The 288,358-nt window shown below is 37.3% G+C and overlaps 6 protein-coding genes and 1 long non-coding RNA gene across 7 annotated transcripts; 3 read left to right on the forward strand and 4 right to left on the reverse strand.

The window, feature by feature from the left end:
- Positions 1–74,371: 74,371 nt before the first annotated feature.
- Positions 74,372–77,866, reverse strand: LOC125490851. Its single transcript, XR_007267926.1, has 3 exons — positions 77,441–77,866; positions 76,951–77,066; positions 74,372–74,596 (listed from the first exon to the last, which is right to left on the reverse strand). It is a non-coding gene; the product is annotated as an uncharacterized LOC125490851 (long non-coding RNA).
- Positions 77,867–85,641: 7,775 nt separating this feature from the next.
- Positions 85,642–88,066, forward strand: LOC125490849. The gene is made up of 2 exons (XM_048631217.1): positions 85,642–86,822; positions 87,272–88,066. Exons 1-2 carry the CDS (start codon positions 85,941–85,943, stop codon positions 87,917–87,919), a joined length of 1,530 nt encoding a protein of 509 aa, XP_048487174.1. The 5' UTR covers positions 85,642–85,940; the 3' UTR covers positions 87,920–88,066.
- Positions 88,067–111,735: 23,669 nt separating this feature from the next.
- Positions 111,736–222,772, reverse strand: LOC105393740. Its single transcript, XM_011565538.3, has 8 exons — positions 222,541–222,772; positions 145,147–145,235; positions 134,372–134,583; positions 130,861–130,962; positions 127,948–128,056; positions 127,303–127,414; positions 112,580–112,758; positions 111,736–111,980 (listed from the first exon to the last, which is right to left on the reverse strand). Exons 2-8 carry the CDS (start codon positions 145,214–145,216, stop codon positions 111,871–111,873), a joined length of 894 nt encoding a protein of 297 aa, XP_011563840.3. The 5' UTR covers positions 145,217–145,235; positions 222,541–222,772; the 3' UTR covers positions 111,736–111,870.
- Positions 178,101–179,658, forward strand: LOC125490842. The gene has a single exon (XM_048631202.1). It carries the CDS (start codon positions 179,014–179,016, stop codon positions 179,656–179,658), a length of 645 nt encoding a protein of 214 aa, XP_048487159.1. The 5' UTR covers positions 178,101–179,013.
- Positions 222,773–226,218: 3,446 nt separating the features above from the next.
- LOC125490843 lies at positions 226,219–230,082 on the reverse strand. Its single transcript, XM_048631203.1, has one exon. The coding sequence runs from the start codon at positions 230,080–230,082 to the stop codon at positions 226,219–226,221; it is 3,864 nt and encodes a 1,287-aa protein (XP_048487160.1).
- A 738-nt stretch (positions 230,083–230,820) lies between these two features.
- Positions 230,821–231,420, reverse strand: LOC125490844. The gene has a single exon (XM_048631204.1). It carries the CDS (start codon positions 231,418–231,420, stop codon positions 230,821–230,823), a length of 600 nt encoding a protein of 199 aa, XP_048487161.1.
- A 3,166-nt stretch (positions 231,421–234,586) lies between these two features.
- LOC119693351 lies at positions 234,587–236,673 on the forward strand. The gene is made up of 2 exons (XM_038116603.2): positions 234,587–234,926; positions 235,210–236,673. The coding sequence occupies exons 1-2, from the start codon at positions 234,818–234,820 to the stop codon at positions 236,250–236,252; spliced, it is 1,152 nt and encodes a 383-aa protein (XP_037972531.2). The 5' UTR covers positions 234,587–234,817; the 3' UTR covers positions 236,253–236,673.
- The last annotated feature ends 51,685 nt before the right edge of the window (positions 236,674–288,358 follow it).

Here is a 288,358-nt window from a genome sequence, read left to right on the forward strand (position 1 = left end):
TTCTTAGCGGTTCATTAACAGTTGATTGTCCCGAAATTAAGTGACGTAGGTATCGTTCTATTGACGGGACATTCGATTGTTGATGAACTGCCAGACTTTAGATGTTTCACTAGCGAGCGACGCTGTGTATGGATTGTTAATATACAGGGTGTTGCAAAATTGGTATACTAAGCCGAAACCTACATGTGCAGCATGGTATATCTAAGCCCGAAACCAAAATCAGAATTTGGAAATTCGCGAAAAAAAAATTTTATTTTCCATAGTAAAAAGTCACGTGACCAACAAAGTTTCTATGGAAAAAATAATTTTTTTTTCGCGAATTTTCAAATTCTGATTTCAGTTTCAGGCTTAGATATACCATGCTGCACATGTAGGTTTCGGCATAGTATACCCTTTTTGCAACACCCTGTATAATGTTCAGTGGAGGTACAGTAGCTCTATGTATGACTAGCAATAGAATTAAATATTGAAAGTCATTGAAATGCAGTCGCCCGAAACGAAATAGCTACCTAAAGTTGGGAAACTTTAAATGTGTGGTCACCGCCGGCGGAATGAAACTTTTATAACAGAATTCCAGACTTTTTCCATTTATATGGAAATTTTCGCCTCTGCCTAGTAATTCAAAAATACCTGGTTTTAAAGTTTTAGGAAAAATACGTCAAACTGGAGATGTCATAATTATTTGAGTATAGTGCCACAAACTTATCTGTTCCGGTGACAGCGAACTAAATTGATCCATATCTCATTACTCACTAATGAATTGTATATTTTAAAACATTAGATTGGTTTACCGGAACAGATAAGTTTGTGGCACTATAGAGTTTTGTTATTTAAAGGCTTACCTTGAACTACCTATGGGTATCGTACGTATCGGACGAAGCGGATTGTCATAAATGTATGGATAAACGGCCTCAGCAATGCCGATGAAGTGGACGCACTTTCTATACAAATATTACAAAATGCGATGAGAACATGACGAAAGGTGGACGTTTAATTTCAGAAAATATCTAGCGCTTTTTCCATCCGTCCAAGAAATACTACCTACATATGAAATGGATATAGGTAACAAGGTAAAATATATATAACATAAAATAAGATCGTTTGCGCTAGAATACCGACACGATTCTGGGCTAAAGATTCACACACAAACCGGATACACTCCTAAATAATCAAGCTCACCTTCCATTTCAGTATAAAAGCGGAGTTTTCCTTACAAATCCGTTTTCAGCGACGGAACAAACATTCCGGTTCACAAATTTCAATTTAAAGGCTTATTATGCCCTTGGCAATTGTCCCTTTCACTCCGCCTCGCCTTTGGTAACAAGTTATTTATGCGTAAAAATATATTTACGGAAACTTGGCAAGTGAGAGTTTTCATCCCGGGGTAAACCCCGGGTTTAAAATCGACAGAGGGCATAGTGAGAGTTATTTCGATTATCATTATTACCACTGCTGTCTATACATGATGTCCTCTTTGTCGTATCCGACAACAGCGACTCTTGCTACACTCTGTTATGTGCTCTTATGCGGCTGGCAAGTCCGAACTTCGTCTTGAACACCCTTTCACACTGAGCACAGTAGAGCTGTCCCATCCTGTTGTATGTATAGTTGTAGGAGGGCTTAGGGTGTATCTTCCGAGAGTGGCGTTTCACGTCAAGGTCTTAAGTCTTTTCAAAATTATCTAGGCCTTTGAGGACAGAGCTTAACTTCAATGATCAGTTACGATCACTGAAGCAGGTACTACGGACGCTTCGTGACATATCAATCCAATGTATATGTCGCAGGCATCTGGTTTAATCTCCTGTTTGATTGAACCGCTAGCCCGTTCATTGGATGACGCTGCTTAGTTGTATGACTAGGCCGAACGTTGATTGCACAAGCGTCACAAAACGTCCAACTAGTTAGCTGACTTAAAATCAGTCAGGTGGTGAACAAAACAAATATGGCGTCTAACAGCTAACAGCTGACACAAAAAGCACCTATATTGTTAGTTTTTGCAAATAAATTAGCTTTAAAGTGCGTTATTTTTGTTAAAATGGTGTGACAACATGGATTTACCAATTATTACGCCGCGGGCGGATAGTATCAAAGAAAAAATTGTGGCGAAACTGGATAATTATGAACAACAATATGAAGGTACGTTTATTGTTATTGTTTAGTTAATTTGTGAGATAAGAGCTTTGTAACATAGTCTTTTTGTTGACTCTTGTCTGGTCATATTCACCCTAACCAGACATAACAAAGTTGCTATACTATATCCCATTCAACGACTTCGCTGAATGACTTTCAGTCAAGACGTCGAACGTTACAATCAACGACTTGACGAGTTGTCCTTTAGTCATACAACTGAATAGCGCCATCCAATGAACGGGCTAGTGGTTCAATCAAACAGGAGATTAAACCAGATGCCTGCGACATATATAGTTCTATCTACCAGCTCTAATAATAAATAAATAAATATGTGGGGACATCTCACACACGGCCACCCGACCCCAAACTAGGCAGAGACTGTGTAATATGGGTATCGGACAGCTGATATATCTACTCAAATTTTAATTGATACATATTTTAAATATAAATATGAACACCAAAGACTAAAAATCTGCCCCAGCCGGGAATTGAACCCGGGACCGTCGGCATAGCAGTCAGGGCCACTAACCAATACACTATTCGACAGTCAAATGTTTGTCAAGGACGCGCTGAGATGAAAATGTTGCTGAAATATTCGGAATCATGTCAATTATACTAAAAATCCTTTCTCTTACAGTAACAACAGCGGTCTAGGACGGTCTAGCATCTAGAATCTAGTATTACCTGCGTTGTGCGCGCGTAACGACCCTTTCAAGCATGCGACCGTCCGGGAAAAGCGGTAAAAGGAGAAATGTTGTCTGATCTTGGAAAATGTCACTGTTGCTGATGTAAAAAATCGTGTGTTCTTTCAGAACTATGCTTCTCTGATCAGCCTGAATATATTGCAGATAAATAATATTGTGTAGTAGAATTAAAAATTCGGCTGGGCACGCAGCAGAAAACGAGGCATGTCTCGGTGTATCCTAGTTGGCCATTTAGATACCACAGATCTAGATACCAATACATTCTTTGAAATTTAAGTAAAATATAGATATAAAAGTGCCGTGATGAAACATGCATATCTAAATTTAGCACCATATGCCATTTAGCTTAGGAAACGAGTTTAGACCTTGGGGATATGCTCAAAGGTTCCATTCGGACTGGCAGTTACTTACATCCCCCATTAAGGAAAAAATAACATTATTATACCGACTCGGACTCCGAGACAAAAGATCAGATACTCGTTAACCTTTTACTTTTCACTTCTTACTACTGAACATAAGCAGTGTCCCAAGTTCCCTCAAGACGACTGTTTGCTAACAATACGGTGAAATACGGAGGAAGTGGTATTTGTACTCTATCCCGATAACCTATGTAGTATACTTGCCTCGTTTAGTAACATAAACATTGTTCGATTTCTTCAAAATTTTATTCTTATTCGGTGGTGAATATAAGGGCAGTTAGACTAGAAAAGACATCCTGTCACTGTCTAAAACATAATTACAGAGAGTGACAGCATGCCTTTTATCCCACAAGCCACCTGACATTATCCGGACATTTTCAAACAGTTCCTCAATGTCCCAGACCAGAATCGAATCTTGGCCTACTTACAGCTGCTTTCACAACTCGGCCATCGGAACTACTAAGTAAATAAATCCAATACTTACCAATAATCCCCGCTCAGCACTGTATTAGCCAAACGGCTAAGCGACAACGCCGCCCCAAATACTAGTCCCTAGCTTCTAAACTGTCCAAGAACCAACAAACTACCAACAACTGTGTACAATCACGAAATAGTTGCACTACACAAATATTCAACAGCGTAAAGCCTGGCTTAGCGCTCTTATTACCAGTGGATAGAGGCTAATATCCGACATTATTAAGCTGCTATGGGCAGCACTAAAACTTGATACGGCTGCTAGGTGTAAGCTCAACAGTCAACGGTGGGGTCATTCTGCTAATGCTATTTGAAATGTTTAAATTTTAAACGATCATCATCATCATTAGCCTATAGCAGTCCACTGCTGGACTTAGGTCTCTCCCAAAGCACGCCACTGGATGCGATCTTTAGCTTTGCGCATCCAATCATAACCAGCCACCTTTCGCAAGTCGTCACCCCATCTAGCCGGAGGGCGTCCCAAACTACGTTTGCCTAGTCGCGGCCTCCACTCCAGAACACGTTTACCCCATCGGTCATCGGTTCTTCGACAGATGTGACCAGCCCACTGCCACTTTAGCTTACTTCTTTTTGATGATACCAACTGTAATTGCTATGGGGTTGGTAGACGAGTTCTGAAATGGAGATCTCGATCAGACGAATAAGGGTTTTAGGGTTTTTTCCTAGTCCACTACGCTGGCCTAGTGCGGGTTGGTTAACTCCAAGATAAGCAAGCTTTTGCTGAAAGAGTTTTCGGGTAAGTGGGTAACATGACTGTCAGATGTTTTAAAGATCCCCTAAGGCATCTGACTAGACTTTACAACTGCTGTGCTTTAGAAGGTATGTTAAGCCGTGGCAGTGTTTCATGCCACGGCTTAACATACCTTCTAAAGCACTGAAGCACCCAAAAAACACATTGTCTCTATCCATGTTTATACAATAAAATGTATTTTTATCTTTTTACCTTATATACCTTGAAATCGTGCCATTTTGTTCCTTAACTTCAATGATCAGTTAGGTACTATCACTGCATCTTGTTCGACTACGGACGCTTACTTCAAAGATCGATATAATAATATAATATATGTGGGGACATCTCACACACGGCCATTCGACCCCAAGCTAGGCAGAGCCTGTATTATGGGTATCGGACAGCTGATATATCTACAAAAATACATCAATAGATACATATTAATTATAAATATCAACACCCAAGACCCGAGTAGAAAGCCGGGAATCAAACCCGGGACCTTCGGCTTAGCAGTCAGGGCCACTAACCACTACACCAGTCGGCCGACAAATGCTATCGTTAAACAATCGCTAGTCGACCATAGAGGAGTAAGTTACAACAGCTTTACCAGAATGCGCCAGCTAAGCTGTGTGAACAGTATCACATGGTCGAGGCTAGTTCAGCGCCGGATCAGGCTGTGTTTGAGTGTGGGATGAGCGTGCAACCCCATACGGGGATATTGCGAATTTCATTTCCGATCTTCTGCCACTAATAATAAAGCCCTCCTGATTTTTACAAACTACTTAAGCTCGAAAAACGGAATCGGATAACAAATTTACGACACTCGAATTTGCAAATGAACGCACTAACGAAACAGTAAAGATCAATAATATTATGGATGTTCGAGAATAAAAAATCAAAAACAGATTTTATGCCTATTTTCATTACATACATACCATTGGCACAACAAGTATAGGGCCAGCGTTGTTGCCTTATGAACATGCTGGTGCCTATTGGTCGTTCTATTGAACGTATCAAAACAACAGATAGAATGAACCAGACTGTGTACGGCAACAAACAAACCTAACAATAGCAGGTCAACAAAAAAAAAAAAACATGCACTCACGCCTTGTACTAATGTACTCCCTTGCGGGGTAGGCAGAGGTGCATTGGTGCACCCACTTTTCGCCAGAGTGTTATGTTAGTCCCAATGTAATAGGGGGCGGGCCTATTGCCATTTAACGGGCACATCCGAGATCAAGACCCGAGGACAAATATCTGTGTTTAAACAAATATCTGCCCCAGCCGGGAATCGAACCCGGGACCATCGGCTCAGTAGTCAGGGTCACTAACCACTACGCCATTCGGCCGTCAGTTCAACAATTTAATAAAATCTTAAAAAGACCTTACGTTTTACTGAAAATAAATACTTAACTAAGCTATTTAAAAATAGAAATACTCTAAAACAAAAGGGCTTGAAGTTAAAAAGTTTTCAGGGCTTAGGGCCAAACGTTTTGTTTCATTAATATTTAAATTCTTCAAGGTCAGAAACTCTTCAACGGATTTTATATTAAACTCTCTTTTGTTTCGAGTGTCAATTGGTATTTATTTGAAGATGGGTTTATTACCTGTTGTCTCCAAGCGCTTGTTGTCTCTTAGTTTTCTGTGCTAGGGTTTTTAATTGCTAACCTTAAAACTTTTAAATAGGTAGGTAGTCATATTAAAATTTCATTATTATGGATTTAAAAAAATGCGAAAAATTTCAGAGGTAAATTAACTAGAACGCACAGTAACCTGATTATAGTTAAACAGGAAGTAAAGTTTAGTAACTAAACTACGCAATTAAAAATTAGTACGCAAGTAGTTAATCAGCAAAATTTTCGGCAAAACGCAAACACTAAACAACACGGATGTCCAAAAGAGCACACAAATTGAAAACTTACAGTTACCAGTGAATACCGCGTGTTTTGAAAGTATACGTCCCCACATATTTATTTATACAAGGCTAGTACGCAGAGGTTGGGACTGCTCGCGTATATTTTCAAATTAAATTGGAGCCATGATTTACTTGAAAGTATACAAGGCCATTACGCACTGATCGCGTATATTTTCAAGTAATAATGTTGGCCCAACTTACTTGAAAATATACGCGATAAGTACGCACAAATCGTATATATTTTCAAGTATTTTTTTTTCACTTCAAACTATACAGTGCTAGCACACTATGGGTGCGTTCCGGCCTTGTATAGTTTCAAATTACGCGTGAATACCTACAAAATTATTCTGACGGCGTTTCGCTCGAAGGTTTAATCTGAAACTTTCAGATTAATAATTTAATAAAGTTATCCGATCTCATCTCTGTAACTGCTTCTGTGTGGCGTCAGTCCAGTAGCAGCTATAATAATACAGATAAACAAAATACAATCCAAACACAATGTTTTTTTACCTATACACTCAGGTACACTCACAGGCAATGAAACGTTTAATTCAACCTGCATACTTGCCAACGTGCTATACAGGGTGTTGCAAAAAGGGTATACTAAGCCGAAAAGGGGTGACTCAGGGGGTCTTTCTGAACAACTTTTGTTCTACGAGTTTTGAAAATGCACGAAAAAAATTTTCCATATAAACTTTTTGCAACAACCTGTAGAAAACTATGGCTATTACCACTGAAAAATTTCGCCCCGAAATTTACTTTTCAGACATTTTGAAAAGCCACGTCTAGAGTCACCGTCTGCCATTCGTAAACACAAATGAAATAACCCGCATTTGCCATACCCAAACATCCACTCCCAATTTATACAAACGAAATGTAAAGTGGTCTAAAGTCAACGGAATGCAATGTCCTTTGGTTCCGTAGTGCGTTTTCTTTGCGATGGCAAACAAAGCATTTGAGAAGCAATTCGGGGATTGTGTTTAAACTAGGAGCGGATGCGAGCTGCAATTTGCAGCGATCTCACAATGGGAGATTTTCAACCATAGACAACAACCATAGACAACCACCATAGACAACCACCATAGACAACCACCATAGACAAAAACCGATTATAGATGGCGCTTGTAAAACATCATACTCAACAGCACTGCATTTTTTTATCCGGCATGGATTCCAGTCCTTTCAGCCAATACAAAAAACACAATGGATGTGAATTCAACCATATGCGATAACTACCTAGCTGTTATATTAATATTAAGTGTTAACTACTTTAAGACAGCTTTGTACCATTTTCTTCTATCCCCCCAGAAGAATGCAGCTCATACAAAACGACAGGCTGGATGCCATCTATTGGTCGATTTTGGAACTTTTAAACTGTCAAAGAAAATCTCCCATTGCACTCAAAATGTTTAGCTTGTACGAATAATAGGTACGTTTTGTATATTTTACCCTTAAATTGGAACAAGGCATATAATAATAATAATAATAATTCTTTATTTCAGATATCAAGATCTATATAAAAACACACACTTTACAAAAAATAATAATAGTAATTAAAAGAACATAAAAATATTAAAAACTAACTAAATACCTACACCTAAACATACTAAGGATTTTTTCCGTGTACACGGAAAAAATCCTTGGTGATTATCAGTGTGGCTTTAGACGCAACCGTAGTACAGTCGATCAGATCTTCCTCCTGAAGCAGCTTATGGAGAAGAAATGGGAATACGCGCAGAGCATCCATTCACTTTTCGTGGACTTTACTAAGGCGTACGACAGCATTGATCGAGAAGCGCTGTTCACTATCCTACGCAACTTTAAAATACCGGCAAAAATAGTGAGCATGGTTGAGGTTGCCACAAAGGAGAGTAGGATGAAGGTTCGTGTTGGAGGAGAACTGACGGATGAGTTCGCGGTGGTCACCGGTCTAAAGCAGGGGGATGCCCTATCGCCTATGCTTTTCAACCTAGCCCTGGAGCATGTTCTCAGAGGAGTTTTAGAACTTGACTTCGGGCTACAACTCAATGGAAAGCACAAGGTGGTTGGCTATGCCGATGACCTAGCGGTGCTGGGCAAAACAGCTGAAGAGGTTCGGAAAGCTGCGAAACTCCTTGATACAGAAGCCGGAAAAATTGGTTTAAGAATAAACCGCGGAAAATCCGAATATCTCCACATGAAGCGCTACAAGGACAAGTCCGTTCGCAGACAAGACCTGCATGTTGGAGATGTGACGTACAAAGGGGTCTCCATGTTTAAATACCTAGGTTGCACTGTCACGGATACGAACACTCGCGACGAGGAAATCGATACCCGCATCCAAAGCTTCCTGCGCTGCAGTGCCGCTCTGCATAAAGTGTTGACGTCTAGGCTTCTGAGCAGAAACACCAAACTCAGAATTTACAAAACGGTAATAAGACCGATACTGATGTACGGGTGTGAGGCCTGGACGTTAACGCAGAAAGAAGAGAACAAACTGCTGGTGGCGGAACGGAAGGTCCTAAGGAAGATCTTTGGCCCAAGACAGAGACCCGATGGAAGCTGGAGAGTCCTGAAAAACGCCGAACTGGAAGATCTGATGGCGGGGGCTAACATAGTGGGAGAAACAAAAGCCCACAGACTTCGCTGGCTAGGCCATCTCCAGAGAATGGGAGAAGATCGTAGCGCAAAAAGAGCCTACATGGGCCGTCCGACGGGGCGCCGACCGGTGGGCCGGCCCAGGTACCGCTGGAGTGACGCGGTGGAGGCGGACCTGCGCGAGCTACAAGTCGTTGACTGGCGGGAGACTGCACTGGACCGTCAGAAGTGGCGATCTCTTGTATCGGAGGCCAAGACTCACTTTGGGTCGCTGAGCCAGCGGAGTAAGTAAGTAAGTAAACATACTAAACTAATAATTACAAAATGCAAGTAAAAAAGATAGGCAAACAAAAAAAACAAAAAAATAAAATAAAAATAAAAACAAACAAAAGATGTGACAAGATTAAGACCTATTTACACACATGTACACCCACCCAGTGTCTAGCAAATGGTATGCGATATTGCGTATAATTTTCAGCATAATAATATGGGCCTATAACTTATTGGGTTTAGGAATAAACAAACACCGAGATTAGGTACTGAATTTTATTCAATGAATACACAAGTACACTGGGAAACTGGTAAGCGGAAAGAGAAAAATCACAGTCTCAAGATTATTCTATGTTTATTATAAATGTTTAATAGAATTAGGTATATTATTATTATTCCAACAGATGCTATGCTTACTGGCTGATCCTGTCCAAACCTAGATCAGCGACCAGCTATATTAAATTTGTAGCAGCCGCCGTAGAGCAAAAATTGTTCAGCATGATGACCCCAGAGTCACCGCTTTTCAGCTTACTAACTCACTATACCAATTTGCAACATCCTGTATATTATGTTATAGCTCGCAGTGTGCGCAGAGTTACATAATGCGCTGGCTCGTTAGGGATAAGAGAGCCCGGTTCGAGATACTCATCTCTAGTGTGTTATGATGTTTTGTGTTTCGGAGTTTTTCTTCGGTAATACCGCCATGTTTGCGAAAGAGGTGGAAGGGTTGTTGATAACCTTATTATAAATCGTAGACTAAAGATAGTCCTGGTTAGAATTAGTTGTAGTACTAGAGCTTTCATACAAAACAAGTCAAAAGTCACATGAGCAGCAACGACGCTAATTTCTGAAGTGGCAGGTCTAAAGTTATTTAAGATGACCCTTCGAGTCACTTCTTTTCGGTTTGCTTACCCCTTCTTCAATATTGTTATGAATTTTATACCGAACAAACTGAAAACAACTTGAAAATAAAAGTCTAATTAAGTATTGCTGCAGTAATAAATGTAAAACTTAGCTATTTCTCTTTCATGAATGTTTCTTTCAGTACAACAAAAAAAAACTGTACTTAAGTAAGTATTTAGTTCCAAGAGGTTTTCTTCCGAAGGGGCATTTGAAGAATTCCTTCCTTGGAATTCTACAATTCACTCTAACATTTCCCGAATTAACAAGCTTATGAAAGGGAAAATCATTACTTGATTTGAACATCTTAATCACTTCCACACAAATTTATTACAATTCCAACGGATCTTTTTGATTCTTTGAAAACTCACAAGTGTTGCAAAAAAGTTGTTAGTATACCCTATTTGCAACATTTTGAATATGGATAGATACACAATAAAATTATAAACTCCATAGGGAAAGCGCGCCTCTTTATCGCAACCTTGACTCTCGTGCAGTCAGCGGAGCGCCTTATAGTACTCATATATTCAGATTTAAGATAAGGTCCACCTTTGGGCATAGTTTGCAACGGACGCGTCGCATTTAGTACTCTTTGTAGAGAAATTCACAAAAGAGCGCCTACTTCGGTATTGCCGACGCCGCCGCCGTTTCTCCATACATTTAAGAAAATTCGTTTGGTCCGATACGTACGATACCGAAGGTGGACCTTAACTCTCCGTACATTTCAGTTAGCAAACACATCCGTAGCCGTGCGTTTGCTGGCTACTCGAACAATACATAAAGGACACTATTGCAAAATGAACAGACGTTTGTTTCTGAGAACTACCCCGGTGTTGGGCAATACATTGTGTAGCAGTTGCTGTTATTCACATGATATTGAGTTGAATGGATGGCATAGTAAAGTCCTGGGGGTCACTCTCTAAATTGATGGACGAACGAACGAGAATTGTCACGCAATCGGTACGTTTAAGCGTCAATTCACACGTACCACAACCACACCACGTCGCAGCGACATAATGTGGTCAAGCTGTGGTTACGTGTGAATTGTGTGACAGCGGCTTTTTGCAGTTGCGTTGTGGCAGCGACAAAATGTCGATGTGGTTGTGTTGTCGCTGTCGTTGCGATGTGGTAACCACGTGGTTGTATGCAGTTAATAGGGAGAGGAGGTGGCGTTGCTGACGCGATGTGGTTGCGATGTGGTCGTATTACACAGGTGGTCGATAACAACGGCAAAATGTGGTACGTGTATATTGGATTATTCATTTTCAATACAAAATATACGCCCGACCACACGGCGTGGTTGTGGTGTGGTTGTGGCTATGGTGTGGTTGTGGTACGTCTGAATTGACCCTAACACAGATAGAGTCGTGGCTATCGCTGCAGTTTTGTTTTTCTAAAAGCTGTGCTACTCTCACTCTGACAATGACATTTTGTAAGTGGAACTTTTTCATTGCAGTGTTTTCCAATGCATCCCGAACAGTCAGTGACAAACCCTTGTCCCACTTTAGTTTTTGTCAACGTCACTATAAGAGTATGAGTCGGTAAAAATACAATTAACTAATTCGGTGTCTAAATAACAATAGGCGGACTGTTGGTATTATCATCGTACTATGATCAAGAACGCATGTCACGCTTTCCAATAGTGATGTAACATAGGTACGATATTCTATTCTATTCTATTCAGAATAGAATAGAATATCAGAGGGGACGAAGTTCCTGTACATGGCTCTCTCGAGTAGAACCTTTGTACATATCCCCTTAAATTCAGCTAAGCCAGCCTAGCTCCCGAGTAAACTGGAGCAGGAAGCCTGGGTGTTGCAGTAGCTGAGGTATAGGTACGACTAATTATCCTAACTAATATTATAAATGTGAAAGTAACTATGTCTGTCTGTCTTTCTGTCTGTCTGTCTGTCTGTCTGTCTGTCTGTCTGTCTGTCTGTCTGTCTGTTACTCTTTCACGCCAAAACTACTGAACGGATTTGAATGAAATTTGGTATACATATGGTCTAGACCCTGAGAAAGAACATAGGCTACTTTTTATCCCGGGATTCCCACGGAAAAACTTTTTAAAGCGTTGTGCAGCTCTCGGGAACAGCTATTACGGTATATGGGCTTTTTACACCTGAAATAAAGATATATTGTTATTATTATTATTATTATAATATAGGAAGTTTTTAGTACGCTCGCGACAAATGACTCTAAATTAAATAGTTTCAGTGACATTAGCAGTGATATTCTAAAAGAGGAACATACACTATAACCGTAATAAGTAGAGAATAATTAAAGTCTAGCAACTATTAAGCTGCTACTAAGCCAGTAGCCTATAGAAGACTGTACCTTATTCACCATCTCAGAAAAAAATAGCGTTTTTTAACCGTTTTGTGGCCAATTTTAATTATAAAAGAACTCATTGATACCATCGATAATCGCATAATATACAAAAGGGAATCACTAGTAGGTATGTCTCTACGAGTAAGTTCTTGGCATATTGGAATTCGGTCACGTATGATCTTTGTCTTTTCTGCACTTTCTGATCTCATGAAGAGTTTTGCTGATCCAGCTGATAGTATCTTAATTTTATTTGGGGATTATAATAAACTGGTTTTTTCCGTGACATTGGCTTCGGATTGAAAGGTTTTCCCGTGGGAATTTCGGGATAAAAAGATAACATTCAAAATAATCCATTGTGTCTTTAAAAATGTACTTATACTTACACACTAGCATTAAAAAAATAACGCAACTTTCCCGTGAAGAGTAACAAACAACCATCTTCCATAGGATTAATACTGCATCATCAATTCGTTCATAATGACTAGATAGATAAGTAGGTATTATGAACATGTTAACCATACTTAACGTAACGCACTACCGATTAGATATCCAATACCGAAAAGTTTTACTAGAAGAAAATTCTATTAGCATTAAGTTCACCTATGTGTATGTAGGTACACTTAAATTTGAAAAGAATTTAGAGGATTTAGGTATTTCGCCATTTTCTTCTTTTTTAAGTAGCCATTTCAGCATCAACCTGCTGGGCAAAGGCCTCCCCATTTTTACTCCACACATCTCTGTTGTTGACCACCTGACGCCAATCCGGCAAAAATCTTCAGTGACTTAGTCTTTGTGAAATGGTAGACTTATAATCTTGACACTCAACAAATAAGTAATTAAATAATTATCGAGAAATTTTACGTTGATATAAATAAGTACATTCTACTCTATTCTGAATAATAATATTTTACCACTACACCCGAGACACAAGATTGTGTCAAGATAGGCCCCAGACTTGGCTGAAGATACAATTATCTATTTGATCCAATATTGGACAGGAAGGGACTTGAAATTGATTCCCAATATATTAAGGTTAAAGACCGTTTACGCTTAGAATAGCTTAATGGCTTTTGGGATAATAGATTTTGACATAATATACAACATCGATGTTGAATCTGTAGGTTAAGTAGTCGGAATGTTAGTTGAGATTAATGAATACTTAGTTATACTTGGTTCCTGTATGTATCAAATAAAAATGCCCACTGGACTAACGACCTTAGGCGGGTAGCCGGTAGTGGTTGGATGAGGAAGGCCGAGGACCAAGTGTTGTGGCGCTCCTTGGGAGAGGCCTATGTCCAGCAGTCGATGATTATTGGCTGATGATGATGATGAAATGAATTATAAAACCTCGTGAAGTAATTTAATACCAACTTGAACTCTATGTTGCCAAACAATAAAAAAACAAAACAAACTCTGAAAAATTCCTTCCATTTAGAAAACTTGAAACGACAAAAACAAAGCATTTTGGAGTTTTACTCTTTTACAAAAAGCTGACGCAAAACCAACACGGCCTTTGAATATAATTGAAAAACATTTCCTTTAGCCACTCGGAAATAACAGGCAAATGTGGCGATACATAATGTATTAGGGGCACATGGTATATGGCTTGTGTTTTCACTAAGTGACACTGAAATGGGTGCAGTTATTAGATGCCGAGCTCCATTTCATGTATTCTTGTGGGCCGAATTTATAGTCGGAACTTAAGTGCACGAAAAAAAGTGACGTATTTAACGAGTGACGTACCTTATGACGTCTGGTGCACCCTGGGCAGTCTGACTGACGCTATTCTGATTGGCCAATACTTTAACCACGATCACAAACTGTACCCTATAATATTAGATATTTGTCACTGAAAAGATAAAAAAGACTGACATACTTTATTTATACTTATTTATTTTTAAAAGGTTTTTTGTATTCGGTTTTGAATCTGTAATGGATTAATGGATAATGAAAGGGTTAATTGTTATGTTATATTTACAATAATTTAGGTAAATTAATTTTATTTAAGGTTACAACCGAATGGCGTAGTCGTTAGTGACCCTGATTACTGAGCCGAAGGTCCCGGGTTCGATTCCCGGCTGGGAGAGATATTTTGTTTAAACACAGATATTTGTTCTCGGGTCTTGGATGTGCCCGTAAAATGGCAATAGGCTCGCCCCCTATTACATTGGGACTAACATAACACTCTGGCGAAAAGTGGGTGCAGCAATGCACCTCTGCCTACCCCGCAAGGGAGTACATTAGTACAAGGTGTGAGTGTTTGTTTTTTGTTATGTTACAAATTTCAAAGTGAATTTGTGAATTATGATTAATACATAATATAGAACTGGAAAAACACATAGTAGTTTCACACACTGAACATGTGTTTAAAATCGGCAATTTTTGGTTCAGGTTTTCCCTGATAATACCTTACTTTGCTATAACTACATAGATTGATGATAAAGTAAATAGTGTAAACACAATTCTCTCAAAGGAGTTGAGAAGGGTTCAACGTATAATGACCTGAAGGTGGCTTTGTTGTTGCGATGCTAAGATTACACGACGTCTAACTGTTAATAACAAGAGGCCTGTGCCTGTTAGGAGTCAGAGGTTCAAAATGAACGCCTATTTATTATGGTAAAATAGGAAATATAAATATTTGAAACCCGTTTTCCTTTACAAAAGCCTATTAAAGTGATAAAATATGAAATTGCAACCATTCAAACATTAACACTATTGATTGCTTATACTTGCCTACTGGAAATGATCGCGTTTAGGTGATAAGTCGGCCCTAGTATATCTACTTAGTTAGGAACTATTATGTACCTTGTTTACTGTAGGTACTAACGTATGTGTACGTATACAATAAAGTGCTAATATAAATAAATATAATTAAGTTTCTTGACAAAATACCGCCTATGAATACGATCCAGACAGACATGCAAGGAATCTTAGTAACTGGGACAAAGCATTTTTCATCTCGCCAGTACTTGGCGTTCTGTCTCGATGAAATGAAATTCAACTAAACAAGAGTGCTTATAGCTTGTGTTGTGACCTATTACTTGTTAACGTGTCAAATAGAGTTAGTCACCGTAGTGAAAAGTCAGTTGGTCTGTTCTCCTCCTTAAGGTTACACATATATTATTATACCCGTAACGTAAAGTAATCGCCTCTTTTTTCTACTTAGAGATCAATGTAGTGAGATCAGCATAACCAGGGAGTAGTGACTTTTGACACATCTGTCATGAATTTTATAATATGTAGATGACGTTTAATTTATAAATCCATCCCCGTCGTTTAGATAACCGACTATGGAGAAATTGGCACTAACAGTTGCATCATCGCACAGCTCTTTAGTGTGACATGAGAATCTAAGCTCTGATTAGCATCAGTGCAATGGCACCTTCGTCAATATTATTTATTTTAACACTTTATTGTACACAGAAATATAAATACATAACAATTGAAAAACACAGTAAAAGCATACAATGGCGGGCTTATTGCCAAAAAGCAATTTCTTCCAGCCAACCTTTGTTGGTGGATAAAAGAGTTACGAGCTATTAAGTTACAGGTACAATAACAATACTAATTTAATACAGCCTACAATTTTTGTTGCTCAATCTTAAAAATACCTCATCATCAGCCAATAATCATCCACTGCTGGACATAGGCCTCTCCCAAGGAGCGCCACAACACTCGGTCCTCGGCCTTCCTCATCCAACCACTACCCGCCACCCGCCTAAGGTCGTCAGTCCAGCGGGCAGGAGGGCGTCCCACGCTGCGTTTGCCTGTTCGTGGTCTCCACTCGAGAACTCGTCTACCCCAACGGTTATCGGTTCTTCGGCAGATATGACCAGCCCACTGCCACTTCAGCTTGCATATTTTGACAGCTATGTCGGTAACCTTAGTCCTCTGACGGATAACCTCATTTCTGATACGATCCATCAGAGAAACCCCAAGCATAGCTCTCTCCATAGCACGCTGAGCGACTTTAAATCGGTGGACCAGTCCTACCGTCAGTGTCCACGTCTCTGCACCTATTATTAAAATTACTTATTAATTAATTAATAATACCTATTATTATTATAATTATCAGCTGTGCAAGTACTTATAGTTAGTTGGATGAGGAAGGCCGAGGACCGAGTGTTGTGGCGCTCCTTGGGAGAGGCCTATGTCCAGCAGTGGATGAAGTTGAACGGCCCCCCTAAACCGATATTTGTATCTGAATACTTGCCCTTCGGGGTACGCAGGCTGTTCTATCAGGCCCGATTGTTCACAAAAGAGAATAGCTATGCTTACTGCTGGACCTCTCATGGCGTAGTATTTATAAGAAAATCGGAAGGAGCGGCGCATATACAGATAAACAGTGAAGAGGATTTACTTAAGTTAAAAAGACAAGACTGACTAGCTCTCGATCACCTGCGCTATATATTTTGTGCTTTAGTTATTACGAGTATTATTATTATAAGTGTATTAATGCATGTTTCATGTTATATTAAGCGAATGTTTCTCTCCACTCATCTCACTACTACACTACAAACAATAGTACACACACATAATACACATTAACCCCTACCTCAAAACTCGACTCATACAACACACTTTTTCACGTAACTCTGCCGGAAATTTGCCAAAAATCATTACATAATTCGATTTGTAATCCATTATTGAAATGTTTGCCTTGTAGGACAGCCACAAACACGTCCCTGAACATAACAAACATGTGGCGTCATTCTAAAAGTTCATCTTTTTGTCTATAAATTAAAATTCAATAATCAAGATTTAATAAAAGACATTGATCAGATATCTTTATCTAATGCCCATGAGACAGAGGCAGATAATTGCCATAAGTTGGTTATGTCTTCAAGTCTCAAAATTATCACCCAAAATATTAGAAGCATAGGACACGTTACAAACTTCTCTGATTTTCTGGTCCTCCTTGAACGGTTAAAAGTAGATTGTGACATCCTCATCTTAACAGAATGTTGGTTATCATGCTGCCCTAATATACCACAGTTGGAAAATTATTCTACAATGTCAACAAGCGCAAATCATTACCAAAATGATGGCGTTGTGGTCTATTTTAAAAATGGTATGAATTTGGTTGTCGAAGAGGCCATTAGCTCAACATGTAACTGTTTAATTTTGATATCTAATGAAGTGGTTTTTATTGCGATTTATCGACATCACGCGTTTGATAAAAATATAGGTACTAAACAAGATAATTTACAGACGTTTCTAGATTTTCTCGACAACCTCTTGCAAAAATACAGTCACTATAAGAATGTTGTCCTCATCGGTGACATAAATATAAATATCCTACCCGGGTGTGATGATCAAAATAGTCAGAAATACCAGAACCTACTAGCTTTCTATGGCCTCCATTCGTGTCATACTTTTGTCACACGTGAAGAAAGTAACTCTTGTCTTGATCATGTTTTTCTAAAATCTAAGATTTCCTCTTCTACTATCGTTATCAAAAGTACTGTTACTGACCATAGATCAGTCCTCCTTGATTTAAATCTTAAAAAACAATTTAACCCAATATCTAAATCAACTCTTAAAGTGGATTATGATGCTGTTAGAGAGTCTCTCGAATCATATAATTTTAAGTCAATCTTAGAAATTGAGGACCCCAATGAAGGATTAAATAAACTAGTTGATTTGCTTCAAAATGTAATCAAAGATAATTCTACCATAGTAAAGATCCCGTCCCGTAAAAGAATTGGAAAAGCCTGGATGACTGAAGGATTATTAAGATGCCAAAAAAACAAGGACAATTTACATGCAAAATTTAAAATGAATCCAAACAATAATATAATAAAAACAACCTATCTTAGATACAAATCCTATTATTTTAACTTAGTCAAGCAAAAGAAAAGACAGTACGAAAAGGAACAAATAGAATCAGCGGGAGGAAATCCAAAGCTATTATGGAAGGCAATTAAATCTATAACATCTTCAGGCAAAAAAGACAATCACAGTACACAGCTGATTGACAGTGAGAATGCAGATCGATCAATTAACCACATCAACGAGCACTTTGTAGATGTTGGTAAAAATCTCGCGGAAAAAGTCCTGTCAAACTCTTCTGTAGCCAACAACCAGGATGAAATAGCATTGGCCAGCTGTGACCTTTCCCAACCTGTATTGCCCTTAGATAACACATCTAATACATTCGTTTTGCTAGACACTGACGAAGATGAGATACGGACTCTAATTAATGGTCTTAAGACTGAGTGTTCAACTGGATGGGACTCTATATCTACCAAGTTCCTGAAGAAGTTCAAACACATCCTTATACCTGTCTTAGTCCATCTATTTAACCAGTGTTTTAGATTAGGTGTTTTTCCCACTGTCCTGAAAAAAGGTGTCGTTGTGCCAATCTACAAGGGTGGTAACAGAGACAGTGTCAACAATTATAGACCAATATCAATTCTGACAGCTTTATCAAAAGTCTTAGAAAAGGCATTGAATAACAGGCTAACTGGTTTCCTTGAAAAGTATCATAAACTATCCGAAAATCAATACGGTTTTAGACGCGGAAAATCAACGTCAAAAGCAGTACTTGAACTGACTTCGTATATCTCAGGGAAACTAGATGATCATAAAAAACCGATTGCAATCTTCCTGGATCTTGCCAAGGCATTTGACACTGTCTCTGTGCCACTACTTGTGGATAAGCTAAACAACTCTGGTATACGAGGGATTCCTCTGAAACTTTTCTCTGATTATCTCTCATGTAGAACCCAGTGTGTCAAGATCGGTCAGCATGTAAGTAGAGATTTACCGATTTGTTATGGAGTACCACATGGAAGTATTCTTGGTCCGACGTTGTTTCTCGTCTATTTAAACGAATTATGTTCTCTGGAAATGGGTGGTAGACTAATTGCTTACGCAGATGATACCGCATTATTATTTGCAGGAGATACATGGCAAGACACTTTTGAATCTGCACAGTTAGGGTTAAATAAGGTTTCGCACTGGCTATCTAAAAATGTCCTTACCGTAAATGCCAGCAAAACTAAATATATTACCTTTTCAATAAGAAACTCTACACAACCGGAGTTACTGCATCAACTAATTATCCATGCTCCAAATTGTTCCACTAATGGTACATGTCCCTGTGCTAGTTTGGAAAGATGTTCTATAATCAAATATCTGGGAGTCATTATAGATCACAATCTCTCTTACAGGTCACACATTGAACACCTATGCGGAAGAATTAGGAAGCTGATTTATATTTTTAAAAACTTGAGGCAAATTATGAATATTGACTCACTGATAAGAGTATATTATGCCCTCGGGGAGAGTGTGCTTACTTATTGCATAACGTCCTGGGGTGGAACTCATAAGACTCTCTTCCTCAATTTGGAAATTTCACAAAGGGCGTTATTGAAAGTCATAGATCATAAACCTTATCGTTTTCCTACCGCACTCCTTTATGATTCCCTCAAAGTTTTGACAGTAAGAAAACTATTTCTTTTGGAAACAATTCGGCTTCAACATGAAATCACACCTTTTGACAAAAATATAACGCTGAAACGTAGATCTGATATTGTATGTGATCAAAAAAAGTTTAATACTAAATTCAGTGAGTGTTTCTTCCCCTTTCTCGGTCCTTTTATATATAATCATGTAAACAAGCATCTCAAAATGTATGAATTAAACAATTTTGAGTGCAAACATAAGGTTAAGATATGGCTACTAACGAAGGATTACGACTTCATTGAGTCGTCTTTAAAACCAGTGTGCTAAGAATATAAAATATTTCATTGTATATTTTCAATACTCTATGCAGGTGCAGGCATCATTATACACACACACACACACACACACTCACACACACACTCACATACACCACACACACACACACACACACACACACACACCACACACACACACACACACACACACTCACACACGCACACACACACATTCATATAGTCTGTTTTTCTTTTTCTTTTTCTGTATGATTTACTTTTTAAATCTACGTTAAATTTAAATTTAAGTAACTTATTAAACTAGGTGTGGGGTTCACTATTACGGCACTAACACACGCGTTCGTTGTATAATAATATCGGGATGGTCTAGATGCAATGCGACCGCTCCGCTCGGCGGCTAGGTGACGAATGCCCCCACCCGCCGTTACGTCGGGTCGCCTGCATAGTCCATACCAACTTACTCATTAGTGGTAAACACCACATCTCTTTCTTGTCAATAAGAAATAGATACACAATGTACATATTAATTAATTATTTATTTAATAATTTACATTATGATAATTTTAGTAAAGGACGATCTTAATCACTTATTGTTGCTTATTACGTAAGAAGCAATCCAAGCGATCTGTCTCGTGAGCTCTATGATTATAATAACCTAAATGCTGTACAAATCATTTCGAGGCCAAATGTACCTGCTATGATTGAGAATATTTTACACAATTGATTCTAGAATTAGTTTTAATATCTTATAATGTTTCCATCGTGTTAATCAACAATCATTTAATTTACATTATCATTTATATTGTTATTTTATTAATTAGGCAAATAATGAACTAATCACTAAATTAATTTTAATTAAAATCCTTTAAATCATCTTAATCTATATATTTCATATTCTAATTATGTAAATCCTTTTATCATCATTTTTATTTAAATTTTAATCCATCTTATCTTCACCTTCTTCTATTTCTCCATTCATGTCACTATTTTCCTCACCTTTGTCACAAACCTTCCATTCTCCCTCAACTTTCTTTAAATGAATTATATTTCTACGAAATTCTTGCCCAGTTTCATCGTTTCTAACATTTATTTCAGATCCTTTTGTACCCACTACAGTGTGGGGAACAGGATTGAAATTGGGAGTCAATTTGTTATCTTTTACTAAATTTTTTACGTACACTTTTTGGCCAAGTTCAAGCTCATTTTCTTTAGCTTTTCTTTTCCTGTCCTGAACCTCCTTTCCAATAGTTTTCATTTCCCTATCTTTGTCTCTAACATCTGAATCTATCTGCGAATTTTCGAAATCTATAAGAGATGGAATTTTGTCCCTAAATTGTCTTTTAAAGAAAAGTTCTGATGGTGTTTTGCCTGTAGTAGAGTGGGGCGTACTGTTGTACATAGACAGATATTTAAGAAGGTCATCTTTCCAATCGGTCTTTTCAAGCTGACTGATTTTCAGACGCTTCAAAATGTCTCTATTTTGGCGCTCCACTTCACCGTTCTGCTGTGGCCAATAGGGAATGGTGTTGTACATGCGGATCCCATATTCTGAGCAAAAGGTTTTAAACTCAGCGCATGCAAATTGTTTCCCATTGTCCGCAGTTAAGGTTACTGGGTTACCTAGTCTGGAGAAAATTTCTTTAAGAATTTTTATTGTTTCCGTCGCTGTTATGGATGTCATTACCTTTATTTCTTTGTAACGACTGTAGTAGTCGATAATCACGAACAAGTAGTGTCCACTGGGTAAAGGACCAAGAAAATCGACTGCCACATCGATCCAAGCTTGGACTGGTAGTTCACGGCGCTTCATGGGGTTTGGTGGATTTGGTGCAGATACTAGGGTACATCCTCTACAGGCTTTAACTAAAAGTTCCGCATCCCTGTCGATCTTAGGCCACCAAACCTTAGTGCGCAACCTAGATTTCATGGCCACAATGCCGGGGTGGCCCTCATGAGCTGCCTCTAAAACTCGGTGTCTGAGCTTAGTTGGAATTACAATTTTGCTACCCCTCAGTAACAAGTTTTCGTGCATGCTGAGCTCATTTTCGAAGACTTTATACCCATTGACTTTAGCATCCCAGTTTCCGCTCAATAGTCCCTCTTTAACCAACTTAAAGTCGTCGTCTTCTGATGAAGCTAACTCAATGTCGCTGAGTGGGAGAGCAACCGGGCGGGAGTATTCAACTACTTTCTGAATATAATTTACATCTTCCTCAAAGGGTACGCTAGTGCTTTTTTGACAAAGCCTTGAAAGAGGATCAGCAATATTGCTTTTCCCAGTACAATAAACAATTCTGTACTTATAGGACTGTAGTCTTAGTACCCAACGTTCTATTCTCGGGCACGGCTTTGAATGTGGGCCAAAAATTACTTCGAGGGGCTTATGATCAGTGATGAGGTCAAAAGTCTCCTTTCCGTATAGATACATATAAAAATGCTCTACTGCCCAAACGAGAGCCAAAGCTTCCTTCTCTGTTTGACAGTAACGTTTCTCAGTATCAGTTAAACTTTTATTGCCATATGCTATTATTCTGGGCCCGCGTGAATCATGCTGTATGAGGACAGCTCCTAGTCCAACCGGACTGGCGTCGGCCATAACTTGCGTTTTGTCCCGTGGATCATAAAACCCGAGAGTGCTTATGTTGTTTAGACACGCTTTTATTTTTTGAAAGGCTCGATCTTGTTCAGATTTCCAGTACGGGGCTATGTTTGAGTTTTTTCCTAATTTGAGCCGCAAAAGTTTCCTTATTGGGTCGGTTATAGTCGCTAAGTTAGGAATCCATTTTCCGACAAAATTTACAAGCCCTAACAAACTTTGGATCTCTTCTATGGTGTCTGGACGCCTAAACGAATCGATAACCTTTACGTACTTATCCAACGGTTTTACCCCGTCGGCAGACAGTTGGTGCCCTAGAAATGTTACGTTTTTTATCCCAAAAATGCATTTCTTATCATTTAGTCTGACATTATTATGTTTTAGTACTTCCAATACCTGTTTTAATCTACCATTGTGATCAGACTCATTGGCACCAAAGACCACGATGTCGTCAATAAAATTGACAACGCCATCACACGGTAATAAAATCCGTTCGAGAATCTTTTGGAAATGTTCGGGTGCGCACGATATGCCGAACATTAGGCGTTTATATCTATATAAGCCTTTGCTTGCAATAAATGTAGTAATATGTCTACTAGATTCGCTGATTTCAATTTGATGAAAAGCACTCAAAATATCTAATTTTGAAAATATGGTTGACTTCCGGAAATTAGATATTAATTGGTCTATAGTGGGAAGGGGATGATTCTCCCTAATTATGGCCTTATTAGCGCAGCGCATATCTACGCAAACTCTTATATCTCCATCGCCCTTGATCACTGGCACTAAAGGAGAAACCCAAGCTGATGGTTCATTAACCGGTTCAACTATGCCAAGAGCTACTAGTTCATTGATTTTGTTATTTATTTTTTCTTCTAGAGGAATGGGTACTCTACGATATGGTTGACTTATTGGCTTTACGGAATCGTCAATTGCTATTTCTAAAGTCACGTCCTTAAATTTTGGAAATTCATCCTTTTTATCGTTAACAGAATTAATGCCGAGTCCTATTTTTAATATCCCTAGTAAAACTGCAGTTTCTTTGCCTAACAAGTCTCGTTCACCATCTTTGATAACGTAAAACACTGCTTGTTTCGAGTTAACTCCTACTTTGATACAAGCCTCAAAAGAGCCTAGGACTGTCAATGGTGTCTGTGACCCATATGCCATAAATGTTTTATTTGGATTTTTTACCTGATTTTTTTATTTTTACATTACAATCTTTTAATTGTGTCCATGTTTTACTACTTATTATATTGCATTTACTGCCAGAATCTATAATCATATCAATCATGACTCCACCTAGTTCACAGTTTACAACATCATCATCATCAATATGGAATATATAATCGATTTTCTCTTTTTGTGTTCCATTTTCAGGTTTTTTATAATATTTGGGTTTCTTAACATTCTTGTTTCTATCAAAATCTAGTTTTCTTTTATCAGCTCTAGTTCTACATTGACTTTGAAAATGTCCTATATATTTGCATTTATTACATTGTTTACTTCTAGCCGGGCAAGTGCTACTGTCGCTGTTGTGTCTGTTGCTACCGCACCTTGTGCATTGTGAACCTTTATTATTATTTGTTCCAATTTTATTAACGAATTGATCAGAATTATCTCGCGGATTAAAATTGTTTAATTGTCTGTCCACAGCTTCAATAGCATTTGCCTCTGTTATAATTTTATCTAAGGTAGCTGCGTCACCTATAGTCAAGATTTTTTTTCTCAGCTCTGTGGAACTACATTTTTCCGTGATTTGGTCAATCAAATTGTCTTCTTCCTTAGCGAAGTTACATTTTTTACTTTGGTGTCGTAGCCTTATCAGAAATTTTTCGAATTTCTCTCCTTGCTCTTGTTTTAATAGTCGAAACAAATGACGTTCATAAACATTACTCTGTTTAGGAGAGAAATATTCGTCTAACTTCTGTATGGCTACTTTAAATACATCTATGGACGAATTTTCGTCAGAGCATTCCACATGAGCACCAGGTAGGTTAAAATAAACCTCTTGTAGGGTCAAACCCCCGCTATGTAAGAGTGTTGCTCTTTTCTTCTCCGCGTTATCAACATTGGATGCAGTTGAAAATAGTTCAAACGCTCTTTTCCATTTTTCCCATCGTTGGCCAACCGACGCGGGATCACCTTCGCAATCGAACGGCTCCAGTGTGGGTAGCTGGGCCATTGTTTATCTCTGCAACAATTATTATAATCAGGCAACTTGGCTCATAGCCATACTGTAGTCTGATAACAACAACTGAGCTAGATAGTTAGTTTTTCAACATTGACAGTACATAACCTGCCTCTTATTTTTTTTTTTTTTTTTTTTTTTTAGGTAGTTCTAATCAATAAGGAGTTCCCCAGCATTCGTTGTTGAAAAGTAGGCAATACATTTTTAACATAGATATTCATTAAATTTAATTATAATTTATAATTAATTTGTAATTTATGCATGTTTAAAAGTCATCTTTTATTAATTTGTAAAAAGGGTTTCTAAATTTTGTATTTTTATTATTATTATTTTTAATTACATTTCGTATTAACTATGTGGATGTTATTTAATATATAGAACAATACTACTACTTGGAACTATACTGGTAATAAATATGCAACGTAATCTAGACCAGTAGGTAAGTGTTGATCACAGCGAATACCAATCTATTTATAATTTTATCATAAATCATTTAAATTATAATCTATGTTTAATAAACAAAACAGTCCGTCCATCCACGGCATAGTTTTTTGTAACTCATTGTTCTATGACAACATTGCCATAAGGTTAAGTAAAGTAACTACAGTAACAACATGCTGGGCAACTGCTTTTTCGATACATTACATTTTTCTACCTATTAGCAATTCTCAACTTGCCTCATAATGAGTTCGACTCATTTAGACAATACCGGCCTTGTCTTATTTAATCTGATTTAAATAATATTTTGAATATTGACAATTCTCAACTTGCCTTTATCAGTACCTAATAAATCTTATACTAACATACTCCATACATTCACAACTTGACAATTCACAACTTGTCTCAGGATACATAATCAGTTAAATTGTAATCCCAACATCATCCGTGTCGATGATAATTTATCCGTTTATCAGTAGGTACCACCAATCAAGCAAGCAATAGCAATAGCAATTTAGCAATAGGCAGTGTGAAAAGGTTAAACTCCGGTATTCAAACATTGCAAATCGATTTAACACGTATTTACTGTTGTCAACTTGTTATCGAGTCATTAATTAACCGGTAGGTAGGCAGGTAAACAATGCAAATAAATAGTATGTACATAAAAGGTATGCAGTTATGTATGATACAGTAAGTTTGGGTTCTCAGTATTGTTTACTTTGTATCTTAACAAAATAACATTTAACTAAGCAGCTATTATGTAACCTTAGTGTGCTTATTATGTAAGTACTATAGGACCTATGAGTACTAATGTACCTAATAGGTGCTATTATTTTCATTAGTTAATTCTAAATGACCCATGGCTTATATTCTTAACATGTAAGTAAATACGTTTAGTGATATTGATCTAAAAAGATCTGTACTTATTTATTATGCAAGAAATTCCTTGGCAGTATCATTTTATTTACAACAAAGGTACCTATTTGTAACGTTTGAACACCATTCCGATAGCAATATTTTATCGCTTTTGTGATTTTTTCAGCAAGTAAACAAGCATGGTGGTACCTTTTTAGAAACCGGATTTTTTGTTTGGAGTATAAATTGATAAGGTACTCACGATTATCCTTCGTCGCCAGTTTGTGGGGTTCACTATTACGGCACTAACACACGCGTTCGTTGTATAATAATATCGGGATGGTCTAGATGCAATGCGACCGCTCCGCTCGGCGGCTAGGTGACGAATGCCCCCACCCGCCGTTACGTCGGGTCGCCTGCATAGTCCATACCAACTTACTCATTAGTGGTAAACACCACACTAGGTAATTTGTTTTAGCTACCTAAGTCACCAGTTAAGGGTTGAGCAATCACTACTTATCCTAAAACTACAGGGCTATGCCCTTTATTAGGGAGTAGGGTCTCATAATTGTTTTGTGTGCAATAACGTGTAGCTACTAAATTAAGTAACATAATTAGAAAACTGTATGTACACACTGATTTGAAAATAAATTTTATTATTTATTTATTTATTTATTTATAACGCTAAACGATTTGTCAGATTCAGCGGCCCACACAGGGTTTCACTCTGTCGGTTCATTGACCCGCCCTAGGGAAGGTCATTGATGAAATTTCACCGTATTTATCTTCCCCCGCCATTGGCGCCCAAGATTAAATATTGTCATACTGAAACAACGATATTTTAATACGACCTAGATGGAGTGTCAGTGCAAAGGAAACGTCTCGACAAACAACACCCCACCACTGAGCTCTTGTTTTGACTTAGGTAATTTGGTTTAGACGACCGAATGGCGTAGTGGTTAGTGACCTGACTACTGAGCCGATGGTCCCGGGTTCGATTCCCGGCTGGGGCAGATATTTGTTTAAACACAGATATTTGTTCTCGGGTCTTGGATGTGCCCGTAAAATGGCAATAGGCCCGCCCCCTATTACATTGGGACTAACATAACACTCTGGCGAAAAGTGGGTGCAGCAATGCACCTCTGCCTACCCCGCAAGGGAGTACATTAGTACAAGGCGTGAGTGCGTGTGTGTGTGTAATTTGGTTATAAGATTTGTGACTTTGACCTTTGGTACGGTCATGTGCAGAAAAACCTGACCCCCCTCACATAGTGACAATGCTTCTGAGAGGGGTCAGATTTATCTGCCTTAATATACTGTACAATCATGATTTTCATTAGGTGGAACTTAAACCGGATTTACAGTAAACAAAATGTGGACAGATTTAAATGCGTTGTTATTGTAAGTGACACCACACAATCTTGTCCCTATATTGTGAATCTAAGATTGTTATACTGAAATCCCAAATATAAACAAAGAACATTTATTTTTACGATGCCAACAGTCCATTTCCTGGTCCGTCATTATAATGCTATTTATCTTCGTTTCTGTACTAAATTGATTCAGATTTGCATCGTTTATTATTGTTTGTCTCGTTTTATGGCTTTTGGAAGGATTCCGTCGAGCCCAAGTCATATTTAAGATGTTGTTTTAATAACAGATTTGATGCAAATGAGAATATTGATGAAAATACTAGTAACTGTTGGTAGAATTTATTTATATGGATATGGCGCATGGTGGGCCGTCTGCGGCTAAATGGCGACAGAGTGGTTAGTGGTTGCTTATGCCGAAGGTCCCGGGTTCGATCCCCGAAACAGATATTTTTTAAAGGCAGATATTTTTTATATTCATGCGTGTTAGGTGTTAATATGACATGTGTCTACAAGGCGGGCGAGATAACTAGACACCTGGGTTAAATGACATTTGTCTTTAGTACTGAGTGCAAAAAAAGTAATATCGATATTAACAAAAATATTTATTTTCTTCCTCTTTGCTATCAGTATTTTATAATTAAGCTCGAAAAATAATAAACCAGGCCATACTGCGAAGTTTTAATGAACTAATTTTATAAAGAAAATTGATGCGAGAACCTAAACATAAGCGCCCCTATATTTGAAATTATTCTGGTTATCTAAAAACCCGCATGCGAAAAACACACTTACCTGACTTTTGTTATATTGTAATAAAATGCATAAATATTTGTTTATATAAGTCCTGGCTGTCCACGACACATGCCTAGCCTAGTCTGGCAGCCCTTGTTATATTATTATCACCTCCTTTTGATTTTTACCAAACACTGCAACCTATATTTTTTGTAACTTTCATGTTAATCTTTAGTTTTTTTTTTTTTTTTTTCATTTTTTCCTTTTTCGTATTCTACTTGTTAATGTAGTAACAAAAAAGTATGCGATAAAAAATATTTATTGTTTATCGTCTGATAATTCTTACGCTAACACTACAAAAGGACGAGAGCGGGGCCTCGCGCGGGTTGCGGGGGAGGGGTAGATTTTTGGGCCAGGTGTCTAGAAACTTTGCGCGGGTTATATGTATCTTTGTAAATATATCAGCTGTCCGATATCGATAATATCACAGGCCCTGCCTAGCTTAGAGTCAACACAAATTTATAAAAACATTTCATTTGATCAAAATATTAACGCTTTTAGTTGCTAACAATATTCTGATGGTTGTCTCCTAAAGCTTTTCTTGCTTTAGGAGTATTTTGGTGCTATTGTCACTGGAACTTTTTGATTGCTCGTGGGTGTAGAATAGAATAGAATAGAATATTCTTTATTTGTACACAAGAATAGATTATACAAAGCTTAAATATAAACACATAGGTACAAAAAAGGCGGTCTTATCACTAAAAGCGATTTTTTCAAGACAACCTTTAGGTGGAAGAATATTTATGTTCAGATAGGGTGTAATATGTATGTACTAAAAAAACTGCAGAGGTTATCGAAATACGAAGAGGACACCGATCAAGACCGAAGCTAATAAGACTCTTAATTAGTAACTGGAACGGATAAGTAAAAGGGTCACGTACAAAATATATCTGATTGTCTTAATAATATCTAAAGCCGAAAGAAAGAAACTTCCTAACAATCCCTTTGAACATAAGACGGAATACGCGAGAGAAATATATGAAAACATAATAATAGGCGAGTAAGAGAGAATAGAATCGGAGGTAAGAAAATTTATAAATAAATAAATTGTTGGTCACAACTTATTAAGTACAATAACAATACTCTGCATTTCCACCAAAACTAAGAAATACCAAGAATTATACTTTGAAAGAAAGCAGTACAAAAAATCATTATCTTTAAAGAATTTATTGGTACATGGCTGGATTCGAACCCACGCTTCACGGATGAGAGCAGACACCATTATCCCTTAACACCACCACGACTCTTTACACGCATATCGTGGGACGATCTCCAACCTTTGACAAGTTTCCGGTAGTGGATTGGATTACCTTAGATACGTCAAGTACACCTACAAAATAATTTCTACAAAAATTATACTTATTTTTTATATTTTAAGTAGGAACTTTTGTTTTATTGTTAGTTGGCTAAGCCGCTGCGGTCGCTACACATTTCTGTAATAATGGTGAATCGCGATATAGCTATTTTTATCTGCGTCGATAACTAACCCGTGCAGCAGCTGGTGTTTCAGTTTCAAATTTAATAAATAAATGAGTGAGGTCAGAGAGGCATAATTATGTCCAACTCTAGGTTTATGAGCTGATGATTACGATGACGATTATGATTTGCTTTAAAAAAAACCAGAAAGGTTAGAACATAAGTTACCTTATCTAATCTTTTAGTACCTCTGGGATATACAGTTCTGATATTTCACTGAGTTTCCCTCGCTACTCGATCATAAATATGAAAGTTGGTAAAGAAATCTTTCTTAGTAAGCAATAACATGTTATTATTACTTTTAGGTAGATTTTTCAAATCGGTTGCTATTTTTACCTTTTTACCCTTAACCGAAACATAAAGGTGGTATACATTGTATGTCTGATAAGAAATTCGTGTCAAAAAGGGAAATCCAAAAAACCACTTCTGCTCTGGGACTTTTGAAAATTCACAGAAAAAAATTACTGTTCCATAGAGGAAGCTTTCATGATCACGTGACTTTTTTCAGTGCGCAAACAAAATTATTTCAGTTTACACAGTATATTCTTAAACATTTTCAAAAAAAAAACGAAAAAAAAAAGAATTTTCTAATGATTAAAAAGTTTAATCCATAAATGAATGAAGATTTTCACAATAAAGGAGTTAGGAACCCGTGCAATAAACTTTTTTCGCCGACTGTTTCGAATGTTTTGCCGATATTATTTCAGATATCTTTATTTGGATTGAATCTTTTGTCTGTGTGCATCGCACCGGCGACTCCTTCCGATAGAGCCGCGGTTCACTGCGTTTGCAATAAGGTGAACTTTCTCCAAAACGGTCCACTCTTTTGTCGTTTTATTTCAATAAAAAAAAACACTAAAATATACTTAGTGCCAATTTCTGTGTTGACTTGTGACATATCTGTCAAGAATTTTATATGGAGATGACGTATAATTGTTGAACCATCCCTAGTTGGTTAGATAACCGACTATGGAGAAATGGGGGCTTAAGGCATAGTGTAATTTACGCCGCCAATTGAAAAAAAAAATGTTACTTCCGTTTGAAATAGTTTTGTCCCAAAAATGCCACATTTTACGGTCTCTACTTATAAAATTCTCGAAATACCCAGTACCCAGAATGTAGAAATTATTGTTGATGATACAGAAATCTGATACCTAGAAATTATATAAACGTGGATCAGATATTTAGGTAATGACGTTCATTTTATGTCAAAGATAATAATTTAACACATTACTGGGGAAAAAATCCAACAGAGTTTACAGAATTAAAAAAACGTAACAACTTAATAAAAGTACCCAGCTCAGTTATATTTTCCTTAGTAATAAGTATTTTGATAAATTTTCCTAAGCATCTATTTTTCACAAGCAAAATTAACTTTATAGCTTAAATGAAATAACGAAGTTTCTTTTGATAAAGCTAAGCAAAGTTAAGAAGACTGTGGCATAAAGTTGGTGTTAATTTCGAAATTTACATCATTATTTTTAACTACCGCCTGAAAACGTCGGTAATATAAAGCATTTTCTAAATTTTACAACATTTTATGTTTAATTTCAGTCACGATTCATGTTTTTTTTTATTTATAATTAATAATGTCATAAATTAATAATACCAATAAGACTGTTAATATCCATAGAAATAGGTATGTGTACCACGTAAGTTTCTCAAAATTTGGTAAGTACAAAACTTAGATGGCGCTGATTTTTCAACAAAATAAATTAATAAGTAAGACCAGCGTGGTGGCAAATGGTCCAAGCTTAGGAAGGCAGTTTAGACCTTGGGGATATGCACAAAGGTTCCACTCGAGACAGCCAGGTGCAGGTACTTACACCGCCACAGAGAATAGAATAGAATAGTAGGTGCTACTCTGTTATATCGTGAGGTGCACGTTAAATATAAAACAGCCAATCCAAATGGGAAGCCTTAAATAAGTTATATGGACCCTTCGGCACTGATGATTGTACAATGACTTGTATAATTTATGTAGGTATAAGGGGTGTAGAGTCGCGCTTCATATTGTATTCACACTGTACATATGTACAAATCATTATGTATATATTTCCTCTCTAGTTCCGTTCTTATTATTACCGTAAATCTTAGATTAACAATATCAACAAGATGGAGTGTCAGTGCAAAAGGAACGTCTCGACCAATAACACCCCACTTCCACCACTGAATGAGTTCGTTTAGAAGGTTTGTAACTTATTTTATTAATAATAGCTGTTTCCGCGAGCTTTGCTTCGCCTTAAGAAGTTTTCCCCTGGGAATTCCGGGATAAAAAGTAGCCCATGTTCTTTTCCAGTAGGTCGGTAGTAGCTAGACCATCTGTATACCAAATTTCATTCAAATCCGTTCAGTAGTTTTGGCGTGAAAGCGTAACAGACAAACAGACACAGTTACTTTCGCATTTATAATATTAGTTAGGATTAGGATAGATACAATGGTTGTCATATAAACGGTTTAACAGTAAACAAAATGCGAAAAGTTTTTTGCCTTGATCTTGTATGTGAAACACCATCTAGTTCATATTTTGTTCATCTAAGCCGTAAATGCATAAATTAAAGGTTGATTTGAGTCGAACCCTCCCAGGAAACGGCCATGGAATGCCTCCGCATACGGCTCGAGCAAAGAGCAATAGTTTTAGTGATGGTCAAATGGATGTTACTGAAATTTATCGATATAATTTATGTTTATGTAATCTTAAACTTAATGTTAGTAATCTTGCTGTGTAACCTGTGTATGTGTTGTGTTAAGTAAATAAATAACTTATTTATCTATCTCTATATTTTTAACCTCTTTCAAATTCGGTTTATCATAATTTAACCGACGCTAAAACCCCTTCATATTCAAATCTCAAAGTCGCATAACTTTTCAACGGCTACGCCGATTTCGATAAATTATGACTAAGAACACTTGGGGTAATTACCTCTATGACGCTAAAAAAACAAGAGAAAAATCGTAATAACGCAATAATAATAATAATACACTCACGGACAATGAAAAAGTTCCATTGAGAAAATCACCAGATTACTCCTAATCGAAAAAAAAACAAAACTGAATGAAGCCTTTTTAGTAGGGTAACGTAACGTACCTTGGGACGCTTGTACCTCGGGACATTGATTGTATTTAAAAAACCGGCTAAATAAACACATTAAAATTCTACCCTAGGCATAGTATTTTACTCGCTTGGCAAAACTAGTGAGTCTCGTGATCATACCAGCATCGAGTGTGTGGTGAAAACAATATGAAGTTTTTTGGAGTCAAAAGTAGCTTTTGTATAGTTTTTTGTGTTGCTTTATCTCATTGAGGCATGCTCAAAATAAAGACATGGATGTCACGTATAACTTTTCAGTTATTTAATTTTATGACATGGCAATTATCTGAAAGATTCCTAAATTAATAATAAAGATATTTAAATTTTGGTTAAATATTGCTTTTTTGTACCTTGGGACACGATTAAATTTGTACCTTGGGACACTGTTTCCTATGGCTTTGTACTATGGAAAATGCAAACATCTAGATAACGCCTTATATCTCTGTTCTTATTAGTGCCAGAGTGAAACTAGACAGAAGAGAGTGAGAAGAGAGATGCAGTAAACCAATAAGAACAGAGATATAAGGCGTTATTTGGAAGTTTGCATTTTCCATAGTACAATGCTATAGGAAACAGTGTCCCAAGGTACAAACGTGTAACGTACCTTGGGTCAAAACAAGCATTTTTACTTTTATCTTAATTTAATAAAATCTGGCCACACTAAAGCTTTAGCACAAATACTAGTGATAATAGATTATATATCCTACCGAATAAAGAAAATTTCACATTAATATCTTAGTTGTACGCTGCGATCTGGCGACCGGATGATGGCGGTATAACCATCCAAAAACAGCTACACTAAATCCCATAGGCCGGCGATGGGCAGCAGCGTCACCGGCACGAAAAGTGTAGCCCTGCGATCACCAACCCGCATTGCCAAGCGTGGTGATTATGGCAAAATCCTCCATGGAGTCACACCCAAAGCCCCGGCCCCCAGTTCCCGGCAGCCCTACTATTCCTGACTACGGCAGCGGTCTAGGTAACGGTAGGGCAGGGGGTGCGAAGAATCCCCGGGTTACGAATGGCTGCCATCAACGACTACAACTGGCGACATACAACGCACGGACACTGAGAGAGGACGAGAAGATGGTAGAACTCGAGGTAGAGCTTAGCAAAATAAAATGGGACATCTTAGGGCTATCAGAAGTCCGTAGAGAGGGCGAGGACACGATGACCCTGGAGTCCGGCCATATGCTCTACCATCGCGAGGGCGACCAACTGTCCCAAGGTGGCGTAGGATTCCTCGTCAACAAGACCCTTGTCAACAACGTAGTGGAGATCAGCAGTGTGTCGAATCGGGTAGCGTACCTAGTACTAAAACTAACCGAGAGGTATTCCTTGAAGGTCGTACAGGTATATGCACCAACCTCGGCATACTCTGACACAGAAGTCGAAGCAGTATACGAAGATATCTCTAGAGCTATCAATTGTACTGCTAAGACCCAATACACCGTTGTGATGGGGGACTTCAACGCCAAAGTGGGAGTACAAGAATGCGACGAATCGAGGGTAGGACCTCATGGCTTTGGTAGCAGAAACCAGAGAGGGCAAATGCTTATTGACTTCCTCGAAAGGGAGGGGCTGTACTTGATGAATTCTTTCTTTGAGAAACAGCCCCAGAGGAAGTGGACATGGGCAAGCCCCGATGGTAGGACGAAAAACGAAATCGACTTCATTATGACTGACAAGCGGCACATATTCAGAGATGTCTCAGTGATCAATAGGTTTAAAACTGGGAGTGATCACCGACTTCTCCGAGGTACTCTGAATATTAACTTCAAGCTGGAGAGGAGACGTCTGGTGAAGTCGACCCATCGTCCCACACTGCACCAAATTAGAGCTGGCAACACCAGCTTCCAGAGAGAACTACAGAGCCGATTCGAATCGCTGGAAACCACTACGGATATTGACGCGACTACAATCCAAATAGTGAAGGCTCTTCGTGAGGTGGGCCACAGACATTTTAGCATGAGAAGCAAAAGCAAGGAGTCTAAACTTTCAAGCGAGACACTCGAGCTTATGAGGCAGAGACGCGAATTTCCGTCGGCAGGTGCCACTTCGTCAGAACTACGGGTACTCAACAAGCGTATAAAGAAGCTGATACGAAGAGATCTCCGTCGCTCCAACACACGCGCCATAGAAGCAGCAATTGAGCAAAATCGGGGGTCAAAAGTCTTCGTTCAGCAACTTGGGAGAAGCCACTTGACGAAGTTGAAGTCTGCAGATGGTAATATCGTTGCCTCTAAGCCGGAGGTTCTTGCCGAAATTGAAGGTTTTTACGGACAACTTTATGCTTCACACGCGCAGAAGCCTGTGGCTCAGCTCACCGATTCCAGAGCGCCACTAATACGCCACTACACTGACGACATCCCTGACGTCGACATAGGTGAGATTAGGATAGCCCTTGAGCAGCTTAAAAACAACAAGGCTCCGGGTGAAGACGGAATTACTACAGAGCTTCTGAAAGCTGGAGGTATTGCAATCCTCGAACAGCTCCAGAGGCTCTTCAATTCGGTTCTTCACAATGGCATTACACCGGAAGCATGGTCTGAGAGCGTCGTGGTATTGTTCTTTAAGAAGGGTGACAAAACCCTTCTGAAGAACTATAGACCGATCTCGCTTTTAAGCCATGTATACAAGCTGTTCTCAAGGGTTATCACGAACCGTCTTGCCCAAAAGTTAGACGAGTTTCAGCCCCCAGAGCAGGCTGGGTTTCGAAAAGGCTTTAGTACAATAGACCACATCCACACAGTAAGGCAGATTATACAGAAGACCGAAGAGTATAATCAGCCTCTGTGTCTAGCCTTTGTGGACTATGAAAAAGCCTTCGACTCCATCGAGACCTGTCCAGTTTTGGAATCCTTGCAGAGATGCCAAATCGATTGGCGCTATATCGAGGTGTTGAGATGTCTGTACAATGCCGCTACTATGACTGTCCAAGTACAGGACCACAAGACAAGACCTATCCAACTGCAACGTGGAGTGAGACAGGGGGATGTGATATCTCCGAAACTGTTCACCAATGCATTGGAAGATGTCTTTAAGACGTTGGACTGGAAAGGACATGGCATATGTATAAATGGCGAGTACATGTCACACCTCCGCTTCGCGGACGACATCGTTATTATGGCAGAATCTCTGCAAGAACTCAGCTGGATGCTAAGTGGCCTAAATGCTGCTTCCCGACGTGTTGGCCTCGGTATGAACTTGGACAAGACGAAAGTCATGTACAATGCTCACATCAAACCGGAGCCGGTCGCCGTTGGTGAGGCAACAATCGAAGTTGTGCAAGAATAGGGCAAAACACCCAGTAACTGACCATGTGCCAGTAACTGACCACCTTCCTCTTCAACTCCAATAAATAAGAAATATAGCCAAGCAGGGCCATCTAGTGAAAATCCAGTCTATTTTGTGGTTCATTGAGAGCATTACTGATACAAGAGATTTTGTCAGCCGCCAACAGATGGATAGTGAGCGATCGAAAAAGTTCAGTTGGCGCGCGAACCGAGTAATTTGCAGTTGTGACTAACGTATTTGTTAAGGTAAGTGAATTTTTTGATCGTAAAATTTGCCATGAAAAAAATTGAAATCATTGAAAGAAAAAATTATACCATATAGATTTAATTATAAAGATTACGTTTTTGATAAGATTCAGCTTGTTATTTCCCGTTTGATTGTTTTTAATGGGGTGGACAGTTACTGGACGACAAAACAGCGATTTTCCAATAACTGACCACCTATGTCGGTTATTGGGATTTTTGGTTGAAGCTGAATTTAGGCAAAATAAGAACGTAATATTAAAGCTCATATGTGCCATTTTCTTGTGTCAAAATATGAGCATTCTATCTTCACTCCTTCCATTTACTGACATAGGTGGTCAGTTATTGGGTAAATTGGTGGTCAGTTACTGGTATTATTATATATGATATATTTTTACAGCTTTCAGCGAGATGAAGAAGCGCCAAGATAGCAAAAAAAGTATAGAAAAGGCAATTCCACTTGTCTGAGACAAACTAGGATCAACAAGACATTCCAAAATAATTCAGGGTGACATGCAAGCACCTTTTAAAATATAGAGAATTCAAACACAAAGTCCAAGTTTGTTCCAGATTCTTTAAGTTGTTACCACGACCAAGCCAGCCCCAGCCATTTGGAACCGATAGCACAACTATCCGGAATCCACTGGAAACGCTATACTATCATTGGCAGACACATTAGTCCAGCAGCGGAAAATGCAGAAAGTACAGCGATGTTCTGCTTCAGTGACGCCTCTTCAACGAGGCAAAGATTCCCTGTCCCCCTTGCAGAAATGACTACTCCTGTCTTTGGCCAAATACTTACCTACGAAAGCACGTTTCAACAGCATCCTAAATATTCCAGTTGAATCCTCAACAAAGTCATTGAAATCCCCTTCGTCAAGGCATCCATCTTGGTATCCTAAAAAACCAACCCCTAATATCTGATTCGGTCATAATTACAATGGCTAGCCTCAATGACTCTTTTAGCCGCACTGAAAGTCTCCGGGTGGGGTTTCAGCAATAATGAAAACCATCTGTCTCTGGTCCTACATCCTTGAAAGGACCGGCGGGGAAAGGGCCTGCTTTTCCGGCGGGGAATTTATGTTTTCCCAGGCCGACAATACAATCCGCCACGATTCCTCCTCCTCATCAGTTGATACCGAATATGGAAAAGACCGGCTTTAGCGCTTGGATTCGCTACATTATATTTAAGAAAATGCTCGTTTCTGGCACCATGAATGCTTCATGGGCCTGTCCCACTGATCCTGGCTTGTTCCGGACAAACAACATCGCCCTTTCTGTGATTTATCTGAAGGTACTACATTGGGGCCACTGAATCTCCCTGAAAGCTGTAATTTTAAAATGTGTGTTCACTATGTGCATGTGTGTTGATTCCTTTGTTTTTAGTAGGTATTTAACAAAAATGCATAATCTTGTGTTTTTAATAAATAAATGGTTGAATATTAGGATAAGATATCATTTAAATTATGCATTAATCTGATTAATTAATTTAATGCACTTTTCAGTTAAGAAACCTTGAGCAAAAGTGATGTGTCACACATTAAAAGAGACCAGAGGATCGGTACTATTACATGAAGTAGTCAAATAAATAAATAATAATAAGATTTAATCATTATTCCATTTTTAAACCATTTTAAATTGGTGGTCAGTTACTGGCATCGAGTGTGGTCAGTTACTAGATTTTAGTGGTCAGTTACTGGGAAAATCACTACTTTTTTTTTGCGAAAATATATAAAAAAATGAGTAACTTCTACATGTTTGCTATTTACTCAGGAGTGTAGCGCTGTTATTCTAGTTTCTAAAACAAAAATCGGATTTAATAAGCGATAAGAATTGAGTCCGCTACAAATAAATTACTGGAACAACTCCCTTAAGGTGGTCAGTTACTGGGTGTTTTGCCCTATGTCTACCTCGGGCAGACTATTCGGCTAGGCAGAAGCAACTTCGACAAGGAGGCTGCAAGGCGCATCCAACTGGGTTGGGCTGCATTCGGGAAACTTCGTCACATATTCTCCTCGGCCATTCCTCAGAGCCTGAAGACAAAAGTCTTCAACCAGTGCGTCCTGCCAGTGATGACGTATGGTGCAGAGACGTGGACACTGACGGTAGGACTGGTCCACCGATTTAAAGTCGCTCAGCGTGCTATGGAGAGAGCTATGCTTGGGGTTTCTCTGATGGATCGTATCAGAAATAAGGTTATCCGTCAGAGGACTAAGGTTACCGACATAGCTGTCAAAATATGCAAGCTGAAGTGGCAGTGGGCTGGTCATATCTGCCGAAGAACCGATAACCGTTGGGGTAGACGAGTTCTCGAGTGGAGACCACGAACAGGCAAACGCAGCGTGGGACGCCCTCCTGCCCGCTGGACTGACGACCTTAGGCGGGTGGCGGGTAGTGGTTGGATGAGGAAGGCCGAGGACCGAGTGTTGTGGCGCTCCTTGGGAGAGGCCTATGTCCAGCAGTGGATGATTATTGGCTGATGATGATGACGCTGCGATAGCTTCATTCAAAGTTGGGGTAGTCGAAAATGTCCCTAGGTACGTTACGTTACCCTACATTAAACGGAGCATCAGAATATTAGCAACCATGCTCGTAAATATTTTGTTCAAATTTCCTATTCAATGTTTTAAAAATTTAGGCCAAATTGGTCTGCATTTTTTAAGTGGAATTATTTATTTATTTATTTGCCCGTGAGTGTATAAAAACTGTGACGACCGAATGGCGTAGTGGTTAGTGACCCTGACTACTGAGCCGATGGTCCCGGGTTCGATTCCCGGCCGGGGCAGATATTTGTTTAAATACAGATATTTGTTCTCAGGTCTTGGATGTGCCCGTAAAATGGCAATAGGCCCGCCCCCTATTACATTGGGACTAACATAACACTCTGACGAAAAGTGGGTGCAGCAATGCACCTCTGCCTACCCCGCAAGGGAGTACATTAGTACAAGGCGTGAGTGCGTGTTTTTTTTTTTTTTTTTTTTTGTATAAAAACTTTGCAGAATTTTTCATTACAGTTTTAAAGTAATAAAGGATAAGAATCCAATACACCTTCCAAAACCTACCAACAATAGTTTTATTACCTAATACTACTATTTTAATCCTATCTCACAATACCTACATCACACACAGAGAGTGGAATATTGAACCCTATAACACAGATAAATTAAGCTGATAAGATAATCGGAACCCAACCACACTCAGGGTTTCTACTGGATAATTTATACCGCAAACTATGGGAGCCCTACTCCGACTTCACGATTTTATTGCATAATTTACTTTTTATTTAGTGCCAATTTCTCCATTCTCGGTTAGAGCATAACCAAGTAGTACCTAGTGGTTAACTTTTGACACATCTGTCATGAATTTTATATGGAGATGACGTTTAGTTTATAAATCAATCCCTGTCGGTTAGGTAGATAACCGACAATGGAGCAATTGGCACTTAATATTTAACTGATACAGAGAGAGGTGTTCTGAGTTAGAAGTTTGTATTTGCGTTTCTGATGGTGGCACTATATAAGGCATACCTCTATACGCAAAATTAACACTAACTCTTTTCTATTAGAAAGCTTTTTCCAAAAACTGCCAGCAAAAATAACGCTCGTCGTGCTAATGCAATTTTAGAACCTGTTTTTTTTAAATGTATTTTTAATAGTTATAGGTACCTGCATACATACCAGGAATTAAAACCCGATCATTAACTTCTAGTAACTGCATATTATATGGTTACGATGTTGCCACATGTTATATAATTTGTACACTAATATAATTTTGTACTTTAAGTTCTAAACTATATAATCCGTGATATCGAAGTGGACCACCAGGCATGTCAATCAGATACCACAATCATTAGCTTTGATTCACTCTTATCTGCCCGAAATTTCTGCTAAATTCGGAGCTTCGGCCTACGCAGATGCTTTGTTTCCTTCCCTCCCCTATGAAGGGAAGGTGATATAAGTTCTACTTAAACAACTGAACCGGGCATAGGTCGTGTCGTACCAAGAAATGAAAGCACTGGTTTGTGACAGACTGCTGTGGCGGGATCTACACCGAAAGTGAAATAAGAAGAAGAAACAGCTGAACATGAAAATCCATATAAGAGGTACAAAATATAAAGATACCGGAGAGCTTAAAGTGTATTCAATCAACATTATCGCAATTTTAATAAATAGCAAACTTTTCTATCAGGAAATTCGGGAATAACTCAACAGGTAATCCGCTACATTCAAACTGAAATTCAATGTAATTGAAGAGGTTAAAAAGGCAAAATAACAAGTTTAAACAAAGACATTTCGTTTCACAAAGAAATATGGGTCGCCTACATTAAATTTCATCGACACATAGCCATCTCATCCTTACACTACCGCACCGCAAACTTACACGTACCTACTGTAACGCCTTTAACACAATGATCTTAAGTTCAAAATCACGTAAAGAAAGATTGAAGACAAAATTTGCAGTCCCATACACCTATGAACTTAAAAGCAGCTGCGGTAGTAAAAATGAGTAAGCGCTTTGAAAAATAGACCTTAAAAGACATGTGAGGTTACCATCGTCCAGTTTTATTTGCAAGGTTATTGTAGTTTTACGCTTAAGAGATAGAAGTGTTAACTGTCCGGTTATAAAGTGTGAAATTGAATAGCAGGGCGAGTGCAGCGAATGTGAGAATTTGCACAGATGACTGGACACGAAGAAGTAACCGAATTAGAAAAAGGTTTTCTGAATTAAGCGAGGCGAGGCTAGCGTAAGGTCTTTCAATGGATTCTAGTTTTGTTCGCAAGTGAAGTGTGAAGTCGAGCGAATTAATTTGTTCTTATGTAAGGTGCACGGAGGGACCTACGTTTGATGGCTATGTATTTAGGTGCTGAGGTGGACAACCATGCAGTATATTATTTATGAAGTCTAGTTCTCGAGCGCAGCGTTGGGCTACAGCGAGATGAAAGGACGCCGGACGATCTAGTCAAGTCCGCGGGGAAGCACTAGATGCGGGCCGCCTCCGATCGGACATGGTAGAAAATATTTTGGAGTGGATATCTTATGGCTGAAATCATGATTTTAGTCACCTAAGCTTCTCTTGCCACAATGATAATTATTCTAAAAGCCAGATTACTAAAATTGTGGTGATAAAGACACCATACTTTATCCGTTGCAAAGTTAGCACTGTAGGACTTTTCTGTGCGTGTGCTCTACTCAGAAGCACAGAGTAAGTACTAACTCCCGACTCTTTGCACAAAACATAAGTTTAAGAACAAACAAGTCTTAATACTTATTACAAAGTTGCATCGTCTATTTCGACGGGCCATTACAAACTTAGCTTTACGTTCTATAACGACCCTATTACCTTGTTGGTAGAGGTGAATTTTGAGCGGTAGGTTTATGGAAAATTAGTCATAAAGCTTAAGACGTTTGCTTGGTAAAATATTAAAATTGTTGGTATCTTAAGGATGTGTGCACGCTTAAGTTTATTGTTGCAAAACAATTGTATTTTTAATGAAGCGTTGTTTTAATACGGGGTATTTTCGAAGATATTTTGCCATATACACGATATAGTGAGCGAATACTGCTATTAATTATCACAAACACCCAAAATCATCGGCAAATCACACAAATGGCAAAAAAAAACTCAGCCAACGACTCTACAAATACAGGGTGTTGCAAAAAGGGTATACTAAGCCGAAAGGGGTGACTCAGGTGGTTTGCATTATATTCGCAAAATAAAATATTCGTTCTCCATACTAAAAAGTTACGTGACCAACAAAGTTTCTATGGAAAGGGTTTTTTTTTTCGTTGTAACAAAAGTTGTTCAGAATGATCCCCCGAATCACCCCCTTTCGGCTTAGCATACCCTTTTTGCAACACCCTGTATACACAAACTTACAACTTATTTGATTCAGGCGTTTACTAAACCTAAAAGTGTCCCCTGAAACCACAACGATTGTTGTCGTGCCTTCAGTACGTTTGAACTCACGTTCTTTTTTCGTCAAAGTCAAAGTCAAATGTTTTTATTCATCGTATAAATGTAAAATATTCTGTACCCGAATCACGAAAATTCGAGCTAACGAATAGAATCGAATGCGAGTGCGACTATTGTCAGCTTGACAGCACTTTTTACCTTTCGAATGAGTTTCGAAAATAATGACCACAGAGTAGGTACATAATATTATTCTGACAATGACCTATGGAATGATAGCTGTCAAACTTTCGCAAATCTATACACCGCCATTTTGTTGTTGACAGGTTGACAGCACTTTCGAATAGAATGCGCTGCGTTTTTTCCGGATCGCTCTACTGATAAACGTCAATTTTTACAAACTACTCTCCGTTCGGATAAGGGGCTCTTTCTGTCTTAGGAGAAGAACGGAGGCAAGAAACTCCTAAGCCATCTTTAAAAAAAAGACTTAGGGCCACTTGCAGAAACATATTAAATCTAGATTAAGTGTCAAATCTCGATTTAAGAAACGTCCGTCCGTATAAAATTTGACACTAAATCGAGGTTTAACACTAAATCTTGATTTAATATGTTGGTGCAAGTGGCCCTTAAACTGACGTCACGTCATCTAGAGTAACCCTCCAGTTTCATAATTCAAAAGCGTTTCGTTCGCGGAAATAGAGCCTTGTTAATACTTTGAGCCGGTGCGTACAGCCTTCGGCACGTTACCGCCGCATTACTGTCGTAGGCTGTTTACTGTCGCTTCCGGTTCATTCATCACGACCCATCACGTCCCCACTGCTGGGGCACGGGTCTCCTTCCAATGAAGGAAGGGTTTAGGCCTAGTCCACCACGCTGACCTAGTGCGGGTTGGTGGACCCCAACACAAGCAAGCTTGTGCTGAGAGAGTTGTCAGGTAAGTGGGCAACCCGACTGTCAGATGTTTTCAAGCCGCCCGAAGACCTCTGACTAGGCTTAACGCTTCCGGTTACTGGTTATGAATTAGGTAACTAGGGTGATTTGTTACCTTGTACTTATTCCTAACAATGTAATCAGAACCAAAAAGGCACACTCGCTGGTGCTGCCAAAGTTTCACTTGGTTTTCTTCCCCATTAAAAAACCAAAAGAAGCATAGCCGTCGCGCCCCTGTCAAACATCTGTCCATACAAGTTACTTCAGATGTGACGCTATTATTCGATAGTGGTAACCCCACTGTCGGGGTACAGTGGGGTTACCACTAACGAATATTAGCAATTAACAATCTATAATCAGCGGCAGCGTCACTAGCCCGTCACTTATTTATTTATCTGTAAGTACCCTAAGACAGTTTTATTAATGAGAAATGTCTTGTGAGCGCCAGTGTGCGGTCAAACCTAAACTGGTTTTTGTCACACTGTTAGTATTTAAGTCTTTATTGTAAATTATGTTTGATTAATAAACAATATTATTATTATTGTTTATTAAAAAAAAAAAAAAACACACACTCACGCCTTGTACTAATGTACTCCCTTGCGGGGTAGGCAGAGGTGCATTGCTACACCCACTTTTCGCCAGAGCGTTATGTTGATCCCAATGTAATAGGGGGCGGGCCTATTGCCATTTTACGGGCACATCCAAGACCCGAGAACAAATATCTGTCTTTAAACAAATATCTGCCCCAGCCGGGAATCGAACCCGGGACCTTCAGCTTAGCAGTCAGAGTCACTAACCACTACACCAGTCGGGCGTCAAATTGCCAATGTATCGGTGATGGTAGGGTAGCAAAGAAGACATCTGCCCGAGTGACTGTAACTTATACGTCTGGTGCGTACTGGGTAGTCATGACCAACTTATCTTTGACGACCGAATGGCGTAGTGGTTAGTGACCCTGACTACTGAGCCGAAGGTCCCGGGTTCGATTCCCGGCTGGGGCAGATATTTGTTTAAAGACAGATATTTGTACTCGGGTCTTGGGTGTTGATATTTATATTTAGTATCTATCTATCTATGTATTTGTGTAGATATATCAGCTGTCCGACACCCATAACACAGGTTCTGCCTAGCTTGGGGTCGGATGGCCGTGTGTGAGATGTCCCCACATATTTATTTATATTTATTTATTTATCTGACTGGCTAGTCCTTTCACTGGCAGCTCTTGTAGTAGTCACTAACTCGATAAGAAGTTGATGTAAGGCTGATATCTCCAACATTCCTGCCAAGAGTGGAGATTATGGCAATTAGTTCTTCCCTTTTAGCAAAACGCCAAGAAAATTAGTAGACGAGGTGTCAGTTTCTCAAACCAAATTTATACCCTATTACGAGTATTATATACCTTATAATCCTGTTTGACAAGAATTTTCAGAAAATTGCCAAGTGAAAATTATAACTTTTTTCCTGTTCATAGAGAAAATATCGAATATAAGGTTGGCCACAAAGTATTAAATTAAATTCATCTCATAAATAATGTAACCTGTGAAGAAGAGGAAGAAAAAAATACAAGTTTATTTATTAAAATACAAGGGTTTTTTGCAACACCATGGGGTGTTATACCGTCATTGAAATACCTATAGAACTGTATTTTTTTCCTGTTTTCTGTACATCAAAATAAATAATGCTTCTCTATAGAAACAATGTCGGTCACATACTTAAGTTTTTACTACTAAGATACAATTTTGTTTCGCGAATTTCAGAAATTCTACAGCTAATGTTTTATATTTAGATACTATTAAAACTACACACACACACGCACTCACGCCTTGTACTAATGTACTCCCTTGCGGGGTAGGCAGAGGTGCATTGCTGCACCCACTTTTCGCCAGAGTTTTATGTTAGTCCCAACCCAATGTAATAGGGGGCGGGCCTATTGCCATTTTACGGGCACATCCAAGACCTGAGAACAAATATCTGTGTTTTAAACAAATATCTGCCCCAGCCGGGAATCGAACCCGGGACCATCGGCTCAGTAGTCAGGTTCACTAACCACTACGCCATTCGGTGTTTTTTGATCTCAGATAAGAACTTCATTGACGGACTCTGAACGGTTCGTCAACAGTCGTAACTTTTTCTTTAACGGAGCCATTAATTTATTCAGTAAATGAAAAAAAATGCGGTCAGCACTAATAAAGCAAAAACAAAGACGTTGAAATGATAAACTTCCAATTAAATTTAACAGAAATTAATTGTACAAAGAGACGAACAAATGATTGTTGAGGTTTCTCGAAGCCGCCTAAGTCAAAGGTAGGCAGCAGGGGTATCACTCCTGTTTCTTGGGAAGGAATTCCTCTAACTGTACCACTGATAAATAATATACACAGTGATTGCTATACTCACCTATACATACCTTATAATGGCTACGAAACTCCCAAAAATTTTATATATAAAAAAAACTTAAACCCCAAATATCTTAGAAATGTTAAGTTAATACGGTTCAGTCGACTGGAAATGCCGTCGTATACAATCAATTTAAAGGAATACATCGATTTACCTACAATCCTGCCCAGTATATTTCTATCTATTTATAAAACCACCTATACTATGTCCATTATATTATTGGTTTTTTAACATTCGAAATCCCATACATATTGGATGACTGAAAAGGAAAACGAACTTTACTTACCAGACATAAGGAAACGTCTAAAATACAACAACACAGTGGAAGCTCAATAGATTAGTATAATATATCAATTGAAACAAAAACAAAAGAAAAATGTCTATGACACCTTCACAAAACCAAGAAAATAATAATAAAACTTTCATTTAATTTCAAAGGTCGTCTTGAAAAATCTCTTTAGGCGATATGACTGCCAGTAGTTTTGTGTTAACTTATACGTTCTGTAAGAGATAAAGAAGTTTATGCACACTCACGGCCAAAGAAACAGTTCCACTCACAAAATTCCGACACTAAATGGCATCTATTTTTTTAAACATTTAAAAGGAAATTTTAACAATGGTAGTGTTTTTAGTTGGTTATATTCTGGTGCATTTTTAAATATAGTTCAGTATTGCAGAAGGCATCATTAAGCATTTTTTGCTTAGTAGTAATTTGGTGATTTTTTCACTGGAACCTTTTCATTGCCCGTGAGTGTATAATTAAAGAATACTTATCAAAGTAGTAACCATTAGTAAGTGAAACTTTTCTTTGCTCGTGAGCGGATTATTAATTTATGCATGTCGGTAACCCTATACCGAGCAACTATGTTCACTTAAATGACTAAATAGTTGTGTGTTGCGACTATCACAACTCAAAGGTAGAATATTAGACTTCTGTGCAGATTAGAATACTAGATCCGAACATAGCTCTAAATTGCACAATTCAGGTATCAACTCAATGGAATGTACAACATATGTATGTGTAAAGGAATACCTGTTAAATTTGACTGTAACTTTGTAGCGGTAAATTTATTTACGTTGTAGCGTATGAAACAGTTTGATTTTATAATAAACTAGCTGTTCCCGCGCGCTTCGCTTCGCCTTAAAAAGTTTTCCCGTGGGAATTCCGGGAAGTAGCCTATGTTCTTTCCCAGGGTCTAAACCGTATGTATACCAAATTTCATTTAAATCCGTTCAGTAGTTTTGGCGTGAAAGAGTAACAGACAGACAGACAGGCACAGTTACTCGATACTTTCGCATTTATAATATTAGTTAGGATAAGATGCACTCCATCCATGCTTTGTATGTAGATTTGATTTGGTGCAAAGATTTTAGTCCCCAGTAGGTAAACTGTTCGCCACCGACTAAGTTAGCGGCGCGGCTTATCGTTTACCTATTATAAACGTGCACCTTTCAGCATCGTACGCAATGGACACATCACATTCTGTATTCTTTGTATAGAAATTAACACAAGCGTCCATGGCATTGCCGACGACGTTTCTCTATGTATATGTCGCAGGCATCTGGTTTAATCTCCTGTTTGATTGAACCGCTAGCCCGTTTATTGGATGACACTATTCAGTTGTATGACTAGGCCGAACGTTGATTGTACAAGCGTCACAAAACGTCCAACTAGTTAGCAGACTTAAAATCAGTCAGATGGTGAATAAAACAAATATGGCGTCTAGCAGCGAACAGCTGTTACAAAAAGCACTTGTATTGTTATTTTTTGCAAATAAATTAGCTTTAAAGTGCGTTATTTATGTTAAAATAGTGTGACAACATGGATTTACCTATAATTACACCGACCGCCGGCGGATAGTTTCAAAGAAAAAAATGTGCTGAAACTGGATAATTATGAACAACAATATCAAGGTACGTTTATTGTTATTGTTTAGTTAATTTGTGAGATGAGAGCTTTGTAACATAGTCTTTTTGTTGACTCTTGTCTGGTCATGTTCATCCTAACCAGACATTACAAAGTTGCTATACTATATCCCATTTAACGACTTCGCTGAATAACGTTCAGTCAAGACGTTGGACGTTACAGTCAACCACTTGACGAGTTATTCTTTAGTCATTCAACTGAATAGCGTCATCCAATGAACGGGCTAGCGGTTCAATCAAACAGGAGATTAAACCAGATGCCTGCGACATATATATTATGAAAATCCGTTTGGTCCGATACATACGGTACCTACCTACCTACCATGCTGAGTGTTGACAGTTTGTTAGCTTAGAGCTCGCTCTACAAATAAGTGTGTCTAGTGGCCGGTGAACAGGGCCACATTGTCTGCGAAAAATTCAAATTCAATTTCAAATATTTGACAGCTATTTGGTAGGCTAATAATTACGTAATTTCCTCGCGTCTTATTCCACTCGAAATGCCATTGACATGTATGCAATTCAGCAGACTTAGGGCCACTTGCAGAAACATATTAAATCTAGATTTAGTGTCAAATCTCGATTTAGATTTAATATGTTGGTGCAAGTGGCCCTTAGTGCCAATTTCAAAATAGTCGGTTAAATCGTAACCAGGTATTGGTTTATTAATTATAGGTACGTCATCTCCATACTAAATTCTTGGCAGATGTGTCAAAAGTCAACCAATAATTCCTGGTTATGCTCTAACCCACTATGGCGAAATTGGCACTTAGCCCTAGTTTCACCATACCCTGTTAGATCATTAAAACCCTGTTATATCATAAAAACGGATTAGTTGTTACGATGTTAGTCTCGATTACGAGGGATTTTTGACACACCTGTCAAGAATTCTTTTTTTTTTCTTCGGTCAACCAGGCGTTTGCGAGCTCGCGATCTACTGGTTGACACAGAAAAGAGGCGATACCTTTGCTGTGGCCTTTGTGGTCCAGTTTGCCTTCTGGGACGCAGCCTTATGCTCATACGTTCTCAGTTTCCCTGCTTATTGCATGCCTTTTGAGCAATCAAGTCGGCAGCCCCTCAATTTCCAGCCTTTGTCTCGTCATGGATACCGTGTATTGAGTTTTCGTGGTGCATGCTGCGTTTTGATGCGGGACAGTGGAAAAATGCGAGTCGAAAGGATGTGACGTGCAGGTTGGCTTGAGGAAGAAGTTTTTTTAAAGACTTCAATGCAGCTATTGATTTTCGAACCTCCGTTTACGTTGCGTATTGTCAACTGTCACTGTCAAAATGAAAGGCGAATTTGTTAGTCCCAAAAGTTACTATGTTGGTGCTGTTTTTTTCCATAAATGTTTGTGTAGTACCTATCGAAAATAGTATCGAATTGCCACGTTAGCCTGTGGATCTCTGTAGGTCCTCAGAAACCTAGCTACAGAAAATAATACCATTGTCTCCTTTAAGTAAAATAAGCTAACTTAAAGATTTTAGGGAGATCTCCTCGTTAATCTAACTTATTTTTCTTGTTGTCTTTAAATATTTGTCATTTTCCAAATGGACATATTTGTTCTGAAACTTTTTTCTCGACCCACCTTAGTGCCAATTTCTCCATAATCGGTTATCTAACCGACCAGGGATTGTTTCATCAATTATACGTCATCTCCATATAAAATTCTTGACAGATGTGTCAAAAGATTTGAGTAATATCTGGTTATGCTCTAACTATGGAGAAATTGGCACTTAAACTACAAAATAAATAAATACACTCACGATCAATAAAAACGTTAGGCAGATGGAACTTTTACATTGCTTGCGAATGTATTATAATCGAACGCCGATTTTTAAGTTTGCAAACATTAACAACCATACTGGCCGTTACCAAAAGAAAGATTATGAAAACATCAAAACGTACCTCCAATACTAAAAATACGCCAATAAGTCCAATATTAACTTCACCCAATATTTATTGTTGGATTCAACAACGAACTCGTGTCGTGGAATTTCAAATAAAGAACAAGAGCGGTGACATAGACACGAGTCGGCTGGTATTGATTTCAAAATTTAAATTTTCGACATCGAAAGAGTTCGTGTTTTTTTACGGTAAAAAAATATATATTCTGTCCAGCCAGAGTGTTGCAAAAGTGGTATAGTAAGTCGACAGGGGCTTATTTATTATTTGTTGCACTGCTTTTGAAATATGGTCACGTGACTTTTTTACTATGGGGAGTAGGTACAGTATTATTCATGCAATTCCTGATTCCCCGAAGAGTTCTCGAGTGGAGACCACGAACAGGCAAACGCAGCGTGGGACGCCCTCCTGCCTGCTGGACTGATGACCTTAGGCGGGTAGCGGGTAGTGGTTGGATGAGGAAGGCCGAGGACCGAGTGTTGTGGCACTCCTTGGGAGAGGCCATGCCCAGCCATGTCATGTCCAGCAGTGGATGATTATTGGCTGATGATGATTCCCTGAATCACCATTCAACCAACATTCAAATTATAGTTCTGGTTTTTCGACCGTCCGAGTGTCAAATAAACTCCTATTTTATGAAGTTCAAGCATATTTCTAGAAGAACAGAATAAGCAGGTCTAGATAAAACATTGTATATTCGAGAAGCCTCATTACGGGACAATGCTATTTATATCCCGGAGTTGACAAGACATGATAAATTAAAAAGGATTCTCGCTATCACGGCCCTAGTTAAACAAGCGTGCGCTACGGACGGATTTAATCAGCGTTTCAAAATGATTAAGTTTTTTTTCGTTTGAACAAAACTTTATTTCTTATTTCAAAAGAACTCATTGGTACATGGCAGATTCGAAACCAAGCCATCACGAATATGAGCCGAGATATTATCCGTAACGCCACTAAAACTCTATATTATTTACGAGTATACGTGATTAAAACGATTTCAGACGAAGATTTCCATAGCATTATAGCAAGGATGAGCGGAAAAACTTGAATTTTTACGTCCCGACGCCGACAAAACATTTGTCTGTTTGATTAATGATCGCGATAAGAAATCCTCGGATGAAAAAAGCAGGCGATATCTCTTGTGTAACTGTAATCTTGGCCATTTATTTACTTACTTCACTTTATTTACACTTACATCTAATTAATTATAGAAAGGGATACCTTGCTGCCAATTCCAAAAACTCTTTCCTCTGAAACTCATACTCTGTTAGATCATTAACACCCACATTGTTACATTACAATAATAATAATAAATATTAAATTCATTTTCAGACCACATAGTCCATAGTAAGTGTTAGTAACAATTAATCTTAATACTAGGTTAGGCTAAGTACAAACACATTTATATACTTATTTACACACCTATTTTGAAACATTGAGTACTGATTATAACAAGGGATTAGTTGTTGACTTTTGTCACATCTGTCTAAGAATTTAATAAAGACATTTTATTTTAGATGACACTTACAATGTAACAAGGGTGTTAATGATCTAACATACTATAGTGGCTCTAGGCCTAAAGCTGAATAATATGTCACTCACTGTCTTAAACATAACTATCTACATGGAGTGACAGCGTGTGTTTTATCCCACAGGTACCTACCGTACCTACCTACATAGCCATTCTATTCTATTCTCAGTGGGGGTGTAGTGTAGGTACTTGCACCTGGCTCCCTCGAGTGGAACCTTTGTGCATATCACCTGAACCCGCATCTCTGGCGTGAGAAGCAGGCGCTTACCCGACTGAGCTACCACCGCTCTACCCACCTACCTACCTAGCTGTTATCTAGACATTGTAAATCGGGCCCTTATAATCCTAAATAATTGGAGAAAAGTTTACGTTTTTCAGTTGAAAAAATTGAAAGCCTAGTTTCACGCGTAGTTCAATTAATTTACCTAAATAAATATTTTACTAGACTATGTTCCAATTTACCAAGAACATTTAATTTTGTCTGTTTCATAATAAACAAGGTTATTTGACTTGTATCAAAATGTTTTTACTATGCTATTCGAAGTAATGAAACCCTGTGTTGTTTTAGTGAAAATAATTTCAGTCTGTAGGTATTATAACAAGGAAATTATTATTTCAGCAAAGGAAATTGAAATTCAATTGAAAATTTAAATTACGTATTTATTACTTTAAGTTAAGATAAGATAAAAGATAATCACGTTATTAATATTACTAAGAATCTAAATGTTAATTTCATTTTTGATATAAACTAGGAGGTTGGTTCTAAAAATTTGAACTAGCATGAAGAACAGGTTTACGTAACAGTTTTACAAAATCCTTTTATATACACTCACGGGCAATGAAAAGGTTCCACTGAGAAAAGCACCACCAGCAATGCGAAAGTAACTGTGTCTGTCTGTTACTCTTTCACGCTAAAACTACTGAACGGATTTGAATGAAATTTGGTACACATACGGTCTAGACCCTGGGAAAGAACATAGGCTACTTTTTATCTCGGAATTCCCACGGAAAAACTTTTTAAGGCGAAGCGAAGCGCGCGGGAACAGCTAGTTACTTATATACGGAAAAGGCCACCTAAATTACGCCTTCTGCAACATTGAAGTACATTTAATAGAGCATCAGGATATTAACAACTAAAATCGGTAATATTTTTTATTTTTTTTTAATAATAGTTGGAAAAAATTGGGATCGTTTGGTGTCGGAATTTTGTTAGTGGAACTTTTTCATTGCCCGAGAGTGTAAAAGTTATGATTTTTCTCTCAATTTGCGGCTATAGTTAGCTCTTGTAACACTCTCAACAAGGGAGGGATTTTCACTGAATCGATATTTCCCAGTATCGGACATAGGTATCTCTATTTTAAATGAAATATTCAAATACCGATAGAAGCCTCCTCTTATGACGCATCAACTGTATTCAACAATACCTAAAACTACCTTATACAGGATGGATTATTATCGGTGTTTAGATTTATTATCGGTATTTATATATAGGTAGATTGTTTAGAGTGAGTACAGTACACAATAGATAGATACATACATAATTTCTTTATTGCAAATACAGTTCAGTTCAGTTCAGTTCAGTTTCTTTATTGCCATAAATTACAATAGTACACATCTAGAATCTAGAGTTTCCTCACGATGTTTTTCTTCACCGTAAAACACATCGTATAATTCTAGGTAAGGACGTACTGAAATTCATAGGCGTGCCTCTGGATTTCAACCCACGTCTTCTTGAATGAGAGGACGAGTCCTTATCCGCTACACCACCACGGCAAGTGAGATTAGTGAGTGGGAATCCTCTGTGGCACTCTGCCGACTTCGCTTAACGACTGCGACTGTGACATAATGATGACGCCTGTGAAAGATATTCTGTAAGTTTATTCTGGTCTCATCCGCATGAATAATGCCCAGTTTCTCACTTGACAAAATTTAATCTAGGGTAAACTACCCTATTGTTGACACCCCTCCATTTATTGACACAGCGCGGAATAATTAAAGAAAACAAGACAACGCTTCGTTCTATTTAGTTATATTTATCTTTGAATGCAGCAGTAATAGTTATTCTGTAATGGTAACACTCGGCAGTCATTTTTACAGCAATGGCTGACCAATAAAACATAGACAATTCGTGCCTCTCCGTTGCTTCTTTAAATTCCGCCATCTTGGATCGCTTTTTGCAAAGGACAGTGGCTACTTTAGGAATAAATTTGCTAGTATTTCTTAAAAAAATGGTTAAATTTGTTATTTGGACTGAAAAGGGAACAAAATTCCTTTTCCATTTCTTACCTCAAAAACCACTTATTTTCGGTTTTAACTTCGAATTTAGGTGGTGTCAATTATAGGTAGCACTTTTGGTATATTTTCCTAATATTGACATATTGGGTCAATAATTGGAAGGAATGTTTTTTGTTTTCATGCTAATATTTTAGCTTTTTCCGGTAGTGTATCATATAATGATCACGTTGACACTATTTAATCATTTATCCCACACGTATTTCCAATTCATGACACAGTGTCAATACAGTGAAATCCAATTATCGACATAGTGTCAGTAATCTATTTCCCTATTATTGACATGTCTATATATAGGCACAGTGTCAATAATTACGCTCATAAACGATAAATATTTTTATGGGAGCTTACCATAAAAGTGGCAGTGAGAAGTGAAGCAGAAAAAAAACTTTTTCTGCTTCACTTCTCACTGCCTTTCTGCAACCTATATGAAGTCGTCTGACTATCAGGTGGCCTGCCAACTGCTCTACGTCCACCTGTCATCATTTTGCCTGGCCAAAAGTGTCCTGCACACTTCCCACTCAGCTGAATCCACCTCGTAATCTGTTTAAACTGGGATTCTGACCCGGCGGGTAAACAATTATCAAGATAGATTCACAAAATTTAATGATATCCAGCTGTATCGTTCGTTTCGATTGGGACACTGGACATTACCTTAGTCTTGAACATGTTTATCTACAGGCCAACCCTCAAGGATGCTACGTGTAGTTCTGCGAGCATAAACTGGAGATATCAGAGGCATATTCATGATTCTTCATCAAAATAAAGATGCGACAAAGCTACACCACACTTTTTCTTTGGCCTTTCTCTTCCAGCAAGTACTTACCAGGTCTAAGATCAGCCTCGGTCCTGACGGCCAAAAAGCATGCTATGTCACGCTTGCCTGTTCGTTACCTCCACTCGAGAACTCGATTACTCCAACTGTCTTTCTTCTTGGGTGGCTGGCCTATTGGCATCTCACATTGGATCTCTGATGGATTGATTACACCAGTTCAGTCCGCATTACGACTTTATATCGGTGGACCTGTTAGCCCAGCTGTGACCACGTTTCTGAACCATATGGCATCAGCAGCAGGACGCACTAGCTGGAACCTTTGAGAAATGCCCAGGAGATCATGAGACGAAGCAGCCTAACTCAGTGGGACTAGTCTGCTAGCATTAGCATTAGATGCAGTATATATGGTATGTCAGATGGTATGATGGACGTATGGTGTTTCAATATATCACCGTGATATACAAAATAGAGAACCGGACCCATGGTACCCTCCCAAAGGTTTAATTCCTGTTTAAAACGGTTTTTATTACCTAATATCAAGCATGTCAATAATTGGTACAGGAGGTGTCATAAATTGGAAAACCCGTGTCAATAATTGGGAAATAGGGGTTCTTTCAAATTTATATCTGATAATAAAAAACAAAGACTATAGGGTCATTGTTTTGTCAAAAATATTATAAATGAATATACACCTGAGACCGCTACGGAAAAAATACGACAATACTAATATTTTATGCGTATTTATGGCCAGTTTTGCAGACGACTCGTCTTAAAGTGTCAATAATTGGGTAGTTTACCCTAGGTAAGGCCCGGGTCTCCTATTTACTCCGTAGGTCGCGTCAATAGTGTCACCGCCGTAGGCCGCGTCACAATGCTCATTATGTCTACGCGCCAACGTCGGCGTGTGAGAGAGACCGCATCAGTACATTTCTATAGTGAGCATCATGACGCGGCCTACGGCGTGACGCTGAACGCGACCTACGGCGTAAATAGGAGACCCGCGCCTAAATAAGTCTTGCTCAGCGTCATTTCAGCCAGTCATAGCACTGCATTTCATACTCAACCTGTGCTTAACTAGATATTCCGTAAGTTTATTAATAATATTGTATAATTCCATATCTCACAATTAATCCCGTGCTTCGGTCGGCATGTTAAGCCGTGCGTGGGTCCCGGTTGCTGCTTCGGCAGTTGTCCACTTACCCGACAACTCTCTCAGCACAAGCTTGCTTGTGTTGGGGTCCACCAACCCGCACTAGGTCAGCGTGGTGGACTAGGCCGAAATCTCTTCCTTCATTGGAAGGAGACCCATGCCCCAGCAGTGGAGACGTGATGGTTCGTGATCATTTGATGATACAGAAATACGTGGCACGACGATAGTATCTTCGCGATTTCCTCGCCTGTAGAGACGGCCTCTAAAGCTAAGACTTTAATTATATACCCGAAGAGACAGGGGTAAATCTAAACCACCGGGTAATTTGTACCCTGTTCTTGGGTATTTTGTTACGGCATCTGCGCTTCCTGTAAATTGGACAGAATGGGCGGCCATGTTATAAATCATGTCGGTGAGACGGGTGTATGGTGAAATGTATGGGAGCAAGCGAGATGGTGAAAGAGTGAATGGTGTTGTGGGAACGCTTGGGAAAGTCCTGGTTTGAATTTATGTTACCGCGGGATTCAAAGTTTATTAGTATTTTTATTTTATTTATTAACAGAAATATCGTTGATTTCATTTCAAAAACAACCCGAACCATTACCTAAGTACAATTTAGACAGCTTCGATATCCCATTTTATCTTCATATAGGTAGTATCGGTGATATACATAACCTTATTTCTAAATAATTCATTGGTACATAGCAAGATTCGAACCTACGTAAGTGAGCCAAAACGTTGTACATTACGCCACCACGACTCATCAATCAATTTTTCTATTAATGATATTCCAATCTACATAATATAGATTATGAAGGTCCACCTAAGCTTTATATTTTGAAGGTCTAACTAAGTTTTCAGCAAAGTCTTTCAACTTAGACCGTCATCCGAACCACGGACGGGTGACCTTGGGGACTACATTTAAGAGACGCGACGGCAACAAGCCTGGGGGCACACTCTACATGAAGAAAAACTACGTTTCGGAGCTGTCCTACGCGAGCCACGACTCTATCTCGTTGCATTGAACTTGCCGGTTTCACGACAGCTCTCGTTCGTTCGTTTTTCCTCAGTATTTTTTTATTTTTATTTATTTAATTCTTTATTGCACAAATATTAAAATACATGTACAAAAGGCGGGCTTAATGCTAATAGCATTTTCTACCAGCCAACTTACAGGAGGTGCAGGAAAACTGGTACGGTCAGGTGCAGAGAAACCTGACCCCCCTCTCATAGTAACAATGCTTCTGTAAAAAGATGTGCAAAAAAAATGGAATATAGATTAACCCTTCCGGTTTTACCCGGATTTGCGCTGATCTCGTAATATTTTACACATTTTTCATACGCGGAATCTCAGAATATGAACTCTGCTTAGCGAAGTCAGCCGGGGAATTACTCGGCTGTTTTGGTACTCGATTCGTCCATTTTCTGAGGGTCTTTAAAGTAAATAGGCTGGCGAGAGTGTGCATTAGTTATTTATTTTTATTTAGAAGCCCGTTTTTTGTTTCATCAATTTTCGTTTCCGGTTCTGAATTTTTTATATTATTTACATTTTTTTGTAAAACGAGAAACACTGTTGCGTTGCACTGCTCAAAGAGCTGAATGTCCCGGGTTCTATTTGGGCATCATTATGTATTTTTGATGGTATTTTTCTTGGTCTCGGTTTGGTGAACGCAATGGGCGGGTTTTTCGGAAAATAAAAGTCAAACAAAAACAAATTAACAATAAAATTTGTTAGACTACCGAGAAAACAGCAATTAAAACTTTGTCTGTATACAGTATAGAGTCTATACTTGATCTGTAATAACGAAGTACTCATAAGAAACCGCAAGACCTTAAGCGTGATAGGAGCCGTGGTAGCGTAATGGAAAACATACATATCAAGATGTTGTGGGTTTGAATCCCTTTAATTTACAGCAAATTTGGCAATTTTATCAAATACCCTAACTAAGTATGTCTGTGTCCCTATTGCGGACTTGTTTAGACAGTGATTTTTGGTTGAGTTTTAACACTGTAAATTTTTTTACCATTTTGAAAATGATTAAAAATTTTACACTCATTATTTCGTAAATTATATTTTGTTTTCACTTCGCGATAGGGCCCCCTGCTAGTTTGAGGTTTGTTTGCCAAAACGGGGATTGCATCGTTAAAACATTGTGTCGGTCAAGCATTTTCCAGTCTCCCTTTGACGTACTATTTGAGTGGAGTGTCCACTCAGACTCAAAGAGTTGTTGAGAAACATCATAACTCGCTGCTCAAAGAGTAATGTTGTTTTTTAATTGCCTTTGAAGTGTATTTATCGGCTTGACAGCTCAACAAGTTGAGTTTGGTTTTATTAGATCAAGGATTTTATTTTTTTAAATGCATAATAATAAGTAATTTAGACAAATATATTTGCATCTAATCTTAGTAACTTCTAAGTAAAGATTACCGTCTCAAACTATGTTAGTCTATTTATTTGCGATTTAATTACCTTAAAAACTACCTTAAAAACTATTATTGGTTTTTTGAAACGATCATCGAAACATCGATTCATTCGATGTGGTCACTTTAGCTTACACTGAGCTCATTCGTAAAAAAACACTGTATCAATTTCTTAAAAACCTGATAGGTTAAATACAGCAAGTGTCTTTTTTTACATACGCAATATAATATATACATAAATCCTGATGAAAATGCTTCTTGCTCAACTCAATAAAATTGTATCTAGCTACATAATTATGCTACGGAACTCACTATGGGCAAAACCAACTCGCATTAAAGTACCTGCATCTTTCCTTCGAACAAAGACATGTCGCCATTTTTGTTCCATTAAATTCGCAGCCGTTACGAAAGACATTTTTCCTCAAACGCTTAAATTATTTAAAGGCAAGTGAGGAAAGGCGGTGAAGCAATAAAATTTGCACGCAAACTGTCAGTCGTAGGTTACTGATGAGTGTTAACACCTGCGCCTTAAGTCGAATGTTGAAAAGTGATGGGACATACAAATATCGATACTAAAAAAGATTTTATCTCTCATCACATACATTAAAAATGCTTTCCAACAGTCCTTATTGTAAAAAGTGTCTATCAAAATATATAATAAATTACCTTTGCATATTCAAGAAATAACCCGTGAAAAATTATTTAAAAATGAGCTGAAATCATAAATAACTGGTCCAGGGATGCTTTTATTCAATAGATGAATTTATGAATGTATAATAATAATCCAAGTAATGTATAATCTCATGTTATTATAATACATTATAATTGTATATATCGAATGTTTTTTGTCTAAATTGTAATGAGCAATTAATTGTAGTAGAATAATTTAAATTATATAAATTGCATGCCCTCATTGCTATACCTGCTATATAAAAAGGTTACTAAGTTCTAAGTGCCTAGTATTAAGAATATAACACCATGTAAACACTTAGTACGTATGGTGCATGCATAAATCATTTGAATTTGAATTTGAAATAAATAGATAAGTATATATACCTATAAGATAACAATAATTGTAAACGGATACTAAATTGACAAATGCGAATGTCACTCACACATAAATGCTCACGACTGTAATCCCAATAGTCACAGTCACAGATAGTCACAGATGAGTCGCAAGCGAGTCGTATCGATTAAGATTTCAATTATTTGCAGCACCTATTCATAGTTTGCTATTATTGGACTTAATCTAATAGACTAGGAATGTAAGACCAGTAAAGTTCATAATCATAACTCATATCACGGACCTACATTTATTAGATCTGCAAAATTGCACATAAGTATAACCTGAAGTATCCCAAACAACATATAAATATGAAGCTTAACCGCAATTATTGCAATTTGTTTTAGGACGACCGAATGGCGTAGTGGTTAGTAACCCTGACTACTGAGCCGAAAGTCCCGGGATCGATTCCCGGCTGGGGCAGATATTTATTTAAAACATTGGATGTGCCCGCAAAATGGCAATAGGCCCGCCCCCTATTACATTGGGACTATCATAACACTGGCGAAAAGTGGGTGCAGCAATGAGTGTGAGTGTTTGTTTTTTGGTTTGTCAATTACTACTACCGAATACGCGTTCGGTAGAATGACTCGAGCCTAACGGAAGAACCGTTAACCTGCTGAGAACGCAGTTTTATTTATCTAATGTATTCACAATAATAAATTTCCTGTAACAAAATGCGGAAAATCGTAAATTTAAAATACCGCTGTCGATGACAGTTTTATGGCAAACAGCATCGAATATAATGTATACTACGTCGTAAAGATATAGTACGTAGCTAAAAGAAGAGTTAGAAGGCTACTTCTTAAAGCTTTTACAGAAGTATTTCAAAATTGGTAGTTTAATATACTATAGGTAATGTTGTCTTTCTGAAATAGTGGTTGATTAATCTTTATATTTACAAAAGTTTTTAAAAGTACCTACCTGATTACATCTAAATAAATTAATAATTGTAACAAGACTGCTAACCGTTTTCCCGCGAAAACAAATCGCGCGCCGAAAACGGTTAGCGTCCCACGCCGCCGCGCCGTTTTACTGCGCAGCTCTACTGCGCAGACCGCGTCCCGCGTCCTCCCCTTCACCCGCGCGCACCCCGCGCTCGCGCCACCGGCCAGCGAAGCCCGCGCAGTCAGTCGCGGCTAACTCGTTGACGGCTGCACCACGCTCGCTTGCGCCTTCACGGATATTAGTATATAAGCAAAAGACTACCTCACTTGCATGATTCGTGTCTGTAGAACCTTAAATACAGTGAACTTGTAACCCTGAGTTTGTGTTTCCTATCTACCACTCCCACGATAGGACCCTTCTCATATAATTTAATTATAACTTTAACTTAACACAGCCGTCGCCTATTAACTAAATATATATTTATAACAATCAATCGATTAATCAATTAATCAATCTGAATACCCGATCTTCATGATTGCGTGAACGGGTTTTGGGTAGGAAATAATTATCGATATGAGATCCCATCCCATCTCTACCCCCTTTGCACCTGTCACGTCTATCGCAGATTGTACTTTTCATTGTTTTACGCAAGAGAGAATTATTTTCTCATGTCCCCATAAGTGTATTTATGAAGTGAGTTAAGTAGGTAGTCATACTATAAAAATGTATAACTGATGAGCGTCAAAGTTTTTTCTAAACTAGGGTGAATAACTATCATTTTTAGTTTTTTCAATTAATAAGGGTATACCTACTACCTACATAATTTATATTTAGTTGATATTTCTATTAAACCGTGTAAAAAAATCTATGAGCCATGTTAGATTATTAGTAAGATTTATAAATAAATTTTATTAAAGAAATCATCATTTTTTTTACTGTGGTTTATTTATAACCTTGATATTAACGTATTCCGGATCGGGATGAATAGGCTACTTTATCCCCTATGGTAACAATAACAATGCTTATTTCCAGTGCAGTTTTCTAAGATTACACAATATATTATGTGTATGGTTTCTTTAAATTATTTTCACAGTGCTTTGCGTTTTAATTTAAACTTTTTCGGTGCATTTGTTTGTACCACAGTATTGGTTTCAAAGAGCCTCAAGCTTTTTTGTGTTAGTTCGGCTTTTGAATCAAAGATTTTTTTAGCTTTTATCTAAGAAATAGGAAAAAAAAATATTAGGTATTATTTTTTTGCTATATAGAATGTTGGTATTTTTAATTTACTTATACTTTGTTCAACATAGCATAAGTTCTATGACGTTCAATTGACAGATTGTTATGCCTAGTGAATAAAGATTCATTTGGAAAGAAACCCATAACAGATTTAAAATGTACGGCGATATGGTTCGCAACCTATCACGTGAGTACAAATGTGCTGCGAAAAGTAGGTGGCTCGCTTGTGAGCCACCTCTGACTACCCCTTCGGGGATTACAGTCGTGAGTGCATATAAAAAAAATGTACGGATTAGACCGTCATAGTGTTTATGCTATATTTTTCAAATTATAAGATTTTTTACCCGATTGCCGAAGGAGGAGGGTAATGTTTTTCGATTGTATGTTTGTATGTATCGCGGGCTTCATGCCAGAGGGGCGTATCTTGCATCGACCCTACTTTTCAGGAGAGCGAAAAAACATCATAACTTTGTTAATAAGTAATCTACCTTGCTATAATTTTGCATATACCTTAGTTAATTATTTTTGGTTTTAATTAAAACTCAATTTTTATAATATCTATGCTTTAAGTACATTTTATGGCGTATACGTCTATCTGCCTTGACGGAAATTATTGTATTTGCTATCCCTTTTTTATCATATTATGTATATGAATAATGGGCGTATAAACAAACTTTTTTATTTGTTATCCAATATATATATATTTTATTTGGTTTACACTTAAATCATTTAATATACTGATAGCAAAATATAACCAAAAATATAACTGCTTCTATTTTTTTAGAATTTTATACGCCCTTTTGCCATGGCGTAATTTAACGGATGTTCTTAATTTAAGAGACATGATACGCCTTAAAAAATAACAATCTATTTAAGGAACTATTAAATACATGGTAAAGCTGTGAAATAATAATTTATTAGAAACAATAAGAGTATAAAATAAAACAAGAATGACTGTTAAAACAAAATTTACTCTAAATTAAGTGAACATAAACACAAAAAAACTCCTTATAGAAATGACAGAAGGCTGAGGTTGGAACCTCGCAGAATGCAGGGGCTTAACTTGATGAAATTTTTCTTCAAAAAAAGCCCCAAAGAAGGTAGACCTGGTGCAAGCCGGACTCTGTCACGAAAAATGAAATCGATTTCATCATCATGACTGATAAAGAGGCATATATTCAGAGATATCTCAGAGATCAATCGTTTTAATCACCGTATACTCAGAGGAACTCTGAATATCGATCTAAAGCTTTAAGAACGGCAACTGATGAAGTCCACCCTCTGACCAACGACCAACTCCGAATGGTTTCAGCTGGAGCTTAAACATTTATTTGACGTATTGGAAACTACTACAGACATTGAAGAATCCTGCAACGACGTGATCAATGCAATACAGAAAGATGGCACTAGGTTCTGTTCAATGTAAGACACGGGAAGGAAGTCTAAGCTTTCAGGCGAGACTCTTTGACTTACGGAGACCAAACGGCTTGTGCTGGACCATTCTGTCAGAACTAGAGGCTCTCAAGAAAATGATGGTTGTTTAGCACACTGCGGATTGAAGAAGCTATTAAACAAAACCGGGGATCGAATGTCTTTGCTTAGCAACTTGAAGGGACCCTAATGACAAAATTGTCAACCAGCCGTAGCAAAATCGACGATTCTAAGCTGGAGATACTCGCAGCAATCAAGGACTTCTATGCCCTATTGTACGCTTCACATGCGCAACAGCCAGAACCCCAGATGTGTAGGTCTATTGTTTCTCAAGAAAGGCGACAAATTTCTCTTAAAAACCTATACTCGTAGGCTGATCACACTCTTGACCACGTGAATAAGATGTACATTTATAACAGTCATCGCGAAACTTGATTTGATGAATTTCAGTCGCTGGAGCATGCCGGATTTCGTGGAGGTTATAGCACCGTAGACTACATACACACAGTTCGGCAGATTATACAGAAGAAGGAAGAATATAATCAGCCTCTGTGCCTAGCTTTCGTAGACTACGAAAATTTTTACTCCGTCGAGATATGGGCTGTTCTCGCATCCTTGCAGATATTATTATGTCAAATAGATTGACACATCGTGTCCTCCCATAGATACATCGAGAAGCTGAAGTGCCTAATGACACTGAAACGATTACTGTCCAAGTATAGAACCAGCCACAAGATTTATCCATAGGCAAAGGGGCGTAAGGGAGGACGAAGTAATTTCTCCGATACTGTTCCGTGATGCATTGGAAGATGTATTTAAAACTCTGGACTGGAAAGGACCAGGCATCAATATCAACAGTGAAAACATAGTGTCATTATATTTTATTAGCAATATGCACAAACGTCTTTATGACATGGCGATAATTATTTGAATGCGCCCCACTAATGTTTATACGCCGTCTTTACGCCTCTATGACATGGCAAAATTATTTAAATGCGTCCTACTGATGTTTTTACGCCGTCTATACGCCTTTTTGACAGGACACAAAATTATTGTTACATCGTATACGCCTTTACGTTATTTATTAATGTCTCAAAATGTAGTTTACTGAAAATTTCAAAAAAAATACAGAACGTGTATTACTAGTACTAGTATAGGAATCGATTGGCATGAAAAACGCAAAATCGATTTTTTGCGCATACGCCCCTCTGGCATGAAGCCCGCGGTATGTATGTATGTATGTTTGTCTGTTTTTTTGTTCCCTCCTGTAGCCTAAACGGCTTGATATATTTTGATGAATGAGGTATCGTTAGAAGCGTTAAAATTGCGCGATGGTTATAGACTATGTGACGTTACATTAAAATGTATATAACGCCCTCTAGAGGACATAAATGATCGAAAAAATAATAATTTTCCAACAATGCCGTGTGGGGCCAAGTTGGTCCTCGCCTGCGATACTTTCCATTAAGATTGGGGCTTGTTTTCATCTTTTTAGCGTGCAGTCGGGTTTTTTGTTTGTTTTTAATTAGGGCAAAACACCCAGTAATTGACCACCTTAAGGGAGTTGTTCCAGTAATTTATCTGTAGCGGGCTCAATTCTTATCGCTTATTAAATCCGATTTTTGTTTTAGAAACTAGAATAACAGAGCTACATTCCTGAGTAAATAGCAAACATGTAGAAGTTACTAATTTTTTTATATATTTTTGCAAACAAAAAGTAGTGATTTTCCCAGTAACTGACCACTAAAATCTAGTAACTGACCGCACTCGATGCCAGTAACTGACCACCAATTTAAAATGGTTTAAAAATGGAATTATGATTAAATCTTATTATTATTTATTTATTTCATTACTTCATGTAATAGTACCGATCCTCTGGTCTCTTTTAATGTGTGACACATCACTTTTGCTCAAGGTTTCTTAACTGAAAAGTGCATTAAATTAATTAATCAGATTAATGCATAATTTAAATGATATCTTATCCTAATAATCAACCATTTATTTATTAAAAACACAAGTTTATGCATTTTTGTTAAATACTAAAAACAAAGGAATAAACACACATGCACATAGTGAACACGCATTTTAAATTTACAGCTTTCAGGGACATTAAGTGGCCCCAATGTAGTACCTTCAGATAAGTCACAGAAAGGGCGATTTTGTTTGTCCGGAACAAGCCAGGATCAGTAGGACGGGCCCATGAAGCATTCATGGTGCCAGAAACGAGCATTTTCTTAAATATAAAGTAGCGTATCCAAGCGCTATAGCCAGTCTTTTCCATATTCGGTATCAACTGATGAGGAGGAGGAATCGTGGCGGATTGTTTTGTCGGCCTGGGAAAACATGAATTCCCCGCCGGAAAAGTAGGCCCTTTCCCCGCCGGTCCTTCCAAGGATGTAGAACCAGAGACAGATGGTTTTCATTATTGCTGTAACCCCACCCAGAGACTTTCAGAGCGGCTAAAAGAGTCATTGAGGCTAGCCATTGTAATTATGACCGAATCAGATATTAGGGGGTAGTTTTTCAGGATACAAAGATGGATGCCTTGACGAACGGGATTTCAATGACTTTGTTGCGGATTCAACTGGAATATTTAGGATGCTGTTGAAACGTGCTTTCGTAGGTAAGTATTTGGCCAAAGACAGGAGTAGTCATTTCTGCAAGGGGGACAGGGAATCTTTGCCTTGTTGAAGAGGCCTCACTGAAGCAGAACATCGCTGTACTTTCTGCATTTTCCGCTGCTGGACTAATGTGTCTGCCAATGATAGTATAGAGTTGCCAGTGGATTCCGGATATTTGTGGTATCGGTTCCAAATGGCTGGGGTGTTGGTCGTGGTAACAATTTATAGAAGAATGCCCCATTTCTTGTGTGCCAATTTTACCGTTCTGTTTGAAATCCGCTGGCCAGTCATAATGCCATTGAAGGGCGTGTTGGTGCACCGGCTGAGGGTGCTAGCATTGTAGTGATGCTTTCTTTTTCCTATTTTGCTGAAGTGGCTTTGCCTGTCTTTGGAAAAATGTGGAGGCGCGTTTCGTCGGTAACGTATATTCGGGTTGGGTCATTAATAGCGTCATTGAGGTCTTGTTCGCCAAGTGCTTTTGTGCTCGGGGAACCAATTTCATCTGGTTCACAAGCGCTGGCAATGGTTAGGCAGCGTTCCCACTACGCCGGACCGGCAGATCTGCCGAAAACCGGACACCGGACAGAGTGTTCACATTACATCGGATCCCGGAAGAAATTCAGACAGTCCTCAGTTGAATTTGGACCTGCGCGCACAATGGACGACGAAATTGTTGTGTTGTGGTGGTATCTTAATAGAAGGCAAAATAAAAGAAAACATTGGGTACACCCTATTTTACGGGAAAGATTTTCCATTCTTTTCATTTTACATCCAGGGGCGAGGGGAGCACGAGCGGGGCGAGCGGGGGACAGATACCGGCACAAACTCGTTCACATTACTCCGGGCCCGGTCGTTCTGCCGGCAATTCGTAGTGACAAAACGTTCGGTAGAAATGCCGGGCTCGGCAAAAATGCCGGACCCGGGATAATGTGAATAGCTTCATATAAATTGTACAGCCACTAGCTCTTCCGGCAGATTTACCGGCGCGGCAGATCTGCCGGTCCGGCGTAGTGGGAACGCTGCCTTAGGTACGCCTTCAGCTGTTCTGAAGATAGCATTTGAGTATCTTTTCATAGAGTGAGATGGTGAAAGCCATTTGTCTCCTGGTCTTGCATTCTTGAAGGGACTGCTCCAAGGATTATCTTTAAGGAAAAATGGTGACATCTGTCTTTATCCTGGAGAATCCACATTATCCTAGGCTGATAGTATACTCCACTAGCGTTTTTATCTTCCTCATCAGCTAATACCGAATCTGGAACAAACTTGGACTTTGTGTTTGAATTCTCTATATTTTAAAAGGTGCTTGCATGTCACCCTGAATTATTTTGGAATGTCTTGTTGATCCTAGTTTGTCTCAGACAAGTGGAATTGCCTTTTCTATACTTTTTTTGCTATCTTGGCGCTTCTTCATTTCGCTGAAAACTGTAAAAATATATCATATATAATAATACCAGTAACTGACCACCAATTTAGGGGAGACCGGGGACAAAAGTAACAGTTTGTACTTTCTGTCTGATTTCTCGTTATTAATAACATTTACGATAAAATAAATATAGTCACATAAAACTTTCGTCTATAGTCTACAAATCTCCATTATTACTTTACTTAATGCGTCTCGAATTTTAGCATTTTTGAAGCCTCAACAAAAAAAGGGAAATCGTTACTTTCGACCCCATGGTCAGGACGAAAGTAACAAGGCATGGGTCGAAAGTAACAACCCATAAATTCTGCCCAATTTTATAAATACGATTCAAAAGAAAGAACAGAAAAAACAATCAAATTATTTAGTTTAGAAAACTTCTTAAAAAACTATCAAAACTAAAAAAATCTTATGACTTATTGGCAAAACTAAAAAAAACTTCTTAATATTAACTGTAAATGAGATCCATCATTTAAACTGACTAACTGATAAGAAGTTGTTTTATTTGTGCCATAATATACAATATTATGATACAAATATCTAATCAAAACAACAAAAAAAAAAATTTACAATGTGACATGGCAAACTTACGAAAGTAACACGTTACTTTTGTCCTGCCGCGAGTTGTTACTTTTGTACCCATCTCTATTTTTGAAATATCAGGCGACATAACTTTAAAACAGCCCGTGATATTCGAAAACCATTTATGACATGCTACAGACAATCTTATAATGAATCAATGAAAAAATAGTCATATGGTTCTTGGCATCTTAATTCTACGTAAACACTTAATGAATAAACACCAAAAAACTTACTTTTGGTGTGTAAAATCACGAAATGCTCACTAAAACAACCTTGCACCGCGGCACGGGCGTGGAAAATGATATCAAGCACGGGGGGCATCGCATGCTGACAACCAGCGGTCGCTTGGGACGTTAAGGCTATCGGGGAAGTCCACAGAGTCTTTGTTACTTTCTACCCGCTGTTACTTTTGTCCCCGGTCTCCCCTACCCAATAACTGACCACCTATGTCAGTAAATGGAAGGAGTGAAGATAGAATGCTCATATTTTGACTCAAGAAAATGGCACATATGAGCTTTAATATTACGTTCTTATTTTGCCTAAATTCAGCTTCAAGCAAAAATCCCAATAACCGACATAGGTGGTCAGTTATTGGAAAATCGCTGTTTTGTCGTCCAGTAACTGTCCACCCCATTAAAAACAATCAAACGGGAAATAACAAGCTGAATCTTATCAAAAACGTAATCTTTATAATTAATTCTATATGGTATAATTTTTTCTTTCAATGATTTCAATTTTTTTCATGGTAAATTTTACGATCAAAAAATTTACTTACCTTAACAAATACGTTAGTCACAACTGCAATTTACTCGGTTCGCGCGCCAACTGAACTTTTTCAATCGCTCACTATCCATCTGTTGGCGGCTGGCAAAATCTTTTGTATCAGTAATGCTCTCAATGAACCACAAAATAGACTGGATGTTTACTAGATGGCCCTGGTTGGCTATTTTTCTTATTTATTGGAGTTGAAGAGGAAGGTGGTCAGTTACTGGCACATGGTCAGTTACTGGGTGTTTTGCCCTATATTTTTTCGGAAGGAGAATATTCCTAGTTTCCTGACTGATAAGACAAGAGAACGATTGTTTTTATCGCCTCAAGGTCGGAAAAAAAATGAATTTCGAGGAAAAATCTTTTCAAATTAAAAACGCTTTGTAAAGCAATCAAGAGGGCGACATCATTGTCATTCATCCAATTACATTTGAATTTCAAACCGATGGAAAGACAAGGCTAGGAAAAAAATAAGATCAAAAAAGTAAATTTTATAATGGTTCTGTCGCTTGCCTTATCCTAACTAATCCTAACTAATATTATAAATGTGAAAGTAACTGTGTCTGTCTGTCTGTCTGTTACTCTTTCACGCCAAAACTACTGAACGGATTTGAATGAAATTTGGTATACATATGGTCTAGACCCTGAGAAAGAACATAGGATACTTTTTATCACGGAATTCCCACGGGAAAACTTTTTAGGGCGAAGCGAAGCTCGCGGGATCAGCTAGTAAATTATAACTGTCATGTTGAGTTATAATTTATACCTTACGCCCTTTTCAACCATATTTAATTAACAAAAATTAACCACCAGTAAGCAAACAAGGTGTTATAGCTCTATAGAAGTGTGTAGCAAAAGTGTTGTAGTAAGTCGAAAGGGGATTGACTAAGCTCGTTGTTCTAAACAACTTTTAAGTTTATTTAACTTTAAAAATCGTGATAAAATAAATCGAGTTGTCTGGTAACGAGATTAGAGATAGCTGCTAAAAATAGTGTTCACTAAAATATGTATGACAAAAAAAATCAAAGTCTATTAAAATATTATTTACCGATACGAAAACCATCAGAATAACAAAACTCACGCTATTTTCGATGAGTTTCCCAAAAAACAGCCTCATTTTAATCTGCACTTGAAATAAACGATGTAAAATCCTTGACCACAAAATTGTCAAGCCCCGAACTTAATTTACCCGGCTCAAATCACCAAAGGGGCCCCAAAAGATGTTCTTTCCGTAATCAACGGCAGAATAAATCTGTCACTCAAACACCACTTGGAAAAAGAGGTCGAGATCGATCGATTTTAATGAGTGTTTAATCCAATATCTTGTAGAACAATATTTAATTGAATAAATGACTTTTTTAATTTAATTGTAATTGGTAAAAGAGTATAAGTAGTCGTTTTAAAATTATTAACTGTCTGATGTGTTTGTTCGACTGTCTATGGTGAGTTGGTGAGGCTGCAATAACGTTTACAAATTCGCGATGAAAAATATTACTTCTATTATAATTATGGACGGCAGGTGGACTGGGGCAGTCACAGAGTGGTGGCCAAGAACTGGCAAACGAGGAATAGGCAGACCGCCGGCCCGATGGTCTGATGACATTGTTAAGGTTGCCGGTAGACACTGGACTAGACTCGCACAGGACCGGAAGAAATGGCGTGATAGGGAAGAGGCTACCGGAGGCGCAGATACGGGCTGATAATGATGATGATGATTATAATTATGATATTAGTTAGTACCTAAGCATGGAAAGTAGAATTTCGCAACAGACCAGCAACTTTTCAATGGCGTCCCACGCTAATTCCTTTGCCTCGCTTTCATCGAATTATGTCCACATTTCACCCCTAGGCAAACATTAAATTTTGTCTTTAATTAAGGCAACCAGTTTACACAGTCAAGGCTATTCCAGTCGTTTGATGGTAAAACAAGACGTCTAAAGGATAAACCGACCCAGTGGATTAATCGGATGAACTCTTTTACAATCACCAACGCCGAAAAGGGGTGGCCAGGTCCTCATTTTAAACACATTAAATTAATTTTTGTTTTATGACTTTTTGAAATTTATGTATATGCACGCCGTAGCTAAAAAAAAACTTGTGGTTTGTAGTTACTGTAAAATGACGGCGACGGTGAAAATTATTATATATATATATATATATATATATATATATATATATATTCTATTTTGCCACGCCTCGCTCTGTAAATTAATCTTGGAAACAGAAAACAAAATCTAAATCAAATCGGCCGGGAATAAATCGCTCAATCCATCAGCTGTGTGATTTATTGTACGAAAAGTTATTTAATAAGAAAACTTTGTATTTAATCAGGTGTCAGCAGAAAGATTCAATGAATTTCGTCAAGCTTGTATTCAACACGACATTCAGTAGGCCGTATAGTGAACTATCATCTAGTCCTAATACTCACATGATCACGTCCCTCGAGCTATAATCCTCCAAAATTTAAACTTAATAGAAACTATTTCTGATGATGCCAAAAAATAGTCGTGAAATAGTCATAAATAGTCGTGCTTTCCAAAAAAATAGTCGTATCATACTTTCGGAGTTAGAGCTATACTTTATGGAGGATTATAGCTGGAGGTCTCCAGCTATAATCCTCCAGTCTCTTCTGAACGAACGGTAAGGCCTATCGACTTGGTTAAGGTCTCAAAAAATAGTCGTGAAATAGTCGTAATGACATGCCAAATTTCAGAAATAGTCGTCAAAAGATAGCAAAGATATAAAGGTACTTTGCTGCAGCCCTGGTGGAGGATTATAGCTGGAGGTTTTGAAAATATCGAATATCTTTGGAACTACTATGCCCAAGTAACATTTCATTCGAGCTTAGGTTGTAAGAAATGCCTTTAGGTTTTATAAGGGTCGTGAAAAGGTTAATGCTTTGCTATCTGGTCATATTGAGTACTTGAGAATGATTAATAAGTCCTAAAACTAATTGTTTATTAATACAACCTTGGAGCTGCTGATAAGAGTTTAAATTAACGTTATTTTAACTTGTATTTCAAGAGCATATAGTTCTAGGATCTTATAGTTGTCGTAGACTCCTGATTATGTTCTAGAAAAGCTAGCATTATGCTAAAGTGAGAGCTTAAGGTTAAATTTTCAGCCTTGATACAACTATTAAGTTATGGTATGTTGAAATCACCTATAAGTAATATTTAAAACCTATCTTAAACCTTTAGGCTGATGAGAGTTGTCTAGGCAAACAAATTAGGACTACGTGGTGAAAACCAAAAGCATTAAGTCAGTGGCTATGAGCTAAAGGCATGATTTAAGTCCTTCAAGAATATTTTAAAGCTTTAAAGGCATCTTCAAAATATGTTTAATGCTTTTTGGTAATTTCCTAACGTCCGCCATATTTTTTCACTTAAATAAAAAAAAACATTACAAAAAAGATACATTTTAATTAATTAGGGCAAAATTCAGTAGCGTGTGCTATACCATTTCAAATATATGTGTTTTTATATAAACAGTACTTTTATTTATAATATAACTTTCCACCAAACATAAAATTTTATCTATTTATTTTAATTAAAATATCTTCAAATTTATTATTTACAGAAGGCCCGTCACTTATACAGAACTATTATCCTAAAGTATCACAATGAAGTGCTAGTCGCACAAGGTTTTCATATTTCCTGACTTCAGCCTAACTACTTACTTATTATTTTGTATGAAAACCATCTTACAAGTTAGCCATTTTGAATCTTGGAAAGTGTCAGGTAATAGCGCCATTATTATTATATAGCATTGATTTTCTGTGCAAAAATCTTACACAGAAACATTTTAAAACCCAAAAGTCCTGGAAAGGCATTATAGAGTTACATCCACGACTAATTTAGAACTTAAAAGCTGTCTTCCAAGGTTAGATTAAAGTTAAATTAAGGTTGTGAAGGTTATATTTAGGTTCTGTGTTATTAGTTCAAAAGGTTCTGGGTTTGAGCTATAGGTTTTGCTGTAGCTCTCAGAAAGGTTCTAAAACGTGGGCCCTTTTTGCACTCAGGAGGTTAATATAAGGTTAATATAAGGTTATTGAGCCTTCTAAGACTTACGAGTAGATTTCCATACAAAGGTTCTAGAACCTTTTCAAAACCTTTCTAAAACCAAAAATGTTACTTGGGTGACTATCGGTTTGAATTATGTCTCAAAAAATAGTCGTGAAATAGTCGCTTCTATTTATTATAATTTTAAGCTTGATAAAAGCTGTTAAATAATTATATCAAATTCTTCATACAAATCAAAGTGGACGAGAATGCCAAAGCAAGCCAGTACACAAAAATAATAGCACCGTAGCATTGAAGTACTCATGTCGAATTTATCTATAAATCATTTATTTCGTCATACTTTGCATCAATAGTATCTAAACTAATCTTGGGTACTTATGACATTTTATTGCTTTTGCTCTTAGCCTTTACCTTACTGTGTACAGAGAAAACGTATGCCTATACACGCACACATTTATCTCTGTTATCTTGACAAACGATAGCGATGACGACTACGGCGATGTAGTACCTAGGTCAGTTATTGTCATCCCTTACTATTCCGTGATCAGACAAATATTGCTATCCTTGTCTCCTTTCTAACCGGCATGCATCGCACGCATAGAACGCGTGAACGAACGTGTCATCGGTTGCATCTTGACAAGCGATAGCAAAGCGGTATTTATTACGTCCCTTACTATCCCGGGATCACACAAATAGTGCTGTCTTGTTTTTTTATTAGCGTTGATGTGGCCGCCACCTCCGCCGGTGAAATTGGGATTAGTTTTATTGAAGACGCAGTACAGGGTAGCACTCAAGCGATAAGAATAAAATACGGTGTTTGAAATATAACTCATTTAATTACAATCACCGGCCGAATGTTCATTTATTTATACTTAAGTTATTCATTAAACAATCTTTAGGTAGATTAGGTTTCATACAATTATCTCAGTATTATTTGACTATTACCTATAAACATATTTAGTTTAATTTAAAATAATGACAGTTATTTTATTGCTAAGTAATAATATTATATTGACGTAGTTCAATAAAAAAACATGGTATGAACTTAAATATGTAATTATTTCACTATTAAAAGATAATTATTTTCTAGCCCTATATCATAATAAGCTTAAGTTGAAGTAATCACAGATTGTTCATTAGTAGGTTTAGGTAAGTATAATCACGGTTATTGTCATAATGAAATATAACTCATTTAATTACAATCACAGGCCGAAAGTACTTTTATTTATACTTAAGTTATTCATGGAGTGCGTTCGGCTGGCTGTCCTGTCAGTATGGGTGTTCCCCAAGGCTCGATTTTAGGACCATTCTTGTTTCTTGTATATGTTAACGATTTACCGTTTTTGGTAGATAAATTATGTGAGATAGTACTGTTTGCTGATGATACTTCACTTATATTTAAGTTGAAGCGACAAGAAGTCAATTTTGACAATGCAAACAGTACTCTTTCCATAGTTGCTAATTGGTTCACTGTAAATAATTTAGCTCTTAACTCCAAGAAAACAAAATGTATTAAATTCACTTTGCCTAATGTAAGACAAGTAGAGACATATTTGACATTGAATAACGATAAGCTAGAGTTAGTAAATGAAACGGTATTCCTGGGTATTACAATTGACTCAAAGTTGCAATGGGGACCCCGTATTGAGAGGATAAGTGGTAGATTGAGTTCTGCAGCTTATGCGGTTAGAACCATTAGACAGTTAACAGATGTAGATACAGCCAGGCTTGTGTATTTTAGTTATTTTCATAGTGTTATGTCTTACGGAATTCTATTGTGGGGACGAGCGGCTGACATTAATCAAATCTTTGTTTTGCAAAAACGAGCAATTCGAGCCATATATGTATTAGGGTCTAGAATTTCATTAAGAGATACGTTTAAGGAAATAGGTATACTAACTGTTCCATGCCAATATATCTATGAAAATATTATGTATGTTCGTAAAAACTTAAATTCATTTAGTAAAGTAGGAGCCACTCACGGTATTGAGACCAGAAACAAAAATAAGTTGCTTTTCCCCACACTCAGACTTTCGAAAACAAACACATCATTCATGGGGAACTGTATACGTTTTTATAATAAATTATCAAATGAAGCAATAACCCTTACAGAGCAAAAATTTAAGAATTATGTTAAAGCTACATTATGTAGTAAAGCTTACTATAGTATAAATGATTATTTAAACGACAAAAACGCGTGGTCTTGTCCACCTCAGCTAAGGCTATTGAAAAAATGAAATGGATATAGGTACTTAAGTAAAATTGTAGGTACTAGATATAAGTAAAAATTGTAATAGATTATAAGGAAAAAGTTGAAAAGATGCTCGAGGAGTTTCTTTCGCCATTTCTTTCCTTCTCAATGACGGGGCCTTTGTGAAATGGTGGTAGATGACTATCGACAAATAATTGTAAAATTTTACGTCGATTAAATCATTTGAATTTGAATTTGAATTCATTAAACAATCTTTAGGTAGATTAGGATTTAATTATTTTTATTCTCCATAGTAAAAAGTCACGTGACCAACTAAGTTTCTATGAAAAATGATATATTTTTTTCGCGAATATTTAAATTCTGTTGTCAGTTTCGGGCTTAGATATACCATGCTGCACATGTAGCTTTCAGCTTAGTATACCCTTTTTGCCACACCTTGTATAATGGTTTTAATAAATATACCTAAATAACTTCGTAGGTGATTATAGGGTATCTATAATGCCCAGATAACTGAATCCTGTAGGTGTAGAACTTGCAAAAATTATCAACAGCCACTGTAGCTTGCGACGTTATTAAAGAACACACGTAAGCTGCGCTGAAAAAAAATAAGGCAAATTAACGTCTTATTAATAAAAATATTTGTTTTTTTTTTAATATTATATACATATTTACCTATATGATATACGAGTAGGTAGATACGAGTAGTAATAAGGTTATTTCACCTAGACTATTTGTTTGGTAATTTATTGTCATTTGGAGACCACAGCAAACAGTGGAGTAAAATTTCTTATCAGTAACTTATTGCAACAATTACTTGAAACTGCGAACTTTTGTGCGAAAAGGGTAGAGTAGAAATACTGTTCATTAGTGTATTCGCCTTTTTCAATATATATGTCCCATAACCGACCTCTATTGTTTTTGAGCGAAAGAGATAGCTGAGAAAACAATTTGGCTTTTGTCCAAAACCGGTTTAGTCGGACGGTGCGTTTGAAACTTGTATGAAATTTCACAGGGTGTGAATTACTTACATAGGTATTTAGTTCAGAAACACGTTTTTGTCGCTTGTAGCTGATAGGTACAAATGAGTTTTGACAAGTAAATTGGCTGTTATAACTTTATCAACTGATAAAGTTATAACAGCCAATTTACTTGTAAAAATATCTCCAATCTTCATATTAGTAAATACCGAATTAAGAGAAAGCTTTTAACTCTGGATGTATCTAAAGGGCCCGGTCCAGATAAAATAAGTCCAATATTTTTGAAAAACACTGCCGACCTTTTAGTCGATCCTCTCTACATAATATTTAACCGCAGTGTACAAGAAGGCTGCTTCCCGGAATTCTGGAAACTAGCGTACGTCACACCTTTACACAAATCTGGTTCTCGCAATGATATCACCTATTATAGACCCATATCTGTCCTCTCTATAATTCCAAAGATTTTCGAGTCACTAGTTCATGAATCTGTTTACACACAAGTAAGACGAATTATTGCTAAACAACAGCACGGATTCACGAAAGACAAGTCCACAATAACTAACTTAGCTCTATACTCAAACTTTCTTTTTAAGGCCATGGATGAGGGAGTTCAAGTGGATGTGATATACACGGATTTCCAAAAAGCCTTCGACAAAGTGGATCATGTTTTGTTACTCGAGCAACTAGCATACAATGGCATAACGGGTAACCTTCTTAAGTGGTTCGGGTCTTATTTACGGGACCGATTCCAGATGGTGACAATCAATGGATTTCATTCCGAAAGAAGATTAGTATCTTCTGGTGTAATTCAAGGCTCAATTTTAGGACCTCTGCAATATATACTTTTTATTAATAGGGTAAACCAATGCTTCCAACATTGTCAGATCCTTATGTTCGCAGATGACCTGAAAATCTTTAAAAGAATTAACTGTCATGAGGATTGTATTAGTTTGCAAGAAGACCTTAACAGGTTTCACGAGTTCTGTCTAGCTAACAAACTCTATCTAGCGCATAATAAATGCAAACAAATCACTTTTACGCGTAAAAAAAACAAGATACTCCAACCATACAACATCGGTGGCCAAGCAATGGAGAGAGTAACCGCAATTCGGGATTTGGGCGTTCTGTTCGATGAAAAACTCATTTTCCACGACCATATAGAGAAAATTTGTACGAAAGCATATCAGATGCTCGGTTTTATACTAAGGGTTAGTAAACATTTTAATAAAAAAAATACATATATGACGCTTTATAAAACCTTGGTTAGATCTCAACTAGAGTATGCTTCCATCATATGGAATCCCTTATATGCCGTTTACACTGAAAAACTTGAGAACATACAAAAGAAAGCCCTCAAATCAATACATTTCAGACTGACACAAAGCAAGTTGTCTTACGAAAAGCTTATGTCACTTTATAATGTACCTAGTTTGGCCTCTAGACGCATAATAACGGAAGAACTTTTTCTATTTAGTATATGCAACAACCATTTTGATTGTCCGGAGCTTGTAGAAGAAATTAAATACCTCGTCCCACACACGACAACGCCACGCCGTCCTTGCAAACTGTTTTATGTGAACCCAACTCGAACCAACTCTGGTGTCAGGGCGCCGCTACATCGAATTTGCCAGTCACACAATGAGAGCTTCCTGTCTATAGACATATTTCATAGCCAAAAATATAGTTTCAAAAAGGTAATAAATAACCTCATTTTAAGTAAGGTAGACTGAATAATTTTACTGAACAAAAAAGTATTAGTATCACATAAGTTTTTATTAATATATGTTTTAGTGATAAACGTTTAAGGTAGTAAGCTTATTATGTATTTTGTGTTTGTAATTTATGTTTTGCTAAGTTTATTACTGTTGTTTGTCCAAATAAAGTAAATAAATAAATAAACTCATTTGCACCACAACACTGTATAGGCCTAGCATAAGCACAATACCATATGAAAATAGTGATAAATTCTTACCCAGGATTTGTTATCTGGTAATCATGTATTCGGAGCCATTGCAGTTTTTAAGTGCATTACATCAATGGAGTCATGATAATTTATCGGCGCATTACATCGAGAGGCTGTGTTTTCACCTGAAATAATAATGGGTAGGCTTATAGGTAGGTTACACATTTTTTTTTAATACATATATTTATTTGCCTAGTTTCATTCAGAAATACAAACAATAACGCCTTTTTTTGCTATTGAGGGGTAAATATCCACATTTAACTTTATTTTCGTATCTACTAAGATATGTACATGAATGCCTTGATTGCATGTATGCACAATTTACTCGCTCATAGTGTAAAATTGCTAAATTAATAACAATCCCCATACATATTAAGCATAGATATTAAAAAAATAATTTGGCTACGTTACTTCAATAAAAAATCATGTTAATAAATTAGCTGAGCATAACAAAATGGGATGGCTTGCTTTGATATTGAGTATTAAAAAGGATACTTACTTGCAATATTCAAACATAGCACTCACTAAACACTCTTATCTGCATCCACTAATATCTTTTAGAATATAACATCTTGAATATTCATTTGCGTATAGAGCACTCACAATATTTTAACAACCAACAATAACACCGATCGTGACCATAGTTTGCACTAAACTGTAAACAAATTATCAAACAAAACATGCAAAATACTAACCCCAACTTCACCGGTGGCGGCGCGCGGCGGCGGTCACATAAGGGACGTAATAAATACCGGTTTGCTATAGCTTGTCAAGATGTTATGCGGTCGCTCACGCGTTCTATGCGTGCGATGCATGCCGGTTAGAAAGGAGACAAGGATAGCAATATTTGTCTGATCACGGAATAGTAAGGGATGACAATAACTGACCTAGGTACTACATCGCCGTAGTCGTCATCGCTATCGTTTGTCAAGATAACAGAGATAAATGTGTGCGTGTATAGGCATACGTTTTCTCTGTACACAGTAAGGTAAAGGCTAAGAGCAAAAGCAATAAAATGTCATACCCAAGATTAGTTTAGATACTATTGATGCAAAGTATGACGAAATAAATGATTTATAGATAAATTCGACATGAGTACTTCAATGCTACGGTGCTATTATTTTTGTGTACTGGCTTGCTTTGGCATTCTCGTCCACTTTGATTTGTATGAAGAATTTGATATAATTAGGTATTTAACAGCTTTTATCAAGCTTAAAATTATAATAAATAGAAGCGACTATTTCACGACTATTTTTTGAGACATAATTCAAACCGATAGTCATAGTAGTTCCAAAGATATTCGATATTTTCAAAACCTCCAGCTATAATCCTCCACCAGGGCTGCAGCAAAGTACCTTTATATCTTTGCTATCTTTTGACGACTATTTCTGAAATTTGGCATGTTATTACGACTATTTCACGACTATTTTTTGAGACCTTAACCAAGTCGATAGGCCTTACCGTTTGTTCTGCAGAGGCTGGAGGATTATAGCTGGAGACCTCCAGCTATAATCCTCCATAAAGTATAGCTCTAACTCCGAAAGTATGATACGACTATTTTTTTGGAAAGCACGACTATTTATGACTATTTCACGACTATTTTTTGGCATCATCAGAAATAGTTTCTATTGAGTTTCAATTTTGGAGGATTATAGCTCGATGGACGTACATGATCTCGTTTCGATATAACATTATACACTTGGCTAGCGTTTGATAGAACATAATCTTAGACCTAGAGCTAGCCTGTACATACTGGCTTAGCAATTTGTTACACATGCCAAATTGTCAATATTATGTAGGTATTTAGGTATATGTCATGTTTAAGTACGGTCCACAAAATAAAATCAGTAGGTACAAAATATACACATTTTAAGATTCACTCGTGAATTCATAAAATTAACCGTCAGTTTACAAGAGGGTTGAAAGCGCCATCGTTTTACTCGAATTTTCACTTTCTATCAAACATAAAGAGTCGAAATTCGAGTGTCACGATGATCTTCCAAGCCTCTTGTGAACTGACAAGTTTGTTTCATTAATTTGGGGTTAACATACAACAAAATACAGTAGAAAAGCACATATTTTTACCTTATTCATAGAAAGACCATCGAAAACTTCGCGTATGTTTGAGGTCTAGATGGAAAATGACAGGTTGCGATTTGTTTTAAGGAGAGAGAAAAGTCTCTCTAGACGCTTTACATAAATGTAAATTAACACTGAAATAATACAATTTCGTTGCCAACGCTACACCTCTCTTGCCCAGTACATGCAAACGTCCATAGTCTATTAATCCGTGACAGATTTATTAACAGCACTGATTGGAGTGCGCTGTCAGTTTGTACGTTTACAATTAAACTAGTCCCGGCAGTGACGCATCAATATAATACCTACTATACAGGATGTTGCAAAAAGGGTATACCAGGCCGAAACCTACATGTGCAGCATGGTATATCTAAGCCTGAAACTGAAATTCGCAAAAAAAAACCATAGAAACTATGTTGGTCACGTGACTTTTTACTATGGAGTAAAAGAGGGTACAGAAAGGGTACAGAATTTTGAAATTCTGTACCCTTTTTGCAACACCCTGTATATGTAGGTACAAAGCAAGGTTCCACTCAAGAGAGCCACGTACAGGAACTTCGCCTCCCTCTCTGAATAGAATAGAATATAATAGGTACAAAGATAAATGAAAATACCACTAAATTACTCCTTAACGGATAAGCTAGTTTATTCACGCCGCACCGTCTCGTCTGCTATAATGAATTAGGTACATTTAACAGCATCAGAATATTACCAACTAAAATGTAAATCATTTTTAATTTAAATGTTTTAAAAATGGGGGCCCTTTGCCGTCGTCATTTTGTAACTGGAACTTTTTTATTAATCGTGAGCGTAATACACCTACTAAAGATACAAAGTACATATCGACGGTAGAAAGGCAGAATGTTTTATCCGCCACTTTTGGCGAATATGAGTTATATACACCGTTGGAATCGCCTGATTTTTCTCTTTCGAATGGTGCGGGTCTCGTTTCGATCTGAGCACTTTTTTGGCGCTTAAGACATCGGTGATTTTGGAAATCTTAATATTTTTTTCTTGTATTAAGAGCCACTTTTTAAGTCATTTGTATGTTCAAACATACATGATCAATAATAAAGTTATATAAAACATTTTACCCTTACTAAAACAGTAAAACACTGTGACTTCATTCATTTTGAATGAATGTGAATTTGCATCATTAGTTACTTAAGCGACCTACCTGATTAAGAAATAAAACATAATGGATATAAAACTAAATGCCTTCTTGTCAAAAATAACATACAAGCACTTAATATATTTTACGTAATTGTAATTTAAGCCTCACTGGCGCTTTAACCATTTTACCGGTCAGCCTTACTCGCGGCGTTTGGCGGTTAATACAACTTTACCTAAATCTGTTTATTGGTACAATTGGCACTTAAGCGGTTTTTTGCGATTTGTAGATAATTGATATAAGTGATATAACACAATTCAAAAGAATCGCAATGAAGCGGTTTATGGTGTTTAAGCTGTTATATCCAGACGGATATTCCGTGAAAACGCCAATAATATAAATAGGACCGGTTGGAAAGGTGTCGTTTCAGTACCCCGCCGGGATATTCATTGGGAGAGGGCTGGCGTCTATGCGACAGTAGGAGCCGCGTGCGCAGCGTAATTTCGTAGGTACAAACTCAGATTCGTTCGCCAGTATAAAACTTTTTTTTTTATTATATCACCAGATAACTACAATAAATTATGACATCTATTTATTACTGTAATATAATATCTATTATATATTACTTTACACAGGTTCTAAATAATAGTGTTGCTATAATTAATATTTATTGTGTTATTAATAAAAAAAAATATGCACTTGGATCCTTTCTCCTAAATTGCTGTTTCTATGCAAGTAGGGAATTTTAACGTTTCTCTTAAAGGATCCAACCAAATATATATATTTTATTAAATATTTTTCTATGTCAATATGGTTCTTAATGTAAAATATTTGTATTTTATTAACATGACATTACTTTTTATACAAAATGAAAATTATACCTCCAAAATAAACTTATTCTTAAATAATTTATATCGAAATCTAGTCATAAACAGGATTTCTTATCTGTATAAAAATCTAACCAAAAATGTGTTCCCAAGCGCAAAACTCTGGATCAACTTAACCGATTTTGATAATTGTTTGGTAATTACACGAAATAGAAGACCACGAGTACCACGACCTGTTTGTATGTGTATTTTCAGAATAAAGTATTTTAACGAAAAGCAAACCTTATCGGAAAAAGTTGGACATGAATTAAATTAACTTTTACTCAAACTTCACTTCATCATCCTCCATCGCTGAAGAGTGCAATATCTGGTATATTGTATATATCCTTTTTATGCCTCCGTAGGAAATCCATCGTTCCCTGGTACTTTGCCACTCTTCAGCGATCGTATGGTCCGTATCAATTCGTCTTATTTGGGGGTTGGATATTTAAATTTCTGTCAAGATGCAGGATAGTCATAAATCACATCATTAATCATCATCACGACCCATTACGTCCCCACTGCTGGGGCACGGGTCTCCTTTCAATGAAGGAATGGTTTAGACCTAGTCTACCACGCTGGCCTAGCGCGGGTTGGTGGGCCCCAACACAAGCAATCTTGTGCTGAGAGAGTTGTCGGGTAAGTGGGCAACCCAACTGTCAGACGTTTTCAAGCCGCCCGAAGGCCTCTGACTAGCCTTAGCGACCTGCCGATTTTATTAATCATAATGATTACGATTATGCATCAAGATACAAGATGCTCCTGGTATATTTGCATCTGCATCCAACTCCTCAGGTTGTGGTTACAATCTTTAAAAACTTTGGCAATGTGGCCATACCATCTTGAAAGCCAGTCTTCCATAGTAACAAGGAGATATCATGGGTTTTGTTGCAATGTTCTTCAAGATGCTTTGTATAGATCCCTCATGTTTCCTATGGCAGCCGATGGTTGTGGTTTCATCTGATGATGATTTGATATTAAGTTCACAAAGAAAATACTTACGCAAGTGCTTCTTGGAGAATGGTCGTCTAGTTCGACGTTAAGTCTTCCTTGATGGTTGATCATATCCCATGTTTCTTTAGACATCCATTCATTCTTTAAGTGTTCCTTGTGCCTTACTATTTCTTCGCAAATTTTTAACAATACGTCTTTGATGCCAGACCTGTGATCTTTGAATGAGACCTCGTCCAGACTTAGTAGATGGTATTTGTTGTCGATCTGGATACTAAGTTATCTTCTAACTTGTGGGTCCTGCAGCTAAATTACACGACACCTTTGGCAGATCTTTTGGCCTGCTCCTAAACTATCGCTATCTTCTTATTGACATCAGCAACCCTCTTATTCCTAACATCCAGAAGTGTCTCCATTTTCGACTAATCGTCGGTCGATTTGGTTCTCGGTCCGGCTGTCAGGTGAGACCCAACTCACATTGTGATAGTCCTTTGGGGTTACCACCACTAAACATTAGCCATTAATAATCCTAAAGCATCGTCGCTTGCTTATCAAATCTAGCGTATCTTGTATGAGTTTAAAGCGAGCGACGCTGCTTATGGATTGATAATTGCTAATGTGTCTTGCCCACACTAACATACGGTGCCGATAAAGGAAACTGTGCACCGAATCAGAGTTGCACAGAGAGCGATCCATGTTAAGCATTTCGCTTACAGACCGTATTCCCAGCGTGGTAATTCGCCAAAAGACAAAAGTCTTCGGCGTCGGTTTGCAGGTCACTGAACTGAAATAGGAGTCGGCAGGACACTTAGCTCGTAGGCAGGATGGAAGGTGGACAAAGGCGATGACTGAATGGTGGCATAGAGATGGACGAAGAAATTTAATGTCGGTTGGATTATCATTATTAATGAATGAATAAGTAAAACTTATCCACTTGGATCTCAATCTCAAAGTGATTTCGCGGTGAACAATACGTTAATAAAGTTTATAATAAAATAATGCCTCGAGAAAAGAATGCTACGGCCGTGCCGCTTCTTTGCCCGACTTGGTATACAAAATGTATATTTATTATATATTTATTTTTCGTATTATGAATTTTTTGTTTTCAATCTAGCTGGCCCGCAGGTACCGCCTCTTACCCTACCCTACCCTATCCTACCCTACCCTACGCTACCCTACCCTTCTTACCTTTTATACCTTCCCCGGACTTTCACAAATGTTTCTAGACCAAAATCGGTTCAACTGTTCTCGAGTTCTGAGGTCCAATTATAAGTTCATTTATTGTTTAAGTCATTCATCTTAGATATAAATTGCCTTAGTCTGGCGGTTAATTCATTCTAATTGAATGTTTAAAGTAACATATATTATTATAAAACATTATGCTGGTGTGATGGTTAAATCTCCTCGGTCTTTAAATTGTTTTTACTTGTATTTTATTAAAATGTTAATGTCGTTTAAGCCAATTTTACCTGACTGAGATTTCAGATGCCTATGTCTTATGTCCCTTATTACAGTAAATATAATATGTACATTTATTTTATATACAGAATTACATAGAAAACTATTTCAATTTTACTTATTTTAATTTTTAAATCCATAGCTAGAATAATTACAGAGATATGATTTTTTTTCGAAAATTTCAAACTTTAAATCGCTCTGGTGAACATTTTATGTCATGGCGCTTCAAACATTCTGCCTTTCCACCGTCGATATAGGTATCTATTTATTTATTTAAGGCTTGATAAAATACTGCGAAGATCCGTATAGTAATATAGTGATAGCAATAGAATGACGACCGAATGGCGTAGTGGTTAGTGACCCTGACTACTGAGCCGAAGGACCCGGGTTCGATTCCCGGCTGGGACAGATATTTTTTGAAACACAGATATTTGATCTCGGGTCCTGGATGTGCCCGTAAAATGACAATAGGCCCGCCCCCTATTACATTGGGACTACACTGGCGAAAAGTGAGTGCAGCAATGCACCTTTGTTCTTTTAACTTAAGTACAATGTATACCATCGCTCTTACCGTGAAGAAAAAACATCGTGAGGAAACCTGCATATCTAGATCTAGCAAATCTAGATATGTGAACCCACCGACCCGCAGTGGACCAGCGTGGTGGGAAAATGGTCCAAGCTTAGGATGGCAGTTTAGACCTTGGGGATATGCACGACGGTTCCATTCGAGAGAGCCAGGTGCAGGTACTTACATCCCCACAGAGAATAGAATGCACCTCTGCCTACCCCGCAAGGGAGTACATTGGTACTTGTTGTTTTTTCAATAGATGCGTCCTTTTAATCAAGAGGCCTATATTCAAAATGCCTTTCAAATCCGGGCGTGTACCAATGAATTCTTTTCAAACCTTCACGACAGACATAAACAAAGATAAATGAAACTTATAACTTCAAACGTATAACCTCTCTTTTTATCAGTATGGGTTGTTATGCAATACGTTTAAATATCATTTAGTACCCTTTATAAATGGATCATTAGAGCTTGGTTACCCAAATGTCGGGGAAACCGGCGTGCTTAAGAATATATCGCTTGCAATCGTGGTATGTTAACTGTGTTACCCTAATTTGTATGGGCATTTAACTATATACAGGGTGTTGCAAAATTGGTATTCTAAGCCGAAACCTACATGTGCAGCATGTTATATCTAAGCTCGAAACTGAAATCAGAATTTGGAAATTCGCGAAAAAAATATTTTTTTTTCCATAGAAAAAGTCACGTGACATACAAACTTTCAATGGAAAATGAAATTTTTTTTTCGCGAATTTTCAAATCCTTTTTGCAACACCCTGTATAGAGGCTGTTTAGAGGCTCTATTTTAATCTTTGGTATGTGAAAGGTAGAGTCAGCAAAATAGATAAGTGTCTACCCTGAGTGCAAACAGTTTGATCCTTAGGTCCACTTATACACCCAAAAATATTAATTAATTATAATTACCTAGGTACCAAGAGTAGACTCTTGCTAATATCGATAGGTACAAAACGCATATTTTCAAAACTTGTAGGGCAAACGTTCTTTAGAATCACCACGGGGTGTTATAAGTTTAGGGTGTTTGTATGCCTGTGTTGTCGTATCTCTTTGTGTGTGTCTGTCTGCGGTACCGTAGCTCCCAAATGTATGAATCGAAGTAAATTTTGTTTTTAAGGGGCGTAGGCAAAGTTGTCCCAAGTGTTCTTCGCCAGGTTTCATGAAAATCGGTTCAGCATTTAAAAAATTATGCGACTTAAAATGAATTAAATATTTTAAACTTTAATTTAAACTCGTGTGTTTCGAAGACAATTTCAACTTAAACATCCTGTATAAGGAACAGTTGATACAGGAGCCTGAAGTGCATATTGTATATTGAAGTCTACTGAATCAAGTATTCAAGATATAAGCTCAGTGCACACAACCGCATTGACCAAGCATATTCAATTAAGATTGAACTGAGGGTGTATTGACAATCCTCATATTCAGAAGAGGCTAACACTCTCGAAGCTACAGTGTGAAGGTTTGTCAGTGATCTAGCTAAACGCAAATGAGTTTCCCATAGGATCGATAAACATTCATGAAACTATCGCACATCAGAATTTTTTATGAGGAGATTCGTAAGAAATTTCAACCGACAAAACTCTTAAAATCTGCTTTCATTTGATACCACTCATATAATAATAAACTCGATAGACAAAATCTATACAATGGGGAGTAACGCGTGTGAATTTGCCGCTAGGGGCGCTGGTGTCGTCTGTGGTCTAGTGACATTTACTTTTCACTGGTATAATTTGGCGGGCTTCGTAACAAATTATATTTTCGTTCATTTCCCTACTGAAAAGTGATCTACTTTCGATAAATTATCGCAAATATGGATTATTTGTCAATGAACGTGCACGCTTTGAAAGCTGAATTAAGGAAAAGAGGCGCAAAAATAAGCGGTCTCAAAGAGCAGCTAATTCAGAGGTTAGTTTGTTTACTGTTTACAAACTAATTTTTTACGAAGTGTATGCTTGTTTGCCCAGGTAACAGTTATGTTTTTTCTTTTTACAGACTCAAAGACTATGACCGTAATAGTAACTTTGTTGGAAACTTGGAGGACAGCATCGTACAACAAAATGATTCGGTGTATACTGTTGAGTGGCCTTCAGACGCTTTGTATAGCAGTGTTAACAGTAAAAGTGAAACTCCGGACCTAGATATTGTCAACATTACCACGTACTTTTTAGGAGTATACACAGACAATGTGGGAATGACTGAGTATGCTGCAGTACAAAGAAAGGGCTACAACATGATGATGAATGAATACCTAATGGCTCTAGTGACATCTATTCAAAATGATGTACTTTTTTATAGAGGACAGGTACACTCTGAAAATACAAAGTCATTATCATACTTTGTGAATATTGCTATAAAGACAAATGGCAATGTTGTTCAGTCCATGTGTGAGTGTGCTGCTGGTAAAGGTCCACAGGCAGTCTGCAAGCACATAGCTTGTGTTTGCTATGCAATTTTAAGATTTAGGGAACACTCTGAATGGGTCATAAAGAAAACGCCCACAGAAAATAAACAGAAATGGCATGAGCCCAAAAAGAGCAAACTTAATGCATCACCTATAAAAGCCGAACATCTAAAATTTGACGTTGAGGAATATAATGTAGCAAAACGCAAGCAAACAAATTTATGCTTTGATCCACGCCCTGACAACACTTGCAGTGCTGTAGAGTGGAATGATGTTGTGAGGAACAGGGTAATTAACTATTGCTCATCAGAAAAAAACAGGTTTGGTATAAGCGGAGTGTTTCAAGTGGCTTCTCTGCATGGAATATCGCATGACCATGATTACCTTAAATTACCCATCCTTGACCAATATGTCCTTAATAGAATTACTGTAAGTAACCTACATCCCATTCTTATATTATACTTATATATTTACCTAATATGACTTCTGCATGAAAGGTTATGGATTGCATCATCTGCTATAAGTAGTGTTATGAGGGTTGCATGCTCACCTAGGACACACTTTTACTAAATGATATAGATGAACATAGGTCTTTGGTTATGTATTATCTGCAGTATCCCTAAACCCCATATTAATAGTAAATATCCAACTTTAAATTGATATCGGTAGATAATAGTAGATATGTTGTTGTAGCTCTCACTCCATGAGTGTCAACATTGATTCAATTTTACTTATTAAGCAACAATTCTTAGCAAATATTTACCTTGAACAGGGCTTAACGAGAAGAGACCTATGTTGGAATGAGATTAATACCTATGTTTGAGATGACCAGAATTTAATAATATTTCCATTTATTAATATTAGATGTTTAATTTCAGGTTACTCCTAAAGATGCTAGTATGATAGAGCAGCAAACACGGCAACAGTCACTAAATAAAATGTGGCATAGTGAACGAAGCCTACGGGTTACTGGATCTCATGTATTCAACATATGCAAGTTTACTGACAGGAGAGATCAAGTGAAGTATGCTGAAGACATTTTGTTTCCCAAGCAATTTAAAAGTCAGGCTACGGAATGGGGGAGTTCCAAAGAGAAGACAGCTGTTGAAGCCTATGAGTCCATGTCATATAATAAGGTACAAAGTTGTGGCTTTTGGATATCTAATGAATATCCATACATAGGAGCTTCGCCTGATGGATTAATTGGGGAACTAACAGTATTGGAAGTGAAATGTCCATTCTCCATAAAAGATGAGTTCATTAGCGTGGATAATTATAAGCACATAGAATTCATTAATAATGAATACTGCTTGAAACAAAGTAGCCCCTACTATTTTCAAATTCAAACACAGTTACTTGTTACTGGAAGAAAGTTTTGTGATTTTTTTGTCTGGACAAATAAGGATGAAAAGAGAATTTATGTAAATAGAAATGATAAACTTATTTCAGAAGTTATTGTACCAAAAGTAACAGCTTTTTATCATACATACATGATACCTCTTATTGCTAAAAAAATGTATAATTGAATATAGTACTTTACCTTACTAGTCTTACTACCATTGTTGGTAAGCGGGTAAGCGCCCGCTTCTCACGCCAGAGATGCGGGTTCAAATCCTGGCGCTGACATGTAGCAATGAGTTCTTTTAACTTAAGTACAATTCTATCTATCTACAATGTATACCATCGCTCTTACGGAGAAGGAAAACATCGTGAGGAATCTCTAGATATAGCACATCTAGATATGTGAACCCACCAACCCGCAGTGGATCAGCGTGGTGGGAAATGGTCCAAGCTTAGGAAGGCAGTTTAGACCTTGGGGACATGCACAAAGGTTCCACTCGAGAGAGCCAGGTGCAGGTACTTACACCCCCACAGAGAATAGAATAGAATACTACCATTGTTTAGTTTCCCAATAAGTCCATCAGGTCGATCCTACGCGTTTTCTGGCCGAAGACAATACGTAACGAATATCTATGGAAGCTGTGCCGACAATCTCCCATCGGCTAGGAAATTGCGAAACGAAAGTGGAGATAGATTGGGTACACTGTACGAAGAGGAGCTACGAATGCCGCAAATGTAGCTTTTGACTGGAGGCCACCAAATGGCAAGTACTCCCGTGGACGCCCTGTCCAAACATGGCGCCGAAGCGTCGAAAACGAGCTGCGAGCCGCTGGAGCTGGACTAAGCTGGAGCGAGGCCAAAAGTACAGCCGAAGATAGGCGGAAGTGGCGGACGTTAGTGGAGACCCTCTGCACCTCTGGGGTGCCATAGGAACACAACATTGTTTAGTTTTAACTAATAACTCAACCAGCATTCATTGTGTGGATTACTAATGTGTTTTTTTTTTGTATAGCAGTGTGTTTAAAGGGAAAGTATAAATAAAAGTTAAATATGTGTGTAATTATTTTCTTTTTATTGTATTTATTAAGTGCCTAAGTACATCATTCCTCAGAATCCTTATTTACATTATGTACATACATCCTCACTACTGTAATCCCCGAAGGGGTAGTCAAGCGTAACTCGCAAGCGAGTCACCCGCTTTTCGCTTCACTTGAAATCGGTCACCCATCCAATGGATGACCGTGCCAGTTGTTGCTTAACCTCAGTGTACAGTTACGATCACCGGAGCCAGCTCGACTACGGACGCTTCATGATGTGATTTACATTATGTTCTTTCTGAAATTGGTAAGCATAAAGCATACAAATATAATTCTTCCTCCAAGACCTACCAAACTAAATGGTAACTTATTACTTAGAATATTAAATGTTTTCCCTAAACCTATAATACGCTCGACATTGATCCGTTCAGATGATATTTTCTTTGATATTCTTAGTTGGTGTGCATCAAACTGATTGCTGCCCTTTTTTAGGTACTGTGGCATGTTTACTGTAACATCCATATGAGATACTAGATCCTGAATTTGAAAACCACGATCACAAAGTATGATGTCCCCTTTCTTAAGTAGACTCATTATTCCACACTTTTCAAATATCTCTCTATCACTGATTGATCCTCCATATGCATCGGATACAAAAGTCACACATCCAGAACTAGAAATTCCAATCAACACTTTCAGTGTGTTAGCAGATTTGTAGTTAGAATATGTAGCTTGTTGAGAAACTGGATTTTTAGGTTTTTCAATTTTTATTTCTGTGCAATCTATAATTACTGTACAGGTATCACTCCTCTTCTGATACATTACATTTGGAGAAATTATTTCTTTTGGAACCCATACATTAAGATCCTTTAATTTGCAGTAAAGATAGTTAATCCATGTTATAAAGTATTTACTGACAGAACTTTTGCTAATTCCAAAATGAATAGCTAGTTCTTTATTACACATATTTCTTCGCAATTTTATAAGGGTTAAATAAAACTGATTGCATGGTGTCAAAACATGTTTTCCTCGAGCCGGCTCGCATGATGGATAATATTTTAAATTGTTTACTTCATCACCAAAAAGTTGGAAGACAAACATGAAATGGTTATAATGGTCAAAACCAGTGTAAAATTGAACTATTTCAGGCTTTTCCTTAAGATTTTCAATTCGAAAAATGTTCAATGTATTGTTCCCATTCCTCTCATGTACTGACACATGGGGAATGCTACTTATGTTCTCTTTACATTTGCATAAAGAACATTGGAGTGAGACATCTTTATTTTCAATTTCAATTTCTACTTCTTCATTAATTTCTTCAAAAGTCTGCAATATTTTTATTAAAATATAAATAGGTAGTTAGTATTAGCGTAAAGGGAATTTACATAGGTAAAAAATAGGTATTTAATTTAAGTAAGTACCTACAAAATGTTCTTCATGTTGATGTTGGGTTTCCTCTATATTTGAAGAAATTGTAGCATTTTCCAGTTTCTTTTGTTGACGTTGGTGAGCTCTTTCTGCACGTTGTCTTTTCATTTCCTTTCTCTCTTCACTTTCTTGGTTCCAAGAAAATTTACTAGGTACAACTTTTGGCTTTAGTTTAGGAATAGCTGAAAATTTGTGAACAGAAGATTAGGTAGGTACGAGAGATGAAAGTAATGTTATATAAGTTACACAAAACAGTATCAATAAGAAAGATAATTACTTACGATTTTCTGTATTTGGTTCTTTGGGTAACACATAATCCTCGGGGTTAAAATGTTTTTTACAAACACGAGAATGTTTTGTCGGACAATAATTTTTCCTGCGAATCGCCACAAGCCACTGTTTTAGCACAGTTTTATCCCTTGGAAACATGTGTCCTCCTTTTTTTTCCGAACATAACGGAACTGCACAACATTGCGGCATAGTAACAATATGAAAATAGTTAGTTAGGTATTTATCTCGTAATTTATAAGTAATTTATGAAATTTAAAAACTTTATTTCGCGCCAATTTCTTAAAGTCGCCTTTGATAATTTTGACAGCTCTCTTACCTCTGGACCTCAATCGACAGTGGCGCCAACTGGTGAGCAAAAAAACGGTAGTCCCCATTTCATTCTGGGTTATCTCAAAAACCGCAAAACACAAAACGTCTCCATAACGTCACAAGAGTCATTTTAGTACGACCGAGTCCGCGTTGTTCTATGTCTTAGCTGAACGAGGTATAACTGATGCCAACTGCTACATCGTTCAATTGACTATTCTATGTGTTAAATATCCCCCTATTCATAGAAAAGTTATAGGACGCTTTAGCTTATTTAACTGTTTTGACCCTCTCTGTCAAATAACCAAATAGGGAATATGCATGTTTTTTTTTAATATTCTTATTCGATAATTTTACATCGCATTATTATAGTTAAAAAAATAACGCCAAAAGTAAAAAAATAGTAATTATAATCAATAATATTAATGGACGCATAATTTTGAAATAACAAAGTTTACTAAAAATAATATTTGACCTTTATTTGAAACACATGCATATCTATTGTTCTTTGACAGAGAAGGACAAAACATTATAGTTAAACATTCTATAGGGTGTTGCAAAAAGGGTATACTAAGCCGAAACCTACATGTGCAGCATGGTATATCTAAGCCTGAAACTGAAATCAGAATTTGAAAAAAACATTTTCCATAGAAACTTTCTTGGTCACGTGACTTTTTACTATGGAAAATTAATATTTTTTTTCGCGAATTTCCAAATTCTGATTTCAGTTTCGGGCTTAGATATACCATGCTGCACATGTAGGTTTCGGCTTAGTATACCAATTTTTCAAAACCACCTGTATAACGTTAGTTTGTTACGGCCAATGATAAGATTCGACCATGTATACAGGGTGTACATTTCTCTCAATATGATTCAGGGGTCCGTAACAAGCTCGTCTCAAGAGAACGCTACCTGGCGAGGTGGCGAGACACTAGATAGTTCGTCAATTCGAGGAGTGTTGTAACGGATCTGATCCACGAACCAGTAGCCCGCTAATCTTGTGCACAGTGCGTCTAGTACAGGTTTTACAATTTTAGAAAACCATAAAAGATAACGTTTTTTTCATCTGCATACATCATCTGTCAAAAGTTGCATGATAGTTTTCGCTAGAGGCGACTAGCTAGGCTCCTTCACCTTTGGTAGGTTGCAATATAAGGTATTAATAAATTTTAAAAACTGGACTGGCAACATTTGCTATCATGTCGACCATTTGTTGTAGATAAAGTATCTACAACAAATGGTGTATGTGAGTTATCCCATAGATACTTTTATGTAATTTGTACAAATTTACATGACCTGCTATTTACCTAACCCACACAAAAAGTAAAAGTAAAGTAAAATATGCTTTATTTCCAAAATAAAAATGACCTTACATAACGTATTCTACATCATAACTAATTATGAGTAAGTTACATTATACTATTTCTAATAAAATACTCTAGCATAATTAGCAATCAATAATCCATAAGCAGCATTGCTGATCTGTCAAATATCTGATAGATCCATACAAGTTATGTCGGTTTTAATAGACCAACAATTGATTGTTTATTGAGAAAAATGTTTTCTCTGGCATTTTCAGTGGTGTAGGGTAGTTGTATAGTGCAAAAAACAATTAAGTTATTGAATATACAAAATAAGAGCATTCTAAAGTCAAAATAATTAAAATTAGTTGCTCAGTATCATAAATTAAATAATAAATTACCCCACGTTCAATTTCTTGTCAAGTGACTTGTTCAAGTAGAGCATAAATTCAAACGCAGCATCGTGACCTGTGGACTAGAATGGAGCATGCAATATTGGGAATATTGTTACTGAAACATGAGCCTTGTTGGTTTTTGCAAGTGCCACTACAGACTCCTACTTGATGATTTTATCTTTATTTTTAATTTTAGGTGATGCGGTTCTCTTTATCCTAACTAATATTCTAATTTATGCGAAAGTAACTGTGTCTGTCTGTCTGTTACTCTATCACGCCAAAACTACTAGAGGGATTTGAATGAAATATGGTATACATGTGGTCTAGACCCTGAGAAAGAACATTGGCTATTTTTTATCCCGTAATTCCCACGGTAAAACCTGTTTAAGGCGAAGCGAAGCTCGCGGGCACAGCTAGTTAGTTATATGTAAACAAAATTTATTAACTTCAGATACTTATAAGTAACTTATTGCATTGAAAAAAGAAACGGTTTTACTGATACTTCTTATTAGTTTATCCAATTATCACGATAGGCAGACTGTAGTGAAGTAGAAGACTTGATGTTTTTTTTTTTAATAAAACATGTAACTAAATTAAAAACTTTTATTTGTGAAGTTATTCTTGTTAGTTCAATGGGTAGAATATGTGGTCAAAGTTTTCGGCAGGGTACACAGCACACACAACACACCCAAACTTATAACAACCAGCCTTCGTGCTTAAAACACACTCTCATCACGAAACTATAACTTTTACTTGCAAGTCAAAGGTCTCAAAACATCCTGATCCCCGGGGCTAACTCTAGATTACGAAAAACTAAGTACTTGAGCTTTCCTGCGCTTTAACACGACTGCTATGTCGAAAGTCCCGGGTTCAATCCCCGACCGAGGCTGATATTTGTTTAATTAAGACAGATATTTGAACCCAGCTCTTGGGTGTATTTCTGTAGATAGGTATACAAGGTGTTGCAAAAAAGGTATACTAAGCCGAAACCTACATGTGCAGTTGTGCAGCATGGTATTATCTATGGCCGAAAATGAAATCATAATTTCAAAATTCGCGAAAAAAATATAATTTTCGATAGAAACTATGTTGGTCACGTGACTTTTTACTATGAAGAATGATATATTTTTTTCGAGAATTTTAAAATTCTGATTTCAGTTTCGGGCTTAGATATAGGTACCATGCTGCACATGTACGTTTCGGCTTAGTATACCCTTTTTTGTATATTATCAGCTGTACGATACCCATATTACAGGCTTTGCTTTGGTTGGGGTTGGATGGCTGTGAGTAAGATGTCTCCATATATAATTATAATATATTGCATTTATTTTCCAAACTAAAGTAACCCCCCCTGATTCAGCTGCCAACGCAAAAGCCATGTCGCCACCCTAAATAGACCCACGCCTTCTAAACTAAAACCACCTCAAAGCTTTCACGATAAGGTACAAAATTGCAGTGTCAGTTACACAGGTTGACACATAATTATGAAGACGGCTGTAAGAAGGCTGTAGCGAACGACAGTCAAGACGAAGCTGTAATTTAACCTTTTGACAATGTTTTCAGGGGTTGATTTGTACTAAAACTATACTTGTAAGGAGTTTGAACAGTGGGTATAGTAACTATACTACGTCCATCTAATTAATTCTAATTTTGACATTCGAAATCCCATATACATATATTTTATGACTACAAAGGAAAACTTAGTTTACTTACCTTACCAGACATAAACGAAGTTAAAAAATGCAATAACATAGTGGAAGCTCGTTTTAAAGTTAGCGTTGTAGGATTTTTTATAGCGGTATCGCATATTAAAAGACTAAAAGGCAAATTTGTCATACATATTATTACACTCATGAACAATGAAAAAGATCCAGTAAATTAATAGTAAAAAAAATTTGATAATTTGATGTAGACATTTTGTAAGTGGAAATTATTAATTGCTCATTAGTGTATTAAGCAGTCACATCTAGATATGTGAACCCACCAACCCGCAGTGGACCAGCGTGGTGGGAAATGGTCCAAGCTTAGGAAGGCAGTTTAGACCTTGGGGATATGCACAAAGGTTCCACTCGAGAGAGCCAGGTGCAGGTACTTACACCCCCACAGAGAATAGAATAGAATAGCATTGATGTTAGGTATGTAGAGATATTTTCATTTGATTCAATTTGCAGAGTTCTCCTTACTATTAAATCTACTAAATCTGTACTATTATATGCCGACAGCCAAGATCCTTAGTGGAGGGTCTATGAAACGAACCCTATTGTGAAATTCAGTCAAGAACTTCTTGACTTAGCATAAGAAAGGGTCCACATTAAGTTATAATCAGTCTGTTTGCTTAGGATTATATTCTAAAGGGCTCAAGGCTAACTTTATGTGGAGTTCTAAATTATTGTACCTATTAGGTAAGGCCATGTTTCCGGTGACTCAATATTTTTTTTAAATAGTTATTTATAAATTAAAAACTGAGGAACTGGGCCTTATATACTTATTAATCCTAATCCTAACTAATATTATAAATGCTTAAGTAACTGTGTCTGTCCGTCTGTCTGTCTGTTACTCTTTCATGCCAAAACTACTGGACAGATTTGAATGAAATTTGGTATACAAATGGCTAGACTATGTTCTTTCTCATGGTCTAGAGTAGTCTAGACCATAATGTATACCAAATTTCATTCAAATCCGTTCAGTAGTTTTGACGTGAAAGAGTAACAGACAGACAGACACAGTTACTTTCGAATTTATAATATTAGTTAGCATTTATGTAAAAGTACATAGAGACTAACTTAATATATTTTCTGTTTCTCGTTACACTTGCTAAGTTTCATTCCAAACAAAGATTCGCCGGATAGCGACGACTTAAATGTTGATTTATTTATGAGATCTCGTATTAAGCCTACCTGTCTGAGATTCAACCTGACTTTGTTTACCTTTTTTTCGCAGAACAAATATTAGTATTTATCTATTTGCGTAGAGACGGCTTTTTGAAGGATGAAGTCATAGCTATCCGAGACGACCGAATGGTGTAGTAGTTAGGCCCGGGTCTCCTATTTAGGCCGTAGGTCGCGTCCAGCGTCACGCCGTAGGCCGCGTCACGATGCTCACTATAGAAATGTACTGATGCGGTCTCCCTCACACGCCGACGTTGGCGCGTAGATGTAGTGAGCATCGTGGCGCGGCCTACGGCGAGACGCTGGACGCGATCTACGGTGCGTAATAGGAGACCCGGGCCTTAGTGACCCTGACTGCTATGCCGCCGGTTCCCCGCAGATATTTGTACTCGGGTCTTGGCTGTTAATATGTTTACAATATGATTTTGTATCTATCTATGTATCTGTGTAAATATAACAGCTACTGTCCGATACCCATATACGATCTGCCTAGCTTGGCGTCGGATTACCGTGGGTGAGATGTCCCCACATACTAACTATTATTATTATTACCAATTTTTGCTGGTACGGCGGTAAAACCGACGTATACCAACATACTTAGGTTTAGCCTTTTTTTCTCAATAGGTTAAGGAGAATAAGTTCTGTAAAATTGTGTCCTGTTCTTGAAGAATTTTATATGAGAAGGAAAACTCAAGCTATTTCAACAAACTGAACTAATTTTCCCTGGGGCCTCATTTGTATCAGATAAGCAGTCATCTTTTACGGCCAGCAACGCCGTGCCGTTATTACATTCTCACCTTGTTTAATAGAGAACTGGTATTTATCTAGACAATAACAACAGTTTAACACACTTTATTGCATTTTCTAAACGTATGCGTATATTTTTGAAGTTTCAGAAAGGAAGTACTTAGCGCATTGACATATACAGGGTGTTGCAAAAAAGGTATACTAAGCCGAAACCTACATGTGCTTTTTGAAATTCTGATTTCATTTTCGGGCTTAGATATACCATGCTGCACATGTAGGTTTCGGCTTAGTATACCTTTTTTGCAGCACCCTGTATATTAAATCATTGACTTAGCGAGTTTTGAATAAAGAAATAACAATAGATCGACTGAGCCTGCCCGTATCGCGAAATTGTTTTAACAATGATTTTCGGATTCAAAATGTATAGAATTTAACACTAATTAGGTAATTAATTCGTTTTGCCATCCTGTTACGGGTCCGTTAAGTTATTTACTTACTTTTCCATACATTTTAAAAATGAAATACCGATTGATTATGAATTTTTAACGGATTTGTCCTTTAGTAGATATAACAGATCCATTAAATACGATCTTAAACAATTAGTTAGGATCCACTTCCGTTTTCACGACTTTATAGTTGGACTGTATCTGCTTTTATAAAATTTTTAGCCATTGCAACTTTTTACACGTAAAAATTGACGTTTTTGCGTGAAAGATTTACCTATATACCTACATGGATAACTATTTTCAAACTTACGGGTGTATAATATTTTTAGGATACGTTATTGCACACGTGCCCTGCACAGTTAAAAGCACATTTCAAATTGTATAGCACATCAGTAATAGAATACCTACAAATGCGGACGTATTACAAATAAGCTATTTCCGCCAGTATTTGTACTCGGGAAAAGTTATCTCTGATTTCTTGCAAGCACCCTTCCCTGAAGTTCCTTAAGTAATTGTGGGCCTAATTCACAAATAAAGAATCTTTATTTGAACATGAATAGTAAATGGGCCGAAAAGTAAACACCAAAAAGGTTTCGTCTAAATGGGGAAAAGAAAAAATACATAAGGGAAATAGAGGTTGGGTGTATAAAAAGGTCGTTGAGATTTCAGTTTTAATTCATGGGTATACTTAGAAGCCTAGTTAGCTTTTTGTGACTCCGTATTTTAAAAATGGAAAGGAAAATAATAGATAGGTATTTCTTTGATAGAAAACACAAAACAGAGACAGAAATCTCACAGATATTGGAGAAATTTTACAATAACTACGCAAAAAGGTTATAGTAAAAAGAAAAGCTCCACCATAGTAACTTTGCACGAGACATTTTACTATGGAGAGCATATTTTATTTGCAAATTCCCTGTATCCAAATGCTAAATTTATTTAGAATTATTCCTTGAGTATTATACATTATTATAATAGCCAACTATTTGGTCGGAATTCGAACCTGTCACCGTCAAAACAACAGTATGTGCTATTTAATCGTCACTGTAGTTCTGAAATTTTCGCTACATTATTTTTATACATTTTCATCCATTGAAAAGAAATCAAGAGGAAAATAAAAGGACCGGTCCCTGAATATATTCAGCTTTCCATTTCAGGTTTTTCAGTTACTATTCTGAGAGAGACGATTGTCACAATGTGAATTTATTTTCAAACTTCAATAGAAAAAGAGTATGAGTGTAGGTATTTTACTTAATACAGAATACAGAAGTTTATTCATGCTAAATTATAATATTAAACGATAGCCAATAGTAATTGTGTACACCTTCCTACAATAAAATTATACGTAATGATATTTCTAAATTAAAAAAAGCTTTTTCGTTTTTTCTTTCTTTGCATTAGTTTTTTTTGTTGAATAAAAGGGTCTTGTCCAGGTGGAGTAAGTTAAGTTAAATTTTTGGCTATAATAATATATTATAATTAATAAATAAATTTTATCATACATTAAAAAAAACATTCTAAAATTTTACAGACATAATATTATATTAGTGTTCCTCTATGACCATCATTTAATGAGTCGAGACATGTCTAATTTTATTGATTTACCCTAAGAGCAACATTTTTAATTAGTCCAGTTTTAGTTTTTAAACTAATACTTAAACGTAGTAATGTATGGTTCACATAGGACCATCTCTCACGGTCATAGTTGCTATGAATAGGCCCATTAAGTGTGTGGGTTGAATAATACTGGAAGTGTTATATTAGACGGCTTTGTAGTAAGCCTAGTACCTACCGTCTTGTTTTGACGCCTACGATGAAACAAAGGTCAAATGGTTAGTGTTTGTAAAATTGATAATTTACGAATATATCATAAAAGCTATGAGTTAAGACATGACTGTAGATCCGGGGGTTTTTAGTTATATATATGTATATATATGTAAAAGCTATCAAACAACCATAGAACAGGGGGGGTAACACATTGGCCTAGCGCAATCAGTTTTATCGTGTATCGTAAAATTGTTTCTTATAAATATAAACGTATTTATTTATTTATTAATATTCATTTCAATACGTTTCAAACCCGGATAAATATACTTATCTTTTTAACATATACCTAATTGTTAACCTCGCACAAACTAAGGGAAAACTTTCCACATTTACATTTAAAACTGTTAAACCCAACCCCAAACGCAACACTTTTGCCCAAACCGAAACATTTAAACGAGCAACGGCGTCGTGAAACCCGAACGAATGGAAGATAAAACTCTTTAACTCTCGCGAAATTGGTTTAAAAACGAAACACGTTTCTGAATGTCCTCTATAGGCGTTTCCAGGGGAACGGGAGTGGAATAATAAGTCTGTTGGCGTAAAAACGCTTCAGGTGAGCTATGAAGTATGATAAAATTGCAATAACATAATTCTAAAGTGATTATAAAATCATTTTCAGTCGACGTTCTAGTTTATCAGCTGTTTGGCAGCTATATTACAGGCTCTGCCTAGTTTTGGTCAACTGGGCCGCAAGTCTGCTAAATGCAAGTAGGTAATAGATGACAAAAGCATGTTAACTAACATATTTGCCTACCAAATAACTGTCAAATATGTCATTATCTCGTGTTTACATCCAACAATCATAGCTCTTAAACATCGAACTAACATTGTATTGACATTTATGAGGCAATAAGGCCGCCTTTTTGACTTTTCACATGCCGAAACCCAGGGAGTAGGTACAATACAATCGTTACAATAGATATTATGACGAATTTTAACGTTATTTAGTGATCGGGATACCTTTTGCTCCGTTACACAGTGAGAATTTCACAGACGGCTGATCGTTGAATGTCAATCAATGTCAAAATGTAAAATTCATCGTTCGACATTGGCGTTGATTGACAGTCTTTCATCCAACTATGACTTTCTTTACAAGGCTTCTTTAACCACGGTTAAAAGATGGGTTAGCAAATGCAAATGCTACTACCGAGCCTTAGTAGTAACTATTTGTAAAGTATTGTACTATAAAGTATTGGGTGAGTGGCCTAATACTGTGTGAAAGATAATCTATCAACCAAAGCAATAAAGTTATGTAGCCTAACTCAGTCGGGTAAGCGCCCGCTTCTTACGCCAGATATGCGGATTCGAATCCCGGCGCTGACATGTACCAAAGAGTTCTTTGGAATTTAAATACAATGTATACCATCGCTATTATGGTGAAGGAAAATATGGTGAGGAAACCTGCATATCTAGATTTAGCACATATAGATGTGTGAACCCACCAACCCACAGTCGACGAGCGTGGTGGGAAACGGTCCAACTTAGGAAGGAAATCTAGACCTAGGGGATATGCACGAAGGTTTCATTCAAGAGAGCCAGGTACTTAACCCGCCTCCGATAATAGAATAGAATGGACAGAATAGAACAATCTAGCATACGAAGTTCGTAGTCTAGCAATCCCTGTTCAGTGTTAATACATACGACTATAACAAAAGAATAAATTTAGCCAGCGTACAGCGATGCATAATTGTTTTCATAATACTGTATTTGCATAACTTTCTACCCCATTATCACGTTTTCTAGGTCACTACGTTGGGGCACCAAACAGCAGCCTTACTCTTGAAGTTTGTCTGCTGATTCCATAGACTTAGTATATACTAAGTCTATGGCTGACTCAATCTTCTTCTTGTTTATGGTTTCGTATTGGAGCCTGTGTTTTTGGTAGCATTTTGCCAATATATTATTATACATTTCTTTCTTACCTAATTCAAATTAAATGGCTTTTGTTCCTTATTAATAAGAGAGAGAGTAATTTGTAAAAATTGACGTTCATCAGAAAATTTTATATTTGTACGATGAATAAAAAATTTTGACTTTGACTTTGACTTATTATTTTAAATAAATTATTGAAACCCCGAACTCAAGATAGGTATTATCTTAGATACCTATTTAATAATCTCAATATTTCAGACCGTTATGGGGCCATGTATTTTGATATTATAATGTGTACTGGGAAGAAGGATTTATTGTATGTATTTCATTAATGATTTAACTAAGTAAAATATTTAAAAAAATGCATTTTATGAGGGTACTTAATACCTATAACATTTATTGTTGATTAATATTGAAAGCAAATGCAGTAAATACCTAAAAATGAAATTTATATATATGTGGGAACATCTTCACACACTATTAAATTGGTCCTGGACACCGAACAAATAATTTTTCACACATTCGCACATCGCCATAGCTCAAGATGTAAACCAAATCATAATACGAGTATTTCAAAAGTAGTCGTGTTGGTAAATTTAATCAAAATTCATATCTTGGGTAGGGGGTTCGATGCCCGTCATTTTGGTGCCACCAGCGCTATAATGAAATTCCTTTTCATATCCCTTTGAAAACTAAGCGTTAATGTATGAACTACAACGCTAGCGGGAAATGGTGCTATATACCTACTCGTATGTAGAAAAATCAAATAGCTTGTGTGCGAATCACGAATATGGTCGCCTGCAGTCTAAGATTAACAATATGCGAACGAATTTGTTTTTGTATGTGTATACCAATCATTCAAATCCGTTCAGTAGTTTTGGCGTGAAAGTGTAACAGACAGACAGACAGACAGACACAGTTACTTTCGCATTTATAATATTATATTATTATATATAATATATTAGTTAGGTATAGGATAAGGATTTATCTATCTATTTATCCGTTGACACGTCACCCAAGGAGGCTCTTTTTGTGAACCCCATTAAGTTTAGTAAACCGATATTACCACCTTCAATACCTCACGGTATCCCCATAAATCATTCGGCCGGTTACTCATACAAATACGTGAAACAGGAAAATTACAGGAAAAATTACATGCTTAGCTGGCGTACCATGGCGTGCATTACAGGAAAATTGTTATTACTTTCTATAATGAGAACAGGTGTTATTTCAAGGATGTTATGTATTTTCGTAGGAAAGTGTTGAGAAACGGCATCACACAATTTTATTATTGGTATACAAGGTGTATATAAATTAAAAGCCAACACCTGAAGATTTAAGGTACTTACCTTACAAGGCCCATTATAATATTTTTCCACCCTTTTTATACCTAAGCGACACGAAGTTTAATTTTATAGTGATAAAAACTGTTTTCCAACAAAAATACTTGCAAGCCTCTTGTAAACTGACAGTTTGTTCTTTGGGACATGGTGTGTTGTGTATTAAGCCGGGTCCAGACGAGTGTTACGTGTAATGTAATTTACCGTGAAATGTAACACGAATTCTACGTGTGGACGTCACAACGAGCATTACGTGTAACGCTCGCGGTTGATCCATCGGCTGTCGGTTTTTCGCGCGAACACAAAAGCGCGCGCAGTGCTCGTTTGGTTGAGTTCGCGTGCCGTCCACACTGTTGACGCTAAATTACACGTAATGTTACATTTCACGTTACACTCGTCTGGACCCGGCTTTAAACGAAATATTTTTTGAGAACAGAGATACCTGTAATTGATACATAATTATGCATACATCCAGATAAATGTGGGATGTGAGAATGGAACGTTATGACTTGAGTAGAAAGGAACGTAAGGTGAGTGAGTGAAAGGACCGGAAGAGCGAGACAGAATGAAGGAGACGAATAAAAGATGGAAGACTGATTAGGCGCGTTGCTATTAAATAAAATTTTAAAGAGTTTAAAATAAAGCTTCGGTACTTAAACGGTATCTAAAAGTGTTTGTTCTTGACCACCAATCCCACAAATTTTGGGGGCTCGTCCGGGATTTGGTCAAAAACAGAAAAACGACGGACGACGCAACGACGAAGCACGTGCCCTAACCAACAAGACGAAGACGAAAATTTTTCATTTTGTGTTTTTACGACGACAAAACCAAAATGACCGGCAGAGAAAGGACGACCACGACGACGACCACCACGGATCCGACGGCTACGTACCTCGACGGGATGTTGAGTCTGAATAAATTCGACGGCGAAGACGACACCTACTCGTCAGCAAAATGGGCCGAGGACATCGAAGACAACTCTGAAATATTCAGTTGGACGCCGCAACAAAAACTTATTATAGCCAGAAGATCACTATCAGGTACCGCAGCACTGTGGCTGAAGACAGAGAAAGTTTTCAAGACGTTTGAGGAACTGAAGACGGCCCTCCAAAAGGAATTCCCCGACAGCATTAACACCAAAGAAATGCATGAGTTAATGTCAGCTCGTAAGAAGCAGCCCAGTGAGACCTATCACCAGTACATGCTCGTCATGAAAGAGATGGGTAAGAGAGCAAAGTTCCCTGATTATGTATCAATACAATACATAATAGAAGGCATCAAGGACGTGGAGGTGAATAAAACAATCTTGTACGGCTCTACGACGTATCCTGTCCTGAAAGAAAAACTTAAACTATACGAGCAGATGAAGGAAAAGGCGGCAACAGCGGCAGCATCTTCAAGAGAGACGACGACGAGCGACCGGACAAGGAGGCAGCCTGCAGCAGTCCAGCCATCCCAGAGAAGTCCTGCTATAAGATGCTTCAACTGTGGAGAAATGAACCATGCATCGCGAGAGTGTCCATATAAGAATCGTGGCATGAAGTGCTTCAAGTGCAATGAGTTCGGCCATATTTCGTCGGCGTGCGGTCATTCAACATGGCATCAAACTCAACCGAACTTCCGGCGGCGGGAATCACAATTTCCAGCGCAAGTTGGTCAAGTTGGCAGCACTGGAGGCGAGAGACCCGAGCGACATCTGGCGGCGTCACAGGACATACGGAAACGCGCCATGTTTACGAAGGAAGCGGACATGACAGTGACAGATTTGACAGATGAAGACCAAAGACTACAATTTCAAGACGTAAACAAACAAGCATGGAAGTCGAACGACAACAAACCGACGAAAAAGTTGAAAATAAACGATGAATGGTTCGAAGTATTAATCGACACAGGTGCAGAAGTAAATCTCATGACGGAAGACGCATACAAGAAGATAGGAAGCCCTGAATTAACCTGCGAAAAGTTATTGTTGTGTGGACTTGGACTTGTAAACATTCAAAGTCGTGGAAAAGTTTTAATCAATGTTTCTATGGATGGACAGTATTATAGTGTTACTTTTCATGTTATGCCGAATGAAAGTATGCCGTATGATGTGATAATTGGGCAAGAGTTTTTGAAAGATGTGACTTTGGTGATGAATGAGGGAAGTGTGTTTTTCTGTTCGAAAGGAGAAGAATGGTTGGGTAAAATAATGTGTGTTTCTTCTGTTATAGATACAATTGGCTGCCATGAGTATGAACAAGAGTTGTTGGACATAGTGGACCAGTATAACCCTAAACAAACCAAGGATGTGCCACTACAACTTAAAATTGTTTTGAAGGATGACATTCCAGTGTCTCAACGACCAAGGAGATTGTCATTGGCCGAGCAGAAACTAGTGGAACAACAGGTAACAGAATGGTTACAAGACGGTATCATTCAGGTGAGTTTTTCAGACTATTCCAGTCCAGTAGTGTTGGTAAAGAGGAAAGACGGACGTTTAAGACTATGTGTTGACTACAGGCTGATTAACAGGAAGATTGTTAGAGACGAGTATCCTCTACCGATCATAGAAGACTTGATAGACAAGCTGCAGCCGGCAAGAGTATACAGTGTGATTGACTTAAAGGATGGATTTTTTCATTTAAAGGTCGAGCCATCATCCGTGAAGTACACAGCCTTTGTAACTCATCAAGGACAGTATGAATTCTTGCGTGCTCCCTTTGGATTGTCAATATGCCCAAAGTATTTCATGCGATTTGTGTCAATCATCTTCATGAAACTGATAGCCGAGAATAAAGTTGTGATATTCATTGACGATTTGTTAATTCCAGCTGCTGATGAGAAAGAGGGTATCGAAAGACTTAAAGAAGTACTAGCTGTAGCCGAGGAGTATGGACTCCAAATCAACTGGAAGAAGGCAAAGCTGTTATGCCGTGAAGTGGAGTATCTCGGTCATGTGATTGGAAATGGAGAAGTGCGACCTTCACCTGACAAGACTGATGCTGTTATGAAGTATCCAGAACCTCGAACCGTAAAGCAGTTGCATAGCTTTGTGGGACTGACGTCGTATTTCCGCAAGTACATAGAAAACTATGCTCAGATTGCCATGCCGCTAACAGAGATGTTAAAGAAGGACAAAGAATTTGAATTTGGTGAAGAGCAGAGAGTGGCATTCAACGTGCTGAAGGGAAAACTGAGTAGCCAACCAGTTCTAAAGATATTTAACCCAACATTACCAATAGAACTGCACACGGACGCTTCCTGTATTGCATACTCAGCAATTCTTCTGCAAAGATATGACGATGGACTTCACCCAGTTCACTATATGAGCAAAAAGACGAATGACGCAGAGAAGAAATACTCAAGCTATGAGTTGGAGGCTCTAGCCATAGTAGAAGGAGTAAAGAAGTTCAGGCACTACTTGTATGGATCACACTTTAAGATTGTTACAGATTGTCAGGCGTTCGAACTAACCTTAAAGAAGAAGGATTTGACAACCAGAGTGGCAAGATGGGTCTTGCTATTGGATGAATATGATTATGAGATTGAGCACCGACCAGGCAGCAAGATGAGGCACACAGATGCATTGAGCCGCATAGCATGTGTGACAAATGTCAGCGAACAGATAAGACAAGCACAGCAACAAGACGATGGACTGAATGCAATCATGAATATTCTGAAAGAAAAACCATACGAGGACTACATGCTAGATAATGGTATGCTGTATAAAGGAGAAGATAAATGTTTAGTAATACCCAGAAGTATGGAGCATGACATCATTAAGAAAATACATGAGCGAGGACATTTTGGGAAGAGGAAAATGCTAGAGTTGCTAAATAAAGACTATTACATGAAGAATGTTAACAAGAAGATTGAGGATTTCATTGTGGGTTGTATTCCCTGCCTTTTAGCAACAAAGAAGGAAGGTAAACAGGAAGGATTTCTGAACAGCATTGAAAAAGGCGGTCTACCATTGGACACTCTGCACTGTGACCATATTGGACCATTCCTGGAGACTAAGAAGAAGTATAACTACATATTAACTGTCATAGACGGTTTCACCAAGTTTGTATGGCTATTTCCAACCAAAGGAACAACAAGTGCTGAGACGATTGATAAGCTACTCATTCTGCAGCAGACATTTGGAAATCCACGTCGTTATATTACAGACAGAGGATCCTGCTTCACCAGTCATGACTTCAAAGAATACTGTGAAAGAGAAGAGATACAGCATGTGTTGATAACCACTGGAGTTCCACGGGCGAACGGACAAGTCGAGAGAGTTCACCGAACTCTGATAGCTGTTCTTACAAAGATGTCTATCGCAGAGCCAGGACTATGGTATAAGCATGTAAGCCGTGTACAGATGGCTCTGAACAGCACATTTCAAAGAAGTATCAATACCAGCCCATTTGAATTGCTTGTTGGCACAAAGATGAGATGCAAAGAAGATATAGAAATCTACGACTTAATATTGCAAGAAGAAAGAGAAAATTTTAATCAAGAAAGAGAAGACCTCCGGCAGCAAGCGAAACAGCAAATATTAAAGGTTCAACAAGAAAACCAACAACAGTATAATAAAAAAAGGAAAGAAAGTAATAAATATAAGGAAGGTGACATTGTGGCCATAAAGAGGACACAATTTGGTACCAGTATGAAGCTCAAGCCGAAGTATCTAGGACCATATCGAGTAACAAAAGTGAAACGAAACGACCGTTACAATGTGGAAAAGATAGATTTATCAAAAGAGGGTCCAATAAATACTAGTAGTAGTAGTGACTACATGAAACCATGGCCTACTAATGACTCGGAGGAAGGTCTAGGTGAGTAAGGTTGTTTTACAGAGATGAATGAAAGAAGTAAAGATTTAAGTATGCAAGTAAAGTATAAGTTGAGTTGATGTATGATAGGATAGTATTATTAGAATAAGAATAGGATGTGTAACTTTAAGGTTTACAAGTTCAAGGTATGTTCAAGTAACTGTTATGTTGTAACTTTTATGTTCAAGTGTAACTTATATTACACAAAGTTAATTTTGTTTTGTTTTTTTAAGAGTAAAATATGTTTTAACATGTTATGTTTAAAGGTTTCATTGTTTTTGTTATTGTAAAAGACTGTTTTCTATTACTGTATAAGACTGTGCTCTATAAATTTATAAGACTGTTTTCTGTAACGGTATATGACTGTTAAAGTATGAAAGGCTGAGGGCAGCCTTTGCTTCAGGATAGCCGAGTGTGGGATGTGAGAATGGAACGTTATGACTTGAGTAGAAAGGAACGTAAGGTGAGTGAGTGAAAGGACCGGAAGAGCGAGACAGAATGAAGGAGACGAATAAAAGATGGAAGACTGATTAGGCGCGTTGCTATTAAATAAAATTTTAAAGAGTTTAAAATAAAGCTTCGGTACTTAAACGGTATCTAAAAGTGTTTGTTCTTGACCACCAATCCCACATAAATGTTCATGACTGTAATCCCCGAAAGGGTAGTCAGAGGTGACTCGCAAACTAATCACCCGCTGCTATGTACATCTTGTACTCACGTGATAGGTCGCGAGCCGTATCGCCGTTTTTGAATGATTACCAGAATCTATTGTGTATTAAACTAAATATTTTTTCGGGCGCAGAGATATTCGACAGTTTAAAATAAAAAAATTTAGTGTCTATCCTGAAATCCAATCTCTTACCTATTTCACGATGTCACCATAAGGAAAAGCGTCTAATTTCCGATGTCTTATCTAATTTTTATACTTGGGGAGTCGCAATTTATTCCGCCCCCTGTAACAGCTGTGAAAAGGACCCTTTTAGCCTTCCTTTCACCTTCGTCAAGCGATTGTTTCGAAATGTAATCTTACATTATTTCTTTGGGCTTCTTGGCAGTTTTTAGTTTGCGCTGTTTTGTTATGTTCTTGTTTAGGTATTGTGTTTTGTTTTATATTACAATCGGTAAATTATTTTGATTAAATATTGGTTGAAATTTAACTATCTGGTAAATCCATTCCCGATTTTAAAACAATATCCCGTTCCTATCTGCATACGTAGCACGAGAACCCAAACGCTTATAAAAGATTTGACAAAAATCTTGCGTCACGCTGTCTTACATCGCGCGGCCTCGGCAATGAACACGGCAAAACTTTTGTCACGTCTTATTTTCGCGTCTTGCGGCCCATGCTAGGTACCCATTTTCAGTGTTAGCGAGTGTTTTTTGCTATGGTGACCTGAACTGAAAACTAGATATGAACAAATATGAGGGTAGGCTTCAAGCGGTCGACAGTACACAATATTCCATCATGACGTTAGTTTTATACTTTCTTAAATTCAATAAGTAGGTCACGTAAATGCATTTTATATTGCCCCAAGTCTGTTGGTAAAGCATTTGAGAATCAATCGGTATTTTTTCGTTTACGGGGAGTTTATTCCATAAAAAACATGATAAAAAATGAACAATTATTTATTTATGACATTTTCCTTAACATTCATTTAATTATTATTATATTTACAATATTAACAATGATCTTTATGAGCGATAGGTATAGGTATCACAAATGAATACAAATATTTATATATTTTACAGAAACGTTTAGAATAATGTACAATATTATCATTAAAATTATTAAAATAATGCGTGTGAACCCAAACATTCTAAGACCTTAAAAAAAGAAATTTTATTACAAGATTAGTAAATTGTAATTATTATGAAGTGCGAGTGTTTTGAGCACAATTTGAGCGGTAAAAAATAAACAATAATTTGTATTGCACAGATCCGCCACTTAGCGGTAAAAAGGCTGCACTAACTCTGCACCTTAAAAAAAATCTCACTAGGTCTTCTGACTAATTACATAACAATAATAAGTGAAAACTTGTAATTGGCTTTCAATAAGTACATACTTTTAGCATCTTAACATAAACTTTAGCTGTAAGTTTTCCTTAGAAAAATAAATAAATAATTATCGAAGGGAATTCCGTAATGGGAATTCTACAAACATATATTTTAACCAATTACCTACATTTTATTTCATTTGCATAAATAAATATGAATTAAATTTATCTCCGTAGATATGCAAAATACATAGATTCCATGCTGACGGAGCTGATGACTTTCTCAGTTTTGAACAGAAAAATAAAATTTTAAAATAGGTAAAATTCCGAAGTGCATTTTACATTTTTGTGGACGGAGTAACAGTAAAACATGAAATGCTTGCTTTTTAAAATAATACTAAATAATTATGTATGATTAGAAATGATGATAGGAGAGTCCAGATCATCATTTCAAAAGTCATGAACTTATCATTCATTCACGATCAAATTTCAGATTCAATCGTTTATTTCAAGGTATAGTTTTACAACCCGGAAATAAATCAAAGTAATATCCAGGGTATCATGTTTTAATGTAATTACTTACCAAAATATAAATATAATTATACATACACATATTATAAATGTTGGTGTGTTACACATTTTTTACAGTAAATAAATGAATTTTAAATCACAATAATGTTTGGACTAAGCCACAAACAATAAACTATCTAGATAGGTACTCTAAATAATTTAATTGGTAAAATCACAGGTAAAACGGAGATGATAAATTTTATAAATCCTAAAAATCATCTTCTAATCTTAGGTTAGATAAACAGTAGTAGGTATTACAGGCATAATGAAAAACAACAGGTTATTACATAACACAAATGAATTTATATGTATACTGAAATATGATTTATAGTGAAACATGATTTAGGTACAATGAAACATGCTTTTTACGCCTAGGTACATAAAGTTACTGTTAAAATTACATTAGATACAGAGAAGTAGCTACTGTAAACGTAACACTTTATTTCCATTAAATTTAATAACTGTGAAAATTTAGATGTAGGTAAATACTAATATAAATTAACTAACAAGGTTAAGATCGAGTATTAATACACTCACGGGCAATGAAATAATAGTTCCACTCACCAAAAGCTGACACCAAACAACCTCGTTACTAAGAATTATAACAAAATATTATTGTTTTTAGTTGTTAATATCCTGATGCTCTGTTAAATGTACTTCAATGTTGCAGAAGGCGACATAAAGCTAGCTTTTTCCGTTTAGGAGTAATTTGATGTTTTTCTCAGTGGAATCTTTTCTTTGCCCGTGAGTGTAATTTAACTTGAAAACAAAGTGTTACGATTAAGACATCTCCGAAGCTGCCAAGGATCACAAGATGAAAATAATTTTAGAAACTCATATTTCAATAAAATATTGAAACATTGTCTCTGAATACCCATTCTTATGAATCCAGACAGGAAGTCCGTTTTTGCGTGAAAAAGAACTAATATTTTAAAATACGTTACCAAACTTTACTGATAAAAAATATATATTTTTTTTGTCAAAATTCACAAGTTTACTTTTTGTACAGTAAGAGCCTATGCATACTGCAAATGCAAACTGACTTTTTATGATACGATCTATTTATAATGCGAAGCGTCGATAGTCGAGCGGGCTTCAGCGATCATAACTGATCACTGAGGTTAAGCAACAACTGTCAAAATTCTCACCTAAGTGCGAGATGAATGCGTAATAAGTAAGTTTAGTTAAGCTCATAATATTGAAGATTGGTATTATTATAGATATTGACTTTGAATAATCTATTCCATCTTAATTTTGTTTACCGAAACGAATCACTCTTCTTCCTTGAATAATTGATTATCCAATCAGGTAACAGGATGATCAATCGGATAAATAAAGTATCCGAAATCTGTCCATGTTTGTTAGCTCCGTAAATAGCTCAAGCAGCGACTCATAACCGCTAATCAAGTTTGGTTGCTATGGAGGAAGTAATAAAGTAGTTATTTGATTGATTGGACTCATTGTTTTGCTGGCTCACTTATCGGATTTCGTTGAGGAAGTTTCGAAAGATGGCTCCTAATAGTAATAAGTAATGTAATGATGTTTCAATCTCCTTGATGTAAGTCGGCTTGTGAATTACCAGTAGGTATAATGTCGTATAGTTTTTATTTATTTAAGTACAAGTGTATGCTCTAGTTCTAAAACCTCGACGTTTGAAAGAAGAATCACATTAAGCGACGCTAATTTATATACTTTTCTGAAATCAGCAAATTCTTTGGTTTTAGCAATGTAAATTATATAAAAAGGTGTTACTTATTTGGTTCGTACTTTCCACCGTCAATGACTTACTTACTTGTAGAACTGAAGCATTTATAAGTGGTATATCACTTCCTCTTTCGGTGAAATAAAACTTCGTGAGGAAACCTGCACATTTATAATTATTTAGCATATCTAGATCTAGAGTGTGACAGCGTCGCTCGCTTATTAAATCTGACGTATAGTGCCACAAACTTATCTGTTCCGGTGAGAGCGAACTAAATGGATCCATATCTCATTACTTACTAATTAATTGTATATTGATGTAGATTAGATGGGTTTATTATAACCGCAAGGACAATTTACCACCACGGGCAAACATAAAATCTTATAGAATGAAGAAATATTAGACATTTACTTGAACTGTCACCGGAACAGATAAGTTTGTGGCACTGTAACTTGTTTGATCTGACAGATATTTGACAGGCAAGCATCGCTGCTTATGGATTGTTAATTGCTAATGTTTCGGTGGTGGTACAGCAACTGGACATTCTACGTATAAAACAGCTACACTACAGTTCTAACGGTAGTCTAAAGTCCCTGGTTGGACACTTGTCTAACACACAAACTAGACCAACTTCCAAGCAGCCATCCCGCTAGGCTAAAGTTTCGTCATACTCTGTTTGTGCCAGTCTGTTTTGTCAATACTGGGGTTTCCTCGGTATTCCAGAATACGGAATTACTATGCAGTTAGTAGTTTGACGAGCCGTGGTTAGTATAGTTTGCCACGTAGATGTCTGACCGCCGAAAATAATTTAAGTTAGTACTTTACTGAGTAGTGCCGCCTACCACTTTAAAATATTACTTATTGGCAGGCTGAAAAATGTTCTAGCATTTTTCTGCTAAACAATAAACTTGTTTCTGATCCGATATGACAACTGATCAGCCATATTTTTTATAGATAACCATGTACAGACTGTATAGTCAATAGTCTGATGAAAGAATCCTGACTATTCTCAGATTGAAGATCCGTATAAAGAAGATTTAAAAATCACAAACTGAAGACATAACTAATTAAACAAATGCAAACACAGCCTAAATTGATAATATTTCCACGCAAAAACAGACAATCTAATGCAAATAGGTACACAAATCTATACAATACGTATCCTAGATTAACAATTAGTTGAATGAGCGTCACCGCAGGATCAAGTCGAGTGTGGTGACAGCTGGCAGCAGGAAGCTCCTCCAGGTCAATAAACTCCAGAAGGTGGACGCTGATGACTGCATTGCAGCTGGGTTTTCACCTGTGAAAAAAATTGTCGGTAAGAATCATCATGATACTGGAATCTTCATAAGTAGAAGGTATGTCTCAAAATCACGAGACGCCATTGGTGCGCGCTATGCCGCTCTGTCGCTATTGGTCTACTGCAGCAATAAAGTTATAACTAATTAACCAACGGTGGTATTACCACCACCGAAACCATCCTTAAACAGCGTCGCTCGCTTGTCAAATCTAACTTCTATGAAAAACAAAAAAAAAAAAGATTGTTCTGTGGTACGGTAGCTGTTCAATACAATCATATGCACTCATACATAATAATCATACTGGCCAGACTTTATAGGTCTCCTTGGGAGTGCGGAATGAGGCGCGGGCGGAATGTCTCAAAACCGCGCAACGTCATTGGTGCGCGCTATGCCGCCTGGCCCCTATTGGTCTATTCCGGCAAGGAAGGAATCCTCTTGAATCTTAGGCCTTAATAATTCGCGGCGACTAGTCTCCGAGACTAGAGTCGCGCAGGCGTATCTTTATGGGAGAAAGGCCTTATACTATGTACCTATTGGATACTCTAAGTCCTGAACATCTCTTATATTCGATCCATAAAATTAAATACAAGTAACCAACCGTTGAATATATGCACCAGTATGCTGGCCGGCACGGCGTTGTTCGGCACACAAGTGTAATTCCCTGCATGGGAGACGCTCGCCGATGGTATCAGGAGCGCAGACACGCGCAGAGCCGCGTCTGTCGTCACGTTGATGCCTCGCTCGAAGTCGTAGTTGATCATGCGACTGTTGTGGTACCTGTGAAGAGGGTTGGGTGTTAGATTGGGCGAGGTAAACAACAGAAGGTCTGATGATGCTGCCCCTTTCCATTCGCCAAGGCGCTGGCCAAGCTACTGGCCTAAAGCTGGGTACTGACCTACGTTACGGACTGTAATGTAAAATTCTCAGCGAGCATAATATTATGCAACGCTGTGTTCTAAAATCAGCTCGTTACTCGCTGGTTTCCCCGTAACACTACTGTAACAGTATTGCCCGTAACAGTACTGACTGCTGCATGAATGCTCGCTGTGTAACATTTTACATTACACCTCGTAACGGTTCGCGCACTTCTGGTGGGTAACTTTAATGTGCGAACAAGCCTCTTGTAAACTAACAACTCGTTTTATGCTAGGGCCACAATACCTTAATATGCCAATAATGGTTGCTATAATAGACTGTAATCGTAGGAGTAATTTGATCACTAAACAAATGTTTAAGGTATATTTTTCATTGTTTAATATCATCAATTATGACAATAATTAATGGCATTTCCCGTTAGTGTGGCCCCAGCATTAGGAATTCGGGATATAGTGTTTAAAATTGCTAAACTACAGGAGTTTAACCTTTAATCGCAAACCGCTCCATCAATTTATATGATGATTGCTTCATTAGTTGGTATAGATTTTCGTAAATTATTGTCAGCCTCGCTAACCACCAATTTATTTACGTTCAATTTAATTTTATTGGCTTGTACCGCCTATTTACTGTTTCAATGACAATTCATCTAACTGGCTAATCCTTTCACCACGGTGATAAAGCCTTGCTCAGGTTTATCACTAACGCGCAAAGAAAAAAAAATAAACCTCTGTGGTCCGGTCTTGTATTTGACCAAAAAAGGCCTGTATTTACTTGTAAAAATGTTCGCGTAGCAACAAAAATGACGTGTAACTAGGTACTTAAGTTAACAAAGTTTAGGTACTCTCGAAACAGTATACGTCGTTAGGACGTAGGTACTTAAGGTCAATTTCGCTCGCACTAATTGTATCTCGGTTGTTGAAATCGGATCTTTCTCTAATGACCAGTACGCAACGCTAGGCAGTGGTTTAGCCGAGGGGTATTTATAATCTTACTAGCTTTACTCGCTTATACAGGGTTTGTATATTGTTAAAAAAGAGTATAATAAGGTGATTGGACGGCCGCGGGTAACTAAGGCTAACTTTGTACCGTAGAAATGTTTTTTATACTTATTACGAATTTTAAATGACTTAAGAAGGATGAAAAGTTAGCTTAAAGGGGGTGAACCCTGAAATTTTTGCAAAAGTGTTATACTAAATCAGAAGGAAGTTACTCAAGGGGTCATTCTGAACCACTTTAGTTCTAAAACTTTAGAAAATTCGCAGTACATCTAAGTATTTTGCTTTTCCATAGAAACTTTGTAGACCATGCAATGATTTCAAAAGGAAGGATACGCCCTTCAGAACATTTTACTCAAACCTTCTTCATACAAGCAAAATAACTGCCATCTGTCATAATTTGTTGGAACTATGTCAGAGCCAAGCTACTTATCCTGACGACGCAACCTTGTACGTGCGTTCATATTTTACCGTCACCGGACAGTGTAGGTAGGGGTAGGGTAGGGGGGCTTGTCGCTCACGTCCGTAGGTACAAACCCTAGTTACCCTACACGTGTCCCCTGGGTGGTGCTAACGAGTGACAACGCCGAATGTCGGGCGGCGGTAAATCGACCCGACCTCCTCTCCTAGCAGAGGCGGCGATCTCCCGCCGTAAAAAAGGAGAATCACCAACACGCCTGCCAAGCGCGGTGATTATGGCAAATAAACCTCCTGATGGAAAAAACAAAGCCCCGGCCCCCAGTCCCCGGCAGCCCCGCTATCCCGGACTCCGGTAGCGGTCACGGTAACGGCGGGGCAGGGGGTGCGAAGAATCTCCGGCAGAGAGTCGGCTACCAGCCCAACCGACCCTTGCACCTGGCAACATATAACGCACGGACACTGAGGGAAGACGTGAAGATAGAGGAGCTGGAAGAGGAAATCAGCAAGCTAAAATGGGACATTATAGGGTTATCCGAAGTCCGACGAGAGGGAGAGGATACGGAAATTCTCCAGTCCGGAAACTTGCTGTACCACCGGGAGGGCGACCAACTGTCCCAAGGGGGTGTCGGGTTCATCGTCAACAAGTCCCTCGTCAACAACATCGTTGAAATCGGAAGTGTGTCGGCACGGGTTGCGTACCTCATCCTGAGAATATCTAAACGATACTCAATGAAGGTCATACAGGTTTACGCACCCACATCTAAGCACACCGATGATGAGGTCGAACTTGCGTATGAAGACGTATCGTCTGCCCTGCGTAAGCTCACTACTCATTTCACGGTGGTGATGGGAGACTTTAACGCGAAACTCGGAAAACAAGAAGGCGGCGAGACGAAAGTGGGGTCACATGGATTTGGAGTCCGGAACCATCGTGGGCAAATGCTGGCTGACTTCTTAGAGAAGGAGGGCCTCTATATGATGAACTCCTTCTACAAGAAGAAGCCACAAAGGAAGTGGACGTGGATTAGCCCCGATGGGAAGACTAAAAACGAGATCGACTTCATATTGACGGATAAGAAGCACATATTCAATGATGTCTCAGTGATCAGTAGGGTTAAGACCGGCAGCGATCACCGACTCGTAAGAGGCACTTTGAATATAAACTGCAAAATAGAACGCTCCCGTCTAATGAAGTCCACGCTCCGCCCTACTCCTGCTCAAATCCAGGATCCCGAAAGCTTTCAGTCTGAGCTTTGCGACCGCCTGATATGTTTAGAGAATTGCGTTACAGTTGACGATTTAAATAATAGGTTTGTGGAAACTGTCCGAGAGGTAGGATCGAAATATTTTTCGTCCCGAACCAACCGAGGACCTCAAAAACTCTCAGATGGGACTCTGAGTCTCATAAGAGAACGGAGAGAAATGAGGTTGCAGTCTTCAGTTGATATGGTCGAATACAGACGTCTAAACAGACAGATCGCCAAAGCAAGACGTTGCGATATGAGACGCTACAATTGCAAGCGCATTCAAGACGCAATAGAGCAAAACAAGGGCTCCAAAGTCTTTGCTAGAGATCGACCTGTTCGGCAGACTCTGTTGACCCAACTGAAGACCGACACTGGCAACACCGTTTCATCAGTGCCCGAAATTCTGGGAGAAATTGAGAGATTCTACGGACAGTTATACACCACAACACAAAACCCTATTACCAGCGGTGCTCACGACAGCCGAGCGCCACTCACCCGACACTATACCGAAGATATTCCGGACGTCAGTCTAGACGAGATTAGTATAGCTCTCAAACAGCTAAAAAACAACAAAGCTCCGGGAGATGATGGAATAACGACAGAACTTCTGAAAGCCGGCGGTAGACCGATTTTAATAGCACTTCGGAGGCTGTTTAATTCCGTCATACTCGAAGGCACAAGCCCGGAGGCATGGAGCAGAAGTGTAGTGACTTTGTTCTTCAAGAAAGGCAACAAAGCCCTATTGAAGAATTATAGACCCATTGCACTTCTGAGCCATGTGTACAAGCTGTTTTCGAGAGTTATTACGAATCGTCTCGAGCAAAGACTCGACGACTTCCAGCCACCCGAACAAGCCGGGTTCCGAAAAGGCTATAGTACCATAGATCATATACACACGCTTCGGCAGGTTATACAGAAGACCGAGGAGTATAATCTACCTTTATGTCTAGCGTTTGTGGACTATGAGAAAGCCTTTGATTCTATTGAGCTCTGGGCGATGCTTCAATCCCTTCAGCGGTGCCATATAGACTATCGCTATATCGAGGTGTTGAGATGTATGTACAATGCTGCCACAATGTCAGTTCGATTACACGAACATAGCACAAAACCGATCCAGTTGCAAAGGGGCGTGAGACAGGGAGATGTTATTTCTCCGAAACTGTTCACCTGTGCACTGGAAGATGTTTTTAAGCTTGTAGAGTGGAAAAGACTGGGCATTAACGTCAATGGCGAATATATCTCTCATCTACGATTTGCTGATGACATAGTTATTATGGCGGAAACGCTGGAGGAGTTAGGCGAAATGCTCACAGACCTCAATGATGCCTCTAAACAAGTTGGGCTGAAAATGAACATGGACAAGACAAAGGTCATGTCGAACGAACATGTTTCATCATCGCCCGTAACTGTAGGAGGTGTCACCATCGAAGTTGTCGATCAGTATCCCTACCTAGGACAAGTGATCCGATTAGGTAAATCCAACTTCGATAAAGAGGTAGCTCGTAGAATCCAACTCGGATGGGCAGCGTTCGGGAAATTACGACACATCTTCACTGAAAACATACCTCAGTGTCTGAAAACAAACGTTTTCAATCAGTGCGTGTTGCCAGTGATGACTTACGGAGCCGAGACGTGGTGCTTCACCAAAGGGCTTATCCACAAGCTCAGAGTTGCTCAACGTGCTATGGAAAGGGCTATGTTAGGCGTGTCCCTGCGAGATAGGATTCGTAATGAAGAAATCCGCAGGAGAACTAAAGTTACCGACATAGCCAAAAGGATTAGCACGCTGAAGTGGCAATGGGCTGGCCACGTAGCCCGCAGAGCCGACGACCGCTGGAGTAGAAAGGTTCTGGAGTGGAGACCCCGTGTCGGCAAACGGCGTGTCGGTCGCCCCCCAACCCGTTGGTCTGATGATCTGCGGAAGGTAGCGGGAAGCCGCTGGATGCAGATGGCGGGTGACCGTTTGGGGTGGCGATCGTTAGGAGAGGCCTATGTCCAACAGTGGACTACAGAAGGCTGAGAGAGAGAGAGAGGACAGTGTAGGTACATAATAATATGAGTGAGTTGCATGCGGACGTCCGTACAAGGTTACATCGTGCGGCCATTGTAGACTTTGGTAGTAAAATAATTATCGCTTTAAAATGTGTTTATTTATTAATTAAGGATGATACGATATTCCATATTCCTTTTTGACCTTCGTATCATAGTTTTTGTAGCCTTTCACAACAAAAATATGCATATTTTCACAAGAAACAAAGACTATCTCTCCGTCACAGACAACTGTCGACTGAGGACCGTTGGCCCTAAAATGTCTATTTTAGGGCCAACGCGCGGGTGCCATTTTCTTGAGTGGTTTGGCCTGTCCTTACGCAGTAATATATATGTCAATGAGACCATGTGATCTGAATTACCACAATTCTACAATCACCATTTGCAGCAAAGGAGAAACAATTCGACAAAGTTGAAGACTTCAGAAGTGTGTCAATGACATCAGATGTGTGACAATAGCATACACTAGAGCGGGACCAGGTTTTTCACCGTGCTCAAAGGGTTAGGGTCAATTCAGACGTACCACAACCACACCACAACCACGCCGTGTGGTCGGGCGTATATTTTGTATTGAAAATGAATAATCCAATTCACACGTGCCACATTTTGCCGTTGTCATCGACCACCTGTGTAATACGACCACATCGCAACCACATCGCAACCACATCGCGTCGGCAACGCCGCCACGCGGCGGCGGCACCGCGGCCACCTTATTTCCCTATTAAATGCATACGACCACGTGGTTACCACATCACAACGACAGCGACAACACAACCACATCGACATTTTGTCGCTGCCATAACGCAACTGCAAAAAGCCGCTGTCACACAATTTACACGTAACCACAGCTTGGCCACATTTAGTCGCTGCGACGTGGTGTGGTTGTGGTACGTGTGAATTGACGCTTAGTCAGAAAAACGTCAATCGCTGACTGCCCATCAGATTCCTGGGTATGTTTCACAGCAAACGATTTCTCATAAATTTATGGAGAAACGTCGACGGCAATGCCTATAAAGTGGACGCACTTGTGCGAATTTCTATACAAAGAATACTGAATGCGATGCGTCCGTTGAGTACGATGACGAAAGGTGGACCTTAAAAGGAACTTTGATTCTTCACTCCGGTAAGGCTTTTATGCCCCTTTTCCGTACTGCCAGTTTATTCACCTAAAGTCTTATAGTCGTAATAAGTAGCTGAAACAGGGGTTAATGAATTCAAAGGGTAAAACAAAATTCAAAGGTTCCCTTTTGTTCTGGGTCTTCGTTAAATTCATTGAGTTTTGTCTACAATTGGGTTTGAACGAGAAAATCAAGCGGAAAAAGAAATTATAACTTGTAAAAGTTATTTAGGATGTTTTAGGATAAATTGCTTATAGACATAAGTCTGCAATTAGGAGTAAGTACTGAGATTTTAAACTTTAAGTATGGACGTGGAGTCTTACAGGCCACCTAATGTTTACGTTTTCATAGTTTTGCCTATTTCCCCTCGCTCCCCGCGATTTAGCGGCTCAGCAACGAAAAATAAAGCTTAGTTTTCGTTGCCAAACTACCAATGAGGGAGGAGGTTGAGTCGTCCGGTGAATATGTGTGCTTGTCGTGCCTCATGAGTCATATGCAAAGACGTTTTATAAATATACAATTGCCAAGAGAACTGAGGTTGCCTATGAATCGTGTTTTAGGTGATGATAATTATGCTCCTTGAAGGTGTCCAGGACCAAGAAACCAGTCAAGGGTCCAGAAGAGCATGTAGAATCTGTCCCGCGAAAAAACATAGGATGAATACCTATGTTTGTGTTGGGTGCAAGAAACCTGTGTGTCTCCAAGTGTTCTAGACCCCTGTGCACTGATTGCCAATAAATTTGCGTTATTAGACTGTGGTCAATATTTTATTGATTAGTTACCTGAAGCAGGTGTTTTATGTTTTCGGTTACTTATGTATTATATTTTAAGAAAATAAGACTTATTTTGATCATTTTGACTATTTTTAATACCAGAAAATGTAACCTCAGTAAATTAGAACCTAAATGGACCTATATTTTTTTAAACAAAATTTGATTACATATGCGCGTTATTTTATTGCTAAATCCCTTAACTTCAATATCTAATCAGAAAAAAGTGTATGCATGTAGGAGCCTGTGAGACTCCACGTCCGCATTGGTGTTAAGAAAAAATGACGTCCATACTTAAAGGTTAAGTGTTACAGCATTTTTTGCATCTCGAAATTCGTCATACTAAATATTTTGGTTGGTATAACTTGACAGTACCGATGTTTTATATTTTTGGCACATAAAATAAAGAGATGAAAGGATGGTGGATACTGGATATTCATTACGTTGAGTGATTGGGTTTCAAAGTGAGTATTTTCTCCAATATAAGCTAAGCTTTTTCATAAAACGGAATCACAATATTAGAGTATAGTCAACGCACAAATACGGTTCCACTTTTGTAGGTATATACTCGTTTACTGTATAAAATTCGCCCTACTTATTGTCGCGTCCACATTCAAATTTATAATTAATTTACCAATCGCAGAATAAGAACTCATAAAAATGAAACATTTATTTACAACTTTTCAAAAGTCTTATATTTCCAAATTGAAAAAAGTGAAAAAGAATCGTGAAAAAGAATTTTGTACAGAACGACATCCAGAGTCACCGCATTTCGGCCTTCTTTGTTATATTTTGCATCACCTGTGAAGTACAGTCATCACAATCATACGCTCTACAGCTACCAGTCACGTGCATTAATTAAAATACAAATATTTTTAACGGTTAATAACTTTTTTCTCCATCGAAGGTCAGCTACTCCTTGTATCCAACAGCCAACAGCCCCCATTTTCCAAGGGCTCCCTAATTTAGAGCTGTCACGCAAAATGGCAGACACGGCACGCGCGCTGACTTAATTCATTCTTCTCTAAAACAAATGGCGTATTCTTTGGCAAAGATTTGATTTGGCAAGTGGGCCGCATAAACTTGCCAAGTGGTCCGACCGGCTAGTGTTTACGATGGCGATTCTCCTTTTAGGGTTCCGTACCTTAAAGGTACTAACCAACGTCAGAAACCCCCCAAAATTCAAAACTAAAAGACGCATAACATTTCAACGGCTAAGCTGAATTTGTTAAATATGGCTAAGAAATAAAATAGAAAATCGGTTCAGCTGTTTGGGAGGTGGGACGTTACCACAGACAGATACACCGTCTTTTTTCAAATTGGTTGTAACTATCATGTAACTTTGCAAACTTATGATTGTTGGAAAAAATATGCACTAGGTATTATTACAGAAAATGGTACGGATCTTTTCGTGCGCAACCTCGGATCAGACTTGGCCTGTTTTTGCCTGAAACCTTCGAATTACGTTCTTAGGTAGTTATTCTTTAATTTTTCATAGGCAATCTGTAGAGCAAATATTTGAGGCTATTTTTTGTTTGTTAAATTCCGACCTTTTGACTTTGTTGACGATTGAAGACAAGGGCGTTTATCAGGGGGTTACTCTATATGACGAAAAAATAAGTTTCTGGGCATTGCTTCGCAAGCCACGACTCTATCTCGTTGTATTAAATGAGCCGATTGTACAACAGCTATCGCTCATGCGTCAGTATATAAAGTAACCCCCTGGGGGAGGCTCGTGAGATCTTGCTAATTTTTATATACTTATTTTCTATGATTGATAGGTACCTACATTTTTTTTATTAAATACGATAGATTTCTTGAGAGCAAAATTTTCATAATCACTTAATTATTACCATTCAGAGATCCATAAGAGAGATATAATAATAACTATACACTGCCGGGCAATGAAATAGTTCCACCCACAAAATGCCGACAAACACCTTAATATCTCCGAAGATATAGCACCTAGCTTCATGAATTAAAAAGTTTTATGACATATAGTTTATTATGCATTGTTTTTTAAATGCAAACACTTTTTAATAGTGTTCTTTTCGAAGCCATGGATAAAAAAAGATAAAAAGGACAAGTTTCGGGTTTGAAAATTTTGGAAAACATTTGCTTCGTTTTGAGTTTTTCTTTTTATTTCATTATTTTTTTTGTCGCTGTAAAAGAATTATAAAATTGGACTTACGGCTCTCGTACCCATAAATCATACCTGTATCACGCGAGGATTGTGCGAGAATCATCACCATGGTGGAAATGGGAACCAGCCAAAGAAATGCGGCCAGAATAATGGGTGTGACTCATACTACTGTACGATGAGTGATCTAAAGGTTTAGGGTGACTGGATTAAACCTGAGAATCCAAGCCAAGGTGCACAACAGTCCGAAAAGATCGATTCATTGCGGAAATCATGTTAAGAATTCGACATCAGACGGGAGTAGCCGTTCAACAACAACTTCTACAAGTTCGAAGGGAGCCAATAAGCGAGTGGACAGGCAGGAGACGTCTTGCCGAAAGAAAATTAAAGCTTTACAGGCCAGCAATTGGCCCAAAACTGGAACGGCATCATAAAGTTGCCCAATTGCGATACGCCCGTGATCATACAGAATGGGGTGAGGACAAATGGGGCAGAGTGATGTTCTCAGATGAGTCACAATTTATGCTGTACCATCATGATGGTAGGAAAAGAGTATACCGACAACCAGGAGAACATTTTTCACAAGTATGTTTTGAATAAAAAGTGGCACACGGCGGAGGCAGCTTTCACGTGTGGGCGGGTATCACTGCAGAGCGTCGAACAGCGTTAGTTCCAATCGAGAACGGGAACCTAACTGCTGTGAGATACATCAATGAGGTCCTCAATGAACATGCTGGTCCGTTTTTGGCCAATATGGGCGAGAATGCCATGTTCATGCACGATAATGCACGGGCGCACACTGCTTAAGTTGTAAATGAAGATACTTCATGACGTAGGAATCCACAAAATGGAGTGGCCAGCAAGGAGCCTCCATTTGAATCCCATTGAGCATGCTTGGGACGAGCTTGACAGATCTGTTAGAGACCGAGATCCACCTCCAATTACACTTCGTGGCTTGAAAGATGCGCTCATCAAAGAATGGGAGAACATTCCTCAGAATATGCTGAAGAATCTGGTATTCAGCATGCCCAATCGCGTAGAAGCTGTATTGAGAGCACATGGACGAAACATCAAGTACTGAGTTATCAAAATACCAAGTTTACACATAATAAACGCATAATTAGAGATTTTGTTTTTGTTGCCAAATGTCCCATTTTTTAAAAAACATTTAATTTAAATTTTTATTACAATATTTAAGTTTTTACATGGGAATATTCTGATGCGCAATTAAATAAAATCCAATATTGCAGAAGGCGTCATTAAGCTAGCATTTTCCGTTTAGGAGTATTTTGGTGTTATATCAGTGGAACTATTTCATTGCCCGGCAGTGTATTATAGGGATTAAAAAATAATTATAATACCTAAGTGCTTCTAAAACACCAAATGAGACAAAAACGTATTATATTATCAGTACAACATTACCAATATAGCACCAAAGCCAGTGCCCAAACCTCTTCAATCTAAAACAATTTTTATGGTTTCCAAAACTTCGTCGAAATTTATAGCAAACCGTAGTTTGACCAAGAGCAAGCGCTATTGTCCAGAACTTGTTCTAACTTCGTAGATAACTTTGCTCCTCATCCATAAAAGAAACCATGAATACTTATGTTCGGTAGCCAAGATTTTATTTATGGTTATTAGATTATTATCACTATCGAAAGTGTTTTTTTACTACCGAACTACAGTTACAAATTGCGACTGAGTAGCCCGATTGATCCGCCGATCGTCCGTCGTCATTTTGTTACGTTGTTTTGATGGATTGGATCGTGACTTTTATTTTAATGGCAGTTTAAACATGAAAGCAGTATGGACCATTTTGTGTAAAAATAAAAATGGTTTATGGCTAGCCCAATAGAGACAGTCTACAAGAGCGATAAATAGAAGTTTTGCGGGTTCGAATACCTACCGTGTTTAATTTGAATCTTTTTTGCACTTTTTGTTTGAAACATCAGCGTTTACAGTTTATCTTTTCTCACAGTATCAGTAGAAGTATCTACTATTGGGTCTTCTGTAGAGCTACATTCCCACAGACAGACACAAATACAAATTTAATATCTATACATGGATCTTTTATTCGACGGCATTCTGGCAGTTATCTACTTTTGACATGTCAGAGATCACAAACCTTTTTTGGCTGAGCCCTTTTTTCAATACGAGTCTGGAGGGCCACTACCAAAATCAAACGAACGAACGAACAAGAGCTCGGCTCTATCTCGTTGTATTAAGCGTGCCGATTGCGTGACAATTCTTGTTCGTTCGTTCGTCGATTTAGAGAGTGACCCCCCTGAACATCTAAGTCTAAACTACTCTATACATTTTATTTGTTAGTGAATAGTGAATGTATCCATCTTATTAAGTGCGGCGCTCCAAATTAAAAGGGGATATACCTACGGTGAGTAATAATTACGTCCCTTTACATCACAAAGATAATATACTTAATTAAGATATAAATTAATAAATAAAGAAAAATATAATTGATTTTTGAAATATCTAATCGATTATTAAATAATAATAAGAGGTAGCTCTGTCGGGTAAGCGCCCGCTTCTCACGCAAGAGATGCGGGTTCGAATCCCGGCGCTGACATGTACCAATGAGTTATTTTAACTTAAGTACAATGTATACCATCGCTCTTACGGTGAAGGAAAACATCGTGAGGAAACCTGCATATCTAGATTTAGCACATCTAGATAATATGTGAACCCACCAACCCGCAGTGGAGCAGCGTGGTGGTGGTGGGAAATGGTCCAAGCTTAGGAAGGCAGTTTAGACCTTGGGGATATGCACAAAGGTTCCACTCGAGAGAGCCAGGTGCAGGTACTTACATCCCCAAAGAGAATAGAATAGAATATCTAATCATTATTAATACTCACCGATTATGATGATACTTAGACTGCTCAATGTAAGCCATTAAAAAAATTTATAGTGGCAATTGGTTCAATCGTTTCGGAGATATGCGTGGACAAACATTATAAACATACATACATCTATAAAATTTTGCAAGTATATTTGTTTGTTGTGCAGTCCCAATAATCTTACATAAGTACATACAAATATGTACCGAATAAAGAATATTTTTTTGAAATCGATTAAAAAGGTTTACTAACCCTGAATTTAGTAGGAAGTGATGCCAGCTAAAGAATAAAATAAAGTAATTAATATGAATTCCATACATTATCTGTCATTTTATTTTTTTATTGCCCAGAAATGGATCCAAATTTATCCTTTTTTCGGTTAAGAGCTTTTTAAGTAGCATCACTTTTGAAATGTCAGAATTCCGTCGTCCAGATTTCTTAATTTTAATGACAAGCGTGATTTTTTGTTACAACACACAAAGGGATAAAGGACATCAGTGTTGCTATTTTAATCATAAATTATTTTAGCTTTATAGTATGTGTACGGCATGTTATAAGTAATACATGAGACAAAACTAAACAACAATAAGATTGAATGTAGATAGTGTGGTTTCCATTTCCATCCCGCGGTCGTTAGAAACTATTGAGAGCGGTTTCCTCGTCGTTTCCATTTGGAAACAAGCTGGAAACCCTTTTCTATTCAGATTAGTTTGCAACATATATTACTGCCCCGCAGTAGTCATATTAATCATCAAAGGAGTTTCTCCATCGTAATAAATCTCATAATTACTAAATAAACATTAAGTAGCTTCCCCTTAAAGCGTTTTGAAAAAAGTATTTACTTATTATAAATTATACATAATATTATATTAATTTTTAAAACCTAGAAACCTCTTCCTAGAATTCATAAGTAAATTTTATGCCCGCAGCAACAGGCGCTTTTGATGTATTTAAAATGTATTCCTAGATTCCAGGTACAACTTATTTCTAGAACTAGGATCAAATAATATGAATTAGTATGACATACATAAATGTACAACCAAAAACATAACATAATAATAATATAATTGTATTTAAGAGTGGAAAGTGTAGTTCTATGTTTTAAAATGATATAGAATGTGAAAAAGTTAAAAGTTCGTATTTATTTTCTATTTGCAAATTTAACAAACCAGGAAATGAAAACAAAAATATATTTTTTACTTGTTTGCGTAAAACATTTTTAAAAATATTTAGGTAGCCATTGATTGAAAGCATATTGAAAAATACTATATTCTGACAGATATTTTGTGAACGTGTAACATACATAGGTAACTACTGACAATTAAAAACAAAACACATTGAAATTCGTTTCAATTTTGTTAAGATTAGATAAGGTAGAATACAGGTTCCAAATACAACACAACACATTTTGTTTTAGTTGAGTTTAGTTTTAGGGTAACATAATTTATATTTTTAATGTTTCACAAATCGATGCTTATGACATAAACTTTTATGCGAAAGAAAAAAAAACGTTATTATTTATTACTCCTTACATTTCTTCCAAATATCTTCTGAACTCCATTTTAAAATGAACGCTTGTAACAAGATTCGTAACTTTTCGTAGAACTTTCACGTATCAAATCAAACAATTGCTCCCGAGTTCTGGGTAACAGCCACCTACGTTGCTGTTTCGGGATGAGACAAAGCTAATACATGTTGTTTGGCAATTCAAGGAGTTTTCGGATGAAATTTAAAAAGTTTCAACGTTTATAAATTATTAAGTTTAGCCGTCATTTGTTTTGGATGTTGGATAAACAATTGGTGACATATTATACTACATACTGTATCTGTGTGTGTTTGCGACGTTTTCATAATCAAGATCAGACTAAAATCTTCACTTTTGGACATAGACTATTTGCAAGTAGATACACTTAGCCCTGTCCTACTACTTTCTTATCCAACACCGTTGTATTGTATTTATTATTCACAATATTCATTGCATTACATTACAAAATTGCGAACCATATTATAAATTATTAACAAAGATACTAGTAATTAATATGAATTAACAAGTAACCGTTTGATAATTTTACGAAGTTTCATACAAATTAATTAAGTTGCACTAAACATAATGCATTATTTATTTTTATACAAATATACCTACTAACTTAAGTCGTCAGATATTAATAACAGACTGGTGTCATTTAATTTATTTCGACACATTTTCAAAAACTAAATGACATCATTCTTATCATATCTTCTTCTCAGTTGCACTAATGATCAATGCTACATTAAAAGGTTTTAAATTAGGTAGTTTAAATAAAACAAGTTCCATTCTCCTTTCTCAGCAGATGGAACGGGGCTCAGGTGAAAGTGCGGTGTTATTTTCCGCTATTACAATTTAGACTTCTAAATAAATACGTTGACCATTTTTACTGTAATCTTTGACCTTGACCTCTCTTTGAACATTAGTAGGGTTCACTCTCCATTCCCTTATTTAAAAGGGTTTACTTTCCATCTCATAATAATACTTTCTTAAGCCTGCCGAACAATAAATAGGGGAAAATCCTTACCTTCGGCAAATTTTGAGGGGATTTATAAATCTTATTTTCATAAATTGAGTTTTTGTGCTTGAACTATTGTAATAATATCTTCAATAATGAGGCTTACTAGTTATCTAGATTTCTAGATAATATAAATAGGTTATAGGTACATAGGTCCATACATATTTTAAACCATTACAAACGTGCGAAGGTTAGCTTATTCTTTTTAAGTCTTAGGGGTGATAATAAATATTTTTTAAGAGTAGTAAACAATACGGTATTTTTAACTATACAGTCTTCAAATTACAAGTTATATTTTTTTTTAACTTACCAGAAAACAAAAGCCGGCGCCTCAGTGGTCTGGACCACGCTGCACTGTAGCTTCAGGGTTGAGCCCGGCTTGAGGTATTTCTCCGTCGGCCCAGATATTTGAGCCCGGGCCTCTGAAATAACCCCTTTATTCACAATATGCAAATAATCATACAGAAAAGGGTCAGTAATTAACATACAAATGGGTAATTAAAAGTAAGGGACGGCTGTTTTTGCGTAAATATGATGTTTTTTTGGCTTCATTCTCGAATTTCTTGAAATGTTTGCTCGAGATTATGAGCGTTTGCACCTTCATTAATGTTTATGTTAATATATTGTTTTATGAATTAAATTGCTTTGATATCTTTCTTTTATTATACTGTTTTAACCTTTCAAGGTCTTATTACATTAATATGTATGGAATTATTCAATGTTATTGACGAATAATGAAAACTATTCATCACCAGCCAATAATGGTTCAACAATGTTCTGAAGGTGCAGTCTTTTAAATCTATTTCTGTGAAACGTTTTAACTACATAGTTCAAAATTGAACTCTATCATAAGTTGCTTCAAAATGTTTTTTCCATATTCCATAAAAAATTGCTAAACTATAAGTTTCAGCTTTCAGAATCATTTCCAATACAAAATGTACAATATACCACTCACCAACAACATCCAAACGCAAAAAAATACTTGTCGGTGGATGCGACGACACTTGACATTCGTATATGCCGGCGTCCCGCTTCTGCACAAAGCGAACTTTCAAAGTCCAGTCCTGAAAAAAAACAGAGCTTAGATTCTCGTGTCACCAACACAGTTGTGCTACCATTATAAAACCCTAAAACTGGATTCATTCCCACCTCAGCAACGTTTCTAAAACGCGACGCTCACGCCATTTTTTTTAATTTTTTTTATTAAACTTACATATTAATTGTAGTTTTACAATGTGTCCCATAAAACTGTTTACATACAGTTTGTCTGTAGGATCGGAGTCTCTTTATACAAAACAAATTATTAATGTTCTAGGTATTGTTACACATAATTGCTATTGACGACCGAATGGCGTAGTGGTTAGTGACCTGACTACTGAGCCGATGGTCCCGGGTTGGAATCCCGGCTGGGGCAGATATTTGTTTAAACACAGATATTTGTTCTCGGGTCTTGGATGTGCCCGTAAAATGGCAATAGGCCCGCCCCCTATTACATTGGGACTAACATAACACTCTGGCGAAAAGTGGGTGCAGCAATGCACCTCTGCCTACCCCGCAAGGGAGTACATTAGTACAAGGCGTGAGTGCGTGTTTTTTTTTTTTTTTTTTTTTTTTTTTAATTGCTATTATCACAACAATTTTATAGCAGATATTAATATTGTCCTGTTCTCAACCTCGAATATTGGCGCATTGAATTAAAAGCGTTGATTTTCGAACATCAATTACTAATAAATGCATTAATTCTATGCTTACAGACTGTTGCAAATACTAAGCCGAAACTTAGTTTTTTAACGGACCCTCCTAACGTTGCGTATCTTTGAAGCCTCAATGGAAAATGACAGTTAGCGATTTTTTGAGACTGTTTTTGAAGAGGAGAATAGACTCTCAGACGTAGTGTTTACGTCACTTGTATGCAGTCAGTGACTGAAATGTGGACAATGTGGCATGATGGAATGGAATTTTCGCATGCGCTATTTCGAGTGTTCGTGATATCGTAATATTTTTTTGTTTTATTTTAGTTTTTGGGTCGAAACTTTGAGTACCAATATAGCCAACGAGTCGGTTGTTGGATGCGTTTTATCGATCGCGTATAATTATGTTGCTTTTGTTTCATGATTTTTTAAACGGTAACACATTACTATACATTGCAATATACCCTATAAATACGTATAGTATACGGTATTTTAATAGATTAGAATATTATGTATTATGAAAAGTTATTTTTATATTTAACGTAGTTTTTTTATTATTATTAACGGCAGTACAGTTACACTTTTGAAATACAATTCAGACATGATGTATATTATCCTTAGCTGGTAAAAACCTTCAGTCATGTACAGTTCCCCAAAATTGATAATGCACATAGAAATCTTCGCCATTGTTCGGCAACGGTCGTATTCCCGAGCGTTAGAAAACTATTATGTATTTAGAGTGGTTAAGTGCATTTTCTTCATGAAATTTTAGTAGAATTATGTAATTGGTGCTAAAAGAAATAATTGATTTACCAGTAACGAAATTTGATTCGATAATTCATAATATTCCATAATATTAAAATTTACTTCGAAAATGTTACAGTAGGTACTTTTCAAGTGTCTTACTGAAGCTGATGTAAAGATGGATGAAAGATGGTTTGAATAACACAAGGTTTATATTATAAGGAGAAATGGATTTCAAACACAGGTTTATATAAAAAAATTGAAATCTCAGTTCAAAAGTATTTACAGCACTGATTATTTCACATTAATAAAAATGTTTACATTAAAATCTCAGTTATAATGCTGTAAATACTTCAAAATCATTTACAGCGCTGATCATTCACAATAATATTACAATTACAAACTTGGTCTTTTGGGTGTGGCTTTATTGGCAAAGTGAAGTCTATCAATGTGACGCATATTTTATTCTTAAATGTGCCTGATATTATGGCATCGTCAAAAATAATTAAAGTTGAAATTACCTAAATTCACATTTGAAAAAAATAACAAGAACGATGTGTAATTGCAGCTCTTTATAATTCCACAAAAGTAATATTGATCTTGACCTTGAGACCCTTGACTGATCGGTGACAGCCACCGACCGCCCAAATTGTTTTCGATTATGTGTCACATGATATTGACTACTATTTCTTTCGAACAAGGATCAAAATGCAAGTGCTTTGTTTAAGGCACTGATTCGGGTGTTTCCGGGAATACGACAGTTTGCGAAGATTTGCATGCGCATTATTAAGATGGGAGAACTGTAAAGAGGCTTTGACACAAATGTCATCATTAGTGACACGTTTTTTTACCCAAATGATTCACAAAACCACACTACGAATGTAAAATGGGACGCGTCATAATAATAAAATCGCAATTAGGCACCCAACCTTCCTGTTTTTTATGACAATACCGTAATTTCTGTTCAAAAATACACAAAAAAACCCGTGAAATTCAGCGATTCCTCATTGTAATGGCGCCCACAAAATGCGTTGTGAATTTAGATTTGGCAACAAAATGGTAATCAATCTTGCTACTGGTAGATTCTTGACGTGAAAGCGTCTTAGAAATATTTTCTGGTTTCCATTTAACTAAAGTTTGAAAGTTCTTACCGTACTTTTTTCTAATATACCACAACCTAGAACTATTTTATTGAGTTTTGAGATGATTTTATTCGAACGACTTTCTGTCTCTTTCAATTTAAAATCTAACAAAAGATTGAAAGAGATCACTTTTTAAGTTTCTATACGAAATGGATTACGCTGACTTCGCTCTACAATTCTAGCTTCAGTTTGAAAATCTCTATGGAATGTTTTTAAATGTATTGTCAAGTTCTTTCTATGATATATTTTTTATTGCAAAAATAAAGGTGTATTTTAGAGTATTTCACATACCTCTGAATGCTGTAAGTGAATGGCTTGAAATCTCTGGTCTGAGCTATAAGTTGTCAGTCCAACTGTTAAGAGGTGGTAGTCTTTTCTTCTAATCCAGGATACCTGCAGGAAAAATTACAAAATAACTTATTAACAAGCTTCCCTGTTGCCTACGATCTTCACTTCACCTTTAAAGGTATTTTAACGGCGATAATAATGATAATAATATGTGTTGACATCTCACACACGACAATCCGACCTCAAACTAGGCAGAGCCTGAAATATGTTTAGCACACAGCTGATAAACATATTAATAATTTTAAGATAGATACATTATTATCCATAATATTAACACCCAAGACTCGAGAAAAGACATCTGTCTTTAAATAAATAACTGGCTCGGTCGGGAATTGAACCCGGGTCCTTCGGAACTAACCGCTGCACCATTCGATCGTCGACTATCATCCTGTCTTGGAGTAAACCAATGGCATAATAGAGTGGATTGTTTATAGGCTGTGTCTTTGTTTTTTCAATGATAATGAATTAAACAAAGTCCTATTATTATGTCTCATTTCAAAGGCTTATTAAGGCAATAACTTTAGACGTAAAATGGAGTTGACCCCAAAATTACGAACCCTCTTTAATTTTAAGGTTTAGGGCATGGGCACCATTCACATTACATATAAATGGTTGGGGCAGTAACATAAATAAATATGATTACACAACCAATTAAACCATTCCAGTGACAATAGCACTAAATTACCCCTATAGGTAAAAGGCTAGATAATGACGCGGTCTGCAGCATTGAAGTACATTTCACAGACCATCAGAATATTGCCACATGAAAATATTTTTTTGTGTTAAAAATTGGGGTGGTTATGTGGTGGTTATTTGGTGTCAACATTTTGAAAGTGGAACTTTTTCATTGCTCGTGAGTGTACTTAATAAACCGACCCGCTCAGAAGGGGCTGTGGTGAAGAGAACTAATTGATCATGTAAAATATACACTTATTTTTTCATATTGTGTTGCTGATTTACGCCATTGTTATAATTAAAGAGCTCACAATTTTGTGAACCAACAAGTTGCAAAGGCGGGACCTTTGTTAATGTGGAAATTAAGCTCTAATATTTAACCCATAAAGTGCTTTATGGCACGGGGATAAAACTGTTCGCAATTTTACGACAGAATAAAGAAAATAAATTACTTTAATCATTTACAGGCTATATAATTTTAGGGCCATCCTGGATAGATTTGTCAGCCTAAATATTGCTTGAGAACAAGTTGTTTTATGTTTATGGAAAAAGTGATATAACTCATCTTAAACTTTCCTCGTTCCAACTAATATAATGATGTTTTTCGTATGTAAACACTTAGGTACCTGACTAATTTGGTTTTGTTGTTTATTAGGTTGTTTGTATCGGTATAATTATTCAGGTTGCTATTGCTGATGATGATACCTAGACAACTATGAAGATAATGATATTTTAGCGTCCTTATCAAAGCTCTTCATCATCATCATCAGCCTATAGCAGTCCACTGCTGGATGTAGGCGTCTCCCAAAGCACGCCACTGAATGCGATCTTTAGCTTTCCGCATCCAATCATAACCAGCCAGTGGACTGCTATAGTCTGATGATGATGATGATGATTAAACCTCTTGCCAAACTGTTACTAAACATTTTTACAACAAAGTTAGTAAAAAAATTGCCTTAAATAATATTTTATATCTTCAATTACCTTTTATCAATTAAAAAGGTTGCTGCTTTTTACTTGTACCATTTACTTAAATATCATGTTGAATTCAGAAATACGTAATTGCTTCAAAGAGAAAAAGAAACCTACGTACTCAAATAATTTTGAATTGTAGAAATCTAACAGAATTCTAAATGAAATGAGACTTCAAAGGAAGACAAATTGTAAATATATTTTGTTGGTGGAAAAAGCTGCGAGCACAAACGGCCCGCATTTCTAGTAATTTTGTGCAATAGACAGCCCGTATTTTTCAACACACCCCTTACATATAATATTTCCAAACGAAAATATGTTGTGCCGTAAATACCAACTGTGAAATTACATTCCATATTAAGGGGCTTTCGCAGCCATTTTACGAATCTGTTTACTGTGTAGGTAGTAGGTATTTATGCGACCGAATGGCGTAGTGGTTAGTGACCCTAACTACTGAGCCGAAGGTCCCGGGTTCGATTCCCGGCTGGGGCAGATATTTGTTTAAACACAAATATTTATGCTCGATTCTTGGATGTGCCCGTAAAATGGCAATAGGCCTGCCCGAACTAACATAACACTGGCTAAAAGTGGGTGCAGCAATGCACCTCTACCTACCCCGCAAGGGAGTACATTAGTACAAGGTGTGAGATTTTTTATTTTTTTTTGTAGTAGGTATTTGATTAAAAATAAATAGGAGTCCATCTTAGGTAAATATTACCTAGGGTAGTGCATTAGCTGAGTAACAGTGCTCCAGATATAAAATACATACTTATGTGAATCTTAGGGCCAATCGATAAATATTGCCCAGAGAGCTAAACAAATTTAGATTTAAGTTAAGTATGTGGCAATATAGTTAGCACAATGTAAAAACGAATATTACAAATATATATGGAGCCGACTTTAATTGAAAAAAAAAATAATATCAGTCATATTATGAAGTCATGAAGTCAGATTTTTCAGGGAAACTGTACGCTAGTTACGTATGTATCCTCTCCAAACTTAGCTACTTTAGTAAACTTTTGGAGAACTTTCATAACTAAATTCACAACTTTCTAAAGCTTTTCATTTTTCCCGGATGTAGGCCACACAACTGGCTACATGTTTCTGATATTTCACTTCTTTATAGTTTCATGAACTGGTAATCTTAGACGTAGCCAGCTTCACTAAAGTGTTTTAAACTGCGACAAAAAATCGAGGCGATATAAGTTTGTATCTGTGAAATAATATCGTCATCATTATCAGTCTATAGCAGTCCACTGCTGAGCGTAGGCCTCTCCCAAAGCACGCCACTGGATGCGACCTATAGTTTTCCGCATCCAATCATAGACTGGAAAGGACAAGTTATAAACTTCAAAGGCAAATACATGGCACCTTGGATTTGCTGACTGTATCTCCTTCTTAGAGACAGTGTAACAAAGTCACTAGGTGAGGTTGTTTCAGAAATTTCATCGCCATATCGTTCTAGTGAGACAGCAGTGCTCTAATACAGATTAGACCGCCGAATGGTGTAGTGGTTATTGACCCTGACTGCTACGCCGAAGGTCCTGGATTCAATTCCCGGTACGTTCCGTTAAAAATGCAGATATTTTTAGAATATAATATAATAGAATACTCGTTATTTTGCACCATTAAGAAAAACATTACAATTTCACAACTTACAGATAAAATAGTACAAAAAAGGCGGTCTTATTGCTTAAAGCAATCTCTACCAGACAACCTTTGGATTAACTCGAGTTTTGGGTGTTCATTAATTACTTAAGTACCTATTATTACTATAATTTTATTATTACTTCAAAATTATACTCACAATGCCATCCCCGATATTGTGTATGACGCACGGAATGAGCGCCGTGGACCCGATCTGTGAAGTCACCACGGTGTTGTTGTCAGTCCCGAAGTGCTTCTCCGGAGTGCCACTGCTGAAGATGTCGTCTAGGGGAGGGAACGTGACTGTCAGTCCGTTGTCGTCCGGCTTTGTGGAGGTAGGGGGCGGTGGGATCGCGTTCGGTAGCGTCGGCCCTGGGAATAAGAAAAAGGTTATTAGTTAGTGTTCTTTTTAAGCTGCGTACAGACCGGCCCAACGAACGCCCAACGATGGATATGTATCATACATAATACAGGGCAGATTGCAGCAACGAACGTCAACGAAACCCGTTCGTTGACGTTCGTTTGGCCGGTCTGTACGCAGCTTTAGAGTATCGGTGATTGATACTAGAAGTAGAGTTTGTTACGGTTGCGAAACGATTGGAAAGGCCAGTTAGCGTTTATTCGTTGTTGTAGTGGTTAGACAGCGATTGAGATCTAGCCAGGGTGTATCGGAGGTATAATAACAACTGACGCTTCATGGGTTCTTCGTCCACCTATATCGGTATCGTACGGTGGCCTGCGCCTAAAAGTATACAGGCGGAGTTTTTAAAATAGCGACCTCAAGCTCACATGCTGCTCAAGCACATCCACATAAACACCACTGCTACACACATCACACACAACACGTCCCCGGATTTATAACAGATGTAGCTGGTCCCTTCATCATCGGGGTCGCTATTTTAAAAACTCCGCCTGTATACTTTTAGGCGCAAGCCACCGTACATATCGCACCAAACAGATTGTCATAAATGTATGGAGAAACGGCGTCGGAATGCCGATGAAGTGGACGCACTTGTGTAATTTCTACACAGATAATACTGAATGCAGCGGTGGTAGCTCAGTCGGTCCGGAGCGGTGGTAGCTCAGTCGGGTAAGCGCCCGCTTCCCACGCCAGAGATGCGGGTTCGAATCCCGGCGCTGACATGTACCAATGAGTTCTTTTAACTTAAGTACAGTGTATACCATCGCTCTTACGGTGAAGGAAAACATCGTGAGGAAACCTGCATATCTAGATCTAGCAAATCTAGATATGTGAACTGAACCCACCAACCCGCAGTGGACCAGCGTGGTGGGAAAATGGTCCAAGCTTAGGAAGGCAGTTTAGACCTTGGGGATATGCGCAACGGTTCCATTCGAGAGAGCCAGGTGCAGGTACTTACACCCCCACAGAGAATAGAATAGAATAGAATAGAATACTGAATGCGATACGTCTGTTGTGTACGATGCCGAAAAGTGGAAGCTTACCTTAACTGTGGAAAATTGACTGATGGCTGCGTAATGACACTATCACTCATGAACCGACCACAAACCCAAACCATTAGTGCAACAGACAAATCTAGGAATTCCATCGCAATACCATTCTAATACAGAATGGAATTTTAGCTGTGAACTAAAACGCCCTTGCCGTCACACCGGCTGGTGGATCAAATTCTACTGTTTTTTTTTTCATATCAGCGACATATCATCATCATCAGCCTATAGTAGTCAACTGCTGAACGTAGGCCTCTCCGTAAGCACGTCACTATTATCCTAACTAATATTATAAATGCGAAAGTAACTGTGTCTGTCTGTCTGTTACGCTTTCACGCCAAAACTACTGAACGGATTTGAATGAAATTTGGTATACATACGGTCTAGACCCTGGGAATTCCCACGGGAAAACTTTTTAAGGCGAAGCGAAGCGCGCGGGAACAGGTATGTGATATAAATCCTTCCACATTTAATCTCATATTTGACAGTTCAGAACTACGAAAATATTTTGTTTTGCAAATATTAAAATTTAAACGTTCAGATTGACACCCTGAGTCGGGCCCTTTCGGCTGATTACAAATGCCACTTTTAGAACAACCTGTATAGAGCTATTCAGTTTCGTTATCGTTTCATCCACTTTCAATGTTACCACATAATCCGAGCCGCAAAATTCACAACACTTGACACCGCCACTACACGAATGCTACGGTTAATCGGCAGAACTCGTTAATTCGCGAAATGCCTGCCGTTTTGCATTATGCCTAGGTTGCGCGGTTAATAACCGTACTCGCGTAACCGTCCATTTGGGCTCATTAGCCGTAACGCACGTATAATGGCGAAAATTGGTATCGTCTAACATTTTGATTGCAACTTTTGCAACGTCACTTCTACTAAAGGTTTTTTTTCTATGTATTTCTATGTTTTATTGAGCGAGATATGGCTAGCTGCTAAATTGATCCCATAGAAATACAATCGATGAAAAAGTTCCAGTAACAATAGCCCTTAGTTTCTCCTATACGAAAAATATTAGGTTAATGACGCCCTCTACAATTTTGAAGCACATTCAACACTTGAAAAATGTAATTTGTGTAAAAATTCAGTAAATAGTTTGGCCTCAAGAAATCCTGCATTCGTAATTTACCACAACCGGCAACCCCATGGTCACCCACTTGTAACCTCAACATGCGTATCACAATATTCACAATAGTACCTAAGTATTACCAACGAAAAAACGAAAAACGTACCTAAATAGGTATTTTGATCAAATTCGTTTTTATTTTTATATTATGCTTATTTCCACTTGTCCGTAATGCACTGCAACCTCAGGCCGATAGCCGCCAATTATCACCCTAACATTTGGTACGTACTTGAGGTCGATAATATTGGGAAAAGTTTTGAATTTGGCTGCTGATAATTGCTAAATTTGCGGTGTATTCCATTACGTGGTTTTTTGGTGTATCATTTTACAAAGGGTTTTTAATCAAATGAAAACATAAATTATTCGAGTTCGGGAAACTCTTTTATTAAATAATTAGGTATTAAATAATAGGTAAATATAATATTATTATTTATGTTAATTATTCGAGGGTTTTAAGAATCTCTTGCAGTTTGTATATTGGAGCAAAACGTTATTATAATGGTATGTATGTAATTTGTTATGAGATTTGGATGTGGCCAAAAGGTTCAAGACTATTTCTTTTTATTAAATTTAATATAATATATTTTTTTCAGTTAATCATTTTAATAAAATTTTTTGACGAAATATATATTGCCTCTTTAGAGAAAAAATAATAAGAACGTACCTTTTTACTACCACGAGTTGATTTTTCCAATTTCTAATTACTTAAACACTATAGTAACCGCCTGAAAAACAGGAGATCTCGTCCTAACTACTGTGGGGTTACCATCACCGAACAGTAGCAATTAACAATCCATAAGCAGCGTTTTCCCCGCCTTAAGAAAGAAAGAGTCGCTCGTCTGTCAAATCTGTCATAGCTTGATCTGACAATTTTTGTCAGGCGATTGACGACGCTGCTCAACGATTATTTTTGCTACGTGTCGGTGGTGGTACGGTAGCCGAGCCAGTCGAGCGAAACAGAGCATTATGAAGATTTGCCAAAATTGAGATTTTATTCGCGGGCCTATATCCTTGTTTTTTTCCGTATAATAAGACAGGGCCCCTAATTGGATTTCTCTGTATTCACTTATCGCTGCCTGATGTTTACGTGTTAGGGACGATCTCATGCCTATTTATTTTGTTTTTGGTCAGAGGCCTTCGGGCGGCTTGAAAACATCTGACAGTCGGGTTGCCCACTTACCCGACAACTTCAGTGCATTGTGCTCATTCAAAAACGGCGATACGGCACGCAACCTATGACGTGAGTACAAATGTACAGCGAAAAGCGGGTGACTCACTTGCGAGTCACCTCTGACTACCCCTTCGGGGATTACAGTCGTGAGCATATATATACATGTGTGTATGCATGTATGTATGTTATTTTGTTTTTCCCGTTTCTTCCTATATTTTTAACCGGCCGCCGCCGCCGGTGCAATTTTTCAAGTGCCTATCGATGCGTAAAAAAACTTGTAACAAAAAATATGAGTTCCATATCGATAGCTGGAATGGAAACTGATAATTTTGATAAGTCATTGTGTTGTGTGACCGTGTGTGTGTAATTGTGTGTCTATTTGTAAAATTGGAGTAGCCAATTGAAGAGATACATGTATTATTTATGTTGATTATTTTTTTATCTCGCACTCATTGCCACCGAAAATAGGGACTGAAAGGTTTTATTTCAATAGCTAATAATAAGTATATCTCTTTTATACCGCCCCTACAAAGGTTGGCTGGAAGAAATTGATTTCCGGCAATAAGCCCATCCTTGTGTACTTTTAGTATAATTATATGTTTCTGTATTTATAAAGATAATGTGTTTTGTGTACAATAAAATGTTCATGAAAAAATACAAATATTCATTTTCCAAAGAAACTATGTTGGTCACGTCACTTTTTACTACGGAGAATGACTTTTTTTTCAAGAATTTTGAAATTCTGATTTCATTTTCGGGCTTAGATATACCATGCTGCACATGTAGCTTTCGGCTTACTATACCCTTTTTGCAACACCCTGTATAATAATTATCATACAGTATACGAACAAATAAAGTAGTTACCACGAAAACCTTTGTCATGTGAACGATGGCAGGAGCCGTGAACAGTAATTGTGTAACAGTAGTTATTATGAATTGCTGGTATAAAAGGGTGAATGCACAATCGTTTTCTGACAATAATTATTTTTTTTGGTGCATGAGAGGAGCATCTTGAGTGACCTATCAACAGTGACACCCTGAAGGCGTAGCACGGGGCGCAAGACGTGACAAAAGTTTACCGTCGCAATTTCTCTTGAAGCCGCGGCGCGATGTGAGTGAGCGCCACGGAACTTTTGTCACGTCTTAGCGTTCGAGTCTTGTGCACCGTGCTAGGCCTTCTGATTACATCCGGCTACTGTCAATTTATCTGACTGGCTGATCACTTTTCACCACTTATTCTTGCTCTGGTGTTTGTTACCGAGAAGACGAATACGAAAAATCTATAAAATACTCCTCATCAGCCAATAATCATCCACTGCTGGACATAGGCCTCTCCCAAGGAGCACCACAACACTCGGTCCTCGGCCTTCCTCATCCAACCAATACCCGCCACCCGCCTAAGGTCGTCAGTCCAGCGGGCAGGAGGGCGTCCCACGCTGCGTTTGCCTGTTCGTGGTCTCCACTCGAGAACTCGTCTACCCCAACGGTTATCGGTTCTTCAGCAGATATGACCAGCCCACTGCCACTTCAGCTTCATAAAATACTCGTACAATGAATTAATATAATACTTATCATTAGTATTTTTGTACACGAAATGAAGTTTTTTTTTCATTATTTCATTTTTCAGTCATGTACCGACACAATTTCAGGAATTTTAGTCACAAAACTCCTCTCTGCAAAGTGTAATTGTACAAATGTGAACATGCCCTTACATAAAACCTCAGTATAATAAATCACTTTTGTAAAGGTCCCTGTGTTATAAAAACTACATTTACTTATGTAGGGTGTGACCTAAGGGTTATGATATGACTGTAAGGCCCACTTGCGTGGATCACAGGGTTAAAAATATAAACTCAGAGGTAACTAAATCAGGGTTAACTTTGTAAAATTTTAACCCGGACTTTTGATTGCGCTAATGCAAAATAACCCTGAGTTAGCTAACCTGACGTTTCTTTTTGCACTCTGTGAATCTATGTCCCGTTCCAGGCTGAAAGGGACCAAGTTTCTATTGCCGTAAAAAAACATTGTCTTCTATCTCGTTTTCACCTCACGTCTTTGGATAAAACTATCCCTCTCTATTTCCATTTTCGCAATCTGTCAGTAATTTGTATTTTGTTTACAAAGTGTCATATTTGTGATTTCCTTGTACATATACATTACGAAAATTATAAAAAATTTAAAAGAAACGGCGGTAGCTCAGTCGGGTAAGCGCTCGCTTCTCACACAAAAGATGCGCGTGTTTGGATCCTAGCGCAGACATACCAATGAGTTCTTTGGAATTTAAGTACAATGCGTGGCAACTTACTACCACACATTCTACTTACCACAAAACGTTCAAGAACCTTATCATAAGCAGCTCTCTTCAATCTAACCGTACCAGCAAGAAATACTCAACCAATAACAACAGCAAGTATTGATTTTATTGAACACATCGCGGTTGCAAGTTGTGCTTTAGATAACAGCAAAGATAGCCCTGTCAAGAGCTGTTTCTGGAAACAAAGAGGGAGTTCCGAAAATAACTGTTCAGCAAGCTCAAGCAAGCAGCAGCAGCGACCACCACCGTCACCGCGGCAGCTCGGAGAGGAGAGCCTCCGTCAGCGCAGAAAAGGAACGAGTCCCCGTGCATTCCCAACGCCACGAGTATTTAAGTTAGCACCGCGCTTATAAGTAGGCTTATTTTCTGTAAATAAATTATTATTATTCAGTCCACTCTGAGTATTATTTTCTACCTACTCTACACAATATCTCCAAAAATGTATACCATAGCTCTTACGGTGAAAAAAACATCGTGATCTAAATGTGTACCCTAAAGTGCATTGCACTCTTTCAAAAGCGGCGATACGGCTCGCGACCTATCACGTGAGTACAAAAATGTACAGCGAAAAGTGGGTGAATCACCTCTGAGTAACTACATTACAGTCATAGTCGTGAGCATATATGTATGTAACCACACCATCGTGCTCTTAATTTCACAAGTGGGACCATTTGCTACTTTGCTAGATAGGGGAAAAATATAAGAATGATGAGCTAATCATCATAATCAAACATTTCCAACGAATACAAGAATATTGATAAAAACCTTTTCTTTTGACGTAAGCCGGGTTAGCGTCTTAACCCTCCAATATTGGGGGGTTAAATATTTAAGAGTTTATCCCAAGGTTAGCGCTCATATTTCAGCGATGCAAGACAAATTAATAATCTAACCCTTCTTATGTCAAATATCTCCGAGTTAATTCGCTAACCCAGGTCTGCGCAAGTGGGGCTAAATATTTTAGCTGGCTCGCCTTGTTTTGTTTTAGTTACTTCTTAGGTTGTTATGTAGGTTATGCTAGTTATGAAGTGTAGTACACTCGCGACAGTTTGACGGTAAACAAAATCACCATCTTATGTAATACTTAATAGGTAATAATGTAGTAATTAAAAGGAACACTTGCATTTTTAGAGTAGCTCCTATAATTATTTGTTAGCCGGGCACATTGACCCGTAGAATCCATTGCACACTGATAAAACTGTACCTTCTTTAAGTACTTATAAACACACGCACGTCCAAATCAATTTTCATTCCACCGAAATTCCCCGAATCAAATCATGACGTTTCGCCTTTTCCTTGCACCATTACTCGTTATTTCCTTCCCTCCGCCACTTCAACAACAAAACACCACTTTTGTACACCAGGAATCTCATTACATTTTGTCCTACATACGAAATCCACATACAAATAAAAATAAATGTCTACATACTTAGATTAACGATGTACGAATAAGATGGTGACGTACAAAAATGAAGCTAAAAGCTGTCCGCATTTTTTTACCGTTTTAAGTTCAACCAATGATAAGCATTGTACCAATGAATAAAGACACAAATCTTCTAACCAAACTACCTATTTCAAAATAAGAGCTCAGTGGTACAATTAGTGCGGTGTGATTGAAATTTGTAGAGACGTTTCTTTCTAACTAACACTCCGTCGTCGTATATTGTTAATCTAAGCCTACACCTACCTACTATCCAATCTTGGACGAAATGGACCGTTTTGCATTGGGACCTTCGGTTCTGTCCCCGAAGTGGCGTTTTCTATTCTTTTAATCTCGTCTTAGTGGCATGATCCGCATGATGGATGGATGGGGAAACGTAATGTTTTGTGAAATGTCGTCTTTGGTGGATTCTTAAAAGATTAGCTTGATGCAGACACGAATGGTTTTTGTTTCCTGTAATGTTTTTGTATTTATATTATTATTATCTTTTTTAGTATATTTAAAAAAAAGTTGCTGGTATCGACAAAATTATGGAAGTTCTGTAGATTACAGGCAAACGTAAAATATGGTATAAGAACGTATATAGTTATTGTAACAGTAGTTCCAATTTTGGCATAAGTAGGACTTGGAATTTTAGGTAATTGATAATTTTTGTGTTTCTTCTGTCTTTTATCTCAAATTTTCTTTAGGCTTATAATTTGCGGCGGAGCAAATCTGTAAAGACAACATTTATAAATACTTCTTCAGTAATGTTTATTCAATTTGAGCCCAATAGCTCGGTTAGACCAGGACAAATGTTTTTGACCTACACCAGTCAGTCTTATTCAATTACGCCAAAGTAAAAAAGACCTTTAGCCTTTGTTTTAAAGAAGGTTCTTGAGGAAACGAATAAATGTTTTCTTATTACCGCCGTTAGGAGACGAAAACAGTGGTTAATAATGTTAATATTATATTCCTCGCAGTGGATTTTAACTCTCACCTAAAGGTGTTATTTATATATGTTTTATGTATATTTTTGTTAAACTTTACGTGAAAACGGAACTTCAAAAAGGCTGGACATTATATTATTATGTAGGTACTTAAATGCACCATAACATGCCAACGCGTAGGTAAAAGCTGTAAAAATATACGGCCATATTTGATTGAAAGGTTCTGACCAATATCTGCTGAGCAAGGTTCGTATAACTAGTGGTGCTGCTCGATATATTTCACTAGCAAAGTTCTGTCGATAAGAACATTGTCTATCGATACTTAAAAGTATTCTGCCCTTTGTTGAAATTATCGTCCTACGTATAAACGCCCACTGTAACATAAAATTTAACGACTTTTGACGGTCATTTCATCATCATTTCTCCGAAATCGTTAATTTCTGGACAAAAGTCTTTGCCAAGAATCGTTAAAATACACTGTCCTCAGCCCTCTCATTCAACCACTACCACTGGCGACACTCGGCGGCAGGCCAAAGGGCATCCCGCGTTTTTCTTGCTGGTTTGTAGTCTCCACTCGAAAATGTATCTACCCCACCGCTCATCGGTTTTATAATAAAATGTGGGGACATCTCACACACGGCCAGCTAGGCAGAGCCTGTAATATAGGTATAAGAGGCTAAATGCGGAAAATCAGCTGATATCTCTAAATAGATACATAGATAGATATACCCGAGTACAAATATTTGTCTTATATCAAATAACTGCCCTGGCCTGATTCAATCCTCAGATCTTTGGAATTCGGTATAGCAGCCAGGGTTTCTAACCACTACACTATTTGGTCGTCAAATATGTGGCGTAACCGTAATCTATCGACTATAATCTATCGACAGTCGGTCATCACTACTGAGCGTACCTCCGACCGCAGCGACCACTAACACGGAGCCCATTAAGATTTATCCCCAACCACTTCTGCTCGCCTGGTACTCCGGACCCATTGACCATCTTATTGGATATTTATCGTTTGATCTGATATCGTATATTGACAACACTATACGTGAAGGTAAATTAATATAGGTATAGGTGCAAGGTAAAGACATGATTATTCATTATTATTTGTTTTTCATACCACATGTAGGCATTATCCAGGCATTGTGAAACAGGACCTAATTATGGATGTCACACCAAGTTTATTAATTGTCTCTAACACCATATTTTTTTTGCCGACAAGAGCGTTGTAAAAGTTTTATTTCAACAATTTTACCTCTAGTTGGCCGTTGAAAGTACCAACCGTTTATAACTTGGTTTGTTCATAATTTTGTTGGCTGACTGCGAAAACTAACTGAATTTACTCCACGTAGTAGGTACGACCACAGCGTAATTTTGTAGTGCAAATTTTAATTTCGTTAGCGCTAAAATTATTTAACGGAATCTTGTTAGATTTTTTCTGATTCTGTTTTTATATCATTACCTTAGGGTGTCTTGCAGCTCTTGCAGAAACCCTAATTTTATTACAGTAATTTTCTTAGTAAGGCCCAAGAGAAAAGGAAGTCTTGGCCAGAGCACAACTTGCTGGCCACCGACAGAGAAGGATGGAAGCGCCTGCTGTCAGTCCCAGACTCCTCGAAGGCAAAGCGGGAATGAAGAAGAATAATTTTCTTATACTGTCTGTCAAAAGAGTCAAAACATAACGATTTATGAGCTTACATGAGCTTATGAGCTTACATTTATTATCAAAGAATCAAATCAACGATGCTCTATTGTAAAGTCGATGTGGTTGCAAAAATGGTAAACTTGTGCTGAGAGAGTTGTCGGGTAAGTGGGCGACCCGACTGTCAGATGTTTTCAAGCTGCCCGAAGGCCTCTGACTAGGCTCTTTTTAATACTAGCTTTTTGAGCATCATGCATAAAGTTATCTCACTGTACACAGGGTGGTCCATTCACCCTCCCCCGCTCCGATGCCGTCATCACCCTGGGCACAAGCAATGCGATAATGAAAGAGTGAGATGGATCATTGTTAGGACCAATGGCAACGCAGTAATAAATTACGTGTATTATGTGGACCGTTGAGTACTACAAATTGTATTTTGAACATCCTGTATAAAGTGCTCTGCTCACCCTCCCCCGCGCCGATGACGGTGTGCATGAACAGCGTGATCATGTAGTTAATTTAAGAAAATACTTACTGTCCACGTTAAATACCTACTACATTTTTTTTTCTTTTCACGAATTCCCCTTTCGAATGCTGGCTTACTAAATTAATTTTATAACACCCTGTATAATTAATATATTTACACACTGCGCTGCCCCTCACTACAGTATTTAAGGACCTTTGTAGTTAATTTAGGGTCTAGACAGACGGACCGCATATCAACGTTAAATACCTAAACTTTTGTTCTCTTTTCATAATTTTTTTTTAACAACCTGTATTAATATATTTCAGTATATATCTCAGTGTATACAGGGTGGTCCACTCACCCTCGCCGGCTCCGATGACGGTGTGCACGAGCAGCGCGATCATGTACAGGCTCCGCTGCCCCTCCGACATCGCGCCGCCCGCTAAGGAACTGCGGACAATAGAGGAAAACATGTAAGTACACTTGCGGACAACAGAGGATAACGTGTTAGTTCACTTGCGGACAACATAGGAAAATAATTATGTAAGTTCACTTGCGGACAACAGAGGAAAACATGTAGGTTCACTTGCGGACAACATAGGAAAACGTGTTAGTTCACTTGCGGACAACAGATTAAAACGTGTAAGTTCACTTGCGGACAACAAAGGAAACGTGTTAGTTCACTTGCGGACAACAGAGGAAAACATTTAAGTTCACTTGCGGACAACAGATTAAAACGTGTCCGTTCACTTGCGGACAATACATTAAAACGTGTCAGTTCACTTGCGGACAACAGATTGAAATCACTTAATACATCGTGTTATTATTACAGAGGATCAGCAATACTAAACAATGGTAGCTAAGAATAGCTGATGTAGAATCAGAAGATGGCAGAAATTCTAATTTTAGAGCTGTCAAAACCTTAATTTCTTTAATTACAATTCGTATTATTTAGCGACTTTGTTGGTTTGTCGTCGACACGAAAATAAGAAGATTACAATTCGACTCTAAGGAGTCTAAGGGCGTCTTGCACAACAAACTCAAACTCAAACTCAAAATTTTTTATTCATCGTACAAATATAAAATTTTCTGATGAACGTCAATTTTTACAAATTACTCTCCTACAACAAAGTTAATAAAAATTAAATAGTTTGTCTCTTGCTCTGACAGTATAATGTAGGACATAGATTTAATTTTGATTAACTTTGTTGTGCAAGTCACCCTAAGAGTGTTCCCGTAAATGCAATTCTTTCACCGCTTTTTAACCGGAGTTAACGAGTAAAAGGCCGTTTTATTTTATTACAACGCAAAAAAACTTTTAATGATACATGTACTGAGTAGGGAAACTCTGGAACCTCTGTAGGATCAATTATTACATCGAGTGCTCGTTTTGATGGAAATCCCCTCGAATGAATTCATTCTGAACACAAAAAATGTTATTCAGGCTAATTCTGAGATTTTTAAACGATAGTAATTTCACGGAACCTTTAACTATCAAAATATTTTAAACATAGAATAATAACTTTTCATTGGATAAAGACAGAAATGGAATAATACCGTACCACCACCGCGCGTTAGCAATCGATAGTCCTTAATTTGGCGCTGGAATAATAGCATATAATACACTCACGGGCAATAAAAAGGTTCCACTGAGAAAAGCACCAAATTACTCCTAAACGGAAAAGGCTAGCTCAAATGCTGCTTCTGCAACATTGAAGTATATTGAAATGAGCATCAGGATATAACCAAGTAAAGACAATATTATTTTGTGCAAATTTTAAATTAAAAGTTTGAACGAACTTGGGTCGTTTGGTGTCGGCATTTTGTGAGTGGAACTTATTCATTGCCCGTGAGTGGATATTTAATTGACATCAAAGCACAGTATTACAGATAAAACAAACAACAACACCCTGTAAAGCCCTGTATATAGCAGTTTCTGAAACGCTAAGTTTACGAATACGCCAATAAAACGTTAAAGTGATTGGATTGGCAAGACCGGCCCTCGTCAATTTAAAGGGGTTGAGCTTATGTAGGTAGGAACAAGAGAACCTTTGACTTACCATCATCATCATCATCATCATCAGCCAATAGTCATCCACTGCTGGACATAGGCCTCTCCCAAGGAGCGCCACAACACTCGGTCCTCGGCCTTCCTTGACTTACCATAAGCAGGCTAAATTATATTACCTATAATTATTACACTAGTGTTTGTCATCGACCGATTCTCTAAGATGAACATAAAAATCCGCCTGAAAATTGATCATTGTGCACAAATGGTCACATATTCATCTGAAAATTTTCGATCACTCAAACCAAAAGGAAAATATTTGAAGATGGAAAATGGAAAGTCCACCATTCAGCTAATAAATAGCATAAATATTTCAGATCCCGTCAATTCCATCTCATCATTGGTAGGTAATTTATTTCAGGTTCGACGGAATACCGGTAAAGACTAACTTGAAAGTGGGTCAGATACTACCTACCTGCCTCCACTGATCAAAGTTACGCCAATAGGAGGTATTCAAAGTAGATACCTACCATACTACGACTCTAGCTCATTGGATTAAAAGTGCCGATTGAATGACAGAAGCTGGAACTTCCTTTTTAGTATAGCTAGAGTAAGCCTCCTAGTAATTTGAATCGTCGCGAATAGCGATGTCTAAGTCCGTTATAATGGTATTGCAAAAGTGTTTGATGTCTGTATTCACGAAATTCCATTATGACTGAACGGTGTTGAAGCGCTGAAAGTCCCTGGTTCGATCATTACCCCACAATTTCTTCCAGACAACCTTTGAGTGGATTACATACTTATGGAATATGTGAGAGCTATGTACGATGGCCTGCGCCTAAAAGTATACAGGCGGAGTTTTTAAAATAGCGATCCCTGATGATGAAGGGACCAGCTACATCTGTTATAAATCCGGGGACATGTTGTGTGTGATATGTGCAGCAGTGGTGTTTATGTGGATGTGCTTGAGCAGCATGTGAGCTTGACATCGCTATTTTAAAAACTCCGCCTGTATACTTTTAAGCGCAGGCCACCGTACACGAAATAATGCGAGAGAAATTGACTATTTTAATTTAAAAATAAAATTAAAAACTTGTAGAATATTCATGACGCTATTATTATCCACTAACGTTTGTCTCCTACCTATAACAACTCACCCTGTACACTACCTCGATACATTGAAAAACGTCCATTACGTAAAATCACTCACTCATTCATTCATTCATTCATTCACTCCTTTGTTTGCCTGTACTATGGTGAGAAGATTGCATTGTACTTTTTTAACAATCGGTTCAGTGCCTGCCTAATAGTGATTTATGGCTTTGTTGGAGTCATACGGATAATAAAAACCGACACTAAGTTTTTTATATTTTGTATTATGGGATGACGTCGGAACTTGATTTCGCTTCTTTTTAAAAAACTTTCGCATTGTGTTTTCAGGGTGAATAGTAGTTTTTTTCCTATTATGTGACCTCCACTACACTACATGCCTATGTATACATACTAAATTTCAATAGAATCGATGGGCCATTTTTGTGTACGCCTTTTTATATGTACCTATACGTATCGCGATGACTTGACCCCTATTATAGTCTTTAGTCTACAAGGTTGACTCGTTTATAATATTTACAACTGAAATTAACTACCTCTGTGGTCTGATAATAGAAGCTTTGCTTCAATTCCAAGAGGTCCCGGGCTCGATCCCTAAATGACACCGTCAATAGGAAAATAGCACAACTGAACTAAACACACAACAAGTTAGAACAACTATTTTTTCAATTGCAAAACACAAATAAATGAACGAATGATTTAAAATTGGACTCGAAAAGATAGGAACGGTACAGTTGCGAAATGAATGGGTTAAAATGTACATTGGAAAATCGGATCGTGTTGTCTGGTCTGTGATAAGTCTAATTAAAAAGTTTTCCGCCCTTTTTGACCCGTTAAATGAACGTTCTGTGTTTTATCAATACTTTTGGTCATTTACAATTTATTTTAAACGAGCTTTCCCAGTACAAATTAAAATAACACGCAATTTTCACAAGAACTGGTCAAAGTAATTTGTTGCAAACACTGCATGTATTAATATTAACCCTTTACCAGTAGTGGTCGTAATATGGCCATCATATTTTGAACTTTATGCCATTGAGGTATAAAACCTATGGAATAGATATTTTAATATTGGGATTCCAATGATATCCGACATTATGTACTTAGGTAGATATAATAAGATAGTAATTATTATTTTGCAGGAATAACCTACTAGTAAATAAAATCTAGTGTAAGTAATTTTTTTTTACGACTCGCTAGATTTTTTCTGTCAAACGGGCCTTTAATAAATAATAATAATAATAAATAATCTTTATTGAAAACAAGAAGAGTAAACATAAAATATGAAAACCCTGACTCCCAAACTAGGCAAACCTGTATCTTGAGAGTCAGTGCCTTCCCATTCAATGAACATTTTTATAAAAACAGAAGCAGTGCAAGGTTGAACATAGGTAAATGAACATAAAGATTGATCAAGATTTAATTTTGTAACTATATAGAAGAAAATATGAAGTTACAATCAAAAATTTACATCAGTTAGAAAAGGTATATAAAAAAAATGTGAATCGGTAAGTACAACTAAATCTGACATGCATGTTGTATGTGTATGAGTGCGAGTGTGTGCGTGTGTGTGTGTGTGTGTGTGTGTGTGTGTGTGTTTGTGCTCTTGCTTTTTAGGTTAGAGGCTTAGTGGGATGAATCCATTTATACAAAAAATTTAGCTGAAATAGTCCTGAAATGAAAAAGACAAACCATAATAATATTAAATAGACGACAAAACTGACAATTTAATATTATATTTATATTATTATATTTACACGTTTAAAACGAATATCTTGCTAAAGAGGCTACCATTTATCTTAAGTAATAAACAAGAATTACCCACAGGGTGTTCTCATAAAGCATCCAGCTTAAAGAACCACTCAGTCATTCTCACTCATCCCGTATATAAGAACCCACATTCGTTTGAAGGGTAAAGTTACGCAAAGTCATTTGTAACTTTTGGGGTTCAACAGAAGATACAGAGAATCGGAGTAGGAACTAATGGGGTTTAAATTTATGATTGGTAAAATTTTCGATGGTTATGCGTAGATTAGTATTCACAAATGGATTGAATTATTTTGAAATCCAATTTTAGGCATTTTGATTAAAGTTACTTTGTCGATACCATTTTTAACCCCTGAGGAAAAAGAGGTGTTAAGATAATCCGTATCTTCAATGTGCATGTATCTGTCTGTGGTAACGGAACTCCCAAACGGCGAAACTGATTGAGTGTTTTTAACCATATTTTATCAAAATCGGCTTAGCCGTTCAAAAGTTCTGCCACTTTATTAAGTATTGAATGTCGGGAGTTTGTAACTTTGGTTAGGTACAAAGCGTACATTACATCATCAACAGTAGATGTATTCTGAATAATTTGACACTTTTCTATAGGTTATTCGACTTGGTGGTTCACCGGAATTTGCAATATGTGCTTGCGTTTTATTAGTTCCCAACGTTACCGTCAGGAGCGCTTACCAAGATCTCGCCTATCGAATAACCTATCGACAATTATGTCAAACTATTCAGAATATGATCGATAGTGTAATCATCACGACCCATTACGTCCCCACTGCTGGGGCACGGGTCTCCTTCCAATGAAAGAAGGGTTTTAGGCCTAGTCCACCACGCTGGCCAAGCGCGGGTTGGTGGACCCCAACACAAGCAAGCCTGTGCTGAGAGAGTTGTCGGGTAAGTAGGCAACCCGACTGTCAGATGTTTTCAAGCCGCCCGAAGGCCTCTGACTATAGGCTTAACGACTGCTGCCGAAGCAGCAACCGGGACCCATGGTGCCGTCCGAAGCACGGATGCGTCCAGAAAAGAACCACTGGACATCGGTCACCCGTCGGTCAATAGTGTAAAATCAACATTATTTTAATACCAACTTGATAGTGTCAGTGTAAAAGAAACGTCCCGGCAAAATAACACCCCACTTTTACCACTCACCTCTTATTTTGAATTAGACGGGTTTGAAGATTTGTGACTTTATTCATCGGTCGCCATTAGGTTGAACTAAAAAGTTTGACAGCATAACTAAATGTTGACAGTTTTTTTGCGTTATTTTTGTGTGTGGCATCTTGTTCGTATATCGTAAATCTAAGGTTATAATTTTATTTAGAAAAATTCTGACCCCGAAGTGATGGTCAACATGATAATAATATTTTCTCTTTTATATAAATCCCGTGTCAAGGTAATGCGAAGTCCGAGACTTCCCTAACAATAACGGATACGTAGAAAGGTCGCCAAGACCTTTTCCATGTCGGATTATTATGCTCTTTTTTCTTCCATTTCCGGGTCTCTTTGAACCTACATTGACTATCACCTAGGTCACCAATAAAAATTAGAATTTATAACTTACACTACTTTCAATGAGTGTCTATTTCACGCTTTCAAAATAAAGTACCTGTTAAGGCTTCTTTAAATAATTAATTCGTACAAAACGTATTTTTATGTAATTATTACGACCCAGAAGCGTTTTAGGCCTAGTCCACCACGCTGGCCTAGTGCGGGTTGGTGGACCCCAATACAAGCAAGCTTGTGCTGAGAGAGTTGTCGGGTAAGTGTTGCATACCAGCGATGTAGCCTTTTTGTCCACAGCATACGCTGGTACCTTTTTGGCACCCTAGACATTGAATAGTTTTTTTCTTTCTGATTTTTCAATTTTTACGTCTTGTTGTTTAAATGTGTCAAGGAAACCCCTTTCTTATTTCTTTGTAAATAAATATACAATGTTATTTAAGCCCAAAAGTCCGGTGTTTCCAAATCAATTTTACGAAGACTAGTTGTACGAGACAAAACATGTCCACTAGACAATACACCTTTATCTTCCGCCTGTCATTTACAAAAACACATACGTTTTTCTTACCTCGATTACCTACATCTCGGGTAGGTATTTCCTTTGCTAGGGTTGCCTAGCTGTAACATTATCCGGTAAAAAAATATATGGTAACTTTTTTAAATTTACGCTGTTCTTGTGACGACTAACTGTATTTAGGCCTCTGATAAAGAGTATCACTAGATGTTTGTATTCTTTTATATGGACTTTTATTTTTTGGGGATAAAGATATTTTTATATTTTCTACCAACTGGACTTTAGGATCTGTGTCACTATGTCAGGATAATGTATTTAGTCCCACAGGTAGCCTTTATCCAGACATTATGAGTCAGGCCAGGCCTTATATATTTTTATTTCTCCTAAACTGCAAAAGAAAAACATATTTTTTTATTGGCAACCATAGCTCAGCCCAAGCAATTTACACCTCAGCAGGAAATACCGAGGGTACAGCCGAACCTTTTAGTAGGATTGACAACTTTATTTATATCATCTGACAAATTCTGGCCAGCCTTGTAACAAATTCTCTACCTTCTTCGTCTTATCGTGTCGACGACAAACCAACATAGTCGCTAAATAATACATGCCCAGAACTGGGCCACAGATACTGCACCGCTGGTAGCGGTCATGAGCTCTTCCCGCGTACCTTAATCCAAGTATACAACTACTTTACAAAAAAACAAATGAGGGCCATTATTTTATTTTGGGTACAATTGGGCATACGTTTACAGATATTTTTTTCAAAAATAAACTTATTATATTATAACCGTTTGGGGGGCTTGTCGCTCACGTCCGTAGGTACAAACCCTAGTTACCCTACACGTGCCCCCTGGGTGGTGCTAACGAGTGACAACGCCGAATGTCGGGCGGCGGTAAATCGACCCGACCTCCTCTCCTAGCAGAGGCGGCGATCTCCCGCCGTAAAAAAGGAGAATCACCAACACGCCTGCCAAGCGCGGTGATTATGGCAAAAACACCTCCTAATGATGGAAAAACCAAAGCCCCGGCCCCCAGTCCCCGGCAGCCCCGCTATCCCGGACTCCGGTAGCGGTCACGGTAACGGCGGGGCAGGGGGTGCGAAGAATCTCCGGCAGAGAGTCGGCTACCAGCCCAACCGACCCTTGCACCTGGCAACATATAACGCACGGACACTGAGGGAAGACGTGAAGATAGACGAGCTGGAAGAGGAAATCAGCAAGTTAAAATGGGACATTATAGGGTTATCCGAAGTCCGACGAGAGGGAGAGGATACGGAAATTCTCCAGTCCGGAAACTTGCTGTACCACCGGGAGGGCGACCAACTGTCCCAAGGGGGTGTCGGGTTCATCGTCAACAAGTCCCTCGTCAACAACATCGTTGAAATCGGAAGTGTGTCGACACGGGTTGCGTACCTCATCCTGAGAATATCTAAACGATACTCAATGAAGGTCATACAGGTTTACGCACCCACATCTAAGCACACCGATGATGAGGTCGAACTTGCGTATGAAGACGTATCGTCTGCCCTACGTAAGTTCACTACTCATTTCACGGTGGTGATGGGAGACTTTAACGCGAAACTCGGAAAACAAGAAGGCGGCGAGACGAAAGTGGGGTCACATGGATTTGGAGTCAGGAACCATCGTGGGCAAATGCTGGCTGACTTTTTGGAGAAGGAGGGCCTCTATATGATGAACTCCTTCTACAAGAAGAAGCCACAAAGGAAGTGGACGTGGATTAGCCCCGATGGGAAGACTAAAAACGAGATCGACTTCATATTGACGGATAAGAAGCACATATTCAATGATGTCTCAGTGATCAGTAGGGTTAAGACCGGCAGCGATCACCGACTCGTAAGAGGCACTTTGAATATAAACTGCAAAATAGAACGCTCCCGTCTAATGAAGTCCACGCTCCGTCCTACTCCTACTCAAATTCAAGATCCCGAAAGCTTTCAGTCTGAGCTTTGCGACCGCCTGATATGTTTAGAGAATTGCGTTACAGTTGACGATTTAAATAATAGGTTTGTGGAAACTGTCCAAGAGGTAGGATCGAAATATTTTTCGTCCCGAACCAACCGAGGACCTCAAAAACTCTCAGATGGGACTCTGAGTCTCATAAGAGAACGGAGAGAAATGAGGTTGCAGTCTTCAGTTGATATGGTCGAATACAGACGTCTAAACAGACAGATCGCCAAAGCAAGACGTTGCGATATGAGACGCTACAATTGCAAGCGCATTCAAGACGCAATTGAGCAAAACAAGGGCTCCAAAGTCTTTGCTAGAAATCGATCTGTTCGACAGACTCTGTTGACCCAACTGAAGACCGACAGTGGCAACACCGTTTCATCAGTGCCCGAAATTCTGGGAGAAATTGAGAGATTCTACGGACAGTTATACACCACAACACAAAACCCTATTACCAACGGTGCTCACGACAGCCGAGCGCCACTCACCCGACACTATACCGAAGATATTCCGGACGTCAGTCTAGACGAGATTAGTATAGCTCTCAAACAGCTAAAAAACAACAAAGCTCCGGGAGATGATGGAATAACGACAGAACTTCTGAAAGCCGGCGGTAGACCGATTTTAATAGCACTTCGGAGGCTGTTTAATTCCGTCATACTCGAAGGCACAGGCCCGGAGGCATGGAGCAGAAGTGTAGTGACTTTGTTCTTCAAGAAAGGCAACAAAGCCCTATTGAAGAATTATAGACCCATTGCACTTCTGAGCCATGTGTACAAGCTGTTTTCGAGAGTTATTACGAATCGTCTCGAGCAAAGACTCGACGACTTCCAGCCACCCGAACAAGCCGGGTTCCGAAAAGGCTATAGTACCATAGATCATATACACACGCTTCGGCAGGTTATACAGAAGACCGAGGAGTATAATCTACCTTTATGTCTAGCGTTTGTGGACTATGAGAAAGCCTTTGATTCTATTGAGCTCTGGGCGATGCTTCAATCCCTTCAGCGGTGCCATATAGACTATCGCTATATCGAGGTGTTGAGATGTATGTACAATGCTGCCACAATGTCAGTTCGATTACACGAACATAGCACAAAACCGATCCAGTTGCAAAGGGGCGTGAGACAGGGAGATGTTATTTCTCCGAAACTGTTCACCTGTGCACTGGAAGATGTTTTTAAGCTTGTAGAGTGGAAAAGACTGGGCATTAACGTCAATGGCGAATATATCTCTCATCTACGATTTGCTGATGACATAGTAATTATGGCGGAAACGCTGGAGGAGTTGGGCGAAATGCTCACAGACCTCAATGATGCCTCTAAACAAGTTGGGCTGAAAATGAACATGGACAAGACAAAGGTCATGTCGAACGAACATGTTTCATCATCGCCCGTAACTGTAGGAGGTGTCACCATCGAAGTTGTCGATCAGTATCCCTACCTAGGACAAGTGATCCGATTAGGTAAATCCAACTTCGATAAAGAGGTAGCTCGTAGAATCCAACTCGGATGGGCAGCGTTCGGGAAATTACGACACATCTTCACCGAAAACATACCTCAGTGTCTGAAAACAAAAGTTTTCAATCAGTGCGTGTTGCCAGTGATGACTTACGGAGCCGAGACGTGGTGCTTCACCAAAGGGCTTATCCACAAGCTCAGAGTTGCTCAGCGTGCTATGGAAAGGGCTATGTTAGGCGTGTCCCTGCGAGATAGGATTCGCAATGAAGAAATCCGCAGGAGAACTAAAGTTACCGACATAGCCAAAAGGATTAGCACGCTGAAGTGGCAATGGGCTGGCCACGTAGCCCGCAGAGCCGACGACCGCTGGAGTAGAAAGGTTCTGGAGTGGAGACCCCGTGTCGGCAAACGGCGTGTCGGTCGCCCCCCAACCCGTTGGTCTGATGATCTGCGGAAGGTAGCGGGAAGCCGCTGGATGCAGATGGCGGGTGACCGTTTGGGGTGGCGATCGTTAGGAGAGGCCTATGTCCAACAGTGGACTACAGAAGGCTGAGAGAGAGAGAGAGATTATAACCGTTAAAGTTTTATTTATGTTAATTAATATTTATATTTTTCACTACATACATTTGCAGCGATGTTTTCTTGCTGTTTCTTAAAGATATTGGCGTTTAATCGAGGAACGATGTCCTCTCCTCTTCCCCCGGACCCCTGTACCATACAGACGTGTTTTATTAAACCGCATCGCTATTTTAAATAAGAAATAAACCAAAATAAACAACATTAATTCTAACGAAATAATAGGAGTGCATAAGGAGCGAAGAGATTGTTCGCGCCACAGCCCTCGAGCAGCCGTGTGACGCGTGAGTGTATTATACCTATCAATACTACGCAGCACAGATCCACTACACTCCTCTAATAACTACTGCCCTGGTACACAGCTTTGCCAATATTTGTCTCCAGCGACATCTATCTTAAGCTAATTGCTACTTACTGGTAGACTACGGAAATCGCTTAATTATACTGCGTACCTACCCTTGCTACGGCCTGATTACACGTTTTGAACACAGAGGGCGCTGTTAGCCGTTTTAAATATGCCAATAGATCGATCCCCTCCGAGGCAGGCGTTAGTTGGCGGCGCCGGCGTGCGGCCCGCGGCAATTACAAATGCTGATTCTGAACCTAATTTAGCAACCGAATCAGATTCTGGAAGCTCCAACAAATACGGGAGGAATAAAAGGAAGAGGACAGGATCTCAAAGTGATGAATTCGATTCGTTTGTGGCTGAAATGAAAACAATGTTTCATGGATGGAAAATTCAACAAAATACTCAGATTGAATCACTTCAACTGTCCATTAACGAAATAAAAGACCAAAATAATTGTATACAAGAAGCCATAAACTTTATGTCCACTAAATACGAAGAAATTAAAGATAGAATGCACAAGCTAGAACAGGAGAAAAAAGAAAACTACGAATATACTCGCACTCTTGAAATGAAAATTGAATCTCTAGAAAGGAGCAGTAAGGTCTCAACGTTAGAAATTCGAAACTTGCCAATGGCAAAGACCGAATGTCCTGACTCTGTAACAGATCTGGTCATTATGACGGGAAAAGCTCTTAACGTATCCGTTCAACCTTCAGACATCAAGAACGCTTACAGGTCTAACTCACGTCTGCCAAATAAAACAATTACGGTCGAGTTTACCACTGTCCAAAAAAAGGAACACATTATTAAAGCTTTTAAAAAAATAAATAGAGAATCTAAAGGTCAAAAATTTTGCCAAAAAAGGATAAACAAAGAATGGCCTGAGACTCCAATATTCATTTCCGAAAGTCTCACATACAAAGCCAAAAAACTGTTTTTTATGGCAAGAGAATTTGCTAAATCCAATAATTACACTTACTGCTGGACATCTTACAATAAGATTTATCTAAGAGAAAGGGAAGGAGCCTCTTATATAAGAATCGACAGTGAAAACGACATACGGAAACTACAAGAAACCTCTATACAAGCTTCGGAAAAGATGTCCAAGTGACTAAGCTGTCTGGTATCAGTGATAACACTGATAGTTTCGTACATTATAAGCTTAATTTTACGATTGCATGCATTATATAAGTCTTCTTTCTTTGTATACAGAAATTTTCATAATGTACTATCAAAGCACACAATATGCGCAACACATACAAACTACACAACACACATGTTCAGGAACAGAGCAAATCAAAAACATATAAAACAAATAATTACACCACACTCACTGACACCTATCACAAACGTTCCTCACAAGTATAACTACACGTATAGGCAATCACTTAAACAGAACTTCAATAACTGCAAGCTTTATTCTATAAGCCCATCCTACATAGGAGTGACGTCAATTTTATCCTGCCTAGTATTCGGTCAATACTTACCCTAATGTTTAAAATTCACCCCACAAACAATAAATTTAAGTGTCTTAAATGAAATTGATCAGACAACAGTCTCACGTGCCTTTGAATCAGACGTAGAGAACTGTCATAAATTAGTTACGTCCCCCTCCAGTTTGAAATTAATCACGCAAAATATTAGGAGTATTGGTCATGATTCACGGTTCTCAGACTTCCTTGTACTACTTAGTAGGATCTCGTTTCAGTGTGACGTCATCATTCTAACAGAATGTTGGCTGCCTGTTTGCCCAACTTTACCATACCTCGATGGATACTACAACGTAGCTACATCATTGAATCACTATCAAAATGATGGAATAGTCTGCTATATAAAAAATAGTTTATGGTTTACAATAAATGAACCACCCTGCTCCAGTTGTAACTGTGTTGTACTTAAATCTAGTGATATTGTTATAATTGCTATTTATAGACACCACGCCTATGATAGGAACCTGGGTTCAAGACAGGAGAATATGGATGAATTTCTTATCTTTTTAAATAATACTCTTTTAAAATATAGTCACTCCAAAAATATTATTATGATTGGTGATATGAATGTGAATATAGGTTCGGCTAGTGACGACAAAAACTCTCAAAGATATTTAAACCTACTAGCTTTCCACGGACTGCTTCCCTGCCATTCCTATGTGACAAGACCCGCTAGTGGTTCCTGTCTCGATCATGTATTCCTCAAGTCTCGTAATGCATCGTCAACTATTGTTCTGAACAGTACAATCACAGACCACAAGTCAGTTTTTTTCGACATTAATTTGGATAATCCAGTGCGCGAAGTATCAAGAAATATCCTCAAAGTAGATTATACCGCTGTTGGGCAATCACTCGAATCGTTTGATTTTAACCCAATCTTAAAAAGTAATGACCCCTCATTTGGATTAGAAACTCTAGTAAACGCTATTCAAAATGCAGTTAATAATAATTCTAAATTAGTGAAAATACCTTCTCGTAAAATTGTTTTTAAGCCTTGGATGACCAAAGGTCTACTAAAATGTCAAAAAAATAAAGATCAACTACACGCAAAGTTTAAAGCTAATCCTAATAATGAAATTAATAAGATAACCTACTTGCGATATAAAACTTTTTACTTTAACTTAATTAAGGTAATAAAAAGAAAATATGAAGAGGAACAAATCAAAAAGGCGGGAGGTAATCCTAAGCTCTTATGGAAGGCTGTCAAGTCTATAACATCGTCTGGTCAGAAGAACAATTTTAGTCAGCAACTGCTGGGTAATAATGATAAAGCAACCGAAATAGACCAAGTTAATAACCATTTTGTTAGTATAGGTAAAACCCTTGCTGAAAAAATCTTAAATAACCATAATATAAATAATCATTTAAAAAATACATATAAAAATAGCAACTCTTTTGTTTTGTTGAATACTGACTTACAAGAGATAGTTTCACTGATAAACAGCCTAAAAAGTAACTGTGCCACTGGCTCAGATGATGTATCAGCTACGATCCTCAAACAGTTTAAACATATCATTTCTCCTTTGTTGGTACATATTGTTAATTGTTGCTTTGAAACTGGCACCTTTCCCATCCAACTTAAGAAAGCTGTTGTCGTTCCAATTTACAAGGGTGGGGATAGAGACAGTGTCAATAACTACCGGCATCTCTATACTGCCTTCGTTATCGAAGATATTTGAAAGAGCTCTTAATAATCGACTTACCACTTTTCTGGAAAAAGAACAGATTCTCTCCGATAACCAATTTGGTTTTCGAAGAGGCAAATCCACCTCTGATGCGGTTTTGAATCTTACCTCTTACATATCAGAAAAACTTGATAATCATAGTAAAGTTATCGCCGTATTCTTAGATCTGGCAAAGGCGTTTGACACTGTCTCTATACCCCTCCTTCTAAAAAAGCTAGAACTAATTGGTGTTCGGGGTACCCCCTTAAAAATCTTCGAAGACTACATGTCTGATCGAACTCAGTGCACGAAGATTGGTGAGTACGTGAGCAGCGATTTACCTATCTCTTACGGAATCCCTCAGGGGAGTATCCTGGGTCCTACATTATTTATATTTTATATAAACGACCTCTGTTCGCTTCGGATGGGCGGTAAAATCATCTCTTATGCAGACGACACAGCGATGATTTTTGAGGGTGATAATTGGGAAAACACATACAAAGCCGCTCAGTTAGGGTTTAATGCAGTATCTAGTTGGCTTTCCCAAAATGTGTTAACTCTTAACACCGCAAAAACCAAATTCTTATGTTTTTCTATTAGAAACTCCACCCAACCTTCATCTGAGCTCACCCTAATCGCTCACTCTTCGCATTGCGCTTCCGAAGAGTGTTCCTGTGATAGGCTCGATAAGTGTAATACAATAAAATACTTGGGCGTCATTGTGGATCAAAATCTTAACTTTAGATCCCATATAGAACTACTGTGCGTCAGAGTCAGAAAACTTATTTATATATTTAAAAAACTAAGGCATGTTATGAAACCAGATCTGCTAAAACGCGTTTACTATGCTCTCTGTGAGAGTCTATTAACATACTGTATATCGTCCTGGGGTGGCGCATACAAGACGATATTAATTCATTTAGAATATGCACAAAGAACAATTTTGAAGGTTATTAATTTCAAGCCATATCGATTTCCTACCGTAGAATTGTATCAATCATATAAGGTTCTAAATGTTCGCCAACTGTTTATACTAGCTACTATCTTACATCAACATAGTAAAACTCCCTATGATCCCGTAGCGCCGACAAAGCGAAGGAAGAATATAATTTGCTCACAATTAAAGTGTAATACTCATTTTAGTAACAATTTCTTGCCTTTCCTTGGTCCATTTTTATATAATCGTTTAAATGGTTACTGTTTCATACACCCTCTAAACCGTCAAGAATGCAAACATAAAGTAAAGGAATGGCTCCTACTAAGAACCTATGACGAAACTGAAGATCTTCTTAAGCCTATTCGGTAATCCATTCACACATACACACACACACACACACACACACACACACACACATACACACACACACAGCAATCTCTTTTAGTCAATGTCAATCAAATCTAATTTTTACTATTTATTTTGCCTTTGCATGCACCTATTTTTAGATGCATGTAATTAATAATTATTGTTTTTTTCATTTATTTAATTTAATTTATTTTTTTGTTAAAAATCTAGCATTATTGGATGTAGATATACTGATATACTGATCACCATTGGGAAGAGCATACCTACCTACTTAACCTAAGTCGCAGGGCTTTGCCCTTTATTAGGAAGTAGAATAAACACAATATTGTTATTATAGCATAATTAGATTTTCTTAATTAATCCTTTATAATTTGTGAATAACTGTGCAATTTTATGGAAATAAATGATTATGATTATGATTATGATGTGAAAAAAATACTACTGCGTTACTTTCATACAAAATATTTTTTTTATTGTTAGGAACATGTATTTTAGTTCGTAAACATATATCAGATAAAAATAAAGAAAAAAACATTAATCAAACAGTTTAAATTACAAAATATTCTCAGTCTTGTTATTCATTTTATTATAAAGTTTCCCACTGCGTTACCAATCAATACATTTAAATGCAATTCTTTTCGAAAAAAGGACTAAATAATCATTATTTTTTATTACATTTTAAAAAATAGCTCCAAATAAGGTTAATTATTAAAATTATGTTTAGTTTAAGTTTCTTTTTAATATAGAATAGCTAATATGTTTGTGAATACTCTCAGGAAACGGGGGACAAATAGATAACGCAGTGGTTAATTGGTAACACAGCGGTATCTCAGTCACAGTCTTTATACTTTCTTCAATTAAAACTAATCATAATGTGAAAAAAACAATCAAACTAAAATAAACAGAACTCTTAGTTAAATAACAAATATCAAAATCGCTGAAAATATAACTACTTAATACTTATAAATATTTCTCTTTTTTTTGCGAATAAAGCCGTTGTTTTTCAGCCGCTGTTAACGCCATTGAGTCCGAAATGTTATACTGTAACAATATAATGTGCTCAAATGTTATATTTATACCATAAATTGAGTAACAGATATGTGTAAACTATAAGAAAAACCCCTGAGTTACTATAGCTACAACAGCGTTACTTAAAAAGTAACGAAGTGTAGCGGTAACGCAGTTGTAAAACAATAACCTATTTGGAGTTAGTACTTAAATGAATACACATACATAGGATATCAAAATGCCCTCATAATTGTTACTTATTATTACATACATTGCGTGAAACAAAATAATAAATATCTAGAAAACTCACCGTATGTCGCCGGTAACTCAGTGGCATCACAATAAATAAGATAAAAGATAAAGATAAAAAGTATTTATTCGGTGTCTAGCACCACACACCAAAAAATAATAATAACATAAGTAAGTACACAAAAAATAAAACAAAAAAACGAAATTAAAATTAAAAGTGAAACAAACAAACAAAAGAACATGAAGAATAATCAAAAATAATAATAATAATAATATATATAATGGTGTGAGTTGTCCAGCACCGAGGCCCGCGCCTCAGCTTACACCGCTACAGATGAGGTGGCATCCACCCACCTGACGCGGCACTGGTTTTCAGTCGCGTCCTAGAGTGACTGTCATTTGACCTACTTTTATAAAAAATATATATATATATATATATATATATATATATATATATTGTATATAGGTATACGGTTATACATAAATTTTATACTTAAATACCAATACTGGAAAATATAATAGCAATCATAAAAACATACGACATAATATATAAAACAAGCATGTATACAATAATATGGTCCTAATGCAGAATAAACCAATAAAAATACTAAATGAGGGTAAATGTGCCTTCGGCGTTTCAGCGGGCGAGCGACACCGGTCACACCGGTCGCCTCGCTTGTTTCAGCGCTCAGAACAGCCCGTGCCGTCGGCTGAACACTACGGTCAAATAGTTTTACAAACACAATAGATACAGTGTGAGTGAAAAAGGAACACAATTAGCACCACACAAGATCTATTTTTCAATAGCAGATAATATTGAAAATTAAAAAAGGTAAGACAAAGGTTACACAACACATTTAACAAATAACTACCTAATTTACTTTTTTAGGGTTCCGTAGCCAAAATGGCAAAAACGGAACCCTTATAGTTTCGTCATGTCCGTCTGTCCGTCTGTCCGTCTGTCCGTCTGTCACAGCCGATTTACTCGGAAACTATAAGTACTACAGTGATGAAATTTGATGGGAATATGTGTTGTATGAACCGCTACAAAAATATGACACTAAATAGTAAAAAAAAGAATTGGGGGTGGGGCCCCCCATACATGTAACTGAGGGATGAAATTTTTTTTTTCAATGGAAAGGTCTTTTAAAATGATATAAAGTTTTCTAAAAAACATTTTTCTTAAAGTGAACGGTTTTTGAGATATCAGCTCTCAAAGTCGTAAAAAGTATGTCCCCCCCCCTCTATTTTTATAACTACGGGGTATAAAATTCTAAAAAAAATAGAGGTGATGCATGCTAATTAACTCTTTCAACGATTTTTGGTTTGATCAAAGTATCTCTTATAGTTTTTGAGATAGGTTGATTTAACTGTAATTTTGCTGCTACGGAACCCTTTGTGCGCGAGCCCGACTCGCACTTGGCCGGTTTTTTATAATATAAACGAAATAACTATTTAAATTGTATTTGGGAGCGTCATTCATTAGGCCTAGGTACATATACGTAAAAATTAATATTTGTTTCAGGTTAACATTTCGTCTGAACAAAAGTGTATTCCTGATGATATGTAAAGGATAGACGGTGAAGAGATAGACTAGTGGAAGATAAACGCATAGACAGACGGGCTGATCCCGTGGGATTGAGTGGGAAACTAGTACCCTCCACGTGTCGTGACGAGAATGCCAGTAAGTAAATCACACATACCTATATTGTAAAAAAATACACGCGCTTCTCTCCAGGACTCTCGTCCGAAAGACTTGGTCATTTTATCCGCTCTCCTTCCTGCACTCCGATACACATACTCGTACACAGCCGTTCAAACGATCTTAGGTGTAAGAAAGTTAAAAAAAGTTTATTAATTTCCTATGGTAACCTAGTGTAGGTGTATTTTTGCTTAGGCTTGGGGACTCGGCCAAGAATATTAATTGACCCATAATATGTTGTTGTAAAATCATTCTTATTACCGTGAAGTGAAGTTAAACTAATGACATATTCGCTATAATATACAAAAACTTTGTTTTCATTATAATTTTTTACACACGTTGTGCTTGTTTCATATGACTCGCTTCGAGGGACAGACAATTTTTATATGAAAAACGATTGCGTTACCAAAAACAACAACAGAGTTACCGTAATTTGTAAATAAATAAAGTATTTTTCTTAAATTTATAATATTTTATGTGACCGGTGTCTTATTTGATTGCTGCAGACGGTAGTTTTATTCCTGAACTTCATTATTTAATATTTTAAAAATCTTTCTTTGTAGGGGACCGATAATTGTACCCAAAATAAAATAATGGCCCATGAATGACTTACTTACAAAACAAGGATATTCGACGGCGAGTATATTAATTAATCTAAATTTTTCAAAATATTAACTTTTTTTGTAGTGCACATTGTAATAAAGGTTTTTTTTTTAAGTACGAGTAGGTACCTTGAGTATTATGTTATGTTAATTAGATACTTTGTTACTTACACATACCATTAACTACTGGCTTTGAAATAAAAATGTATGGATTTTAAGAATTATTATTTACCACATGGGATTAAAACATATAAATTTTAATAATATCAGCATCAACAAAGAATTGTTTTCATGAAAGTAAAAATACGGATTTCCAAGCGAAGATTATTGCAATGTAATTCTGAAACGCAGTCTGCTATAAAAATACATTTCACTAGAATTTTTCAGTGTATGAATATTTTAATAAGTTTCATGCAATTTGTATGGAAATGCGAGCACGTCGTTAGAATATTAATGTGGGGGCGGAAGCCAGCAATGTTTGAATTTCAACATATCCGTATCCTTAGAAGTACCTACTACTGTGCTAGTGCGAACTAAATTAAACTAAGTATCTACATATACAGGGTGTTGCAAAAATGGTATTTATACTAAGCCGAAACCTAAGCGAATTTTGACATTCTGATTTCATTTCCGGGCTTAGATATAACATACTGCACACGTAGGTTTCGGCTTAGTATACCTCTTTTTGCAACACCCTGCAGATAATATAATTTAGGACGACCGAATGGCGCAGTGGTTAGTGACCCTGACTACTGAGCCGAAAGGTCCTGGGTTCGATTCCCGGCTGGGGCAGATATTTGTTTAAAGACAGATATTTGTACTCGGGTCTTGGGTATTGATATTTATATTTAGTATCTATCTATCTATATATTTGTGTAGATATATCAGCTGTCCGACACCCATAACACAGGTTCTGCCTAGCTTGGGGTCGGATGGCCGTGTGTGAGATGTCCCCACATATTATATTTATTATAATATATTTAATATAATGTAGTGGAACTTTCAATTACATGCAGCGAATTGACATTTCATGGTTTTCCACTTTTTGAAGCACTTATTACATTGAACTTCATTCAATGAATAATCTCACACACGGCCATTCGATCCCAAACTGGGCTGAAGCTAATAATTAAGACTATCGGATAGCTGATATATTTACATAGATATACCTACGTATATTTTGATAATCAACACAAACATTTAACAACCAAAACTCGTGTACAAAATATCTGTCTTTAAACAAATATCTGTTCCGGCCGGGGATCGAACCTGGGACCTTCGACACAGCAGTCAGGCTCACTAACTGCTACACCATCCATCCATCAACGATCAGGTTGTCTTGAAGTCTTGACAGACAGACGGACAACTAAGTGGAAGTAAGAGTTTCGTTTTTACCTTGAGAGATACGGAACCCTAAAAATATTATCCATACGAGTTTTGTAAACCCCTAGGCAAGATTACGTTAAATCACCTCGGGTACGATATTTACGAGACTATTCAGGGATAAATTTACGATAAACTGCCTATTTATGGTTATGAAAAAAAAACCCTTTGGCAGCCCTAAATATATTTTGAGAATATGCATAGGATGTAAAAAAATATTTTGTCGTAAAGTCCGGTTGCATTCCCAAATACAGTTTAAAAAAATATAACCATATACAGAATATAAACATATAAAGTTTCAAAAAGCTTCAGTTCAAATACAAAATAATATTTATATAATTATCAAATCAGCATTAAAATCAGGTTTCACGATAAGTCACTCCAAAATTTTCCACTTTTAAATAAGATAAAAAGTATACCTTTTCATTTCTGACCTTGTCTGTTACAGTGTTACTTGAATATTAAAATGCCGTACTTACCTGACTATGTAATAGTATATTAGGTACAAATCTCTATTATTTTATTCTGATTGCTACGTCTGTAGAATATCAAATGGTTTTTATAAATAATTAGCTTTCCAACCGCGACTTCGTCTGCAAAGAATTAAGTAGGTATTTGTCGTTTAAAAACAGTAGATTATAACCTACGCAAATAAAATGAAATTCTATTGTTAAGATTATGTAATTTGAATCGTTATTTTGTGTAATATTATTTTGAGCCTGTGCGATATTTGACGTATAAAAGTATTATTTGAGGTAGCATACGTACCTGTGACTTGGATATTATTTTGAGCAAGGGCAACCCTAGACGTCAGATTTCGAACGGGCGCCAACTGATGCACGTGTTGAGATTACTCAATAAAACTATTTAAAATCCTAGAAAGTGTTTAACTTGTGAATTTAAAAGTTCAGAAGTGAGATCTGATATCCCACTAGTGGATGCGAAATAAATATAATTGTGGTATCTAAAGGAATGACTGTTATGGTCTCTGTAAGCGAGCCTCGTCGGGGACAGACACGCTGCGCGGGCTCATTACAATTTTACCTGGTTACCTTACCTACACCCTACACTACAGTCTCAACATGATATTTTATGCCAGATGCCTGAAAATTACAATAATTTCACATGATCTTTGCCATACTGTTTTGTTTGTCCTATAATGGTTTACCCATCCTGAAATAACGCAAGTATCTAACGTTATATATTAATATGGTGATAAATATTTCAGAAAACAGTTCATTCCTTTCGTTCCCCACTATCCTTATAGGAATTGCGAAATGGAAAGTGATAAGTCAGAGATTGGAACTCCTCCATTAAGTCGTAGTAGATGCTATACACGTGACCGACGCGATAACACTAGAAGTAGGTCTCGTACTCCACCGCGACTTCGCGACGTTGGCAGGCGTAAATCACGTCGACAACGCTCATCAACGCCGCGGCGCAATAAAAATGGAACTTCAGGTAGGCGGTCAAGGAGTAAGTCTCGTAGGCGTGGATCGTACAGATGTTCCCGTCGCCGCGATGATAGTAGATACCGTTCGGCTAGTCGGTCCCGCCGAGATCCTATGAGTAGGTCGAGGTCTCCGTTGCATACAAATCGAAGGTATCACATTATAAATTCATCATCGGACTCGACGGATAGTAGTGGCAAGTGTCACGTACATTACAAACGCGGACACAGGAAGACGCGTAAGCGTCCGTACAGGCCTAGTTCTTCGGACAGTCATTCATCTCTTGTTATGACCCACAAAAGTCGGCGCGTGAGTAGTAGGAAGAAACATCGTTCCTCTTCAATACTATCCGCCCAAAAGGACCGACACCAGAATTCATCTTATTGCTCGAAACCAGCCAACGAAAATACATTGGTAGAAAAACTTGTCACTGCTTTAAATGAACGTAATAACACCGCGTCTCCTGGAGCTGGATTGCAAGCCGCACAAAATGTTATACCAGATTTTGACCCGCAAGCTAAAACACAAACTATGAAAGACTGGTTATCAAAAATCAACGAGTCCGCGCATGTTTATGGTTGGAGCGAAAGGCAAACTATATATTGTGCGTTACCGAGATTGAAGGGCTTAGCTAAACAATGGTACGACGGCTTAGCTAGCGTTAAATCCACATGGGCTGAGCTGCAGGAACAGTTGCTAGAAGAATTCTCGATTGAAGAGAATTACGGTGACATGCTGTTTGAGATGTTGTCTAGGAAAACTCGGCATAACGAAACACTCGAGCAATATTATTATGACAAAATGCTGTTTATAAATAGATGCGAATTACGGGGCAAAAAGGCAGTACATTGTCTTACAAACGGAATCGACGACCCTAATATTAAAATGAACGTTCAGGGTGTGAATCTACAAGAACCAGCAGGTGTGTTAAAATATTTCCGAAATATTACGAGTAAAAATGCCGACACACCTAGACGGGTTTTCTCAACCAACCGCGATACTGAGTCTCAAAACTTTTCTCGTAGGCCAAACGATTTTAATGCAAAGACAGTGACCAGCATAACCTGTTACAATTGCGGTGAAACAGGCCATGTGGTCAGTAAATGTCCGAAGGAGGTTGTCAAATGTAAATCCTGCCGTCGATTCGGGCATTTAGATAGAGAATAGAATAGAATAGAATAAATTTATTCAGATAACTATAGGTAATACATATTTTAAAAACAGGTCAACTCTTAAATCTAAAGGTAGGTGAAGTACTGCTCTGAACTAGGAAATAACAGAGTTTTTCCTGTGTTTCAGATTAAAAAGTTACATAGAGAAACTTAAGCATCTAATTAAATAATCTTAGTAACTAAACATCTTAATATTATGAATAAGTTTAAACAAGGCAAAATTATGTAAAAGGAATGTGCTAAGTAGAAGTGAAATTGTTTGCTGAATAATTGTGTATATGTACAACGTGCAGAGGTGACCGCATCATCATTTATTAGTAAACTGGGTCAAGATCGATAGCTATTAAGTACATACTAAAATTCTTTCTCAAGTCTGTTTAGATTTAGTTTGATATAGTGCCACAATCTTATCTGTTCCGGTGGTCAAAATGTGTACTAACGAGACGTCATTGTCAAACGTCCTTTCATACTCTGTGCGTTATTTGAGTTGTCAATTTCTGCGAAGAGGCTGACGCTACGTTATTTAATTTGTTTTGTGATTTTCTGGGTGTAATAATGCCAAAAGCTCTGAAAAGTGATGCAAGAAAAGTAATACTAGATATATTGGCTTTTATGCAGGAAGAATAACGTATTCAGGCGCCTTTAATTCCGTTAGAAAAATTGCAAGAACGAGTTGCAGCGGCTACAGGTTAGTGTTGCCAAATATGACGAATAATTTTACCCATATACTTACGTGTAATTTTATTAATATTTTCCCGAGAGACCCGTACCCCAGCAGTGGGGACGGGATGGGTCGTGATGAAAGTATATAATCTTTATTTTTCTTTGATTACAGGTGTGAGTGAAGCTGCGTCTCTATACCTTAGGCAGTATACCAAGAAGAATTTCTCGCACCTGCAGCGATTTTAGACGAAATAATGATGATTAATGACATCTTCTTCTTCCACTACGAGTATCAAGGGTTGGCTGGAAGAAATGGATTTTTGGCAATTAGCCTTTGTACATTGTCTGAATTTGTTTGAATTTTATGCTCTTGTTTCTTGTTACTTAAGAAAATGAAAAAAATAAAGTGTTCATAAATAAATAAATAATAATTAAGTACAATAGTTTTCTATCTCGTTATTCCCACGACCCACAGATATTACATACCTATATCATTGTAAAATCTAGATTTAATGTCTTATATCAGAACATAATCAGAACTAATTTTGTTTCTGTTTGCCGTGGACAATTTTTTTATACAACAAATGTCGTTTGATATATTATATCCTCTTTCATTTACTATCGACCCTATATTTTGATTTATCTATACTTATGAATGTACCTAATTATAAAAATAGGTAATAGCAGAAATGAGTTGTCGTTTAAACCAGAAATAGGCAAAATTTAATCGATGGCATCACTGGATTCAATGACAGCGACGTCACCACCGGAACAGATAAGATTGTGGCACTATACATTGTTTACGTGTAAATTAGCTTAGGTACGGGTTTATTATTATGGTTAGTAGGACAGTTCCGTGTGTTCTATTACTTATGTAGAATTAATCTAGTTCATTAAATTAAGTACATACATAATATTATACATGAATAAGTTCAAATTAGACTACTTAATAAGAGGCGCCTTTAGACGTCTTCATAATTAATTGACGCAATGTACCGTTTCTGGGCTATAAGCTTAGCTGGGCATTCGGCATCTCCCGTCTTGTGATTGCAGGGCTTGTTGAAGTGGAGGCAGGTAGCACATTTTGGCGGCTCAGCCTTTTTGGTGCATTCGCTCTGCACGTGGCCTCTCTCCCCGCAGTGGCCGCACGTAGCGACCGTCTCCCGGCACGACTTGGCCGCGTGGCCATACTGCTGGCACTTGTAGCACCTGGTCACAACTGTGAAATCTTTCACAGGGCAGGACGACCAGTTAAGGAATACTCTTCTTTGGGCTATAAGGACATTGCGTATCATTGCTGGAACTTCGACGATAAAATTGCAGGTCTTAGCATCTCTCATACCAGATTTATGACTTAATTTAATGCTGTTCATAAAGGACTCTTGGGTAGTATCCTGGAGTTTGTCGGCGAGGTTTTGGTGGTAGAGGTAGTTGAAAACTTCTGAGTCCTGCATCTTCACAGGAACTCCGATGATAGCAACTCTGGGCTTGCGTTTATGGGGCTCATCGATGGTAAGACCAGAGGTCGTCAACTGCTTCGACTGTTTCAATTTCTCGATATCCTCCTTAGTGTCTGTGCTGATGATGACACCTCCATTTCTCGTCTTTCGTAACCCCGTGACATGCAGCTTCATGTCATTGGGGCTAATAATTTTCTGGACTAGTGACTTAGTGTCTTCACTTGATTTATTTCTGTCACTAGGGTAGATAGCTACCGAACTTGAGTGGTTGGGCTGGATATGGGGCAATGGTCCTTTTTTCAGGATATCGGCGAAGGTGGAGGTTCCGGGATGAGATTTTGGGGCTTCACTTATAATGCACTTAAGATCTTCAAGTTTTTGGGACAGGTTATTTTTATCTTGAACTGCATCCAGAGCGGTATAGGCTTGTCTAGTGTTCTGCCCCAAAGCCTGGTACAGAACCGCTATATGTGAGGTCTCACTTCCTACTTTCCGGCATAAATTGTGGATTCTAATTTTTTGATCGGTATTTAGTTTTCCCTCGGTAGCAATAGCACAGATAGCGTTTAAACAACAGTCAATCCTGTTCATGTAGTCCTGGATCTCTGGAGTGGACAGTATCTGGGCACATTCCCTGCGTGGGCTCGTCGCGGGCGGCGCGGGGGGCGCGGGGGGCGCGGCTGCAGGCGCAGCCAACGGGCTGCGAGGCGTCGACGCACTCATTTTATTGTCTATAGTTCACTTATGTCACATACATTTTTTAACTATCAATATTTTAAACACGTTTAACAAATCTAGGTCACGATTTTGCAAGCGATTATTTAATTATGGTTTATTTGCCATGTACGTCTGTTCTCGACGGAGGCCGAGAGACTGCAAAGGGATAAATAATTCAGATAGAGACCAATCAAAGTCAAGTAATCACACAAAAAATGGTTTGATTATTACGACTTCGGAGCGTGGTAACGACAAATGCTACCCTAATTGATCAGTTTAATGTTGATGAAGATTTAGACTCAAAGACAAAAAAATATAAAAATATATTTTCGGTGGACAAAATGAAACCTCGGGTGAGATTTGTAGAATCAGAATCAGAAAGCGATTATGATGATAGGGAGTAGTTGAAACGATAATATATGTTCTTGATATTAGGTGTATAAAGTTGATCATTCTTTTTGATGGCTATTTCATTTGATATCACTATTCCATTAAGCAATTATTAGCTTAAAACCTTTCATCCATTTCCCCTTTGAACTGCAACGATCCGGAGGAGGCCAAAGTACCAACGTTGTACTCGTGGTACCTGGAGGTGCGTGTGGCCAAGAGGGGGCACAAGATCGAGACCAAAGCAGGCAGTACTTGCAAGCGGTGTCCTATTCGCTTAACGATACTCTGGAGTGAGGCCGAAACACCTAGTGCGTGTAAGCGGTGCCCAGGCTTGTTAATATAATCTGGAGTGAGGCCGAAACACCTAGTGCGTGTAAGCGGTGCCCAGGCTTGTTTATATAATCTGGAGTGAGGCCGAAACACCTAGTGCGTGTAAGCGGTGCCCAGGCTTGTTAATATAATCTGGAGTGAGGCCGAAACACCTAGTGCGCGTAAGCGGTGCCCAGGCTTGTTAATATAATCTGGAGTGAGGCCGAAACACCTAGTGCGTGTAAGCGGTGCCCAGGCTTGTTAATATAATCTGGAGTGAGGCCGAAACACCTAGTGCGTGTAAGCGGTGCCCAGCCTTGTTAATGATGATCTGGAGTGAGGCCGAAACACCTAGTGCGTGTAAGCGGTGCCCAGACTCATTAATTCATCGTAGGAGTGAAGCAGTAGCACGCTGTGTGCAAGTGGTGCCCTGTCAGTCCGATAAGCCCGAAGAAGCTCATCCTGGTGAAGAACCGTAGTGAACCTGCAGATGGTGTCAGTTAGAATGGTTGTCGATCGAATGGGGACATTCGCGATTATGGGGATGGCCGAAAGGTATACATTTTTAAGGATAAAGTAAGATTGCTCTAAAATTGTATTCCGTTCTAGTTTTATTCTATAATTAATTTGTTGTTTTTGGTATAACTACATAAGTATAAAGTGAGGTCGATCTAAAATTGTCTTCTGCTCTAGGTTTATTATTTAATTATATTTTTTTAAATTATAATTTATCTTAACTTACTAAGGAAATCCAGAGCTTAATATGAGCGTAATATGAGCATACATTTATCAGAATAAGACCTATACATGTTTAGAATGATGTTTTTCCCTTTGTTTCGTTATTATGTCTACCATTTCAATGCACGGTCAGTTAGATACATGTTAGATATGAGATATTTTGATTGTGTGAGTGTGTAAAGTTGACGAGTTGATGTTGGAAAATGTACTTATAGTTATTGATTTATATTTTCATAAGGGATAAGGATACGGTACGGTACGGTCTTACTAATTAATGAAAGAGGGGTCTGAAATACTTGATGTTATGTTGTATAGTGCCACAAACTTATCTGTTCCGGTGAGAGCGAACTAAATTGGTCCATATAATCTATGTCATGTCAATATGAAATTCATTAGTAAGTAATGAGGTATGGACCAATTTAGTTCGCTCTCACCGGAACAGATAAGTTTGTGGCACTATATGTACTTCACCTGTCAGACTCTAAGACATAGTAGGTCCATTGGACGCAGTTTTGTAGGACAGCGGGTAAGCGGGTACCGTATCTTCCTCCATTTATAGTGTTATTTTATAGTGTTATTGTTTATTTATGTAAATCAGGTGAAATTCCTTATGTGTCTGGGCCAGACACATGTTCAGGATGGCCGACTGTTAAGATTATGTAATTTGAATCGTTATTTTGTGTAATATTATTTTGAGCCTGTGCGATATTTGACGTATAAAAGTATTATTTGAGGTAGCATACGTACCTGTGACTTGGATATTATTTTGAGCAAGGGCAACCCTAGACGTCAGATTTCGAACGGGCGCCAACTGATGCACGTGTTGAGATTACTCAATAAAACTATTTAAAATCCTAGAAAGTGTTTAACTTGTGAATTTAAAACTATTGGGAAGGTATCTTTACAAATCATTTTAGTAGATGCTGCAGATCACAAGATTTGGTCATATAAGGCATCACGCGCATACTTGATAAGCGATACGCTTTACGGACATTTTGCTACGTGTGACATCTTTTCTATTCTATTATCTGTAGGGGTGTAAGTACCTGCACCTGTCTCTCTCGAATGGAACCTTTGTGCATACCCCTAGGTCTAAACTACATTCCTAATCTTGGACCATTTCGCACCACTCTTGGACCATTTTCCACCATTTTTGGACCATTTCCTAACATCTTATATTAACGAAACTAATTCATCAAAACTTTTTACCTAACATTTTATGTACAACAGACAACACACACTAAACGTATTTTCACTCATTCGATATCAACAAAACATTCCATTCGGAGCGATGCGACGGGAACAAAAATACCTCACTAACACGAGCAGACAACAAATGAAAATAGTCGGGGAGCCAAACGCATTCCGATATCCAATCTCATTGTCACCTAAAGAACAAAAGTCGGAATATTTTAGGCCGCACTTTGTACAGTCAACAAAATATAATAGAATAGAATAAATCTTTATTCAAAGAAAACAACTTATTATAATTACATATATCCCACAAAACCAAATGTTAATATGGTTTGACTGTGGGATAGTATCATCAGTGGCCACAGCATCTTAACAGATGATAGTTACAGCATATCCAGAGCAGAGGCACTAGGTGGCGGATGGCGCACCACATCTTCTCCTGTGGCTGTAAAGTCCAATCGCGGCACCACACTTTCTCCCACAGAGATCGCAGGTGAATTGCGAAACCGCACAGCACAAGGTACTTGATTGGTACGAAGTCTTTTCCGCTTTATATTGTTTAGCCAGATTTCGTCGTGTTTTTTAACTCCCTGCTTTAATACGCTCCGCCATTTCGATCTGTCGTGCGCTACAGTCTCCCATGTGTCAGGATCGATTCCAAAGGAAGTCATGTCGCGCTTGCAGCACGTTTCAAGGGATAGTATACCCCTAATAGATTAGTATACCCACCCAGCACTTACAGTCTAATTCTAAAAGTCATAGATGAAAGATAAATTTATGCACAATTGCACACAAGCTCTAAAAATATGTATAATACTTAAACAAATCAGTTTTGACCATCGACATTGACAGATGATACCTTCCCGTAATTTCATTTCCCACTTTTAAACCTGAAAAAATACATAACAAGAAACATATTCTATGTTATAATTTAACTGTTGAAAGAAAAAAAGCCAGGAAACTTACTCATCTTTTTTTTTTTTCATGTTATTTGAAAGGCATACATTTTTTAGCTGTCAAAACTAGCTTGTTTTATATTGCGAGAACTTTTTTCTCTCATCTTTCTTTTATCTGACTGTCTTTTATCTATCAAACCGTTTGCACTGTGTGGTTATACCTACTTAGTTTTTCGGTTGACAGTACTACCGATAAATTGTTTCAGGGAATGAGAGCCGAGTACCCATAATAAGGGGTAACAAACGACATATTGCGAGGAAAAAAGGCGAGTAGATATAAATCTGAGTAAAAATGGCGACCCGCCCTCGCACTTGCGTATTACGTGGAAAGAAAGGTGTTATGCAAACGCTACGCCTGTTTATGGTCTCCAATCGAGAACTCGTTTACTCCACCAGTAATTTTTTTTTGGCTGCTACGGCCAAATAATTTAATATCGATATAAAATACCAAAACTATTACATTCATACCTACTACACAAGTGATCGCAGTTCATATTTCCTATTTAAATTTCAACAGCCTTCAGAATCGATGACTGGATCTAACATTGCCGAGTTGAAACTTGGAGAATTTTGGTCTGTTAGACTAACATGGAGAGATTTCACGAATTTAAATCTTGTTCCAAGTTTTCATGCATGCTTTCATTAAATATATCTAGGGATGCTACACGGGTTCGTTATCGACGTCGAATAACTCGTTTAATCCGCGTTCCACCAAACTAAGCGCCGTATTTATGGCTAATCGCGATATAATTACGTTTACCTCCGCCGATAACGAACAGCAGCTGTATGAGTTGTGATACGATGTCGTGAAATGTGAGTTGGTATACAAAGAATATTTTTATAGCATATCAATATCATGTTTATTATCATCTTTAAAAAGATAATTCATTCATTTAAATAACCATCCCGTAAAGTCAGATAACATTAAAAAAATTACAAGACCACATTTTGCAAGAAACAATAATACACTTCTTTTTATATTTGCGAAAGTAAATTAGGTAATTCATTGTGTTATAGAGGTGGAAAGTTTAGAAGACAGAATAAACTAGAAAAAGGTGGAATATTTCCAAATTAGAGAAGGTATATTAAATTGAGTAATTTCATATTAAGATACTTTTTTACTAAAACTAATTATGGACTACTTGGTCTGAAATAAAGATTTATTATTACTAATTCTAAAGACAACAAACAGTTACGGACAACCTACTTTTTATTCCACTAAGATATGTCTGTATTAGCTCGTACCTTTAATACCTGTAAATTAGGTGAATTGGCCAGAATATCGTCATTTGTTTAAGAGAGTCTTTTATTTTTTAACAGCCAGAACTGATTGGAAAACTAGGACGGCCGTTTTTACTAAATTGCCGAGCGGCGACCGGTCTTTTATTCTTTGCCAATTTGAATAAAGCCCAAAAACGGACCAAAAGGCATTTGCGGTGCCTGACTGAAATTGACTAGAAAAATAGAAAGCCTTTTGAAAATCGTTATTTGAAAACGTATTATTTTATTTCTTTCTTGCTGTTCTTTTAATGTAAAAGCGAAACTGAGTGTCTTTTTTGCTTTGGGTAAGACTTTTTAAAAATAATATTTTATGCCATCTTAGTTTAATTGGGCGTTGGTATAGTTCTATAGTTATCGTCGTATCCATTAATAAATTAATTCAAACACCAACTCTCTAGCGTTAGCATAGTACACGATTTGATTTTGCATACAATTTTTTACCGATTTTTTGTTGGTTGTGTGCGTTGTACTATTTCTATTATTACTCTCTATATTCCTCCCACAAGTCAGTCGTGTGCGGGCACCCTTATCGTACATTTTCCTGCAAAACGAAAGGACACATTCAAAACGGAACCAACCTAAAAATAAATGAATAAGCCATTTAGCCGGCTACACCCGTCCATTTAACTCCATCACTCGTCCTTTTCTTATCACGATCCTGTTTATTGACTGTCTCGGTACCGCATGACTCCCTCCATATCCGCTGTTTGGCGTTTGGTCGTTTTCTTTATTATGTTTTCGCCGATCAAACAGGATTAGGGATCAATACCCACTGCCCCTTAGACCTAGTTGTAGGGACGGGAGTGCGTTGCTTTCAGAAGGAAAGATTCATCAGCTAAAATGAACGTTTTGTATAGACGTTTTTCGGTAGACGAAAAATATTAAATGGAGAATATTGTTTTTTTTGTCAAGCTTCCACTGAATTTTATTTGCGTTTTTTACAACCTCGATGATCTAATTATTTCTAAGCTACAAATATAGACATCCTCTTTGACTCATATAAATAAATTCGAAACACATCTATAGTAAACTCTTTTTATCAATGTTTCTTGGTTCTTTAAGTTTTCAATTTATAAGTAGGTAAGTAACATGTTCAAATTATAAGGGCCTCTTGCTACGAAACTGTAATACTTGGACTTACAAAGATTGGGGAGCTTAGCGTAATGTGCCATTAAGTTTGACTTGAATGACTTAGAAGTACTTAAGGGAAAGGGACCAACTTTCAATTTCAAGTTAAATATCGTGGAAAACTGTTTCAAATAACGTTCTTTCAGATGCATTTAGTCAATGTGGTACCTAGAAATTCTAGACTCACATACGTACTTACAAAAACTAGAGCTAGCTTTAGGTATCTTTTCAACACGATCATCATCAGCCTATATAGCAGTTCACTGCTGGACGTAAGCCTCACTCAAAGCACGTCACTGGAAGCGATCTATAGCTCTCCGCTTCCAATCAATACCAGCCACCTTTCGCAAGTTGTCACCTCATCTAGCCGGAGGGCATCCTACACTACGTTTGCCTAGTAATGGTCTCAACTCCAGAACATGCGTAGCCCATCGGTTATCGGTTCTTCAACATATGTGTGGGCTGGTCACCCCACTGCCACTTAAACTAACTAAGGTTTTAACTAATGGTTGTAATTGTTGACCAATGGTTGAGTAACTACGGATCTAAAAGCTGGCCCTAACTCGGTGAGCTATGTCGGTGACTTCAGTTCTCTATTAGAATAGGATTTAGTTGTGTCAGTCGTTGACTGCTTATAATACGTATGTGCAGCCAACACTCAGATGCTAAGTAAAAGTTTGAAAAAATCCCACCACAAATCATTTTGAATATTTTTTTAAAATACTGCAATAGAAAAAACATAGACAGAGCAACGCTCCTTGGGCATAGACCTAGACAAGATTTGATGTGGACTTAGCCTAAACTTTGAAATCAGAATTTAATTTAGATTGTATATTAATATATAGCCTCACTTAATAAAGCCGTTTCAGTTTTGATCAAACTAATTAACTAAGAAACGAAGTTGCTCTTTATTGAGTAGTAAGCAGAAATTCCACCGACGAAAGTACCATTCTAGAAAATTATCCCAAGATATATACTTACAACTTATCCTTCTACACTCACTCCTCTCAGATTTACTTAAGGTTCATATTAGGTTGGCTTAACGAATGATCTATTTGTATAGGCAACTCGGCAAGATCCCTTAAGGCGGATTAGAAAAGTTATGCTTTTATGGGGTGGAAGAATGTTGTCGATAAAAATATCAATATCGATATTGTTGTTAGTAAACTAGGTATTTCACGTCTTTTGGTGTAGATACCTAGTTATGCAACCCTGTAGTACTAACAACCCTCCGATATTCGATGACTCATGCTAACGTCATCGTCATTGTTCTTAGAATGCTTAAGATTGTTTAGACTGTAAGTTTTTTTGTCAGCCCCTTTTTTATTGTATCCCACGACCCATGTTTGTGTCGCCTGGTCAGCGGCAGAATAGATCGAACTATCGTCACAGATAGACCTCGTCTGGTAGTTTTAAGTTTAGTTTTAAAATTAGTTTTTAAAAAGTCTTTCGCTTGACACTGAAACTTGACTGGCGCTGCGGACAGGATTGCTGTTCCATATAGCTTGCACGTCAATTCCGCGATTATCGGTTCGGGTATAAACTCTATCTAACCGCGTGGATAGAACGGCGCGAATAGGCTTTACAGCAATCCCTCGAACAAATAAATTCGTCAAGTGTAAAGAAGATAGCACCGAGTATGGCAGTGGCTGGTTGGTGAGTAAAACTCTTCGCCTTCCTTTCCCTTCTGTATTTTTCATTTGTAAAGGCTGCAGGTAATTTTATTTCTGGGATCGAAAATCTCCCGCTATAACGATTATCTGTTTTGAGTTAGGCTATACGCAGTCTCGCTTCCAAATCAGCGATTCTGTAATAAGTTAGATAGGCTATACACAGTTTTGCTTAAAATCAGTAACTCTGTAATAAGTTAGTTAGGTCATTATAAACAGTCTGACTTCAAAATCAGTTATTCTGTAATAAGTCCAAAGTAGACATAATAATTAGGTAATTACTTCAAAATCAGTAATTTCCCAATACTTTATTGATAATTATTTTACAATTGTGTGTTTTACAACTTTTACAATTTTCCCTTGCTTTTACTTACTGTATATTTTTCTTGTGTAACTTTTTATTGTGTGTATTTTCATTGTGTGTTTAAATTGTGTAAAATGGCTACTCTCACGCCTATACCAGCAGAGATGCTGAAGTTGATCCCCATGTTTAATGGAGACAAACGACTCTTAAATCTGTTCCTAAGAAAATGTGAATACGTCATAGCCAAGTATAGAGGCAACGATACACAAAATTTATACCTGTATCACTCTATAACGAGTAGGTTAACTGATGACGCGGCTGCATTAGTTTCCGAGCGAGAAGATGTAGACACTTCTGCATTAAAATCCCTCCTAGTTCAACATTTTGGTGACCCACGTAGCGAGGAATGTATCGCTATTGAGCTAGAGACCCTAAAGTTAAAGGCTAACGAGCCCTACACCGAGTTTTGTAATAGAATCCAAACAGTGCGCTCCATATTATTCTCAAAGGTGAACGAGTTAACTGATGAGAATACGAAGCGTAGCAAGATCGCCATATATAATAATACAGCCCTAAACGTATTTTTATACAGTTTGCCTGAAAATATGGTTAGGATTGTAAGATTAAAAGGTCCCGACACGTTGGAAAATGCATTGTCTATTGTGCTAGAGGAAGTAAACTTCCATGACCAGTATAACATGAGGAATAAATTATTGAATAATCACCATAATCTAACGTCTAAATCATCACAACCCATTACGCAACCCAAACTCATCTAAATTCGGTACATCTGCCCCAGGATTTGTACATAACAGTTTTAAGCCACCGTTTAACAATTATCAAACCCCTAATTTCAAGTTTGGCATTCCCAACCAAAATAGGATGATGCTCCCTCAGAGCAACAATGTAGGATATAAACCCAACTTTGGGTACAGGCCAAATTTACCCCAGCAGACAGGTTATAGACCTCAATTTGGTGTTAAACCTCAGTTTGGCATCCCTAATCAAAACTCATTCAAACCCCAACAGTTTGGAAATAGGCCTCAGACTAACCAACAGTTTGGTTATAAACCGAACTTCAATATTCCAAAGAATTACACAGATGTGTCCATGAGAACAGCATCGGCAATAAAACCGGCCCAACAACAAACCGGTGGATTTCGCCTTAACGAGGTCCATATGACCGACGACCCATCGCCACAAGGCGAACAATACGAACACGTGTCCGACAATCAACACGAGTTCCAGGAATCGTACGACTACGATTACAGTATGACCAACGAATACATACAGACTGACCAACATTTAAACGAAAATGCTTCGACGGACGAGCCCGTTGAAAATTTTCACATAATAGCCTCAGACCCCATACAGAAATGATTCAACTTAATTGTGACCCTAACCTTAAACTACCCCATATATACATGCCCGAGATAGACTCTGTATTTATGATAGACACAGGTAGTACACGTTCTTTTATCAGTCCCGATAAAGCAAACGAATATTACTCCGCGTACAAGTACGTTGAACCTTTCAAAGTGGTTAGCACTCATGCGACAAGTCAACACAGTGAAGTTATCAGCATACCCCTTATGCCCACGTTCTGTAGTAATCAAGAACATAAATTTTACATTTACAATGTTGACTCTAGATACGACGGCCTCATTGGTAGCGACCTTCTCAAAGAGCTAGAAGCTTCGGTCGATATGAAAGATCAAATCTTGCATACAAGATTTACCTCAGTACCAATTATTTATAACCCGGCCCCATACAACATCAAACTTCACGCTAGATCAGAGCAACGCGTAAAACTCCTGACAGATCAATACTCTGGCCACGCGATTCTGAACTTTAAAGAGTTCTGCCCCGGCGTTCGAATGCCTACCGCGATAGTACAATGTAACAACGGTTACGCAACAACTATCATACAAAATCTGACAGACAAAGACATCACGATAGGAATTACAAGACCATTTTTAACCAGTGCCTTTATTGAAGACACTTTGTGTGACGTAAACTATACCACGCAACAAGATATAGAAATAGACAAAATCTTAGAGCAAAATTTATATAATAAACTCAGACTCGACCACATGACGGACGAAGAACGGATCCGTATTCAAAACCTTTGTATTCAATATAAAGACATTTTTTATTGCGAGGACTTGCCCTTGACTTTTACAAGCCAAGTGAAACACCAAATCCGTACTAAGAACGAAGACCCAATATATGTTAAACCATATAGGTTAGCTCCAGCCCAAACCGAAGAAATAAATAGACAGGTACAAAAATTATTAAAAGATGACGTCATTCGTGAGTCACTCTCCGTGGTGCGCCCCCGTGCACCTTGTTCCCAAACGATCCGACGCCTCCGGTGAAATTAAATACCGCATGGTTATCGACTATAGACGACTGAATGACTTGACCACCGACGACAAGTATCCACTCCCCAATATAACAGATCTTTTCGACAAATTAGGTAAATCCACATATTTCTCAACCATTGACCTTGCAAGTGGTTATCATCAAATCGAGTTAGAGGAATCTGACAAACAAAAAACTGCCTTCAGCACTCAACACGGCCATTTTGAATTCCAACGAATGCCGTTCGGTCTCAAAACTGCACCGGCGACTTTCCAGCGCGCAATGGATAGCGTTTTGAGAGGACTGCAGGGAATTCACTGTTTAGTATACTTAGACGACATAATTGTCTATTCAAGTAGTTTAGAGGAACACATACGTAAATTACGCGCAGTTTTCGACAGACTCCGACAAACTAATTTAAAGGTACAACTGGACAAAACAGAGTTCCTTAGGCAGGAAGTCCTCTACCTAGGACATAAAATCACTAAAGACGGTCTTAAACCAAACGAAGACAAAATTAAAGCAGTCATGGACTTTCCAATTCCCAAAACAACTACGGAAATAAAAAGTTTCCTAGGACTTGTTGGTTATTACCGTAAGTTCATTAAAGACTTCGCGAAAATAACCCAACCATTAACGAACTGTTTAAAAAAACGTAATAAAATATCCATAGACACAGACTATATAAACGCATTCAATAAATGTAAGGAACTATTGTGCAACGCTCCTCTTCTGCAATATCCCGACCCTAGCAAACCTTACATATTGACAACAGATGCCTCCAACGTCGCTTTAGGCGGGGTACTTTCACAAGGACCTATAGGTAGTGATAAACCGATAGCATATGCTAGCCGTACTTTAAGCGATACCGAGTCCCGTTACAGCACAATAGAGCGAGAATTGCTTGCCATTATATGGGCCATAAAGCACTTTCGACCCTATCTCTACGGACAAAAGTTCTTTATCTATACTGATCACCGTCCCTTAGCTTGGCTCAATTCAATGAAAGACCCGAGTAGTAAACTGACCAGATGGCGATTGTCTCTTCAAGACTACAACTTTGAAATCATATACAAAAACGGGAAACAAAACACGAACGCGGACGCTTTGTCTCGCATTAAAGTAAACGCCACAGATTCCGATGACGACGTTTCCATGAAAGTAAATGTAGATCAGAAGGAACAAAAATTACAAAAACACATAGATTCCCTGACTAAAGAAATAACCAAGTTAACTAGAAAAAAAAGTAGTTCAACTCTGAGTATCTCCGATTCCGAGAGAACTCATACAATAAGTCCAATCTCCGAAGTAATATCAATATCCTCTGGCGATAAGGAACCCACACAATTCGTTCCCTCAGTCTCTAGTAGTGCTGACACCATACATTCAGCAGTGGATATGGAAACTACCGGTATCCCCATCCTTCATGAGGCGATCGATACAAAACCAAACCAATTATTAATATTCACATGGTTCCGCGATACTTGCCAAGTAAAAGATTTGTCTAGAAATAAACAAAAAGTATTAGAAGTCCACTTACCACTAGATAACGAACAATTAATTAAAGATTTCCTGAAAAAATATGTAAAACTGAAAACAAAATACTTCATTTACTTCGAAAATCAAGAACACAGACGACTCTTTACCAACATCATTATACAACTGTTTAGGCAAGATATGGTTCAGTTTTACGAGTGTACAGAAAGAGTTATTTACGTAGAGGACGAGGACGAGCAGAAACAAATAATTATTAAACACCACGAAGGAAAGACAGTACACCGAGGTATAAAAGAAACCATAGCTAGAATCCGTAGAAATTACTATTGGCAAAATTTACAGGAAACAGTTACAGCAGTATTAAATGCATGCGAAGTCTGCAAAAAAATGAAATACGACAGGAAACCCATTAAACCTATGTTACAGCTCACACAGACGCAAGATGCTCCCTTTCAGGAATTATTTATCGATCTTTTTACAATAGACGGAAAATATTACCTAACTATAATAGACGCTTTCAGCAAGTTAGCACAGGCCATCGAAATAACTAACCGATCCACCCCCGAGGTATTAAGAGCACTAATTAAGTACTTCTCTTTCTATGGTATTCCAAAAAAGATTAGTTCCGACCCCGGTTCCGAATTCAATAATGAGTTAATGAGAGAACTGATGACATTGTATAAAATCCAACTTCACATAGGTACACCCCACAATCCAAACTCCATGGGTTTAATTGAACGATTCCATTCGACAATAATAGAAATTTATAGATTGGCTAAATATGAACAAAAATGCACAGATGCATCCACCGTAATGACATATTGCATCATGGCTTACAATCACACCATTCATTCTGCAACTGGATTAACCCCATTTGAAGTAGTATTCGGTCATACCGACACAGGAATAGCTTTTGACATAAACTTCCAACATAAGTATATGCAACAGCTAATTAAAGACCACGCTAAAAGAACACAGTACTTATACAAACACTTATCACAAAAATTAATGGACAATAAAGAAACAGTTAGGCAAAAGAAAGGAGGAGAGACCAACATTAACCTCCCCGAAGGAAAGGTTATCTTTTCTAAGGTAGTTAACACCCGCCAAAGCAAAGATAAGCCCATTTATCAAAAGGCAAAAGTTACTGGAAAAACAACCCGTAACGTAGTTCCCATAAAAGTAGGTCAGAGAAATACAAAAGCACCCATTAAGAATATCAAACGCCCTCCGCAGGTGGTGTCTGCTGACATTCATGGTCCCCAACCTGGCCCTTCATCTGCAATCACTTGAAGGAAATCCTGGTATTTTACCTGTGAAGAAAGGAATTGCCCATATTAAAATAGATAAGTGGCTAATTATTAAAACTCTAGATTTGGAAATCATAGTTAACGATCTTAATTTTAACATAAGGAAATATAATGAATTTAATAATTTAATTAGCAACAATATGACATATTCCCATGAGTTTTATAGTATCAAAAAGCAGTCTGAATACCTACAAAAATTAACGATTCAAAAATTTCAGCAACTTATACCTTCATTACGCTTTAAGAGAGGTATTATTAATCCATTAGGTTCCTTAATCAAAGTAATTACAGGTAACTTAGATCATAGCGATGCTCTTTTGTATGACAGCTTAATTTCAAATATTAAAGATAAACAAGTACTCACCTCAAAGAAAATTACCGTGGCCACCCAAATGTTAGACAGTCTCATCAACAGTTCACAAACTCTACAGGAAAATTCCTTTATATTAAACACTAGATTAAAAAGAGTCGAGAAAATGTTAATAGAAATATCTAAGAATGAAAATTGTTTCCACTCTACATACATTTTAGGAATGTTTAACTTATTCATAAGCAACTTTCGAACTGTATACTTAAAGCTAAGTGAAATAGAGACAGCATTGTCGTTTACTAGAGTATCTATATTACATCCATCTATAGTACAACCCTATGAGTTATTAGAACACCTGTATGAAATCTCCAAGTCAGAGAATTTAATGTATGACGTCACTGAAAGTAATATAATTAAATTTGAGGAAATTATAAAGGTAAAATCTTATGTAAAATCAAAACAGATAACGTTTATTATGGAAATCCCTCTTACAGAGATAACAGCCTATTCATAGGTACTATAAATTGTATTCCCTACCTATGTACAGCATCCCCAAAAACCAAACCCATATTATTATTCCCAAATATCCTTTCCTTTTGGCGAAGAGTACGAAATACTTACCTCTACACAAACCATGCCGACCGCTTACAGCCGGAGACCACTTCCTGTGTACCGAAGAAGACGCAGTGATGTACCCTGAAACGACTTGCATCGAACAATTGATGAAATTCGAGGAAAATCCATCTCAATGCCAACAACATAAGGTGCATATTGAAAATAGTAGAGTTCAACAGTTGAGTCATAACGAATGGATACTGTACACCAATAAGAAAACTCGGCTAATCGAGGAATGCAGCAACAGTAATCGCGACGATCGATACTTACAAGGAACATACAAACTTACCTTGCTTGGAAATTGTACAGTTATCCTTGATAATCTACGTATACACCGACATAGAGTCTACCAGGAGAGCGCAACGAGCGAGCCTACGCCTGCGATTTCTCTCCCCGAGTTCCGTTCGAGCAACTTATCCGGTGCACCCGCACTCAACATGAAGGAAGTCGACTTCGATGACCTCAAGTACATGTCATACACATTGAAGCAAAGTGCATTTAGTGAAAGTGTAGTGAGGCCCGATTATAGCCTGGGAACAGTGATACTGTACGGCAGTATTTTATGTGTTTTAGTGTTAATTATAATATGTCTTATGTCATTTTACTTTCGTGTGTGGCGAAATCATCTCAATACTCCTAAAACGAGTGATTCAGATAATTTCGTACTTAAGGAGGGAGGAGTTATGCAACCCTGTAGTACTAACAACCCTCCGATATTCGATGACTCATGCTAACGTCATCGTCATTGTTCTTAGAATGCTTAAGATTGTTTAGACTGTAAGTTTTTTTGTCAGCCCCTTTTTTATTGTATCCCACGACCCATGTTTGTGTCGCCTGGTCAGCGGCAGAATAGATCGAACTATCGTCACAGATAGACCTCGTCTGGTAGTTTTAAGTTTAGTTTTAAAATTAGTTTTTAAAAAGTCTTTCGCTTGACACTGAAACTTGACTACCTACTTATTGTCTTTTCAAACAGAACCAAATACGGATAAATGGAGTTATTAATTTTCTTGCGATTTGATGTTCTGATGATGATGATATCATAGCATAATAGGTATAGAATGTGAGTATTGTATGCCAGAGAACAAAATCCCTAGGGTGGTATTCAGGTGTTATTTTAAATCTATCCACCCGTTTTCCTAAGCATAACACTCGTACGTAATAAAATTTACTTGTAATCCGTATTGCCATTTTAGGATGAGTATTATTTATACCTCTATAAAGTAAACCGAATATATTTTAAACATAATGGGACATATTATTTCCCCCCAATAAAGTCACTCAAAGTTTTGGTAAAAATAATGTCCTGCAGATAATACTATGTATTTTGGTCTGAAATAAATGATTTATTATTATTAATACAACTCCGTGTATTAATAATTTGGTGTGTTTTGGAGATCATATCTAACATATTCGTAGGGATTGCCACTTATAAGGTTTAGCCTGACTTCATAAAACGGGCAAAGAATGTACTAATTATTTATTTTTAAAATATAAACGAAAATAAGCTTTTGATGTATGTTTAACAAGCAAAATATAAATTTATTCGCAAACTTAAGTTAATAAGACTAACTAGCATCAACTTAACGTTATAAATTGAATATTTCATGTAAAATATTACCTTTTAAATCTCTTTGCAGAAAATAATTTAGTATTAGGTACGTTTTACTAATTAATAGCACAATTAATTCTCCAAGACAGAGCATTACTCTTCATGGTTGCAGTCTAAAATATCTCTATATTATATTTGGGCTCATCAAGCAAATCATTTAATATTAGAATATAAAAGAATAGATATTCTTTATTTGTACACAAAAACAGGGGCAAATATTACAAAAAACATATACAAATGGCGGCCTTATCGCTTAAAGCGATTACTTCCAGGCAACCTTTGGGTGGAAGGATATTGCGATGCAAAGGGTAAAGTGTCCTAGGAATAAAGAATATACCTTACATAATTTAATATAGCAAATAAATATTTATTCTTAGATAACCATGTATTTACATTTTGTAACCTTGAAAAATGACATAAAAATATATTTAATTCTCCGGTAGGTACTTGAAGTACCTACCATTGAAACGTCTGTTCTGGAAGATAAAAAAGAAAATTTTTAAAGTAAAGTAGTACGAATTGACACTATATAAATCTAGGATAAATACATAACAAAGCGGTGGTAGCTCAGTCGGGTAAGCGCCCGCTTCTCAATCAAGAGATGCGGGTTCGAATCCCGGCGCTGACATGTACCAATGAGTTCTTTTAACTTAAGTACAATGTATACCATCGCTCTTACGGTGAAGGAAAACATCGTGAGGAAACCTGCATATCTAGATTTAGCACATCTAGATATGTGAACCCACCAACCCGCAGTGGACCAGCGTGGTGGGAAATGGTCCAAGCTTAGGAAGGCAGTTTAGACCTTGGGGATATGCACGAAGGTTCCACTCGAGAGAGCCAGGTGCAGGTACTTACACCCCCACAGAGAATAGAATAGAATAGAATAGAATACATAACAAAGCAATAAAACTGCCAACACAACAAAACCCTTCTCCAACAAAACAACGGAATCAACAACCGATATCGATCCATAGGCACAATTTAAAATCAAAAGACAGTACAACCTTTTTGGAACATCGGGCCAGTAGAGTCAGCACACTTTCAATTTATCGATATTGGGCTGGCCCATCACTATTGGACGACGGAATCGCTGAGACAGCCCAGAATAGATAGAGGCAAAGATAATAACGGCGAAAGCAAACACTTGCGTCGGATCACAGATTACTTTTTAGGGAAAATGCACACTTCCATTCTGCCACCGAGATGAAAGAAAGATGGCGGGTTTATGTTAATAAGGTGACCTTCTGTTCTGGTAATTTATGGTGCGAGTAATTGGAGAGACTGCCTTTATAATTTACTGGTTGCGTTTGATAATGTGATACTGGTTTTCTTTGAGTCGTAGTGGCGTAATAGACAAGATCTCGCTCTCTATCGAGAGACCGTGGTTTCGAATCCTGGCATGCACCAATGAATTCTTTAATAAGGAATTTGAGAGCTGTTGCGGTGAAGGAAAACATCATATTATGGACTAAGTACATTGTGATATGTAATGCTACCCCGAGAGTTCTTAGCCTTTCTTTCATGAAAATTCGTTCAGCCGTTTAAAAGTTATGCAACTTTTGGTCTTGAATGTCGAGGGTTTTTAACATTGGTTAGGTTATCTTAGGTTATATTAGACCGTAATATCTCAGACTAAGTGCTAAGTGCTCTATAGTCGGTTAGAGCATAACCAGGTATTAGTGGTTTACTTTTGATATATCTGTCAATAATTTTATATGGAGATCCCTGGTCGGTTAGATAACCCACTATGGAGAAATTGGAGCTAAACCTCAGTCGCCGGCATTATAACAAGCTTTACTATTAAGCGCAGGGCGCAATCATCGCAAACAGTTCTCAAAGTCACGTCAAAACACCCATTGTCTTGAGGGCTCGGCCTTACCGTATCAAAGTCTGAACATTACTTGAAACTACAATTTACAGCGTCGCCTAAGTTTGACACCGGCGGCTTATTCTGGGCGTTTTGTCGGTAACAATTCTATATTGGAAAGTCGAGTTATTACACTATTTATAACTGCAGAACGGTTAAACCAATTTGGCAGATTGTTTAAAATTAAAAATACATCTGCTCACTTTAATTTTATTTAGCATTCCCAGAAACTTTAAGGCATAATATATAGAATGTTGCAAAAAAGGTATACCAAGCTGCAACCTACGTGTGCAGCATGTTATACCTAAGCCCGAAAATAAAATCAGAATGTCAAAATTCGTGAAAAAAACATTTTCCATATTATTATGTTACCTACGTGACCAACAAAGTTTCTATGGAAACTGACGGTTGAAAAATTAATCATAAGAATATTTTTGCGTATTTGTTTTAATTGTTGAATTTTAATTTAAATTGTGGCCTTTTTAATGTTTATGGTCAAAACTATTTTTTTTTCATTTATTGGGCTGACATTATTTTAAATTGCGAGTAACAACGTCAATATATCTTTTCCCGTGAATTGGCATTTTGAAAACGTTATCGCTTTAGAAATATTTAGCCAGAATACTCCCCCTGGCTAATGTGGGTTAAAGCTAAGATTACCCCGTGCTATTTGAGTCGCTAGCTAAATATGCCTCGAAATGGGTATGCCCAAAAAGTTTGAGGGTCTGTGGCATATTTTGGATTTATTCATCATTTTCTAGTTAGCAAGCATCAAGTAACGTAACTGAAATTTAAAACCCCTTGCAATTTGCAATGGTAACATAAGCAAGTTTTATAATTTTAATAAACAATGTGGCGTCTATAATAAAAACATGAGAGTTGTTTGTAAAAATTACGTTTATCAAAAAAAAATGAAGAGGATGCAGAGGATCTCCCTCGCAGTGCAGCGTGGTAATGCTGCCAGCGTGATGGGAACCTTTGGCTCGGGTGCGTCCTGAGGCGGGCTAGGTATTTGTATAATATTTAATTTTGTTTTGCTGTTTTTTTTAAGTTTCAATAATAGGTACATAATATTATTATAGGTTTTAGTGTTTTCGTTAAATATTTGATCAAAGACCAAAAAAAACAAGTTAAAATTTAATCATTTCTCTTCTCAAGCAAGAAACATAAAAAATATGAAACAAACAAAATTTTTTATCTACTTTAAAAAAAACAAACATTTCATGTCGCATAACCGACACACAACATATGAAAGCGGCGTCAGAACGAAAAGCACTCACGTTGTATGAGTTTTTATAGCTCTGAAATATGTCCAGACACTCTCTTTAATGTTTGCCGAAATCAGTTTTCATCTGAATGAAAGTTTATACGGGGTGGATTTTTATCAGTGAAAATCGACAGGTCACAGCATCCGATATAACTACTGAGGATTTCATTAGTATGTCATGATTATTGATTCATCACGACCTATCACGTCCCCACTGCTGGGGCACGGGTCTGCTTCTTAGGAAGGGTTTTAGGCCTAGTCCACCACGCTGGTCAAGTGCGGGTTGGTGCAACACAAGCAAGCTTATGCTGAGAGAGTTGTCGGGTAAGTAGGCAACCCGACTGTCAGATATACCCGCTATTCTAGCCGCCAGTCGATAAAAAATCATTTTGATATACCTACTTGATTAGATTCAAGTAACGCTAAGTTCTACCATGTGTATGATGTGTATTCTTTTAGTATAAACGATGTGTCTATGTCTATCAAATTGAGAAAAAGAAAATTTCCTGCACGATTTTTTTATTGACTTACTTGTTAAGTATACGCTCAGCTACAATATATATTTTTCTATATATAGAATAAAGTGTGCATAAATAATATTACCAACAATATAATAGCTATATTAGTTAACCAACTTCTTCTCTTCATTATTCGCAATTTGATATTATAATTATTATTATACTCAGTTATTTATGAACATAATATTATCAAATTATACACAAGAAGGAAGCACGGCAGCGGTTCCTATATACTGTGTTGTATGTTATACCTAGTTGAGGAAACAGTGATGTAACAGTAAATAATTATATACTTATGTATGTATAATATATATATATATATATATATATATATTTTTTTATGTATAATAAATAAATAAAAATCTGCGTTCCACTGAAAATCTTCGTATAAAATATTCCGTCCCATACAACTTCTTTTTACTCCAACTCTTTTACAGTCCAAGCCATCCAACTATGGAACGCTCTCCCTTTAAATATAAGGCAAGCGCCATCTCCTGCGTCTTTTAAACGTATGATCAAAAGTCATTATCTTGAAGAACATGTTGAGTCTTAGTTAAATTATTTTTATTTTAGTTATTTAAATTGTCAGAGCTAATATATATTTATAATATATATTATTTTATTTAATTATTGTTATATATTTATTTATGTATGTATTTATAATTATATGTGTATTTTATGTGTTCAATAATTTTGTTTGTTTTTAGTTGTTAATTTCGTAATTATTAAGTACACCTAAGTAAATAAATAAATAAATAAATATGTGGGGACATCTCACACACGGCCATCCGACCCCAAGCTAGGCAGAACCTGTGTTATGGGTGTCGGACAGCTGATATATCTACACAAATACATAGATAGATAGATACTAAATATAAATATTAACACCCAAGACCCGAGTACAAATATCTGTCTTTAAACAAATATCTGCCCCAGCCGGGAATCGAACCCGGGACCATCGGCTCAGTAGTCAGGTCACTAACCACTACGCCATTCGGTCGTCCAAGTGCCCTTTCCCAATGTTTAACTTTTTATCTATAACGGTTGTCTGGAAGAGATCGCTCTTAGCGATAAGACCGCCATTTGTGCATGTATGTTAATTAAGTTAAATTTAAGTTATGTTTCATGGTGTGCAAATAAAGATTATTATTATTATTATTATTGTATAATTAAAATTTCCTGTAATAAATCTCTTTATGTAATTAAGTCTACTGAGCGTAATTTAGTGTAAATTTAATACATTTTGAATCCGAAAATCGTGGTCAAAACAAAGTTCACAATAGTTACCCTGTATAGTTGGGTACTGACCAAAGTTACGGACTGTAATGTAACATTCTCAGCAAGCATGTTACGCAACGCTGTGTTCTAAAATCGGCTCGTTGCCCGCTGGTTTCCCCGTAACACTACGTACTGACTGCACGAATGCTCGCTGTGTAACATGTTACATTACACCTCGTAACGATGGTCAGTACCCACCTCATAAACGTTAACAAGGAAAAGCAATCAAGTCATCAATGTCTCATTGATACATTCACATAGAATTTCTTACAGCGGTGTTAGTTTTTCTTACGGAAAACATATTTATTTAACTCTTTATGTACAATACATGTATTGTATTATTTTATTACATTAATAAAGGTCATTTCAGAAAATAATTACATAAAACATCAATTTTTTATTTTAATCAAATGTTGTATGAAAGGCGATTAAATACGTTTAGCATTTACTGAAATTCCACCTTAGTGTAAAAAGGTGGTCTTAATCACATTTTACTTGAATCACTGTTTTATTTAATAATCTAAAAAATACCTGGAAGCCGATTTAGAAACAAACTATCGTGGTGTATCTAGAAGTGCGAATAAAATATGGTCCAACTTTGAATGTATTACCATCAAGAATGCAACTTCTATATTAGGTATTTGAAAAGGAGGCATAAGCACAAACAAAGACCCATCTTGGTGGAATGACTCCGTTAAAGAGATAATCAAAGCCAAGAGAGATAGTTTCAAAATTTGGCAACAAACTGGACTAGAGGAAGACCGCCAAGAATATAAGCTGAGAAAAACCCTATCAAAGTAAGCAGTCGCTCAAACCATGACAAATTCAAGAGAAGAAATGTATAGGAGATTGGGTGAAGCAAAAAATGACACGGAAATATTTAAAATAGCCAAGCAAAGAAATAGATCAACATTAGATATTAAAGGAAATAGATATATCAGAAACAAAGAAGGCCAACTTTTAACCTCCAATGAAAAAATATGTGAGAGGTGGCGACAATATTATGCTAACTACCACCGAGCCTACCAACAGCTGGGCTCATTACGGAGATAAGTTGTGTAGAAGTTAAGAAGGCTATATCCGAAATGAAAAATCATAAATCTTCAGGCCCAGATGAGATCCCTGCAGACATGTGGAAGAAAATGGGGCCTGTAGGAGTAGAATGGCTTACTATGTCGGTTTTTGTGAGGGGTATTTGATCGACACGTATTTCGTGCGTGGCTGTGGTTCCACTAAACCTACATTCCAAGTATTCGGTTTTACTTCTACTGATGCGTAAACCATTATTTTAAAGGGCAGCTTTCCATTGATCCAGGTTACTCTGAAGCTGCTGCACCGTACTGCTTATGAGTACGACATCGTCAGCGTATAATAGGCACCAAGGAAGGGGCGCCTGGATATCACTGGTTAGGTTATCCATTACTATATTAAATAGAAGAGGGCTAAGTACCGATCCCTGGTGCACACCAACTTTAACTTCGAAAGAATTACTGAGTCCTGCCATACTTCTAACCTGGATCTTAATTCCGCTGTACATATCCTTTACGATACTTATGTAGTATTCAGGTATTCCTTGGTTTCTCAGGGCATGCAAGACCAGAGACCTGGGAACTCTGTCAAATGCCTTTTCTAGATCTATGAATACCAGGTGTAGATCTTCCTGATTGGAGCGATGTTTCTCCATAACAATGCGGACGGTTTGTATGGCATCGGTGGTAGACGTAGCAGAGGTCCTAAAAAGGGCCACGGTAGCAGAGGTGGCCCCCCAGCCACGTGATTATCCACCAAAAAACGCGACGTGAAGAAGTCTCATTTGGATGTAGATACCCAAACAACCCAGGATAGAACATCCTGGTGTCGAGTAACGAGGAGAGCCGACCCCAAATAATGGGAAGATGACGACATGATGAAAAGAAAAAAAAACTTTTTTTTTAATTGCAGCTCTGCTTTTTGGTAGAGTAACCCCCCAGAACGGGAAGCAGTGAAATCCGAATTTCCAGTTCCATTTCTGAATCGAAATGTGCGAATCAGCGAATTAATAATTTATTTGGAGCAGTTTCGGACCATTACCGCCCCGTATACCACACTCAGTTGCTTAATTTAGTATCATTGTACAAATATGTGTACCATTTTAAGTTATATATGTACCAAATTCTCATTCGTACTTGGTTAAGTTCACAAATTATGAAATTTGGTATGTAATGAATTTGGAATGTGATGTGATTATGCTAAAATAGTGTTCGATGTAAATACCTACGTGATTTTGAGATGAATTATTACCCTTTTTCGAAGGTATGTAAATATAAAAAATAGAATTCAGTTACATATTAATGTAAACACTAGATTGTTTAATGGCAGTAGCTCCAATTTCTCCAAAATTAAAGTGATTATGTTACAAGAGAGGAAGACCAAGAAAGACGTGGCTTGATTGCGTGAAAGAAAATATGAGAGAGTGTGGAGTGAATGAGCATATGACAGAGGATAGGGTAAAATGGCGTGACATGACCAACAAAGCCGACCCTAAATAAGGATAAGGCAAGGAAGAAGAAGAAGCTCCAATTTCTCCAAAGTCGGTTAGATCGTAACCAGGGAAAGGTTGATCAATTATACGTCATCTCCATATTAAATTTTTGACAGATGTGTCAAAAATCAAGCAATAATTCCTGGTTATGCTCTAAATGGCGAAATTGGTATATAACGTAACATTTTACACTTTTCGTTTCGGTTTCGGGTTAATCGGCTATTGTTGAACCGTATCATTCCCGTATCTGACCATTGTAAAAGTGGTCTCACCATCAATACCAAAACCATTATGTAACATGGATATACAGGGTGAGTTTTGCGTAGGTTCGCATCCGAATGTAAGATACAGAGCTGTTCATTCTAAACAAATTAACAATGACTCAATACTCAGTACTCAATCATTTATTGCGTATCACGATATCATTTGGATATCACGAAAAAAAGGACATTATATAAAAAGTTGTACAGAATGAAGAGCTCTGTTGCCTACTTTCGGATGTGCACCTATGAAAAGCTTTCCCTGTATACAGGTTGTTGCAAAAAGGGTATATATAACCTACGTATGTAGCATGTTATGTAGGTATATCTAACTCCGAAAATGAAACCAGAATGTAATTGGCGATAAATTGGCGAAAAAGTTTTGGATTTGGATTTTTACTACGGCTTAGTATACCCTTATTGCAACACCCTGTATTATCGTACATAAAAGTATTTCTGAGTGGCATAAAAGTGGCAGCCTTAACTAGCGAGACAGATAATCTGTGGCCAACTGTGTTCCGGTACTGGACACTATTATGGCAGTCGACTGTAGGAAATGGCAGTCTGGGAGCGCCCTTTTCTTGTTTTGTGTTTTATTATTTAGCTAACGTAGTGAGAGTGAGCGCGATAAGGTTTTACAAGTGTATAAATACTTTATTCTACGAGTATCTATTGCATTCTTTTTGGGAGGTGTCAGTACCTGCACCTGGCTGTCTCGAGTGGAACTATTGTGCATATCCCCGGTCTAAACTGCCTTCCTAAGCTTGGACCATTTCACACCACGCTGGACCGCTGCGGGTTGGTGGGTTCACATAATTATCCAGATGTGCTAAATCTAGATATGCAGGTTTCCTCACGATGTTTTCTTTCACCGTAAGAGCGATGGAATACATTTTTCCTAAATTCAAAGAACTCATTGGTACATGTCAGTGGCAGGATTCGAACCCGTTTCTCTGGCGCAAGAAGCGGGTGCTTACCCGACTAAGCTACCACTGCTCTAAGTGTATTTTAAAGAGTGTGGAATTTCATAAGTGTGGAGTGACAAAAGTAGGTCGGTGTAACATAATTATGTCACGTACAAGACCATCACTGTAATAGAAACAGAAAATAGCTTGAAGTAAGAAAAATATGAAAAAGAGAGAAATGCTTTTATGATCGACGAGAGAACTGCCGAATGGAGAGAAGACCTTAGTTAGTCTGAGAAAATAATAAATACCTATTGGGCAACGTGGTTTCATTTCTCAGTAAGCTGTAGTATTCATAGCTTCGCTCGTTTATGTTATATGTGTAACTAGCTGTTCCCGCGAGCTTCGCTTCGCCTTAAAACGTTTTCCCGTGGGAATTCCGGTATAAAAAGTAGCCTATGTTCTTTCTCAAGGTCTAGACCGTATACCAAATTTCATTCAAATCCGTTCTGTAGTTTTGGCGTGAAAGAGTAACACACAGACAGACATAGTGACTTTCGCATTTATAATACTATGTAGTTATGATTTGCGTGTGTAAACTATGTTTAACGTTTTATGACTATTTTGCAGAAAATCTTTGAAGGTTTTGGAAAATGAAAACTATGAATCCTTCATCTAATAAAGATTAGCAAAATGTAGTAAATAAAATAGTGAAATATAAAGTATGTTATCACCATTTTAAGAAAGGTACAGTGCGACAAACTTATCTGTTCCGGTGAGAGCAAACTAAATTGATCCATATCACATTATTTACTAATAAATTATATATTCATATAGATAAGATGGGTTTATTGAAACCACTACTGATTATAGTGCCACAAACTTATCTGTTCCGGTGAGAGCGAACTAAATTGGTCCATACCTCATTACTTACTAATGAATTTCATATTGACATATGATTGACATAGATTATATGGACCAATTTAGTTCGCTCTCACCGGAACAGATAAGTTTGTGGCACTATACACATTTACGTGAGCTGTCACCGGAACAGATAACGTTCAGTTTTATGACATAACATCTCCTATTTTTTATATTCTGATCTTGACGACATTAATCCTGCGAGTAACGACTTTGAATCTTTTGTTCTGAGACTTTGTGAGGATTTCCTTTGTGGTCTGCGTAGTATGAGTATTACAATTAATCTCAATAGTTTTGTCTGTTCGTGCGAGCTAACGAGAGAGGGTTCACTACGAACGAAAATTGTCGCGCAATCGGCACTCTTAATACAACGAGATATAGTCGCGGTTGGCGCAACGCTGCGAAGCTTCGGAAAAACAAAACTGCAGCACGAACCACGACTCTATCTGATTGTATTAAGCGTGGTAATTGCGTGTCAATTCTCGTTCGTTTGTTCGTAGATTTTGAGAGTGACCCCCAGATTGTAGAGGAGTGGCACTTGTGATGTTCAGAGCAGTAATTCTTGTCGCAAATAAAGATATATTCGTCAACAATAAAGGGATATTGTTACCAAGCCACATTGCATGCATCAGCAGTATTAAATAAAATGAAGACTAGGTGTATTCTAATAATATTATATGACGAGTGAAACGATCTTCTTAATAAGGTTCGCTATACTGCTGCTAACTTTACACCACAGTTTCTAACTGTTTAAGATAAGTAGATAAAATGACAAGAAAGTTTATAAAGAATTTCTTCCAAGGCCGTCCCAAAATAAGCGAACCATCCATCAAAGCAGCCCCAGAATTACTCGGCAGAGACAACACAACTCAAATGCGGATCTGTTTAATCAAATTAGCAAATCTATTTGCTTTTAGAACAAAAGTTCCAAGAGATTATACTGTTCCGGGCGCTTCACTTCAGCAGGGTTACTCTATACTGACGAAAAACTGTCGAAAAAGAGCTGTCACACAATCGGCACATTTAAATCTACAGTAAGAAGCTCTTCGAAAAGTTTAATATCTGAGATTAAAAACAGCCTTTATATATCTCCATCGTGGCCAGCTGATTAGTCCCCTAAGGTGCAATGAAATTTATTGCTTTGTACTGCATAAACAAAGGTTGGTTGGATGAAATTGCTTCTTGACAATTTTTTATACAAACAATTTTATATATACAATTGCTTTTGTATACTTTTGAGTCTTATTTTTGTAACTGTCTTATGTATAAAATACTTAAATGTTTTAAGATTTACTGAAAATCACGGGACACTGGCGTGGCGATGACAAATACTAAGGTTTGCCACCGTGGTTAAAGGATTGGCAAGTCAGATTTAGCGTGTGTTATGACTGCCCAGGTTGAGCCAGACGTATACATATATAATAAAAAACAGGAGATACGCCACTTAACAACTAGTACACCCTACGTAAGACTTGTGTGTCAGACAGACTGATATTTGGGTCACGATGTAGGTACACAATATAAGAATTTTATTTCAATTTTATCACATCTGTAAAGTGGGAGTAACACCCCTGGTATTAAATCTATACGCATAAAGGTAGGGGGCTATATTGAGGACGGAAGTTGTAACCTTCTTACTCTGTTTTATCAATTTTACTTTTGTTTTTTCCGTTTCCCGTAAATAATCTTGGATTAAGTGTGGGGTAAAAGCAACAACTTCCGGTGCTTAAATACAACATGACTGTATGTGGAGTAAAACAATAAAATTTTAGATGATTACTAACGTTACATTAAAAAAAAAAAAACTTGTTACTTGCTGTAGATAATAGAAATACAGATTATCTCAATAAGTGATCAATGTTCGACATAATTTTAGTAGGTGAAAATCCCTTTTCAACTTGTATATTTAGTAAAAATTATGTTTAATAATTTACTCTTTCTTACACCGAACAGAGTATATAAAAAAGTTTAATTTTACTGTATTTTATTGCCATCAACACCATGATACGGAGTTTTTTTTATATCCGTAAAAAGACTTAACTTGGAAAATCCATGATTAACCTTTATTCAAAATTAATCGTCGTGCGAAGCGTGTCTTGTTAAATGAAGTCATGAGTCGGCAAGTATTCAATCGGTCGTTGTAGTGATGGGTAAATAGATAGAATATATCGATATCTTTAAGTATTAAGCGGTTTGTGCGCAAATAATTAGCTATGTTTTAAAATGCTTCTGTGTAAAAAATTGTTTTTTGTTTGCAATAAAGTGTATATAAATAAGAATAAAAAAAAACCAAGAAGAGGTGAAGTACCTATACTAAGGGTGACTTGTATAAAACATATAAACGTATTTAAATCTATTGCTTGCTTGCTTTGACAGTATAGAGTCAGAGCAAGACAGAAACAGATTTAAAAACCTTTAAATTATTATACAAGTTACCCAAAAGTAGTTGACCCACCACAAGCTACATTCAATGTGTTTTTATGGAAATACCATTGATCATTTGACACTCTACCGAATATATGAGGGGCGGGGAAAATATTTCAAAACAAAAAGATATACTTATCGAAAACAAAAACATCGGTATCGATAAATGTCGATATTGTTTTCCCATCCCTAACAAGTCGATGCGGGGGTGAACAGCCCGGTAAATAGGTCTCCATGCGTGAATAATGAAAGTCCATGGCTTCCAGGTCATAGTGATGGTCGGTAAATAAGAATAAAAAGCATAGCTCATGTTTTGTGAATCAAAACACTGGCTATTGTGGCTATACGTTAGTTTCAAGGACTGAGAATCCTTAACCTGAGAATTGCGCCTTCATTTAGAGTACTACACATACCTACACACACATACACATATGCTCACGATTGTAATCCCCGAAGGGGTAGTCAGAGATGACTCGTAAGCGAGCCACACACTTTTCGCTGTACATTTGCACTCACGTGATAGGTCGCGAGCCGTATCTCCGTTTTGGAATGAGCACAATGGAGTGGAGTACTAAATCATAGTAAATTCCACAGAAGATATGAAACTACATTCTGGTTGGGTAATGTCATACTTTTGTTGTACAGGGGCTCTATCGCGAACTCAAACCGAAATAATGTTTACGAAGTCATTATTGTTAAATTAATTACATTTTGGATCCGACAATAATTTTCAAAACAAGTCGGGAATACACAATTAAGTATGTCAATATTTTTATAAAAAAAAAAAAAAAAACAAAAGTAGTTTAAAAATATACCGGTAGCTGTTTACTTATCCCCTCGATCCAGTTGAGCCCAGTGAGGTCCGGTGATAACTTGATCAAATTTTTATCCAGTACGCAATTGAATTGCAATGATGATTTTGCATGAACGAACGTGCAGGAATATAATACTCTCGTTTTAATATTTACCTAGGTACCTGACGTGGGTGCACAGAAAATATTGAAATAAAAACCGTTTAAACCCGTCTATAGACTACTGATTCTAAATCAGTACTATCATTTATTATGCATGATTATGATGATGAATTTTAGTTTACATATTTATTTAGGGAGATTATGTTTAAGGTAGAAGTTACTTATTCAGGCAAACAACTGTATAATTATGTAACAATCAGCATTGCAATAAGCTTCGTATAAATAACTACAGTAAAAACGCATTTACAAAATTAATAATAGGTATTTGGGTTTCTTTATTATGATTTTGACAGAAAAACAAGTCCCATACTGAATAGCTATGTTTCCGTACGGTTTACTTTTGCAAGAAAAAAGCTTATGCCTTACTTTATTCCAAACGCCAACTTGCCATAATAATATAGCAAAATGCTTACCTGAAAAAAAAATACATTGGATAAGTATTAGGCAAGTTTAAGTGGGTGCAGCAATGCACCTCTGCCTACCCCGCAAGGGAGTACATTAGTACAAGGCGTGAGTGTGTGTTTTATTGTGAGTGTGTTTTTTTTTGGATAAGTATTAAAAAAGTTAAATGAAAAAGTCAAAATAGACAATTAACCAGTTCAAAATAGATTATTTAAACATAATAGATAATATATTATGTACTTATAATACCTACTTATATAACCATTTATATTTCATTCAACAAATAAATTCACACTGTCGTATTTTGGGACCGATTTCTCGCAATTCCTAAGCATTGATTGAATCGGTAAATATGTGAGAAGCTGAAAATATTATTTCAGGAGAAGAGAACACCAAGTATCAAATATAAATGTTTTATTTGTAATAGCTTTATTAGCTAACTGGGATTTAAAACGAACAACACACGGATTGCAACCCGTGCATATGTTTTTTTAGAAAGGAGTCTCCACGTAGGGTAGATATCTACCTAATTTTAAATGATTGACTTATTTATATTTATTTTATGTAGGTATATTACTATTTAAACTGTGTTGACTCTACATTGTTGTATACGTATGTAGATATATAGAATATTCTTAATGTGTACACATCATTCAACTAATATTACTGCACTCTAGTAAATTATATTATATTAGAAAATAAGTTACATAGCTTATAGGTACAAACACAGGAGAAATGTCGATAAATATTATCAGTAAAATAAAGCACATTTTTTTCAAGACAACCTTTATATTTTATTTTGGTGTACGTACGGGTACATCTCTATTTCTCAATATTCTTAGGTAAATGCTGATAGGCGTTTATGAGAAAGTGAGGAAAGTATGCGAACCATTTTGCATAAATCAGGCATCGAATAGGAGCTTTCCGTATGAGTTTTAAGTTATTTGCCGTCGTAATAATGGAATATTGCTTACTTTCCTTTTGACTAGCGTAAAAAGATAAATCATGTGTGCTAAATTACAGAAAAACTATACCTTTATGAGCCCGTTAGTATCCAGTGCTACTTCTTCTATCGTGTAAATGCACTAAGCTAACTTCCTCCAGTTTATGCTTAGTACTGAACAGTGCTGAACAAAGGATCAAAACGGTGTCTTGTGTTTTCTGCTTGCCCAAAAGTCAAGGTACAGCTGCTAACGGTATCATACGTATCCGGCCAAACAGATTGTCATAAATGTATGGAGAACCGGCGTCGGCAATGCCGATGAATTGGACGCACTTGCGTGAATTTCTATACAAAGGATACTGAATTAGGTACATGTCCGTTGCGTATGCGTTTCCATTCTGTGCCGATGGTTGGACGCTTACCTTAAATCCTTATCCTTCCTGTCTTGGTTGGAAACCTGATTATCCACAGCCATTTCTATTAGTTTGAAAATTAAATTTTGCAGCCTTATATGATTTTTATAATGCCGTTATGTTCAAGTTATTTACGTAAAGTGCGGTTCTTCAAATTTAATAACGTTTGACGACGGATAAGTAAAAATATTCGAATGAAAAGCAAACAAAATGGTTTGTTAAACAAACCCTCATACTGTTACGAACTTTATGTAGAAAATAAAGTAGAGATACGTACAACGTTGTTAGCAAATGGCGTCTCTCTGACAAGACAAATTGTTTTTAACGAGCTGTACAAATAACAGTCTTTCAGCCAAAAATGTAAACTCCAACGACTGTACCAAAAGTAACTGAAAATTCAAATACTAACGTAACTTACACGGCAAAATTGTTTTGTCAACGATTTTCAGATTCAAAATTTATTGAATTTGTCACTAATTACTTCGTTTTGGCTTCACGAATGCCCTCTGTATATGAATGAATAAATAAATAAAAAATAAATCTAACATAGAAATATATATACACATTAAAAATATTAATAAGTAAATTTCACCAACCTAACCTAAAAAGTCAAATGATTTTTGCTTTGTTTTTGTATATGACACATAATCTTGTTCGTATATTTCTAATTTAAGCTTCAAGTCAATTCAAATCGGTCCAATAATACAGCACACACAACACTTTTTAACAATTAACATCCCTCGTATTTGTTCGCGGGTAAGAAAGGTAAACATTTCTGCCCTACATGGGAACGCGTGCGGTGGGAGCGAAATAAATCATTTGTCCCGATGCCTTGTTCACAAAGATTTATTATATAAACTGAGGTAGATGTGGTGAAGATGAAGTTATTTATTTATTTATTTATTTAATATTTTATTGCACAAATATGAGATATAAGTGTACAAAAGGTGGACTTAATGCTAAAAGCATTTTCTACCAGCCAACCTACTAGTTATAGCAGCATCATGAATAAGGTTTCGTCTCTCATTCGTGAGGCCGTGGGTTCGAATCCTGTAATGTATTAATCTAGTCTTTATAAGTAGTTTAAGTACAAAACAAGTTAAGAGTACAGGAAGGAAAACATCGTGAGGGAATCTTTACATCTACATTCTAGATTTGTAGGTACTCTAAGTGTATACTTTTTATATACATTGTACTCATTCAATTGTTTTGTAGTGGAAACCACGACTAGGCAAACGTAGTGTAGTACTCGTACGCCCTACGGCTAGATGGGGTGACGATTTGCGATAGATGGCTGGTAATGATTGGATGCGGTAAGCTATAGATCGCATCCAGTGGCGTGCTTAGGGAGAGGCCTACGTCCAGCAGTGGACTGCTATAACCTGATGATGATGACGACTGATATTGGATATTGCCATCCCGTTTTAGTAGCGTATTTTGAGCGTCTACCTAAGTCTGTATTAGAAATCTTTGCTTATTCCGAGCTTATGATTGATATCGGCACTCTTCATCATTCTTTTGGAGCACGCTACGAATAACAAAAGAAGTGTAGAAAAACAAACAAGTATGTATGTACTAGGTAGGCAGAATTATGGTTGTAGGTAATATGGTATGAGTACAGGGTGTTGCAAAATTAGTACAATAAGCCGAAAATGAAAAACCTAATTTAATATAATTTGTAAAAAAAAGTAGGAGACACATATTGATGAGGCGATGTTAAATGTACTTCAATATTGCATACGGCGTCATTAATGCCGAGTTGCAGAAAGGGACTTTAAGCTAATGTCGACATTAAATCTATGTCTGTCTCTTTCTGTCCGTATACTGTCAAAGCAAGGCAACAATACATTTAATGCCGACATTAACTTAAAGATCCTTTCTGCAACTCAGTGTAAGCTAGCCTTTTCTGATTACTGGAATTTTTTAGTTGCTTGCGAGTGTAATAATAATAATCCAAAAAACACGAGTCTTTAAAAATACATAATTTTATTATCGCTCCGTTCTAAACTAGGAAGAAGAAAAGTTAGGCTCAAATTCAAACACCCCTGAGAGCCTTCTCGCAATTGTTGCGAAAGTTTCAGTCAAATATTAAGTAAGTTAATGTTCAGTAATTTTGTTGCGTACCTGTTCCTTTTACTTTCTTCCCGAGGTGTGTTTGGGAGTAGGGTCCCTTAATTGCTACCTAAATTAATTTTCAAGTTTTTGATATTAAATTCCCCTTTTGTGTTGTGTTTATTTGTTATTTATGTTGTTTTGCTTCCTGTTGGAATGTTGAATGAGTTACATTTAAATGAACGCATCTGTAATCCTGTTATGATATTCATACGTCCAAAACATCAGTGAAACTCGATACACAAAATTTTTTTTTTCTAAACTTTCAGTAATAGCTAAGTAGTAAAAAGTACTCAAATATGAATATTTAAAAAGCAAGTTCATGAATGTGCATAAAATATTATACTATGAAGAGTCACAGCAGAATACCCTAACTACCTACTACTGAAAAGGCTTGGTAGCCTTATGATCGGATCGCTGGTAGTAGAAGCAATGTTTATTGGCATAAAAACCAAGGTTATTAACAAGAAAGAAATCTTAATACCGAGATATAGGCTGAAGGATAGTGACATCTATTATAGCTGTATGACAAGTGAACAACTACTACTTACATTATTTCACCTTGTAAACCTACTTAAGGTAAGCGTCCACCTATCGTGCGTATCGCATCAAATTTAATGTAATAAATGTATGGAGTTACGGCGTTGGCAATGCCGATGAAGAAGTGGACGCACTTGTGTGTATTTCTATACAAGGAATACTGAATGCGTCCGTTTCGTACGCTGCCGAAAAGTGTACGCTTACGTAAGCCCGAGGTATGAAATACCTTGCGTAAGCCCGAGGATAAACGTGTCAAATTATGTCCTTTAGTTAAAAGTTAAAATGATGACACATAAAACGCCCCACGGGCCGCCGACGACCACATTGAAGAGAAACTCGGTACAAAATGACCTCCATCTAATTATGCCCCCGGGACGCTAATAATATTACACAAAGAGTCGAAAATTATTTGTCTAAACTGCTGCCGTGCCAGGTTACATGGAGGTTTTTAAGTATATTTTATAACAATAATAATATGTATTCGGTGACAGCTCACACACGGCTATCCAATCCTAATCTAGACAGAGCCTGTAATATATGGGTATCGGACATCTGATATATGTACACAGATATATAGATAGATACTTATGACATACATATGAATACCTATGGCCCGATTACAAATATCTGTCTTTAAACAAATATCTGCTCCGACCGGGAAACGAACCCGGGGCCTTTAGTACAGCAGTCAGGGTCACTAACCACTAAACCATTCGGTCGTCTCAGAATAATACATACAATTCACAGAGTTAACCTTCGTAGGTCCTTAGGGATGACCTTTCAGACCCTGGGTAATGAAGTACAAGGTACAACATGACTTACTCTAATTCTAGTTATAAGGTAATGTTTCAAATTTAACCTGTTATTTAACCCGCTACTGTAAAGGGAGGGTGTTATAAGTCCATTCCTTAAGTGAATGTAAATTTTGTTGCTTTATGCATCTATTTTGTATAAGTAATGTAAAATAATGTAGTAGTATAATAATATAATTAGCCTCAAGTCCACCCTTTGTACTTTTATTTGTAATATTTGTACAATAAAGAGTTAAATAAATAAATAAATATATACTTGCACCACAGCCACCTCAGTACTTATCGTTTTTAAACTCACTCATTCCCTTCAAAGGTTGTCTGGTAGAGCTTTCTTTCAGGAATAAGGCCGTATGATGTGTTTGTTTGTTCTGTTTTTACTGAAATAATGTAATTCTCATTTCATTTTCCCATGCTGCCTACCCTGCAAAATGTTAATCAGTAAAAGAAATTGAGAGTTAATATTTTCATGAATAACAGAAAGAGAAAAAAAAACTCATTTTCCATCTGCAATACCTAATACATCCTTACTAATATTATAAATGCGAAAGTAACTGTGTCTGTCTGTCTGTCTGTTACTCTTTCACGCCAAAACTACTGAACGGATTTGAATGAAATTTGGTATACATACGGTCTAGACCCCGGGAAAGAACATAGGCTACTTTTTATGCCGGAATTCCCACGGGAAAACTTTTTAAGGCGAAGCGAAGCGCGCGGGAACAGCTAGTAGTTAAATAAAATACCGCGAGTCGTAAAATAAATTGCTTTATGCAAATAAACATAGCAACATCTGAATACATTATTTGCGTTTTATACAATGACATGAAAGTTTATAAACCCTTAACCAAAACCATTAAATTAGAGTGTGTTTTCAAACAACAACCCGAAAACAATGTAAATTAGGTTTACCGAAATATTTCATCAATTTCCCACCTTTGAGTTTCTTTACGGATGGACCTTTAGTACGGGTTTTGCATTTTGCGGAAACGAAAAAAGTTTTGCTTTTCTTTTGTTATCTGCATACATTATCTGTCAAAAGTTTCTTGATAGTTTTCGATAGAGGTGCCATTTTGTATGGGAGAAAAAGTTTTTTTTTGGTTTTCGACCAACCATTACATTACCAGAGCGTAGTGGGAGATTTAACACAGTTTAAAAGGTCAATTCGGTTCTTCACAATGGCATTACACCGGAGGCATGGTCTGAGAGCGTCGTGGTATTGTTCTTTAAGAAGGGTGACAAAACCCTTCTGAAGAACTATAGACCGATCTCGCTTTTAAGCCATGTATACAAGCTGTTCTCAAGGGTTATCACGAACCGTCTTGCCCAAAAGTTAGACGAGTTCCAGCCCCCAGAGCAGGCTGGGTTTCGAAAAGGCTTTAGTACAATAGACCACATCCACACAGTAAGGCAGATTATACAGAAGACCGAAGAGTATAATCAGCCTCTGTGTCTAGCCTTTGTTGACTATGAAAAAGCCTTCGACTCCATCGAGACCTGGGCAGTTTTGGAATCCTTGCAGAGATGCCAAATCGATTGGCGCTATATCGAAGTGTTGAGATGTCTGTACAATGCCGCTACTATGACTGTCCAAGTACAGGACCACAAGACAAGACCTATCCAACTGCAACGTGGAGTGAGACAGGGGGATGTGATATCTCCTAAACTGTTCACCAATGCATTGGAAGATGTCTTTAAGACGTTGGACTGGAAAGGACATGGCATATGTATAAATGGCGAGTACATGTCACACCTCCGCTTCGCGGACGACATCGTTATTATGGCAGGATCTCTGCAGGAACTCAGCTGGATGCTAAGTGGCCTAAATGCTGCTTCCCGACGTGTTGGCCTCGGTATGAACTTGGACAAGACGAAAGTCATGTACAATGCTCACATCAAACCGGAGCCGGTCGCCGTTGGTGAGGCAACAATCGAAGTTGTGCAAGAATATGTCTACCTCGGGCAGACTATTCGGCTAGGCAGAAGCAACTTCGACAAGGAGGCTGCAAGGCGCATCCAACTGGGTTGGGCTGCATTCGGGAAACTTCGTCACATATTCTCCTCAGCCATTCCTCAGAGCCTGAAGACAAAAGTCTTCAACCAGTGCGTCCTGCCAGTGATGATGTATGGTGCAGAGACGTGGACGCTGACGGTAGGACTGGTCCACCGATTTAAAGTCGCTCAGCGTGCTATGGAGAGAGCTATGCTTGGGGTTTCTCTGATGGATCGTATCAGAAATGAGGTTATCCGTCAGAGGACTAAGGTTACCGACATAGCTGTCAAAATATGCAAGCTGAAGTGGCAGTGGGCTGGTCATATCTGCCGAAGAACCGATAACCGTTGGGGTAGACGAGTTCTCGAGTGGAGACCACGAACAGGCAAACGCAGCGTGGGACGCCCTCCTGCCCGCTGGACTGACGACCTTAGGCGGGTGGCGGGTAGTGGTTGGATGAGGAAGGCCGAGGACCGAGTGTTGTGGCGCTCCTTGGGAGAGGCCTATGTCCAGCAGTGGATGATTATTGGCTGATGATGAAAAGGTCAAAACTAAACGTGATTTTTTTAGGATCAAACGACAGAAAAAAAACATCATTACATTACCTCTAATTCCTTTCATTTTTGTTCGGTAACTGACGGCCTTTATGTGATTCTAGTATACCGATTAGTATTTTTTACTGTTTTATTATTTTGGTTACCTATAAATATGTTATGTTAATAGGCAAACGCAGCGTGGGACGCTCTCCTGCCCGCTGGACTGACGACCTTAGGCGGGTGGCGGGTAGTGGTTGGATGAGGAAGGCCGAGGACCGAGTGCTCCTTGGGTGAGGCCTATGTCCAGCAGTGGATGATTATTGGCTGATGATAAATATGTTATAGGTATTCTATTTTAAGATACCTTCAACTACAGAGTACTAGCAAAAGGTAAAAGTACTTTACAGTTTTGGCCTCCAGCTAGTTATTTATTTACTTATTTATTTATTAAGGGTCACTTTTACCAAACGCTAAACTTATTTAAAATTGTATTTAAATCAAATTTTAAATACATTTTGTACTAACTGACAGACGTTTGACAGGCTACTAAATATGTTTAGCGTTTGGTGAAATTCCACCTAAAGATAGGTACACCAACAGCATACATATTATTACAGTTATGAAGACATAATGAAAACATACTTCCGAATTCATTTCCATTTCACACTTTCAAGCTTGAATTCGGTGCGAGATGAAAGGGACGGATTAAAATGCAACAGACCTCGTTCGTGTAATAAAAGTTTTAAAACGGTAATATTAAATTCACGGTTGGTGGGCAAGTGTGAACACGGGTTTAACTTAACTCTGCCTATTTGCAATTGACTTTTTGTATATAAAAAAAATAATTAAGTATTTAGTTTCATTAAAGAATACATTTCTGAAGATGCTTGCTTTTAACTATTGCTTTGAACTTCAATAAGAGTCGAGCATAATATCTGTAGTTTGTATTATATTACACTCACAGGCAATGAAAACGTTCCACTCGAAAATCACCAAATTCCTCCTAAACGATAAAGGCTAGCTTAATTACGCCTTCTGCAACATTGCAGTACATTTAACAGAGAATCAGGATGTTACCAAGTAAAAACGTTAATATTTTATTAAAAGTTTAAATTAAATGCTTGAAAAAATAGGGGTCGTTTGGAGTCGGTATTTTGTGGAACTATTTCATTGCCCGTGAGTGTATAAAAAAATGCTTTGTAACTTTAACAATATTGTAACTAACCTAACCTAACACTTGTGAAAACCTTAAATGATGATGATATCTGTGTGTGGTTAATTATTATGTTGAGTTTAATGCCTTTAAGTTTAAAAGCAAAAAAAAAACTCATAAATTGAACATATTTTTCAAAAGTGCCAAGTACAATGGGCCCCAAATTGGTTTTTAACAACCTTTTTTTAACTTTTGATAATATTACATACCTACTGAGTCTGATTGTATTTCTAACTTGGCTTCCCTAAAACAATTTGTTCTTTTTATACTCGGTCATCGCGTTTGATTTTGATATTGAGCTATTGAATTGATTTCATCAATTGTGTTTGTGTTTACCATAAATATTTACACAATAACTGAATTCTTTGAAATGAAATTTTTCGGGAAATTCTCAGTCACTAGCTTTAAGAAGCCCACGCAACGAGAATCAAATTATATTCCAATCCTCTACTTTATTAAAATAATAAAGTCGGTAAATGATATTTATTGTAACAAGAATCTTCTCCAATATATTTCCTATAGAAAAAGCATTGTATTTATGTAAATTAAAAAAAAATATATTGTAAAGAATATGACGCCATTTTGAAATTTAAACTGTAAGACCAGCACACATGGTGAAACGCAACTACAACGAAACTGCAATTACTATTTAATTTTGAGTTCAAACCGGTTGCGACGTGTGTTGTCTTTCAAAGGTATCTATGGCATAAACTCAAAAAAAATTGAGATCATTAAATTATTGATAGAATGAAAAAGTTACAGTGACAGGGCATCATGTTACTCCCTAATGGAAAAGGCTAGCTTTAAACATAATATTAAAATTATAAATAGGTATTTCTAAATAAAATAATAAACTTACCCTTTACACAATATTAGTTTCTACATCACTTACCCTTGATAGAGTAACACTGAAAATATTTGAATACTTTCAGTAAATTTTATGAATAAGTTGATTTCATCCAAACCCTAGCCAAGTCGCTTGAAGTTTAAACGATGTAGCCTTTTCACAGAATAGCGGGGGTGGAGTTTTGTATGAAATAGGGAATTTTTCAATTAGGCTAATGTATGGGTCGTTATTTAGTGAGTTGCTGAAAGTTATCGTTTGTAAGGAAATTATGGTAATAGCAGTAAGGGCGTCATCTGGAGTTTAGACTTAGGTAAGCTATTTTAAGAGAAAAATACCTAACAAGTAAGCTTTGAATAAAAAAATAAGGATTCAATAAATCGCTGAACCAGACAAATTACTTTTTTAGCTTTTAACCGCCATTTTTGTACCTATGTGCTAGAATATGATTAAGTTTTGTATTTATTTCCTTTTTGTGTACAAATAAAAAAAAAAAAAAAAAAACACGCACTCACGCCTTGTACTAATGTAGGGCAAAACACCCAGTAACTGACCATGTGCCAGTAACTGACCACCTTCCTCTTCAACTCCAATAAATAAGAAATATAGCCAAGCAGGGCCATCTAGTAAACATCCAGTCTATTTTGTGGTTCATTGAGAGCATTACTGATACAAAAGATTTTGCCAGCCGCCAACAGATGGATAGTGAGCGATCGAAAAAGTTCAGTTGGCGCGCGAACCGAGTAAATTGCAGTTGTGACTAACGTATTTGTTAAGGTAAGTGAATTTTTTTATCGTAAAATTTACCATGAAAAAAATTGAAATCATTGAAAGAAAAAATTATACCATATAGATTTAATTATAAAGATTACGTTTTTGGTAAGATTCAGCTTGTTATTTCCCGTTTGATTGTTTTTAATGGGGTGGACAGTTACTGGACGACAAAACAGCGACTTTCAGGTGGGTCTAGGTGGTCAGTTATTGGGTAAAATGGTGGTCAGTTACTGGTATTATTATATATTATATATTTTTACAGCTTTCAGCGAGATGAAGAAGCGCCAAGATAGCAAAAAAAGTAGAGAAAAGGCAATTCCACTTGTCTGAGACAAACTAGGATCAACAAGACATTCCAAAATAATTCAGGGTGACATGCAAGCACCTTTTAAAATATAGAGAATTCAAACACAAAGTCCAAGTTTGTTCCAGATTCGGTATTAGCTGATGAGGAAGATAAAAACGCTAGTGGAGCATACTATCAGCCTAGGATAATGTGGATTCTCCAGGATAAAGACAGATGTCACCATTTTTCCTTAAAGATAATCCTTGGAGCAGTCCCTTCAAGAATGCAAGACCTGGAGACAAATGGCTTTCACCATCTCACTCTATGAAAAGATAGCGCTTCTGAACCAGATGAAATTGGTTCCCCGAGCACAAAAGCACTTGGCGGCGAACAAGATCTCAATGACGCTATTAATTACCCAACCCGAATATACGTTACCGACGAAACGCGCCTCCACATTTTTCCAAAGACAGGCAAAGCTACTTCAGCAAAATAGTAAAAAGAAAGCATCACTACAATGCTAGCACCCTCAGCCGCGTGCACCAACACGCCCTTCAATGGCATTATGAACGGCCAGCGGATTTCAAACAGAACGATAAAATTGGCACACAAGAAATGGGGAATTCTTCTATAAGTTGTTACCACGACCAACACCCAGCCATTTGGAACCGATACCACAACTATCCGGAATCCACTGGCAACGCTATACTATCATTGGCAGACACATTAGTCCAGCAGCGGAAAATGCAGAATGTACAGCGATGTTCTGCTTCAGTGACGCCTCTTCAACGAGGCAAAGATTCCCTGTCCCCCTTGCAGAAATGACTACTCATGTCTTTGGCCAAATACTTACCTACGAAAGCACGTTTCAACAGCATCCTAAATATTCCAGTTGAATCCTCAACAAAGTCATTGAAATCCCGTTCGTCAAGGCATCCATCTTTGTATCCTGGAAAACTAACCCCCAATATCTGATTCGGTCATAATTACAACGGCTAGCCTCAATGACTCTTTTAGCTCCACTGAAAGTCTCTGGGTGGGGTTTCAGCAAAAATGAAAACCATCTGTCTCTGGTCCTACATCCTTGAAAGGACCGGCGGGGAAAGGGCCTACTTTTCCGGCCGACAATACAATCCGCCACGATTCCTCCTCCTCATCAGCTGATACCGAATATGGAAAAGACCGGCTTTAGCGCTTGGATTCGCTACTTTATATTTAAGAAAATGCTCGTTTCTGGCACCATGAATGCTTCATGGGCCTGTCCCACTGATCCTGGCTTGTTCCGGACAAACAAAATCGCCCTTTCTGTGACTTATCTGAAGGTACTACATTGGGGCCACTTAATCTCCCTGAAAGATGTAAATTTAAAATGCGTGTTCACTATGTGCATGTATGTTTTATTCATTTGTTTTTAGTATTTAACAAAAATGCATAAACTTGTGTTTTTAATAAATAAATGGTTGATTATTAGGATAAGATATCATTTAAATTATGCATTAATCTGATTAATTAATTTAATGCACTTTTCAGTTAAGAAACCTTGAGCAAAAGTGATGTGTCACACATTAAAAGAGACCAGAGGATCGGTACTATTACATGAAGTAATCAAATAAATAAATAATAATAAGATTTAATCATAATTCCATTTTTAAACCATTTTAAATTGGTGGTCAGTTACTGGCATCGAATGTGGTCAGTTACTAGATTTTAGTGGTCAGTTACTGGGAAAATCACTACTTTTTGTTTGCAAAAATATATAAAAAAATGAATAACTTCTACATGTTTGCTATTTACTCAGGAATGTAGCTCTGTTATTCTAGTTTCTAAAACAAAAATCGGATTTAATAAGCGATAAGAATTGAGCCCGCTACAGATAAATTACTGGAACAACTCCCTTAAGGTGGTCAGTTACTGGGTGTTTTGCCCTACTCCCTTGCGGGGTAGGCAGAGGTGCATTGCTGCACCCACTTTTCGCCAGTGTGTTTTGTTAGTCCCAATGTAATAGGGGGCGGGCCTATTGCCATTTTACGGGCACATCCAACAAATAAAAAACACCCTATTTATCTATCTATCTAGGTATGTACTTTTACGCATACTTTAAACAGCATTATTGAAAAATCTATATAGTGTATAATCCATAGAAGTAAATAAAGAAATAATTGATATAGAATTGTAGATAAGAAACGCACAGGATTTTGCCTAAAGAAACTCCGGAAGATAGAAATTTCTCTATTTATCCTGAGACATGGCTGACATGCCAACTACACTCTCCCGTGGCTGTGACGTGAGGATGCAATCATTACTACATACGCTTGTTATTATTGAAAAATGTGAAATACCGACGATATAAAATAAAAGATTTGAGAGAAATATTTATTTCATGAAAGTTTTTATCTTGGTATCTTCCTTTAATCCTATCACTTTCTCCACAACACCCAAGGTGAGCTGGAAGAGAATGCTGTTAGCATTAAGTTCGCCTGTACATATTTATTATTGTGCAATAAAGAATTCAATAATAATAATCCTCGATGCATCCAAGTCACCCATTTTTCACAGTACATTTTAACTCACGTGGTAGGCATAACTGTATCGCCGTATTGGAATGAGTGTAATGCACTTGCAACATCTAAAATTTAAACATGTAGGTTTATCACGAAATTTTAATTCAACGTGAGAGTACTTAAATTTTTTAATTAAGAAGAATTGAGTAAATCTAGTAATAATGTCATATAAGGTAACGGGTCCATATTCCGAGGTAAATAACAACATTTGAAAGTAAGTAAGAAAAATAAGCATTTGTAACCATCAATATTGATGTGAAATATTGTCTTCTGTAAGAATATACGTTAAATTTTATATTTCTTAACACAGATTCATTGATAACACATTAATTATACTTAAAAAAATATAATTTATTACACATGTCGATTTGCCCTTATACCGAGGTAGGATTATGGTTTCTTCCATATACCGAGGTAGCCTGTTCCATATTCCGAGTTAGTCCTGTCAGTGGCTCCATGAGTGTGGCCATGAACATAAGGAAATTACAATCTAAAATATCGATATACTTTTTTAACCCTAAAGTACTCCAAATAAATTTAATTATTCTAAATAGTAGTTGAAAATAATGAAAAGAATTAAATACTCTCCATTTATATTGGTTTTCGTGATAATTTCTATTATTTATGTAACATTTTCATAATTCATTATTGCAACTGGTAACATTGGCTAGAAAAAATATTCATAATGCTTCTATGATGTTCTATGGACTTTTCCAAGCGATTAAAAAAAAAATAGAGTAGAGATGGGGTAAATTGATGAAATAGTGACAGTAATCGAATATAATCGATTATTGAACTCGAATGATTTAAACATTTTTTACTATAGTTTTTATCTAAGTAAGGTCTAAAATTTTTCCACGATATTTTATGTTCTTACTTAAATGTTTAAAAGTTGATGATACGTAATAAAAGTAGATGTGTAAGGGATGAGGAAAAGTATCGAATACTTACAAAAGCCAAATACCTTATCAGTACTAATTTCCGATGAGTACCTAATGTATTTACCATAAACGAATATGATTATAATAAAAGTATCTACCCAGGAATCGATCCAGCATCGATTATTTTTTCATTCAAGCATAGGTCGGAAGCAAGGAACATTGCACTAGGTACATCTCTATGGCGCATGCGCGCTGGACTGGAGGCGCGCCGGCGCCATGTTCAATTTTCCGCCGAAAAGTTTGCCGCTATTCTTTGAAAGTATTTTTGTTAAGTCTTTACATTAGAAAACAAACATCTTTTATTAAATTATTATGTTTGTATTTGCAATATGCCATTGGAAAATCGATAAGGTAAGCTTGTGTGCGAATTATTTTAGGAAATTACGTAAAATGGAAATATTTTTATGTTTTTATCAGTAATTTGGCATCAGTTTAGTTACTAACCTAGGTTTTTGTTCTAGCGTTTTCGTTTCTAAACTCACTAAGTTTTGTGAAAATGGGTACCAACTTATAAGGATAAGCTTAATTCTGTCAACTATCCATACAATTTACCTACTTACTTTATTTTTCAGTGACAACAACAAGAAAATGAAAAAATCAACCAGACCCCTAAACCAAACATGAAATGCAGTATACAGGACATTCATTTATCTGGGAATTCTGGGATAACAATATTACAACGGCCATCAGACCTCGAAGTAGAAGGATAATGGAAATAAAATACAGAAATGAAATTAGGCAATTGTGTATATAAGTGTTATAAAAACTCCACGGTCGTGTGTGTTATTTTATTCACCCAAATAAAGTTTTACGTCTACAAATTTCTTTCTTTCTTCTTTTATAAAGAGTAATAAGTAGGTAGTATCTAGTAGTAGTTTCGTAAAGTCAGGCATATCTATCCACACCCCTTTTATATTTTGGAAGAAAGTCGCTAATTCATCTTGATTTTATGGTTTGATGACGGCATCGGATGACACTGCGAAGGTGTAATGTAGTCATATTCCGATTTCCGAGGTACCTACCTATGTAAAATGTCATACTCCATATTAGGGGTTCAGCAAGTATTTTAATAATCCATATTCCGAGTTATCAAATTATCGATTTAGAAACAACATAGATTTGTTACTCAAATCATACATAAAATATTGGTAAAATTATGTATCACTTACGTTAATAGCGATGAAATAACACTGTTTTTTATCATTTCCAATATACATACTAAGTTAAGGTTTTCTATGTAACCATGATTTTTGGGTCAACAATTATCGTGTCATATTAAGATTCCTAGAGGATATTTTGTACCGCCGAATTAGGTTATAAGCTTGTCACGTTCATCATTATTATTATGTAATCAAGCATATACTTCAAATGTTATTATTTGTAAAGTTATAAGCTAAAAATCATGACATAGTATTTTTCCTTATACCGAGGGTAACTCGGAGTTAGGAACAACGTATAAAAATCAGGCCCTTATACCGAGGTATTTTGTTTTTGAGTTTAAAGGGGTTAAATTAGTTTAAAAAGAGTTAAAATTTAAATTTAATGTAAGTATAACAATATAATAAACTAAATATAAACTATTTACAAAGTTGAACGTCGTATAAATATTAAAAAACACAATTATTAAATATGGCTGGCCTTACGTAAGCCGGGTCGCGTTTGTATGAAAAACATGGCGGCGTCGCCCTCACGGCACATTACATGAGTTTTTAGTAATTTTAGGCAATTTTAAACATATTTACTACATCAAGTAGTTTCAGTTAAAGATAATGAACGATTAAATGTAATTTTAGAGTATCCAAACCTATTAAAATGAGTAATAATCATGAAAATAAATATAACTCGAAATAAGGACGCCATTTTGAATACCGCGATATATGGACCCGTTACCTTACCTACCTGTTATTATTATAACATAATATACCGTTTGTCACCGACACAATAAAGAAGAAGAAGAATATTACGCTTGATCAATCTACACATAAAAATATGCCGCGGCGTAGTAAATTTCGTAGCACACTACGACCGTAGCACACTACGGCCGTAGCATACTACGCACGTAGCATACTACACCCGTAGCATGCTACGTCGTAGCCGTAGCCCGTAGGAATGCTAAGCTATAGGCCTGTAGAGATTGTGTTTGAATCCACGATCATCCATAATTTATTTCATTGTTGTTGTTTTTATTCCTAACCGCGTGAACTAGGGTAGTTATACGTTCGAATGTCTATCTGTCTGTCTGTCGTCCCTATAAAAGTGCGCAAATATTTTAATTTTGCACGTATATTTTTACTGAAAGATGAACAATATTTTAGAAATATTTTTAATACTTCCTCACGGCTCAGCTAACAAATAAATTGGGTGAAATTAGATGTAGTCATATACAATGAGATATAATGTGCTACAATTTTCAGAGTATTATGATGTAATGTAAAAATGTGTAGGTACCTACTCGTGTTCCCCAGTATTCAAGTTCATTATTTTAATTAACGAGACCACATTTCAGAGAACTTGATTATATTAAAAAGGAATTACAAATACTTATTTTAACTTCCCGAAAACTGAAGGATAAAATAAACTTACAGCTATTTCATTGGAACTTCGTCTACATTCGGTTATAACTAAGTGCATGTTTCATCTTTTGTGCCGAAGGCTTTGAATGACAAAGAATAAACTTTTGAGAAGCTCAATCAATTTAGTTGAAAGGAAACTAAAGTTGCACTGATATTACCTCTCAAATAAAATGATCGTAACGGCTAGTTTCACACCGGAGAAGGTCAAATCAAGCAGAACTTAAGTTCATGCTTAGATTGATTTATACAAATAAAAAACTGCGCCACACAGAAACTAGTCTAAGGGCCACTTGCAGAAACATATTAAATCTAGATTTAGTGTAAAATCTCGATTTAGTGTCAAATTTTATATGGACTGACGTTTCTTAAATCGACATTTGACACTAAATCTAGATTTAATATGTTTATGCAAGTGGCTCTAAAAGTCAGCAAAGTTTTAAAGTTCTTAACACAAGGAAATAATATAGGTATTTGACATATTATACATATATTAAAAATACATAATATACGTATTTGACAGATTATATAAATACGATTGCTATTGACATCTCTAAATTTTGCACACTGGCGGCTATAGTCTGTTTCATTGTACGAATCCGTTTTACATTAACAACACGTGTTCAATGTTCAAGTACAATCGTGATGAATTATTCAATAACATAACTACCTACCGACATAATATACATACAACGTATGCTCGCCTCATTATTGGAATTGAATATTAAGTATGTATCTTTGAAACGAGCAGGTTCTGAATAATGATGATGTCATTAATGACGATCTTTTTAGCTATGATTTGACATGATATAACAACTGAAAAACACTTAGTGCCAATTTCTCCAGTCTCGGTTAGAGTATAACCAGGGAGTAATAGTTAACTTTTGACACATCTGTCATGAATTTTATATGCTGATGACGTTTAATTTATAAATCAATCCCTGTCGGTAGGATAACCGACAATGGAGAAATTGGTACTCGGCATTATAAAATGTACTATTCATTAGGTGATTCTTCGAAAATACATTCTTTGTCTGATTTACATGGTCATTTTTTAATTTCATTTTTAGCTCTATAAAATATGTTTATATGAATATGGATATAGCAAATAACATATAATTGCAAAAGGCGCTCGTTTTTATCAAGTAGTTTTTGAGTTATTGACGTTACAATTTTTTGTTGCCATATGAATCAGAAAGACGGTCTCCAAAGAATCACCCATTACTAGTTACATAATTGCTTTTATTTGTTATAATTATTATGCGTATTTGGAATAAAATCTGTGTCAATATACATGTTAATATTTTTCATGAATACTTAAACTGGCATTCATAAGTTGGCGAGGTCAAACAGAAGAATTAGTTTATTAGAAACTATCTAATTATCCCGTTGCTTTGGTATTAAATTATAAGTTTGGTCGCGTGATGGAAAAAAAACTCTAATTTATTTTCATGACATGTATACACTTTGGATTTAGATTTACATATTTTTCTTGTCTTATAACATCGCAAAACTTCTAATTTATATGTACTCATTTCTTAAGCTCATTTTATATTCAATACCTCGCCTAAAACAGCAGTAAATCTTTGATTCACTACATAAAGTCGCACCTGTAAATTTGATAAGCAAATTGATCAATGGAACAGTCAAAAATATATTTCAAAGTTATTCGGTCGTAAACTCAGGACAGAGTTTATGAACCCAAAGTAATATTCGATTTCGCCTTTCAATAGGACTTTATCCTCTAAAAGAATAAGGAAGATAGTGATGTGACGTCGTAGCTACAGTTGATAGATTTTACGATTACATTACGAGACATATATTTATACTATAATTATTTATTTTATATTCATATATTTAACCTATATATTACGAGTAGAGTAAGGCCCCAAAAATAAATCTAATAATCTTCACTCCAAGAATTTACCCACAGAATTATCTTTTATCACGATCTTTTCGACAAAGTTCAATATCTATGTAATTCATATTTTATTGAAGTTAATATTTTATTCCCTATTTTGACCAAATCAGGATCATTTTGAACAAATTTTATTGCATTAGAAGTTTTGCATTTTAATCTTGTAATATCATTCTATTCTATTCTATTCTCTGTGGGGGTGTAAGTACCTGCACCTGGCTCTCTCCTGAACTGGAGGTGTAAATGATATCTGACTCATAAAACAGGTCCACAAATTGTCGAAAACCTCTCTAAAACCTTTTCAATTCCGTAAGTACCTATATAAAAATATATCTTTAAACCATTGATCACCATCCAGCACAGCACAAAATGTATTACCTACAAAGTGCTATCGTAAACTATATAAGTACAAGCTATCTTTTTTATCTATAAAAGATAAAATATCCGTATACTTTTAGTCTGACTTCGGTAGAAAACATTACAAGGAAACAGGACAACATTTATTTTTGTATTATATTTTTCTTTTATATAAAAATTACATGGTGAGGTTTACTAATACTAATACTTGAGTACTAATAGTCGGTTTTACAACTGATGATACCAAGTTAAGCACAAGTTAAGTTAGACATGCAGCGTGTTTGGATGAATTTTTATTGAGTAGCACTGAACCATGCTTTATGTAGCTATTCAAAACAGTATTTTTCTAAACCCGTAAACGTGACAACACAACGCTCTAACAGTGCAGCGATTGTAAGATTCGAAACCTCCGTTTACGTTGCGTATCGTCAATTGTCACTGTCAAAATGTAAGGCAAAGTTAGTTCCAAAAGTGACATTTGTTTTTTCCATGTTAGGTGGAATTTCACCAATCGCTAAACGTATTTAGTAGCGTGTCATACGTCTGTCAGTTAGTACAAAATGTATTTAAAATTTGATTTAAATGCTATTTTATATAAAAGTGACCCTTAGTGTAGTTTCGAAAATAGTATCGAATCCTGTGATCGGACCTCAGGGGTTTAAAAGTGAGCGTCTACCTATCGGTATCGTAGGTATCTGGTCAAACGGTTTCTCATAAATGTATGGAGAAACGGCGTCGGCAATGCCAATGTAGTGGACGCACTCGTGTGAATTTCTTTACAAAGAATACTGAAAACGATGCGTCCGTTACGTATGATGATAAAAGGCGGACACTGACTTTAAATGAACTGTATAGTAAGGTGAAAGGGGGAAAACTGAGGTCGTCATTGAAAACATCAACACCCTGTATATGACAGTATACAATGACCTCTTCATTCAACTCGAGTGTAAGCAGCTGCCTCCATATTGACCTATCATAGGCATATTGTCACATCACGACGAATCGATCCACTCAATGTATGTCATCTAAATATACACACGGAGAATTCAGTTAACATTAATTGAATCATAAGAGCTCGTGTTTATACAGGGTGTTGCAGTAAATTGGAGGCACTGGGTTGATTCAATTCAATTGTTTATTTATATAGAAATATAGTTTACAGCTTTGGAGTATTGCGTTGGTTAGGCATTATTATATTATGTAGAGGCATTTCATAAAATTAACGAAATGTCAGTTTTTGAAATGGATATAATTATACATAATGCCTAACCAACGAGGCGATTAAACTGGAAAGATGAATTGCAGTCTGTAGAAAATACGGTGAGTTCAGCATGTTTTGCCTTACGCACTCTTCGTTATGAAATTGACATGACTAACCTTAAACAAGTATACTACGCACTTGTGGAGTCCAAATTACGCTATAGTATTAGATTTTGGGGAAATGGTTTTGAAGGCAACATAAATAAAGCGTTCGTCGTGCAGAAAAGGGCAATAAGAACGATGGTTAGGATATCCCAACAACATTCTTGTCGAGACTACTTCCTAAAACTCGAACTTCTTACAGTACCATGCCTTTTCATACTAGTCATAACCACCGACCTAGTAAAAAAACTGCATGGCCTGGAAACAGAAACAGAGAGAAAGGAAAGGTTAATGACCCGAAGGAAATACCTCAAAATTGACATATGTCCAAGACTCAATGTTGTAAAATACTCACCTCGGTATCAGGCGCCTCACATCTACAATCACCTGCCAATTGCATTCAGAGAGATAACCTCCTACAGAATATTCAAGAGTAAATTGAAATCATTTTTGATAAAGAAGTGTTATTATTCGATAGATGAGTTTATAAATGACAAGTACCTAAATGAACTGTGATAATTTTATATACATTTATTTTGAATTTTTTTTCTCTAATTTAATATTTCCATTTCATAATTTTTAATTCAATTTTAATGTGATGTAAGTAATAGTTAATTATGTTTTTATTTGATATGTGAATATGTAATTGATTTGTAATAGAATGTTTAATTTTAAGATTTAGATTTAATATTAAATTTCATATACAATGTAAATTGTTACTGAATAAATACAATACAATACAATACGATTAATTGTATAAATTATAGAGACGATAATAATTTGAAAAATGTTGCTATATTTTTGCCATCATGCGTGACTGAAATCCCAGGTCATTTCGTAGATTTAACTAATTTAACATTTCACATAATTATGTTTGAAGACTAACGTTCAAAAACGTTTTCTTATTGAAGTCGGAAAGTCGTTGTCTTTATTTTCGGTGCATGTTTTAACGGATACGTTAGGTATTAATTTAATGAATACCAGCTTCGCTTCGCCTTAAAAAGTTTTCCGGTGGAAATTCCGCGATAAACAGTAGCCCATATGTTAATCCAGGGTATCAGATAACTCCATACCAATTTTCATTAAAACCAGTTTACTTAAGTAATAGTTACAATAATAAGTTTTTATAGTAAGAACTCATTCAAAAACGGCGATATCACGCAAAGTATCACGTGAGTACAAATGATGTAAGCGAAAAGCGGGTGACTCGCTTGCGAGACACCTTTTACTACCCCTTCAGGAATTATAGTCTTATATAGTATATATAATATAGCATTATGTATGTATTTCTGTGTAAATAAAAATTGACTTACAAATGTAACCTCTACCTTCTTCATCCAGCCACCACTGGTCAAAACATAAAACACATTGGTTATCCATCTTGAGCCATGCTACAACCGGCCAGTGGATAAAATTTACTGAAAATTGGCTTTCTGCATTGATGAAAAATTAAAATGGAAGTATGTACCCATCGTGCAGGAGGCAGCCACCCTGGGCATGAGCTGGCACGAAGTCGAAGGCGTGGCACAGGACCGGTCAGAGTGGAAAACTACACGGCGCCCTATGTCCCTGATTAGGGCTCCCAGGACCTGATCACGATGATTATAATGCCCTTCAGAACATTTTGTCATAGGAAAATGTCATCATATTTGTTCGAATTGGATAAATATGATGACAGATATTACATGATTTTTTTAGGACCAGCGCGAAAGGTAAATTTTTTTGAGCGGTTGACCCTGTCATATATAAGTCAATGGCTTTCCGTTCGAAGGAAACGATACAGCCCGAGTCGATTTTAGGCACCTGTGTATATTGGCTATCGATGTTGCTAGATGTAAAAGTCAAGTCAAATGCTTTCATTCATCCTATGAATAGAAAATTTTCTGATGTACGTTATTTTTTTATAATCTACTTTCCGGTACAATATGTTAAGCGACTAGCCACGGTACAACGACACTTAACTCTTCTATAATTTTAGAGGTGGTTTCTGAGATTGGGGATGCAAAAAAGCCTCCTCGAGTGACCTATCAATTGAATATTACGGGCATGACATATATATTGACTGACTTTAGTGTCAATTTCTCCATAGTCGGATATCTAGCCGACAGGGATTAATTTATAAATTAAACGTCATCTCCATATAAAATTCATGACAGATGTGTCAAAAGTCAACCGCTACTCCCTGGTTATGCTCTAACCGACTAGGGAGAAATTGGCACTTAGTGTAATTAGTGATTGTCACCGACAAGCTAAGATGAAAAAAAGATTATTATTGACTCCTCAGTATAATATTTTTACATTTAATATTATTTACTTTAAACACGCATGGTTATTTACCTGATATAACTTACGTACTTATGCAAAACATATAAAAAGTCGTTTCAAAACCACTCTTTAAATAAAAACGATGCAATAAAGAAATCAGTTTACTAAGTACAACTCACCTCGTTTATATTTCAACAACATTTATTCACTTTAGAAATAAAACACACAGCAAATCCACTTGGAAGAAAATCACACACACTCCGCAAGCACTAGCACAGAACCTATTTGATTTTTTAACTGTCACATTTCACAACGGTCTTAATTTAAATTTCGAACACTCGTAACGAGGCGGTTTGTATTTGGAACGGGACGTGTGTTCCGCTCCAACCAGCCAGCACTGTGACCCCCACCCAAGAGTTTCTTATCTGTGTGTGTATCCTATCTGCTAGAATCCGTTGACATCGATCCGTTTTCGAAATTAAAACTTTATCCTCGGCGAAAACGGTCCATTTTCCAACAACGTAAATCCTACAGCTGGAGCTCAGGGATTGGAGCAAAAAAGGTTTTATTTAGAGGGGTTATGGTTGAATTTTGTGTGGGAGGTTTTACAGACGTCGGCCGGAGTTCCGCGCATGCGTATTCATCGTTTCGATATTACATTTCGTTGCGGATTTCTCGTTACGTCCACGAATTTACGCTTTTTTAAAAAAAAAACGAGCAAAATTGTATCATAATTTTTGCTTTTAAGTTCGTAAGACCGTGATATTGATCTGGCAGTAATTTTATTCAAAGCAAAAGGTACAAAAGCTCGGTTCTCTAAATCATACAGCCGTAAATCGGTTACGTAAAAGTTTGGCGAAGGTTGCGGTCCGACCTTTGCAAATTACAGTTGGAATTTATTTGTGATTGATTCATTAAATTATTAATGTCTGGGAAAAATTGCATTCATTTTATTTATAGGTACTTTTTGTTAATCACAAATACATGTACCTACGTGATTTTTAAAATATATAGCTATAAATACACTCTTTAGAATAATTTATACTGATAACCTGAATTATTTGTAAGATCCGTATATTATTTTTAAGTATTACTTTAATTAACAGACAACTTCTATACTTTCCCAAATCGCAAAGTCCAGAACAAAATAATACCTACCACAGTAACTTATTATTATAAAAATATTTAAAAAAGAAAACATTATTTATCTGATCTGATAAAATGTGGCAGCAACTCCAGATTCAAAAAGCATATTATTATTTTATTTCTTGCAACGTAAAAGTCATAATATTTATATTCAGTGAGACCGAATAATGACTTTTATTGTTTTATAATCCGCCAAAGGATTTCGTTTTCAATATTCTGTAAGGAACCTTAAAAAGGTGCTTAAGTCGAGCAGTGCTTCGAGCACTAGTCTTTTGCCAAAACGGTCCCACTGCGGACAAGGAAAGGAGGAGGAAGTTAAGCCTTAATAAGGCATGGCAATACATTTTTTTCATAGGTTATCGCCCGTAATTCAAGTTAAGTTTAAAATAAGGTGGGAACTACATATTTTCCCTTTGCCCTATTAAAGGTTAAGCAATATCTCTTGTCTTTCTGTAAATATAATTATGTATATGAGAATCATAAATTATTATGTACAAAATTGATACAATTGAGTCGTAGACTAATAATGTAAGTAATCTAAGTAATGATGCACACTGACTTGTTTCTTTATGACAAAAGGTTCACGTGAATACCATAAGTGTTATTTTTGGAGATTATAGTGAGACTGCGAGTCAATTGCAATTTTGAACATACATTACGAGAATGGGGGCTCAGCTTTTCCCGAGTAGCCGATGTGTTCAATCAGCTCAACTGCTTTCTGCTTACCAAAATTTCATCCATATCCGTATAGTAGGTAGGTAGTTGTCCCGTAAAATGTACCAAACATGCATCCATATTGAAGTAAAAGTTATTCTTTTGCGATTATAAAACAAGGTGTTGCAAAAGTGGTATACTAAGCCGCCAGGTGACTCAGCTCAGAAGATCAATCTGTTTTTTATTTAGGTATTCTATACTTTACAAAAATAAATAAGCTTCTATAAACTATACCTACCATCACGTGACCCTTAGCAGTTATGACCACTTGGCACTATGGCACTTTTAATACTGCCCAAAATTTAAGTGATCACCACATAATATCTCCCCCTTCCCGTGTTCTGACACTTGACTGCGTTCATTTTGGCAATCGCCCAAACTTAAGCGTTGGAATAAAATTGTTATAACCTTTGCCCCATTGTGCGAACCGCGCTGGTTAAACGTCGCCGCAATATGGCTACCGGCTGGCTTCACAGACAGAGCTGGACGGACATCGTTCAATTCTGGTCACGCAAAATCGGGTTTTTGTGGGACGCCCTTTGCTGAGATCTGCTGTGACTTGGGGAGGACAGGCAACAGGGTAAATCGTGCAATCGATGCTCTTCCATAGAAAGGTTGTCTGGTAGAGATTTCTTTAATGCATACGTTCAAAAATTTAAAAAAAAAACAAAAAAAAACACACTCACGCCTTGTACTAATGTACTCCCTTGCGGGGTAGGCAGAGGTGCATTTCTGCACCCACTTTTCGCCAGAGTGTTCTGTTAATCCCAATGTAATAGGGGGCGGGCCTATTGCCATTTAACGGGCACATCCAAGACCCGAGAACAAATATCTGTGTTTAAACAAATATCTGCCCCAGCCGGAAATCGAACCCGGGACCTTCGGCTTAGTAGTCAGGGCCACTAAGCACTACGCCATTCGGTCGTCCAAAAATAAAATACAAAAAAAAACGTTATTTAAACGTAGTTATTCAAATTTGGTGATTTCATTGTTTTTTTATAAATATAAGATAGGTATAAGTAGTACACCTTTCGAAAATGAAACCTAATATAATATTGTTTCTTTATAACAAAGCGACCTTGTTGCTAGGATACTAGGAATCAAGCAGAATTCCAGCCGTTATTAAAAGTAAACATTTTCTTCGAGAAATGGGCAATTTTCTTCGGACTTTATCACCCTGTATAAGTGTGTTGTTTTAAGGGAAACATCCTGTGTATTCTGAGTCGTTAAATGAATGTACGTAACTCGAGACGTTATATATTATGAAGGACCAATGTAGGGTGACCATGGCCCACGATCATGTATGCGATTAAAAAACGATTTAATTTAGTTAATTCTTTTTAGGTAATAATACCAAATGCTATAAGCTGGAGGAGCAAGGGGGAAGTTTAAAGGAAAGAAACTGACCTGGCAGGAACGGTTGTCCGGCTGAGCAAATGCGTTTGACCTCTTCGAATTTCCACCCGTTCTTCTCCAGGTTGATGTGCTGATGTACCGGTGCGCGGCGTAGAGCTACGTGTGTTGTAGTACGCGGCGGATTGTGTTTCTATCGCGGATTGAGTGACGGGAGCGTAAGGTGCGTCGACCGACTCGAATCACGGCGGTGGTAGAAGTGGACGAGGGTTGGTCGTTGAGGTGGCAGATGACAGCTAGTGTTCATCTACCTGCAGTTTCCGTTAGGATAGGGAAGGTGGGAAGGAGTTACAAACATCTGTGTACCTGTCTGTCAGCTGTTTGTGTGTGTACCCACGAAGTTCCTTGACCCTATGCCCATGGCCCCAACATAAACCGCCCCCCAAAGAGCGTCTAGGCTCTTTAACGAGAAAGTAAAAACAAAATTTGAAAAAAAAAAAACATATAAGAAAGATGATTTTCCGAGGTGATTTTCCGCATGAAAAAAAATAAAGTAATACCTACCTAAAAGTTATAAAACTAAATTACCTACCTTGTAAAACCTTAACCTAACAGGGCGGCTGGGGTGGGACCCACAAGCCAGCCTAATCCTGCAAAGTGGGAAGTCGACACAGCTTAGCCATCGAACGCAGGCATGTGCCAGAGCCCGTCTTGAGTTTGACAACCCGCACGACCCCGTCGGGTCCAGGGTGCAGCTCGAGCACTCGTCCCTTGCGCCATTGTAGAGGTGGCAAGTGGTCCTCCTTAATCAAAACCAAGTCTCCCAACTGAAGGTTGGGGAGATCTTTGGTCCACTTGCCACGCTGCTGCAGAGTGTGCAAGTACTCCAGCTGCCACCTGCGCCACATGTGCTGAGCAATCTGCTGCACAAGCTGCCATCGCTTCAAGCGTGGCATTGGGATATCCTCGAAGCAGGGCTCGGGTGGCGCCACCAACGGTTGACCGATCAAAAAGTGCCCGGGGGTGAGCGCCTCCAAATCATTTGGGTCATTCGACAGAGAACACAACGGCCTCGAGTTAAGCACCGCCTCTACCCGACAGAACATGGTCATCAGCTCCTCCAAAGTGAGAATCCTATCCCCGATGGTTCGTTTCAGCAGCTGCTTCGCGGACTTCACTGCGGACTCCCATAACCCCCCCATGTGCGGACTATACGGTGGATTCATGTGCCACCTGACACCCTGACCAACCAGAGCAGCGTCTATGTCACTCTGCTTGCTCCGCAAGAAGGTTTCTACCTCCGATAGATGACGCCTAGCCCCCTGAAAGTTCATCCCACAATCGGAATGGTCATCCGACGCCATTCCCCTTCGCGACACAAACCGATGGAATGCTGCCAAGAACGCCTCGGTAGTGAGATCTGTGGTGACCTCTAAATGCATCGCCTTAGTGGCGAAGCAAACGAAGACACACAGATATGCCTTGTGGGACTTCGCATTTCGCAAAGTGGAGGCCTTTACTAGGAAAGGCCCCGCGAAATCAATGCCGACCTTCAGGAAGGGACGAATTTGGCCTACACGGTTGGGAGGTAAGTCACCCATGAGCGGCTGCAAAGGTCTAGCCTTCAGGCGGTGACACCGGTGACACATATGTATTCGGTGTCGAACCACACGACGCGCTGAAGGGATCCAGAACCTTTGGCTCAGCACCGAAATCAAGCATGCAGGTCCGGCGTGCATGTGAGTGACGTGGTGGTAGTCGACGATCAGATCGGTCAGACAATGCTTCGAAGGCAAAAGGATGGGATGCTTTGCAGAGAATGGCAAGCCGGAGTGCCGAAGACGTCCACCTACACGAAGAAGACCCTCTGAATCCAAAAATGGACTGAGCTGAGTCAGTCGCTTGAGGGGTTTCTTCTCGCGCAGGGCTGTGATCTCCTCAGAGAAGGAAGTCATCTGCACCAACCTAATCATTCTCAGCAAGGCACCATTAAGCTCCGAAACCGTCAATGGTTCCGGTACGACCAACGGGTCATGTTTGGTCGGATGATTGCGACTTCGAACATTGCGGATGAATCGCAAAACCCAAGCCATTGTTCGCTTGGTTCTTGATAGAGAGCTGTAGCGACCGAGAATAAAAGAAGGGTCTACAGCTACTACCTCTTCCTCGCTCGCAATGGTTCCAGTATGCACTTGGGCACTGGACGAGTTCACCGCAATGTTCTCCGGCCAAGTGGAAGGGTCGTCCCGTAACCAAGACGGGGACAACCATAAATCATGCCCGACAATTTCGTCGGGTCGAAGACCTCTACTGGCGCAATCAGCAGGGTTGAGCGCTGATGGAACGTGTCGCCACTCAGTTGAAGGAACGAGACCCTGAATCTGGGAGGCCCGATTTCCTTCAAAGACCCCTAACTTATGCGGTGGAGTGTGAATCCAGGCCAAAGCGATGCTGGAGTCACACCACGCAATTGAGTGGTCGACGATCATCTTACTCTGCAACACCGTTAAAACATGATGCATCATGCGAGCCAATAGGAAGGCTCCTGATAACTCGAGGCGCGGTATGGTCATCTTCTGCTTGATGGGTGCCACACGGGACTTGCCCATGAGAAGATGCACCGTCGCCTCACCTGACGCGTCTACCACGCGTAAATAGAGTACGGCTGAGTACCCAGATTCCGAGGCATCGCTGAAACCCATCAACTCACGGGTTAGAGGTTGATCAGACGATACAAATCTTGTAATCCGGGGCAGCCGTAAATTGACGAAGCCCTCTGCGAAGGAAGCCCACTCAGTAGTGAGTTCTTCGGGCAGAGGTTCATCCCAACCTAAATTGTGTGACCAAAGACCTTGTAAGAAGGCCTTGGCCTTGAAGGTCACAGGAGTTAAGTAACCACAGGGATCGTAGATACGAGCAACATTCGACATAATCTCCCGCTTACTTCTGCATCTCCCGAAGGGTGAAACATGGTAGACGAAGCTGTCCGAGTCCGAATTCCATTCGATCCCCAAGATCTTGAAGATGTTGTCCCCTGATTCCTCGAATCGAAAGGGACACTCCAAATGATCGCTAGGATAGCCATTGAGGACCTCATCACGGTTGCTGGCCCACTTCCGAACAGTGAAACCCCCTTGTGACAACACATCGACCACCTGCTGTTGCAACAGCTTCGCTTCCTCAATGGATCCGCAACCACTGACCACATCATCAACGAAGGTGTCTTCCCGAAGGATACGGGCAACCTCTGGACACTTGACCTCGTTGATGTTGGCTAACTCGTGCAAGACGCGGATCGCTTGATAAGCCGAGCTGGATACGCCATAGGTGACGGTTGTCAGCTCAAACTTCCGGAGGGGCTGGTCCGGTGACTCGCACCAAAAGATGGTCTGGTACCGACAATCGTCGTCGTGCATGCGCACATTCCGGTACATCTGCTTTATGTCGCAAGTTAACACGACTGCGTATGTGCGAAAGCGCAATATGACGTCCGAAATGTGCTGTTGCAGCTTGGGACCAGGCATCAAAATTTGATTCAGCGAAACACCGGTGGAGCTGGGATGAGACGCATCGAAGACCGCCCTAAGTTTGGTGGTGCTGCTGCTCTCCTTGAGAACCCCGTGATGAGGTATGTAGTACCTTTCGTTACAGCTAGGCATGGACACAGGCCGCATATGGCCAATTTCAAGGTAGTCGGCCATGAATGCGCTGTAGAGCTGGTGAAGCCTGGCGTCTCTCTGTAGCTTGCGCTCTAAGTTAAAGAACCTTTTCAAGGCGTATGTACGGGTATCGCCCAGAGGCATGTGGGTGGATTTGAAGGGAAGTCGCACAATAAACCGTCCCGTCTCGTCCCGAGTGTGTGTCTCCACAAAATGCCTTTCACAAAGAATGTTCTCTGGATCTTGCACGGCGGTGGCTGGAACCTCCTCTACCTCCCAGAACTTGGACAAGGTAGAGTTCAGCTCGTCGGTCGTGCAAGACAGAGACATGAGACTACACACTTGAGAGTTGACTGGCGCTTGCCCCATCAAAATCCACCCAAACACAGATTCATGCGCTGTGGGAAACCCTTCACCCAACTGGTAAGAACCGCCCTTGAACACCTGACTATACAGGTCCACGCCTATGAGGACATCGATGGGACCCGGGGTGGACAGCCTGTTATCTGCAAGCATAAGATGTTGGCACCGCTCCATGACACGTGGAGATACAGAAGCAGTAGGGAGACTACCCGTGATGCGCTTTAAAACTACAGCTGTGGTTACCAACCCAGGAGCTGACCGATCATGACGGGATGTCACTTGGATCTCAATGCTGCCATTGGTCCGCTGAGCAGATGAACCTCCCAAACCATACAAACTGCCAGATGAACTGCGGGGAAGCCGCAGCTTCTGGGCCAAATTCTCCGTAACAATTGATACCTGAGATCCGCTGTCCAACAAGGCTCTCACTATATGTACGTGACCATTGCAGTCAAGTACTCCGACCATCGCTGTTCCCAGCAGCATGGTGCTCTGCACCCTACCGTCGGAGACCGTCGAGTTGAGGGATGCAGCCGAGTGCCCAGACACTGCGGGTAGACTTTCAGAGGGCACTACCATAGATGATGATGATGTGGAAGCTATCGGAGGCGATGATGATGATGACTGTGATGGAGACGTTGAAGATGAAGATGATGGTGCAAGATGCAATTTGGTATGGTGGCGACCATTGCACACTGAGCACCTACTTTTTGATGTGCATCTATTTGCAGAGTGAGAGCGCAGACAAATTGTAACATAGGCGCTGCTGTGTGACTACCTCCTTACGTTGGCTAGGTGTCATGGCGTTGAATGTGTCGCAGTTATAAATACTATGGCTACCCCTACAGAGCACACATGAAATGTCCATAGCGGCAAGACTTGTTCTGGTTTGTGAAGTCCCCGGAGTCCCCTGGTTGCTTGAACCCCTGGAGCCACCAATAGCCTCCAACACCCTAAGCTGGTTCTCCAAGAAGGCAAGCAAGCAGGAGAATGTGGGTATGGTGCTAGAAGAACCATCGAGGCTAAGCTCAAACCTACTTCTAAGGTCTTGGGTAAGTTTCCTAAGGATGATGTGGAGTAATAAGAAGCTCCAGGACTTCACATCAAAGCCTAAAGCACCGAGAGCCATACTGTTCTCCTTAATAACATTAACAAATTTGCGGAGGTTGACTGCTGAACCCTGTCCCAATGATGTGGACAGTATGGCTTCTAGGTGCTTATCAGCTATAAGCCTCTTATATTTTCATAGCGCTCCTTGAGAAGCTGATAAGCAATACTATAGTTTCCGTCGGACAACTGCAGGTGCTTAACTAAGGCGAGAGGTTCCCTATCCAATGCGCCGACCAAGTAATGCATTTTCTGTACACTGGACAGACCCTCATTGTTGTGGATGAGGCTATCGAACAACCCTATGAAGTTGGGCCACTCGGTGTAGACACCCGAGAAACTCGGTAGATTTATTTTGGGTAGTTGAAATTGAGTTGATCTCGGCTCCACCCGAGTACCGCTGCTAGTCGATAAAAATCCCTCTGCTATCACTTTCACGGAATAGACCATCTCACAGAATTTTATATAATTATGGTCAGCCTGTTCCAGCGCGGACTCCTCAACCGACAGACCCTTCAGGCTCGTGTAGGCGTCCCGATATAGGTCACGCATCTCTTTTAAGTCCTCAAAACGGACTCTGAACATTGAAACGCTAGCTGGGTCCGATTTTCCCTGCAAACTACAAGCTAGCTTGTAGATCCCAGCTAGGTACTGCTCTGCAGCCTCCAGCTGGGCCATACACACTTTGGTGGGGTCGGCTGAGGAACCCCTAACCATTTTGCTTTCTGATTTGCTCATTGTGGTTTGTTAATATTTTCGTCTAATAAAATAACCTAAAAGCAGTCCCAGATATTTAAAAGGTACGTGTCAAAACGAAAGTTGGTCTGTGAACCTAATTCTCAGAATACGGTTGGGTACTAGTGATGGGAACTCGACTAACCGATTTATGCCGGTTGACCATAGACACCAAGAGAACAGAACAACGTGACGTAACGATGACACGCACAAAACAGCTGACTGAAGACTTCAGTTTCAGTTGTGAAGTTTAGACAGATGGTTGTAAATAAACCGGGATGGACTGAAAATAGGGAATCCGGTTTACGAAGGACCATGAAATGGAGGAGCAAGGGGGAAGTTTAAAGGAAAGAAACTGACCTGGCAGGAACGGTTGTCCGGCTGAGCAAATGCGTTTGACCTCTTCAAATTTCCACCCGTTCTTCTCCAGGTTGATGTGCTGATGTACCGGTGCGTGGCGTAGAGCTACGTGTGTTGTAGTACGCGGCGGATTGTGCTTCTATCGCGGATTGAGTGACGGGAGCGTAAGGTGCGTCGACCGACTCGAATCGCGGCGGTGGTAGAAGTGGACGAGGGTTGGTCGTTGAGGTGGCAGATGACAGCTAGTGTTCATCTACCTGCAGTTTCCGTTAGGATAGGGAAGGTGGGAAGGAGTTACAAACATCTGTGTACCTGTCTGTCAGCTGTTTGTGTGTGTACCCACGAAGTTCCTTGACCCTATGCCCATGGCCCCAACAGATGCTATTGAGGTTTTTGTATAAAAAAAATGAGGTACCAAGCCTGTGTCAAAAAGAAAACCTTCTTCCTAAGCTTGGACTATTTCCTACCACTCACGAAGTTTTCGTTCACCTTCAGAGCGAATGGAATACATTGTAAGCACATGAATTTCAAAAAACTCATTGGTACATTTCAGCGACGGAATTCGACCAGCATCTCTGGCGTGAAAAGCGGGTGCTTACCCAACTGAGCTACCACCGCTCAAAAAGTAAGATAAGACAAGACGCTTGTTACATTTAGCACATCTATATAATATGTGAACCCACCAACCCGTAGTAGTCCAGGCAGCGTGCTGGTAAATGGTACAAGCTTAGGAAGCCAATTTAGAGATTAGGGGTATGCAGAAAGGTTCCATTCGAGAGAGCCAGGTACAGGTACGAACACCCCCACAGAGAATAGAATAGAATAGAAGATGCTTGTTATCCTAACTAATATTATAAATGCGAAAGTAACTGTGTCTGTCTGTCTGTCTGTCTGTTTGTTACTCTTTCACGCCAAAACTACTGAACGGATTTGAATGAAATTTGGTGTACATACAGTCTAGACCCTGGGAAAGAACATTGGCTACTTTTTATCCCGGAATTCCCACGTGAAAACTTTTAAAGTCGAAGCGAAGCGCGCGGGAACAGCTAGTTGGTTTTAATAAGAGTCCACGTTTGTCCCGACCCATAGTCACTCTACACCGCCCCAAGCTACTCTATTAGCAACTACTTAAGGCCCCTCGGACACAAGATAACATTCGCAACTAATGAAGCAACCAATTAGGCCTTTATGTGGATGTCGCTTATTAAGTAAAAATGTAGTCGAAGGCGTGAACGAGCGGGGCAGTGGTTTTATAGAATAGAATAGAATGGAATATAATAAATCTTTATTCAAATAAAACAACTCATGATAATTACCTACACAGGTACATCCCACAAAATCAAATGTTAAAATATGGTTTGACTGTGGGATATAACGTAGATTGTGCTGAGAGTCTCAGGTTTGATATTTTGTGTTTCTGAATTGAAGATCATACAGGATGTTGTAAAAAGGGTATACTAAGCCGAAAGAGGGTGTATTTTTTATTTTCATGAATTTTCAAAACTCGTAGAACAAAAGTTGTTCAGAATGACGCCCTGATTCACCCCTATTGGGCTTAGTATATCCTTTTTGCAACACCCTGTATAGTTTAAGTAGAAAACTGTAAAAAACGAGCATGGATTATGTTTAAAAGTGTTTTTCCCGAAATCATTCGGTAAATTTGTTGGTCTCGTAGTGATAGAAATTACATTTTCGGTTTTTATTTTAATTAACGTTTACACTTTAGTTACAGTTTTGTAGGAATACTTCTACCAGGTAGGTATTTTTTTTTACATAGCATAATATAATAAATAATCGTTTACAAATATGTATTTTTGATTTTTTATTTAAGCCTGGACTGTCCTATTTCGAACTCAATAAAATTGGATATTATATTTAAGTAGTACATATTTAGTTTTCTTCGCTGAAATTGTCTTAAATAAGTTCTTTTTTTTGCACTCCCATACAATTTACTCCCTGTACCTCCTGTAGGTTGACTGGTAGAAAATGCTTTTAGCATTAAGTCCACCTAATTGTACATAATTACTTTTGTATATTGTGCAATGAAGAATAAATAAATAAATAAATAAAATAATGAAGATTTACCAGTGGAACGTGCATCTTGACCACATTACTTTTCATTGCATACATCTTTTTAATAATTATCATAATACAAATCCTCTACCACTAATCCTGGCTGTATCATTAAAATCTCTACAGAAGTAGACCCTCTAGTACGTGTTTTGCTATTTATGAAAACGAAAAAAGTTTACGTTTTCACCTGTCATCTGCATACATTATCCGTTAAAAGTTTCATGATAGTTTCCATTAGAGGCGCCATGCGAGAAAACGTAAACTTTTATAGTTTTCTACAATCTATCCAACCTATACTGGACCTGCTGTATGGATAAGGTAATGCTATAAATGTCAATCGTTGTTTATACCTCACAAGATAAACATACATTAATCACATATACTATCATTAGTAATGAATCGATAGGTTAAACGAAAATTAACTAACATTGTATGTAATTATAATTAATGTCATAATTATTATCTACTTCGCATGCCAATGGCGCTCGGGATGTCAAATACAATAAACTGCGTGCGGGTCGTTCAAAACACAGAGTACATTAATTATTCTGTTTCAAAATAGTTGTAATTTTCTAATTAATTTTATTTTTATTTGGTTGCTTCAGATACCCTGCCTAACATACATCCTGCTGCATTTGGTGTTCAGTATTTCTGACAACTTACCTGACTAGACTGACTATTCCTTACACATCAGAGACAAACCCTAGACAATTATACTTCGACGTTACATCCTCCGGATTTATAAAATTCACTATGTAGTCCACTGTTTATTGTACTAGGCATCGCACAATATTTAAGAGTAATTCAAAACTTAAAACGTCATTTCCTACGACGTAGGGCGCCATCTACCTCCCGCGACAAGAACTGTCATTCATTGTTTTTGTGCGGGCATCGCAACAGCTTTCGCTTTGAAAAATTATAAAAATTTGAAAATATAGTGAGTGAAATGGGAAAACGTAAACACAAGGATAAGGATTCGTATTATAGAAGAAAGTACAGGCGCCTACAGGATCGGATTCGAAGAGGAGAATACTCAAGTGATGAAATAAATCAAGGTTAATGAAAAAATTATACCCACTTTTTTTGGTTAAAATATGAAGAAGCAATGCAGTGGTTATTCACCGTGACGGGATCACGGCAGATAACAAAATAGTCTCGTGTCGCAACGCGATTGCGCCCAATGACTTTAAATTTTTACCGTTTACGGGTAGGTACCGTGAATGACGACGAAAAATCAGACCATGATATGTTTACCTATACGAGTGTATGCTGACGCCGCCGCCGGCGTACGTTATACAGAACGGTTTTATAAACTCGTGGCCTTTGACATCTTTGCAGATGAATACGGATCGACAACTTCGAGGTCTGGGTCCCCAATATCGGGTGATGAACGAATTTATTTGTCCGAGGTTGAAAACTCGGACCCCCAACAAACAACTTTGCGGTCAGTAATACAGGCGGCTCCGACGACCGCGCCCGACAACAGGCACCCTCCTGGCGATGACGGCAACGTCGCATCTACATCGGCGGAGCCACAGCCGGGACCAAGTGGACTGTCATCGAACAGCAACAGGCCGGCCTTGTCTGGAGATATATTGGAGGCATTGGGTGACCCAAAGGCCAAGGGTGAGGTTTTCGGACCAAAAATTTTAGATGAGATATCTGAACGATGGGGGCGTGTATTAGTAGACGGCCTTACAAAGGAACAAAAGGTTGACATTCAGGAGAAAAACCTTGTCCCTGAAAATTTCAAGCTAGCTAAAGCACCTTTGTTAAATCAGGAAGTCATAGGGGTACTGGGAGAATCGGTAAAAAATCGTGACAAATTATTAGAAAAATCGCAGAATCACCTCGGTCTAGGCATTGCCTCTCTTGCAAGTTTTACTTCATCGCTCATAGAAAATGACTTGGGCAAAATAGATATTATAAAAAAGATATCTGACATTACTCAGATATTCCTCGACTTACATAATGAGAACACCAAAACTAGAAGGAAGTTGGTAATGTCATCGTTGGATAAAAATTTCAACACCAGTATAACTGATGTAAAAAGGGACAAATATCTTTTTGGTGATAATTTGTGGGAGAAGATCAGAGCTGTTAAGACAGCTGAGAGATCGGGTCATCACATACGACGATCTGATAATATGAACCAAAGAAGATACCCGTCACAACAGGGAAACTGGCGCGGCCCGCCCCGACAATACAATCAACGGCTACCCAAACAGGGTGGGCAGAGGAGGCAACAGTACCAGCCGTACCGGAGAGCACCAGCCCCGTCCGCGCTGCCGAACGAGTGCGCGCCTTACCCGAGCCGGAGCGCCCCGCCGCCGCCGCCGCCGCCGCCGCCGCCGGGCAGGCCGCCGCGCAGACCCCACTAGAGGTAATTCCCCACGCTGGCAGACTACGTTATTTTTTTAATAACTGGGAAAAAATTACAACAGACCCATCTGTCCTAGACTATATTCAAGGTTACACTATACCTTTCACCAAATCGGTGGCACAATTTAATGAACCAAAAAATTGTTTATTCAGTGAGACTGATTGTAAAGATTTAGATTTAGCAATAAAAAGCCTTCTTGATTTAGGTGCAATTAAAAGATGTTCATATAAATCAGGTCAATTCATATCACCAATATTTCTTACACCTAAGAGTGACGGGTCTAAGAGGTTTATTCTTAATTTAAAAAGTCTTAACAAATATATTAACGCACCTCATTTTAAAATGGAGGATTTTCGTACAGCTACAAAATTAGTAACAAAGGATTGCTACATGGGATGTGTAGATATTAAAGACGCCTATTTTTTATTATTGCAGAAAATGAATTACTTCAATGTTCAACCTGCCAAAATTTCTTTCATTACGGTTGCAATAACATGACGTTAGCAATGTATAAAGATAATTACATCAAAAAACGCCTGCCATGGTACTGCCACAAGTGCACCAGCAGTGTAACTACACGCCGTAGAAACGATGCAACACCTATACGGTCCTCTTTCGGAAACCAGTCCCCCATATCAACGGAAGCACCCTCGACTTCTAAATCAGGGCAGGACTCTATTACCATTGATAAATTTAGCGCACTACTAGAGACGAAGCTAGACCAAAAGCTTGACAGTATTAGGAATGCAATTACTCGCGATATAACGGCAGCAGTGGTCCGTGAGATGAACTCCGCTATTGAAAAACTTAAAATAGAATTTACGCATACAACGGACTTCCTGGCCCAAGAGCAAGCAGACCTTAAAAAAGATATAACTCAGGCAAACGCCCGAATAAAATCGATAGAAACTGAGAATAACATTCTGAAATCGGATCTACTGTCTACTAATCGTCGTCTAGCTACATTAGAGAGAGCCTCGCGGAGTCACAACTTAGAAATACATTGTGTGCCGGAGAAACGTACAGAAAACTTATTCTTGCAGATGAAAAGCCTGTGTGAAACTTTGAACCTATCAGTTGCGGATCATGAAATTTGCTCAGTAAGGAGAGTGGCTAAATTAAACCCGGCAAGTACTCGCCCTCGCAACATTCTTCTGACGCTATCTTCCGAACGACAGAGAGAAAATTTTATTTCAGCCTACAAAAGATTTAATAGATCCAATAGTTCAAACCCACTCAACTCATCACATCTCGGAATTCAAGGTGAAAGCAAACAGATATACCTGGCCGAACATGTATCTCCGGAATGCAAGGAACTGCATGCCGCGGCAAGGAAAATGGCCAAAAATCTATCTTACAAATATGTGTGGGTTAAATATAATCGTGTATATGTGCGTAAGGACGACATATCTCCCCCTTTGTATGTGAAAGACTTGGACTTCCTAAATAGTTTAGCTTAATTTTATTAAGTGTAGTCATAAGTTATCATTATTTTCTGTGGTTATAATGCATATATTCTGTCCATATTACTTTCTATAATGTACAACATATATTATCAAAATGTCAATAGAATAAGAAGTAAAACCACTGATGTTTACCTTAATATATTAAATAGCAATTTTGATATTATTTGCCTTACTGAAACTAATTTGAATAGTAGTGTATTTGATGGTGAAGTCCTTGACAACAGATACAATGTGTTTAGAAGAGATCGTTATACATCAAGTAGCAGTAAATCTGATGGTGGAGGCGTCTTAATTGCTGTTCAAAAACATTTAAACGTATTACAACATCACAGTATGAGTAGCGATGTTGAAGATATCTGGATATCCATCCTACCCAACTCCCCCTCCAGCCCAAAAATCAATCTATGTGTATGTTACCTCCCCCCTGACTTGCCCAATGATAAATCAACTTCTTTTTATAATAAATTACAAAATAATTTACTCGAGAACCATACCTCAGATATCAATTTAATAATTGGCGATTTTAATATCCCAACTCTATCCTGGCATAGCATGGCTAATGATCCAAACATACTGAAACCCTCAAGTCCGTCTGACTTCAGGTCTACTCTCCTTGTTAGTACTCTCGCACTTTGCAACTTGTCCCAATTTAATAACGTGCCTAACAAAAATGGCCGATGGCTTGACCTTGTATTATCTAATAAGCAATCCATTGCAGTGACTGAAACCGACCCAATTTCTAGAGTTGATAGGCACCATCCCCCACTTTTAATTGAACTAGATAATTCCTCGTTGTCCTCAAAGGGGATTAAAACAAAAAAACGCCTTCGTTTAAACTTCGAAAAGGCCGACTATGTAAAAATACGTCATGAACTTACCGCTGTAGATTGGAGCGTAGTACTTTCCGATGATGACATAGATCTGGCGGTAGAGTCTTTTTATGAAGAATTGCACAACATTATTATCAAACACGTTCCGCTTAGTAAAGATGACTCGCACATTTACCCAGTTTGGTTTAGTCCTCCTCTCAAACACTGTTTAAACGAAAAGCTGAAGTACCACAAGCGATTCAAAAAGTTTGGCAATCCGAGGGACTATGATACCTACGCTATGCTCCGTACTAGATCAAAAACCCTTATGAAATCCTGCTATAAATCTTTTATTAGTTCTACTGAAGCCTCTCTAGAAGGGAACATTAAATCGTTTTGGAGATTTATAAATAACAGAAAGGGTAAAAAAACCATTCCATCTAGCATGTCACTTGGTGCTAAAACTGCAACGGATAGCCAAGGTATAACCGAACTATTATCAGAATACTTTGCCTCAGTTTTTGAGAAACCGTCTTCACCCACTCAGCAATTTCAGCTTGATAACATGGTTAATGACTCTCTATCAAAAATTATTTTAACAGAGGCTGAAGTAATTAGAAAAATTAAAAGTCTTGACACTAATAAGGGTGCTGGGCCCGACAAAATACCGGCTAAGTTCATAAAGAATTGTTGCGATCAACTATCATATCCCTTAACATTATTATTTAATCGTTCCCTTGAAACGGGTGTTTTCCCATCTTGCTGGAAGTTGGCGCATGTCGTACCAATACATAAGGCCGGTGATAATACTAACTGCGAAAACTATAGACCTATAAGTATCCTATCGTGCATCGCCAAATTATTTGAATCGTTAGTGTACAACTTCTTTTTCAGCCATATTAAGCCACTATTGTCTGAACACCAACATGGGTTCGTTAAGGGAAAATCCATCTCCAGTAACCTCCTGGAATACAAAAACTACCTTTGCACAGCTTTTTCTAGAAGAGGACAAGTCGACTCTATATACACTGACTTTAAAAAGGCCTTCGATAAAGTAAACCACTCCTTGCTTTGTACGAAATTGTCGTGTTATGGAGTCCATGGTAGTCTTCTGCGTTGGGTAGAGTCTTATCTACATAAAAGGAGCCAGTTGGTTGCTATTGGTGGTTACCAGTCCTCTCCTGTTTTGATTGATTCTGGGGTCCCACAAGGCTCTCACCTGGGTCCTTTGTTCTTCATTGTTTTTATCAATGATCTCATTCATAGATTGTCATGTAGGTGTCTTCTATACGCGGATGACTTAAAAGTATTCCATAGTATTGAGACTGACAATGACTGTGCTCTGCTGCAAAGGGATGCTGATGCAATTTCTGAATGGTGTCATGCAAACAAGATGTATCTCAATGTGAGTAAATGTTTTATTATTACATTTACAAACAAAAAAGCTTATATAAAAAACAAATATAAACTTGAAGGCCAGGTATTAGAACGCAAAACAGTGGCGAAGGATCTTGGAATCCTATTTGACCAAAAACTAACGTTTAGAGACCACTACGATCACATTATAAACAAAGCTTATGGTATGCTAGGGTTCGTAGTGAGATCTACAAAAGGATTCAATAACCCAAATAGTTTTATTTATTTGTATAACGCCCTAATTCGGAGTGTTCTGGAATATGGCTCTATAATTTGGTCTCCGCATTACGCGGTGCACTCTGAACGGATTGAAGGAGTCCAGAAAAAAATGCTTAGAATTTTGAGCTTCAAATCAGGTTACGGTCGAAGTTTGATTTCATACACTCAGCGACTAGGTCAATTTAATGTAACACCTCTTTATGTTCGTCGCATGCATCAGGACTTAATATATCTCCATAAAATTATACATTCCGTTATAGACTCCCCCACATTGCTGTCATTGATTAATTTCAACACAAAACCAAACCCCCGACATCCCAAACCATTCCACCTTCAATCTTATAAAAATAATATTTCATTTTTTAACCCTATTGCAAGAATGTGTCGTCTATATAATGATTATGCCAGCACAAAAGATTCTGTTGTTGATGTTTTCGATCCAAAAGTTATCAGATTTAAAAGGCAAGTAAGAATGTTAAAATTTGATACAGAGTAACTATTAACTATATTATTATTATTATTATCACTTTTAAGTTTGCATGTAAGTTTATGTTTTAATAACTTTATATTTATATAGTACCTAAATTAATTTACCTTCTACTAGTGTATAATTAAATATGTATACCTAGGATGTTAAATTAGTGCTTTTGTTTACATACGCTTTCCAGGATGTGTATACATACCTCGGTAGTTGATCTAGATTGTATCTTAGAAACTTAAAACTGTGTACCATGTTTTGATTAACTGCTGTTTTGTGTACCATATTGATAAATAAATAAATAAATTACCTATTTCCGATACAAGTAAGAAATTTTTAAGGTTTAGATTTGTTGAGCTATACGAATTTCAATGCTTACCATTTGGCCTTGCGTCAGCTCCGTACGTATTTACTAAATTAATGAAGCCCGTCGTGACTCATTTGAGAGAAAATGACTATTTAATTGTAATTTTTCTCGATGACCTACTGTGCATTGGTAGTACTTATGAAGATTGTCTGGAATGTATCACTGAAACAACAAGTTTATTAGAAAAACTAGGCTTTGTCATCAATATAAAAAAAGTAAATTAGTTCCGAAACAAACGCAAACATTTCTTGGATTCGTGTTAGATTCGACTGAAATGTGCCTCAGATTGCCTCAAGAGAAACGTAGGAAAATATTCGATAGCGTATCAAAAATGTTTAAAAAATCTTATTTAACCATTCGTGAATTCGCGAGTTTTCTAGGGTTGCTTTGTTCTGCTTGCCCAGCGGTTGCCTATGGATGGGTTTATACAAAACGTTTGGAGCGTGAAAAGTTTCTGGCACTCAAGCAGGCAGCTGATGATTACGATAAATCAATGTATTTGTGCTCAGAGATAAAACCGGATCTTCAGTGGTGGTTAGATAATATCTTGATCGCGAGAAATCCAATTCGAACAGGTCAATACGCTTTAGAAATATTTTCTGATTCTTCCCTTACGGGTTGGGGAATATCTTGTAATGGGGAACGTAGCAGAGGCTTCTGGAATACTACAGAATCCGGAATGCACATTAATTCCTTAGTTGCAGGCAGCGTTCATAGGGTTAAAATGTTTCGCCGATAAACTACGAAACGTCGAAATTTTGTTACGCATTGATAACACAACCGCAATAGCGTATATCAATAGGTATGGCGGAGTACAGTACGATCATCTTAATGATATTGCTCGATCTATATGGTTATGGTGCGAAGAGCGACGACTATACATATTTGCGTCTTATATCAAATCAAAGGACAACACCGAGGCCGAAGAAGAATCACGACACGTTAATATAGATACAGAATGGTCTCTTTCACATAATGCCTTTGATAAAATTTGCGATCGGTTTGGACAACCGGAAATAGACTTGTTTGCAACAAGACTAAACTATAAGTGTTCTAAGTATGTATCCTGGAAAAGGGATCCCGGGGCGTATAATATCGATGCTTTCACAATCAACTGGAATGAAGATTATTTTTATGCATTCCCACCTTTTTCTTTGATTTTAAAGTCACTAAGAAAAATCATTAATGACGGGGCTACGGGAATCATGATTGTACCTTATTGGCCAAGCCAACCGTGGTTCCCGCTTTTTACAAAGCTTAGTCGAAGTGATATCTTATACTTGCAACCGGACCCTAAACTTCTTTCGTCCCCTTTCAGAACACGACATCCCCTATGGAGACAGCTTACCCTGGTGTCAGCATTATTATCCGGGAAGCCTTTACAAGACAATCACTAGAACCGAATACAATAGATATTATGATTTCATCGTTAGCTGTAGCTACTCTCAAACAGTATAATTGTGCGTACAAAAAATGGTGGCATTTTTGCACTGAATAAGAAATAAATTTCTTTCATATGGACATACCTACTATTTTAAATTTCTTTACGATCTTGTTTAACAATGGGGCCAGTTACACCACACTTAACACTTATCGTTCGGCACTTGCTCTTATATTTGGAAAAAGTTTTAGTGAAGATAATCGATTATTAAGATTTATGAAGGGTGTATATAAAAACTTGCCATCTTTTCCAAAATATCATACTACGTGGGACCCTAATTTAGTTTTGGACTTTGTTGCAAAGTGGTACCCAAATGAGGACTTACCTTTGGATGTTCTCACTCAGAAACTGGTAACTCTGCTCGCATTGTCAACTGCACAACGAGTACAGACGTTGTCTAAAATTCGCCTTTCAAATATAAAAACAAGCACCGATTTTATTGAGATAGTTATTGATGACATTATAAAAACCTCTGTATACGGGCGACCAGCCCCTAAGTTAACAATACCATTCTTTAGAAATAAAGAGCAGATTTGTCCAGCAAAAATTTTGCTTGTCTATATTAATGTAACTAATCAATATCGCAATGATTTGCAAAATGATTATCTTATTTTAACAACACGGAAGCCTATCCATAATGCTAGCTCCTCAACAATTTCTAGGTGGATAAAAAGTGTTTTAACAAAGAGCGGGATCGACACATCTGTTTTCTCAGCTCACAGTAGATGCTGCTGCAACATCTTCAGCTAGCCGAAAAGGTGTTTCCATAGACGTAATAAAAAAGACGGCTGGGTGGACTGGTAACTCACTCGTGTTCTCGAAATTTTACAACAGGCCCTTACCAGTTGTTGAGGACCTAACATTTGCTAATGCAATCCTAGATGAATAATTGTGTACTTACATATAATTAGATTATTATTGTTGTTGATTACAAATTCTAAGATAAGTTACTACAGTGTATTGACCATGATTTAGGTCATTATATTATTATGTCTGTATAATTATTAATAAAAGTTAATTAAAACATCAGTTGAATAAAGTTTATGGAAGATATTTAACATATTTTGAAATTACATGATCTAAACATCCTACATAGTGAATTTTATAAATCCGGAGGATGTAACGTCGAAGTATAATTAATGGTTAAACGAACTTACCTTACGTGAAGTTTGACCATAATTATACGAGACGTTACATCCGAAGAGATTTATAAACCCCCCCGTACCCAATTTACTTGTACAGTTGTGACAGTAAAATGCCCTTTCTACTAATAATGATAATTATGGTAATTGTCAAAATATGGGGCTCTAAATAAATGACAGTTCTTGTCGCGGGAGGTAGATGGCGCCCTACGTCGTAGGAAATGACGTTTTAAGTTTTGAATTACTCTTAAATATTGTGCGATGCCTAGTACAATAAACAGTGGACTACATAGTGAATTTTATAAATCTCTTCGGATGTAACGTCTCGTATAATTATGGTCAAACTTCACGTAAGGTAAGTTCGTTTAACCATTAATTTCACACAACAATGCAAACTTTTCATAATTTTTGTTGAATTTTCACCACCAAATGATTTAAATCAAATTATAAATTCATTTTGTACTAACTTACAGACCTATGACAGGCTACCAAATACGAATGTTACAGATTTCATTGTTTTTAAGGTTCTACCTTTTTTGGCATAAGATTTATTTGCCTAATCTCGTATTGCATAGTAACGTTTGGTCAAAGTCTCGTTACGCCGAAAATCGTATGGCATAAATCTCGTTTAGTAAAAAGTTATTTCGCATAACATTGTTTAGCCTAATAATGGTATGGCCAAATCTTGAATAGCCTAATAATGCTATGGCATAGGTTTATTAGGTTTATACAAAGTAATAATATTCGTTTGGCTTTAACTTTGACGGAGCGTCTCCCTACATAGCGCAAAGTGGTGCCTTGTATTGTTTCCGCTGTTTGGAAAACGCTCCGCTCCGCTTCGCTGCGCTCCGCTTTGGTTTTGATGAACATGTGCACCTAACACGCTCCTCCTCGCTTTGCTCGTCGTCGCACCTATTTTTAGGTTTCGATCTCATGGGGTTTGTAATAATTATATTGGTCGTTAAATTTCGATTTTTTGATCATACAATATCGTGATTTTCGGGATTTAGGAGAAAAATACTACAATTTGTACATTTACTACATACTTAATATATTATTTATTAAGATAACATTACGAGAAACAAGATTATACATAGGTATAGACGAACATAAATTTGAGCAAACAAAACTTAGGTGTTTAAAGATTGTGCCTAAAGAGTTTTAGACGAAACGAGCCTTATGCCACATAAGTCTTGGCAAAGTGATGGTTCGGCCAAAAAAGTTTAGACCATACGAGTTATGCGAAATGAGTTTTGGTCAATAAAGATTATGCGAGATGAGCGGAATCCTGTTTTTAAAAACATTTCAACATACCATTCTTTAATTTATCCTGGAAACCTGGAGAGTAGGTATAGTTGGTAAAAATTTACGTTCATCAGAAAATGTTATATTTATACGATGAATAAAATTATTTGACTTTGACTTTGACTTTGAAACATTAAATTTGCCGTAAATGAAAAGTTAGATTTACAATCAGGGTTATCAGCAAATAACGTCGTGATCCCGTTCGAAATAACCGAAGTCATCATTACGGAATGATAAAAAAGGATATTTTACGATATCGTCGTCGTAAAAATAAATCCAATTTTAATGGCTATTGCTCGGATCCTAACGTTTTAAATGTGGGATGATTTTTGGATGTTTGTAAGGAAGTTATTGGATCCATTACCGTGCTATGTGTTTATTATTTAGCATATATCTAGATGTGCTAAATCTAGATGTATAACAGATGCTGATTCTGGAGTCCTATTCGACACTGAGCAGCAACTAGCACCTAGTGTACCTTACCTACTCATTCATTAATATTTATTTTTCTAGTAATTAAGTATTTCCAGGTTCTGCCTAGCTTGGGGTCGGATGGCCGTGTGTGAGATGTCCCCACATATTTACATATTTTATTTATTTCTGTAACCTGTTTTACTGTTCATGTTGTTGTTTTTGTGTCGAATAAAGTTTTTCTATTCTATTCTATGTGAGGTGTCCTCACTATATTTTCCGTCACCATCCATTTAACATCTTATAACACCTCTTTTTTGATCGGGAGGTCATGAAATCAAGCTCTTATAGGTACAATATATCCGATCCACACTGAGTGGCGTGTCTGACAAAGAAAATAACAAATTTACCTTCTCCGTATAATGTAGTGAATACATTTTCCTTTCAACATATTCTTTATCACAGAATCTTAATATTATTGGGGCGGATTTACATAGCAACTCGAGATATGCTTAGGTGTGTGAATTACTGAAATAATATTGTGTTTTTTGTTTGATATTTTGTAAATCGATTTAGGTATTTGCGTTTCTTAAACCTATTCTTCTTCTTATCGTGTCGACGACAAACGAACAAAGTCGCTAAATAATACATGCCCAGAATTGGGCCACTGATACTGCACCGCTGGTAGCGGTCATGAGCTCTATTTAGTGGGGTTAAAAGGTAAATGGCAATTCCCTATGTCCCAAGGTACCTATATTATTTTGTGTATAATACGGCATGATAAAGCGGTATAATACGGCATACTGTATCAATTATATGTATCTGTGTCAGATACCCATTTTACAGGCTCTGCCTAGTTTGGGGTCGAATGGCCGTATGTGAGATATCCCCACATTTTCTTATTTAAATATAATATATATATGTACCTATAAAAACATTACTTATATTATTTTTTTTTAAATAAGATACATTTAACATTCACACAATAACTCCATTCCTGTAATTAGAACCCGAAGATTCGCTTTCATCACATCACGTGTACAATCAACAACAAAAAATAAGTACATAATTTCATACGTTCTCAAATAGCTCGGTATATTTATTTCGTAATTGAAAAGGAAAATCACTTTTCACGGCGCCAATGCCTTCGCTTTTCAGGGCGCCTGAAAATATGACGAACGCGTAACGAGATTTAAGCTTGTGTGAATTAATAACGCGTGTAAAATCGCGCCAGTTACAGGCCGTTAGATATTACCGAGCATGTACAGGTGGATCAAAAATTTCTACAGTAAATACAGGATGTTGAATACTGCTCCTTTTTCAAACTTTATTGAACTTTTGATATTTTTGCTAAGGATAATGTCACGAAAAGTCAAACAGCAGCCGTACCCAGAGACATTAGTTAAACTCAATGATTACAACACACACACACACACACGCCTTGTACTAATGTACTCCCTTGCGGGGTAGGCAGAGGTGCATTGCTGCACCCACTTTTCGCCAGAGTGTCATGTTAGTCCCAATGTAATAGGGGGCGGGCCTATTGCCATTTTACGGGCACATCCAAGACCCGAGAACAAATATCTGTGTTTAAACAAATATCTGCCCCAGCCGGGAATCGAACCCGGGACCATCGGCTCAGTAGTCAGGGTCACTAACCACTACGCCATTCGGTCGACTCAATGATTACCTAAGGAAAAAATACGCATTGTCAATACAAATAAAGACGATCCGTTAAAAAAATTATCCATCCAAACGTAGTCTATAAAAGATCGCTATTAGCGATAACACCACCTTTTATACCCTCTCAAGTTTAAATGTAAAAATTAAGAGTAGGTACTCTATCTATCTAACACTTATATATAGGCACAACACATTGACATTAAGATGTATCCATGCGTTTGAACAATGCCTTAGTAAAGTAACTGTGTAGCTAATCTAGCCTTTAATTAAGGTAGTTTAAAACAAACATTTAAGATCCGGATATGACTCTAACTAGCTCAGAGCGTGTGACGTCAGTCCTGCTTAACTAACAATGTTACTGCCATCAGAGTAAGGCAGTGTTGTGACGTCATTAGGCTATTCACACAGTTAGTATCTGTTCGCTAATGGATTATGGTGCTCCTTAGCTTTTGCTGTTTTGTAGTCGTCGAGAATATAAATGCTTGCAATGACGCTCGAATAGTGTTACGTGGTTAGTGACCCTGACTGCTATACCGAAGGTCATAATATACTAGGGGCCACTTGCACCAACATAGTGTCAAATATAATACAGATTGACGTTTCTTAAATCGAGATTTGACACTAAATCTAGATTTAATATGTTTCTGCAAGTGACCCTTAGTGTACCCGCGAGTCTCGCTTCGCCAGAATTCTTTTTAAAAAGTCGCCCCGTGGGAATCCCGCGATAAAAAGTAGCCTATGTGCTAATCCAGGGTGTCAGTTAACTCCATACCAAATTAGAAAGTAAGTAAATTAGAAGTAACTACACACTCAAACTTACGCCTTTATAATACCAAGTAGGATTAAGTATATACAATTTTCAGGCTGAAAATTTCACGACGACAGTCCTTAGCTTAAGTTTCAAGCAACGAATGAAACTGACAGGACGTTTTATTTCTTCATAAAATATAACTTCAGCTTTGTACAGTGAAAGCTACGTTAAAATAACTTAAAAGTGCTTGTTCAAATATAGCGGTTCCTAGTAGGAATTAAGAACCTTACGCATAAGTATTGTTCTAAGAGTTTCCTCTACTATCCTAATCCTAATCCTAACTAATATTATAAATGCGAAAGTAACTGTGTCTGTCTGTCTGTCTGTCTGTCTGTCTGTCTGTCTGTCTGTCTGTCTGTCTGTCTGTCTGTTACTCTTTCACGCCAAAACTACTGAACGGATTTGAATGAAACTTGGTATACATACGGTCTAGACCCTGGGAAAGAACATAGGCTACTTTTTATCCCGGAATTCCCACGGGAAAACTGTTTAAGGCGAAGTGAAGCGCGCGGGCACAGCTAGTACATACATATTTCTGACGAATTTGTAGTCTAAATTTAGATTGCCTGTGAAACCATTTCGTCAAAGTTTTAGTAACAGACGGGTAGACGTTAAAACGAAATTAATTAGATCCTACTTTGTTTAATTTATCAGTTGAAAGTGTTTACAAATTAGTATTCACAAAGTAATTATTAAATAGTTAGGAAACAAACAAATGCTAAGAGAAAAATGATAATAACAAGGCACGTGTAAATTATATAAAAAACGCTATTTACCATTATTATTACTCAAAAGGAGTTAATGACTATTTCTTGTTTCACGAATTTTGAATACAATTATGTAAAATATCTTTATTATTCAACTAGCTGTTCCCGCGAGCTTCGCTTCGCCTTAAAAAGTTTACCCGTGTAAATTGCGGGATAAAAAGTAGCCTATGTTCTTTCTCAGGGTCTAGAACATATGTATACGAAATTTCATTCAAATCCGTTCTGTAGTTTTGGTGTGAAAGAGTAACAGACAGACACACAGTTACTTTCGCATTTATAATATTAGTTCAGATGTGTCTACGACTAGGATTTTTCACCATGGCGAAAGGATTAGCCAATCAGCGTGACGACCCAGAGGGGTCTCTCAGACTCTAGCTTACAAAAAACGAAGATTCTATCTCATTACATTTAACGTACCGATTGTACAGGCTTTCCATCGTTTTTGTTTTTGATATTATTATTATTTAATCATGTATTGCACAAATATATAAATAAGTGTACAAAGGGTGGACTTAATGCTAAAAGAATTTTCTACCAGTCATTCCACAGGAAGCAGGTATATTTGTAAATGTAGGGCATAGTGTGCTGGACGAAATAAGGTACACTTGTCCAAAATTAATAATGCACATGCAGATCTTCACAGCCGAATCATTAAATCATAAGAGCCTTAAAAAAACACTTGCATTTTGCACCTTGTTCGAAAGAAATAGGAGTCAATATCATGTGTCACATAATCGAAAACAACCGATCATCACATCAGGCTCCTTTCCACATCAAATCAGTGCAAGTAGCGCCACAGTATTTGCGTAGTGGCGCATTGGTTAGTAACTCTGACTGTTGTGCTGAAGAGTTCGAGACCGGGTTCGATCCCCAGCGAAAAGTTTTTTTTCAGACAGAATATTTTTTATATCACGGTTTTTGTATCTAAATGTCTTTGTTCCGTTATAATACATGATACATATCTCCCACTCGCTCACCAAACATGATAAGATAGTGATTAATTAGATTATGGCAATTCGCTTCTAGTCTATGTCCTACAGTGACTATGGTCTGTTTACGGTCTGTGTGTGTGTTTGTAAAGAAAGAAAGAAAGAAAAAGATTGCATTGGTCTCAATAGCACATATTAAAATAAAAATAAACTAAAACTAATAATACTTGGAGACAAAAAGGGACAGACTCAGCATCTGCTGCGAGCTGCAGGGCAGCAACGCAACGCTGTTTTTCAGCCTGTCCCTGTGCTAACTTACGTTAAACATAATTATACAAACAAACAACGGGACTGGTATTAAACACACTATACAGGGTGTTGCAAAAAGGGTATACTAAGCCGAAACCTACATGTGCAGCATGGAATATTTTTTTTTTTCGCGAATTTCCAAATTCTGATTTCAGTTTCGGGCTTAGATATACCATGCTGCACATGTAGGTTTCGGCTTAGTATACCAATTTTGCAACACCCTGTATATTAAAAATAGTAAGTTTGTGTGTGTGTCTGTGTAGGTATTAATTACGAACGTTTATCCATACGGAAGACTTTGAGTTAGTCAACACGAGCTGGAGTGTTCCAACACCTACTACAAAGTTGCTGCTGCTGGTGTAGCTTCGAGACGTCTTCAACTGAGTATGCTAAACTTTAACGGGATAGGATAAAATGTGAGAGAAGTGAATTAACTTAACTTAACTTTACCTAACCAACGCGCCAACATTTGAAAAATAACATAAGTTCCGTTAAAAAGCGTTTTTCCTAAAACTGACTCGTTTTACGCCCTCATCGTGATAATAAAAAAAATCAGAACCTACCTCCCAATACCCAGTAGGTACCTATATTTATTTATTTAAACACTTTATTGCATACAAATAGAAACATACAAAATGGGTACAGTTAATTACAGTTAACAGTCTATGTACATAAAGGCGGACTTATCGCCTTAACGCGATTTCTTCCAGTCAACCTTTATGGTGAAGATAATGAGTCCAATACTAATATTGCAGGCTCTGCCTAGTTTGGGGTCGGATGGCCGTTTGGCCGTGTGTGAGATGATTCTTGAGAGATTCCCGTTCATTTGGCCATTGCTAATGATGTCGATGATGATGACCAACTAAAATAAATAAATTAATAAATATGTGGGCACATCACACACACGGCCATCCGACCCCAAGCTAGACAGAACCTGTGTTATGGGTGTCGGACAGCTGATATATCTACACAAATGCATAGATAGATACATACTAAATATAAATATCAACACCCAAGAGACAAATATCTGTCTTTAAACAAATATCTGCCCCAGCTGGGAATCGAACCCGGGACCGTCGGCAAAGCAGTCAGGGTCACTAACCACTACAGCATTCAGCCGTCAACTCAAGGTCCATACCACAAATTCTCTTCCTCCCTATTTCATGTTCCGTCTTGCATCTTATACCCGACTTTCTTTGGATCCAACCGATCTGATTAGACTAGAAACTTTACGGCAGGGGTGGCCAAATAGCAGTCAATAGCAGTTCTTGATTCAGTCAATTTGTAGTTTTTTTTATTACTTACTTATTCTCCTAATCTTGTAAAAGCTGTGTACCTATAATCTACCTGTCATCGATATATCCCACAAAGTCTTGTCCGTTAAAAGTTTAGTGTTATCAAGTTGGACAGTTGGCCACCCCTGCCCCACAATCTTGACCAAGTTGCGGGTTTCAAGTCGAATCTTTAGTTTATCGCTTCTTTGCATTGGTTAATTTGATTACGAAAAGAGGATACGACACTCGGTTAAATACTTACACACATAATACTCGAAGGGTAGTTATTTGTACTAACGTTATAAGTCACAAGCCACCCCTTAAAAGTGTGTAAGTGTGTGTGTGTGTATGTGTGTTAAATAAAATGTTAATTGGTAAAACGTAGCATGGTACAAGTACTTAAAAAAATCCAGAAGAGATTTACATTTATTGGTTAGCAGGGGCTCCCAAACTATTTTATCTTTCTAAGCGCCTGTAGGTAGCCTGTAGGCAGAATATTTACAATTCAGAATTCAGGCCAAAATACATAAATCTAAAAAAAATATGCTTCAGCATTTCCTTCTAGCGTTTAGTTGGAAAACGGTCAGCAAAATGAGCTATTTCATCGATTTTCTTCAGTCACTAATTGCATCTTTGCTGTAACACGGTTCGACAGAATTAGATTATGTAGCTCTAGCCAATGTAGTTCAACTTTACGTAAAACATTTTCATTCGTTTTAGTTTATTTATTTTATGAGGTGAAGGAAAGTTTACTCTACGGGTGATTTCTATTTAATCATATTCTCTGTGGGAGTGTAAGTACCTACACCTAACTCTCTCGAATGGACATTTTGTGCATATCCCCAAGGTCTAAAGGCCTTTGTAAGCCTATTCAATTGAAGACTTTTGGTTGGTGGGTTTACATATCTAGATGAAGATTAGAGAATCATAAAAACATCGTCAGATAGATATCTGACTATTTTTTTTTTTCACAGTAAAAAAACTTAAATTCTAAAGAAGTTATCGGCGGGATTCGAACTGGCATCTTTTGCGTGAGCGACAAAGCTACAGCTCTATGCTTACGTATGGTAGACTTTTTGTCACATATATGAATTTTTCTCCGGAGAATATTGTTGTGCCTATAACATAGAATATTTATGTAGGTGTTACGTGATAAGAAATATACTTTACTAGACTTTTACTTTCGGGAAAAATCGTCTGTCGAATATTTCATCCCTTACCATGGACGTTGTACTGTAAATAGAATAATGTATAGTTTTTGTAGCCATCACGTAAAATGCTAGATAGAAAATGGTATCGCTTTTATAGGGGGTAGTGAAACTGCTTCCGAAGCTAGAAACGCGGCTTCGAATCCCGACCAGGATTCGTGTGATGAGCACACTTGTGTTTGCCTTGTGTCTGGTAGTTATTTATTTAAACCCTAAGAAATATTATACTTTTAAAAGACCTCTCTCCATTAGATAGAATTTATTTCCTATCAGGTAAATAAAAGATCACGAAAATAGATACCTATATTTTTTTATACTGTCATCTTGTTACTACCCGCCCAAAGAGGGTTCATTACTGACTTGTTTCCCCTTGTTTGGCAAACAGCATTATTTGCCAAGGAACCATATGACACTTACGTGAAGATTGGGAGTAAAGTAAGACAGTTTTAGTTGTGTCATTCTACTTTCGTATCTGGGTCGCAGTGTTTTGTTTTTAATACCCGGCCGAATAAGAGAGGTGTTGAAAATTTTACAAGGACTTAAGGATTTGGTGACAAACATCAGCCAGATTTGGTCACCATGGTGAAAGTATAGCCAGTCAGATTATGACTAGTCGTTGACTGAACAGCAGATATTAAATATTTAGGTTTTAAAATCAATGACGTTCAAAAGTGTGCTTTAGGTATGTAAACTACAGCGCGCTTACCAACAGGCTCAATATTGAATTGAATAATGAAATTCAGTTTTAAAAAAACCCTAAAATATGAACTGAAATATTAAAACCACCTATCACGGCGCAATATTTCATCACTCATATTTTCCGTTCGCAAAAAACTAGCCTAGCAAATAAACTGACGTTTGGGTTCACACTTCAAACGTCACTGAAAATTAACCCCCATTTTCTGAACCAACTTCAGTCATTCCACGCTTAAGACCTTTTGGCTTCAGACGTGCTGTTTCCACTATGCGGTGAGGGCGTAAATTGGTGTGAAACGTCGTAACTGACTATTGGCTATAAGGTTTAGGTTTGCACGTAGAATTTCAGGTCATTTTTCATGTCATCACGGCTGTGAAGCGGGGTGCAACCCAACGTACTGGAAAATCACGTGATAACACACTGTGTTGGAAAAAACCTAGGACAGTCAACTTGTCAACGTTATTTACTCCCGCGTCGACGAAGAAATCATTTTCGTCTGCATTTACTATTACAATCCGAAAAATATATCATTGTACCTATACTCACGAGCAATGAAATAGTTTTAGTGACAGTAGCATCAAATAAATCCTAGACGGAAAAGTCTAGCTTAGTGACGCCGTCGGAAATATTGAAGTACATTTATCAGCGCTTCAGTAAGTAAAACGTAAAATATCAATCAATCCCTAAATTCAATGTTTTAAGAAATTGGGCTCATTTAGTGTCTATATTTTGTAGGTGGAACTTTTTCATTTTTCAGCATTATTTTTACTTTCAATAGGTCATACTCTATCAATAACAATACATTTGCCCCTTAATGCCCGTTATCGGTGCAACCCGGTCCGACCCTCAGGTTTGAACCCTTTAATAAATGTTGCAAGTAATACGGTGTATGATGAAACAGACCGTATGATTGGTCCACCATTTTGGAATGGTTCAAAGGACATCAAAAAGCTCTTAGTTTATAGTGTTTTTATTTAAACGGTTTATGAAGTACAGGATGTCACAAAAAGGTTACGGGAATGTTTTCAGTTATTTCGATTTTAACATGGTTTGAAATTTGTGTATTATGTTGTGTGGTGTAGATAGCTGAGATGGAGTGAGGATCATTCTAAACAATTTTGTAACAAGAATTTCAAAATTAAAAAAAACTGCTTACAACATTAAAAAGTGATCAATTAGAATTTCAATCGCAACGCATTTTTTTTTATTTCGCTGTTTAGAATAGCCTCCTAACTCACCCCATACGGTTTACTGTACCACTTATGCAACATTTTGTATTTTTCGAAAAGAACTTAAGCTGTTCAGAATTACCTCCTGAGTAACTTACTTTCGGCTTACTCTACCAGTTGTAAAACATCCTGTATTTTGCTGTGTACTAAAAACACACTCTTACTTATATAGTACAACTAGTTGATCCCGCGAGCTTCGCTTCGCCTTAAAAAGTTTTTCCGTGGAAATTCCGGGATAAAAAGTAGCCTTTGTTCTTTCTCAGCGTCTAGACCATATGTATACCAAATTTCATTCAGTAGTTTTGCCGTGAAAGAGTAACAGCCAGACCGACAGACACAGTTACTTTCGCATTTATAATATTAGTTAGGATTGTGTTATGTCACCTCCCTTTAGCTGAACAAACATGTGATTCTCTGACAAAACAAACTTATTCCAGTAATTAATTATGCTACTAATTAATTGAATTAGGCTCTCAAAAGAAACTATTTGTGCAGTCCGATCACAACTCCTAGTCCGTTTTATATTGTACAGACTATAATATGTAAGACAGTATACTGTAAGAAAGAAAGAGTCCTTTATCCGAACGGAGAGTAGTTTGTAAAAATTTGCGTTCATCAGAAAATTTTATATTTATACGATGAATAAAAACATTTAACTTTGACTTTGTAAGACACTTTTAGTGTCCGTGATAAGACATAATATATTAATCTATACAAAACCGGTAAAGTAGTTAAAAAGTCTTGAATAGCATCAATGTTTCAATTGACTCTACTTTTAGTAAGACAACGTTGTATGGAAACATTTAGCGAATAAACAAAACGACTTCAAAAAAACATAAAATAAGATATAATTTTGATGTTGTGACTAATTCCATTTTTTGTGTAATATTATGACGCTTTGTACCTATATTTCTATAAAAATATTGATATTATTGATGACAAGATATAATGAACAGTTCTTAGCTGGTGATTAAAGAGAAGAGGTATCGTGACAGTCAGAAATGCGAGAGAAATTCTTTTCTTTTCTTACCCCTTATTATGTCACCATTTATTATCAGATTTTCATGGATCAGCTCTTATAGCATTGCTTATGAACGAGTTGCTCTCGTGAGATTACTCGTAAAAGATAAATCATGCTTTTACACATACAATTTTAGATCTATAAAGGTACTTTCATTTTCTGTTTGAAAGCTATTGATTTCAAGTTTTGTGTATTCGTTATTTTTTTAAGTTACACTCCTGAACAATGAAAAATTACCACCCTCCAAACGACGACACCAAATGGCCTAAATAATTTTAATTAATTTAACATTTAAGCACATTATTTACATTCTTAATCGGTAATATATAATAATATGTGGGGACATCTCACACACGGCCATCCGACCCCAAGCTAGGCAGAACCTGTGTTATGGGTGTCGGACTGCTGATATATCTACACAAATACATAGATAGATACTAAATATAAATATCAACACCCAAGACCCGAGAACAAATATCTGTGTTTAAACAAATATCTGCCCCAGCCGGGAATCGAACCCGGGACCTTCGGCTTAGTAGTCAGGGTCACTAACCACTACGCCATTTGGTCGTCAAAATAGGTAATAAAAAAATACACCTGGAGTCAGCCCCTTTCGGCTTTCTTTTATTAACAACCTGTATATAGAAACCTGCGTATAGAAACCGGCCATTAATGGACCAATACCTGCTTTAGAACCTAGAAGCAAACCAGAGCAAACATAATTATCTGGAGGCTGCCTCTTTGTTGACATTGGTCCTGAGGGACAAGTCTGCTATATAGTGAAATAAGAGCTATCATTTAACGTCTGTTTTTTAATCTCAGATAATAAATTGACAGATTCTGAACGGTTCATCAACAGTCGATTGTCCCGCGATCAAGAAACTTGTCATTCTATTGGCAAATCGTTATATTCATATATCCAGTGACATAACGTCAATAGCAAGTGGAACTTTTTCATTGCTCATCATACACCTGAGTCCGCGTTGTTCTATGCTCGTCAGTGTATTTAGTATGTCACCTTCCTACATAGGAACTTTTATCGAAATTAATTCAGTATTTTTTTTGTGAATGAGTAACAAAATATATTCAAATACATTATGTATGTTATGATGTAACTTACAGAATAATATTTTTTATGTTAATCAGGACCGTAAACCAAACATAACTATAAACTGCAATAGGAACGGTAGTAGAATTGAGGCCAAGCTTGAAGTCAAGTCAAATAATGTCTCCTATTTGAACGAAAGACAGACTTACTAGTAAGACTATACTGACTACGTTTTGTAGAACAAGTACTACTAATTACAGTTCTACTCATTAATAACGAGCAATGCGAGTTTCTGTTTAAGCTAAGCGATATTCATCATCATCATCAAGACCCATCACGTCCCCACTGCTGGGGCACGGGTCTCCTTCTAATGAAGGAAGGGTTTAGTCTTAGTCTACCACGCTGGCCTAGTGCGGGTTGGTAGCGATATATCGATATATATATATATATATATAATTATATAGCGATATAGTGATAATAATGACCTAACCTAACCAACGTTAAAAACCCTCAATATTTAACAATAAAAGTCGCATAACTTTTGAATGGTTAAGCCGGTTTTGATAAATTAGGACTAAGAGCACAATCGGGGTAATATTACCTATGACCCAAAAAAATAATCCAAAATCAGTTCAGTCGTTTGTGAGCTTCGCTACTTCAGACAGATACACATACACCGTTAATAAAATTTATACACTCGCGACGAAATCAGAAGTTCCAGTGACACAAAATTGCATAACACGAAAAGGATAGCAATATTTCAGTAAGTACATTTTAACAGTACAGAATATTACGAACTAAAAACGTAATATAGTGTATTTTTTTTTATCGGGAGCGACACTAAATGTCGCGGCATTTTGTGGATGGAACTTTTTCATTGCTTGCGAGTGTGTTTACTGGTTCTTAGACCTTTTAAAAGTATTTAATAGCACATTCCTCAAAACCTACGCTAGATTCACTCTGTAAGCAGTTCATTACAAATTGAAGACCCGCGACCTTTTCATAACACTGGTGAAACGCATCCGAAAATAAGCTTTATGGCGCCGATGATAAACGACACAAATTCTCTGGTAATCTTTGCCTAGAGGACAATTTAAAGTGAACGAGAATTGTCAGAAGCATTTTGGTTGTTTGCCCTTACATTTTGAGATCAAAGCTTTTGGAAATTAAAGGGAAATGGTTGCTATGCTTACCACCATCCGGGGTAGTTATGATGTACAAAGGCCTTAAGTACTAACTGATCATATTATTATTAGGTATAATGGGTTTCTTAATAATTGTGGTTCAAAGTCAAAAGTTCTTATTCATTTTACAATACTTTTCTACTTTCCAAAGGTAAAATCTAAATCAAATTATTTATTAGTTGAGGTAAGAAACTCCTTAGCTGTCTTTTTAAAATCAAAATATTGGTTAGGACAAAAACAACGATGGGGAAATAGATGATCCGTTGGATGGGTAGGTAAAATAGGGTCCCTGACCGCCTCACCATTCGGTCGTCATATTGGAATTAAAATAGAATATTTATGCAGATTATTTTTAATTATAATTCTTTATTCAGATAACTAAGATCCATTTTGTTAGTAGATATTAAAATACAGTGGGTTAGTAAGTACCTACTTAAAATATTTACAACTTAAAATTATTATTTATTTAGGCCGATATGTTTGACTACCCACTGTTTATACATTATGAATATGGCATTTCGTGGTAGGTATCAGAATTGAAATAAATATCTACCTTACCTACAGACTTTTAATGAAGTGATCAGTTTAGACTTTTACCATAATAAACTGTTAATGCTTAAAATCTGATGTTCAACGCGTGTTTGTGTGTAATTGAGTGACGAGTAAGTGAATTTGTATCTTAATTGAATTCTACGAAGTGTTAAATTTGCATATGTACTGTATGTTTGTATTTTTTGGACGGCTGAATGATTTTAAGGCGCCTACGAGAGTTAGAATTCACATCAAACATTCAAAGATATGTTTTATCAAGCGACACGGCCTAATTTGAACAAAGTGTTGTTTGAAGGAATGTCTGATTATGAGATTGGTCTTGTTTAAGGTAAAAGTCCACCTATCGGTATCGTACCAATCGGACTAAACGTATTTTACGCGTCTTCAATGCCGATGAAGTGGACGTATTTGTGTTAATTACTATACAAAGTATACTTAATGCGATGCGTCATTGGCGTACGATGCCAAAAGGTAGATTAAGGGCTGATTTTTCAATGGTCAGATAAGTATTATCTGAAGAATAAAATGGTTGCTGTCACTGTCTAATACAAACATTCAGATGTGACAGCAACAATTTTATTCCTCAAATAACACTTATCTGACTATTAACAAATCAGCCCTTAATTGAAGACTTACTTATGTTTGTTCCACCTGCATAATAACCTCGAGTGAAAAAAAAATATCCTTGCGAATCTGCAAAACCTCTTACGGCGCGTTAAATTTAATAAGTATTGTACCTAATTTACGCTAGATCAATCATGTAAGCTTGTAACTTTCATTCGAAGAAAGGGTTCCCAGGCATTTTTTATGACTTGAACTATGTTTTACCCCTCCCATGTTGTGTTTTTATCTGAGTATCCCCAAGTATTCCTGGCTAGGGTTGAGATAGCGGAGATAAGTAAATAACTTGACTGGCGTGTTCTGGTCGGGTAGTAAATTTTATGACGCTCCTAGGTTTATGGACGATATTTGTGTTCTTTACAGCAAAGTCTGTAGGTCGATTTTATTAGTCGCAGACTTATGTTGGGCTTGAAGACGATGATGAAATTGTAAGTGTCCATTTTCGCCATTTTGCTTTTAGTGAGCAGTAAAAGTAAGGACATTTAATTACTTCGCTCTTAAAATTTAAGCCGTCAGTTCTATTAATATGATGTTTAAAGCGAAGGTAAGATTGGAGTTACACGTTGGTATTAAGTCTGATGGTATATTATTTTTTATTGCACAGTTAAATCTTAGATCTAAATTAATTATTGTTAAGATATTACAATGTTTTTTACTCGACTCATTAGAAAGAGTAGGTAGATTACTTGAATACAACCATGTATATTACACTAACTGTATTATTCATTTGATACAACTATAGGAAGAGTTTGTCACACAATTCAGCAGAAAAAAAAACACTTCTTCTTGGCGTAAGGAATTTAAACGAAGTCAATAAATATAGTATCAGGTTCAGCCCGTTATTACCCTCGACTATGTCACTCTCCCAAAGAGTGCCTCGACACTTTGGCCTTCCTCATCAGACACTACTTATAAAGTCTTCGGTCCAGTGGGCCAGAGGGCGTCTCATTCAAGCGTCATAAATGTATGGAGAAACGTGGACTCACTTGTGGGAATTTCTATACAAAGGATACTGAATGCGATGCGTCCATTGCGTGTGGTGCCAAAAACTGGACAAGGTAAGCACCTTTACACAAAGTAAGGTGTCTCAAAGGTAAATACCTTTAGACAGTTTTATAACAACAACGGATTGCGATAAATTTTAAGACGGGCGACGGGTAATACATTATTAGACTGAAGCTAATCTGACTGCGCAATCCTATTACCATGGCTACAATACAAACCCTAGACTAGTACTGAAGTTTGTCACTGAAACGGTAAGAAGCAGAAGATAATACTCTCTTTTAAAGTTAATAAAGTTTTGAAGTACGCTCACGGGCAATGAAAAAGTTCCACTCACAAAATGCCACCAATGGACCTAATTTTTTTCAAACGGTTAATTTAAAATTTGAACTAGATATTACCGATATTAGTTGGTAATATCTTGATGCTCTTTTAAATTTACTCCAATGTAGCAGAAGGCGTCATTAAGCTAGTATTTTCCGTTTAGAAGTAATTCGGTGTTTTTCTCAGTGGAAACTTTTAATTGTCCGTGAGTGTAAATAACCGGCTATTCTCACAAACACTGTGTTAATTCTCACTTTCATCCACTTTACCGGAATTTAGCCTGAAGATAGGACAACCGTGGCTCCTAAACACAGGATCAATAACAGTACACTTTATTAAATTCTCGCAGCGGGGAAGTGCTACATAAAATAAAACGTAATTTATTTTACGACCACCCAACGCAGCCTTGGGGCTCTTTTGTAAAAAATAATAATATTATAACCTGTAACAAAGAACTGTATTTCGGAGGTACAGGTTCGTACTATCAATCATTATTGAAGAATAATCGTCCATTGCTCGACATACATAGGTTTATTTTGAGGAGATCCACAATCCTTTCCTCATCCAATCACCACCTATTCTATTCTGTGTGGGCCTGTAAGTAGGTACCTGCACTTGGCTCTTTGTGCAAATCCCGAAAGTCTTAAACTGACTTCCTAACCTTGAATTCTTTAAACAGATTGACATGGTCATGGTATACTAGGTACACATACATGGTATACATAAAGTGTTATGAAAAGTGTTGTCTCTAGCAAACTGTACTTTCATTATTTTGTGCTCACGGAAGGCAAAAAGACGGTGATGACATAATTGGCCAACATTGTGTTGCTCCTGATTGGGTACTTTTAAATTCAAAATTGACTTTATTTCATGACGAGATATCGAGTCCCAGAGATTTTGTCCCAGTCTCTCTTTAGGTATGTTAAGAGTTTTGTTTATTGTTTTCTTTGCGAGAAGGACTCGTTTGTATTTATGAGATATTTTATTTATTTTTGACGTGTTACGTTTTCTTATGAAGTCATACTTGCAAGCCACTGTCGACATTGTTTTTTTTATATTCGTAACTTTTTTCGTTGAAAATTATATTTAGTAGTTTCGAAATTTGTTGTTTGACAGTGTAACTTACAATTATATCAAAATTACATTTCCAAGTGGGAAATTAATTCGAAAACTTATCAAAAAATTCTACAAATTAAATGTAACGAGGTCCAGATTTAACAACAGTATGTTGGACCTTCATCAAAATTATGATGACACTTCATATTACGAGCTGTCATCTCAACATAAAAAGTGACTGACGATTAAATTAAAACTCACGTTGTTTTTATAATTTAATCGCACAAAATTCGATATAAAAAATTAATAATAGGTATACTTACAAAACATTATAGTTATAATTTAATCATATTAGCTGAAGTTACTTTAATTTAAACTCACGTGAACATTCATTTTCATAAACATCAAAATATTAATTTGTGTGATAGAAATAAAATATATAAATATATTAAAATAGGTATTTACTTAATATTTTTGTTGATAAATGACTCTGTCAATATTATTTATGTTCGTTTTCATTTTTTTTATCTTTTTCACCTTAGATTTCGACAAATACACTCTGTTATTCTTATTTGCTTGGTTTATTTTATGATTTTTATGACTCTTGTACGGTTCTAAGTATTTTTCGTAATTTCTTTCCGTTGAACTAACAAATTTTGTTGCATGAATAGACATACCATGTGTTACTCGTGTTTCATAATATGGCATTGTCCTTCGTCTTTTAATGATATCTTCTGATACTGCAAAATTGTACGTCAAAGCAGGTGAAAACATAATATTATCAACATCTACTTTCGATATACCTATCGTTGTTTTTTTATGGCCTTTGCGCTTCCTCATATTTTTCTTTTGTTTTACGTTTTCCACGAGTGGTACGTACTGGTAATCAATTTGCTGTAATTTTATGCTTTTACGGTGCTTCATTTTATTTCTTTTAGGTGTTTTTACACCGTGCTTGTTCGCTTGTGCTTTGCTTTCTTTTTCCCATTTCATATCATCTTCATCTTTCTTATCTTCTTTTATTTGGGTATGAGCATTCATTTGTTTTTTGTTTCTTCGAGACATTAACTCATTTGTTTCTGAATGTTTGACACTTCTTGTTGGTTTCATCGAATCGAAACCCATAGGTGTATTAAATTTCTTGTCTGCTAATTTGAATGTAATGCCTTCCAGATGTCGAGCTGGTGTCATTGAGGGCTTGAACGTTGTCGTCTGATATTGGTTTGGCTGGAACATGTTTACTAGGTGTTTGTATTTTTTACGTAATCTTGATTTATTTATTTTGTTTTCTAGATTTTGTATACCAATATCTTCTTTCTCATCATTTTCCTGGTCTTTGTAATCATTGTCAGTTGTTATAACATTAGCAAGTACGTGATTTACATCTTTATGCCTATGAAAATGAGACGCAATAGCAGAATTCACTAAGTTAAACAGCAACAAATAAACTATTAACATTTTATCTCGGAGTTCTGGTCACAACTAAGCCATGTCTATTGTGATTACTAGATTATATACATATGCCTTACAGAGATAGGTAAATAACATCATTTCATAGTGTGTAATAGAGAAAAACACCGTAAGACCATTATGATTAAAACAATAATGATTGATGAAGCAATGTTGTTTTAAATGCAACAAGACAATTCAACTTATGATTATGGTATAAATATGTATGATATCACTCATAATTCTCAAGCCATGTTGCAAACTAGTAGGTATACAGTGTGATTCTTTTGGATGTGCACCTAGAGACCTAGACTCAACCTGTATAAGTTTATAAAAACCATAATTTACGCGCATATTGTTTAAATGTTGCACTCCCTTTGAGTCAATGCACTGACAAATTTCAGTGGCATTAGAATGTACACAGGTGGAATAATGATGAATAATCCAGTTCCAGTGAATAATGCCGCCCGATGTTACATAATTAACAGACAATCATGTCCAAATGACGTGATGACGTCACTATCTCAGTTGAATTTGCCACTGGAGCGGGTGCGATGAACGCTAGCCAAGCATGGCTAGGGATGGGACAATGATGTCAATTCTGAAGAAAGAAATTCTAATTTTTACGCAAACTATATAGGTATTTGGCTAGCTAAAAATGACATTTACGGGAACAGTCAAATTTTTATTCAAGAAATTAAAGTTTTGGCAGCTCTAAAATTAGAATTTCTGCCTACAGAATCGACATCAATGTATCGACAAATATTACTAACGATTTAGTATTCCTGGTAAGTATGTTAACCTTTGAATAGACTAAGAGAACATGGATCCCTTTACTATTTTTTTGTACTTTAACCCATAAAGTAAAGGGCGAAAGTCAATGAAAAAATAATTGTAATGATATAATCAATGTAACACTAACTCGGGAAAACAAATATTTGTTCCGGTCTGGCATCAAACCCATGACCCTTATAGTATGACCATGACGTATAGCAGCAGTCACTCTCATTTATAACCCGGGATAGTAAAATAAATTCAAAAACATAGGATGTGAAACACGTTAATGCAACGCTTTAAGCAATTTTGCTTTAAAACTTAGACTATGTCGATATATCTACAACAACTTCAATTGAGAACTAAACTAACTTATTTACTTCAGCTACAAGTTGTTACAAATACCGTCCATCGATTCAACAACGAACACGTCTATTCGCCGCACCCACTCGATCTTCCAAACCCACTCGATTTATATCATCGATACACCTGTCCGGCTGCTCACCCCAACACTATCACCGGGGCAACGAAGCGAGAAATCAGGTGACTGTCCCAACTCTGAATAACGGAACGAAGGTGTGGGGCGAAATTTTTGCCCGTTTTGTTCGATTCTTTATTCGTTTCGCCAGACTGCGTTCACCGTTTGCATACCAAGTTGGTTTTATGTCTGTGGCGTTAAAGGCTGAATTAGCGTGTCAAAGAAGATGGGTGAAGGAGGATTCTTTGCCAACCAAATGGCAGCGCTAAGCTTAGCCGGGCGTCGGGATTTTTTGACCCGTAGTCGGGTACAATGGTTTCTTTTTAGTGTGAAAGGGTGTTCAGTGATGCAGGTTTTTCTGCTTTTGATTGCAAGACGTTTGACGCCATAAAACAAAGTAGATTTACAATTTTTTCAGCACGGACTTACTGTGTCATAGTTTATTGTAGGTTTTGGAGTACATTTCACAATAAAATTTTCTGCTAAATATGAGCGTCATCCAAGACTGGAGGATCATTGCCATAATCTCCATGGGAGATAATCCCAAATAATAATAATCGAAGAGTACTTCATTGATTATTATTATCCGGAATTATCTCTAATCCCTAATTGAAAGAACATAGCTAATTTCGTATGTATGACCTAGCAAATACATGTTTTTTATTCTAGAATCTGGCACAATTTACATAATATGAATACGAATTTTTGTTTCTAAGAAAAGTGTTCTATTTTCTCTTTGAACAGTCAACCCTTAAGGGAATTTGTCTAAACTTAGCTCAAAGTTGGAAAGAACTCAAGCGTTCCTAATAGAATTTTTAACTTCCAAAAGAGCAAGTTAGCACGGACGACGAGAAAAAAAATACGTACTTAGAATTTGACTTCTGCTTCCGACGGTAAAACGGGTCGTTGAAATTGAGTGTTTTTTTATTTATTTTAAATAGGTAATATGAAAGACCATTTTATTTAATTTAACCCAAGAAAAAACATAACTATATTAGTTATGATTTTTCATGCGATCGAAAAATACAGGTACTATAAGAGTAGTTTGATGTTTATGTATCTATGTGTATGTAAAAAAGGAGCACCAATGACAATTTTTTATTATAAAGTGTTCATCATCATCAGCCAATAGTCATCCACTGCTGGACATAGGCCTCTCCCAAGGAGCGCCACAACACTCGGTCCTCGGCCTTCCTCATCCAACCACTACCCGCCACCCGCCTAAGGTCGTCAGTGCAGCGGGCAGGAGGGCGTCCCACGCTGCGTTTGCCTGTTCGTGGTCTCCACTCGAGAACTCGTCTACCCCAACGGTTATCGGTTCTTCGGCAGATATGACCAGCCCACTGCCACTTCAGCATATAAAGTGTTAATCATATATAATATTTGATTAAATACATGTTTATACATATTATTTATACTACACTCGCGAGCAAAGATAAAGTTCCACCCACAAATGACTCTAGTTTTTTAATTTTAACTTAATATTTTCGTTTTCAGTTGGTGACATCGTAATGGTGTTGTTAAATGGACTTCCATATTGCAGAACGCATCACTAAGCTAGCCTTTAGGTTTATATATTACGACTGTAATCCCCGAAGGGGTAGTCAGAGGTGGCTCATAAGCGAGCCACCCACTTTTCGCAGCACATTTGTACTCACGTGATAGGTTGCGCACCATATCGCCGTTTTGGAATAAGTACAATGCACTTAGGATACACATCTAGAATCTAGATGTGCAGGTTTCCTCACGATGTTTTCCATCACCGTAAGAGCACGTGGTTTTATTGTACTTAAACTCCTTAATTGAAAACACAATATATAAAGAATTCATTGGTACAGGCCAGGATTTGAACCCACGGCCTATCGATTGAGAGGACGAGGCCTTATCCATTACGCCACCATCTCTTTAGGTTTAGTTATATATCTTTTCCTTTTTTGAGTAATTCGGTGCTATTTCACTGGAGCTTTTTCATTGCTCGCGAGAGTATAATTAAATAAATAATTAGGCAAACTCCGGCTTACGACGACCCATAACAAAAGCCATTTGATTCGATATTCTAGTTCGGGCAATATGCTCATTTGCGTGTGATATCAGCGTGAAGCCAAATCTATCTCGCTTCAATGCATTTATTAATGTAACATTAATTTGTGAACATTTCCGAGCAGGTGAGTCTGCACGCGACTAATGGTAGCGATTCCATCTATGTTATCCGATTATACCGAACCTGGGGGGTCACTACAGAAATCGAAAAACGAACGAACGAAAGATGTCACGCAATCGATATGGTAAATGGGTACTTAGATTAACGATATACGAACTAGATAATACACTCACGTGCAAAGAAACTGTTCCACTTACGAAATGTAGACACCAAATGACCCCAGTTTTCATTAAACAATTAATAGGATATTTTAAAAAAATATTTCCGTTTTTAGTTGGTAATATTTTTATCCACCGTTAAATGGACATAAATATTGCAAAAGGCGCATTAAATTTAGTTTTTTTCGTTAAGGAGTAATGAGGTGTTTTTCTCAGGCCCGCCCCCTATTACATTGGGACTAACATAACACTCTGGCGAAAAGTGGGTGCAGCAATGCACCTCTGCCTACCCCGCAAGGGAGTACATTAGTACAAGGCGTGAGTGCGTGTTTTTTTCTCACTGGAACTTTTTCTTTGCCCGTGAGTGTAGTAGATTAATAATGTTTTAAGTACCATATTATTATACAAAATCAAAGCTCAAAACAGTTTTGCATTTTATTTACTGTCAAACCGTTCAACCTAATGAAAACCATTCATTGTACGGTCCGGAGCAGAGATACGTGACAATATCAATATCATACGTTACCTACTTTACTTAACTTAAATCTTAAATTGTGTACTTATCAGCGTTTAATAAAATTTTGTTAGTAAGTACCTACCTATAGATTTCTAATTGTTTTAAATTATGTATGTTAATAACACAGTATAAGGTAAATGTAAACTAACATAATTATGTGTAATACTAGCTGTTCCCGCGCGCTTCGCTTCGCCCTAAATAGTTTTCCCGTGGGAATTCCGGTATAAAAAGTAGCCTATTTTTTTTCCCAGGGTCTAGACCGTATGTATACCAAATTTCATTCAAATCCGTTCAGTAGATTTGGCGTGAAAGAGTAACAGACAGACAGACAGACAGACAGACACAGTTACTTTCGCATTTATAATATTAGTAAGGATAAGGATGTGTTGCATGTGTTTTTTAAAATTTTGAATTTAAATTTGATATTTTTGAATCATAGTAACAATGCTTCAGGTTCAAAGTGGTAGAAGTGGGATGTTATTTGTCGCGATGTTTCTTTTGCACAGACACTCTACCTAGTTTGTATTAAAATATTGTTGGATACAACGATATAGAGTCGCGGTTAGCTTCTAATCATCGTTGTACCTTAACTTCAGAGCGACAACTTACAGTGTATATCGTTGTATTAATCGTACCAATATCATAAAAGCTATCGTTCGTTCGATTTCTGTAGTAGCCCTGCAGATACCAACCACACATTATAATTATCAGTACCTAATACCAGTGAAAGGTGCAATGAATGGCAGGGGGTTTTGACATAATAAAAATCCTGAATCTCATAAATATATTACTATTGTTTTACGATTTCATACCTATATAAAACGTAAGCTTAGGTTTTTTCTACAATTTAAAACTACATTGGTACTATTGGCCGCAATATTTGAAAACCGAGTCGAATTCCACCCCATGACCTTAACATTGACTAAAACATATTTCAATTTTAACATTCACTGATTAGCCTACGGTGACTCGTTACATTATCACCTAGCTTCAATAATAAATAAATATGTGGGGACATCTCACACACGGTCATCCGACCCCAAGCTATGCAGAGCCTGTGTTATGGTTATCGGAAAGCTGATATATCTACACAAATACATAGATAGATACATACTAAATATAAATATCAACACCCAAGACCCGAATACAAATATCTGTCTCTAAACAAATATCTGCCCCAGCCGGGAATCGAACCCGGGACCTTCGGCATAGCAGTCAGGGCCACTAACCACTACGCCATTCGACCATCAAAATCTGTTCCCGAGTAAGTTCTCAGACGACCAGTCATTTAGTTGGAACACCACGCAACGTTTTCATTGCGACTATAAATTTCCATCTAGCACTAAATAGAGGCCATTTCTTAGAGGCCAAGACCGTCAGTTAGTTAAGGGGATTTTTCATGGAGGAAAATTAAAAATGGTTGTTGAAAGCGAATATATTTTCTGTATATATTTTAATTTAACTTAATGTTTACAATTTTAATAACCTACAATATTTATGTTATACTTAGTTTCTAAAGCATCCCATGAGGCTCGCAATATAACATTAGAATCAATTTCATCATTATTCATAAATTTAAGTTAAAAGATTGACACTGCATTTACAGGTTATAACAGTATCTTATAACATATAAAAGGTTTTACATATAAAAACCATGGCTACCTAGTGATGGCTCCTTAACATTTTCTCCTGACTTAGGTAAGACCTAACAGGCTATACCTAAACACCTAAGAGACCTAAGAGCCGTATTCTTGTAAAATGCGACTTTCAGTTTTTATTGCCGATTTTTTAATCTTTTGCTTTAAGGGTCTGCAATAGGGAATCGAGTGTTGGCATTGTCATAGAATTATGTAGTAAATGATGCTCTACAGCCTTGAAAAAAATCACACAGGTAGTTGAAGAGTCTAGCTAGGTGCTGAATCATTCGAATTTAAGTAAATGATTATGGTTAACTGTAAATTAATTTCAGAATATCAAGAAAAACCAGTCAATCACACTCCCGTATTGTAACAACTGTGTCGTAATTATAAAGAATGTTCATATGATTTTTATCATATTATAAAGTTAAAGGCTTGGACTAGGCGCTAAATACCTTGTTTTTTAATAAACACACACTTATTTTGTGTAAATGAATCCCAAACTTGAGCAATTTTTTTCCCTCAAATCTTCATACAAATATCTATGGCGGCTTTCTGTGTTATAAAATCATAAACACAAGTGACGTTTGACTCAGTTGGCCGCTGGCCTCCAAAGAAGGGTCACGTCGGTTTAGGCAGCACTGACAGCTCGCGATCTTATCGTGTACAGATACAAAATCACTGCACATTGGTTGTCATTGCACTTTTTCAACTTTTATGACACCAACATAATTTGATTTGAAATTGAGGAAGCATAATTCTTCCAGTATATTCAATACATTAAATTAAATTAGATAGTGTGCAATATTCTCGTGATATTACAGTCTCGTAAAGGTCTGATGAGGAGCAGGAATATAGCGAATGGATCTAAGTGATGACAATACGCACGAACATTAGGTTAGGGATCAAAAATACAGTCTCTTGGTGCTGGTTGAGGTATGGTCTCGTGAGGATCTGATGAGGGCAGTAACACGGTGGTGGCTCAATTTTATTTCAAAGATGTTAATAGCTAAAAGCATCGAGTTTGGGCTATTAAGTATGTTTTTCAGAGAGAGAGAAAGAGATTTTGTTTTTCCTCTGGATGTGTTAGGTTTACTGGGTTTACTAAGTTCATTCTGTTAATGGTATCAAGTTGTTATGTGTTCATAAGTAATAATTATTTATTAACAAAATGCTGTTGATTCTCCACGAAAATGTAAAAATAAAAATAAAATAAATAAAAATAAATTCGTAACGTAAAATTGTCAATGACGGAATTTTTTCTATAGACAGTAGCCACAAAAAAAAACAAACGATAGATGGCGTGATTTGAAGATAAAGATACATTTTTTCGACACATAGACAGCAACAACAAAAAAAATACAGATTTAAAGAAAAGAAACACATACTTATACAAAACAACAAAGAAAAAAAAAGGATACACATCAAAATAACTGGAAAAAATATAAGCCCCAATTTACTTGTGTGGGACAGGGAGTACCATAATATTTTTTTTGGGGTACTCCCCATCTATGCGAAATATAAGCTTGATATCTTTACCCGTTTCTGAGAAAAAGGGCGGTGACAGACAGTCAGTCAGACAGACGGACAACAAAGAGATCCTATAACGGTTGCTTTTTTTCTTTTGACGTTCGAAACCCTAAAATTAAGTAAAAATATTATGCTGCCAAAAAATGTACTTACAGGTATTGAAAAAGCGGTATATAAACAAATTATAGCAGCAGAGGGTTCACCATTTAGCTGAATGTTACTTAGAAAACGGCCTTGAGTGGCGGTCAAGTTGGTCCCCGCCTGCGATACTTTCCATTAACATTGGGACTCGTTTTCATGTTTTTAGCGTACATTCAGGTTTTTAGTTTTTTATAATTGTATTTTTTTATTTGTAACTTTTTAGTTGTTTTTATTTTATGAAATTTTACGTCGGTAGGTAGTTCATGATCATTTTTTATTTCAATAATTTTGGTGTTGTTATTTAAATACCTTCAATATGCATATTTTTGTAATGTGAAAATCAAGTCCTTTCATTTGATACCTTACACGGCAAAGTTGAATTATTATTTTTTCGATCATCACGTTATGTCCTCAAGAGGGCGCTATGTACATTTTAATGGAACGTCACATAGCCTATAGCCATCGCGCCATCAATACGCTTCTAACAATACCTCATACATCAAAATCTATCAAGCCGTTTAGGCTACAGGAGGGAACAAAGAAACATACATACATACAATCAAAAAACATTACCCTCCTCCTTCGGCAGTCGGGTAAAAAGGAGTAAGACAGGGGGTCATTCTGAACTTTTGCTCTACGAGTTTTGGAAATTAACAAAAAAAAACCTTTTTCATAGAAACTTTGTTGGACATGTGACTTTTTAACATGGAAATCGAATATTTTTTTTCGCGAATTTGCAAATCTCGTAGAACAAAAGTTGTTCAGAATGACCCCTTGAGTCATCCCCTTTTGGCTTAGTATAGCCCTTTTGCGACACTATGTATTTACTTTGCTTTGTCGTCGGGGTTCAGTTGGCTGGAGGATGCCCGTAACTTATTATCTACACTTTAATACTTTTAGTTACCTTTCTACAAGTAAATACCACATTTGTTTGAGAAAGCTAATCGGGTTCCGAGTATAGAGTAAAGTGGCACCCCTATTAATTTCTACTCTTTCCTGGTGCCTACCAGTGTAAGTAAGAATTATACTTACTTACCCTAAAATCACCCAAAATGTACTTGAACATAATTGTCAATAAAGTTGGCGAGTAAAAGTTTATCGACCCACTGTGCAAACTTACATGTGTGCGTGTCACTGCGTGTGCTGTGTGAAGAGCATTGAAAACCCAAAATTGGCGCGGCACGTCACCCTGTACGGGCCCTTAAGTTCGAGTCCTGGTGGGGAGAAATCCATTTTATAGAAAATTGTTTTGTAGTGGCTGGATGAGGAAGGTTAAAGAAATATAATGAAAATAATAATATTTGGGGACATCTCATACACCGCCAACACTCAAGAGCCGACAGCAAAAATATCTGTCTTTAAACAAGTATATGCCCCAGCCGGGAACCGCACCCGGGACCTTCGGCATAGCAGTCAGCATCACTAACCACTACACCATTCGATCTTCGTGATAGTTTCGCTTTCATTGGGAGAGGCCAATGTCTAGCAGTGGATGTATACGAGCTGATGATGTTGGTTCAAAACCTTTAGTCTATTAATTTGTTTATTAAGGCGCTATTATACGCAGAACTAGCGCCGCCATTGGATAAAAAATAATAACTTCCGTTTGAAAGTGTTTTTCCAAAAACTACCAAGGACATCCCCCTCGTCATGCTAATTCCAATTTTTATAACCTACCTCCTAATCCAATGTTACTGGAAGTTATGATTTTTTATCCAATGGCGGCGCTAGTTCTGATTATAATAATCATGCCTTAAGATAATCTTTGTGTAATGTTGTTTAAATAAAAGATTTCACTTGGGGAAACACACATTCATTATTTATTTTAGTGTTTAGGTTTTCTATGACATGTTGTCTGTCAATTCAATTCAATTTTTGTTTTTGTGGCTCTCTGACTGTGTGTGACTAACACTGTCAATTCCGCCAATGACATGTGTTGGAGATTGCATGGTATTTTATCGTCTGTCTTCAGCACCGGTCAAGAGAGCGATCATAGAGCAATCTAGCTGTCACTGTCAGTGTCACAGACTATCAACTATCGTTTAAGCAAACCTCAGAATAATGCCTAACTTATTCTATTACACTTTGAAACATTAGTTTGATAGTGAAGACACCTAGAATACGGAGGTTGCTCAGTCGCGCAATAGTAAGACCCGTTTATTTGCCCCGCAGAAGCTATTTAGTGTAAAGACAATTGGTAAGTTTATTTCTCACGGTCGGTTAAAGGGGCCTTTTACTACTTCAAGGTCTCTGCTATTGTGATTATGGGAATAGTGCAAGAACTAACTTTAGAAAATATACGTGGGTGGTCTGAAAAGTTTCCGACCTAACATAGATACAAGATTTTTTTTCTTAAAATTTATTTTTATTCTTCTACATAGTCTGTCATACAGAAAGTAGGCGGCGCCAAAACTTGGATTTATTGCGTCTAAACTGCTCCAACAGAGCATTGGAAATGTTCATTCGAACACGTCATTGGTCTGACGTTAGCAAACGCGGCAGCTAACGCGCAGACAGCCTTCTCATGCCTAAATCTTGATTTAATATGTGACAAACACGTTCTCTGGACATTTTCATTGCCTCTGCTATCTCTCTCACTTTAATTCGGCGGTCGTCTAACACCATTTGGAGAACTTTTGCGATGTTATCGTCAGTAGTTGCAGTTTTTGGACGTCCCGAACGTTGAATCCACCATAGCATTATGCTAAATGTGGATAAGTATGTTCCCTATAAGCTTGTTACGTTTGTTACGACTGAAGGTTAACGTCCACCTTTTGGCATCGTACGTAACGGACGCATCGCATTCAGTATTCTTTGTGTAGAAATTCACACAATTGCTTCCACTTCATCGGCATTGCCGACGCCGTTTCTCCACCGGTGGTTACAGATGTATTAGTTGGTTATTATATAATAATAATTAAATTAATTTATTCAAGTAACAAGACTCAGAGATTTTTGTAGACACGGTTTAAGTTAGTAATATTAGAATAATACAATGTAGGTACCTAAACTATAAAAAAAACAAACAAATACGTAAGTATTGTACATGTAAATGAAAAAAGGCGAATTTAATGCTATAGAACTTTGTTATAGGTACGAAGATTCCAAGAACACTGTACCAATAGAAAAGTTCGGAACGGAAAATGTGTCTGCTGATTTGTTTTTTTCTTTTTGTTTATCAAAGTTTATTTTCTTGACAGCGAAATTCAATCAAAATAAATTAATACTTTCCTCACGACGGGCGAGGAGTGTTTGGAGCGTAAATATCACTTTGAATCCAATATAAAGTAAACACAGTGTCGCCTTTTTACAGAAGAAAATGGAAATATCAAGTTCACTGAAAGGTTTCAGGAAAGTTGTATTGTTAAGTACTTAATATGTTATTCAGAGAATCATTATTGTTAATACAAATCGCCTTTTCAATATGATATTTTCCCGAGTACCGACATGGTTTTTTTTAATAATGGAAGAGAAAAAAAAACTTTGTTTGATACAGACTTTAATATGTATAATCTTATCTCATAATATTATTCATATAATAAGTATTAAGTAACTACAAGATGTCATCGAGAACTTTTATAGACAGTATCAAATTAATGTTACCTCCGATGACAGTTTGTAACTTTCATTTGACAGATTGTAAATTAAATAGGTATGTCAAGAACAAAATTATTATAATTATTATGCAAAGCAACTATTTTAATACGCATTATATGGAATGTTAGTGCAAAAAAAGTCTCGATTTTTGGGGTTTACAATACTTCTACCACTGAGCTATTTTAAGGAATAATGATAATAAACGATCGATTTGACGACCGAATGGCGTAGTGGTTAGTAACCCTGACTACTGAGCCGATGGTCCCGGGTTCGATTCCCGGCTGGGGCAGATATTTGTTTAAACACAGATATTTGTTCTCGGGTCTTGTATGTGCCCGTAAAATGGCAATAGGCCCGCCCCCTATTACATTGGGACTAACATAACACTCTGGCGAAAAGTGGGTGCAGCAATGCACCTCTGCCTACCCCGCAAGGGAGTACATTAGTACAAGGCGTGAGTGCGTGTGTGTGTTTGTGTGAGTGCGTGTGATAATAAAATGTATAAAGAAATAAGAATACAAGGAAAAATTCAAAGAAACACACATTGAAACGCTAACCTCAGGTGTTTGTTTCGTTATATATCGTGAAATAAAGTGACTTCACTACTTCTAGTTTATAGTGTAATGAAACTAAGTCTCGCTTTACTTTGTAACCCATCCAAGCATGGGGTGACGTTGTGTTGTAAACTACATTGATCGAGTTTTAAAAGTCTATCTATGTATTTGTGTAGATATATCAGCTGTCCGACACCCATAACACAGGTTCTGCCTAGCTTGGGGTCGGATGGCCATGTGTGAGATGTTCCCCACATATTTATATTTATAAAACAACCGCCAACATCAAACTGCTGAAGAAGTTTAAAATAATCATTATATGATATTATAATCCAGTGAACTAGTAAAGTAATAACATAAGTTCACAAAAGACTTAGAAACTGTGTGATATATATAGTATAACAAGCTGCATTTACTTTTATATGCATTGAGAATCTCTTCTGTATGTATGAAACATACACTTAGTACTTATAGTAAATAAAATAAAAATAAATAAATAAAAACATTTTATTTCAGGCACAGGTCCCATAGTTATACATACACATACACATTTACATTTTACATTCATTGTTACTTAAACATATCTACATATTATTCCTATATACAGGATACTAAGTCTATTAGTCTATGGTATGATACATACAGGGTGGCCCAAAGAGTGACGTCCAAAGGAAAATGTTTGATTCCTTAGGTCAAGGGGTAGCCAAATCACCCCCATGTATGTTCAGCAATTTTTAGTAGTTTAGGAGTTATGATTTTTTTAACAAATTTTCTACGAAAATCGACCTCAGTGGATCAATTATGTTTTATAATTTTTTTGGATAACTTTTTAAAATTATTTTTTATTTTTGTGTCATCCTCTTAAGTTGTTCTTTAAACCATAAAAGTTTCAGCTTCCTAGCTGTAATGTAAGTTAGTTATTTTTATATCGAGAGTTCAAATTATATCATCGAGCTAGACTGCTCTGAATTTTCAACTTGAAATTAAAAATTGAACTAGATATTCTCATGGTCCCTTATTAATTTTAAAAACTCCGCAAGGTTCCAATATAACATAAAAATAAACTATTGCTTAATGGGGTATTATTTGCAGAAAACAGCCTTCAAAGGTACTTGGGTGGAAATTACCTAATTAGTAAATTGTTTCAGAAAGTTGAAAGATTCCTGTAATATCATTACTAAGGACTAATTCAGTTAGAAAATGTATCAAATTAAAGGGAAAATAAAATTATTTACTATTATTTTTTATTTAAGTTACATTTTTTAATGTAAATTCTTAGTAAAATATTTATGTCTGAGTTGTAAGATTTATGAGATAATTGTATTATTAATAATAAATAAATAAACTCAAATAATTCTTTTACAAATTTACTCACAATAAATTTTCAAAATGGCGACCTCCCACTAATACACTACCTACATCTACGCAAGAAATTTTCTTTAAGTCAAAAAAGTGACAAATGTAAAAAATATGACATCTGTCAAAAAGTTAAACATGTCAAAAAAGTAACTTTTCTCAAAAATGTGACATCTGTCAAAAAGTGACATCTGAATGAAACAGAGAAGCCTTAGTAATGACATTACAATTAGTCCTTAGTAATGACATTACAGGAATCTTTCAACTTTCTGAAACAATTTACTAATTAGGTAATTTCCACCCAAGTACCTTTGAAGGCTGTTTTCTGCAAATAATACCCCATTAAGCAATAGTTTATTTTTATTTTAATGTTATATTGGAACCTTGCAGAGTTTTTAAAATTAATAAGGGACCATGAGAATATGTAGAAAATTCAGAGCAGTCTAGCTCGATGATATAATTTGAACTTTCGACATAAAAATAACTAACTTACATTACAGCTAGGAAGCTGAAACTTTTATGGTTAAAAGAACAACTTAAGAGGATGACACAAAAATAAAAAACAATTTAAAAAAATTATCCAAAAAATAATAAAACATAATTGATCCACTGAGGTCGATTTTCGTAGAAAATTTGTTAAAAAAATCATAACTCCTAAACTACTAAAAATTGCTGAACATACATGGGGGTGATTTGGCTACCCCTTGACCTAAGGAATCAAACATTTTCCTTTGGACGTCACTCTTTGGGCCACCCTGTATAAGAAAAATAAAATAATTATAATTATTAAACATTTGTATTTATAAGTATTTACTATCGTTCAGTTCAGTAGGCCTACGAAATTGCTACGCCACGTCGTAGCCGCGTAGCAGCGTAGTATAATTTTCGTAGACCCGACGCGTAACATCAAACTTTTTACGGTGACGCAATTATCTCTTTGTAAATGTTTTTGAACGAATTTTGTTCAAAATAACTTGAAGGGAAATGATTTTCCGCACCCGATAATAATAATAAAATTCCGGAGTTCATAATAAAGAGCGGAATTTTATAAGTTAACCGGCGAGAACCAAATAAATAGATCAGAAGTTTGAATGCAGCCTCTGCTCATGTTAATGTTTATTCAACTATTTTTATTATCCCCCCAAAAGTGTATTTAGAGGTGCCCGCAAGCGGGACACCCACTTTTCTCTGTACATTTTATTAACGTGTTTTGGTACTAGAGATTCCAGATGAGCAGGTTTTCCTCACGATGTTTTCCTTCACCGTAAGAGACTGGAATCATTTCAAACAAATAACTGTCTTAATATAAAATTCGTGTAAAATCGGCGAATACATTGAGTAAAAGAATTCCGTATAGAGTCCATCAAATCAAATAAATGTCACTCAATTGAAACCAAACACCGCCGTATGTAGAATCTGAAGCTGAAAATCCAACTTGCCCGATATAGAAGCGCTTTGATTCCGTCTTTTCAACTTTTCTAAGCCATCAATTGACTTTCAATGCAAAATGAACCTAGTTCCCTTGTGGTAGAGTAAGGAATGGCGCCGTTTGTGCCCGTAAATACATTGCAAAGGATCTTAGGGGGAGCACTGAATGTGTTCAATGCATCGGGTTGTTTGCGCGGATATTAAAGTCAAAGTTAGATTGTGCTTTTAACGATTACAGAGTTTAATAGTTACTGCCTTTTATGTAATGGCTCGCATGTCAAGACTGATGTGACTACGGTCTTGCTACACTCACGGGCAATGAAAAAGTTCCATTCAGAATATTACGAAATTATTCCTAAATGGAAAAGACGCCTTCTGCAATATTTAAGTACATTTAACAGTGCATTAGAATATTACCAACTGAAAACACAAAGATTTTGTTCAAATTTCTTATTACATATGAAAAAAAAAATTGGGGCCATTTGGTGTCTTCATTAGGAAGTGGAACTGTTTCTTTGCTCGTGAGTGTATAAAAATAGGCTATGTATATCTTCTTGGTAGAGGCCATACATACAGTGCATAAAAATATACTAATACTAACTATATAACTATTGCCTGCGAGCTACGCTTCGAGTTAAAATAAACTCGTTGGGATTAAAAAATATAATTTTTCTTCCTAATAGGTTCTTAGCTACTTTCCTACCAATTTTCAGTCAAATCTTTTGTGAAAAAAGTTGTAAATAGTACAACAAACACGACACTTTTCTTCATAAAATTATATAGGTTTAACACGACAAAATGCTTTTCATATGTAGCTCACTAGCACACCCAACAATATCAGAATATATATAAATCAGCTAGTAAAGAGGTCTGCTTAATTGCGGGTGAAAAAAACCCCGTTACTACCCACTGGGGTTTAATTGGCAGATCGTAAAGAGGGTAGTACTTATTCTGCGGCCCGATAGACCAAGTAAAATACTAGATTCAACTCTAATGAGCTCCGTGGAGCTATCCTACTGGATGGTTATTTGTAGGCTGCAGCCCGTTCTATCAAACTTACAATTCTAAAAGGTCGGAATTCAGATCTTCTTCTTCTTCTTCTATCGTGTAAATGCACTAAGCTAACTTCCTCCAGTGTTTTGCTACTCTTATTGCGAGATCATTGGCCTTCATCAGGTGTCCTTGACTGCAATTTGGGGCATTAGGACACTCTATAAGGTGTGACGTAGTCTGGAACATAGCATAGGAATTCATATAAGTTATCCGGATTTATTTATGCAGATAACGAAACCGTGTAGCGGCAACTAGATTAAGATAGGCATACAGACTAAAACAGAGCTATATGGCAACGGCTAATAAATAATTAAATGTAGTTACATTTCAGGTGCAATTAATTGCACTGGATTTTTTTTTTTTAATATTGACGCAATCATACAATAAATACCTAAACCTAGCACAAAATAACTCCGTTTCAGGGTAATCAGATGAGTTGATGTGATTGAAGGCCTTATGGCTTTTAACTGCCAGAATCAAGACCATTGTCAGTTTTATGAAACAGGGTCCGTTCGGTCGGCAAGTTGTTTAACCAAGCGCTTGCAAAATGCAGAGAAGTCGGCTGAGAACTACTGAAGTAAGTATTTGATTTTGATGTGGACTTAGGACTGAGGACTTATCTTGTTGTGGTGGACTTGTTAATAACATAAACAGCTAATAGTCACATTCAAGTTAAATACTTTATTTAAAAATTGCTGAATAAATAGTATTCCTTTTCATTATTTATTTAATCTAATGAAGTTCTTGTTTTTATTTAAAATCTAGATTCGTACTTTAACGAGTACTTTACTTTACGTACTTTATCGAGATTTATGCTTTAACTAAACAGTAATGTATACATATATAAGTACGTCTAAATAATTATATTCATGTTTTTATTAGCGAAACGACAAAAAGAGAAAGTTGAATCGTATTGTATGAGTTTTACGAACCGTTAGCCACTGATAGTTTTCATAATTTGTGTTAAACCAACCCTCTTTTAAAGTAAGCGGCGATATAGCTCTGTTTAAACTCATTACCTACATTTCTCCACCTGTGTGTGAGCTCAGATCGTGGCAATACAAAACGAAGTTACCATTCTTAAGGACGGTAGAACGATGGCGATTCAGCACTTAGATTTCCGCACCCAATTTGAATATTTTACGCTTCAAGATTGAACAAACTCGGTTTGCATTGAAGGAGGAAAAAATGAGCTTGGTTAGCATGGAAAGAATTATTTTATCCTAATCCTAACTAATATTATAAATGCGAAAGTAACTGTGTCTTTCTGTTAGTTAATAATAAGTTTTTATTCCACACTAGCTGTTCCCGCGAGCTTCGCTTCGCCCTAATAAGTTTTCCCGTGGGGATTCCGGAATAAAAAGTAGACTATGTTCTATCTTAGGGTCTAGACCATATGCATACCAAATTTCATTCAAAAATTAGTTTTGGCGTGAAAGAGTAACAGACAGTCAGACAGACAGGCACAGTTACTTTCGCATTTATAATATTAGTTAGGATATTCTATGGGGTACTACATACTATAATAGCAATATAGTATAGGTTATTTTACCTATACAGATTAGTAGGTAATCAATAGTTTTTGATTGCACGCCTCAACATTCAGATGACTATACTCTATCTACTTTTATATTGAAGATAAAGAAACATTTATTTGACACACTGCACTGCCACAACAACAAAAATATAGAAAACAATACAACACAAAAGAACTACATTATTATCCAAACATCATTAAACTACTGGGTAATATAATATATATACATATTTAATATAGTAAATACGTCCATTTAATGGTGAGTTTTTTTGAGCAGTATTAATTTTAAAAGTCGTGTCCATATTCATTAACATTTGATAGTCGGACTATTCAAGACCAATCCGCTGGTTTCGTGGCATCGAGTTTAAAATAATATTTTCATACCAATACTTTCCTTTTATTTACTTAAAGCTATGTACATCGTTTTGATTTTCTTTTAAACCGATATTTATGAAATATACGACTTTGAATGCTTGGCATTAATTTATCAGGTATTACTAACAAGATAAGACAGAGATTGTCAAAAATAATTTTGAAAATTAATAGGTATTACCTACTGTTCCTCTAGTGACTTGACTGGTACAATTTTATGAATTTTTTTTTTTTTTTTAAATTTTTAAAATTTGAACTGTTTATTTCATAAAAAAGGTTAATTGGATAAATTAGTAATTCCCGGGTTTAATCTTTACATATTTGAGATTTTTATCCCTGGGAAGGTTGCCCTCATTTACATAACTATGTGGTTATAATTAAGTGCCTTATCAATACAAACATAGTACAATTATCATTCTGGATGTGAATTATCTGCACGTACATCCCCTTCTTTCTTATATCTGTCATATATATAGTAACGTTTAAGTAAACTTCGAACTTGCTTTGGATTTGCATCTCTTACATTATTTATTAAAGTTTTTGGTAGTGAGTTTAATATATGGGGTAGGCTGTACGTCCAAATTCTTCTTCCGTATTCGTTCTTACAATTAGGTATATTAAATGTGGGTGTTTTTGGCAGAGTTCGTAGGCTACCATATCTCTTCTTTAAGTTAAGTGACTGTATCTTATTCTGATTATCACATACAATTGCAAGTTTTACTTTATCATATACACTCATCACTTTACAATATTGGAACAAGTTTTCATAATTATTTCTATGTTCATATTTAATTTTTAATGGTACTATTGTTTTTAACAGTCTGATTTGGATGTTATAAATACGTTTTAGGTATGTTTTATAGGTATAGCCATAACTCGTTATGCCGTAGTTTATTATTGAGTCTGCCATGGACAAGTATAGTAATCTCAAGGTGTTGTATGGTATCTTTTGTTTTAGAATTTTAATCTTAGCCAATATAGCTCTTAACCTATTACACACATGGTCCACATGCGGACCCCAATTAAATTTATCGTCTATTACTAGGCCAAGGTAGGTATGTTGTTTTACAATTTCAAGAGGCTTACAATCACATGGTGTTTGTTGAAGATGCATACAGTTATGTTCGTGGGCTACGATTGTTGGTGTAATGCTAGATTTTAGGTATGATGAGTGAATGTGCATTAACTTAGTTTTTTCATAATTGATGGATAAACCAACGTCGTGCGCCCATTTACACAACAGATCAAATTCTTTTTGCATTGTACATTGCGCAACCTCTAGGTCATGACATCCTACTATTAGACATGTGTCGTCAGCAAATTGGTAAACAGAAGCACGCTGGAATAGTTTACACATATCGTTTACATAAATCAAATATTCAGTTGGACCAATAACCGACCCTTGGGCCGTGCCCCGTAAGGATTGTTTTAGGTCACTATGCTCACCGGCAATACTAACTGTATTGTATCTGTTTGTATGATAGTTTTTAAACCAATCCAGCGTTGGTCCCTGTATGCCATTCTGCTGCATTTTTTTATAAAGCGTTTCGTGGTTAAGTGTATCAAAAGCTTTGCTGAAATCAATCATGATTGCAAGTACATGTCTTTTATTATTCAAGTGATTATTAACCTCCTCAGTAAACAAAGATAGAAGTTGAGTGGTACTCTTCTTTCTTTGGAATCCGAATTGTTTCTCATGAATGATGCCATTGTTCGATAAGAACTCATTAATTTTTTGTCCAAAATATTTTTCTATAATTTTATCTACGCAAGATAGTATAGTAATAGGCCTATAGTGATTTGTATTTGTAAAACAACCTTTTTTGTGAATTGGTCTAACTAAACCGATTTTTAGTTGGTCGGGGTAAGTCGAAGTACTTATACATTGATTAATTAAATGTTTTATAACTGGTGTAATTTTGAAGGAGATGTATTTTATATCTTTGGCTCTTATCTTATCGTATCCTGGACTTTTTTTGTCGTTAATTTTTTTAATAAGTTTTTCTACTATGATGTCATTAATTTTATTAATTCTTAGTGATACTTTTGCCGTATTTATATATGAATTTTCATCAAGCAATGGCTCATTACACGAGATTACAATGTCGGAGACATTTTTCTCAAAATCTTGAGAGAATTTATCTGCTAGGTTTTTTGCTTTAATTCTAAAGGACTTTAATAGGATGTCATCTACAGCTTTTATAATCCTACCTGTTAGTCTATTAACAATTTCCCACATCTTTTTTGGGTTCTTAAAGTTATCATAAATTTCTTTTTTTGTAAAATTATTTTTTGCTTTATTAATAAATCTGTTTGTTCTATTTCTATATCTTTTGTATATAATCTCATTTTGTTTGTTAGTTACATCACTTAAATGTATTTGTAATAATTTTGATTTTTTATTACACATTTGCTTAAGTTTATCTGATATCCAGTTACAGTTATATTTTTGATTAGTTTTTATTGTTTTCTTTATACAACATTGATCGTATATACTGTTAAATTTATGCACTATAAAATCTAGAATATCGTTAGGGTTATTTATATCAAATACTGGTGTCCAGTCAATATTGTCAAGCTCCAATCTCAGCTTATTATCATCTATTTTGTTTATAGTTATATTTTGATCAATCGGCTTTTGACTGATATAGGCGAGACCGGTTATGAAGTGGTCGGCTAGTGCATTTCGCACAACAGCTGAGTGCAGGGTAGTGTTATTGTACCCGCCTCGATCATTAGTATCGCGTACGAAAATGTGGTCAATGCATGTTTTAGATGTGCCTTTTACTGTGGTCTCAATTCTGGTATATTGATTAATATACGATTGGAATCCGAGTTCAGATAAGGTATTTTGATAAGAGCTTGCCAACGGACTAGACACCAAGATATCTATATTTATATCACCAGCAATTAGAAAGTTTGAGTTTATCGGATAGTTATTCAACACTCTTGATAGTTCGTTAATAAAATTGCAAATATTTAACTTAGGGGGCCGGTATATAGCACACACATACATATTATAGCCATCGGCTGTTATCACTTCACCAAGTAAGCACTCAAAACTAGATATATTCACTGGTATTTGTAGGAAAGTTACACTTTTATGAGCGTACACTATAACGCCTCCTCCTTTCCGGTTGCTTCGTAGCTCCGTGTACATTGTATAGTTATTGAATCCAAACAGTGTTTTTGTCAGGTCATTCACATTACACTCAGTTACGATTATTATATGGATAGTTGGCTTGCTTGTGGCGATAATGTACTCTAGTTGGGAATGGTTTTTTATCAGTGATCTTATATTGACATGTAAAAGTAGTAGTTTATTTTGTCGAGGATTTATATCATGGGTATATTCGCTCCAAGTGGAGTGGGTTGATTCATATACTTCTGTTTCATAATTATTCATTAAAGATGTATATTTTGTAATGACAATATAAAACAAATATTGTCGCAGTTAAGAGAAGTGGAGTAAACTTTAATGTAAGTTTACATACCTCATTTTAGCAGCTCCTTCTTGATCGTTTCGATGTCGTTGGCTGATCGCACATAGTACACTTTTTTATCCCCGTCATTTTTACGTACCATTACCAAGCCATCTTTGCACCACACATATTTACATAGTGATTTCTCCTTCAGGTCTGTTTTTCCTCTCCATAGCAGGTACGCCGTAGTAGGGCTCAATGCTGCACGCACGAAGACCTTAGAGTCGCCACTGACCCCGAGGTCCCTGGCGCTGATGCTGGTACTCCTCGCGGCGGCTAGCCATGAGTCGCGGCGCCCCTCACGCAGGGTCACGACGATAGGCGCATCTGCCATGGCACGGGCTCCTTGTGCTACGCCGGGCTTGATGGATTTTTTCTTCCTGTACACTTTTACAATGTCCTCTTCTTTTTGCTGGATTATCTTGCTCACAAGCGAAGCTAATTTCTTAACGTCTTTTTCGTCCTCGGTGACGCCACAGATCTCGATGTCGTTACAGAATTGGGCTTGCTCCATTTTATTAATTTTTTGCTGCAGGACCTCGTTCTTGAGTTCTAAGTTTGCAATTTTATTGTTTGCGTTCTTGCACTGATTTTCCATTAGTTTTACTCGACAGTCATAGTCTTTCATTTTATCTTCAAAGTCATCTATTTTATCGGAGTAAAATTTGAGGGTACTCTGTAACTCATCGCGTATGATTTCGCGGACCGTTTGCCGCATTTCACGAACCTCTTTTTTTATCTCGTGCAACAGCCTTTCTTGAGTACCTTGGTTAGTTCCTTCAACTTCTGAGTCTTCGTCCTCCAGGTCTGGTAGAATGACCGAGATGCGTTTCGGCTTACCTCCCGCCGCGCTAGAACATCCACGGCATTTCCAGTCAATCGAGTCCGTTAGGGACAAGGCACTCAACTGCTCAGTGGATAGGGACGCGCAGGTGCCATGCAACCACTTGTTACATTTGCTGCACTGTACTCCGGGACTTTTTTTGCCAACAAGTTTACTACACTTGGCACACTTCACCATTTTTATCTTTGACGCGCACGCGCAACAAACAGTTTATAGATAAACAATTAGACAATGTCCGTCCTCCGCTGCTGCGTACGGGCAACAATGAATCTAAACAGGGTGTTAAAAAAACTACAGTACCTCAAAAGGGTATTACTCTAAGGGTCAATATAAACATATTATTTAAATTTTGCTTCTGAATGATTCAGACTCATTTGATCACGTGACTTTTCAGTAAGGGAGAATAGATTTGGTACCTAGAGCCTAAAGGTTCAACTCGAGAGAGCCACGTACAGGAACTTCGGTCCCTCTCAGATTCAGCCTAATACTAATTTTCGTTTACCCTGTGTGTTTCCTAACATTCTGCTTCTATTCCAAATAAACATATTTTATGGGAATCTCTGTGACTCGCGAATAACGCGCGTTGTTGCTGGTGAATGGCGCTCGTTTCTCACGACTTATCTTGATATTTTTTATTTCTAGCCGTTGCGTTGAGGCCGCGTTTACAGCAGTGGGCCTATTCGCTAGCGTTGTACGATACTACACAAACATATTATGGAAAGAAACAGCGCCAACGTAGTCACTTTTAGAACTAACTTTGCGATCACAAGTCTCCTATCGACTTTGGTATCGAACGCGTATAGATTCGAAAGTCTTTTGCCCATACAAATTTGTCATTTTACATTCGAACAAAATTCTATTCTAACGTTAGAATTTCATTCAAATCTATACCTTACATTTCACAGTTCTGAATTCTTGTACAGCTGGGATTGAGTGCCACATCTGTATCATACCGCCAGTAAATAGTGCACTTCAGAATATTTCTTTAGTATTTCTAAAAAAAAAAAAAAAACACGCACTCACGCCTTGTACTAATGTACTCCCTTGCTGGGTAGGCAGAGGTGCATTGCTGCACCCATTTTTCGCCAGAGTGTTATGTTAGTCCCAATGTAATAGGGGGCGGGCCTATTGCCATTTTACGGGCACATCCAAGACCCGAGACCAAATATCTGTGTTTAAACAAATATCTGCCCCAGCCGGGAATCGAACCCGGGACCATCGGCTCAGTAGTCAGGGTCACTAACCACTACGCCATTCGGTCGTCTGTAGTATTTCTATTATATTCTATTATCTGTAGGGGTGCACCTGGCTCTCTCGAATGGAACCTTTGTGCATATCTTTAAAGCCTAAGCTGCCTTCCTATACTTGGAACATTTCCCACCACACTGGTCCATTGCAGGTTGGTGGGTTCACATAATTATATCTAGATAAGCTTAATCAAGATATGCAGGTTTCCTCACGATTATTTTCTTCACCGTAAGAGCGATGGTATACATTATACTTAAATTCCAAAGAACTCATTACATACTCGGTACATACTCTCAGCGTCGAGATTCGAACCCGCTTCTCTGGTGTGAGAAGCTTCCCCGACTGAGCTTACCATCACCGCTTGTCTGTAAAAAAAATTTAAAGTTCATCACGTTAATTTGGCGACAAGGGTCTAAACCAATAGCCATAGTCGGTAATTGAGTTAAAAACTTTTGGTTTTCCCATATTTCTGCCCAAACTTTTATGTAGGATACTGCTCGTCGATAATAACCAGTACCATGCTATTTTCGTTATAATTTTTTTTATTGCATGTAAGAATTACCTATTTCTTATATTTCTTTTGCATTTTCGAGAACTATCGATTGTTTAATAATATTAATTAAGATTTAAAATTTAATGAATGATGTGGGTACCTATAATTGATATATGCATGTATAGATTTAGGTTTATTTTGAGAATCCCTCCAAAGTAGATAATCATAAATAAAAGTTATTTTTTATTTGTACTTAATTGCTTACTAAGCTTAATTATTGTACACTTGGCCTTGGGTTCGCTTGCTCGCTCGGTGTAAACGCGGCGAATGTTTAAAGCGCGGGATTTCGGGAGCACTACATCTGAATTTCTCTAGGAAGGATCTTGTATAACTCGGGCCCTGTTTATTTTGTTTACTTCCATTTTTCCTTCCAAACGTTCCTACGCTTCCATCCGTGCCAGCGGAGCGTTTAAATAGATGAGAGTTTTGAGTAATTTAAAAGTCTACGGACTTTTCGAATAGGAGTACTTGAAAAAAGCGCCGAGAACATTTTCAAGACAGAACCGAAGCATCACTGAGCTGAAGAATACTTTGAGCATAATTCCATTTTAAGGTAAGCCTCCACCGCTTGGTATCGTACGTATCAGACCAAAAGGATTTTCTTAAATGTATGAGTGGACGCACTTGTGTAAATTCTATGTATAAAAATAATATTTAATGTGATGCCTTCGTGGCGTACGATGCCAAAAAGTGGTCGCTTACCTTTACACTACAATCAACCCTATATGATAAAAATTATATCTGATTGTTTGTTTGTTAGGAAAAGGCTTCGAAATTATAATTATTTTCCCTAATCGGTATAGGCATGGTATATGCTACTTTTTATTTCATGATAAACTCGCAGGAAAATCTATCTGTAAAAAAATTAGTTAAACTTTAACTTCAACAAATACTTACCTAACTAGTTAAAAAAACATACTTATTTGTAACGTTAACAACCATTACGAAAACTTTGCCTCCTTATAAACTTGGTGTACTACGTACGAGTATACGCACAAAATATTTGGGCCAACCAATTTGGTTGCCGAAATTTTGAACGAGTTTCATAAGTCGAGCTTTGGCCCAAACAGATAAGGCACCAAGTTTAGAAATGAAACTTTTGAATGTAGGTTCCGAAACAATCGGACGTAGGATGTGGCATACGCCTGTGTCTGGTAGATATTATAATAAGTAATAAGGCTTTATGTTTTATTTTAAGACCCGGGTACGATTCCCTGCCGGTTCTTTTATTGCAGATAGTTTTATATTTTGTAAATACAAAGGACAGGACGCTAGCAAAATGTGCGTACTTACTCCACAAAGGATAAACATTCATGTTTTTTTTTGGTGTTTTTGCCCAAACTGAAATTGGTAGCTAAGCTTGAATAAGCTTGTAAATATTATTGAGTGTGGCAAGTACCTGCCCATACAAAAATGTGAATCAGATATCTCTGCAATAATAAGAACCTAGAGACAGAGTAGAGTCGGCAGAGTTGGCACTACGAAATTACATCACATAAAAAAGTGTTCATTCATTCAAATGTATGTCACATCCAAGTATTCTTTATTTCAGCTGTTTGCTACACTCAATAATTTACAAGCTATATCAACGCTTCGTTGCCAATCTCAGTTTGGGCAAAAAATACTTTAGAAGTTCTCAGAATCATGTCTCGAGATTAAGTTTCATAACGGTTACTACACTGGAGACTTCAGGATCTTCAGGTAAAACACTTGCGAGCAATAAAAATGTTCCAGTGACAATATCACTAAATTACTCCTAAACGGAAAACGCATAAGGTTAAAAGCATGTTCAATTAGCTTCTACATTCCAGGTACTAAAGAATAAGATACTAAGTGCCAATTTCGCCGTAGTGGGTTAGAGTATAACCAGGGATTATTGGTTGACTTTTGACACATCGATCAAGAATTTAATATGGAGATGGCGTACCATTCACTGGTTACGATCCTACCGACTATGGAGAAATTGGAGCTCAAGATTAAATAAATTAACAGATTCTAAACGGTTCATCAACAGTCGATTGTCCCGCGATTAAGTAACGTATCTTTCAATTGGCAGGACAATCGACTGTTGAGGGACCGTTCAGAATCTGTCAATTTATTATCTGAGGTTAAAAAACAGACCTTAGGCATGCGTAAACGGATTGCTGGCAGCATCCAATTAATACATAAAATATTGTGAACGAATACATGAAACGTCCAGGAATCGTGTCTGCATCTGCTGAAAATCCAGCGCGTCTATTAGGAAGCATGCTTCCACAGTATTTCCTCAGCGACTGTAGTGTTCGACAAACATGTGATGCGGTGACGAGAGTGTGCCAAAGAGCCGAGATGGACTAGACATTACACAACTACGACAACTGATGGCCTCCTCGTCGTATCCAACGACAGCGACCCTGTCTATCTTCGTTTATTTTATAGGCTCTCTTGTAAAATATATCCCATCAAAACTTATTCAAATGCTAAGTG

The sequence above is a fragment of the Plutella xylostella genome, chromosome 28 (genome assembly GCF_932276165.1).
Source record: "Plutella xylostella chromosome 28, ilPluXylo3.1, whole genome shotgun sequence".
In the NCBI taxonomy this organism is placed as follows: domain Eukaryota; kingdom Metazoa; phylum Arthropoda; class Insecta; order Lepidoptera; family Plutellidae; genus Plutella; species Plutella xylostella.

Coding starts and splice junctions, on each gene's coding strand:
- LOC125490844 (XM_048631204.1), bottom strand. CDS start 231,420: ATGGTTAGGGGTTCCTCAGCCGACCCCACCAAAGTGTGTATGGCCCAG.
- LOC105393740 (XM_011565538.3), bottom strand. CDS start 145,216: ATGTCGGAGGGGCAGCGGAGCCTGTACATGATCGCGCTGCTCGTGCAC. Junction 127,415..127,947: donor TTTGCGTTTGGATGTTGTTG/GTGAGTGGTATA, acceptor GGGTTATTTCAG/AGGCCCGGGCTCAAATATCT. Junction 112,759..127,302: donor GCGCCGGCTTTTGTTTTCTG/GTAAGTTAAAAA, acceptor CCCTCTTCACAG/GTACCACAACAGTCGCATGA.
- LOC119693351 (XM_038116603.2), top strand. CDS start 234,818: ATGGGAAAACGTAAACACAAGGATAAGGATTCGTATTATAGAAGAAAG. Junction 234,927..235,209: donor AAGTGATGAAATAAATCAAG/GTTAATGAAAAA, acceptor ACATCTTTGCAG/ATGAATACGGATCGACAACT.
- LOC125490842 (XM_048631202.1), top strand. CDS start 179,014: ATGGCTACTCTCACGCCTATACCAGCAGAGATGCTGAAGTTGATCCCC.
- LOC125490843 (XM_048631203.1), bottom strand. CDS start 230,082: ATGCTGCTGGGAACAGCGATGGTCGGAGTACTTGACTGCAATGGTCAC.
- LOC125490849 (XM_048631217.1), top strand. CDS start 85,941: ATGCTTGTTTGCCCAGGTAACAGTTATGTTTTTTCTTTTTACAGACTC. Junction 86,823..87,271: donor ATGTCCTTAATAGAATTACT/GTAAGTAACCTA, acceptor GTTTAATTTCAG/GTTACTCCTAAAGATGCTAG.